Source organism: Podarcis muralis, chromosome 9 (assembly GCF_964188315.1).
Source record: "Podarcis muralis chromosome 9, rPodMur119.hap1.1, whole genome shotgun sequence".
Classification (NCBI taxonomy): Eukaryota; Metazoa; Chordata; class Lepidosauria; order Squamata; family Lacertidae; genus Podarcis; species Podarcis muralis.
Window position 1 is genome coordinate 35,934,878 of NC_135663.1, and position 225,547 is coordinate 36,160,424.

At 42.3% G+C, this 225,547-nt stretch overlaps 4 protein-coding genes across 11 annotated transcripts; 2 read left to right on the plus strand and 2 right to left on the minus strand.

Moving 5' to 3' along the window:
- Window positions 1-7,361: 7,361 nt before the first annotated feature.
- ELMOD2 (ELMO domain containing 2) lies at window positions 7,362-22,066 on the plus strand. Of its 4 annotated transcripts, none has more exons than XM_028745064.2 (9): window positions 7,362-7,499; window positions 9,142-9,289; window positions 10,568-10,596; window positions 11,519-11,616; window positions 12,917-13,046; window positions 14,008-14,141; window positions 14,441-14,509; window positions 15,954-16,087; window positions 17,376-22,066. In XM_028745064.2, exons 1-9 carry the CDS (start codon window positions 7,455-7,457, stop codon window positions 17,525-17,527), a joined length of 939 nt encoding a protein of 312 aa, XP_028600897.1. In that variant the 5' UTR covers window positions 7,362-7,454; the 3' UTR covers window positions 17,528-22,066. The 4 variants fall into 4 exon arrangements, with proteins under 4 accessions (XP_028600897.1, XP_028600898.2, XP_028600899.1 ...); XM_028745065.2 differs by lacking the exon at window positions 7,362-7,499 and adding an exon at window positions 7,565-7,663; XM_028745066.2 differs by lacking the exon at window positions 7,362-7,499 and adding an exon at window positions 7,604-7,709.
- An 838-nt stretch (window positions 22,067-22,904) lies between these two features.
- TBC1D9 (TBC1 domain family member 9) lies at window positions 22,905-76,532 on the minus strand. Of its 2 annotated transcripts, none has more exons than XM_077934052.1 (21): window positions 75,288-76,532; window positions 56,892-57,002; window positions 52,973-53,091; window positions 51,029-51,257; window positions 48,924-49,185; window positions 47,746-47,953; window positions 45,456-45,662; window positions 41,140-41,349; window positions 39,897-40,047; window positions 38,207-38,421; window positions 37,273-37,390; window positions 36,438-36,723; window positions 34,466-34,595; window positions 34,098-34,196; window positions 33,930-33,998; window positions 31,636-31,876; window positions 30,382-30,447; window positions 28,128-28,214; window positions 27,317-27,391; window positions 27,118-27,218; window positions 22,905-24,706 (listed from the first exon to the last, which is right to left on the minus strand). In XM_077934052.1, the coding sequence occupies exons 1-21, from the start codon at window positions 75,412-75,414 to the stop codon at window positions 24,005-24,007; spliced, it is 3,813 nt and encodes a 1,270-aa protein (XP_077790178.1). In that variant the 5' UTR covers window positions 75,415-76,532; the 3' UTR covers window positions 22,905-24,004. The 2 variants fall into 2 exon arrangements, with proteins under 2 accessions (XP_077790178.1, XP_028600894.1); XM_028745061.2 differs by having other exon boundaries at window positions 41,140-41,310; window positions 75,288-76,531.
- Window positions 76,533-93,286: 16,754 nt separating this feature from the next.
- Window positions 93,287-179,213, minus strand: RNF150 (ring finger protein 150). The gene is made up of 7 exons (XM_028744366.2): window positions 178,106-179,213; window positions 127,512-127,762; window positions 116,329-116,400; window positions 115,719-115,801; window positions 114,431-114,527; window positions 113,159-113,369; window positions 93,287-100,638 (listed from the first exon to the last, which is right to left on the minus strand). Exons 1-7 carry the CDS (start codon window positions 178,623-178,625, stop codon window positions 100,520-100,522), a joined length of 1,353 nt encoding a protein of 450 aa, XP_028600199.2. The 5' UTR covers window positions 178,626-179,213; the 3' UTR covers window positions 93,287-100,519.
- On the plus strand, window positions 178,292-211,883 carry ZNF330 (zinc finger protein 330). 4 transcript variants are annotated; one of them, XM_077934055.1, is made up of 11 exons: window positions 178,292-178,433; window positions 199,049-199,129; window positions 200,870-200,999; window positions 201,556-201,575; window positions 201,677-201,747; window positions 203,129-203,208; window positions 204,921-205,047; window positions 206,080-206,184; window positions 207,701-207,747; window positions 208,936-209,053; window positions 210,783-211,883. In XM_077934055.1, the coding sequence occupies exons 3-11, from the start codon at window positions 200,880-200,882 to the stop codon at window positions 211,031-211,033; spliced, it is 939 nt and encodes a 312-aa protein (XP_077790181.1). In that variant the 5' UTR covers window positions 178,292-178,433; window positions 199,049-199,129; window positions 200,870-200,879; the 3' UTR covers window positions 211,034-211,883. The 4 variants fall into 4 exon arrangements, with proteins under 4 accessions (XP_077790181.1, XP_028600200.2, XP_028600201.2 ...); XM_028744367.2 differs by lacking the exon at window positions 178,292-178,433 and adding an exon at window positions 195,961-196,072; XM_028744368.2 differs by lacking the exons at window positions 178,292-178,433; window positions 199,049-199,129 and adding an exon at window positions 195,984-196,072.
- Window positions 211,884-225,547: the final 13,664 nt, after the last annotated feature.

Genomic DNA, 225,547 nt, shown 5'->3' on the forward strand with positions numbered 1-225,547 from the left:
AAAGCGACTCTTTACAAGTATGAATGGAAAAGTATCCCTTGTTCACCGATGCAACTTTTTCAGATATCTGTACTGCTGTTTGAATGTGGTTTCTATATCTTAAGTATTTTGAATATTGCTTTATGAAAATTGAGCAAGTCCTTCTTCACGGCAAGGTCAAGGTACAGAAGTCATAGAGAAATTACCGGTAAAATCAGCATTGTAACCTTTCAGTCTCGGTGAAGGAGCCAGAGTTCTGCAAAGCCTAAAGAAGCAGAGTATTTCTTTTTGTTTGATGAAATGAGCACTTTGAGGTTTAAAAGTCAATATTCTTTTTCTGTGATTTTCACATAAGTTCTCACTGTGTCAATTGCACTTGCAGTTTCTTTTTAATCATTCATTCCAGTTGTAGCCAAAACATGTAGTGTTTCAAATTTATCCTAAATACAAACATTAATTGCATTTCCATCTTGAAAGTTCAATATGCTCTCAGGCTGACACATTGGCAAATCTCCAGGGAAAGTTGTAGAGCAGCAACTAAAAATGCTTATGTGTTCTTCCCGCATGGTGGCAGGAATGCAATAAATAAATGCACCATTCTTAGACAACTGAGATTGTGACAGGATACAGAGGAGGAAACTGTTTCCTTGATATTTTAGATTCTGGTGAAAGTATCTTCTGCAAAGAGTACTTTGTAGCAGGAGCATTTTTCAGCTATACATTAAGCTACTTAACTTTCATCAGTGTGACCTTCCTTTATTTAGCAGTTTACAAGGACAGTTTTACTGCCCCTCTTAATAGTCATTATAAATCATAAATGATTATTATTTGTTCATGGTACCCATGAGTGTACTAGAGTCTGTAATGAGCAACATAAATAGATAGTCTGCCCTATAGAGCTTGCAGTGTGATTTCTGGAATAAAAAACCCCACTGAAAGTGAAGAGAGAATGGGAACAAAGGAATTCTAAACAGTTACCGTATTTGATGCCTCTGGCATATATAGTAAGACCCATCTCTTTATTATTAGCACATAATTATCATTGTAGCCAATTAAGTATGTAAGCTGTGCATTATTCACATTGTAGAACATTGTTGTATGGTGTGGTTCAGTTTTATAAACTAACCACACAACTGCATATTGTACAATAAGTCTTTTTTCTGAGTAACTAAATCAAAGTGATTCAGTTTTCAAATTTTAGGCAGGCTCCTGAAGTAAAGGCAATGGTAATATTTGACAAAAGACAAGTATATTAAAGTATATCCTATATATGTTGTGCCTATTTCTTTCAGATGAATGAGTGCTAGGCAACATCTAAGTATAGATAAAAAATTTCACTGATCCATGAAAAATCAGACTGGTATTGGACCCCAGAGCTGTGTATTTGAATGTACATTTTACTATGTACATTTAGTTGCCAAGGATCACAAGCAAGTATGATGCAAATAGATGTCATTATCCTTGTAGAATAATCCTTGTAGAAGGCATGGTCAAAGGTCAGGATGAAATATTGATTAGTATAAGTGAAGTTCTCTGAAATCACTGACACCAGCTTATTTAGATTTAGAGTAGCTAGTTTCAATACCAAAAATAAAGGCTCACTGCAAATTCTGCATTATCCTAAAGTATGTTCATTTGAAAATAAATGTAAACAGATTAAAGCAGTTGTGGCAATGTGGGTTGTATCCACATCTGCCAAATGCCATTGTCGGTATGTGTATATCAGTGTCAGCAAACTTTTTCAGCACTGTCCCTCAGACCTTGGGGGGGGGGCTATATTTTTTTGGGGGGGGGAATGAACGAATTCCTATGCCCCACAAATAATCCAGAGATGCATTTTAAATAAAAGGACACATTCTACTCATGTAAAAACATGCTGATTCCCGGACCATCTGCAGGCCAGATTTAGAAGGCGATTGGGCCGGATCCGGCCCCCGGGCCTTAGTTTGCCTACCCATGGTACGCACAATCACAACTTCCTTCTTCATTCACTGGAGAATGTGCAGGGGAAAAAAAGGTGTGGATAACCTAAGGGCAGCCTGTCCCATTTTGTCACGAGGCAAAACGGGAAGGTGCCACCTGCCCCCTGTGGCTGCCCCTCCACTGAAGCCTTGCTTACTGAGGTTGTGCAGCTTTGGTTTCCTGGTTCTGGTGAGATAATAATAATAATAATAATAATAATAATAATAATAATAATAATAATAAATTTTATTTATATCCCGCCCTCCCCAGCCGAAGCCGGGCTCAGGGCGGCTAACAACACTAAAACAGTACAACATTATAAATACATTCTAAAAATTAATTAAAATACAAATTGATGGCAACCATAGACTAAAGCTTTGTAGAGATTGCCAAAGGAGGGAGTCAGGCTGCGCCCTGACCAAAGGCCTGGTGGAACAGCTCTGTCTTACAGGCCCTGCGAAAAGATGTCAAGTCCTGCAGGGCCCTTGTCTCTTGCGACAGGGCATTCCACCAGGTTGGAGCCGCAGTCGAAAAAGCTCTGGCTCTAGTTGAGGCCAGCCTAACCTCTCTGTGGCCTGGGACCTTCAAGATGTTTTTATTTGAAGACCGTAAGTTCCTCTGTGGGGCATACCAGGAGAGGCGGTCCCGTAGGCGGTCTTGTGAGAGGTCTGCGATATTTTGGCAGAACCTGGAAGCTGCAGCCACTTCTCCTGTGACAGTGGCAGTGTGCAAGACACCTTAATTAAAGAGACCCTCACAGTCAAGAGGAATGTATTTGATACTTGAATGGGCCTCTTGTGGGAGACCCACTGATTGCAGCCAGGCACAGATATGGAGGGTGATGTAAGCCTGCCATATCTTTTGAGTTACAGTCCACCATGTAGTGGGAAATGTGGATTTGCTGCTTAACCAATCAACAGACTTTGTGATGGAAAACTTGTGGCAGCTCTCTCTTGTCATCCAGCAGGTGATGAAGAAGGGAAAAAACTTTCCCCCAAAAGGAAATGCTACCTGTACCACGAAGAAAGCAGGGATTTACACTACTGATAGTGTGAAAGGCAGCAGGAGAGGGGTGATCAGTACCAATGATGGTAGTGGAGGTGAACTGGGTGGAAAAACAGGACTAGTGTACACACAGTAGTAGACAGCATGATGAGTAGCATAAGTATCAAAATGAATGTGGAGTCCAACATAGATGACAATCTTTTTCTTGCAACAACAGTTAGTATTAATATTAGAAGCTGGTGAATAGACAGAAAGTAGAGACACCACAAATGGCAATGAATCAATCAGAAATTATGCCATTGTCATAGAAGCAGGATGTTGACCCAACTCAATGTGCCCAACATTAGGCAATCTGTCTCATCATTTAGTGTGCCGAACATCTTTGTTTAAGTTTCTACAACAAATAATAACAATGACATAAAATAAAATATAATAATATACAATTAAAACACACATAGTAAAGGTAAAGGTACCCCTGCCCGTACGGGCCAGTTGTGACCGACTCTGGGGTTGCGTGCTCATCTCGCTTAAGAGGCCGGGAGCCAGCGCTGTCCACAGACACTTCCGGGTCATGTGGCCAGCGTGACAAAGCTGCTCTGGCGAGCCAGCACCAGCACAGCGCACGGAAACGCTGTTTACCTTCCCACTAGAAAGCGGTACCTATTTATCTACTTGCACTTAGGGGTGCTTTCGAACTGCTAGGTGGGCAGGAGTTGGGACCGAAGGACGGGAGCTCACCCCGCCGCGGGGATTCGAACCGCCGACCATACGATCGGCAAGTCCTAGGCACTGAGGTTTTACCCACAGCGCCACCCGCGTCCCCACACATAATTCAAAGCAATTCCATTTATAAGCAGTACCAAACAGCCAAGGGGGGGGGGGGGGAGATAGTCTCCAAAGGGTTTGTGAGAACAAATGGGTTTTCACCAGCCAAGAAAAAGCCATTAATGTTGTCACCATTTGTGCTTCCAAAGGGAAGGAGTTCCATAAATAAGTAAGAATGCAGACTGGAAACATCTAAAGTATCCATCAGGTTCTGCCTAATAAGAATGGATGAGAAAACATTCTCTCACTTGGTGATTCCAGTGCCTATGGGATGTTTGCTCCAAATTTTGTTATGTTTAGGGAAGCTTTTAATGTTTGACAATTGTATTTTAATATTTTGTTGGAAGCTGCCCCGAGTGGCTGGGGAAACCCAGCCAGATGGGCAGGGTATAAATAATAAATTATTTAATTATTTAATTATTATTATTATTATTATTATTATTATTATTATTATTACTATTACTATTACTTTTGATTGCTGAATGCTTCTCCACCTATGATTCTCGCCCTCCTGATTTCCTGGAGATAAAATGGGGTTGTCCTCCCTCTGTTCTTTGCCATTCACCTTCCTATTCACCTTCTTATTTTAGAAAAGGTGTGTGACAAGCATTCCACCTTGCATGGTTGTTGGAGAGATTCCTCATTTAACAACCTTGCATCTATATGAGCCAACTAAAATAGCTGGACACTCTTTAGAGGCAAATGAATATAAAGCATATTACAGTAATCCTACTTAGATATTATCAGGGTATGGATAAAGACCAAAATATCTTCTATAAACTCACAGCTGGCTTACCAGCCAAAACTATGTCAATAATACAATCCTATGCATGTATTTTTGGATGCATGTCTTCACTGGCCTGGTTCACACATAACACTAAGCCATGGTTTATTATCCAAAATTCAAACTGTTCTCAAGGCTTGACTGATCATGCTAATGCTTTCAAGTCTGCCTGGCAACAGTCTCTTTTCTTACCCCTGAAATTATGTACAGAAAGTGCTTTCCAGCTTTGACTCATTGTGTGCTGCAAGGGTAAAGGAGTTTTAAAGATCCTGTGGGAAAACAATTAATTGGGGGAGACTGCAGGAAATGCAGATGCGAGCTTTGGTGGGGTGGGGTGGGAATCACAGTTTTGAGAAAAATGTGGAAAACAAACAGTTTGTGAAAAGTGGAGATGGAGGGGAGACAGGAAAGAATGCTTCTATTCAGCATGGTCTAACTTCCAGTGTAGCATAGTGCACACAAGGAGTTAATGCTCTTTCTGTATGGTTTCTCCTTTAATAGGGGGCAGTGCAGGAAAGAGGGATCATGACTGGCTTGGTAGTTGTTAGTGATCAATAGCAAGCAGGCTGTTGAAGTGGGACATACTGTATGGTGCAGCATTATTGCCAGTGCAAGGACTCCATTGTGTGAAGGTACTTTGCTCAAACCTCCACCATAGTTTAAAACCACAATTTCCCTCTCAGTTATCTCATTTCTGCCTTACTCAAACACCAACTGCTATTTTAAACTACCACTTTTTGCAGCAGTGCCGCTCCTTCCTCATTCCCATACCATGGCTGCTGCTGCTATGCAAACCTGCCTTCACTTTTGCTCTCCTATCTTGCCCTGACTTCATGCAAATCCAGGATTGTGATGCAGCACTACAATCCTCCAATGGGGGCTACATGATTATAACCTTCCATTTTTATGTATATAGGAAAATATGACGTGTAAGTATGTATTACAAGTGATAGTCTCCAACTGAAGTAAGCTAAGCTGTATTAGAACACAGCCAACTTCCCGAACCCTGCCCTAGCACTGGAACCAATGTCAAATTCACCAATAACTAGCAAAAGTTCACTTGAAAACCAATCACATGGTTATCAATAAGACTGTATCTGACTCAGGATGCTCACCTATGTGAACTGCAACATCTCTCTCTATACAAATGTCAGAAAACCACAAAAAACAAACCTTTATAGACACCCTAAAATGTGCTGCTGTATCCTATGCACTCAGAAACAATAGTACAAAGGATTACAATCCTACTTGGAAATAAGTACCACTAACTTGGAAGTTAGTGGTGTTTGCTTTCAAGTAATATAGCTAAAATCTATTATAGCAGCCACCAAGCATCTACAGCGACAAATGTTTTATGCAAGATAGAGCAGTGCATGGGTTAATGTTATTTCACCATCTTGTTTTTTATTTTAGAAAGGGACTACTGTATAACTGTATTTCAGGCCGAGACCACAGTGCTGTTGGTACAGCAAGACAGGTACCTAACATGGAAAAGGTCCAGCTGCACTCCCCGGCATTTTCAGCGTATTAAAAAAGAGAGAGGATATTATAGCAGGAGATGGGGAAAGACCTCTGCCTGAGACCCATCTGCAGTCTTTACAGGCCACACTGGGCTAGTCTTGAACAGACAGGCAGCTATGGATCTTTTGTTGTGGACTGGAAAGTCCTGGGATTCCGATTGGCTGAAGGGCGGCGCGTAAATCAGTTAAAATAACACGGAACATAAACCAAGTAGGACGTGCCGCCGGAAGCGGTGCCTGGCGCCCGAGACCCAACCTGCACCATCTCCTTCTTCCTCCTCTCCCTTCGGCCTGTACAAACCTTGCGAACACCTGAACGAAGGAGAAGGAGCGGCGGAGCGACCTGGTGGCCACAAGACGCAAAGCCAGCCGGAGACGCCTCCGCTTCTCCTCTGCGCCCGCGAGCTCCAGCCGGCGGCCTCGTTTCCCCCTATTTCCAACCCAACTTAATTGATGGTTATTATGGGATAATACATTATTCATAAGAATTGGCCAATGTGTCTCATTTCCGTGCTCGTTTACTGGCACTAATTAAATTATAGATATATATATATCTTAACCGGCTTGTATTATAATAATAATGATGATGACTGTGTTCCATTTGCTTTCCTAAAGTCCTAGTAAAATTATTTATTATTAATTGGGGACCGGCAAGTGTGTACGTGAGTCTTTTCTGGCTCCTTTCGGGGCACGCGCAGTGACCGTTGTGTCTCTCAATTCTTCTCCTCGTTTCACATTAACCCCACCGCTTTCAAAAAATAAAAATAAAATATTCAGGACCCCACGGCCCAATTTTCATTTGGCATCATTTTTATACTTCTTTATTGCCAAAACAAACCCCTCCCCCCCCCAAGCGGTTTCTCCTCAGAAGAAAGCAAGCCGCTTCCTTCCCTGTCCCAGCTTTCCCTCAGGAGCCTTCACGCTTTATAGGATGCCTGAGGAAGGGTCAGCAAGCGACTGAGCCGCCCACCCGCCCGCTCTCCGAAACCCTTTTTAAGGCTTAGAAACCAGCCGCCGCCCAACCAGAGCTGTCAACTGTTCCCTTTTTTAAAGGGAAATTCCCTTATTCCGAATAGGATTCCTCGCAAGAAAAGGGAAAAGTTGACAGCTACGCACCCAACCGGCGTCCGCCTCCCAACTGTCAGAGCGGCGCCTAGGCACGCAGGAGACAAGGCAGCGACGCCCCGCCCTCTTCGGCCGTCGCGAGCGTCTGTTGCCCCGGTAACGGCGGCGACGCTTTCGACGCCGGGTCCGCCACTGTGGGCAGCCCCGCCCACCCGTTCGGGGTCGTTAAACGGACATAACGGAAGACCCGCCCATCCCCCCGCTCCGCCCTTTTCGGCCCTCACGGGCCGGTCTGCGTTCGCCTGGTGGGCACCATGGAAGCCCCCGCGGACACGGACGCTCATGTCATTTCTAAGGAGGTGGGGAAAGGAGTTGGGAATGGTTTGTTAAGGGACGTGTTTCTCTGACAGGACACCCAACGCAACCCCTCCCCCATCTGGGGCCACATCACTCACTTCCGGGTCTGTGGGGGAGGCAACTTCCTTTTATGGTGGGGCCGTGGGAGGGAGCTGCTGGCGTGAAGGTGAAGTGAGGCCGCTGCCCGGCCTGCTGCGCTCTCGCTTGGGATGGTGTGACCAGAGTTTGGTACCGTTTAAGGGCGGGGAGGTGGGGGCGGGGGTAGAGCGTCTGGTGGAGCGTGCAGGGGAGGGGACGGCGAGAGGACCCTGGAAAATGGGGGCGGCGGGGACAATGCCGCCTATAGGCTCGTCCCCTTTCAAACCAGCTGCTCTTCTCTGGCCCGATATTCGCTTCCGGGATGAGGTTCATTAGGGAGCCGGTGGGCGGGAGGACTTGTTTGTGACTGCGTACACTAAGACGGGATCTTTTTGTATGCTGCAGTGGCCTCTTGAAACAGAACCTCCATATATTTATATATATATGTATGTATATGAATGAATCCCTGCAGGTTTTACAGTACAAACATATTTTCAAATGTTTAGGTCCTGTGGAGATACCCTAGAGAAGATGCTGGCCAGAATCAAGCCAGTAAAAGCTGGCGCTTGAGTATTCCTTTTTTTATGAGCTCGGGAAGAAGCAGCAAGACAGCAGTGAGCTCACAATCATGAGAGTAACTCACGTGCAATAAAATTGCCTTTTAAAACTACCGTTCTGTTACGATTTCTGCAATCATTGCTTCTGATACCTTTGCTGCTAGCGGAGGTGAAGGGATTAGGATGTTCTTAAATGTTTATATAGTGTGTTTATATGTTTACCCTTTAATGGTTAAGAGTTTAACCAGATGTTTTCTGGAATGGTAAACGACTGTAAAATCAGCATGAAGTCAAACCAAGCACTGAATGGACAGTAAGCCCAGCTACTAAAACTCAAAACTTAGAAAGTTTGGAAGAATAAAGACTTTGTCTGCAATACAGATGTGAAGACAAAACGGGGGGTGGGGGGAGTAAAAATGGGGAAAACTATCCCTCTCCCTAAATGCCCCCCCCCCCGCCTTCATGTCTCTAGTCTGCAAGAAAATGAGAGCAGGAGCAGTTTTTAAAAAGCAAGAAAAGCCCAGTTTGAGGCATTCTATTGAGACATCAATGGGGCATGCTCCCAAGTAACTGATACAAATGCAACCCTAATTTTGTTGGTTTCAAATGCTTAAGTACAGTGCAGGCTCTGTATATCTCTAGTCAGAAGTAAACTCCATTGAATTCAATTAGATTTTTGTTGTTGTCATTTAGTCGTGTCCGACTCTTTGTGACCCCATGGACCAGAGCACGCCAGGCACTCCTGTCTTACTCCCAAGTAATTGAATTTAGGATTCCAGCATTATTTAGTTTTGGGTGAAGTGCCCCAATAGTTTAATAGCTTGAAGCAGCTAGTACTGGAATTTAAGGTTTGCAGTTAATTCTGTGCACACTTACGTGACTTACTTGGGAGTATGTTCCATTAGGCTGCATGGGCCTTCTAAATTAACATAGTACAGAATTTTTGAGTATTTGTTATACTCAGTTACCATTTGTTTTTTGTTTTTTTTGTTTTGTTTTGGTGTTGTAGAAAATGATTGTACACTTATGGAGCTATTTGTATAGAAATATATTTCGATTTTGGCTAAAATGGATCTTGAGACAGTTGACTGGAAAATGTGAACTGCAGCGTATCTGTGATGGCTCAATGAAAAGAGCAGAAAGGACACTACGGATAGGTAATATATTTGAAATATACAACTTATACCTAAATTGTTATGTTCAATCTCCAAAGTTAGTTTGACAACCACAGAACAAGAGAGAATTTCAAGTTTTCATCTTCCATAAATATTTACTTTCCTTCTATGTCCTTAATTTTGGGTGGCTAAAATTCATGTAGATAAGGCTATTGATTCAACAGAGGAGACAGCTGTCAATATACACAATGTAGTGTATTGTGGTTTTGTCTTTTGCAGTGTGTTCCCTGTTCAGTATGTAAGCTGGTACAGTAGCTGTAAAATAAAGTCCTATAGACAAATAGTTATTTCAAATTAAAATACTGATTCCTTGCCTTTTCAGTTGCTCCAGCCATTCTCATCCCCTGTTTCTTTCCTCAGGCCTTTTCTTTTCATTCCTTTGGACCTCCCATTTTTCATTCTCAAGCTTAATTTTCTAATCTGATTCACTCCCTTGGTCTGCTGCCTCTTGAAATCCTGGCGCCTGCATTTATAGCCTCCTGGATCTTCTAGTCATTGTTGTCTTTCCTGCATCTCTCTTGGAGATTAGTAACTCCGCATGAATCTCCCCTGCCCTTTTTTTTTTTTTTTTTGCTGCAAAAGGCTAAGGGTGTGTTTACACTTATGACTTGAAACACAGCCAGGTCATTTTCCCCTGCTGCATTTCATGCCTTATTTGCACAGAGATGTTCAAATCAGAGAGGGGATAGGGATGCTTTCACCTTATGTGTGCGACATTTTTGTTTCCTTGCCCCTGTAATCCTCCTGGAACTCCTATTCATTTTACTGTCATAAGTGCTTGTGGAGTCATCTGCAGTTGCATGCTCGCTGTTGAAGTATGTTTACATTACCGCTTCAGTGGTTAGCATGCTTCAACAGTACATTGGGAGGTCTGTTCCTTGCAGTGTAGGAATTGGACCTTTATTGTGGTGGCACCTTCCAATTTGAACTCCCTTCTGCTCCATATCAAAGACAGTAAAGGCACTGTCTTTACTGTATTTTTGGTGTCTGTTGAAAACCAACACCAACAAGCCTTTTACACTCAGATTTTTATTCTAGTTTTTAACTCTCTTAGATTATAAATTTTATATATAGTTGTTTTTATTGTTAAATCACTTATAGATGTATTATGGGAAGCAATTAAGACATGAAATAAATAAATTAGAGGTATTAAACCACGGTTACAATCATGCTTATTCAATTGTCTTGTGTAATTTTAGAAATCAGAATCTAGGGTCTATGAATTTCTTTTAAAACATGCATGTTTTTATCTTAATGCAGAACATTCGTTGGAATCATCAAAATGTAAGGTAGGTTAACTTTATATTACGCCCAGCATCTAAAGTCAAGCCCAATTCCCTCCCCCCCTTTGGGTAGAAAACCTCCAAAGTTACATTCATGAAAGGCACTATGTAAGAAACACAGCTCTAAAGCATACAGAACTAAGTTTTCTGATCCTTGGATCCTCATCATTTTTCTAAAAAAAGAGGCCCAATATTATTATTTGCACCTGTTTGGGCTTCTTCTGAGTAAATGTGCACAAGATTGGCTTTATCATTGCTGTAGCAATGATATGCCAACCAAGGCTAGTCAAGAACTAGACTGGATGCAAACTGGATCAAGTCTGATTCATGAGCCTGCTTAGTTTACATTATCTGCAGTTATAACAACACTGCTGTGGTACAGTTTTTGGCTTGCTGTTAACAGTGGCGTAGTGTGGGGGGTGCCGGCCGCACCATCTGGGGGTTAGGGGGCGCAAATCCACGGGTTAGGGGGCGCAAATTACTTGCCTTGCCCCGGGTGCTGACAACCCATGCTACGCCACTGGCTGTTAATGAAACAGTGATGAGGAACCTCTGGTCTTTAGGTCTAATTAAATGTGCTTGGCCTTCCCATCTGGCCCAGACCCCTATGGCCAAGCCACACCCACCTGTCCTATGCCTAACATGTGAGGCAGGGTAAAGATGTGGCAGAGTCAGAAGAAGTTTGCAGACATTGCAGTCAGCTGTTCGGTGGTGTCTTTAAAGCGCTGTGCACTGAACTTCACAAGCCCCACCAGTCAGCTCATTCCCACACTCCCAAACTGTGAACTTGAACCTTTTGAGGGAGTATGACTCCATCCAGAACAGGTTGTGGAATCCCTACTCATAGTAATCTCCTGAAATGTAAAGTAACTGCTATTAAAACAGATATTTTGTGTCAGAAGATTGATGTTTTACTTGTATTTATCAGGCTTTACAAAGGGCTGTGTATTCTTCTAAAGATGACGTGGAAAAATGTGTGGCACTCATCATAGAACAAAAGAAGATTAATACACAAAAGGATGCAGTGTAAGCCTATTATTGTTCTAAAGATACCTTGTTTGGAACTTTATCTTTGAGGTCATTGAAAATGTGTTTTGTTCAAATAGACACTGAGAATTAGTAATTCATTCAAATTAGTCTTCATAAAATGCATTTAGTGTATCTTGTAATTCATACATAGTAATGTGATTCTTAAGAGATTTGCTTAAAAACTATTTTTAAAAGTGTGTTAATAAGCAATGATCTGAGTAGAGTCTGACTTCATTGAAATCAGCAGTTTTGCTGTGGACTTCAGTGAAGATAGAATGATACACAGTAACATTCTTTATCTAAAATACATGATTCTGAGAACCTAAGGAAATACCGGCCAGTTGCCAACTTCCCTTTTGGGGGCAACGTTCTTGAGCAGGTGGTCACTGAGCAGATCCAGGTGCTCTTGCAGGAGACTGGTTTTCTAGATCCATTTCAATTGGGATTTTGGCTTGGCTTTGGCACAGAAACTGACCTGATTACCTTATAATGACCTCTGTCGGGAGAAAGACTTTGGAAATGTGCCCGCCTTTTGATACCATTGGCCATTGTATACTCCTGTAGAGGCTATTTGAATTGGGGGTGGGCAGCACTGCTTTGCAGTGGTTCTGGTCCTACTTGGTCATCTTTAGCGAGTGATGCTTGGAAAGTGTTTTTTTGGCAACATTGGGGTTTCATTGTGCTGTCGCTGAGGGCTCAATTCTATCTCCCATGTTGCTTAATATCTATATGAAGCTGCTGAGTGACCTGGAGTTTCAGAGTGTGTTGTCAGCAATATGCGGGTGACACACAGCTCTATTTCTCCTTTACATCTACAGGCATGGCAACGGATGTGCTAGACCAGTGTGTTGCCTTGGTAGTGGACTGGATGAGAGCCAATAAATTGAAGCTCAATCCAGATAAGACAAAGGCATTGTTAGTGGGTGGTTCCCTAGACTGGATGGATGGGAGACTTCCTGCTCTTGAGAAGGGTACAATCCCTCTTAAGGAGCAGGTATGTAGCTTGAGGGTGTTCCTGGATCCATTACTGTTGCTTGAAACCCAGGTGGCCTTGGTGGAGCAGAGTGCCTTCTGTCAGTTTTGGCTGGTGGTCCAGCCACACCCCTATCTGGACAGGGATACCCTAACTTCTGTGGCCTATATTTGTCATAGTTTAGAATGGTAAGCGAAGTGGTCTGGGAAATGAAGGTTATATGATTTTCAACTGGTACTAACAGCTGTTCTCCATTTTTATTGCAGATGAAAGCTGTTTATCACCTGTTAATTATAATTCTCTTTGTGTTTTCCTATATTATAGGTTTGCTTCAAAGCTGCAATTAAGTTTGCTACAGATATCAGGATGTAAGAAACTTTATTCGGCCGTAGAAGAGCTGAGAAAACAGCCATATAACTCTGATAATAAAGAACATGAAGAGCAACTAATGGAGGTAAAAAAAAATAGATTTTGTGCCTTTTATGGCATGTTTAATGTCCAATTTGTGATGTTAAAAACAAGCATCAATTTTGAACTCAGTCTACTGAAGTTACAGTTGACCAGGCTAATGTAGTAAGGCCACTCTTATCTGCAATAGAAGTTCATGCAGTTATGAGTGATGTGAAAAAAGGGATTGGTGAAAGTTGTGTCTCATAATAATACTAAAACACAAGGCCATCCAATGAAATCGATTTAGCATTAAGTTTTGAAAAGGCAAAAGGAAGTATTTCACACAGCATACTTAATTTACGGAATTCATTGCTACAGGCAGGATACAGTGATAGCTACTTGTTTAAATAGCTTTAAAAAGGAATTAAACAGATTAGGAGAGGTGGTTAGAAAAATAATTGGTGTTTTTCCAGGTTTGTTAAAAATTCCAATCTGATTTTCAATAGTAGTATGACTCTAGTTACTGAGGCCTAGAACACACGGGATAGCTCAGATACAAAATGCTGGACTGGAGGGTATAATTTAACAGCCAGTCTTTAGTGAGATGCTAGACAACACCTGCAAAGCAAGTGTGACTTTGCAGTTTTATATTTGTTGGGAGAATCTTATAAAACAGTTGATTGTGAGTCCATATACTTTAGTACAGGTTCATTCAGTCTGTTGCCTATGTGGAGTTCTGGACTAACTGCTACATTGAATTCAATAGGAGGAGGAAAACTGTGTTCAGGGAGTCCTATGTGCACAGGAGAGCTTCATGCCCGAAGCAGATTGCCATGAAAGCTCTTTATCGCTTGCCACACTCAAAAAGAAAAAGCTTCCTTGTTAATACATTTCTTTGCATCCTGTGTTTCAGGATGCTTATGCCATTTTGTATGGCATCCAGTTTGATTAATGGTATCTATTTGTATTTAGAATGAGTTGGGGGAAATACTGATAATTCTGTTAACAGTAGCATATTTATACAGCTTTGGAATTTGTTGATGCCCCATGAAAAACTGAAGGCTAGAATCACGAAGCAGTGGTGTGACATTGGTTTCCAAGGTGATGACCCTAAAACAGACTTCAGAGGAATGGGCATGCTGGGATTAACTAATCTTCTGTAAGTCAAAAATATTATGTAACAGTGGGTATTCTTTTGCTGATGTAAATAAATGGGTATTAAAAAGAGGGTATTGGATTCAGTCTTCAACAACCTGCCAATCTAATTAATCTATATTATTTCAAAAGCTATTGTCCTACTGTTCATTAATTTATTAACACCATTAATTATACTGTAGAGCAATTGACTTTGCAAGGCAGTGGTTATAATGTGAATGTTTAGAAAAGTAATTTTTAATCACTGCTAGTATAAGCAGTCTCTTGCAAACATAATTACTTTGTGTGTACATATATTTTCAGATATTTTAGTAAACACTATCCCCGTGAAGCTCGTCAAATCCTTTCTCGCTCAAATAATCCAAAACTGGGGTAAGCTACTTTTTAATAAAATTGCTGTCATAATTGACTCTTAAACCTGAAAAAGTAAAGATATCATTATTACTTTAGTTTCTAATAAATAATCTGAAAGTATATTTATCTTCTGCACCTCCTCTTCTATAATATTTGTGAGAGTAATCCAGTAATTTCTAGGGATCCCATAAGTGAAAATATTTTTTCATTGCATGTTAGCCTTATGCCTGTCCTATCTCACTTTTCCTCTGTACCTCTATTGTGTGTGGTTAGATTGTCCTGTTGATGTCTTCACACAAAAGACCCTAGTAACTTTTTCTCTCTTGCTCCTCCACCGTATATGTATAACCTTAAGGATTTTTCTATTAGACTGAACCTGTCCAAGCATCTTATCAACATTCTTGGGCGTTAATAACTGAAACTCATTCAGTAAAATTGGACTAGACACCTCCATTAAAGGAACTGCATTAAATGTTGTAGTTTTGAACAAACACAATCAGTGTCTTCCATCCACATGATGTAGGCATGTGAGCAAATGGGAAGCATGTCAAGTTGAATGCTGTCTATAAAGACCTTGTTCCTGTTTTTCAGGATCAGTAAGCATAGCAGATTGCCAGGTTGCAGTCCTTAATAGTGCTCTACCCACATAAAATCCTAAAAGTAAAGCCAGATCAAATAGCAATGCTGTCCTCAACAATACTGCCTTTTAAACTTAATTTTCACTCACTATCATTATTAGATAAAGCCTATTTCATAAATGTTTTTTAATTTTTAATTTATTTTTTCGATGTCATAAGAGATGTTCGCCAACCAGGTGCCTTCCAAATGTTTGAACTACAACTCCCATTATCTCTGACTGTTGACCATGCTAGCTGGATATGATGGGGTTGTAGTTCAAAACATCTGGAGACTGCCAAGTTGGGGAAGCCTGTTTTAGGTGAGGGATAATAACACACATTTTTTAAATGGCTGTCATTCTACACCACACACCCCGTAGATACAAATAGCTTCTTGCCCCATCCTATCATTAGCAGAAAATGAGTACATGCTGCAAAATGGTCAAATAAAGGCAAATTGCTTAATTTGTATAATATGAACATATTACATAATTTGAATTACCTTAGTGTAGTTTTAGTGGTGTTTTTAAGTATCTTATATTCACTTCTCTTAGTAATTTGAAAATTGTGTTTGGACATGGGAGTTGTGTTTAACTTTGGTAACCCTAGGGCCCAGTGAATGGTCTTGGATTGGTAGGCAGACATTGCAGTATAGCTGAACTTGGGAGGTTATGCATAGAATGAATAAATTTATATTTTTTAAAAAATTGTTAACACTGAAGATGTCTCAAGACTTCTAAAATAATCATAAAGGTAATAGTTTGCCTTCGGTTATCCTTGACATTTATACTGCTTAAAATGCAGAAATCAAAAAGTATAGTGATTATAACGTCTGTGTATTACAGTTATTCTTATGCAATAGTTGGGATCAATTTGACAGAAATGGCTTACAATTTATTGAAGAATGGACATTTAAGAACTCACTTCTACAACTTGGTTCCTGGTGAACCACAAATGAAAGACTTCCATCAGTTTTATTGTGAGTATCTTCAACTAGCTTTTATATATGGATAACAACTTCAGTGGTTTGGAAGCTGCTGTTTCTGAACTTAGTTAGAGGCAGAATATTCTCACTAGTTTGTTAACATGTTCAACCATAACGCTTGCAGAGATCTTTTTTTAAAAAAGAATCTGCTGTGTTTTCTGGAAAGCATGTTGAATCCTACCATGATCCTGTCAATGCTATCGCATCTCAAAAGCGCAAGGATGGGGGTATCAACATGCTTTCAGGAAAAATAATGCTTCTCTATATTTAAATGAAAGATGAATTTCAAAGGCCTTATACACACATTACACTACTGGAGAAGAAATGAATGTAATCAAGCGTCTATCACGTGTATTTGTCTCCAGAAGAGTGGAGCCATATACACCACTGTAAACTTTGACTTTTTTGGCAAAAGCAGCCTCCACATTCTGACTGAAGGTGCTCTTCCTTGAACAGACAGAGAAAAGCTGGAGAATAACTTCTGGCTGTGACTCCTTGTCCTATTCATATAAACCTATTCACCTCTGCAAATTAATATAGGGTAGGGTTGATTACACATATTGCATGTGTTCCAAAAATAATATATTTGCTTAATAACCCAAGATAGGAGTGAACCCTATGGCTTTGTATTTAGCCCTTTCAAGTGAGCAAACCAACTAGGAAGTCTTCAGTTAACTATGGTCCCCCATTTTGTCTGTTTTGGGAATCTATGGTTAACCGCTTAATAACAGGTTATTAAGCTGAGAGAGATGGTCTTATGAACAAATATATAAATTATATGAACAAGCCATAATCTATGGGTAGAGAATGTTATACTACTACTACTACTACTAATAATAATAATAATAAGAATCGGAAATGAAACAAATGACTGCTAAATTATTTTGTAGTGCTCCCCGAACCTTAGTATGCTGTTGTATGTGTTTGTTGCATACGTACAGTATATGGAAATACAAGATTATTGATTTTCCTTATAAGTGCATATTTTATGCAAAGCATACCAAATTTGAAACTGTAATTTCAAATGTAATTTGATATAGCTTCTACTCTTCTACATTTCAAAAATAGTGCCAGTGTCCAATCTTTTGGTTGCATGTGCCTGAAGTAGCTCTCTTTGGCGGTATTCAGCTAAGATTTACTCAAGTTGACATACTGAAATTAATGGCTCTTAACTTAGTCATATTTATTAATTTTAATGGGTTTTCTAGTCGTTTTTGAAAAGCTGCTTAGAGGCAAACACATGTGTTGTCTCAATACGCTTTCTATGTTTTGGTCTTTACAGGTTATTTGGCTTACGAATTTGACAAATTTTGGTTTGAAGAAAAGCCTGAAAGTATTATGTACTTCAACCAGTATAGAGAGAAGTTTCATGAAAAAGTCAAAAAACATCTTCTGGATTACGATGTAGTCCTTGCCTTAAGAAATGAAATATAGTAATGTGCATTCCTTTGGATTCTGTCTATAAAAATTATGCACTTGACTGGGATTCTCATATTTAACCAAAAACTTCACTTAGTGATCACAAAGTTTTATACATCTATTTTTTTTATTTAAAAAAGTGGTTGAGAGAGCTTGGACAATCAACACTTACTTAGGTCTGTATTTGCTGAAGGTAAGAACTTTTTAGAGACAAATATCCTTTCTGTACCACAGATCCTCATAATTTTTGTATACCTAGCAGATGAAACAGGTTCTTGTGCTACATTTTCTCTAGCAATAGCTTCTTTTCCATATTTGACTGGTATTAGCTTACAACCAGAGATGTTGCAATACTTCTTGAACAGAAATAGCTTTTGTTTAAATGTATTAGGTTGCATTTTCTCTCTCTTCTAACCTGGAACACATGGTCTTTTATTATTACACTACTGGGGGGAGGGGAACCACTAGCAGGTTAAATGATTTGGGTGTATGAGAAAAAAGCTTCACTTCTGTTTATTGAAGACTATTTGTTTGATTTTTCTCATGGCAGCATGCTTAAACACTGCCAGAGTTAAAACTTTTGTTTTTAAATAGGTCTTTGCATTTTATCAGAAATATATTAAGTTAAATATATTTTCCTGTACTAGACTATTTTTATTTAAAATGTTGTAACTGCTTTCACATATCAACCATTGCTCTATTTCCCCCTTTCTTTTGTCACTTAAGTTCACAGCTAAAGCTTACGAATACTAGAGCTCCAAATATTCAGTAGAAGATAATTGGGCAATTAAGTAAATTTTCTTTAATGAATTGCCATTTTGTATTGAAGAAGGCAACTCAGATGGCATATTCCAAGACAATCTAAAGATTCTTCAGCTATTGAATAAGCATGTTTAAAATGCTTCTAATCAAACTTTAGTTGCAGGTAGCCTTGCTTTAGGGATAGGGTGATTAGTTCAAAGATTAATCTTTTAAAAGTGCCTTGTACTTACTTCATGTGCGCTTCAAATCTGAAGCTGAGACTGAGTTGTTGCTGTTCCTAAAACACGCTGGCTTTGTTGTAAGAATTGATATTGGAATTGAGCAAATTCCTATTTCATCTTACTAACTGATAATCGACTAATTAGACTGCTGATAAGGAAAAAGAGTGCAGCAGGAAGCCATGGGGAGAACATATGATGCCACATGGCAACATTGTAGGCATTACATATGCTGGAAGTATTATCTAAAACCTGTGACATTTAAAAGTAATAATTTATCTAGAACAGTAAAAAAAAGGACAAAGCAACATTGATGATATCTAACTTATGGGAAAGAACATGCTTCTCGAAGTTCCTTTCTACCAGAGCAGTAGAGCCCTGACAGAGAGATGGAGTGGATCACAGAAGGCTTTTCAGTATCTACATCTATTTTTAGAGATGTTTGATCACTTTTGTGCAATACAAGAAATCTTTCAAGAGAAATTTGATATCTGCAAAATGCATTGGGGCACAATCAAAAAAGTCCATATGCGCTCTCTCTGTATAGGGACAACCCTATTTTCTCCTGTTAGTTGGAGATTTGTCTTCACAGAGAAGTGTGTACCTGATTATATATGAGCACTGGATCAAGTGGTTCATGGTATCAGAATGTATACAAAAATCATTCCTGGCTGAAACTGTTGTAAATGTATTTTCCTTTTCTGTATGCTATACGGTACATTTATTGCACGCTTCATTCCATTTGAGTTTTTCTTTGAAATGGTTTAATTGACAACCTTTTTTAATTTAAGAAATTTCATTTATTTTACTTAAAAGAAACCTTGATCTTCTATACTAAATGCTTTAAATATAGTGGCAATAGAAAATTCTAGAAAATATACCAGAAAAGATTTTAAGGTATATATTCATATATAGTTGTCACATTACTTGTTTACTACATTAGTATTAAATAAGAATCAATGGCTCTGCAAAAAATAAAGCTGATGCAACATTGTGCATGTGAACAGCAGCATCTACATTGTTCCTGTGATTTCATTAATTTGGACCTGTAGGGATTTGGTAGGCTGAGTCTATCTGAGCCTTTCCAATACAATCTGGTTTTTTTTCCTTTTTTTCTTTTTAACAAGTTCATATTTTCCTGTCAGATGATAAACCTAAGGAAGACTGATAGATTATAAACTTTGTCAACTCCCTAATGCTAGTGATGAGTGGAACCATAGTTCCACTCCAGGAATGTTTGAGTTGTCATTCTACCAAAACTCTGGGCTAGATTATGCAACAATTAAAACATAAACCAGCAAACCGACTAGTTTTAAGGTTTTATTTTATTTTTGTTAAAATAACATATTAAATGAAAATGATTATCAACAGAGCACAAAGTGATATAATGCTAACATACCCAGTTTCAGGCAGTATAAATATGCTTTTCAGTGGTGCTAACAATCATAGTTGACAATTTTTAGGAAAGAGGTTTCTAAAGTTTTGAAGCCATCAGTTGTGTTGTAAATATTTTGAAATTCTCATTCCTTACTGGAACAAATTTGTATCTTCCTTCTTTAAATGTATTGTTGATTTTTTGTAAAGCTGTGTTCCTTAATTACAGATAGTGATGTAGCTATCCTATGTGGATGTAATTTTTAGGTATAATAACTAAACTTAATAAGGCCATTCTTCATTGGTTTTTTAAATACATTGGTCTCATTCAGCTGTAATGATCCCGGTCTGCTAAAGTATAGTTTATTGGATGAGAAACAAACCATCTGCCCTCTTGCCCTGCCCCTCATGTGTTCAGTTTGGCAAAGTTTTCTTGAATTCTTAAACTACCACCTTCTTGGACATTCAGATTACCTCCAAAAAAGAATTTGAAGCTAATTTGGAAGGTAGCCCTTAAGCCACAGTTTGCATATGCAGACATTCTGGGAAACATTTAAAGAAAGTAGGCAAGCTTTATTGAAGATGGCTACTAGGGGGAAGGGGAAACTGCATGAGCCAGTAGCTCCTGGTCAAATACCTATGATTTATCCGACAAATGGCTACAACTGAACTGGGCCAATGTATTCCAGTAGCTGTTTAGCTTGTATATATATTTGCCCATTTTTTTGAAAATAATTAATTATAGACTTGTAGTTGAACCACTTAATCTAGTTTTGAGCTGTGAAAACCTAAAGAGACTGGTGGTAGATAGAAATATGTTGTAAAACAGGGTTTTTCATTAAATATTGCATTGTGACAATCGTAAGACAATATACTAGTATATCTGCACTGTTTCTTTAGAAAGAAACAAATACACATTGAAATACACACAAGCAGCCATTTATTTTTTCACACAGCTGTTCACATTGTTTTTCTCTATGTGGTGTGAGGTGAGAGGGCTACATGGAAAAACATGTAGACATCTATGTGTATCACTTTCACTATTAACGTTTCTCCAAAAGCTTTTGAACCTGTGACTGTATGATACATTGTGGGAAGGCAGATCCAGCATAAAAGTTCGTTTTACAGACTTGAAACCAGAAGCGGCTTGCATTTCCACCTGCTCAAGGCAATCCTACTGAATTCTCCCACTTTCTCATTCTAATCACTGCTTTCCCTGCCTATCCATTCCAGATGGTTCCTTGACCTTTGTAGTTGCTTTTGGGGAGCAGTGCTGGGGGATGAGCCAGCAGAGACCCATTATGGGAGCAGAGTTCTGCTCATCTATCTGGATCTAACCCACAACCTTTCAAATTGCATTCTCACAAAAATGGCTACTAGCTGGGAAAAAAAATATTGATCTCCAAATTAAGCTCTATGGCACAACCGAATAACACTTAAAGTTTGGCTTATAAAAAAAATGGATTTCATAAAAATCTTGGGCACTTGAGTGCATATTACTGGACTCAACTAGGAAATGAAGCAAGCATTAAAATATCTTAACAAGACAAACAAGTAGTAAACAGCTTCCTTAAAGGGAGCAAATTACAAAAATCACTTATAGCAGTATGAGCCACAATATTTGTTGACTGCCTGCAAATGAAAAAACTCTAGGAAAAAGGGTATACTTTTAAACTTGTAGTGGAGCTTCAATCTGGAATTGCCAACTATCACAGACACCATTCATAAACTAGAGATGCCATATTATTGGTTGTGCTGTATTTAGGTGTCCATGTTCATTGGATTATTTACCATAGCCACAGATGCACTAGATCATGTAAAAATATCCAAGAGGCAGAAATGGAGACCACAGAATCCTCTTCTATAACAACCTGCTTTTTAGCTTTCCAAATGTATGTCAAAAGTGTCATAATTACAGTTGCATTAGTAAGGTTCTGTAGCCTGTACTGATAACTTACTGTTTCTTGTCCTTATGATGTGCACTTGTACTGGTTACTTCTGCGGTGCTCAGGCTGGTGACAGTTTTTTTCTGTTGCTGCCCTTTTCCACTGTGAGGAACACATACGGGCAGTGACTTGTAAACCTTTGTGGAGCAAGAGCATTGCCCATTACTAACTGTGTGTAGTTTGGAAGCAATAAAATGTGATTCTTGTTTGGGTGTGGAATGACTGCTAGCAAATAAAGATCAAGTTGATCAGAAGCTTTGTTTTGCTCAGGTATGTTGTATTTATTGTTTTCACAGTCCCCTTTGTAGGTTCCAATGTTGCTACAAGAGTACTTACTACAAGAGTACTTGTGTTACAGGAGTACTACTTGCTAAGTCTGTCTGTGGAACACAAGGATGAGAGGAGTTTTGAGTTCAGCAACAATTGCAAGGGCCACAAGTTCCCCAGGCCTGATCTATATGATGGGACCTGGGACTGCATCACCTGGATGTAGAGGGACTGCATGTTGGCTACCCCTGTTCTAGATAAAGTCTTACTCCCCTGCAATAATTCTGATTTCTCTGCTACTTAACTCAGTAGAAGTCAAAAGAGTTACACCATGAAAGACCGTTGCAATTTTCCATCTGATAATAGTTTAATATCTTTTTCAAAAAACAAAAAAGAGCCTTGATTACATTTACCTACTGTGGCTAAAACCACGTCAGACAGTTCAGTATCTTAAATAAGAATTAAAGCAATGGCTTTGGCTAAAAAAAAAATACACCTGGAAAAGTTACATGATCATAATATACAATATATAAAAAAACAAAAAGGAGGTGGAAAGATTTTTTGAAGGCAGCAAATATAGTTCAGGCATGTAAGAATGATTTGGACCTAATCACCTAAGAAATTTAAAAAATATTAGGCACAATCCAGTCCTATCACAGGCACATTCAGAGGATTCCCATAGTATCAACAGAGCTTTGCCCCACCCCTGGACACGGGCATGCGTACAGATAGTGTGTTTGAGGTTGGCCGGGGGGGGGGGGGGAGATGGGTCTCTTTGAGCCTCTTGGAACCCTCTGAGCAAAGGAAATATGTGCACCATGGAAGTGAGTTGTGCCGCCATTTAATGTTTTGGAAAAAGAAGCAAAGATTCAAAGTGCAGGTGCTCCATTTGTCATTCAACGTATCATTCAGTAAATTACATTATACATTATTCATCTATAATAAAGTGACAGTGTTTTCATTAAGACTTTCAAACATTCAGTTACATTTCCTTGCAAATCCCCCCCCCGTTACATTCCTGCTAATAACTGTTTTAAAATGAAGACTTAAGCTATGAATTCTTAATCTACCATACACTAGGTTTAAAATGTTCAACAACATACAATTATCTACAGAATTTTATTAAAAACCCTCTCATTTTTAAAAGGGGTACTATGAATTGTTTAGGTCAGGATGTTGGCATGTGTCAAGGCAAGTCCATGGCGGTATCCCTGAAGAATGTATTTTAAAAAGTATTAGGAATCACTGGCCTCTCTTTAAAAAAAAAAAAAAAATTATATCAAGAGACATCCACCAGGGATGCTGCACAGAACTTACTTTCGAGTCCTAAACAAGTTGACAGCATCCCTTTCTATTTTTAGCGCAGCCTACTAATCTCGTAACAGGCATCGGGTTCCAGTGCACACATGGTGCTCCTTGCCTGCAGCAGCTTCTGCTTCCCGATTCACGGCAAGTGAGGGAAGCAGCTCTGCGTGAGCCAAAGGCATGTGAACATTGTGCTACCTCCCTCAAGGGGAATGGCAAAGACAAAGGAACTCCATGTGCACGCTGCAGCACACAATGCTTCTGCCACTTTTAAGTTCTTCCAGTTTCTTCCTTACCAGGATTTCAGGCCTGTTTTTAAAACATACACAAACTTTGTTCATTTCTAGACTTAAAATTGTACTAATTGTCACCATTTATCCATGGATAGCAATACTAATAACATACCCACCACTGACAATGATCCCCTCCCCCCCTATATATTGACGATAAGACAAGCATTCTGATAATGTTTCCCACAGAGAGAGAAAGTTCAATATAACATGTTCACATAAGCAAGAACTACCACCTTTTGAAAACACCAGGACCTGTGCCAGGCAGTAATAAATATGTAATAAAAACCAAAAAATAGTTTTTTAAAAACCCTCCCTACCTGGGCCCACTTAGCCTGACATAGCAGAGATTTCGTAGTCACTCGCAGATATTATGGGTTTGCCCATCATCCGCACATTCTTGGCATTTGTAATCCTTGCCATCATACAGACTGGCTTGTCGAAATACCGCACCAGGGCAGGTTCAGTCAAGAGGGAAGCCAGAAACTGCTCAAAGGTGATAGCCCAGTCTCTGTCGATGCTCATGCTTCTAGGTAGAGAAGGGTTGCTGCTTCGCACTAAAACAGTGTCCTCCCCGATGTCTTCACAATGCAACTTGTCTTCCTCATGAGAGCCTGCACTTAGGACGGAATAGGAAGACATGGAGCTGTCGTCTTTAGTATCGTCATCTGAAATAAGCATGGAAGAACCAGCTCCATTGTCTCTAGGAGAAGAATCTTCCAGCTTGATGTCCTCCATCTGTGTGCCATCACCACAAATATTCTCTTCCTCATCTGCAAGGAAGCCATCTTGAAAAGGGTCACGTTGTCCAAGGTGATACTGCTGGCTTCCCTTCTTCTGAAGCAGTGCGTTCTGAATGGCTTTGCTGCTACTCTCTGCCTCCTTAAGAGGCTGCACACTAAATAACTTACCAACTTCCCCAATCTCCAAAAGCAAACTTGTCACAGCTGCAGTAGCGTGGTAAAGATCCTGCTCATTGGGGTCTTCACTAAACATGTTATACATTGTCTTGCACAATTCAATAAACTGCCCCTAGATGCAAGAGAGAGGAACAAGGTTTTGTTTCTTAAATATCTATTATACTTTTGTATGGGGCTCCAAGTTGTCTCCCATTCTAGATCGTGACCATGTCCACATTTGCTTAGCTTCAGCAGTAACATGTATTAGGTGCTCCCAGTTAATCGACTGAGATGCAGGGGAATTAATGGGAAAAGGAAAAGGAGAAAGGCACAATTGTACTCTGTATATTCCTGGACATGTAATACCAAATTAACAATTACCAACATATATTTAAACTTGACAAAATCAGTTCATTTAAAAAAATTCATATAAGTGTTACTAGCATCTAGTGCTTATGCCAATCAAGCAAACTTTTCTGAGGCAGATTATGGCAACAGAGATTCCTGCATATTCTTACCCAAAAGAATGCATGCGCCAGCCTAAGCTGCTCTCCTTAAGCTATGTAGAAAAAGATTAAAAGTTAGGCATTTATTAAGTCACAGGGCTTAATCTCGAAAAAGTATGTGTATACGAGGGGAAGCTGTGTAACTATAGGTGACAACAGAGCCATCCCTAGGGGCGTGCAAATCATGAGGCAAATCATGTTCTTTGGGTGCACTGTATTACACAGGGAAAATCTGCCTCTGAAATTTGAACCAAAAGGCAGAGAGCCTAGACTCCCATGTCTTTGAAGAAAATGTCTAGATTAGAAGAACTCTGAATGCTTTTAACAGGTGACAGGGATTGACTCTGAAACTATATACGAACAAAACATGCTTCTAACTCCCTGCAAGTGCCTCTTGAACTTGCCTATGCCAGCAAAAAACTTTAAGACGTTTGGGATTCAATTATACCAGTTGTTTCAAGGACATGCACCTTTTACTTAGGATTCCCATCCTGCTAAAAAACAGAAAAGAGCGGAGTACGCTCTAGAAAGTACTTTAATTGTTAACTAAATTCAGAGTGCAGGCTTTTTCTTTAGGGTTACTTACAACATTCTTTGGCTTTAAGCAACTAAGCATTAAGTGAACTAACGGACTTCAGGATTTGCCCCACATTCCTGCAGTTGAATGTGAATGTGTTGAGAAAACAAAACTACCAATCTCTCTCTCATACATGTGCCTTTTTCAGAGGGAGGGACTTTGCTTTTTGAAATAGGGGAGGGGGGGAAATAAGCTATGCCACCAGCTGACTTTTGAATGCAGGCACACCCCTCTTCCCATGCCTGCTTTTCTGGGGGCTGTAAAAGGGGATCCAGGTGAACCAGGGGTCCTGCCCAATCACTGGCCAGTGTTACTTAGCATTTGGGGCCTGTTCCCAAATGAGGCTGCCTCCACATAAAGGTGTGGAACCCCTGAAAGTGCAGGACCCAGAGGGGTCACCCTACTGTGTAGGACAACTCTGGATGACTAATTAAACAATCTATGAGGAGGAGATCCAACCTTGCAAACTTCCCTGTTGTGAGCACATAAACCACCACCACCATGCCATCTCTGATAGCAGCAACAGCAAAAGAAAAAGAAAAAGAAAAGGGGGTGTCAGTGAGATCACAGGCGTCTTTGGATCTGCTAGATCAGGCTTCCTCAATCTCGGCCCTCCAGATGTTTTGGGACTACAATTCCCATCATCCCTGACCACTGGTCCTGCTAGCTAGGGATCATGGGAGTTGTAGGCCAAAAACATCTGGAGGGTCAAGGTTGAGGAAGCCTGTGCTAGATCTAAACAACTCTCCTATTCCCTGACATGTCCCCAGAACAGATTAGAAAGTGCACCAGCCCTGGAGATGGAGTTATTGATTTTGAAAGCTACTGGGACTAATGGGAGATGAAACTCTAAAAGAAAGAAAACCACTGGTCAAAAAAGAAGAAACCTAGAGAAACACCCTCAACACAAGCAAGGCTTTAGATTTGGTGGTGTCTTGACTTCATATTCTTTCCCTTCCCTCTTATCTCTCCCTCTCACACAAACCTCTGCCAATCTTCATTTCATTATGCACCTGAAATTTAAACAACTTTTTCCAAAGCATTATCATGCAAACAAATTGTGCATTTTTCTCTTCTCGGTGAATGAACTTCAAATGCACCAACAATATTCTATCAACATCCCTCTTCAAAGCTAAAAAAATAAGGGTGATTCACTTAAAAGTCTTACATTTTTGTTCAAAAATGACTAAAGGATTTGATCCACAGATCTTTGTATGGGTTGCTGCATGCATTCACCTGTTGAAAAAATGGCTTATGCTGCCAGCTTTATCACTGATTGCCAGCTGGGGGGAAGTGGGAATAAAGGGGCTCCTTTATTTGCATTTAGAAGTGTTAGGGACTAACATACCACCTATGTTACAGAATGCACTACTTGCAGACTCAACAACCTACCCTGTGCTTAGTTGCTGGATACAGGGACTGAGACCTTACACACCTTTTTGTGTGTTAACAAAAGCTTACCTGATTGAGTTTGGGCAAGTCCTTTGCACTCTTTGCTTTGGCTTTATTCTCTTGGCTCCACATTCTAAGGTAGTTTCTATTATCTTGAGAGTTCTTCTTACCTAATACAAATGTTTTGCCAAAAAGTAAGATTATTTTTTTGGGAACAAGTTGGATAACAAAAAATTATTTCCCCATCCCCTCCAATTTAACTTCATACCTTTTTCAGTTTTCACACTCACATTAACGAAACCCTCATCTGCTCCATGTTTGTTCCTGCCATCTACGCCAACAACTAATGCACAGAAAGAACAAAATTAATGCACTTTGAGACACCTCTGTATTTACACATTTGGTTACATTAGTTAAGCACAAGACCAGGAAAGCTGGTATCAGCCAGGCCTTCTCAGGGTGTTTCCAGACATGTAGCAATTCATCGCTCCCTTTTTTTCCTAGACAGCTGATGAGTATCACACTTTTGGTATGTGGGCATCCTGCTGCAATCTCTCCACACAAGAAGGCATGACATACCATAGACGATGGCACAATTCATCTGAGTACCACCTTTTTTAAAAAGCGTCTCATATTAAAAAAAGCAAGCTAATTTCTGCTGCCACTATACACCATTCTGTGCCTACTCATCCTCAACTGGGAACCTAGCCTGAGCCACAACCTCAGAGAAGGTGATCGGATATGCCCTTCCCTCTCCACATCAAGTAAATTTCTGTGACCTTTGTTCACAGAGGGGGTACACCAAAAGGATCCAACACCTTTCTGGTCTCCTGAAACTCCCCTCTACCCCAGAAACTTAAACTACTCCAACCATGAAGCTGATGTGGTTTTTTTCCCTTCCAGAAGGCCAAAGGGAAGAGGGTGATTTATTAAATCCACAGTCCTGATATTCAGAGAGAAAACTGCAGCTGGCTTCTGTTTTATTTTGGGTGCAAGAACCTTTGAGTTTATATTTGAAGGGGAAATTGGGAAATTGATGCGGTCATGAAAGAGGAGAGATCTGAGGTAAAGTCCTGTACCATGTGTACACTCTGGTGTGATGTCTTCAAAGAAGTACTGTGTTGCTTCAAAAGCAGAATCCGGCTCTTCTTGATCAGAGGATGGGTCTGCGCATAGAAGCATCAAGCATCATCATACTTGGACAGATCAACCAACCCACTTGTACATATCAAAAATGCCAAACCCCCTCCCACTACCAATATATATTACAGGTTTTTTTTAAAGCGATCTATTTCAGGGCAATAATAAATTACAGTGGTACCTCGCAAGACAAACGCCTCGCAAGACGGAAAACCCGCTAGACGAAAGGGTTTTCCGTTTTGGAGGCGCTTCGCAAAACGAATTTCCCTATGGGCTTGCTTCGCAAGACGACAGCCCATAGGGAAATCTCTGGGACAGCGGGGAAGCGCAGCGCGTCTTCCCCGCTGTCCTTGGACCTCCTCCGAAGCCTGGTAGCGGGGCGGGGACACCTCCTCCCGCCGCCGCCGGGCTTCGGAACGATGCCCCGATGCCGGGCGGGGGGGGGGGGGAACGCCTCCGCGCGCCATCGGGACGATGCCCCGATGCCAGGCGGCGGGGCGGGAACGCCTCCCCCCGCCGCCCGCCATCGGGACGATGCCCCGATCCCGGGCGGCGGGGGGGGGGGGGGAAACGCCGCCGCGCGCCATCGGGACGATGCCCCGATCCCGGGCGGCGGGGGGGGGGGAAACGCCTCCGCTGCCGCGCGCCATCGGGACGATGCCCCGATCCCGGGCGGCGGGGCGGGAACGCCTCCCCCCGCCGCCCGCCATCGGGACGATGCCCCGATCCCGGGCGGCGGGGGTGGGGAACGCTTCCGCCGCCGCGCGCCATCGGGACGATGCCCCGATCCCGGGCGGCGGGGGGGGGGGAACGCCTCCGCCCGGCATCGGGACGATGCCCCGATGCCGGGAGGCGGGGCGGGAAGCCTGGGCGCGCTGATCTCAGCGCGCGCAGGCTTCGGCATGCTGGCACCTGTCCGCAAGCAGCGGCAGCGCTGCCGCTGCTTGCGGAGAGGTCCGCGAAGCCTGGGCCGGACAGCTTTTGAAGGCAGGCGGGGGGAGCAAAGACTTTCGCCCCACGCCAGCCTTCAGAAGAGGTCCAGGACCTCTTCTGAAGGCTGGCGGGGGCGAAAGTCTTTGTCCCCCCTGCCTGCCTTCCCAGGGGCTTTTAAATCGCCCCGGACAGCGGAGAAGTCCTCCGCTGTCCCGGGTGATTTTAAAATGCCGCCCGTCAGCATTTTAAGATCGCCCTGGACAGCGGAGACGTCCTCCGCTGTCCCAGGGTTTTTTAAAATGCTGGGGGTGGGAAGAAAAGCCCTTGTCCCCCCCCCCCCCCAGCCTTCAGAAGAGGTCGGGGGACAGACTGTCCCCGGACCTGGTCTGAAGTCGGTTTCCCTAGGAACGCATTAATTGATTTTCAATGCATTCCTATGGGAAACCGTGCATCGCAAGACGAAAAACTCGCAAGACGAAGAGACTTGCGTAACGAATTAATTTCGTCTTGCGAGGCACCACTGTACTAATGGATAGGTTTATGAAACAGCATTTCCTATATAGAAATGCGTCTTAAATGTCTGATATAAAAGTCTTGGGCACAGGTGTCCTTATATGTGCCAATTTAGATGAACAAAGGCTTAATTATGGTCTTTGTAGAAACCTGCAGGTTCTCGGAAGCACAGTGCTGGGCATCACAAGGCAAACACATGAATGTCAGGGCAATTTGTGGATGGGCCCTAGACATTAATGGCACATGTTTTAATAATAATGGAAACAACAAACTATTGCATACCTGTAGCTTCCAGATCCTGCTGGATTACAACTCCCATAATCCCTAACCACTGGCCATGCTGGCTGAGGCTGATGGGACTGGGGAGTCCAAAAAAGATCTAGATGGCCGCACAGTCTCCACCTGTTATTTATAGTAACTAGATGCTATGTATTTATTTTTGGTCTATATGTTTATTCCATTTAGCACTGCCGTGCATATCTTTTTGATGACAAACAGAGTTATGGCTATGCCCCTATATACCCCTCTCATATACTCCTCCCCATTTAGTATGCGCAAATAGAAATCTCAATACTTGTTGGTGGATGAGTTACAGCAAATGTCCCATCAACAGATGCAATCCTATGCATGTCTACTCAGAAGTAAGGCCCACCGAGTTCAGTGGGTCTTACGCTCATGTTAAGGAGGCCAAGAATGGCACCGTTAGCGGAATCTTTAGGTATCTGGAATGGCCCTCTGCTTACTTACCAGGCAAAACATGCATTTTATACAGTAGCTTCAGCTTCTCTGTAAGATCTCCATGGCATGCTGCACCTAGAAGTCATCACATTTGCTGTATCAGAATTACTAATTATATTTTAATGTGGCACACACACTCTCCCAGACATTTAGAAATTAGTTATCTATCTTAAACAAGGAATTATACCTTATTCATATGTAACCTCTACAAACATACATAGCAAGTGCAGTGGGGGGAAGGGAAGGATTTACCTGCTTCTTTAGATGGTATATATAGAGAAAACAATAATGTAGTAATCCATCTAATGTGGCCACATAGATACAATTTAGACTCTATGTCTGAAAAAATAAACTCATGTATTCCAAATTAACTACTGAAGAGGGATCAAACAGTTAAATACTGGACTTTAGCTTTATGTTGGGGATTGTAAACTGTGTGCACATCCAATATGCATCTCAATTGCTTAGGAATATATTTGCATAATTGCAGTTTAGTTTGTTTGAATCCACCCACCACCATTGCCTTAATCTGAAATTTTTTTTTGCCATATTATCTCACAGCAGAGTACATGCTGGGGAAAACTTTGACTATATGAGAATTTCACATGCATCAGATAAACTGCACTTTTGTTAGAAAAGACAACATGCCATGAGCAAACTTTACTGGCACACAATGTACCTCTTTTAAATTCTTAACCACAAGATATTGAGGCATTAATGTGCTGAGCGCAATTCAGATGTTGCTTGTCTTTTGGGATGACAAATTCTTTACACACTTCAAGTGTTCCAATGTGTTTAGATAATGGCTTATTATGTAATTACTACACAATAAATATATATCTATTTTTTTTAATGGCAGCATCCAAATCCAAATAAAAACTGCAGGTTAACAGGTATAAGCTCTGATATTTCCCTTCTATTACATTCAAAAATATATATTAAAATTGAAATTGAAATACTTTATTGTCACTTGTACAACTTGTATAGTGAGATTGAGAATTGAATCTCATTGTGTATAATGGAATGGGGTTTTTTTTGGGGGGGGGGAGAGAATAGTAATTGCTCCTATTAACCTATTGCTTTAAAATGACTGCCAATGATATAAACATATCCAGGTTATGAGAGCACATGTGTATATAGCCTTTTAAAATGCAATTATCTCACATAAGGCTGCATACCAAGCCAATGATTTCACAGTTAATGCAACTGGGAGAGACAGGCCTCAGGTTTACTAAAGCAGTTAAATACATGCATTCTTCTTACTTAGTCCAGAGACAAATTCCCGAAAGTTGATTAAGGAATCTCCGTTTTCATCCAACAATCTGAACAAGCGTGCCGCCAGAACATCAGAGTGAGTACCACAGGCCCAAGGAAAGAGGAGAGCAAACATGCCCTTGAATTGCTCAAAGTCAATGCGGTACTGTTCTAAATAAGGCAAGCTTGGGTCATGGCGGTCCGTGGCATTGCTGGTGCCTCCCCAGTAGCAGCTAGTGAGATGCTCTGCCTGAAGAAAAGCAAGGCACACGACATTGCCATTATTAGGACAATATTCACATCTCTTCTGGCAGCAGCATCTGCCATCATGATTTACGCTACTTTTGAACAAATGCAATTGTTGACAAATTCCACCTGACCTAGAGTTGGCACACAGAGTGGTTAACATTACAGGACTATTACTGCTATACCAGGACAGAGGTGCCAACTTGAGTAAAATATTGGGAGGGGACCCAGGTAAGCCCCACCCTGCATAATCAATCACATGACATGGCACACGATTTGAATGGCAATGCCCATCAACTGGGAGGGGGAGGAATGGCCCCCTCAAATATTTTACTGGGGTGGCTGGAGGAATCTCAGCTCCTAGGAGTTGGCACCTATGTACCAGGATGACCTATTCTCCATAAAGCACAACCGTAACACAGAACCTAAATAAGATTACACCATCTACATTTTGTAGTCACAGAATTTTTTCTATTATGAAAAGTTCACAGGTGCTATGGAAACACTGGTTATACACCCCCTCTCCACACATGTGAGTAACGATCAGGGACACGACTGTCAACCATGGAAAAGAAGCTTGCATCTATGCAAAAGCGTTTTATTGATCAACTAATTTCATTACATTTACAGTGAACGCTTGGGTTGTGGACGTGATCCGTGTGGGAGGCACGTTCGCAACCCGCAGCATTCGCAACCCTCAGCGCCGCATCTGCGAATACGCGGGTCGTGATTTAGTGTTTCTGCGCACGCGCCGAAACCTGGAAGTAACCCGTTCTGGTACTTCCGGGTTCAGCACGGTGCGCAACCTGAAAATGCGCACCTGAAGCGTCTGTAACCCGAGGTATGACTGTATAACCTGCTTTTCTTGTCTGGAACTGAATATTTATTAACCTGTGCAAGCAGAAAAGGATGCTATCCAGACTTTGCCTTCTGCAGACAGAAAGGCTCCTTCCATTCATGGAAGGCTTTTGATCAAGTGCAGGGATCCCACTAGTAACATGGTTGCGACAGAAGGAGTGCCACACAGTTCTAACACAGTTCCAGAGGATCCCCAACCCTCAATAACTGTATGGGAGGTGATGTTGAGGGTTTCAGTCAGTTTCTTCCACCCTCTGCTAGTGGGGCTGTCCCTCAAGTTGAACTCCACACAGATGGTGCTCCTGCCCATTGGAGTGAAGTCCAGATTTGGCCATATGTACTGATATACACCTCAGCTTCCATTATACCATGGCTATAGGGACCTTGCTCTAGTAATTGACATAAACGGCCTCGGCCCAGTATACCTGCAGGAGCATCTCCACCCCACTTCATTCAGCCTGGACACTGAGGTCCAGCTCCAAGGGCCTTCTGGCAGTTCCCTCACTGCGAGAAGTGAAGTTACAGGGAACCAGGCAGAGGGCCTTCTCGGTAGTGGCACCCACCCTGTGGAACGCCCTCACATCAGATGTCAAAGAGATAACCAACTATCTGACATTCAGAAGACATCTGAAAGCAACCCTGTTTAGGGAAGTTTTTAATGTTTGATCTTTTATCGTGTTTTTAGTATTCTGTTGGGAGCTGCCCAGAGTGGCTGAGGAAACCCAGCCAGATGGGCAGCAACAGCAACTAAAGGAGAGTTGCCTCTCCAAAGTTAGTGTCATGGATCTGAGCTCTCTGTGTTGCTACTGAGTTCCTTTTTCAATATATACTGCAATGGTGTTTTTGCAAAAAGTTACTGGATTTTTAAAACAACAACCACAAGAACAATTACTCGTGATTACCAATGTGAAAGAGCATCTACATGACAATTATATGGTTGGTTTCATTTCCCAATCTACACTTACTTTAATTAATATATTCCATCCACATATTTACCATCAAAGTGGAAGTGAAATAGTTGCTTCTGCATTATGGGTTGAACTCAAACACAGCTTATAGTTTTTTCCTTTTTCAAACTGTTTTGACAATCAACTGAAATTTCACTGAAATCAGTGAGAAAATATATATGGAAGTGTACACAGGCAACCTACATAATACTACTAAGCAATGAATGAACTAGACAGCTATTTCAAATTTACCTTGAAAAGGGCATAGAGTTCCTCCAGCTCATCTATTGTAAAAGAGGTTTCTGTCACTATGGTCCGTACCTTTCAAAATGTGTAAGCAGAAAGAGTTTAGGCGCATGTAAGGCATTAGAAATCAAAACTCAAGAGACAATTGATTAAAATGGCACTCCAAGAACCTACCACATTGCGTTTGGTTGTGTCTTCTAGAGTCTGGATCACCTTCAATCTCTGTTTGAATCTCATTTGTTCAATCAAATCTGCCCGTATGCTTCCAAATTTCTAAAGGGAAAAATTATCACTCAGCTTTGCTGTAAACCTAGACAGTCAGATCTGTAACTGGTTAAAGAACAGGGAGCAAAGAGGAGGAATAAATAGGACTGTTCTCAAAATGGAGAGATGGGAGAAGTGTCAATATTGGGAACTGAGCTTTTTAATATGCTCAAACATAACCTAGAGTTAGAGCAGTGTGAAGCCTAACATGTTGCTTGTTTTTGTGTTTGTTTCCTCACGTTTTTACATTTAATCACTGATTTTTTTTGTCAAATCACCTCATAGGAAGTTCTGATGAGCCTGAAGATATCCACCTCAGGATAAGGCCCTACATCGTCACTGAGCAGTGAGTGAAGGTGAGGAATTGGTGGCAGAGTGCTGTCCTTATTGGTCACGCTGTCCAAATACCTACAGGTGGGAAAAGGAATCAAATGGAAGCACTGTAAGGCACGTCTTTGCATGTAAAATTAATCCAAGCTTAAAAGCACCATACATTCCATTTGTCCCCCAAAATTTATTTAAAACACTCACACCCACCAAGTTCGGGTTTGTAACAGTGCTTAGTATGGGCATCTCCAGGTAAGGGCTGGAAATTCCCCCTGCCTGAAGCCCTCGAAAGCCACTGCCAGTCAGGGTAGACAATACTGAGCTACATGAACCAATGGTCTGAGGGAATAAAGGCAGCTTCCAATGTTCCTAAACAACTCAGAATGAACTCCAAATGATTGCAGATTATAGCATCAACCCTGTAAAGGAGACATTTACTAAACAACCTTGTGTTTGTGATGGAGACTGGGAGATAATGGCTCAGCTAAGGCTATTCAGCTGCTGCCTTCCAGTTAGCTAAACGAAAATAATAATGTTGGCAGAGCTTGTTGATGGAAGTCAAGTGGTAGGATGTCTGGCTTTTGGATAGTCACAGAACACCATGTGGAAGAAAACGCTCCCCAGAGAACAGCATGACCTGCGACTAAACTCTGAATAAGACAGACCTGAATTTAAGCACCAGCCTAGTAGCCATAGGCCAGGCTTCCTCAACCTTGACCCTCCAGATGTTTTTTGGCCTACAACTCCCATGATCCCTAGCTAACAGGACCAGTGGTCAGGGACGATGGGAATTGTAGTCCCAAAGTATCTGGAGTGCCAAGTTTGCCTATGCTTGCCATAGGCTATCAGGAATGCCATAAAGTGAATGTTGTGGGCTAGTGGAGGATGGACTGAGTGCGACATCCCTCCTCTCAACCCAGCATGAAAACCAAGTGGGTTGCTAGAGGAAGAAAGTCCCATTTTCTACACCCAGCATGCAAATGCAGCTGCCATTCCAACAGGCTAGTAAAATCTTTTGAGGCTAGTAAATTCTATGGGCTTGCTTGGACTGTTGTTCAGTCTGTACCAAGAGACTGCGCCATATAACTGAGTTGAAATGCATATGTTCTGCATGTTCTGGGTAATTTCTCAGTATGAGCCCTTAGTAACAGAGCTGGGAAAGACTTTGCTTTGGGTGCTGTTGCCAGTTCAGCACTGTCAGTACTACGTGGCACTGAATCATGTTAGTGGCTCCTCTAAGGCAGCTCTTTCTAATGAAATCAAATCATAGTGGCAGAGACGGGGGGCGGGGTGGGGGGAAATAGACTCGAGCAAAGCTGCTCCAGTGCTAGTGAGTGGCTAATTAGGGAGACAGAACACAATGAGTCAAAGTTATTCATTTAATGGCTATGCTTTCCCTTTATTACATGGAAAGCCCTTTTGGCAATGCAAAGTTACTGATTTAAATGGGGGAGTGGTGTGCTGCAAGAGCATTATGTACCACGGTCACAACTACAAGATATTTTAAGCTTAGTTTATATGTATATGCTGCTTTTCCACATGGAACTGTGCTGAAAGTAGCTCACGCCAAACACCTTACTGTCAACATATATAACAATTGGAATACGTAAAAGCAAGTTTGTTATAAGACATTATAAATTCAAACAAAGCAAAAAAACAGTTCAATACGTATCTTATAAATTCAACATTACAATGAAATAGTCTAGACTTAATGCATAACAATTACAGTGCTGGGAAGAAGCTGTGGGGAAATATTTAAATATTTAACCATCCTAGTTAACAATAAAACTGCTAGCACATTTGCAAAAAGCTAAGCAGGGTCCTGTATGGTTTAAAATTGGATTGGGGGGGGGGGCGCTGCATGTTGAGATTCCTGCATTGCAGGGAGTTGGAGTAGATGAGATTCCCAAAGGGAAAACTTACCTTCCAAGCACTGTCATCGCTTCCCCGTCATCTTTACAATTCAGCAACTTGTCAACATTTGCATCTAGCACAGCCAGTGCCAACTGGAATATCACCTTTATGCCTTCATAGAAGAAACAGTCCACAACAACCACGGCACTTTCAAAGGGCATTACACTGAGGAAGAGTGTGAGGAACCAGGAAAGGGATATAGTGGAGATGACCCCCAAGTCCTGCATACAGTCATATAATTGTGGAACATAATCTCGAGCTAACTCTTCAAAGACACCTTGATCCACCAGAGCTCCTGCAACACATAATCAGTATTTGACATATATGAAATGTTGATTCATAGAACGTGCATTTAAGCCTATCTAGAAAAGCAGTGTGCAATAATTTTGCAATTAGCTTACACTACATTACAATATCTTGCCACTCAGGAATCATCCTTTCATCATTAATTTACTTATTGTGTTTATGTATTGAAAAGAATCTGCTTCATGCAACTGACAAAACATTACAAAATCCATTACTCTGGGTCCTATTGCTCTAACTGGATCATCATAATAACATAAGGTCTTTATTGATTTTGACTTTTGCAGACTAAAAACAAAAATATATTTTATAGACTAGAAACAAAACAGGGAATGGCTATGTTTGGACATGATGTGAAACAAGTTATAAAAGGCAGTTCTCCAAAACACAAGGCAGAAGCCCAGCCACTCAAATGTCATTCAGCATCAATGAATTCAAGTATCCTTCCCCCATTGGTAGACCAAACCTCACTTTCCGGAAGTTTAAGAATTAGGTCTGAAATTCCCAGTGATTATGCTCTTACAAGTCTCCTTTGACATACCAACAACTCTCGTGTTGTAGTAATCTGGCAGCATGCGCTCACACAAAGCCACAAGCAGCCAGAATGCTTCCTCTTCCTTTGCATACAAAAGCAGTACCGATGTAACAATATTCATGGCCTAGAAAAAAATACATTCAAAAGTACATATACTAGATGTTAAATGGTCCAGATAACAGAGTCAATCAACAACAGCCCTAATTTGGGCCTAGTTTCAGAAAGTAGCAAGTGATTCCACAAAGTATTTTTCGAAGATGTTGAACCATGCAGCCTGGCCAATGTCAACAAGTTATCACACACTGACACTCTCTCTCTCTCTTTCTCCCTCATTCCCCATTCCCTTGGAAATGTGCAGAGGCAAAAGCCATGCTTTTCAAAGTCCAAGGTATGTGACTAAAAATGGAGAAGTAGTCTACTGTGTTACTACATAATAGCAGTTTTAAACCAGTCACCAGTTTTAAACCAAAGTCACTCCCTTTAATGGCAAACCAGGTGGTGGATGCTGGTGGTTCTGTAGTAGCCACAAGATGGATGTATCAGCATGCTAAAGGGATCCCTGAGGTTTGCAGAAGTTCTACCCCACCCCAAAAAATCTTAAACATCCAGATGCACACAAGCCCAATGATTATCTGAGTATATTCAGCAGTGTCAGTTGGAAATGAAAACCAGAAAAGACCAAGTGTGGGAGGAGAAGAGAAGAGTTGCATGCCCTGCTTGGCTGGACCTTGAAAAGGAGAATTCCTGTTATAAGGGATCATATATTGCAACATTTTGCTGCAAGTCCCACTTGTTAAATTCCAGGAAGATTTAAAATTTCCAACCTACTCTACTAGATCAAAATTTACCATAAGTGCATGGAAGGTTTGGCCTCTGTGTGCAACAATAAATAGAGGGATAAGGAATTTGGGTTCTTCAAAATGAAATGAGTTTGAATTACCTGGCAGTATCCTATGTTTGGATTTCTAAATGCATAAGCAGTTAGTACTCTTCTCAGAGCAGCAATACCCATCTCATTCTGGAATGCAGGATGCTCTGGGAGAGAGCGGTGCAAATCCCTCTCAATCTCTTCTGTGGCGAGATTGTATTTCCCCATAGACTTCTCCACCAAGTCTTCATAATAGCCAGCGTGGGTGGCCATTTCATTAATAGCTCCTAAAAATGCAACAGAGCAAAATTGACAAAAGAGAAAGTAGGTTACAGATATAGGCCAGGATCCAAAACAACTGCACAGTGAGTTGTGCATGCCCACGGAGGACATGCCCCCCCCCACCTGCAATGCAAATTGGCAAATCATTTTTGAAGCGAAGAAGGTTTTCACAAAGTCTGTGATATGGCATAAGGGTTTGCCGTTAAAATAATAATTAAAAAAAACCTCTCTCACCATTCAAATGTGCCTGAAGTGATTCTCTGGATTTCAGCCACTGAGTACAATAATCAGGTCCTATTCTTACAAAACCTCCCATGCTCAAGTTAACTGTCATAGACCTTTGGTTTACCACAGTGAGTTAACACACCTGCCTCCTCTTCTATGAAAAGTTTTGCAGTCTTAGTGGTAAGCCTACTGTGAGAAATCAAAGATATTCTGTATACAACCCCAAATACAGCCAAGCTAACAAGTGTGTTTGTGTTTCTGTGTATACACACACACACACACACACACACAGAGAGAGAGAGAGAGAGAGAGAGAGAGAGAGAGAGAGAGAGGGAAATGTTCATTCAAATAAGATAGCAGAATGCAGTTTTATGTTCTGTGGTAAGCTGCTTATAAATAGGTCATAAGAAATTTGCAATCCCCTTAATAGTTTCTCACGCCTATTATGTAAGCCCACAAAAAGCCTGCTTTGAGTTATAAGTCTCGCTGCTGGCTCCATGATTTGGGGGCACTTCAGCAAGGCATCCTCAGGTGACCCCAGATTGGCTGCACAAACTGAGAAGTCTATCGTTCCATCTCTCTTTGTCTTGGTGCTGCATATAAAGCAAAAAAGGTAGGCCATTGGAAGTGTCTGTTCAGGTGCATGGACAAAGCTCTCACTGCTCCTTTTCTCAACCCAGGAGAACAGATTTAACTGGTAAGTTCATTTCTCTCTAATTTAAAAAAAGTATCTGTCAATCCCTAGCAATTTAATGAAGTACAAATTAGTCCACCTACCTGCTGTTAACTAAATTCCTTGTGGAACTTGACACCTATGCCTACATCACAGAGGAGAAGTGTGAAGGGCCCTTTTATATGCTTTGCTGTACACTTCTTCTGAAGCAAAATTATTTTGGGCTGCCAGGAAGACACTATTGATTGACTCGAAAGGAAAACAGTTTCCTGCAGTGAACAGCAAGCCAGCTTTCCCACCAAGAAGTTGAACTTCCAAATATCTTACTTCGTTTTCACTGGTTGGTAAAATATACCTCACCAATTTAGGCCACAATCCTAAACACAATTACCAGCAAGTAAATTCCACAGAGAGACTTTCTTCTAAGTAAACACACTTAGGACTGCAATTGTCAATCTCCATTTATCTGCAGCCAACATGTCCACTAGGGCACTGACATAATGAACTCCACAGAAGGATAAAGATCATATGGGAAACCTTTGACTTACCATTAATAAAACAATGTTATCTACTGATACCCACCTGACAGGAGTAGCCAGAGTTCCCCTCTCATGCTTTCCGGAATACCTTTCAGCACAAGGTCTCTTGTTTTCTCAGTCCGATACATACAGATGCCTTGGCCATATTCTGCGAAATGAATCTTCCAAGCTTGTTCTTTCAAAAATTCTTTTGCCTTAAAAATAATGGAGAGTACGATATACAGAACGAAAAACACTGTGTAACACAATCCTGTAATGCAAAAGAAGAAGCCACCCCCCAAAATGTCATTTAATCCTTAATTTTATTATCAGGAGTGGTGTTCAGACTACTCTTTCAGCAAAGCTTTCTCAGTATACTCATTTTTAACATGACATTTTCTCATCTTGATGTCGCCTCCTAAGCATTTATGTACGTCCCCATGTACAGACGTATTTGCAAAAATGCTACAAGCACTAACTATTATGACATGATGATTTCAAAATAAACTAAAATGACATGCAGGCAAGGAACATTTTCCACCCAAAAGCCACATTCTCTTCTGGGAAAACTTCTGTGGGCTACATACCCACGGCGGGCATGGCTAGTGGCAAGAGTGGGTAGAGCAAGGAGTGCAAATTACCTTTGTACAGTAGTAGGCGAGTTTCCTACACAAACACACATCCATTTCTCAGCCCTTTTTGCTTTCCTGGATGGAGAATAATGAGAGTTCAAGGACACATTTCAGCCAGGCAAAAACACTCAAGGAAAATATTGCTGCGGTGTGTGTGTGGGGGGGAACCTGTGGAGAGATCCAAGGGCCAGCGAGAGGCCTGGAAGGCTACATTTGGTCTCTGGGCCTGAGGCTCCTCACCCCTGGACAACATCAATCTCTCCCTCCACCTTGTTGACAACAAAATCCATAAGGAAAATTAATAGGTCTAAGTCAGTGGAGAGGAACCTCAGGCCCAGCGGCCAAATGCAGCCTTTTAGGCATCTCTTTTTGGCCCTACTCCATCCCAAACACCACATGAGTGCTTTTGCCTGGGTACAATGTGCCCTTGAGCTGCTATGACGCCTTTCGCCTACCTGGATGGAAGATGACTGGTGTGTGTAGCAACCTGTGACACTTTGGCATGGCTGGAGTGCAACCTGCTGTGCCACGGTAAGAGTCACCTGGCTCTGCCCACTCCTGCATCTGTTCCCACCCACTGCTGGTATGAGGAAGGTATAGTTCACATCTGTCAACAATTAATGCAGTAATCCAAATGAGAGTTAAAAAGAAGAAGAAGAAGAAGGCGTGACCTACTAATTTAGGGTTGAATTCTTCAGGTGAACGCCTCCGGTACATGGTCATTAGTGCCTGGGTTACAGTTGGGATGCTGTTGCCATTCAGGTTGAACTGCCGCTCTCCATCTGCTTCGGAACTAAGGCTTCTTTGAGGGCTTGAGGAGAGAATGCTACTTGTCCTTGAATATACCTGAATGGAGGAGGGGGGAAATCCCCACAATTTTATGAACTGTTCAGGTGCGGGAAGGAAAAGGGCAAGGATCAGTTTGTTTCCACGGTGCTAGGATAGTGGTACCCACCGAGTTGCGAATTGCAGATGCACACAAGGGCTTTCTGAGTTTTTAAATAGCTACATGTCAGGAAGCAGTTTGGCCCGCGCCTCTTCTCCTGTCACACTGCCTACCCTTCTCCGCTGCCAGCCTTTGTGCTGAGCTCAAGTAATTGGAACTACAAGTAATTGGAGGGTGGGGAAGGAAAGGGCAGCCAGACTGCAGCACTGCAGCAGACAATCCACTTTGGCCAAATGCATTCTGCCATGAAGCCTCAAAGGCATGGCCCACCCCCACCCACGGCACTCGAGTCAGAAGCCTGAACCCCTTCCAATTAGAAGCCGGCACCATGGTTGTTTGCAATGCTGGATTCCTGTGAAAATCATAAAGGAACTGCAGTGGATTTCAGGACTGAAATTCGGACAACAGAAACAAGCTCCAAGGAGCACAAATGCATCCAACCAGTAAAGCATTCAATCCTTCCATAAAATATTTTTAAAATGTTTTCTATAGTATCCCACACCCCAAGGCCGCATCACATTATTTGAATGGAAATGGAAGGTTTTCAATGAGCAACATAATACGTTTATGAACTTCCACTGGCAAGGTTATTAAAAATATGTACCTAGGAGCAATCTAAGAGCTGATTTAGAAGAGCAATAAAATTATGCTAGTTCTGAAGGATACCGTGGTCCACAAAGTCAGAGCAGCGATTTGCCAGAAGACATTTGCACCTTCGGGGTTTATTATTATTAAAGAGGAGCTTTGTATAAATAACAGCTCCCAGAAACTTAATTGGTAAAAGCACTGGGCAAACTAAATGTGCAACAGCTCTCTTATCAGAGATGCTCAGCTTGTTGGGGGAAGCAATATTGCAGTGGGCCTCTTGTGGCCCTCCTGTAATCATACCCTCCTGTTAGCAGTCTGGCAATTCAATGGATGCACTGCCATGCGTGTCTGTCAGATTCTGTCTCTGGGACAGTAGCTGTATTCATATGCTGCACTAATCTGTGGTTTAGTTCTATGTGGATGAGCCAGAATGAGTCTGAGTGAACCTGGGACCCTGGTTTTAAAAAATGAAACAATAATCAAAGGCAACAAACCTCTGGTTAGTTTAATTGGCCAGCTTAATAACCCAGGATCCCTTGGAAGGGGAGCATGCTGGGTCTCATCCAGGTAGTGGTAAACCATGGTTCTGTGCTACTAGCAATTGTGGACAGTGTGAAAGTGATCACCTTAATAACATAAAAGATGGAAGCCAAACTGCAACCAGATTCGTATGGGAGGTAATAAAGGGGAAGCAGAAACGAGACAAGATCTCCAAGCAAGAATGGTGAACAGCTTTTCAACACTGCAGTTTTAAGTTAAATTGATTTTAATGACTTTTTTAAAAAGTGTTTAAAGAGACAGAGAAGCCTCTAGCTTTTCAATGCCCTTATGTGTCCCCTCTGACTTCCTAGTTCCAGATGAAAGCTTACTGTGCATGAAGTCTACTGCCATCCATGCCTGGAGGATTGTGTTTAATGTGGGGAAAACAACAAACCGTCTTGTGGTATCTTAGAGACTAGCTCATTTATGCTAGCATAAACCAAACAATGGAACTTCAATGGGAAATTTCAGGGTAGGGTAAAAGCTGCTGAATTAGCACTTTCAAGATGTTCAATCTATCACTTGTGGCTTGAATTGAAATAACAGGTTCTAATCCCACTACAGGTGTTGAATTAATTTATCAATGCCAGGATGCTTCTGTTATCAACAGTGTTTCATGAATATCTAAGTAATTATTTTGCATACACTTGAGCGTTAACACAAATCATCACTGTCTTAGCTGCTTTTCCCTGCCTGCCAAAGTTTGTGGGAAAAGCCTTTACCATGATACATGTGTTAGTCTTTAAGGTACCACAAAATTCTGCTGTTTTGGCTGCAACAACCTAACATGGCTACCCCTTTGGGAACTTGGCTTAGTGCATCACAAGTTGTTTGGACCCACAGCTGAAAGAAGCCCCATGACCATATTGCGCCGAAAGCAGGAACTGAGGGACCATTGACTGCTTACTGACCTTTCCAAGACTGTGAAAGTATTTATACTTCCAGCCATTATTAAATCAGTCATGCTCAAAAATAGCACATGTCAAAAGACAAATACAGTTAACTAAATCATCTGATTCAAAGAGGTGAACTTTTAAATGGCTTGTTGCCACTTTTTTTTAAAAAAAATCTGACCATAATTTTATGATTTGACAAGCTAGACACTATGTCTTAAAATCTTCAGTCTTGGTCATTTGGTCATTTCTCCAAGCTCATTAGAATCCATTTGTAGTATAAACAAATTACTTTTATAATTAATTACTGCAATTTTATGTGCACTCCATCATGCTACTTTCTGCTGGGTTTTTACTGCCTTGTATTTCATTTCCAAGTTGGCATACATTCAGCAGTCTATAGCTGGCATTTTGCTGACACCAGCATTAGGCAACTTTCCAGACAAGAGGATATCTTCTGAATATGGGTAAATATTTCCTCTCCCCTTCCCAACATTTAACCTTAAAAGCAGATAACCTCTTTTAATAGAGGATATTTGGTTTTTCTGAAACCAAGGTTCTGGGACGCAGAGTTAACAGTTGCTGATGAGATTACTCAGTCTCCATGCGCCAGACTGTGTCTTTGTCTAATTCTAATATACACATAGACGGGGTTTACGATGCAACACCAAACCACAGGTAGTAGTTATGCATCCAAGTATTTGGCCTGTGTGTTTTTTGGTTCCCACACACCCAAGCAATCTTATGATTGAGGGAACCAAAGTATGCAAAGCACTAATGGTCAGTATGGTGAGGCAGAGCCATAGAGCCACCCTCCCAACACTGGCCTTGCTACAGTTTACCTTGGCAGGGTTAGGTAAGGTTGGGGCTGTTCAGATGCAGCACCAGGAGTGCTAAATTAGTTGCACTGTTGCATCTGCACAAACTTGAGCAGGCCATCATCCTGCGCCCAGCCCTGTCCAGGTAAGCTATAGTGCCACCACTCCCATCACCACTGCTATGAACTTGAAGCTCCATGATTTGGCCAAATTGGGCCAATGTGATCAGCTAAGCAGTCTTTTCTTCTTTTTTTGAGGGGGGGGGAAAGATATTAAGACATGCTGAAACAGGCTGTCCCCATATTGCTGACATAGCCCTTCAGCACTACATGAGAAGTGCAGAAACAAATATTCAACCCCGGTTGATTTGAGCTCAATCCTGGTATCTGTTTCAGATTTCAAGAAAATGTGAAACAACACATTTGCCCTCTAATTATGGGCAAAGATCTTCTTTTCGTTACTTGAATGTAGCCACAGCTCGTCTCCAAACCCTCTTGTATTAGGGAACAGGGGTTCTGAGTCAAAGCATAACTTTAGGAGCCCTGACACCACTCATTTAAAAGTTTTGTGGTATGGAAAAGGCTTTTGATGCAGTGAACGGGCACCTCTGATACATGCAAGTCACAGGGCAACTGTGTGGCAAGTAGATAACATGGTGTAAAGACGTTTTTCTGTGCAGACATATGGACTAGCATATATTTCCATAGATATCCCCATAACTGCTTTGTGGATGCAGCTATCAGAGGTGCTATTATGCTTTCAGAGGGCATTTATTATGTCCAAGCAGCTTTCTTTCCCACAAAACATTGATCATACATGTGCTTAAAAGCCAACATAAGATTTTCAGGGAAGTACATGATACACAATTTTACACCCTACACTATCAGAATGCAGCAGCAGCCTTCTGTCCAATGTGCAATTTTTACATGTCCAGGAAAAGACTGATATGAAAGCATTTCCAAACAGTCAATGGTTGATGTGCATTCTTAGATGAAAGATGGGCATGAAAGGGTTTAACCATATGCCTACCTAAATGTTTGGCTCAGCAATTTTTTAAAAAGATCAAAACAACCTAATGTCAATGGAGTTCTGCAAAAAGGAATCTTTACACAGAATTTATTACTTGGGAGCAGCTACTTGAAATTATATCATTTTACTAATCTGAAATTAACTGAATACTTCCTGACATTGACGACATCTACTCACCTCATCATCTGAGCTGTTGTAACTGCCAGAAATCTCTTTTTCAGAGTATATTTTGGAAGTAGTTTGCTGGAGAAAATCAGAAATTCTCTGAACCAGAAAGTCTCTGTCTTTTAAATTGGCAAAGAGAAATGTCATTCGATTTTTGGTGCTAATAGACAATGGGCTAGGTAATACACTAGAGCTGTCAGCCTTTTCTACAATAGTCACCTAAGGGAGAGGAGGGCAAAAGAAAATACACACATACAAATTGGTCATATTCCAACAACATCTGGCAATGGCACAATCTTAAATACAATTGGATTATCTAATCATTTTCTAAGGCACCCTCACAGCAGTGAAGCTGAATATCTTATGGCCTTTCCATGTATCCATTTCTGCACACTTCTGGAGCTGCACAAGGATCACAGTCTTATGATATAAGACTAAATAATCTATGAGATCTATCAGTCTGAGCAGGTCTACCAGAGGCACCTAAGGATGAGGGCTTAAGGGAAGAGGTACAATTTTCTTCCAGGAACTCTGAGAGCTATAACATTTTGTTATTCAGCAAAGAAGTGAGTAAATATCCCTCGAAAAGAGCGCTACTGCGATTTAGCAATTCGATGATGTTTCAGACATTTAGGAAATCTGCATTTCAGAACAAAACTGGCCAGAGCAAAAGCAAGGTACAAGGTGGTAGCAGAAATCTAAGAGTAGTATGGAGACAGGTTGTCTCATTTAGTGACAGTCTCTTGCCCCAAACTGTGCTAATGCCAGGAATATAGAAAACTGCCTAATACCAGGTCAGAGAATTTCTCTCTCTAAACCAATATTGCCTATCCTGAATGGCAATGATTCTACACGGTCTCTCATTATCATCTGCTGCTTGAACACTTTTAACTAGAGATTGGAGGGACTGAACCAAGGACCTTCTGTATGTGAAATATGGTTCTATTTCTGAGATATGGTCCTGCTCCTAAGTCTTAACATTGGCTCATATACAATTAACTGTGTAACACTCTCTCTCTCTCTCTCTCTCTCTCTCTCTCTCTCTCTCTCTCTCTCTCTCTGTAGTTGTGAGATTTTCATTTCAGGAACAGTGCATTAGTTAGAAATGAAAACAGTATGCTCAGAGACCCTTCTGAAGACCATGAAGAAAAGTTTTAAAAAGCTTTAAACCACTGCTTCCAGATAGCTTATCAGAAGCAATAAAAATTGCATTAGGCACTTCAGGATAATAGGCGTTTCAATGTACAGAGGCTTTAGTTTCAGTTTGCAGGGTTTTTTATTTTAATGATCTATGGCCAAGCATTATTACAGAGTTTTAATGTTTCATTAGCAGAAAGGGTAATTTGTTGCCATCCTCCCTTTCATTTAACATATCCTATTAAATTGTATTGAAATATCAGCAGCTATGTCTCAGTTACTTAAATGATATTGTCTTAATACTTCTCCCAACCAGGTTCTTACTTCCTTTATATAAGCTATAGATCTGTTCATAATGCAAGAGAGCCACATTAACAATGCATATTTCCAATTAAAAGGGAAAGTGTTTTGATAGTCCTTCCTAAGAACATGAAAGTAGCCCTTGATCAGGCCAATGACCCATCTAGTCCAGCATCCTGTTCTCACAGTGGCCGGCCAGATGTCTATGGGAAGTTCACAAACAGGACCTGAACACAACAACACTCTCCCCACTTGCAATTCCCAGCAAACTTCCCAACAGGTCCTTTTTATGTATGACTTATACTACTACTACTACTACTACTAATAATAATATTAACAGAACCAGAAATGGAGGGATCCTAATGCAGAGACAGTGTCAGTTTGTTGTAAATTATACTAAGCAAGCAATGGAGTTCATTGCTGAGATTCTCCCTGGAAGCTAAGGAGCCCGTGAACTTGACTTAGGTAAGGTAAAGGGACCCCTGACCATTAGGTCCAGTCGTGGCCGACTCTGGGGTTGTGGCGCTCATCTCGCTTTATTGGCCGAGGGAGCTGGCGTACAGCTTCCGGGTCATGTGGCCAGCATGACTAAGCCACTTCTGGCGAACCAGAGCAGCGCACGGAAACGCCGTTTACCTTCCTGCTGGAGTGGTACCTATTTGTGTACTTGCACTTTGACGTGCTTTCGAACTGCTAGGTGGGCAGGAGCAAGGACCGAGCAATGGGAGCTCACCCCGTTGCGGGGATTCGAACCGCCGACCTTCTGATCGGCAAGTCCTAGGCTCTGTGGTTTAACCCACAGCGCCACCCACGCCCCGAACTTGACTTACATGGTATAATAAAAATGGCCAGACTTGATACCCACCTCTCGTAGAGGGATGATGAGGCTGCACAGGTTTTCTTCCTTGCTAGTGAAACAGATGTAATTTGTAGACACAAACATCTGACCCAAGATGTGCATTTTGTTAAATGGAGTCCAGAGGGTACAATCGGTATGTCCATCTAACTTTTCGTCCTTCGGAAGCCGGAACAAAGCACGGTACCTTTCACTCTTTGCTCTGGCATCAAGATCCCTGAACAAGTGAGCAGTTCAAAGTTTCGTTGTTCATATTAAAATTCAATGTGCATGCGTATGTCTTCAACAGATTAGATAAATGTACATTGTAAATTAATTCTGCACAAGCACAAATAAAACACCAGGAAATGATATTCTATGGGAGAAATCTGTCATAGCAGTGCTGATGTTTGTATGCTTCATTTATATTCATGCTTTCTGACAGCCTTATAAATTACACCACAAAAATCACTAGCCTGCAATATTTGTCTGCTTTTTACTTATAAGAGTACAGCTGGCTCTCTTTATTTACCCTTATGAGTAAAAAGCAGGCTAATAAAAAATGTTGCAACACAGCAGGTTGGTGGAGGAAGAACAGAGCATTCCCTGCATTCCTTCTACTCCTCCTCCTTATTTATTGTGTCAATGCACTTCCATGCAGGATGAAGCTTTGCCTCCTGTGCATATAAACAAAGAGGACTGCCATTGGACGGAAGGCCTGCTCCACCACAAGCCCTTTTCTTTTCTATACTGGATGCACAGGAAGAGGCCAGCATGGAAATGTAAGAAGCCACTGGATGAAGGATGAAGCCTTCCATTCTTCCTCTGGAAACCTACTGGTTTTCTTTGCTGGGTGAGGAGGGCTTTCCCCAGCTTCAAGCAAGTTCAGGAGGTGTTTAAAACACCTGGAAGGTTTTCATCTGGTAAAAAAAAGCTTGTAGTGTCAGCACCTGATATGCCTCTTTCTAGGGAGAGCATTCCAAAGTTAGGGTGCTACTGTAGAAAAAGGCCCTTACCTTGTGCACCAGTCCTTAGTCTCCATTTCAAACAGCTTCAATCTTTACATGCTTAATTCTAACTACATTCTACTAAGGTCAAAGGGCCTATAACAGTCCATTGCAGAATGTTGCTATTTCAACAGGGCTATTATTGTATACAGAGCTTTGAAATACAGGGATATATGTGAATATAGTGACTTTGAAACCTACCGTTTTAGTGCAGATACTTTTTTGGGGGACTTCTTTTTAAGTCTGGGCAATGACCTGTCTTGCTCAAAGCCTTCATTGTCCAAGAGCTGTCTCATGGCTATGTTGGCAAGTTGTTCCATTAGCTTAAAAGTTTCATTGATGTTGAGGAAGACTGAAAAGAAATGCTGACTGGACCTTGTGCTAACTTTGATCACATCAGGTAAAAGCAGAGTCGCATTCTTCTCAAGCTGGGTGATGTCAACCCACCGGATGACTAGCTTGGCTAATGAAAAGAAATCAAGAGTAAGCAGAGAACAAGACCTTTCAACATTTTCAAATCCAAAAACCACTGGTGATAAAACAGCAAGCGTTTTAACAACCCTATGCACTTCTACCATTATCTTGTTTCAGGGCTCTACAGTGCATGTTTATGCAGAAGTAAGTGTCACTACTTTCAGTGGTCGCCCCCCCCCCCCCCATTTTAATTGTGTTTAGGACTGTAGCCTCAGTACAGTGCTGCACTTGGTGCTAGTGGGTCCGTTTTGTCAGAAACACAACAGTAATTAAGAATTCTGCCATGCATACTTTCAGTTTCAAATAATCTCATTTTTTAAAAAAGCAAAATTCTACACAACCAATGTTTAGTTTGCAAACAAGTAAACTTCAAGCTATGGTTGAACAAACAGGATTGTTCGACTAGCTTGTACAACTAACCAGCTTTGGTTGGTTCACACATCATTCTAAGGCTGAGATCCTTTGAAAATGGAAGTCAACTTAGCAATTCCTCCTTCCAGGGAGGATAAGAGGGAGAGAGCAAGAGCCTGCTGCTTTGTTTGGGCTTGCTGTGCTTCACCCCATATAAAAGTGAACTAGCCCAAGCTCAAAGAAGATCAGGCTCTCTACAATTAATAGTCAATATAGTTAACTGGAACCAAGTACAAAAGCATTATAACCACTGAATGCCAGGTTGCTGTGCACAAGCAACAGGAACTGGCTATCCCATTCATGCCTTGCTTGTAAGCTTCCTGGAGGCATCTGTCCGGACTACAGAAAGAGCAATATGTGCTTATGTTCTCATATCAGCCAGCTGTCCCTACACACAATGTACACTAGAATGAAACCTCCTTCTAATCAGTCCAGAGTGTTGCAATAGGAAAAACAAATATGAGACATACAATAAATTAGTACTAGGGCTCCATGCAGTAACTTAATCCACTATAGGCAAAAACACCACAACACACTATAGGACAGGAATGGGGAACCTGAGGCCCTCCAGGTGTGTATGGACTCCCAACTCCCATCATCCCTGACCACTGGGCATGCTGTCTGTGGCTGGGAATTTTGAATCGAACAACATGTTAAGTCCACAGGTTCCCCACTGCTGTGAATCTCATGATGGATTCAGGAAGTAAGAATGTCTGTAATTATCCTGGCAGTAGGATGTTGATGAGCCGATAGCTCGTCAGGCAAGGTGCCATTAATCAGATAGCTCTGCAGTATAAAGCTGTAAACATCTTATAGAGAGTGACCACACAAATGGTGAAGGTTCTGTGAATGTGTGTGTGCCTGAGTTATCACCAACTGCCCCGAGGCAGAAACTAAAATTGCTTATGAACAAACTCAATTGTATATGATTTAGCTCTTTTGTCCGTAATCACTGCTTATATATTGCTTCCACTCCTTGACAAATACATCACCCACTGTCTGTTTCTTAAACCTGAGCAATGAAAACTCATTCAAATAAGGATTAAGCACAGCCACTTCAGACCATCAGGCCATTTTCCCCTCTGCTCGACATCCATGAGGATGTGACTGCAGGCTTTCTTCAACATGGTCAGCTTTTGGAAGGGACACTTTGCCCCCTCGCCATACTTCTTGGGCATCATATATTGCCACCGTAACACCAAGCCTAAAGCCAGAATGTTCCACGTCTCCACATAAGTGACACTTAAAATGAATGGGCAACTCTAACTAGAAGGATAAAACATAGTTTAGTGGTCCATGTGCTATCGCCAGTTCCTGTACTACATCAAGTCCACAAACAATGACTATGTGTATCGTTCTAAACCACCAACTTCAAAACACACACACAAAGATTAATAGAAACCGAAGTCTCTCATTCATACCTTCCCGTCCCATGAGGAAGGAATAAAAGCAGAGGTGGTTAATGCTGAGATACATCCAGCCCTGACGAGGCACCTTCCCTTTCCAGTAACTGCAGGAGTAGTAATTCACCAGCTTCTCTTCCTCCGGCATCCCAAACAGTTTGTGGAATTTCACTATGGCTTCCTTAAATTTTTCAGTGTCGTCATCCTCCTTGATACCATTAATTTTGTTAAATTCTGCAATGATGCCCTAAAGCAGAAGATCAGACAGGACAGTTTGGCTTCCCCAAAAAATATATGTGTGCTATGGAGTTCAAAATTCCAGCATTTAAAAAAAGAAAAGGTTTGGGGAGAGGAAGAGAACACATTTTCAGTACGCAACCCAACCGGCATACTGCAAAGACGTGGGGCTGTAGTCAAATTAGCAGAATGACAAGATGAGTCTGCATCAGGGTTGGGGAATCCATAGCCGTTCAGATATTGTTGGGTTGGAAATCCATCCCCAGCCAGCATGGCTAATGGTCAAGGATAATGAGAGCAGAAGTTAGAGGTGGATTTAGGAAAGCATGACCAGTTTTCCTGCAATGGGCGCTGAGCCGAGAGGATACTACAACAATGGTGTAAAACAGTAAGCAAGAGGTGGGGGGCACTGAATTTTGGCATTGCACAGGGTGCTGCTGAAATTTGAAAGCCCAAAGTCTGCCACTGCTGTAGTCCAGCAATTTCTGCAAGGCCACACCCCTGGTCCGTATGTTCCATTGCAGTCTTTCTGGCTGTTGTTGGACTACACCTCTCATCAGGCCAGTGGTGAGGGGTGATGGCAGTCCAAGAAAGTCTGGGGGCCCAAGGTTGGGAAAGGCTGTTCTATTGCCTTCAGAAACCACAGGATGCACATAAATCACACTAACAATTTCCAGAGGAGCTTTTAAAAAAAAGGGAGAGCCTTACAAAGTTTACAGAGAAGCATAATATTGCTTACTTTAACTCGCCTGTGGAAACAACTGGCTATTAAGAAGAAAAAGGATAACAACAAGAAGATTGAAAGATGGGACTGGTGAACACTAAAAGCAGCAGAAATATGAGATGACTGGACCCTTACTGAACTCGAAGCATGGGAACCCCCAACAAAAATATATCATTTGGCAAAATATTTGGACTTTATGATATGTATTGGTATAATTTGGAATAATTAATGTGATGTGATTGGATTGTTAAATGGAAAACTTAATAAAAAATATTTTTTTAAAAAAACCATTTCCAGAGGAGTGGCCATGCTAGTTTGTTGCAACAAAAACAATACCTCTGGTGGCATATTAAAGACAAACAAAAGCTTTTGTCATTTCAACTGTGTTGCCGTGTTATCAATTTTAGCCTTTAAGGTATCACAAGACTCTTTGCTATTCTAAGTTACCAAAGCAACAAAGAGGAGAGTGCTGCAAGACAAAACCTTAATTGTTAAATCTAACCTACACAGGGCATCTCAAGAGATTAGATCTTGGCCATATGGATTTCCCAAACTACCAAACAAACTAGTTATTCTCTGCTAAGAAAGGACCTGGCCTTACTCCCTCTCAAACAATAGCATCCCAAGCCACATGGTAAACCTGTTTTGGTAAACTGATTGCAAAAGATTAAAAAGAAAAAAAGAGTGATGTGTTGATGGGGAGGTGTTCTGCTGTTACAAGATAAAAATTCTGAAATTCCACGTGGCTAGCATAAGTCGATCGCTAAAGCTGAAGATAGTTATGTGATCTCACCCTTATCTATGCAACTTGATAATACCAATGTGTCTGTTTACACTGATGCCTGTTTCCTTAAACTAGATAATGAAGCTGACTGGAATCTGCGCTTACCAAAACAGAGAAGTACACAAACCAGCAAATCAAGTATAAAGGACAAGCTTGTATAATAGTTTTTTCCTGGTCATGAAGATAATTAACTGTGCTGACAATATATATACACTACCTGTATTTTTCCTTTGACAAATGTGTTTATGTCATTTTCATTCTCAAAGATCGAAAGAGTTTGTAGTAAATTCTGTTCAAGCCATTCCCAGTGCTCAGTTATTTCTTTCCTTGAACAACCTAAGACAAGAACAGGATAAATTGCTAGATTATGTCTGGAATTTGACCATCATAAAGCAAAAATAAATAAATATATTTATGGATAGGTATGCAACAGTATGTTTATTGGATAACCAAACCAAACCAAAACAAACCCAACAGAGAATACTGTGCATTTTAAAGCAAACCAGTACAGAAGAGTAATTTAATTCAACAGAACACCACGGCCCACTTCAGTTGTAACAAGAAGCCATGGTATCCTGCCATATGAACATGACATAGTTCTTAGGGCAGCGGGTAGCACTGTGGTCTAAACCACTGAGCCTCTTGGGTTTGCTGATCAGAATGTCAGCAGTTTGAATCCCTGCAACGGGGTAAGCTCCCATTGCTCTGCCCCAGCTCCTGCCGACCTAGCAGTTTGAAAGCATACCAGTGCAAGTAGATAAATAAGTACCGCTGGGGCGGGAAGGTAAATGGCATTTCCATGCGCTCTGGCTTCTGTCACATCACAACCCCATATTCGCCTTTGACTGGACTTAACCGTCCATTCCCTCCCCTCCTTAGCATGCCTTGCTAAGTTTTCACTTCCCATCTTAAACAAAACACGGTTCCTCATGAGGTCTGAACTTTAGGGTGTGTAGTTTGCCTATACTTTCCAAACAAGGCAGGAAATGAAACCATAGTGTGATCCTGGCTTGTTCTTACTACTCATAGTTTAAAACAAACCAGAGTTATATGAACTTGGATAACATGGGAAACTGTGGTTTGTTTGAAACAGGAAATGAAAGCTTGTGAGTTTCCTTCCAGGGGCATGAAGTGTAGGAGAGATGAGAGCGGCATTCAGGGGCCAAATGATCTTAACAACTGGGCCTGCATGATCTGTGGACTGAATAGACTTTACTAGACTGGCAGTTTTCTGCAAACTAATTTTTCTGCTTATCCTTGAGCCCTTGGTTTTCTCCTAGAATGGTAATGGTAATTTAGAGTCACTTCTAAATGGCATTATAAAAGTTAGAACATTATTGCTGAAGTAACTTGGCAGCACTGTCTCTTCCCCCTGACCCAAAAGTAGAAACAAGGACAGACCTCTAAGCTCTCTCTTCTAGTTTTGGAAATAATTGCCCTGCAAATACGTTCTGTAAATAGGGTACAATTCAATCAGATACATTTAAGCGTGTACCTCACTTAGTCTTGCATTTAAGTACTTGCCTGCTAGGTTTGGCAGACAATGAATTTCATGCAGGTGAGTGCTCCATCCTTAATTTAAACCCAGCATAGAAACCATGGAGCATGTCAGAAAACATAATCCCCATCCTCTATGTCCAAGTTAAAATACAGTGTACTGCTAGGGGAGGGAGAAAGCTCATAGTCCATCCTCTGCTAGCCCCCCAAAGGCTAAAATAATTTGTGGACTTACTAGGAAGGTGGGCTTAACTCCCTCCTATTATAATCAATGGGATTTAAGTGATTCATGTCAACAGAATTATGCCCATAGATTACACTGAACTCCTGAATGAATAGAAGTTATACAGTACATATTATATAAATCACTCAAGAGCTTGCTCCAACAGTGCCAGGAAGGCATAGGTATGTGGAAATCAATTATTTCCTAGCCACAAAATTAGAAAGCTAACACAGTAGTGAAATGATTTCCTGGGAATTGCAAGCATAAGCTTATCTCCAGCCCAGCTCGGCTGATGAGGAATGAGATCATTCTCTGCAGCTTCCAGGGAGGCCTGGCATTTCTGCTCTGCCTTTTCAACACAAATCATTTCTGAGAGCCTACATAATTTAAACAGCGGCAGCAAAGGCCCATATGTGATCATCATGTTGGGCTTTGCTTGCAATTACTGCATGAAATTGTATTGTTATAACTCCGGATGTGGCTTTAAAGGCCGAGTTATTCTTTCCATGGCTTTTTACACACCTACAAAAGAGCCATAACACAACGTATAGGTAATGCACTTAAAATCGCCAGAGAGATGCAAAATGATGATGTCTTGCCTCCTGTGGAGCAATAAAACGCAGAGTTACCATGCCATTACCATCACAGTATCTGTAGTCATCGTCTGAATTATTTTTTATATATGGATTATTAAAGCTGAGGTTACTATTCACTATTTCTAAATATGGATACAACTGCCGTCACACTTCAAAACTTTTTGTTGTTGCTGTTGTTGTTCCTGCTTGCTATTCTCAGGAATTTTATTTATTCTGAAACAGGAATGTATTTATTTTTTTCAAAAAAAGAAAAATACTAATATTTCTCAGCTTTGTTCCCCTCTTTCCACTAGCAATTCTGTTATGGGAAAGACAATTAGGGCACTCAAATATATTTTCATAAAAGGAATGTAAGAGATACATTATTTAATGAAAAGTGTGGCCCACCTGTACCTGCACACAGGGAGGCATAGGAAGGGGGGCGGTGGGAGCAGTCGGCCCCAGGTGTCATCCCTGAGGGGGGGTGTGACAAAACCCCCCTGGGTGGATCGCTGCCCTGCCCTCCGGGCACTGATTACCACACCAATGGCCCCCAATAGGTGCTGATTGCCATGCTGATCGCCCCCAATGGGCGCTGATCGTTACATAAAACTGCAACAATGTCAAAATAGCTAATACTAGCCAGAGTTTATTACCCTTGTCATAGTCAATGCTTACAAGGAAAGGGAGCAAAAAATTCCACATAAGAGAGGAAATGTGGGAACAGTATCTGTACACAGCTTGGTATCCTGTTCTTAAGTGTCTTAAGAGTTTGACAGTATTACATCTACAATAGACCACAGCCATTGCTCAATATAAACTCACTAGATTACAACAGGCTACAATGCAACACAATGGGTTGGATCCAGACTCAACCGTGCTTTGAGTACACTTATACAAATCAATGGGGTTTAGTCACGACTAATTTGTACCCACTGCTTTCAATTTGTCTAATCTAAGCATGAGTAAATCTGGATAAAATCCAGTAACAGCAATGTCATATTATAGACAAAAGTTTGATGGGGTTAATTGCCCGGTCTGATAGTTACAGAAGATTAAATGGGAAATAACTTTTTAGCATTTCAGAGACTGGATCTCATAAATGACCTGCTACTCAAGTTCGATGTCATCACACAGTATAGTGGTACCTCAGGTTACAGACGCTTCAGGTTACAGACTCCGCTAACCCAGTATCTCGGGTTAAGAACTTTGCTTCAGGATGAGAACAGAAATTGTGCAGCGGCGGCACGGTGGCAGCAGGAGGCCCCATTAGCTAAAGTGGTACCTCAGGTTCAGAACAGTTTCAGGTTAAGAACGGACCTCCAGAACGAATAAAGTTCTTAACCCGAGGTACCACTGTACAGGCAACCCCCTCATTTACATGTCTTCCACCCACAGAAGACGTTTATATGGGTCACTGCAAAATAAATAAATAAATTGGTCTTCCTTCCTGGAAAGGATGGAAGGCGCGCCATTCAGGGCTCCGATCAAGAGAAGGCTTGGGACAGGCCAGGTAGCGGCCCTTAGCGACTTCCAGGCAACAGCCCCAGCGGCACACATGAAACTCTCTCTTCTCTCTCTCTCTCTCTCTCTCTCTCTCTTTCTTTCTTTCTTTCTTTCTTTCTTTCTTTCTTTCTCTCTCTCTCTCCTCCCTGCGGACCCTCCCTATTAAAGTAGGGTGCTCCCCACTTTATGTCATTTCACTTATTCATATGGTGGCCCCATGTAAGTGAGGGGATGCCTGTCATCATAACAGTATGCAATTCAGTACTCCTATGAGCTACATGGAACATCCAGTCCTCTAAGAAACTGGTAATTTTAGCCACTGTTAAAATACTTACCACAGGCAATAGTCCAATATATCATAGAGTCCGGAGCCTGGTAAAGAATTCGATATGGCGCTACCCTTGCACTTGAATCCAGCACAACATCAAGAGTTCCCACAAGAAGACCTAGAGTGGGGAAAGGAATTCAGTGGTGAACAGTACTGCTGGATACATGAACTTAACAGTACATTCCAGCCCAGATTTTAAAAAACCCCAAACAGATAAGAAATATATATTTAATATCTGAGAGCCTGAAGATACAGTGACTAGATTGTCGGCCTTAGATTGGGTGATGTGAAACTAAAGTGCTAATCTGAGCAATTTAAAAGAGACAAAATTAAAAAGAGAATCAGCATGAAAGGCAAGTTTATATAGGTAACCAGGTCACTGACTGAATGAACTCTTCTCCTAGTGCTTAAACAAGTGCTTAACAGCAGTGGTAGCTAACTTACTTCTTCTACTCACAATTCTTTAGATCCACCCTACTGACTAAAATGAGTTCTTCTAGAACTTTACTGCTTGGCTCTTTGTTTGACCTGTCACAATTTTACCCAGTCATCACAAAACCTTTCGGGCCATGCACAATCTGAACGGTTAACTAGTCACAGGTCATTCCTCAGCCTTCTCATTTGGGAGATAGCCATGCCTCGCCACATCCTGGTTCACATTTGGGATTTTCCTTATAGCTCAAAATAATGTTTTTAAAGACCGCCACCAACACAGAGACATAGCCACATTCCAGTTACTACAGAGTGCAAACCAGCATTAGAAATTTCTCCACGTAATTAAAATGAAACATTTAGTAGGCACTCGGTTGATCTCTCTCCTCTGGAAATGCATCTGTTCATAGTCCTTTGACCAGGAGTAAGTAATCTCTCCACTCCTCTATTCATACCCATTAGCCCTCTACCCTCCTTTTGTTTTTAGTCTCAGTCAATAAGAGGGAGGTGTAGCCTGTGCGGCGTTAACATATTGAACTACACTCTGTTCGTATAAGAGCACAGTGTAATAAATAATTGAGCATAATTTGAGACATTGACCTTGCTTGTCCCTTCTTCAGCCTTTGTTGTGCATGAAGAAAATGCTTCAGTGAGCGCTTTCCCAAACATTTTCTTGTCAAGCTGTAAATGTATTCAAGAACCAGCTCTTCCTCTGATGCATATTCTCTGCAGAGCAATCGGCATCAGAGGCAGCCTTAGCACAGTTGGGCACAGGACGAGGGAGGGATGTTTCAACTCAGGACTGTCTGAGACCTTTGCAATGTGCCTTTGTAGACATCGTCCTGGGAGAGGGAGAGGAAGGAGTAGCAGGTGCAGCAGCTATCTGACACCCCATAGCAAGGAATACCATTTTAGGGGGTGAAACTTAATTATTGCAAATTTCTTCCATGAGAGGTTCTTAAAAATGTGGGTTTCTTTTGGTGTGAGAAATTCAAATCTGGTTCTGTTTCAAGGCCTCCACCACCTATTTCCAGAACCCTGCTTTACTTGGATAATACAAAAATCTTTTACATCCCCTACATATTTCATCCCCCCCCCCAAGTGATGCCTGGTTAACCTTTATGAATGAAACATACCTTACCATGAAATATGTCCGATTACATGGATCTAACACATGTAAACGTACGACATCCGAGATTTAATATACTAGGTTCAACTGGAAATACACAATTTACTCCAAACACTACTTTATTGGTGCTTAGGTAAACACATTTAAAGTTTTGAAAACCATATCACATGCAGTTGCATGCTAGGAAGAGTCAGGTTTTTCTATTTGTCAAATGGCACCACTGCAAGGCATCACAGTTACCATGGAATTCTTGGCATAGGGCAGTGCATACCTCACAGTGGAACTGATGAAAGTTCAAAACTGAATGAGATTTTTAAAACAGCATTATTTCATGATTTGAGTACAATAGTTTGCAAACTTTCTAATTTTGAGGAAAACAGGTTGTGGATCACAGGAGTTTGATATTCCCTAATTATTTGTCGCTTTTAGACTGATTGAAGAACTATTCAGCTACATATATTGCTACATTCAAGAGTTAAATCCAATCATACACAGTACTGTATCATGCTTCCTGGAAAAGTGGTCATACTTGCCACCATAATGTGTCAGCTTTGGAGTCAAGTCTCTGTCAGAGACCCGCTGATAATTCATAGGAGGTCAGTAGAACCAACAAGAGCAACAACAAAATCCACAATGGTTTATGTTGTGGTTCTTATGACTTTTACTCAAGTGAGGTCCCTATTTCTTTCAACCAAGGCTACTGTAGCTTGGCAAACCAAAAGCACATGTACAGTTATGTGCTAGTGATGCATAGATCCCTTTGCAGCCCAATGGGGATATGGGGTCACATCACCTTGAGAGACACTAAACCTCAAAAGTCATATTACCATTCTAAAGACTACAGGCTTGCTGCAGTTGCAACACGGCTCAATATTTAGATGTTCATATGTTGCATAACAGATTAGCAGAGGGACAGAAATATGTTGTTGTTGTTGTTATTCAGATAAGCGTGCCCCCGCTACAAAGAAAAAATTCTAGAAATTCAAGGAAATGCTTTTAATAAAATACTGTATAGAATAGCCATAATAAATCTAAATATGCCTGATGCATGCTAAGATGCAAATGTGGGACATTTGCCCACATTTGGTGGGAATGGCCTCAGGTTAAAAAAAATGAAAAGATTACAGATAGTGCAAGGAGCAAGATATTTCTGGATATTTGATTCAGTTAAAACTTTGTGTTGTGCTATTGGGAGCAATAAAAGGTCAACTCAGGAAGGAACATATAGCATGAGTCATGCCAATATTAACTACAGCATATATGCTGCTGGCAAAAGCATGGGAAATAGATATGTTGTCATCTCCAGACCAATGGAAAGAGATGATATGGAGCTGTATGCTACAGAAAAAGATTACCACTGGTGGGAAACACTGGTGGGAAAGAAGAAATATAGCATCAGAGACTTTCCAGAACATGTGGACACTTAAAAAATAATAATTCAGAAGAGATATATTCCATTCCATTGAACTGCCTGAGATGGGAAGCAGGGTTCAGCTTTGCCAAAAGACCAACTCCATCAGCCACCACCTGCCCCTGAGTTACAATTTAGGAATTGGCACCCAAGTTTGCTTTTTCCTTCTTCCTTCCCTGTCCCTTACTTTTTGCGTGCTGTGTTTTTTAGATTGAAAGCTTGTGGGCAGGGGCTGTCTTGCTTTCATTTATTATATGTAAGCCACACTGGGAGTCTTTTTAGCTAAGGAGCAGGGAACAACAGACCGACCAACCAAGTAACTTAGCAACTACAGCCATACTGACCATTTGATGCAAGAACTGAGAAACTGAATAGGATGCAAGGATGAAAATGTGCATGCACTGTTTCTTTCTTATCTTAATGACTTGCAGACTTAATGATTCTTTTGAACTATCAGCCCCCCAACCCGCAACGAACACAATTTTTAAAAAAAGACTCCCATTGCAACAGTGATTCCACTAGAGAAGTGCTCCGAAGGCTAGGGACATTACAATTTCATGCAATAAGGTTAATCACAACTGGGAACTTCAATAATGAGGATGCAACTTTCAGCTTGTTGGTAATCTTCTCAAGTAACAGCTCTCCAAAGAGACAATGCTCAACACGTTGTAATTAGGTATGAACTGCATTGAATACTAGCCAAATTCCAAAAGTGAAGATTTCTTCATTAACAGCCTGATCTGCCACAGCAGAAACCCAACTGTTTCCTTTCACACTGAGAACGAAAGCAAGGCTTGGACTACAAATCTGCTAGACTTTAGGAAAAGCTATCAAGACTTGAGCCTTTAAATATTACATCATACTTCTTTCCCAAGTGACATTTTAACAATACTTAACAGAAACAACTGCTTTATCTCCCCCTGAGATAGGAATACTTCATGTCATGCAGACATTTACTCTTTAACCAGAGCCCTGGCATCCCCCAGCAGAGTAAATTACAAAATGGCAGCTAGGAGGCAGGAATAGAACAAGCAAGAAAATGGCAACCCAAGGGCAGACACAGCCATAATTACCAGCTGCATCCCATGAACCATAGTCACTAAATTTAATGGGCATTACTCACAAATCAGTGTGTATAAGATTGGAGTAGGCATTTTCAGGAGGCCAGACTTTTCTCCCAGTCCTATACATGTTTACTACTACCAACTAATGCATTTACCTTTACAGATTTAAACAAGGTAGTTAGTAGTTTATTACACATTCGTGTGATTTAGTTACTCAACCTGTTTTCTTTTCATTTATTACTGAAATAGTAGCAGGCATTTGCCCTCAGCTGCCACCAAGACTCTGGAGAATGAGAAAATCTGCCAGAAAGTCACACCCCCCCCGCCGAGCAATGGATTAAAAAGATCAGCTCTCTCAGTTTTTAACCTGTTTGTAGGTTTGTCAGGAATACATTTTTATTTTTTAAAGATACTTGATTAATACAGCTTGGCTTGAGTTTTTCCCTCTATACTCTAGAGGTAAAATTGTTCCCCAGCTGTCTCACTTAACTTTTGAAGAAAGAAAACGTCCGCAGCAGATCCATCCACTCCTCTCAGTGCTGGTTCCCCACCCCAAAATAGCAAAGAGTGAAAGCTATGAAGAGACTGAATACAGCTTTCTTTCACAAAAACTCCTGAAGCACAAAACTATTCCTTGTAAGCGAAATCTGAATCTGCAAAAAGCACTGTAAATTCTCACAAGTTCCATGCCATCATGCAATATGATCCCTATCAAAATACAACTAGAAATCATAGGAAATGTATAGTAAATTTTCCTTTCCGTCCCAAGAAAAAGGCCCATTTTACAGATGAGACTATCCCAGAGGTCATCAGTGAGTCAATGGGAGAGAGAGAACTCATGGCGTATGCAAAACAGAAAAATAAAATAAAAGGAGTGAGCTAAGACAAAGACTCTGTGTTCACATATGCAGGATAATTAATCCCCTTTTATAGCTTGGCCATCTGGAGGCTGAGAGAGAACAACAAAACCCAGTGCATCTCTTTCACTACTTAAAATGTCATTTAATAAGAAATATCAGTGGAAAACCTATTTGTGGACTGTACCACTTTTTAAAATGCTCTTCCATAAATAATAATTATCAATAATCAGAAGACAAATCCTTGCACATAGAAGCTAGTTTGTAGTGGGAGGAGGCTAGAACCATTATCTCCAGCATTTAGGGCAGGCTTTAAGTACATGGCGCCCAAGAGCCACATCTAGCCCCCAAGGCCCTTTTTAGCAGCCCCTGGCAATATTTGAAACCTGCCCCACCACCTCAGCTCTTGCTCTGCCTTCCCAAAGCCAGGTAAGCTATGCTTATTCTATCTGCCCTGTTTAGATACAAAACTGAAGGGGTCTATTATTTTGTTCAACAGAACACAGCACACAGGTGAGTGGATCTAGTTAAACTCAAAGTTCTGTGTTCCAGATGATTCCCCCCCCCCCCGCCCAGTTTGTATTAGGTAGCAAACTAGCCAGAGTGATACAGCTAAGGGAAAGGAGATTCATCTCTCATCTGCACATACATTCAGCTATAAAAAGGAGCACAATTTCCAACCCCACCTTTGTTTTCTATTTATTTTATGCTATATTTAGATCTCCCATCAGCCAAAGTCCTCTGGCCAGTTTTTATAGTCAGTAAAATGTACAGGTAAATACAATAATCCTGTATTGCTGTGCACTGCTGCTCTGTGCTGCTGTTTTGTTGTTGCTTTTTTGTTTCATTTTGTGATTTTTATTTTAATGTGGGGTTGTTGGTTTTTTTGTTTTTTTTTGGTGAATGGTAGACTTTAAGTACAAATGAACAACAAATAAAATCGCCCAAATACAAACACCATAAAATCTCAAACTAAAGCAAAAACATTACTAGAGTGACATTAAAAACACACTGGCATAAAATGGAATACAAAAGCCAACCTAAAAGAAAAAGAAAAAGAGAATGAAGTTGTGGGATGCAATTCTGCGTAAACGTTTAAGGAAGTAAGTCCCACTTAACAAGGTAGGCCTCATTCCTAAGCAAATATGAACAGAAATGACTCCACACACATTTAGGGAGTAGATTGCTTTTTGGTATAGGCAGGTAACTCCAACATAAGCACACAAAACAGAGACACGACACAACACAACACACAGAGCACTATGATACTCTGATTAAACCACACAGTTATATACACCTATTCTGTTTCCCTTTTACATGTACACATACAAATGAGACAATACTCTTCCTTTTTCTGTCTCCTTTCTCACACAGACCCACATCCCACCACTAACCAGTTTTATTGCTATACTGGTAAATTCCACTTTAGCTAGAGCAGTGCCTTTCCCTGATATCAGTACAACACGGGCGACACAAAATTTTAATAGTAAAGAAGCAAAGGAACAGATCACTGCTGAGCTGTGCTCACCATTGTGAGAGCTGAGGTGATGATGATGATGATGATGATGCTTCCCTAGCTGTTGTCATTGGCTGTGGACTGCCTGTGATGTCACACAGCACATGGCATCTGAGTGGATACATGAAGGTGAACCAAGGGGAAAACCAAGGCAAAAGTAGTTTTACTTCCCAAAGAGAACACAGTGGGAAATAGCTGTGGTGTTCAGCACTGGGTGGTCTCCTTCCACGCCAAGGCAAGCTAGCAGATGGAACAAACTACCGTAATCATTCAGCAGCAGCAGCAGCAGCAGCATGCTGTGGATCAATAAGGCGGCAAGTTTTTGTGGCTTGAAACCAGATGATATCCATAGCTAGAAGCTGTCTGCTGTCTGGTGATGGACCTAGCGGAAGCTGACAGATGTTGGTGGGTGGAAGCTGGTGGAGTTTGTATTTGGATGTTGGTGGATGCTGCAAGTCTGAAGCAGGCTGATATTTGTGGGTATAAACTGGCTGAAATTCACCTTTGGAAGCCCAACAGAAACTATGTGGCTATTTGTGGATAGAAGCTGGGGTGTATATTTGAATGAATGGAGAATGGCCGATTAATGAATGTGTCTGTGCAAATGTCAAGCTTTGAATGTGTTTGAAACAAATGGTGTGTGTCTGGGTAAATTCAGAGGTGGCATAGGTCACCCTCTGGATGCGGTGTGCCTGGGAATTACGCATTCAAGAGGCTGCTCTCCAGGTGAAGGGTGCATGCGTGAACGAGTCAACAGTCATGGGTGGAAGTTGGGCGGCTAGTGGAGATGCCTGGGTGATACTGCTGGATGGTAGCCATCCCTCTCACTGTGCCTTTCACGGTTGTCAGAAGCTGGCAAGCTTTTTCCATAGACCACTCGTGAAAGTAATGAAGAGAGCAGTAGGCCTTAAGCAACCCAGCTTCTATTTCTAAATAAATGGCTTTCTAAATACATCTAGACGGGACACGGGTGGCGCTGTGGGTTAAACCACAGAGCCTAGGGCTTGCTGATCAGAAGGTCGGTGGTTTGAAACCCCGCGACAGGGTGAGCTCCCGTAGCTCAGTCCCAGCTCCTGCCAACCTAGCAGTTCGAAAGCACCTCAAAGGGCAAGTAGATAAATAGGTACCGCTCTGGCGGGAAGGTATACGGCGTTTCCGTGTGCTGCTCTGGTTCGCCAGAAGCGGCTTAGTCATGCTGGCCACATGACCTGGAAGCTCCCTCGGCCAATAAAGCGAGATGAGCGCCGCAACCCCAGAGTCGTCCGCGACTGGACCTAATGGTCAGGGGTCCCTTTATTTTTAAATATATCTAGTGTTCGATACAGCCCCCCTCCACCACAAGACAGATAATAGAAAGCTGTGCAGATAGTTACCCAGCTGTTGCCATTGGGTACAGGCTCCCTGTCACAAATGGACGAAGTGGCTGAGGGGAAAGAGGCAGCTACTAGTGGAAACGAAGGAGGGGAGCAGGACCAGCAGAAGGAAGAGGTGGTGGCTGGGGGCTTGGGGTTGGGCATGCAGGGCTAGCTGGAGATGCAGAAGGGAAATCTGGGTTGACTCCCTCCTGTCTAACTGAGGTGCCAACATTTTGCTCTCTCAAGGCTCCTCTGTGTGTCTTGCGATGCCCACATAGGGGTAAAAGGAAATAAAATCATGACTGATTTTGTCACGAAGAATCCTCCAGCGCTAGTCACCTTATAAGGTTCCCTGGGGGTCGAAAAGCCTTTTTAGCTGAACTCTGCTGTGTTTGGCAAGGTGTTTCCCTCAGGGTCAACTGCTTCAAACTTTTAGAAGAGAGAGACTCTGTGCAATGTAGAGGCTCAGCACGCGAACTATGATGAGCCTCAGAGAACCTGAAAGTCCTGACAGATAGGTTTTCAAACACGAAAGCACAGAACAAAAAAAATGCATACCCAGCATTCTGAGATGGTCCTCTGAGTGCTTTGCACCATGTGGTCTGCAAGTGAGCCCCATGCACCTAATGCACTCATTTAGCATTCTGAGAATATCAGCTTTCATTGTAAAAAGTAATTTTCTAGCTTTTGTGGTTGCAATTTGATCTCGGTACATAATGGGGGTGGGGAGGGAATCTGATGTAATTCACTATATTTGATAAGCTGCCCACCCTGTCTTATAGGAACATGCTTAGTGAACATGTCCATTGATATAGGGCTTCGTGGAAAGGCAAAGCAATGTTGTGGTGAACTTGGCTATCTGCCCAGGAATGTAAAATCCCAGTGCATAAGATTTTTTAAAGTGCCTCAATCAGCCATAGGGGAGAGGAAGCCTGGGGGGCTAAGTACCCCATGCATTTAAAGCACAGTTCCCCTCACCTAAATAATCCTAGGAACTGTAGTTTACCTGACATACAATTCCCAGCACCCTTAAACTACAGTTCCCATGATTCTTTGCTGGGGGCATGTGCTTTAAATGTATGATGTGTACTCAACGAAAGCGAGTAATCATATCACTGGCTGAGCACATTTACTCATCAGGAAGCATGAGCTCAGCAAACTCTCTTATACTTGAATGATCCTCTATCAAAGAAGCAAAACATGCCAAGAAGCAGCTATGGGTGTTTCAAGATTTCAGGTTCCCAAGTGAGAATCGACAACCTGGAAGGAGACTGGGAAGTATCTCATATTGCATATGAAAATCATAAACAGTTATGTTGGTCCATTGGGGTAGATGTATAATTTATTGCTCGAATGGCATACGAAAGATGAACAAGTGAAATCTGTAATGACTGAATGGGCCAGGGATGTGGGGCACAATATCATGATTGTGGATTGGGAGAAATTGTGGAAAAAAGGAATAAAATTTACAGCTTGTAATGTATTAAGAGAAAATTTGATGAAAATGATGTACAGATGGTATTTAACACCAGTGAAGTTAGCAAAAATGTATCATACTCATGATAATAAATGCTGGAAATGTAAAGAAAAAGAAGGAACCTTTTACCACATGTGGTGGACGTGCCCCAAGGTAAAAGACTTCTGGGAAAGGATTTATAATGAACTGAAAATAAAGTATTTATAATGAACTGAAATGAAGTGTTGAAAAACACATTTATTAAGAAACCAGAAGCCTTTTTACTTGGTATAGTGGGCGATGAAATCCCCAAAAAGGATGTTACTTTTTTTCTGTATGCCACAACAGCTGCGAGAATATTGCTAGTGAAGACTTGAAGAAACAAGATTTACCAACTATCAAAGAATGGCAGATGAAGATGATAGACTATATTGAACTTGCCGAACTCACCGGGAGACTCCGAGACCAGAGAGAAGAGATGGTGGAAGAAGATTGGAATAAGTTTAAGGAATATTTGAAAAAATATGTTAATATTTAAGAATAGCTTTGGAAGTGGATATAGGCTGTGGGGTTATAAGTAGAAGATAGTGTATTTTAAAACAGTATTATTTGTAAGTGATAAAATGTGAAGTTTTTTATGGTTAAAGTACGGTAAGTGTGATAAAAAAAAAGATGGTTAGAAATTATGATATATGTAAACTGCTAAAGATGAAGTAAAATGAAAATCAGATAGGTGGGACTTGGGGAAGCCCACCTAACAATTTTAGAAAAATAAGGATAAGACAAGAATCCATTTGTATTGTTTGTTTTTCTGTTTCTGTTCTTTATTTGTGTTATAAAATGAATAAAAAAAATTGGGGGGGGGGGAGAGAATTCAAAAGCCACAGTAGGGCAGCTTGAACAAGTTTGCAAATACTCCAGGATGCATGCAAACAAACAAAAACAAACAAAAGACCCTGCAGGCTTTAGAATTTGAACGTTGTGTCCTGTTTTTCCCTCTAACCCACCACTTACCTTTGCTGCAATTAAGATATGATCTCTGACCAAGAACTCTAGAAAAATTGTGGCGTTAGTGTGAATCTTCTCCCCAACTCCCATGTTGTCCGTCAGTGCACTTGAACAAGAAGTAATCAGCAGGGAAATTAGGGCCTGACTCAAGACTATTCAGCATGCTGGCACTTCGAGCATGCCAGTCTCTTACAACTGCAGGATAATCACTGGAAAGGAGCACAGCCAGGAAATGGCAGTACAGAGCTAAGCCCAAGAACAGCTGCAAATGACTGCCAAAAAAGTTGCCAAGTGTTCTTCACCAATTGATTCCTTCTGTTTGGACGAGATAACCCTTTGGGTCCCTTCCAACTCTATACAGTATTTCTACAGATTTCTATCTACTGGGAGGAAAGGACAGATGTCCTTAATAACACTGGAAGTTATAAATGCAGGAGGGAAGAACGAATTATTCAGCAGCATCATGGACTGGTTATTTTAGATGTGGTTGGGAAAAAGTGAAAATAACATCACAAGAAAGAGCTCTGCTGGATCAGACCAAAGGCCTGTTAAGTCCAGCATCCTGTATCCCCAGTGTTCACAACCAGAGGTCTGAGGGATGCTCACAAGCAGGACATAAGCATAACAGCATCATCCCCATTTGAATCCCCTAGCAACCGGTATTCAGAGACACACTGCCCCAAATACAGCAGTATGGAATCTTCTAGTTAATTATGTTGGCTTACACGCTCTTAAGTATTCCCCAGGCTTTTATTCATGCTCATGCCTGGAAGCAGGAAAGGCAACACCTAGGTAACCAGTGAAGTTGCTCCCAACAATGGATTTGGGGGTGGACAAGGAGAAGAGGAGTCCGAAGGAGTTTCACTTATTCAGAAGGGGAAATTCTGAAAGTAAAGATGTTGCTGCCATTTGTTAATATTGATTCGTTAGTCTCTTTTTACTAAGTGACTTAACCAGAGAAAAATACCACAAATAAAAACAATTAAAACCAGAAAATGTAAAACAATCAATACAAAAATGCATTAAATGCTCATCCAAGCTGGTGCTGCTTGCATGTTGCAATGTAGCTGAAGTCCACACCTCTGACATTTGACACATTTAAACAGGATGACTAAGAGGAGACTTAACAACAGCAAAGATTTACATCTGTATACTGAAAACAGCAGTTTCTCATGCCTTAAGAGTTGCCCCAACAGCACAGCAACCTCCAGGTAGAAAACCAGTCCCAACCTCCAGGTAGAAAACCAGTCAGTTCTGAACCTAACAAGTCCCATATTACAGAAATATCTTGCTGAAATCAAAGCGAGGCGATTAGGCAATTCTGTCCAGCACCAAAGGTTATTTTTGGAGCACTTTCAAAGCTCTGTGGCTCCATTCAATCTGCATATTTTATATGCACATAATTAACTATATTTGCATGAATCCTTTCTGGTGCCAGGTCATGCCTGCTGCTGCTAAACATGTCTTCACTTGCCTATCAACATATTTTGATGGTTTTATTTTTCATTTCAGCAATTTGTTCCTGACAGATTGGCAAGTTCGCCAAGTATTCCATCAAGGGAAAATGACAAAGGACCATGGGATATACATGAGCTCCTCTTCTTTGTCTTATACAGAACCAGTACATTGTCCTGGCTCTCACCCTTGGATGAAGAACTCAGACTCTATGCTTTGGAAATCCCCAAATTATTAATGAAATTAGCACATGGTCTCAGCACCAACTCAGAGTACAGGTTACATAGCTCAAAATGTACATTGACAAGGGATGGGATACATGGCTAGGTATAAGCAAAGACTTGACACATCCCTCCTGCTCTCCTTGTAAAGCAGTGGGATTTAGAAATTTTCTGAGCCCATCAGATATGCTATTACTGCATTTTCAAACTTTTCACTGACTTCCTTTTAGCACAGGGAGATTGAAATCTATTCTACACCAAGGAATCTTATGCATCAAGAAAACTAAAAAGAAATAGACAAACAAATCACAACAGCTGTTTCCTTTTGGCTGTATTATGGTTGCTAATTTCCCCTTCATTTCACAAGCCAAGCCATATGGTCAATAGGCTTACTCATTTAAATAGTAATAATAACAACAGGAAGAGTCATCCACATGACTTAGTGTCAATTTACAATTGCTGATGGCAAGAGGAAAAAATGGGTATAACAAGGAAATTCCTGGGGCAAGTACTCTTTGGTGAGAAAACACTAATAGATTTAAAATCACAAAATATGCAGCAAAGTTAAGCGTAGAAATATAGGCTGTTAGATTTTTTTAAAAATATCCCCTTATGAGTTCCAAAACCTCCCTCTTCCTTTAGCATAAAAGGCCACATATTTGGTCTAAAAAAAGGATAAGTAATAACTACTTTGTAAAATGGATAACTCTCCTGAGATCTCCCACTGCTAAAAAAAGATAATTTATTACCAAAATGCAGCCCCACAAATCCAAGGATAAAATGTTGGTGTTGCATGGATGTGAAAGCCAACACTATCTGATGTTTGAAAGCAAATCCTGCACTATGTCTTATTTAACATTTTCTGCACAGTATTTTTAGCACAAGCATCCTTATAATACCATTATGCCTAAGAGTAACTTGTCCAAAGCCACCTGGGCAAATAATAATAATAATAATAATAATAATAATAAGTTTTTGTACCCCGCCCATCTGACTGGGTTGCCCCAGCCACTCTGAGTGGCTTCCAACAGAATATACCAAAACACATCAGAACATCACACATTTAAATCTTCCCATAGTAAATGTTAGTATGAAGGCCACAGTAACATTTCTATATATGTGAATCCTGCAAAGATGCTGATGAAAAGTTCCTTTGTTAATCTATCCTTACTTCTTTGCAGCGAGGATCAAAAGCAGTAAACCCTGCCTCTACAAAGATACTGCTGTACTGCACAACAACAAATTAAAAGTCAATTAAAAACAAGGAGATTGCAAAGTGCAATGTATTCAAAACATTTTCACAATACCATGATTAATTGACTTTTAGCCATTCATTTAACCTAGAACATAAGCAAATAATTCAAGCCAAGTACTTATAGCACTAAAATTGAACATGCCATTACTATAGCTTCTGTTCATGATTTTGTTACTCTTGAAACATTAAACAAAGTTTTTAATCTTCGTCAGTTTGGTTCCTAATAACCCTATAAAGTAGATACCACAGTGCCTATTTTCTCTAATTTAGTTGGTCTGGAGTTCCAAACACGCCCTTAGAAATACTAAATATAGTACCAATTTGCCTGAAGACTTAATGAGTTTTCCTTTACTTTTGCTACACAATTTTTTAAAGATTCAAGAAAAGGTAATTTCAATAACTTACAAGAAAAGTTTTGTAAAATTTCGCAAATGATAGAGATTGAGTTTTAGGTGTTTACAAAATCATATGAAGAAAATAATTTGTGGTAAGATATATGAAATTATGTTACCATGAAGGATGCACTACTGCTTTATTTTAAACTACACAAAACAGTAATTAGGCTATTGGGTGAAAAGGCAAGAATGTACTCAGAAAATGGTTTCCCCCTATTTCAGTAGATCTATGAAGCCAGTAGCTTCAGTGACCTTGGGATGAAAGTACTTCACAACATTTTCTGATTTGAGGATGAGGGCAGGATGGATTTAAAGGAGCAGACCATTTTTGCACATTGCCAACTTAAGAGTTTGTGGGTATATACTTTTTGCCTAATATGGGCACAAGAAGGTTCAAAATAACTGAAAGAGTGCAAAAACATAAATGAAACTATGGAAGTTTTGTGACTTTTTCTTTCTTTCTTTCTTTCTTTCTTTCTTTCTTTCTTTCTTAGAGTCCACTTGTGGATGAAAATATTTATGGAGCCCCAAATTCTGGTTCATCTTTTGCAGATTTTAATTTCCCTGATATACAGCACAATTCTACAGTGCCTACTCAAAACTATGTCCCATTGAGTTTAATGGGGTTTACTCCATAGAAACTAGATATAGGTGTGCAGACTACATCCACAATTCTGTATGAACTAACGTGGGAGTAAGTCTCATGAACTCTTCTCTACTTCAGAGAAAATAGTATTAATTTATTATTTCATCCCATTTGTTAATTGCTTCCAATGAAACATCTTGAAGTGATTTAACAAGGAATACATATATAAAACTACTTTATGCACACAAATCAATTAAAATATTTTTATTGCTACATCTTTTTAAAGACGTGTATATGACTGAACTGCATTGATGTAATATCCCCAGGGCCCAGTTTCTTAACAATCCTTACTAGCTGCTATAACAAAGAGGTAGGCACCTTAAAGACTTAAAGTTTAACATCAGCCCAGAGAATTTGTAGTTTTAATGAATTATGAAATGCTTTGTCAATCCCTTAAGAGTTTACTGAGAAAATGTCTCAACTCAGCAAGAAATATTTAGGTGCACTGAAGGGGAAAATAATCATTTCATTAAAGAATTTAACAGCATAATCCTATGCATGCCTTCTCAGAAGTAAGCCCCTTTGAGTTCAGTGAAGCTCTTCCCGAGTTAACAGCACAGAGGATTGCAGCCCAAGCCTGTATTCTGAGAGTATGTCCCAAAGAACTCTATGAGCCTTAGAAGTAAATATGCACACGATTAAGCTGTAAGCTCCTTGTATACCAAATATTTCATACTATATGTGAAAATGACATTGTTTTAAAAAATAGTGCTGGTGATCTATTAATGCCAACCTATCACACTAAACTAGTGTCAGTTTGATAAATTGTTTCTATATAATGGTGAGAGAAGACAATTCCCACCACAGTTTCTGTGAGCATTTTATTCCCCCGGTAGTCAGCGGATAGCCATCTGCCAGCCACCTAAACAAATGTGTTAGAAAGATGTTTGGCACCATTTCATGAACTTAAAACTACTGTTACATGCCCAGGCTGCAGTAAACAGCTCCACAGTCCACACTGCTGTGATCCAACTGCTACCATAAAAACTGTATTTATAAAAATACTAATTCTGTAGAAATGTAACTTGTAAACACAGAGAGAGCATCTCTTGTTTCCCTGAGAGGTCCAAATGGAGGACGCCACTAAAAACACATTTATGTAGGTATTCTGCAGACTGCACCTGAAAGCAGTTATAGAACCATAAACAATAGCAGAGAGTAAGGCCTGGGAACTAGGAGTGCATGTCAAGTTCTAATGCTAATCTGCAAGGACTCTCATAGTTGCTTCTCTGAAAGCCAGTTGCTGCCGTACATGATCTGAAGTGTGCATCACAAGAAAGAAATGCACAATAGAGCGGAGCACACTTACAGCATCCATGCACATCATGGGCGGACACTCATAAATTTGAAAAACCAATTCCATGCTAATGGAGCACACAGCGATTAATTTAAACTTTCAAGTGTTATGACGGGTTTCAGCACTGAATGACTTAAAAGCAAATTGTGCTGTGCAGCAGATGCAGCCAACAGGATGTCCTCCAAATGTTGGACTCCAGTTCCCATTGGGCATAACCAGCATGGTCCATGGGATAATGTGAGAAACATCTGAAGGTTTCTCATTCCTTACCTAGCTTGAATGGAAGTCACTCTTATTAGTTACGGATTTTTCTCTATTTTGTTACCCAGTACAGTAACTAGAAATGTCAGAGACTGGACCTGGGACCTTTTACATGCAAAGCATGTATTCTGTGATTCATCCTCCCAATCTAATAAACTGTTTTCATATTTTAATAGGAAATTACATGTAGCTGAACGTGCTCTAGCCAAACCCTTTACATTTGCAAAATCTGTTTAATCTGAAATACTGCTGACTTCCAAGGCCAAATAATCTCTTCCTGGCAAACTGAGTCTTCCTTTAGATCTATTTTTGTTTGCACTTCTTCTTGCAAATTGCCATGATTTGCATAGATAGCCAATGCACAAAAGGCCACACAGACTATATGCCTGCTCTAAAAGGGCTGTCTTTGAGCCTTCAGGCAAACACCTTCAACAATAAATGTATTCTGTTACCATTTTTTGTTGCATGTAGGCAAGGTCACATTTTTCTAAGCCTTTATTTCATGTAGTAACAGCCACTGATGGAATGAATTCTAGGCATGCATAAAATATATTGCTTTCAACAAAATCATAAAATTAGTATGCAGATCCAGCAGGATTTGGTGGCTGAAGTGCTTTGACTTAGGAAGCTTACATCTGAACCATTTATAATCTGTGAATTTTCTAGGTGGCCAAGAAAGGAGTGATTGAGGTGTTACAGTTTTTCCAAGTTATATACGGGATAAACTCAAGCAGCTACTTGAATCAAGACACGCTTACAGTGACTCAGATTTGCCAGACCCTACTTTACAGTAGCCCAACGTTACAATGAGGCAAGGGATGTTTTTGAAAAAGTGTGCCATTTCACCAATGTCACTCGACTTTATACAATTAAATATCAATACAGATTAGGAAGCAGAAGAAAACAAGCAGATTCCTGTGATTTCCATTCCTGTGATTTCCATTTAGGTAACTGTCCTTGGGAAGTACAGCACAACTGACATGCACAATAGTGGCTAATGGAAGAGCCTTGCTGCAAAAGCTTTCTAGGACACTTGAATCAAAATATCCTAAAAATAACCTTAGACTAGAACAGAGAGAGATGCAGAACCATTTTTGGGAATGATGGAATTGTCAACACTGTAGTGCTACAGGATTAAAATTCCTTTAGGATCTTCCCCACCCTCATCCTGGTTTTATATTCCTTTAGTGCCAATTAAGACATTACATTTTGCAGTTGCCATCAGAGCCTTGCAGCCAGTATTGTAATTCAACCCAAATTACAACCAAGGATAGTCATATAAAACACAGTGACAATGCACATGTAAAACAAAATTTTAAAAAGCTGAATCCTGGTTGTCTTGCCTGATCTTCACTATTTCCAGATGATCTATGCTAGCAACAAAAAACACAGATGGCTAATAGACACCACAATTACAACCACTACACTTAAAACATTCAAACTGTCATATTAAATTGTAAGGAGTTCTCTAGAATGGCAAGTCCAGTTCAATTCAATTTCAGCTTTGGACTGGTTGTCTGGCTCTAACCAAGCTAGGTGTAGGTGAGGAACTGATTCATTGAAATAGTGAAGTGCAAAAGGAGATGAGGAAATGAGACTCATCATGTTACACATTTACTGGTGTAGGCCACAGAAACTGACATGCCCTAAATCAGTGCTTCCCAAACTTTCTGTCCCACAGACCACTGAGTTGTGGCAGATCACTTAATGAGTTCATGCCTGTTGCAGCAATTCTAATATGATGCGATAGGTGCTGGTTTAAATTGTATTTTTATTGCTTCTTTTGTATTTCATATATTCCACCTGAATGAAGCTTGTGGTCTACAGACTATAGTTTGTGACACTCTGCCATAAACCATTCTAGATCTTTTGAGCCAGATGGCTCAGAATTTATTTTTTTCTTGATGCAAGACAGAAGCAATGTGCTCCTGTGAATAAATTATTTCACTTCGGATTCCTGCATTCCTGATAAGTCCCAAACTCAATGTGAGACCTTGCTGTATTTCACTCCCAGTATAGCATATCTAAAATAACTACTGAGTGGCCTTCACAGAATTTCTTTGAAGGTAAGTTACAAAAGCACTCTATTAATCTACCTCCGCTCTATGCATGGCTGATTAGAAGTACCGGTAAGTCCCACAGAGTCCAATGGGACTTGCTTGCAAGAAATTGTGCAAGAACTGCAGCCTAAAACTTCTCCGTGTGTGCTATTAGTAATCTTCCTTCGTGCAATTTTCAAAGGACTCTGGGATGCCACTCTAAGTCTTTTGCACAAGGATGTAGGAAACAGTAATCAGTAGAGACTCTGCCAACCCCAGCAGTACTGACATGCAGGTGAATATAGCCATCCATACACAATAATAAAAGCCTAAGCAAGCCAATATAGATATATGAAGAAAGAAAAACTGGCATCCTGGATTTACCAAACACACAAACGGTATACCTTCAAGTGAAATGCACACACCTGTTGCAAATGCAGACCCCGCATCAAGACACCAGGCGTGGACATGGCATGTAAATAAACGCAGCAAGGAATAGCAGTAGCAGCATCCCCCACCCCAAAGGCAAAAGAAGAAGATCTAAACTGAGCAGTTTTGCCCCTTATTTCTCCCCCTCCCGCCTCGGAGCCCTCTTCGCTCCCTTACCAGCTAGCCCTCCGCTGCCTCCATCTCCTCCGTGCCCCTTTCTTCTCTGCAGGATGAAGTAAGGGTTGGCCCTCTCCGTGATCCACAAGGCGTTTGCCAGCAGCACCTCCTCCGGGTTCACCCACATGCTCCCGGCCAAAGACAAAGGCAGTCTGGACGGGGTTCGCTTCAGACGTCTTATTTCGCTTTTAAATCATGCGGAGCCCCGGTTGGCTTCAAGCGCCCTGCCCAGCCCAGCCCAGGTAGGAGCCCGCAACGCCCCGGCCAGAGGAAGGTACATCGGGGTTAGAAAGGGCAAGGAAAAGCAGCACCATCCCCACCGCGGCTCTCCAGCCCCGGATCAGCCCCTTCTTCAAGCCGAGAACAGTGGCAGCAGCAGCTCGGCGAGAAGACTCGCCCGGTGGCGGACGCGGGGATGAGCCGAGCGGGTGACCTCAGAGAGCATCAGCTGCGACGGCTGGGCCCGCCCAGCAGCCTCGCCGCCTCCTTGCTGCATTCAAGCTCCGGGAAGGAGCCGCTTGCGGAACGGCGCCCCCACTCGGAAAAACGCGGGTTTAGCAGCTGCTCTCCTTCCGGCACAAGAGCTCGGGAGGTCCGCTCCGCTGCATAGACGAAAAATGCAAAAAATAAAAATAAATGCAAAAAAACCAAGCCAAAAACCACCCTCGCAATGTCTGATGCTAACGAGTAAAGGCCAAGCCTATCTATCATTAGGGAGCGATTGCAGGGAGCGAGATCCACCGTTCGGCATCTGTGATATGACTACGGGGAAATCACAACAGGTAACTCTGGCGAGAACGCGCCCGCGCGCGTACACACACACCTCCGGATTGGTACTGCCGAGAGCCGCCCAGCGCACCACGGATCTTTGAAGATCACCTCCCTAGCTACCCCACCCCCGCTAGGTTTAAAGCACGCGCACAGCCTAACAAGATCTCAGCGAGCGCGCACATGGGTCTAAAAAGCGTGCCAGGGAGCAACACCGATCTATCCGAGATCACTGCAAAATCGTCCGCATCACGGCCTGACAAGCTTATGGCAGCTAAGGAGATGGGCATCCGCAGGGCGATCAGCTGCCAGTAACTGCCACCGCTCGGAGCAGGATGCACAGAGCGAATAAATCTAACCACCCTGCCATCGCTCGGTTGCTACAGATGGCTTGCTCGTACTGTCCATTTCTGCTCAATGAAAAGGGGAACGGGAGGGGGGCCTGGAACGTCACCAGCTCCCGTTCCGCCGAACGCTTTCCATGCGCAAGCGCGCGACCTTACGACTAGCGCGCCGCCAGGTTCCGAAAAAGGCGTGGCCAGCGCCAGCAGCACAACCTGCGCAACGTTGTTTGGTTTCCTCCTTCCTGCACTTCCAGGAGCCAGTCCCGCGTCCTGTCTGCCCTTGCTCCTGTCCTGTGCGGGTCTCGGCAGAGGCTCCACCGTTCCTGCGCCACCCGGGTTAGAACCGGCGCAGGAATCTCCTGCAGAGCTCTGGCAGCGAGCTGATTTTCAGGGAGGGTGTGAGAGAGTCATTCCTATCTCACCTGATCTCCCAAGTCAGAATTCTTAAGCAAAAAAGACTTCAAAGAGGCGAGGCTCCAGCAAATGTTGCCGAACTAAATAGGACATGGGAGTAGCCAGGATTTATGTGTGTGTGTTGGGGGGGTGGTGGGGCTGGCTTCGGGCGGCAGAACCTCAGTTAGTTAAGGATTTTTATTGATTTTCTTGTAAATAGGAGCAGCAAATTCCAATCCTGTCTGTTTGAATTTAATTGAAAGAGTCAATTTTTTCCCAATGAAGGGATTACATTAGCATAGCTAGAAAGATAAATTTATCAGCTGTGATTACTACTGTTGTGTTAGCCATCATTTTATCTCCCAGAAATGGCGCAAACACCCACCCCCCACCCCACAACTTGGCGCAAACCTACACACACAATTACCTCCATTCCTTCATGCAATTTTATGGACTTTTTGCCTCACTACACTTTTTCCTCCTCTATATCTGTCAATTTAGAACACCACATATATTTGACAAAATAGTCTTGGGTCTTCAAAAGCTTATTCCATAATAGATGTCATAAGATTTGCTTTTCGAGAACCAATGCCCCTTTTAGTAGAGTATGGCAATCTTATTATGACAGGGGTGGCCAGCCTTCAGTTAAGGGACTAGAGTGACCGCCCACAAGACAATTTTGAAAATATGTCCTTCCCCATTTTGACATCATCAACAACAAAATATGCAAATGACCTGCCCAGATTGGTGTTTGATGAGTGGAATGGAGGCAGCCCAGCTCATCTACACAGATCAGCTGAAGGGTGGGGGCTTGCCAACTGTTTGAAATAGTCCTCTGCAGTAATTACCAGGTGGTAATATATTATACTTCACTGCTTCCCCTGCCAATTCCTGCCTACCAACCTATTACAACCGTGGTAGCCATGTGGGAAAGCTAAAGAAACAGCTCAACACAGCCATACAGTTACCCTAGGACTCCAGCAGCAACAAAAGTGTCCACTCCACTTGTCATCCACAACTCTCCTCATCTTTCCAGGTCCATCATCAGGAACTTAACAGCTCATTCTGGAAGATGCAGGTCTGTTATTTCTACCTGGAAGTTTCCCCCCAATGGATGAGTGAAGGGTGTGGTCTGAGGGGAAGTGTGGGTTGGGCCACCTGGCTTGGATAGAGTCTGGAGTGCTAGACAGGGAGGCCTGCAATAAGCCCCCAGGGCAGAGGTTATCCATACTGGCTATACTTAGTAATGTATCTGGAAATAGGCCCCACTGAGGGTTTGTTGTGCAATACTCCCAATCAGCTATAATTGCGCAACCTGAATTCACCAGCATGTGACTGATTCCCACCTAAAAATAGGGCAAGTCTGGAAGTGCCTGTAGTGTGCCTAGTAATGGTGGAACTTGGTTGTGTGAGTGTTTAAGGATAATCAGCTTCTTTATGGCTCCGATTTGCTCCTGTGCCTAATCTGCAGGTAGTAGGAGGGAATTATGTGTTTCTTCTATGCCAGGAAAAGTTTCCCCTGCTGGTTTCTTCTTACCAAGCTGCCGTGAAAAGATTAAGAGCAGGCCACATTTTTTTGGTCCATTGGCAACCCAGGACACAAGCCCCTTCTGGGATATTTGTATAATGATTCTGTTGTTAGCAACTGCACTTTCCCTCGCTTCCTACCCTCTGCCAACATCCCATGGTGTTATGAGCTATGATTTTCCTTCAGTAGGAGAGTAGGGGAGGGGGGAAAGGCCAGTCATGTTTAAGCTGCTTTGGTAGGCCAAAGGATTGTCCTGCAATATAGGAAGTCCCCTGAGTGGGCCTTTGGTTCAACAATATGCTGAGCCTTTGAGATAAGGAAAATATCACTTCTAATTGGCAGGGTATGTCTTGACACCTGCAAATTTATATGCTATGCTTGGTTGTTGTTTTTTTTAATCCCTGTTGCTTGGATTCCTCTGTGGAAACCTTATGATTTTCCTTTTACCCTTCTACTATACTGAATTCTCTTTTCTTTTTTTCCTGTATTGTACCATTTTCTACAATTAGATCATCCCTATTTGGGTTTTCTTAAAAAATATTTCTGATAAAAAACAGTATAAATCTTACCAAAGGCCACATTCACAACATGCATTTAAAGCACTTTGATACCACTTTAAATAGTCAGGGCTTCTCCCAAAGAGTTCCTGGAGCTGTTCTGTTAAGGAGATCCCTGACAGCTACAATTCCCAACATGGTATAACAGTCAATCCTTTTGCACAGGGAACCCTGGGAGCTGAAGCTTTGGGAGGAGAATGGGGATAGTCTAAGAACTCTCACCACCCTTAGTAAATTACAGTTCCCATAAATTTTTCCTTTTTGGGGGGGAGGGGGAGACATGACTGTTTAAAGTGCTATCACAGTCCTTTAAATGTGTGGTATGAATGTGACCAAAGCAATTGGGAACAATGCTACCTATTATTCCATTCCTGCAGCTGTGTCCTTGATTTTCCTTTAAGAAAAATTACAGTACGACACTCAGCACAGCACCACAACAGACACATCCCACCTACTCCAGAAGTTGAAGCTGCAACTATACAGACAGATAGACTGGACCTCTAGTAATAACCCATAGGCCTTTAAATAAGCTGTTGACATCTGTTTTCCCAGCATGAAGTATCTGACAAACATTGGGATTAATAGTGTTTGCTGATGTCTCTCTGCTAGGTATAAGACGGGTCAGCAACCCGCGGCTCCGGAGCTGCATGTGGCTCTTTTACACCTTTGCCGTGGCTCCGGGGCGGATACTAGCGAGGGGAGGAGGCGCATTGTGCGCCCCGACACTCCCCACTGTTTTAAATGTCGCAATGGTTTTGCGGCTCCCAGTTGTTTTTTCTTCAGTCCAAGTGGCTCTTTTTGTCTTAAAGGTTGCAGACCCCTGGTATATGAAAACCACAACTAGCACAAGACCCTTCTTGAGAGAGAAGTACTTTGTTACTCAGCTAAGGCTGCTTCCCTTAAAAGTTCAACTCTGGAATGAAGAAGGCTATGAAGTAGTTCCAAAGTAGTTAACGTATAAAAAGATACAAAACCAAGGGAGTTTTCATATCCTTAAAAGAAACGAGGAAGGATGTTGGAGGCAGAAAACCAACAGCTTTTGCTTCCTCATCAAGTTGACTGTTGACCAGAATGGAAAGGCAAATAACATAGCAAAACCAGACTGTTAACTTTGTAGACATAGTTATCAGTGGTATTTACAACATGAGGATTTCTGTTTGTGGGGAAATATCACATCTAAGGAAACATCAAACTGCATATCTGTGAGTTATCAAGTAGTGAGTATGCTAGCATGGTCTCTCTGAACTCTAGTTGTTGATCAGGTCTGTTTCCAAATTTATCCTTTTAAAACATACTACTGATTGCATCAAACTCTCTTGACTACATCTGCAAAATCTTTTGGACTTGTTTTCTTTGGATCTGCAGTGGCTAATCTGTCAGATAGTGCAAAGACACATGTTTAAACCAGAAACCGACCTGCCATTTGAATGTTAAAAATGCACAACTGCATCTGGGTTTTCAAGTCAACATATCTACCCTCGTGGTATTTGGTGCTACCTGCAGAAGCCAATCTATAAGTGAGACATAGAGCATGAGTCTGTACACGGGCGTAGCCAGGATTTTTGTTAGGGAGGGCAAGCCTTTTGTTAGGGGGGAAAGAACCTCAGTTTGCTATATATTTTTATTGATTTTTATTGATGGGAGGGCAGCTGTCCCTCCCTGCCAGGGCTGTCTTACCTATAGGTGCTAGGGGTGCGGGGCATCCAGGCACGGGGTCTCAGGGGCATCAGACCGAGAGTCTGGGGCCCGAGAGTCCGGGGAAGAGCCCACCCATTCGTCAAAGCGCTGTGGTGAGCTCTTCTGCTATGGGCGGCTCTGCGCCGTGAGTTGGGGGGTGACCGAGCCAGCGAGACGCTGAGGTGGCCAGCTGGCTCCACCCTCCTGCGCGCCTGGGACTGGGCAACCGGGGGGGCGGGCGGCAGATCTTTGCACCCAGGCGCCACATATGCTTAAGACAGCCCTGCTCCCTGCCCCCCTGGCTATGCCCATGAGGCTTTATGTGTTTAGTTTGAAAGTAAATCCTATAGCATTCAATAGAATTTACCAACAAGTAGTTATGTGAGGGACTCCAGCCTTCCAGCCTGGCCATGTGCAAAAGTTCCACCCAGTTCATTGGGGTTTGCTGCAATGTTCTGTGCATAGAGTAGAAGCATTAGGCATTCTCTCTTCCCTACTTAATACATTTTAGTTCATTGTGGCATTATCCCATAAATATATTCCTCTGTGATGAAAGAAGATTGTATTCCTGAAGCATCACAAAAAGGGGGGGGGGGAATGATTTTGATCTAGCCCTCAAAGTTTTTCAAGATGCAGATAAAGAACTGATGGTTAAACCTGCAGCTGTTTGGCATTCATATTCAAAAAGGGGCCCACAATCAATGGCAAATGCAGTCAAGTAATTGGACTTACATTGGGCATCCATGAGGTACTTGGAGTTTGCATTGCCTGTGCACTTTTCTTTGTGGCTCAGTCCTGCATCAGGGACAGTAAATAATAGACAGGGGGTGGGCTTGAGGAGCTTTTGCAAACTGCAGCCTGGATTCAGGTTCTGCATCAGCACAGCATTCCTGTGGTATTGAGTGAAAATGGGAATAAAATGCATTGAAATCTTTCAAGTTCAGTTTCAGAAGGATGGATGCAATGAGTATTTTCCTCCTCCAAAACCTTGACTCTAAATGTAAATAATTGTATGCACTTACACTTGTACCTCTGGTTACGAACACTTCGGGTTACGAACTTCGCTAACCTGGAAGTAGCTGCTCCTGGTTGCGAACTTTGCCCCAGGATGTGAACGGAAAACGCGTGCCAGGAGACCCCATTAGCGAAAGTGCGCCTCAGGATAAGAACGGTTTCAGCTTAAGAACTGACCTCCGGAACGAATTAAGCTTGTAACCAGAGGTACCACTGTAATTAGTTTCTTACATTTATATGCCAACTTTCTTCTGTCATGGGACCATCCTATCCAGGCACTGACTGAACCCAGAACTGCTTGGCTTCAGCAAGGTGGTGCCTTTAGGCCACACACTGGGATGTCTGTTCTGTTGGCTAAAAAAACTCTGCTTCTCCCAGCCCACTGAGTCTGGGGGAAAAGCTAGCCTGAGCTGCAACTAAGTGTGATGATGGATGGCATCAGGACCTGGTATATTGGGACCTTTGCCAGGGCCTATGTGTCCTGGCAGGGCCTACTGGGATTTTGCTTTGGCATTCTGCCCCACTGCCTGCAAGCAGCTGTTGAGGCAGCAGCCACCAGCCTCCTCCTCTGGCTAACAAAGCAGCTTACCTGGTGGCAGCACTGTCAGGAGCAGACACGTGGCTCCAATCAGCACCTGGTGGCCACCTTATCTTCCACAGTGCTGTAAGATGCAGCAGGCGTCACATGGCTCCTGGCCCATTGCATTGCTGTTGCCCACAGGTAAGCCTGTGTGCTTGCAGCCAGTCATGTAAGCCAGCGGATGCAGCAGGGAGACAACGGGTGGTGGTGGGAGGGTGTCAATTGCCAGAAACCTGCCCTAGGCTTCCCAAACCTGGACCCAATACAGTGGTACCTCGGGTTACAGACGCTTCAGGTTACAGACTCTGCTTCTTAACCTCGGGTTAAGAACTTTGCTTCAGGATGAGAACAGAAATCGTGCAGTGGCAGTGGGAGGCCCCATTAGCTAAAGTGGTACCTCAGGTTAAGAACAGTTTCAGGTTGAGAATGGACCTCCAGAATGAATTAAGTTCTTAACCTGAGGTACCACTATATATGTTAACTTTAGCTCTTCCCCTCCTTGTTTTTTAAAGATACATTTATTTAGTTTCTGGAATGGTGAAAGGGGGCAGGGAGGGGAGAAAAGAAGCGGCATCATTTTCTAGAAGGTAACCTGCTTGGCAGGGGAGACGGGAAAGGGGGCAGATGTTCAGGAGAGGCCCCCTTGCACAGTCTGAGGTATTTTTCTCCTCATGTTTCAGGATTCAGGTGCAGGCATCCTTGCAAATTAAGCCTGGGGTGGATGAGGAAAGAACAGGCAGAGAAGGTAGAATTGTTCTTGTGAAGAGTTGCTGTAAGGAAAGCGAGGGGGAAACAAGAAACCAATTTTGTTTAAAAAAAATTATGGTAATGTCATACAGTGATCTGGAAAGGAAAGTACTCATATACATGTGTATAAAAAAATAAGGTGAAAAAGAAGTAAATCATTTAATACAACAAGGAGCATATAAATTCACAGTAAAGGGAGGGAAACCCACATTTTCAAGACTCAGTTGTTAGTACAGTTTTTCTAGAGGTTTATACAATTCTGAACTTGTCAAGAGAGAAAATCGTCCTAAAACATCTTTCCATAATGAAGCATGAGTCAGTGGTAAGCTCCATCCATGTTCCTTTTGGGCCACATGGGCTATAAAAAATATCCATTTACATAGAATGTGTTTTTATTTGTTGGGTTAGTTTCTCCATTAAGGTGACTGTCCAGATTTGTTTAGTCCTTTCTTCCATCAAATTAGTCAAGTTGTTTTCAATGTCTTGCTGCTGCCTTGGGCAGATCCACATCATACATACAAAGCCTATCCTATGGGCATATAAAACACACGAGTTCCCCCCAAAGAACTGTAGTTCCCCTTCATAGAGCTTCAATTCACAGCATCCTTAACAAACTACAGCACAAACATATTGGGGCAAGGGATGTAGCTCGGTGCTTTCATGCCAAAAGTCCCAGATTCCATCTTGGATGTCTGCAGGTAGGGCTGGGAGGACTGCTGCCTGAAGCCTTGAAGAGCTGTTGCTGGTCTGTATCAACCGCATTGAGCCAGATGGACCAGTGGTCAGACTCAGGTATCAGACAGCTTAAGGATCAAAGCTTCTCACAAGGAATCCAGGGATTTGTAGGTAGGCAAGGTATTACAGCTCCCTGTCCCCTTCTCACATAATAACAGTTCACACAGGTCACTTCAGGAGTGGGATTAATACTTAATCTGATTTAAGTCTGTGGTGTGGATCTGACCACAGACATTTCTGTGGTGTATTCTGGCATGTAGTCAGTGTTGTTATTACTTCACGCAAAAGGGAACGGTTTGTCCTCTCTTTGGAAACAAACAGGTTGCATGCTTTGCTTTGCTGTGCTGGTGTTTTGCAATTTACATACACAATTTCGGGTCATGTGGTTTCCCCAGATGTGTTAAGAAGCTAGAACCATCATTAGTAACCAGCTTCCGCCTCTGGCTCACCTGACGTCTTCCTTGCTATTTTTAGGGGATGACTCAGTCGCTCTGTATTACAGCCACTGAGAATCTCTGTAGACTAATAGCAAAAGCTTTATGCCAAGTGCTGCTGAAGCCCAGCAGAATACTGGAGCACGTAGATAAAACCAATTGGCACTGTTGCTAGGAAGACACAGAGGCTTTGTTTGCCTTTCTTTTCCCAGAGAAACAGCTCAAATAGGCAAAGGGAATATCAAACAGGAATAAAACCCTTATGATGAAGAGAATAAAGGCAGAGACAGTGGCATTTCACTAGGGGCTTCTTAATACCGACATGGCTGTTGTGCAAACAGACATGTATTTGAATGTCATTTTGCTTTCAAACAGGAAAAAAGTATAACATTCCAGGTCTTTTATTTGTTTTAAATTAGCTTTATTACACCCACCAGTTGGCAAATAATGCTGCCTTGCCCAACTTCTTCCACTGTCTTGTGGCACATTCATTCCTACTCTTTCTGTATGAGGCTGTGATTTCTCTGCCCTTTCACCTTTCTCTCCAATGTGGCTTTCCTAGAGCCAGTTCTTATGGAGCAGTGGTGACTTCCCACACCAGTTCTTCCCCCTCTCCTGTGATCTCTTGTGTTCAGACATTTCACACTTAGTGGTGCCATGTGCTCCCAAGGGCCACCTGGTGCCCACTAAGTCCAGGCAGGGCCTTTAGCGTGGTGGCACCTAGCCCTTTGGAATGCACTTCCAATGAAACCAGTCAGGCACCTGCAGCATTTGTTTTTAGCTGCCTGCTTAAAATTTCTCTGTTCATCTGGGTTTTTACTGAAGGGTAATCTAGGAATTATTGTAGAAAATGGATTTCAAGTTCTGATTTCTTGTAAAGAGTTCCTTTCCCGCCACACATTTGCTGGGCTGGTGGTATGAAACAGAACAAGAAATGTAGCAGCTGAATAAAGTTTCACGGTCATGGTATAAGAACAGATTAACACAATGCAATGTGCTAGCTAGATTACCAGTGAGGTCCAGGGCAGCGCCATCTACTTATAGGGGAGATGGGAAGAAAGAGGTAGAGACCAATAAATGCTAATAAGCCAAAACATGGTTGAAGGGACATTGCATTGTGCTAGGCCTGAACTAAAAATCACTGTCCCCAATCCAGCACCCTATTTGTGGGTGGCCAATCCAGTACCTGGTTTCAGGAACTGTGATCTCACTCTGACATGCTGTTGGGGGGCTGGCATGAGGAAGATTGCTTACCCAAAAGAATCCATATTACCATAATTACTGGAGAAACACTGCAAACATAACTCCGCTTAGCAAGGAAGCTGCATGTTTTGTTTATACTGGAGGCAGACTTGCGTCTGGCCATTGCTGCTTTGCCCTGGAATCCTAGCTGTAACCTGATACCTGCAGCTCCTAACTGCAAAGACTAATTGAATCAGTCCACAATCTCCCTGCTGACATGTAAAGTGCTACCCTGTCTGTTGCTATCTTCAGGTGGGATTCAGTCACATACCTGCAAATTCAGGTTGTGCCATTAAAGTTGATTTGGAGCGCTTGGTAAACACCCCACTCACTCCACAGACTTTTTTTTTGCTGTAAGGAAAGTGACAGAAAAAATGCACCGGAAAAGTGGGATAACAATTGGTTGATGCAATGTCTTCTTACACCCCCACAGACAAATCAGAGTGATTCAAAGGGAAAAGGCCTGCCACTGCCGTATTAAGCCAACACCCCTCCCAGCAGGACAAAGCAGCCTTCAGTACACCCATAGGCCTTTCATGACCCCTGCTCCTGGACAAACCACAGAGAAAGGTGTGCAGCCCTGGTGCATATACCAGCTAAGACTGGTGTAGAGGGGCTTCTTCTAAGACCTCCTGGACAGTAGCGTTGCTAGGGGGGCAGAGTACCCTGGGTGGTACTTACCTTGGGGTAGCCTGCCAGAGCCCAAGGTGATGTACTGAGACGGACATGGTTCCGGCAGCGCCCCCTGCCCCAGCTCGCTACGCCCCTATGGGCAGCTCGCTCTGCCCCTAGCCGCCCCAGCAGCTTGCTCTGCTACTGCTCCTGGAGAGATTTGGAATGTGACAGGGAAATGCATTGAAAACTGTGAGATAAAGAAATGATGAACGAGGAAGCATGTAAACGCCCTGCAAGCAAATCAGGATGAATGCTCATTGTCATATAAACTGCCCTGTAAGCAAATGAGAAAAGATGCTCCATCATGACCGGGCGTAGCCTAAAAACGGAATAAGCTTTGCCCAAGCACATCATGATGAATGCTCAATGAACGGGTCCTCTGAAGGGGATGCAGAGCGACCAGTGGCAAGGGCAGCAGTTCCCATTCCATTCCAAGCATGCCCAGAAGCCGCTATTTTGCCACCAGGAATACAATGAGATGATAAAGATGGGCTAAACTTCAGAGAGGGATTTGGTTTGATTCACAATTGATGGATCTTTTCCCAGCAGGGCAAGCGTAAGAGCTCAGTGGTAGAGCATCTCTTTTGCATACAGTAGGTCCCGGGTTTGTTCCATGACATCTCTAGGTAGGGTTGTGAAAGACCCTTGCCCCAAATCCTGGAGAGCAACTGCTGAGTACAGTGGTACCTCGGGTTACAGACGCTTCAGGTTACAGACTCCGTTAACCCAGAAATAGTACCTCGGGTTAAGAACTTTGCTTCAGGATGAGAACAGAATTCGTGCGGTGGCAGCACGAGGCCCCATTAGCTAAAGTGGTACCTCAGGTTAAGAACAGTTTCAGGTTAAGAACGGACCTCCAGAACGAATTAAGTTCTTAACCCGAGGTACCACTGTAATTGAAAGACAGTACTGAACTTGATAAGCACTTCTAAACATAGAGACACTTACCTGAGAGTAAACATGCACAGTATTAGATTGCATGAGGAGCAATTGTTTATAGAGCACCTATGATATAGTTAATAATAATAATTAATAGTAGCCTGCCCATCTGACTGAGTTGCCCCAGCCACTGTTTTCAGATGCAATGAATAAAACAGATTTGATAAATGATTGCATCAGCCACTAGATGGCACTAGCAAACCTGAATAAACTCAAGTGATACAATGCCGAATTGTGACTTCTGGTGAGGTAAGTAGCAGCAACTTTTTCCAGGTCATTCAGTGGGCTTCTGGGCCAGGTGGAGATTTGAATTAGGGTCTCCCTGAGCTAACACTACACCATACTTGGTTTGTACAGCCATTTGACCTTGGGCGCAACATAGGCCCAAGTGAAAAGTGGCTGGTCACTAACCCTGGTAATAAGACTCATTAGCTGCTAACCATAGGTGTATTTTTCAGGTAATGTCTTACTCATGATGCTGATCAACTCTAGTACAGAACTATAGTAAAGGTAAAGGTACCCCTGACCATAGTGGACAGCAAATAAAGAGACCTGGTCTGAAACTGGATAATACACCCTCATTAGAGAAGATGTAATTTGTGTGGCTGGTTAGGTATACACTAGGTATTCAACTAAGTTTTACTCGGAGTAGTTGCGTTTAAATTAATGAACCTAATTTAGTCATGTCCATTAATGTCAATGGGTCTACTCTGAGTAAATCTTAGTTGAATAGCACTCTATGCTACTACGGAGCAAATTTATTCTGTGCTTGAGGCAAGCTCCTTCTACAAAACAAGCATCTAATCCTGGCTTTAATCAGCTAATTAATTGAATCTGTTTAGGTGGAAAGGGAAATGTTTAGGATATTGCCTGAATAATTTAAACTGGATGCTTTGTAACTCAGAATGATGGTGGGGATAGATTGGAAAGGCAATAGAATTTGGTTTACCATACTGTATTTTCTTCTAGTTCTGCGTGTTTCTTGCTCATCTTTCTTAATAATGATGGAAAAGGCTCTCAGTGGAATATAAATCATTGTGTCTCTGTGTTCACTAAAGCAATTTTGAATCTCTACCATAAGCTTTGTTCCCCTGGGCCATACTTTGTGCTGCAGTGATCACGCTTGACTGAGATTAACTTCTTCTTTGTCTATATTCCTTGTATCAATTTGAAATCCACATGAATCTGCTTTCCTTTTGAGTGTAGCTTGACTATTTAACATACATTTCAGGAAAATCCTACCATTATCTGAAAGGTATGAATGCCCCCTACTGGTAATTTTAATAATACAGCTGGATTGCAAACCGATACCCTGTCCATTGAATTCAAATGAATCCCAAATCTCAAGGCAAATTGGGGCAATCTTTGAGAGACTTGGGGCTTGACAAAGGTGAAGTGGGCTCTCTACAAATCAGGCCACTTAAATCAAAATGCTTTGTGGCATGTTGGCAACCAATACATGAAAAATACTATAGACACGCTTCTGCTAAAAGTAAAATAAATGCCTCTAAGTTTACCATAATACCAGGAGTGACTCAAGGGGGGAAGGAAGAACAAACACTAGAGCCCAGTAGGGAGAGAGAGAATATTCTCTTGGGTCTGAGAGGTCAAACTTCTAGTCAGACAGGACAATTTTATCTACAGAGTGAATCCTTTTTTAGTTCTTACCTTCCCAAAATAAACTTTAAGGGTGACTAACACAAAAGCCTCTGAACAATTTTTTTTGCAGTTTGCCAGGGTTGTTACTCAGGGGGCGCCTCTCTCATGCATACAAACATCAGACTAACTTCAGGCAAAATGCTAGGGGAGATTAAGTGATTCCTTTTATTTCACTGTGTGGGAAAACAACTGCTGCCATCTTTCTGAAATTTGGCAGGATTCATCCTCTTGGAAGAGGTAAACTTCCCTGCAAATTTCATCAAATTCCACACCCAAATAATAAGAAATATATTGTGAGCTGGCAGTAATTCACTGTTCAAATAGGAGTTAACTTTAATTACAAGATGATTATCTCCACAGACTTGGTGGAGTGTCATGCCTAATGAGCCCAGCAGCTCACCCCTGGTAGATCTTGCCTCATGAATTAGTTGCAGGGACCAACAGTCCCTGCCTTCCCACAGCTGTCTAAAGTCCCCTCATTTCCAGGGCTTTCCCCAAGCAATTGTAGACTACACCTGCATGAAGCCACCCTCTCCTCTGCTCTTTTCATGCCTCTTCTGGTTCTGGGAAGCTGGGCGGGGGAATATTGTTGCAGCAGGAGGGGGAGAAACCCGTGACTCTCCACCAGCCTGACTCCTCTCTGCTTCTTGGCCTGTCTACTCCCACTCTCTGATTCTGGGGTAGATACCTGCTCTTTTCTGATTATTATTAGGCCTGCATAGCATGAAAGGGGCCAAATTAAACTTGAAACCTGCATGAATGTTGTGTAGATAAGTATTTCTGTTGACCAAAGGATAATATATTTTAGGGAAATGAAGTATTTAAATTTTATGGAATTCAAACTGCAATACAATAAAGTACAATATAAGAAATAAAAGGAACAATAAAAACACAATTAAGAATCAATATTAATATGTAATGCAGGCACACTGTGGACCACTTGAATGAAGTTCATGGACCACTGGTGGTCTGTGGACCACAGTGTGGGAACGCAAAATCTAGATGCAGCATTGTGAAAAAGAGTGTAACTTTTAGATGTTCATTCAGAGACAAAGTCCAGGAGAAATTCCTATTCGGGCATCACAGTGTTTTGTGTATTTGACTTGCTTGGCTGCTTTTGCATTTAGAACCATCTGGTTTCATGCATTTTTAACTAGAATGGCGTTTGCTTCACCATATTCCACCAGGCCTTGGTGCTGGGCTGTTTTCATCTATTGAACTGTTGGAGGGCATATCAGTTGCTTACAAAAACAACCTGTGTACTAGGTTCTGTTTCATTTGCTATTGTTGGTTTAGGATTAAAAAACCTAACTGAGCAAAGTACACCAGACTATGATTATGTTAAAGTCTATGCATGTTTACAGAGAGACTGTTCAAGTGTGTTTTAAGGATGGGGCAGCCAGTTGAAAAAAAATTCAATGCTGCTTCTGTTCCTTGGATAGTTGCTAGATGAGGACATTTCAACAGATGCAGCTTGCAATGCAAACTACACCTGCTGAAAATCCCTATTCTACGCAACTATTAAAGGTATAGGACGAGCCCTGCCTTCTTTTTTCACCTGGCCAACCCTTTTGCTTAGGGTTGCAGCTGTTCAAATGTCTCTCTGTATACATGGCTCTGCATATGGAAAGTGCAGACATGAAGAGCAAAACTCTGCTTACATATCATTTTACACAATTGCAATAAGCTATATTGTTCCTGGAGCTGAGCTTCCCAGCCAATGGGGGGCTCTCACTTTTGGTTTCTCAAACCCAGATAGCGGTGCCAATGTGCTGTCACCATCTGAACAGTTTTTAAAATACAGCTAGCATTATTAAGTGAGTGGGAGAACTTCTTTAAGTCCTGAACCAGAATCTCTCTCCGTAGTCAGCAGCAGATATTTTAATAGGTTAGTGTCAGGCTCTTTACATCAAAATGAGACACTCATATTGACATGTACAGAGCTGAGCTTCAATAAAATTAAAGGAAGGATTGTATCATTTCCCCACATTGAGTCTTTATCCCCAAACTGCCAGAGCTTTCCAATAGAAGCCGAGCCGGGGTAGTTTAATTCTCAAAAAGCTGTTCCTTCATTCTGGACTTGGCAGTTCCTCCTTTTGTATTTATTTATAGATACTAATGCCATTCTTTTTCGCCCCCTCCCAGTGCTGCCCCCGCCCCAGCTTCAAAATGTACTCTTCAGATATTTGAGACCATTCCCTCCCTTAAGATCTATAATATCAATGACAGCTGTGTTGTGTGTGCAGATCACATAGCAACTTGGTCCAGCTGCCTGCCAGAAACGCTGGCGCTGGCTTCTCCCATGACCGTATTTTAAATGTATGTGAAGAACAAAAGGCAACGAGGAGAGAGGAAAGGGAAGCTGGAGGAACAACTGCAAGAACAGGGCATGGCTTATAATACTCAAGTGACTTATTTCTTTTGAAAAAGCCAGACAATTCTAGGGTTTATTTCCGTGGCGACTTGCTTCCATTCTTGGAACCAAAATGCTAAGGAGGGGAAGCCTCTTGTATCACCAAGTGGCTGACACGTTTTTAGAGCTATTGGGAGACGTCCCAGCATCATTGGCAGAAACATCTGGAAATGTGTGCGTTTCCTGTTTCTGATTCAGTGTGCTTCCCAGTCACACGAAGAATAACTGTAGCTGAATTGCCTTTAACATCAGGCTGTGGCTGGTCACAAGACTTAGCTTGGTCTGGACTCGACTAGGAGTGAGGAACCTTTTTCCTGTTGAGGCCCCCATAAACTCCAGGAGACCGAGTTTGTTCTACGTAGTCTACCCAGTTTTCTACCTTCCACATGAAGAGGATGTGATCCCCAGATGTTATGGGCCCACCCTGGAGATCAAGAGTGAGCCCACAACATCTAGAGCACGGCCTGTTCCCACCACTGTTCTAAGGAAAGGCAAACATTCATCTTGTGGCATTTTCACTTTTTGCAGACTTAAGAACATAACAAGGACCTGCTGGATCAGGCCAATGGCCCTTCTAGTCACGCATCCTGTTCTCACAATGGCCAACCTGTGGGGAAATTTCATGGCACAGAAGTGACTGTCCATTTGCATTGCCCCAGGGGGGAAATTAAGTTGCTGAGCTCGAATACAATAACAAATGTAGAAAATATAATTGTTTAATCCCCTTTCCTTGCTACCACATTAATGCCTCTTCTGGCAGATTCATAGATACTCTAATTTGAGACAGAGGAACATCAAATGTTCCTGCACATCGGTGAATGAAAGCACCTACGCTTGAAAATTCAACTAAAAGGCTTGCGGCTGAATCATGTCAGGTTGGAACCCCTCTTTCCCTGTGAATAATATATATATTTTCTATGTGGGGGGAAAATAATTTTGTACATGTATTTCTAAAAAAAGGCTGAAATCTTGCAATCTGTGTTAAATAAAAGAGACCGAGGAGTAATAAGCACCAAATGGCACTGCTTGTAGCTACGGAGCCAAAGAATTTCAAGATTCCAGTAATGGGAATGCAGGGTATGCAAGAATCTGTGCTTATTTTGCAATGCTATTTCTATTGTTAAAGATTACAGTGGCATTCATTTAATTTTATTTCTTTCTATAATGCTACCACGAGGGATATTGACAATGGAACAGATAACTTTGGGGGTTGCCTTTCTCCAGGGCATTTCTAAGAGGCAAGCTAGGGTTGCCTTGAAACCTGCCCTCCAATTCCTGTTTTTTCTTTACCTGTGAAAGAGGCTTCTGTTTTTCTGCCTTACACGAGGCACCTGAAAATTTCTTTGTGATTTTGATAGGTGTGCAATTTGGATACTGATGCACTTGTGTGGGATAGGCATGTGTGTGTGTTTTCTTCCTATCAAATATTTCTCCAGTGCTCTCTTCAGCCTTCCCACCTGCTTGTTTTTTTCTGATCTGAAAAAGGCCAGAGGGTGAAGTTATCATCATTATGTCTTCTCCTGGATTTTAATTGATTAATTCAATCAATATTTTTTTAAAAAACAAACCTGCCCCAATTTCTTAAAAAGCAAAAGTACTTTACACAGTCCTTCTCTTCTGCACTTAGTTGAAAGCCTAGCTGAGGAGACCAAGGGCTTTTCAGGAAGTGTGGGCAGCTAGGAAGGCTGAATTGTGCAGACAACCAGAGATGCCATTTTTAAAATGAAAGAACACTCAACAAGCAACACTTTGGCAACCTGGAGAGTAATTTCAGCACAACAAAAACACTGCAGCCCATGCAATAGACTTTTGCTGAAATTGTCTCACTTATTTGACAGATACAACTTCGTTTCTCATTGAGAACGGTTATTTAAATTGCATAAATTTTCGGCACAGCACTGAGGGAAATTGTGACGGCAGCCACCACTCTTTTTTGGCCAGAATGCTCTAGAATTCCACAACTCCCATTACTGTCTGGGATGAAAGTGGCAACAAAACTCAGCTCCTGCTGCTCCAAATATGATTGCACTACTCCATCCAAATAGGTAATAGGAAGCCGGAAAAATATGAAAACTGAGCTGAATGAGCCTCATTCAGTTCAATTTTTCATTTGTTGAGAAATAAACTCCAATCTCATGTGGACACTTTTGAGATTGCATTTGCACCAGCAGTTGGAGTGAGCATTCGTGAGGTGGGTGCCTTCAGATTATTTTGTTTCTCTTCAGAATTCAACCTGAGGTCATTTGGAAAAGAAGCCTTTGTGCACTTGCCTAATACGTTTGTTAGGGAAAATGTAGGACACAAATCAGATAGTTTTTTATTAAAAAAGAAAGCTTGCAATAAAATTCCTCCAATTTCACAATCCTTTAACTTTTACAGTTGCAATATTTTACTAATACAGAATAACACAGTCTCACATATTTACACTATAATCCTCTATATAACAAAAATAGCCATGTTGTACTACTGAATAATGTTTCTCCAATATCAACCTTAACATCTCCATATTTCCTCCCACAGCTGAGTCACTGTCTAAGCTGTAAAGGACAGTGAGGACACAATTAACCAAAGTAATGTTTTTTAAAAAATAAAATTTTAAAAAATCAATATTTGTGCCACTTGATTTCAGGCAAATCCCTTTATATACGATAGTTGTCAGACTCCCACATTTTCCAAATGATATAAAGTGCATTGGAAGGGAGGGTGGGATATATAAGGATGCATAATAAAGTAACAGCAACTTCACTAGCAGTTGAAATACATTTGCAATACTGTACAGAATGTGTCGTAAAATGAATTCTTCACAGAACTATTTCAGCGCCGCATAGGCAGACAATTCACAGCTGCCAAAATATGTTAAGATAAAAAAAAAGCGCCTATGCAAATGTCATTGGGTAATCTTGATGATTTCTGCCACACACATACCCCTCCTTTATAAGCCGATTCAAGGTGAGATTTAGAAGGTGATGAATTGCTTCCACTGTCAAAGCAGGGATGTTTTGTTATGTATGTGAACATTATAGTGTTTAATGAACATTGTGAATGTTAATTGAATTGAGCATCCAATTGAATTGAGCATCCAATTGGTTGTATTACTTATTTTAAAGGAACAAAATCATTTATTGAAATAATAATAAAAAAAGAAATAAATAGCTTGGCAAATGGAGGAAATGGCCTTGTGATAACACAGAGAGCCAGCCAATCAGTGCTGTACACAGCCAGCTTCTGCTATAAACAGCAGAGTAGCTTGCATGTGTGAACGCAACTGCTTTTCACAGCAGGCTGATTGTTCAAACTATTTTTGTCTGACACATTCTAAATTCAGGGGGGAAATAGAAGGAGAATGAACTGTTTTAAGAGTGTTCTGCTGTAAAACACTGTTTTGGTAACTAGAAATAATGTCAACATAACTGCAAAAAATGAGTATTTTTATTCATTTATCTACCTTTAAAAAAATTATTGGCATTTGCTGGTATGGTGTGCATTCTGCTACATGACACGGCAGGAGAGAACTTTGGAGCAATTACTGTAAACCAAATACTTTTAGCGTTATGGATGAACCTTATACCAAATGGACGTCTTGTTTTAGTTTAAAAACTACTTTAAATAAAAATAAATATTTTCAGGAAATGGATGGAATGTATATTTTGACAAGTACAAAATCATTTTAAAATGCTCACGAGGTACAAGGAACATCTTGCTATAAAAATAACAGCCCTTCCCACCCCAACCCCTAGTTTACATTTCATTCTATTTATAAAATGGTATATAGCCTCAGGTTGCTTAACATGAAAACAGGAAGAAAAGGTGATACTATGTACATGTTAAAAAACACTTTTGATATTTCACATCTGTAATAACCATATACATATACATTCATGGCAAAGACATGTGTATCATCGGATGCCTTTAAAAATAGGCAGTATTTTAAAATTAGCAAATAAGGGGGAGGGGGTGATGACAGCATCCTCTTCCTTCTTTTGTCCTTTCTTCTTTGAATTCCTTCTTGCAAGATAAACGTTTTGACCAGAAAGCAAAATATTTTTGAAGAGAAATGAGCATAAGATGATGCTATATTACACTTTCAGCACCTTCAATCCTTTCCCTGTCTCATTATTGTTATAGTCAAGCGGGTACATCCTTTCCCCACCCCACATCCCGGCCACTAAAGAATTAACATTTCTACCAGTGACAGATTTCCAGTTGCTGGATCTATGATAGAATTAAAAGTGGGCTTCTGGCGGCTGGAAGTCAGGCAGCAGAGGGCGCTCTTCTACTTTGCTATACAATGCATTAACAAACACCATCTGGTATGCCAAGACCCTTCTAGACTAGAAATTCTCTCACGTTGTTACTACTGCAGAACTATCAGTTAGGTTCTTTGTTTTGACAAACGGTTGCATAAACTAAGTTGCTTTGTATCAACTGTTCCAATTATTATTATTTTAAAAACAACTTTACTTAAGCTCAGCCTTTCCTCAAATAACCCCTTGCTTTAATGGATTGCCTTCTGCCTACTTATAACAGGCCCGCTTGTAGATGCATGTATTCTTGAGAATAAGCCCTGCAGAATGCAGCAGGTCTTTCTTTGCCAGGAGAAATGCTTAGGGCTAGACTGCACACTCATGAAATACAGCCACCAATCATATCTGCTTATGAAGGTATCCATGGTGTGCATTACATTTCCTGAACTGCCTGATCCTTTTGTATCTTTTAGGCTGGTTCCTCTTGTTGCCAAGAGAAGCCGTCCCACAGCTGATCAAAAATAGGGCTTCTTCTCCAGCTGCCTCAGGATGGTACAGGAATAGCCCAGCCAGGCTGCCGTAGAAGGTGCCTGTTCTCAGGCCATGCCATGTGTTTCTTGGTAAAGGCACACTCTAGGTGACTGACCATGGCAGTGACACTGCTGTTAATGTCTGTGAGGTGGTTTCTATTGATGGCAGCGTAGAAATACTGGAGGAAGAAAGTTGAGGGCTTGAATTCTAACTGAACTCCTGGGCAAAACTTCAGGTTGTTCGCTGCCTTTATACTGTGCAATGCAAACACCTCTAGCCATATTCATATAGCAAGGTCTGGGAGGGAATACTGGAAGGTCAAAGTTAAAATGGTACCTATTCTTAACACTGGTGAAGACAATAGAGCTATACATTGGTAGAGAACCACGATCCTGGGCTCGGGGCATTTGATCAAATGGCAAAGATCATATGACTTTGGGGGAGATTTCTCACACTCAAATCTTGATGTAGCAACAGCTGAAGGGAAAGATGGCACCTCTCCTCAATCACAAAAGCTGATTACACCGGCAGCTGAATCTGACCTCAATGCTGGGAGTGGGACAGACGCTTCCACTGCACCTGAGAACAGCAGGTTGGCTTAGGAGGGGGAAGGGCAGGCCACGTGGAACAGGCACAACACCTTGCCACATCTCCCTGTACCTCAGCAGCTGTCTCACTCTGACTAATGATAAAGTTCTTCCCGTACAGCAGATCTGGGGAAACTTTGGCCCTCCAGATATTGCTGAATTACAACTCCCATCATCCTTGGCCATTGACAATGCTTGCTAGGACTGATGGGAGTTGTAGTTCTGCCAAAGGTTCCCCATACCTGTCGTACAGCAAAGCTATTCAATGCAAATCATACTCCCCTGTTCACATGATGGCTGCTGCCTCCTAGGCATTCTGAGTCTGGAAGGAGGAGGCACCCAAGCACCTTTGAGCTTCCTCTCAGCCTTCTATTTTCAGTCCTAATTGATCCATGCTGTAGTTCAGTCACTTACAAGGCTGGAATCTCTCTCTGAAATTTGACATAAATCCATTTTCCAAAAGAAACTTCTTTGGATACAAGGGTCTGAAAAAAACCTCTGAAGTATAGGTGACATTTAACTGATTTTCCAAGACTATTTTGTTTTGTTTTTGCCATTTCCATATCAGTTTAAAGGCTTCCATCCTCCAGTAAATAAAGGCCTGGTTCCTGTACTATAATAACAAATTATCCCTGAAGGATCTCTCAAAGAAAGGGTGCAGAGCACATCCTTTGCATGCAGAAGTTTCCAGGTTCAATTCCTAGGAAGACCAGGTAGCAGATAACTGAAATCACCTTTGCCTGAGACCCCGGACAGCCACTGCCAGTCAAGAATAGTCTATAATGGGCCAGATAGACAAACAATCTGACCTGCTACAAGGCAGCTTCCTAAAGCAGAAGATGCATGTCAAAAGAACCAATGTTTCCAGAATTATGGTTTGTACTCTTTGTGGATTCTACATTTCTACATTTTTTTGGCGGGGAAATGAGATGGATGAATATGTTGTTAATTGGGAGTTGGGCATTAGCCTTTTCCTCCCTGTCACTTCTACATGGGCAACTAGGCAGAATAAGCTGAAAGGGTGGTAGCTTTGGTGAGGTGACACAACTCATGCTGTTCTGTCAACCAAGCATTAGTGGATGCACCAGTAACAACCTCCAATACTTGAAGTGACATAAAAGTGGTGCTCAAAGCTATCAGATAGCACAGAAATTACAGAAGAGACGGGGGAGGAACAGAGGCAGGAAGATTCACTGGGTCGAAGCCAGCTTTTGCCACTGCAACTCTGGATGCATGGTAAGAGGTTATAAAAGGAGTACAACTTACAGCACAGCTAGATGGATACATACTATTTGCGATCTTGTTATATTCATGCGAGCCACATAGCAATATAGGGTCAATAGGGGCTGTATAGAAAACCCACATTAAAAGGTGGCTCCACTAGATTAGGACTGCGCTTTGCTTCTTTCTAACTGAATATGATATTCCTGATGTGCCTCAGAAATAATAAATTGAAATTGAAGATGGACCTCCCCCCAAAACGCATGCCCAACCACACTGGAGCACAGGGAAATGTGAATTCCAGAGCAGAGATGGCAAATGCTTCCATCTTACGGTTCCTACATTTTTAACAGTTGGGATAACTGAGTTTGTTTTCACAGGTGCAGCTTTACAAAACCTGGTAGAGCTGCGATGTAAGTTACACCTGCCAAAATTCTCTCTCCTCCTTAACTACTGGAGGTATGAAAAGACTAATTTGAAAGCTTGACCCTCTCAGTCTGAAGTTGGCCTGAAACAGCAATAAACATAAGTCTCAATTTATCCCCACACATTTATTTTGGCTCAATTTAAATGAGATTATGAAAGAATAAGTAGAAGATGGCAGCTTTTTGCTGTTTTTTTTGAAGGTGCCCACCTTCCCACACATAAGCCTTCAACACGATGAGGCAAGCATGATCTTTCAAAGTGATTTAAAGCTCACTGAAAGCAATGCTCTATATAGGAGAATTACAACAGCTCCATAGTAACACTTAGGGTTGCTTCAGATGGAACACCAAACCAAATTCATGGTGCTACATGAATAAGCCCCTTAGGCGTGTATTCCCCTCTTCTCAGGATAGACATTCAGCTCCTACCACCCACTGCAAGGTTCCCCTCAGGAAATGAAGAGCGAGGTAGCTGGTGTAGCCATTTTGCCAGGCCCCACAAAATCTAGCCACTGAGTGGGTGGGAGAATGTGAACACAGGACCTGTTCGCAAAGTGCCAAACTATGGGCAGATGGCACTACGTATATCTGAACAATCCTTATAGTACTACTCTAATGCAGGAATTCTAATAGATTCTGTTTCTATTGCATTTTTTTTTAGCACAGGCTACAGTGCTAAGCCTATTTACCTACCACAATTTAAATCACTGTTCATACTGTCAAGAGTAATAGCGTACCCTTTTATGAAAGACAACAAGATGAAAAGTCCTCCTTAACGCTGAAGTATTTTGATTGAAATATACAATTGCCCTCTGCATCAATAGCAAATCCCCTGAAACTACAGCACAATGCAAGATCTCTTGAGTCCCAGCAGTTTAATGGCAACCCTTTTCAACATATGCAGTTGAAACCGACAGTTAATTCATTTTGGAATGTTTCAGGTTTCTATTACAATTCAAAAATATGACATGGGAAGAAGAGCCTCATCATTTTCTTTAACCCACTGGGGATCTACATCCAAGTGAGTTCAGAAGCCAGGGAGCAAGAGTTGACTTCCATACCAGGAACAACAACAGAACACTTTGTGAGAGTATCTTTTCACACATGCCAGTAAAAGTGCCTCAGTGCCTCTGAGCCTCTTTCCCACTGTTTGCGCACACTAGCGAATTGCTTCAATGCAGGTCTGAATGTGCTAGTTTTTCATTTGACTAAAGGTTATGTGGGGAATAATCTCAGCCCTCGTGTGCTTTTGCTGTCACACATGTCCTCTACCTGAATTGGAGGATTGGCCCTTCATCTAGCAGAATGAGCACAGAGCTGTACATCTGATGGAGAGTGTGCACATTCTTACCCCTATTGACTGAAAGGGACCTTGGAAGTAGGAAGTGTTTTCACCTATGAACAGAGGAAGCAAGAGTGAACTAGAGTGTTGGTGGTGGTAAAGGTGGTTGTGCAAAAAATGGCCTCAGTCCATTTGTAACTTTCCTATTATGGCCAATATCACCTAGCTCCTTCCCCCACACTTCCAGAAATTTCAGTTCTCTTTTCCCCTTACCACAAAGAGTTTCAATGAACTTCAGTGCTCTGATGGCCAGAAGGAAATCTGAGTGAAATACCTCTGAAGAAGGGGGGGGGGGAGGTGAATCTCATTACATACTAATCATAGGGAAGACCATTAAGGAATGAGAGATTTGTGATGACAGAAAATATAGCAAATAGGCTGCAAGAACAGACTGACTTTTAATCCCATTATTATCATCTTCATCTTCTCCCACTTGGTATCATATGTGCAAGCCATGAAACTCTGAATGCGAACTAATAACATTAAGTAGCAAGTCACCAACTTCAGTAAATCCAGTCACCTATCTCCTGGCTGGGAGACCTGGAAGCACAAATCTCCAAATCCCACTAAAACCACAATGAAAAGAAGCTTCAGACCAAGACACTGCTCTGAAGCACCATTTCTTTCCAAAGCAATGTTTACCTTATTCACTAACTTGGTGACCCATAAATTATTCAGATTTCTGGGCTGAACTTTTGAAAAAGCTGGGGGGGGGGTGTTGAGAGGAAGAAAGACATGTCCATCCGAAACCAGCTATAAATAATCACCTTGGAGTGCTTTCTTCTGCTTAAAAAAACAACAACAACCAGGGACTGAAGAAAGGTAGAAAACACACCAGCTGTCATTTCAGTTACATCATTACGAACCACCAAGGAGGTGAATAACTCTTCTGATCACCTTCCAGTGTCAGTGAAATGGACACACCGAGTTAATGATGAAATTGCATCCAAGCAGACACGTCTGTTGCTATTGCTTTTCATGACCATCCTAGAATGGAGCGTACTGGAGTTCACAAAACGTTCTGGACGTGTGTATGGTTACGTGTGTGTGTGTGTACATGTGTGAATGAGAATGCATGTGTACACCAGTGGTCCAAATCTGACAGAACTTAATTCTTTTCCTTCCCCTCCCCACTACTGCCCTTTAGTTTAGTGGAAGGGTCTTTTGAGCTGCTTTTTCAGGATTTCACCTCTTCGCAGTCTTGGTCAGTAGAAAGCTCTACATCAGAGAGTCCAACCTCCATTGCCATGATCAACGAAATATCTGAATCGCTGCTGACGGCTGGCTCCTGCTCACCTGAAATAAGAAAAGAATGTCAAAGCCAAATTCCCACATTCCCCAAATTCCTACTTAGCTCCTACAATCTGATCTTAAATGAGAGAAGATGCCTTGTATTGAGCCAAGTACTGCCTATTCTAATTGGAAGACGCTTTCACGGTCCAAGGCATTGAGTGGCCTTTCCTCACTGTTTTTTTGAGTGGGAAATATCTGGGATCTTCTACATGCAAAGTGTAGTGTCATACCCCTGAGCTCTGACCACTGGTTGCTCTTTCGTGTATTCTTAACTATGTGTGTTACTGTTCCCTCAAACCCTTCCCCAAGCCAGTGTGCTGGATTGCTCAGTGGATGGATCTTGGGTAAGCAACCACCTCAGCCTCAGCTCTTTGTCTGCAGCATCTCAGGAGCCTTATGAGAACACAACCGGTTGGCAAGGCTTGCTATGTCTCCTGAACTTTAAAACAGTCTTCTGATTAAGGACAGTTCCTCCCCTGGATTGTTTTGCCTTTCGGTCTACTTCTCTAGAATTCCCCATTGCTCTGTTCTGTTTGTTCTCCATCTTCTGCAATCTCATGCCTGGTTCCAACGCTATGAAGTAACATCAAGGGAAGTACTTCCATGAAAAGAATGTGCAATCTCTAGTTTTTCTACATGTATACAAATGCTAGGAAACTGAAACCACTTGTAACTTCCTGGCAAGTGTATATATGGTGAAAAAACTCACAACGATTCATGTGCAGGTTTATTTCTTTCTTGCAATACTTAATGGCCCACATTTCTTTTGTGTAAAAGGAAATAAAAAATCATAACAAAACCAATACCAATAAAACCCATAGGGAAATAAAAGCAAAAACAGAAAAAAAAGTTGCATTAACAGACCGGCAAACCAATACCAAATTATCACAGAGTATCCTCTTGATGCATGATTAAACAATTTTGTTTTTATGCAGTGCCAAAATACACAGAGAAAGGAAGGCAACTGGATCACCCAAAGTGTGGAACTCCAAACTCTGGGTACCACAATCAAGGAGCCATTGTCCCTTATGCCACCAACCATACCTCAGATGTTGATGGAACAGAAAGCAGGCTTTCCTGGAAGATCAGTATATGATACGCACTTCCACTGCACAGAGAAATGTCTTCTGTGACCAAATTGTGTTATTGTTAATTTTTTAAGGCTGTCTTGCATCTAAGTCCATGGCTTTTTAGATACATACTTCTTCCTATATTTTGCCTGCAAGACTTCTGAAGTGGAGGAGTAGCAGCTGCTTGAGTCAAGCAACAATGTATAAAATTGTTACCGTACTAAAACAGCTGGATTTCCTATTGACTTTTCAACAGTAACATATAAGAATGTTTATGTAATTTTGACTATTCTTCTTTTATAAATTTACATTTTAGGAATGAAAAGTGAAACTACAAAAGCCCATCTGGGCTTGATTTTTTTTTTAAATGATCTAAAACTGAACCAAATAAATATATCCACATTCAGCCAATACTGGATTGCAGAATTGTAGCTTCAGGATAGCTATCCCAATTAGAGTTTTCAAAGCAATTATGCATTTAAAGCTCCCTGAAATCTCTCCAGATTTCTGTAGCTTTGTCCTATAATAAAGCACTTGTGGTATAAATACCTCTTTGACAAAATAATCACAACAGCAATTACAGAACACACTAGGTAAACCCATCTTTAAAACACACACACAAAAACTAGTTTCGCAGGTAGAGGCACTGTGAAATTGTCTCCCCTGTATTTCTTACAAAACACCCAAGTCTTTGTGCAATTCATATATGCATGTTCAGGTGTCCAGTACACAGAGAGATTCACGGAATGTGGGATGTCAAATTTTTATCATCACACTTCTGTAAAGGGCATTGGTGAAATCAGACACGGTATGTCGCTTTGCAAACATGCTTCTATGTTGATGGGGAAGACCAGAGACCAAGTAAGCCCCAAAGTGTCTGAATCTCCCCTTGATACATTGAGGCGCATAGCTTGTCTGAATATACTCCAAATATGCCAAGTCTTTTTTGCTTCATCATCTTACATTCCACAAAGATGAGACTATAAAATAGCTCTTAAATAGCAGGAAAGGGAGAAGACATATTTGATATCAACAATTTTTTGAAACCCTTGAACCAGATGCATGAAAGAAGTTTTGCAAAAATGAAAGTTAAGTAAGTGATAATGTGGCGAGACTTAAAAGACTAAGTCCAGTTGAGCAACGGCCATTACCTCCACTGTACCTTTCAAATGCACTTTAGAAAACCCACCCAACTAACATTAAAAGAGCCTAACACTAAAACTGTGTAGGCACAGTCCAACGCATATAGCTAATGACTGGGATATAAAGCTGTACAAAGCTATGGGTGGAATATAATTAAAGACTGCAACTGTCTCTCCTGCTCCCTGTTGTGTTACCACTGAGCTACTATCTAGACAGTAGCTTTGACAAGTGCTTTGAAAACTCATTAAAGGATTTTCCAATCCATCACTGAAGACAGATCAGTGATTGACAGAGGCTCTTAACCAACTAATTTCTAAGGAAGAAGCTCTAAGGAGAGGTGGCATTTTAAAGAACCAAACAATGTAATAACCCAGTTGGCTTACAAAGGGAAATGAATGATCGTTGGGTGCATCCACAATGGAGGTTTCAATGTGGAATGGCCTCTCTTTGTCCTGTAAAAAGTGAGTAAAAATTGTCATGACAGAAGATGAGGGAATGTCCCTTCTGAAGCACAGGAAATCATGTATCTTACAGCAGAAGAACACTGCATGGGCAGTGTTAAAAACCCTCAGTGCAGTGCAATTGGAATCTCTTGCTCTGTTTGTGCTGCTTGTTCCTGCTACTTTTGCTACAATAGAGTGGCAAGCACTGATGTGAATGTGGGGAGAAAGGAAGCCGATGCATCTTACTGTTTAAGAGATGAGTGTGTTTTTGTGTGCAGGCATTACATTGAAGAAGTGTTTGGAATCACTAGTACATCCATGCTCATTGCTTCATGATTTCTGAAGCCACCCCACTTTCCAGTTTCTGAGAAATGGAAGATGTGCTTTTTGTACATCTGCTAAACAGGCACCTTATCTAGCAGGCTGAGTTTCAGCACATACCTACTAGATATTCATTAGATACACAGACTGTCCCATTTACTCAGCATCCAGTGTGCTCCCACCACTGGTTTGTGAAGCTGTGCACACATGACATCAGCCACAACCCGCATCAGTCCTGCACTTACTTGAGAAATACTGTGTTTTGACGTTGTTTGCTCCCAAACCAGCTTTGATCCAACTTGAAAATGTAAGCCATGTGACGACAGCCACACACCCTCTCCATCCACTGCTGTGGTCAGGCGGAGGGCAGCTTGGAAACACATTCATCCATACCGTTGTGTACAACAGGCCCAGTGTAGTGGTTAGAGTGCTGAACTAAGACCTGGGAGAGCAAGACTGAAAAATCCTTACTAAGCCATGAAGCACACTGGATGACCTCGGGCCAGTCACTGCTTCTCAGCCTAACCTACCCCATAGGGTTGTTGTGGGGATTAAATCTAGACCACCTTGAGCTGCTTGTAGAAAAGGTGGGATATAAATGCAATAAAATATAAAGGCTAAATAAATAAATGATGTGCAAGTGCAATTTGAAACACAGCAGTGGGGAATTGAGTGTTTTAAGTGGGTAATGTGTACATATCCTTTGTGTGTAGCTACCTATCCAGCCTTTTCTTTCTCAAGTCATAGGCATATGGGCGATTCCTTATCAGCAAGGCACTGTGCTAAGCGATGATTTGGCTTAGTGTGTCACCTGAATTCAGTCTCTCCCAGACAAACCACGAGTCAACAAACACAGGACAAATCTTGGGTTACAGTCTATGGAGAGTCTGGAGAGATCTAATCCCTGAGCCCAGGTTCAGATGACATGCTGCACAAAGTCATGGCTTATCTTAGCACGGCCAACCGCAGAATAGATGGGGAAGAGAAAAGCAACCACAGTCACCTTTCCTGGAGTCCAAGCATTCATGCTAAGTCATTGTTCAGCTTAGAATGACAGGTGAACCAGGCCACTGTCTTTCAGGTTAACCTACCTCACATGGTTGCTGTAAGGATAAAATGGACAGGGTAAAAAGAAACAGTGCTCCGAGCAAAGAGAGTGGAATATAAATCAATGATGTGATCTATTCATTATACCATGAATAGATAGATGATTTTGAAAGCAGAGTAAAAATGAACAGGTTATTTGTCTTTCAAGTCACGGCTAAACAGAATGAGGGATGGAGGGGAGGAAAAAACCAAAATCTTGAGATATTTTCTGGTCAACATTGCACTGTTATTGCATAAAAGCCATTGTACAAGGACAAAGGGCCCGATTCTTTGTGGGAATCAGCTCTGTGCCAGTGCAGTGATTCCCAGCAAATCAAGTGGCATTGATTGATTGATTGATTGATTGATTGAAGCGACAGTTAGCTCAGTTGGTTAGAGTGTGGTGCTGATAACACCAAGGTCACAGGATCGATTCCCATTCGGACCACCTTCATATTCCTGCATTGTGGAGAGCTGCACTAGATGGCCCTCGGGTCACGTCCAACTCTACAATTCTATTATTCTGAGCAAGCCAAACTGCCATAAAATGATGCAACCCACCAGAGACCGAAACTGGCTAGCCTAGTTTTCACCTTGCAAGACCAAGACCCTGTCTGTGTGAAATATTGCTATGGCACAATTTGCTTATACTCCATAACAGTGTTTGATATGCACAATTGACTCTGTAACAAATTGATTCTTGCTACAAAGGCAAGCTGCTCTTTTCTACATTTGTTCTGCTTTCTGCCTATCCCCAAACATTTCCTGCTGCCTCTACGGGGGATGCCTGGAATACTGCTATGAGGTTCTTTTGCTTTACATGTGTATTAATTTGTACAGCTCTTCCTACTTATTTATTAATTATTTTTTAAAAAAATGGTACCTACCATTCCTTAGTAAAATAAACTCACAACAACAGTCCATTAAAGAAAAAACAACAACCAGACACATTGAAATCAATACTGTTTCCCTAAGTTACTTGACTAGCACAACTCCCATTGGTTTTAATGGGTCTACTGCTAAGCATGACTAAGTCTGGATCCAGCCTAGTAAAAACAGTTCTGACTACTAAAACAAACTGCACCTCTCTTCCAAAGCTAGTCTTACTGTTGAGGTAAGATCACCATACATTTAAAACACATACATTCAGGCTTCCTGCCCAAACGTCTTGGAAACTGTACTATTTTATTATTATTCTGCTAATCTGGAAATTCTGGGGAAACAATTTCTTTTGACATGCGGCCTTTGCCAACCTTGTGCCCTCCAGTTGTTCTGGCCTACAACTCCCACCAACCCCAGTGAAGTGAGGACATGCTAGCTGGGCCAATGGGAGTTAACAGTCCATAACCCCTGGAGGGGTCAGGGTGGTGAAGGCTGACACAGTACATTAAGGAACGCCAGGTAAATCTGCTGCATTTAAAAAGCAGGAAAGGCAGGACAGGCCTTGCTATGAGGCAGAGGCAGGCAGGTGGGAGATGCTGGTCAGCACAGAGTGGCGGTCAGGTGTTGGGAGGGCAGAGCTATGAATGATGGGCAATGTGTGTGTGTGTTTGCCATCTTGTTCTATGCCTCATGCCGCAAAATGTCTTGGGCAAGCCCTGAGAAAGGCAAAGAAGTCTTCTTGATAAGAAAGCAACACCAAGCACAAATGGTATGCGAATATTTCGTATCATTTCCACCAGAGTGATTGCAGACAGACAGTGGCATCATTTCAGCCTTCCGGAATATTGTGGTGTGGGGAAGGTCCAGTGGACCTGATCCAGTGGAGGCACTACCTTGTTTCTGTTACCTCTTGTATCCTTAGTGATCAACCTAGAAGGTAAGAGGAAGTCTACACTAGCCATAAAGAAATGCTGCATGGGTGAAAGTACAGCTGTGGGAACAACTGGCGGATGCAACAGAGCCTTTGAAGTGCTGCTGTGATGGGTGTGCACCTATAACGATACGTTGTCACGAGGTGGTAAGCTAACCCTCCCTTAGCAAGACGGCTGCCGTGAAGAAGCAGCTTTTAGAATAAATTCATTTTAGAAATTGATTTTGAATGCATTTTACACTGAACAGCTGCTGAGTAGCTTTCATTGTGTGCATTCCAGGCAGCCCCAGGCCTGTAAATAACCCATTGCTACAGTCAGGCCCTGAATAATTTCTTCTTTCCCTTGTAACAGAAAATGGCTTGTTTCGAATGCAATTCTTCCTCATTCTTAAGACGTTCAGAGCAGCATATGCTTCCCTAGGCAAGGAGCCAGTGACTGTTAAACCTGCTGCAGTGGAAGGTCTCTATCAAAAAATGAAGTAAAGAAATGAATGCCTAGAGGGGGTCATGGACTGCACTGAAAAGACGGGTATGAAAAAAGTAATGGACATAATCGTAACAGCACTGTGCATGTGACAGGGTATGTGTGTGTGTGTGTTGGAAGTATGTGCTTATGCACAATAGTATATAATCATTAATCAGAAGTATCATCTATCATCAGAGAGAGAGAGAGAGAGAGAGAGAGAGAGAGAGAGAAAGAAAGAAAGAAAGAAAGAAAGAAAGAAGCAGATGTGCTCATGCTTTAGAATCTTCAGGGTAAAGGTCCTAAGAGAACTCTCTAAAACAGGGAGATGAATCTGTGGTCCATCAGCCACGTGACCCAGTTCCCTCTGGGAATTTAACTGTACAGACAATTCCTAGATGTAAGACAAAAAAAAAGGGGGGGGGGATGGAGCTAGACTTATAGAGCAATCAAACCATGATTAATCAGAAGTCAGTCCTATTGAATTAAATGGGGTTGACTCCCACTTAAACAGGGTTGGGGTTGCAGCCTTCATCACCTTTAGAACAAACTTCTTGGAACTGACAAGGGTGCTGCTCATAATCTCCAGTTAAGCTACTGAACACCCTGGCCATTGGATGTGTACCATCAACAATTGCAGTTCTTAGTCATACTGCATGCCATCAGTAGCTGCGCCAAATCTGGCTTCACCCTGTAAATATTTGTATATTTGGAATATTTATTGGGATTTTTCATGTGACCAAAAAGCTCTCACATAACTTATTTCAGTACAGCTATGGGAATATACAGAACCAAGTTAATAGAATGCCTTTGCTCTAAGTGCATTCAGCTAGACTTTTAATCTATCTTTGCCATCCTGAAGTTCCATGAGCATTATTGGAACACAGCAGCAAGAAAGGTTTGCCTATTATTCTCTCTGTTGAAAAAAGAAGCCAATTAACTACTTTTCAGTTATTTGGGAAACTGCAAAGTACCACTTGGGCACCTAAAAGCACAGGTACTGTTTATGCATCATTTGTTTAAATCTATCAGGTTTATACATTGCTGTTAAATCACCCTGCTGTTGTTTTAAAATATTTCTTTTCACAGTGAAATTTTCATTGTGGTTTGACAAATATAATATCAGAATTTTTAGGCTATTATAATAAGTAGACTTTGGAAAATGAAAATACACTCCAAAGTATATTCCAGAGTACACTTTGGAAGAAGTTGATGGGACTTATGTCTTGAGTTACCATGCTCAGGTTGGATTTTTAGAACTGCAACAACCATGCGTTAGATTTATACAGTATAAAAACATAAAAATACATAACATAACCTCCCAATAAAGATTCTTCTTGCTTTAAAATTGTTTCCTTATTGTTATGTATATTCAATTATTTGATGCATCTTTTGATACTGTCCCCTGCTTTGGGATTTATTTTAATTAAGACTTCGTTATAAGTACCCTAGATATAGAAGATAGATGGATGGATGGATAGATAGATAGATAGATAGATAGATAGATAGATAGATAGATAGATATAGATAGATGATAGATAGATAGATTAGATAGATATAGATAAATAATACTATTTCGCATAAAAATAAATACAGCAACTTTCTATCTGGCTAGAAGCAGGGGATTTGCACATTGGGCTGATCCTCACTAATGAGATATTGCTTATCTGTCACATTTTACATGAATATTAATTTAAAAGGAAATAATTTATACCAATAAAAGCCCAAATCTTTCTGCTACCAAACAGAAGACTGGAGGTGGAAGCGACTTTGCAACTCTAATAGACAAAGTGTGGTTTGTGACTGTCCTTCTTCTGCACGTCAGATTCCTCCAGGGGTTAGACCCTTGCAATGGGCAAACTTTCTCCACCCTGGGGGCACCTCATCTATCTTGGTGCTCAATCTCAGTCAACTCAGCTCTGTCAAGTAACTCTGCATGTTGTTCTGTTGCTTGAGGTGTGACTGGGCAGGCCTCGAGTTGCTGCACCTTCACTTCCAGCAAGACAACCACTTTGCACTTGCTACAAGTGCACTGGTGCTTGTTCTCTGGCAGAATGACAAACATGGCACAGGCGTTACAGGTCACTGCAGCAGCTCCCTCGCCCTCCATGTCTCTGGTCCTATACACACCAAGAGAAACCTGGGCCTCCCCTGCTAAAAGCCCTTGCAAACCCCCCTGTTTGCGAGGTGTGTTTGCGAGCTCTGATTGTGAGCTCCGAGGATCTGCAGTGAGCTAAGTTTGACTGCTGCTGGTTGCTAACTTCGTCATGTGCTATTAATCATGTGAACAGCTGAGACAGCAGGGGGTCAAAAACTCCAAAGCTGGATTTCATTAGCAGGATGCCCTTGAAAAAGCCAACTCACAACAGCCACACACCTATACTGTTTCTGTAAAGGCCTTGAGTCTTATGAAGAACTTGATCCACAAAACACATAAACTGGAGTAGTCAGACTTGCGTCTAGGAAACTAAACAGTTTCGCTTGAGTCATTTAACTAATCCATTTAACTAATCCACCTAGACTGGGTGAGCTTCTTGAGAAATATGCATTGGCATCTACATTCCTAGGGTCTCCGTGTGACTGAATGATATTGAACCAATGACAACGCTAGCAGAAATAGAAAGTGTATGAACTCCTGAGGTGACATTTTAGAAGAGCAACGACCTATGCTGAACTCTGAGTAACATAATAGGGGAATGGCACGTAAGAACTTAAAACGCTCGTTGGAAGTCACACGGTATTTCCAGTGTGCAACTTTGGAAGCCATTAACTTTAACTGAGGGATGGAGAACCGGATCTGGCCTACTGGCCAGATCTACTCATCTACACACTCTCCTGAAGGCCAAGTTTGACAGGTGGGTAGGCATATCCAATTGCTTCGCTGCTGGCTTCACCACAGCAGGGCTGCAGAGAGAACAGGAACAGCAGATTCCTTGGGATTTGCACTTCCTTCCCAGGTCTTCCCAAACAGATCTTTTGGGGAATTGTCTCAGCCAGAAGATGTAAACATAAAAATATGTCACTTTTCAAAATTTATATTGTGAGCACCACCTCTGTCATATGTCATCCCACCAGCGGTGGAGCATATGCCCACACTGCCCAGGGCGGGCACACTCCTGAGGGGCACACAGTGTGGATGGTGTCCTCCCAGATGCAGGATAGCCACTCAGGTGCATGGAGCGGTGTGCAGCCATGCAGCTGGGACCAGAGCGAGCTGCTGATGGCAGACATTCATGCACCACCCACCTGCGACTCCCAAGCCTCCCCCAAGCTGTCAAAACGAGGGGGGGGGTGCTGTTGGCAAAACGACACAGCTCCCCCCTTCCCTTGACAGCTCAGGGTAGGCTTGGGAGTCACGGGTGGGTGGCACGTCAAATGTCACCCCCCTCAGCAAAGTCACCTGGGGCGGTCCACCCCCACTGCCCCCCTTCCTCCGCCCCTGCATCTCACTGTAACCAATATCCCACTCCCTCTTTGTCATGTCTGGAGAGGAGGAGTTTGGAGGAGTTTGGATTTGATATCCCTCTTTATCACTACCCTAAGGAGTCTCAAAGCGGCTAACAATCTCCTTTCCCTTCCTCCCCCACAACAAACACTATGTGAGGTGAGTGAGGCTGAGAGACTTCAGAGAAGTGTGACTGGCCCAGAGTCACCCAGCAGCTGCATGTGGAGGAGCGGGGAAGCGAACCCGGTTCCCCAGATTACGAGTCTACCACTCTTAACCACTACACCACACTGTCTGCTCTTCAGCTGCCTTGAGAGTGGACGTATTTTAAAGGTGCCCCTGAATGCCTGACAATAGGATATATGCTCAGATTCCTGTGTGCTTCCAGATGGAGGTTTACTGGGAAATCAGTATTAGTCTCCCACACAAGGCTTTTGCGCTGTCCACTCCATGTTGCCATCATCAAAATGTCAGGCCATGTTTTAAAAAACATTGAATCCAGATTTCCTCTTACAGTGGGAAATACGTTAAAGTAAACTTTTCCCATCTATTATAAATTTGCAGTCATCACTGGCACGGAAGCTTGATAGCGCATTTGTTCAGGTAGGCAGCTTGTCATACATGTGGCAATGTTTCTGTGAGCGGCCTCTCTCGCTACACCCACATTTCCATTTGCACAAACTAACTGTTTGGTTTCCCGCAGCTCAAAGGATATTTAAAAAATAAAAAATAAAAAATTGGAGGTTGCCCACCTGTCTCCACCAAAAGGGTAAGCCTTCATTTTGCCCTGATAACTGGGGGCTGGTAGAAATTTGCTCTTCCTCCAAAGTTCCCAAACTTCCTGCATGCATGGGAAGAGGTAGCAGAGAGCAGGGAAGCTGTGACTGAGAGGAGGGGCCAGAAAAAGGCAGCACGGAAACGCACTCACTGTTGTGAATGAGGCAAAGAGGAATTATCTATGAAAGATCTAAGACCAAAAAATGAAGCGTGTGGACAATCATGTGCCAAATGTGTAAAATCCCCAGATAGGCAAGGCGGTGAAATGAGGATACAGAGGACCCAACAGTGCATAAACATCTGTGTGGTTTTTATTTTATTTTTTGCAGGGTTGTGCTGAGCCTAATTTATGCCATATTCACACAGAGTCCTCAGGCAGCCTTGCTTTTAAGTTTTCTCACCAGGGCTACTCCACCGGGGCTACCTCTACTTCCATAGTCTCAAAGCACTTGATGACGGATAGGAAAAAAACAAAAACTCAGCCTGCAAACTCTAATTGGCTTAACCAGTAGATTTATCAACTGAAGGCTAATTTTAATCAAACACGGCAGATTTTCATTGGTGGGGCCACAAATTCTGGGGAAACTTCTTGTTTCTATAGGTCATACTGATTCTGTTATGCTATTGAAATGTAGAATGTTTTCCCCTCCCTTATCCCTAGTAAATATTAGGTTTTGTTTATTAAATTGTTAATAAAAATAACTTGGATTCGCTTTAATATCCCAGATTGACAGCACTAACTGAAACAGTACTTTGGGTAGCTATGAAGATATTTTCCTCAGAGCTAATGCAGAGAGAAGACTTTCCCCCATATGTTGCAACATGCTCTCTTTCCCACAGCTCCCATTTTACAGTAAATTCTAGATGTATGCCCTGGTTAGTTCATATCTGTGAGTCAGTCAGCCAGCTTCCTGTTTTGAAGTCACAAAACATGTGATTTTATTTTTTAAAGAAAAGAAAAAAAGAAAGCAGAAAAAATATGATTATTAAAAAACACACCCAAAAAGTGTAGCAGGAAACTCAATGTGTATAGCTAACAGATGCTGTAATCCTAATCCCAGCTACCTAGGTATAAAACCCATTGTAATTGATATGAGTTTAAAGCTCCTTTTGAACTTTAGAAATGCATGTGGGAGGAAACCAATGGGAGAGTAATGTCCCTGCTAGAACTGCATTTTTAAAATTGTCAAATCTGGAAGCCGCTCAAGTATGCTGTGGTAGCAAATGCAAGATACTGCAATGCCTGCTAAAACTGAGGCCAGCTACTGTGGTCTGACACAATCCAAACATGTTGTGTCCCCTTGTGGCTTATGAAGAGTAAATGTATAGCTGGACTAGAAGATCACCTTTCTGCAGAACTGAACCCTAACAGAAAGGCAAATATAACCTGTGCTTACACTCTTGCGAGCCACAGACATATTTGCTTTAGGTTACATAGAGCCATCCTGCAATTCAAGGATTGGAGAGTGACAACTTGTTTGCCAGAAGAGGCCCACTCAGGACTCAAGCTTACCTTTAAAGTCTTCTGATAATAAATGAATTACACCAGACTGGCACATGAGATCTCTGCATATTCGCAGTTAGAACTATGATCGCACTGCATATTCACAAGTGGATATTTTTGTCTTAACACTACAAAACCCTCTTCCAATACCTTCTTTCATTATGTGGCTGTGCCTGCTTGCACCTTCAGTGCAATTTTTGTTTTCACTGCAGCCAATCTGAGATCATGGTGAACATCGCGATTCCATGTAACCCATCAGATTTGGTTTGGAATGGATTACAGAATGCATTTGGGATGTCTACTGGAATTTCAAATGGGAAATCCAGTTCCGCTGAAGTATCTTCAGTGTGAAACTGGACTTACCCATATCCCTGTTGAAAATACTACAGAATAGTCACCAGCGATTTTATGAATCACATTTGAAACATTCACTCTAAGCAAATGAGTGGAGAACTTACTGCTTGTGTTGAGGTTATTTTCCCCAGTCTGTGGAAGAGGGTCTGCACCCTGGATGACTTGTAGTACTCCAACTGTCCGGACAGGAGGATCCAGTGCTACAGAGCTTTCATTCACAGTTATATCGCTTGCTCCTGTAATCTGATTAGTTGGTGGCCCTCCTATAGAAGCTTCAAAATCTGGAGGTATGTCATCTACACAATCTGCATTGGGCTAATGAAAACAAGAAAGAAGAGTCTAATGGAAATGGGGAGAGAGATTCTGAAAGGAAATATTTGTCTCTGGATTACAGGAAGGAATAGTTCATTTAGTTCTATAGTTCATTGTAGTTCCAAATATTACCTTGTCATGGATTTCAAAACATGCATTTTGGCTTCTCTTTACAGGATGGTCTCTATTAGTTTGCAAATTCTTCTGAAAGCAAATGGTCATTTAGAGACTATCCATACCTAGATTGTTATGTTAGATATTTGTTGATGGCACCAAAACACCAACGCCTGTAACAGCATAAGCCTAACCATGTCTACTCAGAAGTAAGTGCCAGTGAATTCAATGATGCTTAATGCAAGGTAACTGGGGTTATGGCTGCAGCCTAAATCAGTAATCTTATCTTGGACATATCCTCACAGAAATGGTTTATCCAAATTGGAGGCATACGGCATCATGTGCCTTTTTTTCAGAACTGATGCATGCTTGGTATATGGAGTTAATACTTAATTTAGACGTTTTCTTCGTAACCCTTCAGGTGTCTTAATGGATGATATCTACTAGAAGCTTTGCTAATTTATGGGGTTATTGCTGGGATCCCCATTGTGGCACTGGGGGGTGCCATGCTACCCTCAGACACACTCTGTTCCTCACAATTTTCACTTAATTTTTTGCTTAAAAATGTGTGGGTATTCTTTGATTTTGGGGGTGTTTTGTTGTAGGGGTTGTCAGTTTTGGGGAGGGTTGCTTACTTTGTTGCCTTGTGTTTTGTTTTATGGGTTGTGTGTTTATCCGATCTGGGAAGTTTTGAGCTTCAGGTTTTTTCCATACATTAAATATTATGGTTCATGCTGAAAATGTCACTTGGGGTGTGTGTGTGGGGGGGGGTTGTGTAATTTATATTGTCTTATTAGCATTGGTGAGGAAATGGCTTTAGGAGACCCAAAATCTTCAGGATAGAAATATAATGCTCACTAGGATGACACTTGCTTATTCATTTTTTTTAAAAGTGGGATTAGGATTAATGAAAATACCATGTTCCGTGTTCTACCACATTACATGCTTACCGGAATCCCTAGTGCTTTTAAGATGTTCATTTTACACATAGGGCAGGTGCGATGGTCTAGTAGCCATGGATCTACACAAGATTTGTGAAAGAGGTGCCTACAAAGGGAGAAAAATGAATAAAGTCTATACAAGATACAATTTCTCAAAGTAGCAGTTGATACCATCTGTTTTGAAAAAGCCCAGAAGTGTCTTGCAGCGTAAGGACTATACAGCTGAAGATATATCTGTGTGGAAAATACTTTTGTCAAGAAAAACCTGATGAAAGAAGACCTGTACTGAAAAACAGAAGTGCTTTGTAGTTAATAAATTGCAGTGGATGGAACCTAGCTTGTAACTTCAAATGTAAAATTAGCAGAAAAAAGCTCCCTAAATAAAAACTTCAGAAGATGAAATAAAATGGAAGCAATTTTCCATATTAAAAACCAGACCCTAAGAAACATTTATCTGCTGACAGCAGATTTATCATGCTTGGTACTGTGAAAAGTAGCATAAATAAGAAAAAAAACTATTTATTGTGTTTCACCTCTGTATTCATGACTGGAGAGACTGCAAAACGCAAGATCTGCAACTGCAGAAAGAGAACTGACAGCATACAATTTGATCTGTGAACATAGCACCTATCAACTTGCGTAGGATGAGAATTGGAGTAATGGGCATTGATTCCCTAACAGGCTTGCTTCTTTGCTTGGAAAAAGATGCATGCAGTCTGTCACTTCTATTTATTTACTGGTTTCGGTTTACTTCCCTCCCCCCACCCCACCCCCACTGATCATAAAAGGAACATATTACATTAGATTGGGTCCAAAGGTTCTATTCCCCTGACAAAGGAAGACTCTTTCCATCAGAGCAAAGCAACCTTTGGATCTAAATCATATGTTCCAAAATTGGATTTTTCATGTGGGCTTTCCAAAAATACTAGCAGCATGTGCACTGAGGTAGCTGAAAAGGGGGCATGTATATGACACCACTGCTATATACCGTATATGATATATCTAAGAAAAACTGCAGTTAAATTGCTTCTACTTTAAGGTGATCCAGTAAGTTAAAAAAATCCCAATCAGATAAATTTCCGGCATCCAAATTTCAAACACCAATGCTGTTTCTGTAGGTCCCCCGCGCAAGCTACTGTTATTGTTTAAGCTTTAATTGAGGTTTTTTGGGGGGTGTTTAAAGCATATTGCACTGTTAGCAAATGACAAGGACATATTATTGGCCTGTGAAGAACACCACAAAAATCAATTACTTTATTAATTGTATCGCTCTAATTGGATGGTTATATCAACTCACCGGCAGGGCAAGATCCTGACAACGTCGTTCGGTTTGTAACCCTCAATACACACTGCACAGTTATCGAAATCGGGTTCAGTTTCCTACAGAAACATTGAGGTTGACATTTTCAATGAAAAGCATGGCAGACTGAAATACACTGACATTTAATAACATCCCCAAGTCCTTCCAGGTTCTGAGAATTTGGTTTAGTCCAACTGGTTACAGTGTCCATTTGAAAAGGGATCCCTGTAATTCAGGAATGGAGAACCTGTGGCACTCCAAACTCTCACCAACCCCAGCCAGCCATGGTTAATGGTCAGAAATGACAGGAGCTGGAGTCAAGCAATATTTGGAGGGAACCATGTTGGTACCACTGCTGAAGCACATAACAGAGGCCAGTTTCAACCCTTCCTCCACATGGGGAGTCAATGTAGCAGGTTGCTGCAGGTATGAGCAACCAGTGTGTCTTCCATACAGCACTCTGCTCAGTCCTCACCAGGCCCTTTTGTGGAAGAAAGTAACCCACACAAAGGTTTCCGGTTTATTTTATTGCCCACGGCACAATGCCTAACTGCATTGCCCACCCCCACCCTGCTTGGTTAAAACGAAGACTTAAGGAAAAAATTACCTTATCTCCTTTCCTTATCGTTCTGACCTGCAGTTTGCTGATTGCTTTCTTTGCAGCATCTCCGAGACGGCGCTAAAAATGTAATATATCACTCTTTACTAAAGAGCACACCTTCACACAGACGTTCTTGCATGGCTCTGTAATAGTTTGATGGTCCAAGATCATTTTAAATGAAACAGAGAAGAGCTACGTAAACGCAATATTGGTTTCAAAGAGGTCACTAATACGGGGAGTAATTGGTATAGACAAAACACCAGGTGCAGGATGGATTAAAAGGTATCTAATTATCTCACATTGTTATAGATGTTCGATCTGTTGGAACAGGAACCAATGACAGAAGAATCAGGTGTAGCTGATTTTTGCTGATCCCCTGCTACATATTTCATACTACATAATATTCCAGAGAGCCCGGCAACCTTTGGGAGCAGGGTATTTTTTAAAAAAGGTGGGAAGGGCTTAGGTGGATAGGAGGGATCTACAAAAAACAGGTGTCCTGACTTGTGCAAGTAGAAGCACTTTTTTTGACAATTCAGGGCAAACAAAAATGGTTCTTCACACAAAACACAGTTAAAGTACATCCCACAAGATCTAGCAATGGTCACCAACTAAGATAGCAGTAGGCCTCTGAATACCAGTTGTTGGAATCACAAACATGCTCAATGAATGAGTGCTCTTGCAAGAACAGAGTTATATTATGGGTGGTATCAGAGCAGGTCCATTATTGTCTGTGTGTTGCTTACAGCACAATCCTAAACAGGCTGATTTAGAAGTAATTCCTACTGAATTCAGTTGGGCTTGCAAGACAAAAGCAAGTACTTCTTCATACAGTGCACAGAATTTGCTCCCAAAAGAGGCAACAATGACCACCAACTTGTATGGCTTTAAATGCAGATTAGTCAGATTCCTGGAGGATAAAGCCATCAATGGCTACTATCCCTAATGGTTATGTTCCACCACCACTGTGAGAGGCAGCAATGCTTCTGAATGCCAGTTGCTGGAAACCACAGGAGGAGATGGTGGTGCTGTTGTGCTCATCTTCCTGACTTCCCATGGGCATCAAGATGGCCACTGAGAAAATATTGCTGGGTTAAGATGGGCCTTTGGCCTGATCCAGCAGGTCTTGCAACCTGGAGGCCAAATAAAGAGGCAGGCACAGAGGCTGGGTTGAACTAAAACCATTAAATTTGAGATTAAAACCCATAAAACTGCTGCAGAGGGAAACACTATCAGTGTGGGATCAAACCTGAAACTGAAGCAAATTGCAATCTCTAGGGCAACCAAACCCAGGAACTAGAGGCACAGCTGTCCAGTCTTCATCCCTTTCCCAGGCCACACCATGAAGGTGAACAGGAAGGTCTACGCAAAAGAAGTTGCAGGATGTTGTGCAAAGGCCTTGCCATTATGTTGCAAGAGGTATATCCCTGGCAGAATCCCAGACTGCATTCCTTGGCCAAATACCTGAAAATGTTCCATACTCTGCAACATTTGAAAATGCATTTCCCCACTACATTTTATTGCTAAATGAATACTTTTCTAAGCGAAGAAAAATGACTTTGGCACTTTAGCACTTCATCCACTTTCTCCCAACCTAAGTACATACTGACTTCACACCATCCCTGCATGAGTGAAGCCATCTGCCTGGAGAATTAGGGTAAAAAATTATTCCACATATTTTTTGCATCTGAAAGTCTGGAATGTGAATCATTCTTCACCCATCTGTTTCCATTTGCTTTTTTGTTTGTTTGTTTTTCCAAGGCACCATTCCAGTTTTCAGAAAGGAGAAGCAAAGATTTGGAAAGGGGGGAAGCGGTAAGAAATGTAGATTAAGTTTCCAAAAAAAGCAGTTTATTTTAAGAGCTGTCGCTGCAGTTATTTCTTTTTTAAAACCATGTAATGGACTATAATAAGGCTATCAACTTAGGCCAAACTTCTAGTTGGCTGCTCACCCCTACCCCCCTTTTTGTTTAAGCAATTATCAAATACAGAGTCACTCTACTTCATTGTTGGAGCCACTCCGTGTAAAGAAGACAGTGAGCTGATAAAAATATATAGGAGCTCCTGAAGAATCCTGTCATGTGATCCAACACACATGTGGGACACTTCCTCTTCCAAATGGCTCCACTGAGTTTCTTGCATTTACTATATCTCTGTGTACTGGATATATATTGGATGTTAACGTTGCTCTGTTCACAGAAGGACCTTCAGTTCATGGTTAAAAAAAAACCCCTCGTTATGTTTTTGTAGATAAATGTCATTATGTTTTTTAATTTCTTGATCTTTTTTCCCTGCTAATTAAATCATGTTATATATTTTCGGTTTAATTGCCCTTATTATGTTAGTGCAATATATGGGGTTTAACATCTTGGGGCCACGCTGATGGGCCTAACACCTCCCAAAGGTCTCCTACTTGGGTGGGAAGGCTGTAGTGCTGGGGGCAGCCTTCATGCCCTGGAAACGCTTTCTGCTTCTGCTCATCATGGAAGAAAGGCACCTTCCACCCTGTATTGAGCAGGAGAGAAGCCATGCAGCGTGGAGAAGGCTGCCATCACCTCTCCCTGGGACGCACAGCTTTGCTTCTGTTGCACAATATGGAGGCAAAACAGTCCATACTAAGCAGGGAAAGAGAAAGATGTGATTCCAACTGCACATTGGGAGTCTATGTTTTATAATGTCACCAGAGTTGTTTACCTACCCAAGAGGCCCTGGTCAAATGCTGATGACATCCTTACTGAGGGGTGTATGTGGTGGTCGTATTCCACTATGTAGTGCTGAGTCAGGGCAATCCAGAGTCCTCTTTAGTAGCACTATTTAGTCGGCACAAATTTCAGCCACCACAATGAGTGGGGCTGAAAAGTGGTGCACTCTGGCTGGATCACGTCCATCGTTTGCAAATGTGAAACATGTCCTTCATACAGCTCCTCAGAAGGGAGATAACAAAATGAACATTTAATGTAGCTCTTGATCATGACATGCTCGCCAACTATTATCTTGTAATGCAGCGTTTTATCTTTGGCACCATTTCTCTCACAGCTTGCACAGAATGGAGGGGAAAGGCAAGAGGGAGGAAAATATTTCTTGTGCGCTTTTAATATATATCAAAGAATGTGAGCTAGTGTAAAATAGATCTGGCAGGATGGCCATGATAGTTTGCTCCTCAGTTTTGCTCTCATGAAGCATTTAAGAATAAAACCATTTATTATTAAGATAACACTAGTTGCATCCAAATGATGTTTGATTCAGAGAAGACCTATTTAAATGAATGGATCCCGTTTGCCATGTTCATTAATTTTAGTGGATCCACTGCAAGAAGGATTAGCAATGAACACAACCACATGCCACCTACTAAATACTTTCCACCTACTAAATGTACTTTCATATTGATTGTTCATCATTTAAATGACACACTCCTTGCCTCCCTGAATTTTTTTGCTGGAAACTTCAACTTTTGAGTCAGCAGATGTTTAATACTTTTGGGAATTAGAAATTCAGTTTAAGATGGAAAATGAGGGTGGAAAATAACAGATTAAATATTTGTGATACTTTTGGAATACACTTAAGTTTTAAAAATATGATCACCATATAAGACAAAGTAGAATACTTTCTCATTTTTACAATGTTTAGACATTTATCCAAGGCAGTTCCCTTTCTCCTCATTCCATGTATCGCTTGAGTGGGGAAAGCTCCAGTGATCAGGACCAACTCAAATGGTTGGGTCACCTAAACATTCTCCCATCCCATGCAGCCTATACAAAGGAAACATAATTCCAATACTGCAACTTCTAAGTGATCAGTGACTCTTCTTATAGGAGGAGCTGTATTCACTTGGGGAGGCTGTGTTAGCTATTCCACTACTTGTGGAAGCTCATAGTGTGGCAGCATGTGGAAGAGCCTTCTTGGTAGTGGCTCCAGAGCTCTGGAACTTCCTTTCACTGGATCTACATTGTATAAGTGTCAATGACATTCCAAGCTGACTTTTTAATCTAAGGTGAATTTTAAAGGGCATTTTGTCAATTTGGAGAGGAGCAGGGGTTTTTTTTTTACTGGTTTATGTGGAAGAGGGTTATTTACTATGGTGGATAGCAGCGGTGGATTCCTTTTTTTAACTTGAAAGAAGATGAAGTTTTGCTGTTGCTTGTGATGGTGGCAGCAGTAGTAAAGCTCTTCTAAGTGGCTGGCAGAAGTCATCATCCTTTTCTTTCCAGAATGCTTGTGGACTGTTCTTTGCCACTGCAACCAGAAGTGATATTTTCTTCCTAGCAAACAGAGAAACTACTTTTTTCTCATGTTATGGTCCACTGACTGACACCTGCCTTTTGCCTTTTGTGTTTCAGATCTGAGATGAGACTATACAGCTTCCTCTGCCATAAAATTCTAGAGCTGTAACCAATTTGACATGAGCTTGGGTGCTCTCTGTCAAAAGGAAAGCAAACCAGTGCAGAAAACAAATGAAACACATATTTAAATAATTAAAATAGGCTGCTGGCAGAACTAAAATACCACATGATAAAGATATTGGCAAGAATGACCTGAAACAGGGGTTACCAATCTTTTTTGGGATCGTGGCCACATTTGCAATCCAGAAAAACTACTGTGGGCACCACACATGCAGCCCCTCCTCTAAATTGTTCCTTGCAGGATAATCAGGCTTTTAAAAGCCTTCTGTTGGCTAAACAAGGGGTTTTCTCCCCAAGCCTCATTGCAGTGGAGGAAGCAGCAGAGGGATGGGACCCTGTGGATAGCAAGGAAAGTTATTGTGGATGCGTGTCTACCCCCAGGCAGCATGTTAGCAACCCATGATGTAATTATCATAGCTATTGCTATGCATTATATATCAGTGAACGTTATACTGAGCGGAGGGAACGACAAAGGCCAAGCTAAAGAGGGCAAATGTTTGCAACAAATGGCTTTAGAAGAAGAGATGGAAAACCTCCATACTTCAAATGTCAAACATGCAATACTACACCGGACGTTAAGCTTTGAGCACTCTGCCCAAGAAGAAATACTGAATATGTGAGAGCCAAAGGCCAAACAGATATAAGTTATAAGCAAGCTGATGTTTCACATCATTTCTACATATCATACAACCAAAGATATATTAACTGTTAATGTTTTATATTTTGATCCAGGCAGGAAGGGCTACTTTAATAGAAGAACTCATGGCACAGGAATAAAGGGAAATGGTTGCAGCAAAGACTAATGGCACAGATTGAAAGAAAGCTGTCAAGAGAAGACCCCCTATTAGCAGCTCTCAGTTTCGGAATGGAAGCTGGCAAGCAATAAATGTTGACAACAGGACTTGGAAATCGATACTCTCTGAACATTAAGCCAAGGAAATTTCATTTTTTTATTCCAAAGCAAACAAGAGGAATAAGTCAGTGGTGGTTTTTTAAATCTGCATTGAGTTCATCAGATGCAGCTGATGGATTGCTGGAGGGAGAATGGGACAGTTTATTTATTACATTTAGATTCCACCTATACATGGTTCACCTGAAATAATCCTCACAACAATCATATGAGCCAGGTTGGGCAAAAGAGAGAGTGACTGGCCCAAGGTTCATGGCTGAGTGGAGATGAACTCTGGTCTCTCAGGTTTTGGTCCAACACTCTGACCACTACACGTCAAAAAACACACCAAAAATTCCACAGGAATCTTTATTCTCTTTAGTAGGAAAGATTCAGTTTGTGATGTGTACCAACTGCAACCTGCTCTTTCAAACATAGCTCTGCTAGAAAGTTGGAGGGAAATTTCCAACTTTTAATAAAGAAAACATTTATGACCAAAGCAGAGACATCACCTTGCCAACAAAGGTCGGTATAGTTAAAGCTATGGTTTTCCCAGTAGTGATGTATGGAAGTGAGAGCTGGACCATAAAGAAGGCTGATCGCCAAAGAATTGATGCTTTTGAATTATGGTGCTGGAGGAGACTCTTGAGAGTCCCATGGACTGCAAGAAGATCAAACCTATCCATTCGGAAGGAAATCAGCCCTGAGGGCTCACTGGAAGGTCAGATCCTGAAGCTGAGACTCCAATATTTTGGCCACCTCATGAGAAGAGAAGACTCCCTGGAAAAGACCCTGATGTTGGGAAAGATGGAGGGCACAAGGAGAAGGGGACGACAGAGGATGAGATGGTTGGACAGTGTTCTTGAAGCTACCAACATGAGTTTGACCAAACTGCGAGAGGCAGTGGGAGACAGGAGTGCCTGGTGTGCTCTGGTCCATGGGGTCACGAAGAGTCGTACACGACTAAACGACTAAACAACAACAAAATGGGTGGACATGTGCCACAAAAGTTGATATTGTTCAAGGTGTGTGCGTGGGAGGGGGGGGGGTTGTATCTTTTTTATGCATGCACCAGTGAAGAGACTCTTGATGGGCAGAATAAGTTGACCATTATAATAGCCATGGCATGTCAACGAATGATGCTTACAGATGTACTGCCACCAATGGCACTGACTGAATATAATTTCAGTTGAATGAAATATAAAAATAAAAGTGCAAGCCTTGCTTTCCAGAATTTATTCCAAGCAATCTTTCGGCCAATAAACTTGCATATAATCTGTGGGCTATTTTACTCTCTGAATATTCTTTAATAAGGTATGCAAAGCTTAATCTTACATTTGTCAGCAGTATTGCACATTTGCATTTTTAGCATGTCTGAAATATGTAGCTTTTCAGTCTCTTTTACTGAAGCCATTTGTGTAATATTTAATCCTCTTTAGCGGAAGCCATTTGTAGTTCCTCCAGTGAATTATGTGCTCACAAATTTTTTTTTAGTCTCTTTCTTTGCATTTATATAATACAAAAATACAAATACACTTAACTTAATTCCCATCTCCCCTTCCCCCAAAGTATTCTCTGTGTATATATTAGTATAAGGCAAATATAATATAGCCCATATGTTTATTCTTAAATGATTATAACTGGATATTGTGATATTTTCTTAGCAGATTGTTCCAGAGTGCCATGGGTTGCTTGTGGCTTTGTCATTATGCTATCTTTTCTAATGTACTGAACAAACATGTACCTAATTTCTTCAAAATCATCTCTGGCTTTCGTGTTTCTTCGAGCTTTAAGTTGCTTTGACAATTTTTCCATGACAGCAATGTTTCCAGCCATGTGTCCAATGTTAAAATGGCATCTTTCTTATATATTTATATATTAGTGGAGGAGGACTGCCACTGGGATCACAGTGCATAGAGAGTTTTATTCCTTCCCTCTCCAGATGTGATTTGGCTGAAAATCGCCCTCCCACACAGGAATGAAGTTTAGCAGTTTAAAAGTTCCACTGGACATTATTGGAGATTTTTTTCTTATGAATCTAATAGACATGTCCAGAATGTGGGGAGATATTTGCCCAAGAAGAGAGAAAGGACAAATCTCATCTCCTTGCATGTTATGGTTCTAATGACAACTGGATCATTAGGCGCGAGTGATCATGCTCTTCTGAAGTTTACTATACAGCGGAAAGGAGCAGCCAAGCATACTAGGACTCAATTTCTCGACTTTAAGAAAGCCGACTTCATAAAGCTTAGGGAAGTGTTGGGTGAGATCCCATGGACAGTAATACTAAAAGGAAAGGGAGTTCAAGATGGCTGGGAGTTTGTTAAGAGGGAGATAGTAAAAGCACAACTTCAGGCAATACCAATGAGACGGAAACATGGAAGGTGCCTAAAGAAGCCAGGGTGGCTATCTAAAGAACTTTTAACTGAGTTAAGATTAAAAAAGGATGTGTACAAAAAATGGAAAAGGGGGGAAACCACCAAAGAGGAATTCAAACAAATAGCCAGCACGTGTAGACACAAAGTCAGAAAAGCTAAAGCACAAAATGAACTCAGGCTTGCTAGAGAGGTTAAAAGCAACAAAAAAGGCTTTTATGGGTATGTTCGTAGCAAAAGGAAGAACAAAGAAACCGTGGGGTCACTCAGAGGAGAAGATGGTGAAATGCAAACAGGGGACACAGAAAGGGCTGAACTCCTCAATGCCTTCTTTGCCTCAGTCTTCTCCAATAAAGAAAACAATGCCCGACCTGAAGAATTTGGAGCAAATGATTCAGCAGAGGAAACACAACCCAGAATAACTAAGGAGATAGTACAAGAATACTTGGCTAGTCTAGATGTATTCAAGTCTCCAGGGCCAGATGAACTGCATCCAAGAGTATTAAATGAACTGGCAGATGTGATTTCAGAACCACTGGCAGTCATCTTTGAGAATTCCTGGAGAACAGGCGAAGTCCCGGCAGACTGGAGGAGGGCAAATGTTGTCCCTATTTTCAAAAAGGGGAAAAGAGAGGACCCAAATAATTACCGCCCAGTCAGTCTGACATCAATACCAGGGAAGATTCTGGAGCAGATCATTAAGCAAACAGTCTGTGAGCACCTAGAAAGGAATGCTGTGATCACCAATAGTCAGCATGGATTTCTGAAAAATAAGTCATGTCAGACTAACCTGATCTCGTTTTTTGACAGAATTACAAGCCTGGTAGATGAAGGGAACGCAGTGGATGTAGTCTACCTTGATTTCAGCAAGGCATTTGACAAGGTGCCCCATGATATTCTTGTAAAGAAGCTGGTAAAATGCGGTCTTGACTATGCTACCACTCAGTGGATTTGTAACTGGCTGACTGACCGAACCCAAAGGGTGCTCATCAATGGTTCCTCTTCATCCTGGAGAAGAGTGACTAGTGGGGTGCCACAGGGTTCTGTCTTGGGCCCGGTCTTATTCAACATCTTTATCAACGACTTGGATGATGGACTCAAGGGCATCCTGATCAAATTTGCAGATGACACCAAACTGGGAGGGGTGGCTAACACCCCAGAGGACAGGATCACACTTCAAAACGACCTTGACAGATTAGAGAACTGGGCCAAAACAAACAAGATGAATTTTAACAGGGAGAAATGTAAAGTATTGCACTTGGGCAAAAAAAATGAGAGGCACAAATACAAGATGGGTGACACCTGGCTTGAGAGCAGTACATGTGAAAAGGATCTAGGAGTCTTGGTTGACCACAAACTTGACATGAGCCAACAGTGTGACGCGGCAGCTAAAAAAGCCAATGCAATTCTGGGCTTCATCAATAGGAGTATAGCATCTAGATCAAGGGAAGTAATAGTGCCACTGTATTCTGCTCTGGTCAGACCTCACCTGGAGTACTGTGTCCAGTTCTGGGCACCACAGTTCAAGAAGGACACTGACAAACTGGAACGTGTCCAGAGGAGGGCAACCAAAATGGTCAAAGGCCTGGAAATGATGCCTTATGAGGAACGGCTAAGGGAGCTGGGCATGTTTAGCCTGGAGAAGAGGAGGTTAAGGGGTGATATGATAGCCATGTTCAAATATATAAAAGGATGTCACATAGAGGAGGGAGAAAGGCTGTTTTCTGCTGCTCCAGAGAAGCGGACACGGAGCAATGGATCCAAACTACAAGAAAGAAGATTCCACCTAAACATTAGGAAGAACTTCCTGACAGTAAGAGCTGTTCGACAGTGGAATTTGCTGCCAAGGAGTGTGGTGGAGTCTCCTTCTTTGGAGGTCTTTAAGCAGAGGCTTGACAACCATATGTCAGGAGTGCTCTGATGGTGTTTCCTGCTTGGCAGGGGGTTGGACTCGATGGCCCTTGTGGTCTCTTCCAACTCTATGATTCTATGATCCCTGTGGCTGTAACTAAAGAAGAAGTAACAGAAATGTAATGTATGGTTTGGCCCCAAGGTATCCGTTTATGTCTCTGAAATAGCCTGATATATGTGAGCAGTGATGCATATGTGTAGACATACAAACTGCTGGTTCAAAATTTTGGCTGGGGTGTGGGTGCTACTTCAGTCAGTGGGGCTAAAAAAGAAAGGTAACTGTTAGGTACTGAAGTTCTTACCCTGGGCCAGCAGGGGGATACTGTAGATAGTTATGCAAATGAAAGATCGAAAGTGACGTTCAGTGATTGGATAGTGTGTATGCAAATGAAGGATCGAAAGTGACGTTCAGTGATTGGATAGTTTTAGAAAGTTGTTACAGTAACAAGGTACTGGAGCTCTATATAAGCAGGCTGACTGAGCCCTTCAGCTCAGTTCAGTTCTGGCCTCAGAATAAAGAAGAGCTGTTTGAAGAATCGCTATGTCGTCTGATATGTTCGCCCACAACCTAACAGTAACTGCTGGATCACTGTACCCTGGTGCTGATAAGAGAGGTTACAGAAAACAGGCAGGGGCTGGATGGCTGGTAGAACCCTGAAAATAGGAAACTATTCTTCACGAAAATAGTTATTTTTCTTTCATACATTATGTTACTCATCTTCTATCTGCAGAAGTTTGTCCACTTTTAAAAGAAGTTACAGCTTTTTCTTCTTTTTTTTTGCTTTTTTTAACTTACTGCCATTTCCCACTTGGTACTAGATCTGACTACTCTCTGTCTGGTCCTTTTGCTCCTTAATCTGTTGCCTTTTGGCATTTCCAGTTCCAATTCCTCAACCTGAGACCAAGAATGAAGTGTGCACACAACAAAGCAGGAATGCAAGAACTCTGCTACCATCACAAGCCATATGGGAGTTAGGTGCCCCATTTTCAAGCAGGAGTAAAATTCTCTTACTTTGCCTTAAGTAATGTGTTAATGGTTGTTTTCTCTGGAGTAAAAAATAAATAAAAATAGTGTGAACACATTCCTGGGCATAGAACTATCAGTTCTGACACCTCACTTATTCAGTGCAAGAACTGTCAAATGGCACATCATCTTGTTATTCTCTTAGCTGTTGTATTGTATTATTATTATTTGTTAGATTTCTGACAACCCGTCATGATAAGTTCTCATGATGAATTACAGCAATATAAAAATATAACATTAAAAACAGTTCTCAAAGGCCAGGGGAAACAGGTGCCAGACACATCTCTGTGGGGAGGGAATTCCACAGTTCCTAGTACAGGTGAAAAATATAACAAGCACTTCATTGTGTAAGAATCTATTAATTCACCTGTCTTCCTTCCCTGTTTTTTTGTTTTTGTACTAGCTGACTCTCTCATTGCCTCTTTCCTTCATATTAAACATTTCCTTCTTGGCAATAAAAAGACAAGTTAATTTAAAGTGCAATTCATTACTATGGGTTCAGAAAGTTTAAATGACAATGACATAAACCCTTTTAAGGAACTTGGGGCAGTGTGGGAGAGAAAATTATGTCCATTTGCAAAGCTACTCACCTGGTTTCTGTCTCTAGCATTCGCATATCTGAACCTCTGAATGTAGTAGAAGACTAGCCATGCCAAGGAGATGATCATCAGCACAATGAAGGAGATGGAGACAAATACCACAGAGGTTCGGCTAACGTACTTCTGCAGGTTTCGGGTTCCAATTGTTATATGCATCATCACAGTAATATTTCGCTCCAGCAGACTCACTATCTCTTTCCCCTTTGGCTCAGGGATCATTATTACTACAACATCTTCTGTACCTGCCAGATTGGAAAGAAGGAGAAACAACCATTAAAAAACAGCAACAACCAAGGAAAGCAGCAATTTTTAAGAGGAGGGAAAGCAATAGCATCACAGCAACAAAGAGGTGCAATGGCAATTGAAGAAATCTGCATCTGCAGCATACTCCTATGCATTTATGTTGTTTTCCATCGAGGGAGGAAACAAATTTGAACCCAAAGAGAACTTTAGGTAGGGAGGTTGAAACTCAGAGTTGCAATAGGGTCCTGCAACAGCTTGCGGGAAGCCTATTTCCACAGTAGGAAACAGCGATTGAGTAATGACTCATAAGCGCTACACACCTTTCCTATTTGACCACTTGTATTTAAAGCTATTATTTAAGATCAAAGAGTACAAGGGTGCTATGATCATACAAAATGTCTAACTGTAAATCATGCCTCATGTTGGCTACGTCTTCAGTGGGAAAAATAGAGTCTCTGCTTGCTTTATTGCTTACATCGCTCCTTCTCTTTTTCTATTTCTAGATGACATTAATACAGAGTTTGCTATGAATTTTTAAGCAGCTGACAAGATGAATCACACTGAATCATGAATCAAAGGTGTCTAAATGCAATGAATGGGTAGGTTTTTCTGTCGTTCTTTCTCTAAACATCTCAAAATGCCATTTTTCTTTATTATTTAACAATGGGGGGGGGGTGATGATGTGGTTAACTGAAAACTACTCACTTGCTGAGGGACATTTACCCATCCCTGTATTTGAGCTAAAAGGACTACAAGATGTTCCAGTGGCCTTTGATTAACAGCAGCCTCTAATTTTGCATTGCACAGGATTGTTAATGACTCTAGAGAGCATTACCAATAAGGAAATATAATCAGGAGAATGGTAGAAGTGTGACAACCGCACTCTCTTCATCCACACGTTCTTACTGTCTTTCAACTTGATTTTCCAGGGCTCCAAAATGCACAGGGAGCCTCCATGGATACAAAAAGACTTCCCACTACAGACACTCACCCTCCATGAGGGTGAGTTGGAAATCAACTGAAATAGTGGTGGAAAGGGGTGAAGCTAGCATGCTCATTCCTGCTGCCCTCCTTTATGTGCTTACGTTTCCCTATTAGTAGTGCCTCTACAGGGCTTGAAATGGTAGGTAAATCAAACACAACCCAGCGACATCTCAGTAGTCCATCCTCCAGAAATCAAGATGCTTCCTATTCTATCTTTTGGTTCTATATTCAGAATCATTTTATTGCTTGCAGGTACAGACCCAGACATGTCCATCCAGCACTAGTAACTGTATTTCTTGGAGAAATTTCAAGACATATAAAAAAAGAATTTCCTTTATTTTTTAAAAAATCAGCACCATAATCTGTGTTCTGCATACCAGTCACCTCATAAACTGGAGAGTTTCACTGGATCAGTAATTTGAACTACATTTACTTATGTATTACCGCAGAGGTAGGTGAAAAATGTTGCAAAATTTTTGGACCACTCCATTAAACCAGCCCTGACCTAACTAGAGTTAGTTAGCACTAATTCCTATGGAAGCCAACAAAAAGGTTTTAGGGACAAGAAACCAGGTCCCTTAAAAAAAAAAAAAAAGGATCTAGTCATGATGATGGGTGTTGCAGAATTCCAGTGAAAATGGAAACAGAAGAACAATTTGCTGATGCTCACTTATTCATCCCATGTTCGAATGGAATTCAACTTGTTATTGTTTTCAGTCTAGAAACAATGCATAATGGATGGCTTCCCTCTCCCTCATTTATATTGTGTTTCCTTTACACTGAAATGAATGGTGTAGGAAGAATGATCATTAATTATGTTAAATTCATAACTTACATAAATTAAGTAAACAATTCCATAAATTCTGTTAAATAGCAGACAGTAGGATGATTAACATAGCATTTAGCAGGAACTGAGCTGCAGTGGAATGGAAACAGCACTGATTGTGACGAAGGCAGGTCAGAACTGAAATGGCTGCCTTCTTACTTCCCTAGTCATGACTAACTTTAGATGGATTGTACAACACAACTCAACATGGTGTATAAGAACTCAGGCAAAATATTATGCTTCAATACCATATAATGCTTCAGTAGAGAAAACTGAAAATAACAACACTGAATTGAAAATTGTACTTAGGAGATTTTAGGAGCCTTATGTCAGAAACCTGTTACATTAACAGTCAATTCTTGGACAAACTTTTGAATGAAATAAAAATGTTTGAGACAATGTAGAAAGAAATGTTTGATTTCTGAAGCTTACTCTCCTCTCTGACATAGTAAGACAGGCATAGTTCATCTGAAATATTAAGTGGTAGACTTCTCTAAATCACATTTGGATTCAGCAAAAACTGCCTTGCAGAATAAGCTTAAAAATGATAACTAGCCCATTCACATATAACTATTGTCAGTCACTGATAACCAAAACAATATAGAAATAGACCCATCTTTTCCCCACATGTATTGATTTACGATATTCATATTCCTTCCAGTTTTTATATATATATCTGATCTTACCTTTCTACTGCATTGGGTCTCAAAGGCAACTGACAACTCAATTTAAAAACAAAAACAAAATCATCATCGTCATCACTACAATAATAACAACACTGCCCCCCCCCCCCCGGACTCGGGAAAATGCTATAGAAAGCAAACCTGAAAACAGTATGACACAGAAGCCTAAACGCATAAAAACAGCAATAGCAGCAGCTGTTAAAATTAAATAAGCAAATAGATCTTGTAAACCACCAGAAGGTTGGGAGGACAGGACGGATTTAATGGGGCACTCAAAGAATAGCAGTGTCAGCACCAGGCAACAATTGTCTAGGAAAGGAGCTCTACAAATCTGATCATAACCATAAAAGAGACCCCCGGCAACCACCCACCTAATTCCAGGCAGGTCCTCAGCTGAAAAACTTCATTTCCAAAAACATCACTGTCTGATCATATACAGTGGTACCACGGGTTACATACGCTTCAGGTTACATATGCTTCAGGTTACAGACTCCGCTAACCCAGATATAGTGCTTCAGGTTAAGAACTTTGCTTCAGGATGAGAACAGAAATCGTGCTCCAGCAGCGCGGCAGCAGCAGCAGGAAGCCCCATTAGCTAAAGTAGTGCTTCAGGTTAAGAACAGTTTCAGGTTAAGTACGGACCTCCGGAACGAATTAAGTACTTAGAACCTCTACAGTGGTACCTCGGGTTATTTGCCACGGGACACAGGTTATTTAAAACCATGAATTAACCCCCCCCAAATAAAAAATAAAAACGTTGTCAGGGGCTCAGGAGCAGAGGCACAGGGGAGAGAAGAAATGGAGAGCGAAGGCGAAGAATCTGAGGGCAGCGTAGGGGAGTATGAAAGTGGCCCGAGAGATTCCATGAGTCTCTCCAGCGAATCAGATGATTCCCAGAGGGGGGCGCCGATGGCCAGGGCAAGGGGGGTCCCAGGGGGGACACACCAGAAGCAAGGGGCCAGCGGGGACTCCCAAAGCAGCAGCGGGAGAGCAGGACCAGCTCCTCCACCAGAGCGTAGTGAGGGGGAAGAGTCACATGTATCAGGGCCAGCTTCTCCTCCAGCAGGGAGAGAGGATGAGTCAGAGGTGGCCACGCCTCCATCGCAGAGTGAGGGAACGGAGGGAGAGTCAGGTGCAGCTAGCCTCCCCGAAGGGGGAAGCAGTGACAGGAGCAGTGTAACGGTCAGGAGGAAGGTGGCCGGCTGGGCGCGCACGCCAAGTTCGAATGTACAGGCGCGCGGCACAGCAGGAAACCAGGATTGGGAACCAGGTCCTAAAGCACGCCGGAGGGAGGGGGAGGACTCAGGAGACTCAGCGTCAGAAGAGTCTAGGAGAAGCGAGACCCCAGCAGACAGGCGGGCCCAGAGGAGAAGAGAGCAAAGGAAGAGGTGGAGCAAGGCTAGAGTCTTAAACTGGTGTCTGGGGGGAGGAGACTCAGACGGAGCTTCGGCGGTCTAGAGTTTGAGACGTAGAGCTGCGTGCCGCGGCTGTGAAAGAGAAACTGAACTTCAATAAAGACTTTTGTATATAACAACGAAGTGGCGTTGGTCCTTTGTGAGCTGGGACCTAGGGCAGCTCTGACAAACGTAAAAAGAAGTTTATGTATAAAAGCTTCTTATCGCCCTGCTGGATTAGCCCAAAGACTGACCCAGCATCCAGCTTCCTGCAATGGCCAGCCATACACCCTGGGAGGTTCATAAGCAAGGCCTCACTCAGTTAAGTAGCCAATTCCCCATCAGATGGTATTCAGAGACATGCTGCATCTGATCCTGCTGGTAACATATAGTCATCACGATTAGCAACAAATGATAGCTTTAAAGAGGGAATAACCTATGGAGGATAAGGATCTCCGCATTGGTAAAATGCAACACATAACAGGTAGATATGCCCATGTACAATTATGGAGATGGGGGCATCGGCGTAGGCCCATCTTCCCCAACCTGGTACCCTCAGAGACATTTCAGATCTAATAATTAGCCATGCTGGCTGGGACTTGTGGCAATTCTAGCCTAGCCAACAATCCCTGGTGTTAAAATCAGGGTTTAAAAAGTACTCAAGTATTTCCAATTTTCACTATCAAAAATATAAAAGATAAATAATGAAAAACAAATTAAATATCCCAATCAACATAAATATAATGTATGATGATGGTGATTAAATGCCTCTGTTTTGTCACCTATGAAATATCAGAGTGGACGTCTTCTCTTCTAGGTAGTTAAGTTTTCCCTTTAAAAAAATTGAAGTCATTCTTCCATTATCCTTTTCTCCTTTTCCATTACTTTCCCAACTCACTTTGAATCCATATATAATCTGTGCAATGGGTGCAATACAGTGGTACCTCAGGTTAAGTACTTAATTCGTTCCGGAGGTACGTTCTTAACTTGAAACTGTTCTTAACCTGAAGCACCACTTTAGCCAATGGGGCCTCCCGCTGCCGCGCAATTTCTGTTCTCATCCTGAAGCAAAGTTCTTAACCTGAGGTACTATTTCTGGGTTAGCGGAGTCTGTAACCTGAAGTGTATGTAACCTGAAGCATATGTAACCCGAAGTACCACTGTACTTCCATATGACTTTTAAATGGAGATATGGTGCTTTCACATGACATAAAGGTGACTGACTCTGGGCTTGCAGCACTCATCTCGCTTTATTGGCCGAGGGAGCCGGCGTACAGCTTCCGGGTCAGTGGCCAGCATGACTAAGCCGCTTCTGGCGAACCAGAGCAGCGCACGGAAACGCCGTTTACCTTCCCGCCGGAGCGGTACAAGTCAACATCAAAATGCCAACCCACAGCCAGCTTCCAAAAAGTCTCCCTATTTACCCTTCCCATGAAAAAATTACAGAAACCTGTTGTTGACTACCCATTCGCGATATCATAATAACCCGTTTGCAATATTAGGTCCCTATCTGGAAGGAACCCCACCCCCTCTCTTATTGAAAATACTAATTCAGACTATAACCCCATCCTTCAGACACATTAACAATTTAACAGGATAATTAAAGCCAAAGGGGTTCCTCCCCCCCCCCACACACCTTTTTTTACACTGGTCGTTTAATGTCTGGCTACAATACGAAGCAATTAAAATGGGAACCTTCCACTCAGATATTAACAGAATACTACAGAGCTCCACTGAACCTGTTTGAATGCTAATTAGGACTCCTTTCAAAATGCAGACCAGACACAGACAAGATGCAGCTGACTGTGATCTTTCCAACGTAGCACAGAACTAAGCCAGTGTGTTTATCATTGTGCAGGGAGGCCAAGAATTTTCTTCGCGTTTTGCTGTAATCAATGTCAGTTGTGCAGAGGCCCCGAAGAACTCAGAACTGGCTGGCTTTCCTTAATTGTATGCAGACACTGCGGCAAACCAAAATGTATGGTGAAAATGTCCAGCGAAAGAGTTTATATTTTGTGCCTGACTCCCCAGCCCCTGCTAATAAAGAATTTCAACCCATCAATCAAGCAGGAGAACTTGACAATATGAAATGAATTAGGATCCTGTTATTTATTTTGGTTAGATTAAAAATGTCATAAAACATCTAGGCATTAACAGTGCTATCAGACATCATTAAAAGCTTTTCCATATGCTGCTTCTTTGGCCTTTAGGAACACTTTACTCCTCAAAATTCTGGCAGATTACCCTGAGTATTTCTCTGGAGACTGCCTGTATTGTGTTTCTTTTTCTTTTTCTAAATCCACGCCTGGCTTTAATGAAACAATCTTATTGAATTCTACTTAAGGCTTAAACTTTGAGACTCTGCTTTGATTTTGCAAATCCCTGTAGAATTTTACCTCAGTCCTTCAGAGCGTTTTCATCAAAGTCTATGAACAGACTTTTCACTGCTCTAGCCACAACACACCAGCCTGGCCTCGGGTACATGAAGATTTCCCCAGATTGCAGTAGCCCATCATGAAATGCATTGGGGAGGTTCCTACACCCTTTAGGGTGATATTGTTTTTTGGGGGGGGGGTGTGAGCAGGGGATTATTGCCTGGAAGGGGAGCTGAACTGCATGCTGATTGTAACTACTAAAATTAGGGGGAGGGGCAAAGTTACAAACTGCAGAAAAATGGAGAAATAAATCCTATTGTTCAAGGAAAGTATAATAAGATACAGGAAATATTAACTACAGATAAGATCTCATATCAGTTAAAAGCTACAGCTAAGCCCAAAACTAATTATACTTAAAAAACAACGGTACTTGTTCCTAAGTGTTATCCACTCTGCTAATAGGAAATAAAAAAGAATACTCAGATTCTCCTCAGTAGTACTTTGGTGATTACAAGATAACGGTTACTGGTTTTTTTTATACCTACATCCAAGAAAGTCTTTAGTATGCCTTTTACAGTTCCTGATCATTCTCATTTCTTCCCTTCACACTTATTTGTCAATATACTCTGTTCTCACTTGTGTCCTTAAGGAAAAGGAAATGTGTTATTTTAAAATGTAAGCCAGAAAAATCTAAAGTATGCAGTACCAAAAGATATGGATAGGGTGAAAATGAATGATTTGTTCATTTAAAAAAAAATAAAATAAAATTTGACTCATTGTTGCTGCATATTTTTAAAGCAATATTCAATTATTTTGAATACACTCTGAATTGGTTCATTGATATCTCTGTAAAACAGCCTAAGGAAAGCAGAAGCTTGTCTGCACCAAAGCAGCATAAGCAATTAAACAGCCTCAGCCTAAATCCACAAGTTAAAACAAATGTCTGCCAGCCAGTGTGAAAGGAAGTGAATGTTATTATCCACAGTATCACGCAGTGTCTGTCAATTATATGCTAGCCAGATGATATACGATTAGTGCAAAAAATGGCTACTGTTCTTCATTTGATCTTTGGCAGAAATGACTATATATTTCATGAATATACAAAGAGAAAGCTTTGTATATTTTCCCAGCACAATTATGGCAATGGGTTTATTTATTTGAAAATTTATAACCCAATCTTTTCACATGATATAACAAGGCAGTTTACATCATATAAAATGCAATGTAAAAGATATTGCTATGCCTACAGAGGCTGAAAGCAGGCAGATGACTGTGCCTTCTTGAGAGAAGAGATATGCTTTGGCCTAAAAGAAGAGAAAAAACAGTAAGAAATCTCAAACAGCAAAATGCTTGATTCTCAGTTCCAAATTGCATGTCTCTAAGCAACATCCCACGGATATGCTTCTTTTTGTTGATAACCATGTTCTGTTGAGCGGAACGATATGAACAACAGATTTGCATCAAGAGTTTGGGACAATAGGCAGTTATGTGTGCATGCTGGCGGAACTTGTGGAAGGAATGTGTGCATGATTTCAAGGGATTTCCAAGCATTGCCACTGTGGTGGAAGACATTGTGCAGATGGTCAGGCAAATGGGTGGTGATGGCTTTGCTGGCCTCATCTAGGAAGGCCTCATCTAGGGCCAACAGGTATTGACTGTTGAAGAGCTGGAGGAACTGGTCTGATCAAGTTCAGAGTGCAAGGAGGAAGATGAGGAGGTAAGCATGAGCCAGCAAGCTGGAACCTGCAGAAATTTTCTTAGCTCTTCCAAAGTCATAAAGCATGCAAAAGATATGATTGTGGAGTTTGACCCCTTCATGGAACACGGCCTCAAGATCACCGGTGAGCTTGCAGACAGTCTGAGACCATACAAAGAAATGCTTGACAAGCTCATGAGACAACAGTGGCAGCCACCAATCACCAAGATCCCCACAAAGGATCAATAACAACAGTAGTATCAGATGTGCCCAAGCAACCCAGCTCTGGATCTGACCCACAGCCAAGAACATCTTCTGGCTGCCAGTCAAGCCCCCTTGTTCTCATATCATCTGAAGCATCATCCAGCGAAGGAGAAGAGGAAGAGGATCACAAGTCATATTCGTCCCTCACTGGTAATTTTAAATGATTTCCTTGGGGTTGTTCCTGCTTTGTGTGATGTTGCTTATACATGCAATGGCCAGGAATGTAACCCCTACATAAGATGCAAGTTACCTGTATACCACATGCAGGGAACTGCTTGAAAGCAAAGTGTTTCACAGCACAATAAGGACAAGTAAAAGTATTAGCACAAGATGGATCAGCTGCAGCCTTTTTGCTGCCCAAAGAGAAAACAAAATCTGAGTTGTTGTCCCCAGTTAGCCTCCTTTTCCATTGCTGCCTTATACCTTACAGTCTGCTTCCTCCTCCTGCAGATGTAAGAGGTGCAGAAGTGCCAGACAGAGGCACCAGAAAGTGCACAGACTTTCCGCAGCAATCACTCTACAACATAATCTGTACACAGATTAGCAGGATAATCTGATGTCATTTTGTAGGTGTCCCCAACACCCCTTTTTCTGACTGCCGCCACAAGAGACTAGTGCTAGTGAGGTTAAGGGTTTGGAAGGTGACACTTTTTGGAACATGTCAGTCCAAAAACTCAACTCTGCTACAACTGCACTCCAAATTTAAGTCATATTTAAAATACTTTCCCAGAAAATAATCTCCAAAGAGTTTTATAACCATAAGACAATAAAAGCAGCATCAAAATAATACAAAAACAATTGCATTGGCAAGCAATAACTGAAATTGCAATTCAAAAAGCAATTCCAGCTTATACCAGAAGGTTTATACAAAAGTCAGGAATAACAAATGTGTTTTCTTCCAAAATGTCTAAAAGCATTTATATGGAATGTGGGTATACGCGCTCTACATATTATTCTGGATTCAGGCTGTTTAGGTCTTTAAAGGTCAAAACCAGAACTATAGTAGAATCTACCTAAGATTTGTGTCACGTGCTTCTGCTTCCACAGACCAACACCTGAAAAAAACAATACTGTGGCATTTGAGAATGACAGAAGTGTCAAGACTTTCATGAAGTCTTGCAAAGAGTATGTTATACTAGTCCAGTATAAGTATAACAATTATTTGGACTAACTGTATGTAAACAGCTTTCCCATGTTTTCCTGCACATCTCAGAAAAAAAATATATTTTGTTTACAGATTTGTGGTGGGAACAATTGTAAAACCAACTATTTTGAATAAATCAAAGCCAGGGCAAGTATGTACTATGATACCAGTTCCAGAATGAGGGCATGAATTGTAGAATGTGAAGTTGTATAAATATGTAGTATTTATTCTATGTAATATTTATTCAACTGAAAACAACAACTTTTTTGCCCGGATTTTCATTGTTTGAAATATTTCAACCCTAAAACCACGTAAAACCTCAAAGAAAGGAGATCTTGATGGGCATGTTTTGGATGCGAGGGTGACACTACATTTTTAATTGATTGGAAGGCAAGAAAAACAAGCGGCTGATGCAAATACGGGAGCACTCTTTGCATGTACTGTTGATACCCACTAACTACAAAATCAAATATAAATATTAGAAGGTTACCAAAAAAATACTTATCTGGCAGAGTAAGGGTGCCAAGTTAGAGGGCTGCATTATATCCACAAGACAGTCTTATCATCATGAATGCCAACTTAAAATGCTGCTTCTCCCTGGGGGAGAATGAGCACACAAATCAAGAGCACACTTGTTCACAATAAGACAGTGAGGCTCTAGAAGTGAGATTATTTTTGGTGATCTTTAAGAAGAAGTGGAGTACAGGCACACAGTTTGGAGGTGGGTTGGGGGAATGCAAGTTTTGTCCAAAGTCTCACAGGGAGATCTCATACAATCATCTCCAAGCCATCTGCACCAAGCCAAGCTTTACTGCTACTATATTCCCAGCTGCCCAAATGCCAGCATAACATCCTCAACAAAACATATCCATGTATACCACTGCAATCCATTTCCTGGGCTAGAATTTCATTACAGACATGCTGCCTTATGCAAGTATTTCTCTCAGTAGACTTGATGTGATGTGGTCAGAAAGGCTCATTAAGCTGATCGTTAGCTACTATGGTGTTCTGGAAACTGTCACAGTTATGGGCTAAAGTCAGCTTGCCCAAAGGAGCTCTGACTGCAAGGCATAGTATTTATGGCCTGATTTTGACCCATCAATGAAACAGAAAAAAGCAGTTTGGTGTTCTGGAGCTAAGAGGCTTCTGGGCTGGGAGTCTTGATGAGCCAGGAGTGCTGCTGTGTTGTTTTGGGAAGAGCACTGCTGCAGGCTGTGGGCATTATGTCTCTTTAAATAAACAGATATTCTTTAAACACCAAGACGCTCCAGTGGCTTCTCCAAACAAGGCTGATCCTAGAAGATCTCCCTGAAATGTCAACACTCAGGGGAAGAGGGGAAAGTGAATCAGGGAGCAGAGGTTAAAACAAGGGCAAGGTGATCACTTGCACAATGCTCAAAAGGAAGAAACACATCAACATCAAAAAAAAAACTTCGCAAGTAGCAGCCAAGGCTTGTTTTACAGTGGATGGGGGTGGGGAATCTTCCTGGCCAAGTGCAAGTGGGCCAGATCTTTATTTCCCCCACCCCCATGGCCAACTGTGGCAGGTGGGTGGGACAGCCCACATGTCAATCATATGACCTGCCAAAGTTGGCTCTCAGGATAAACCCTTTGGGATTTATTTTGGTAGTATCCATAACAAGAAAATACTGGTAAATAAATCACCTTTCTTTCATGTTCATGTAAAGCAAACACTATATATTTTTTAGAGAGAGAGGAAGGTTTTAATATTTTTTTAAGAAGCATGGCCTGGTCCTGTTTTTAGGACACGGCTTGCCAAATAGGCCATCAAAACACTGTAGGAAATTATAGTAGATTTATTAGATATCTGGGCTGTCTAGATAAGGGCATCCTGCTCTGTTCACAATGTACAGAGAACATTACATAACAAGGGACAAAAGACAGGATGGAGGATGAATCATACTGTGTTCCGAACCCTTTGTAATAGACCATAAAAATATCATTACTGTACAGGAGATAGAAAAAGATGAATAGGTGCAGATTTGTTACGTGTTAGTAGTGGGCATTTCAGAATCCTTAAATATCAGCATCTGATACTAATGGCTGTCTTCAGTCATTGAGGCCAAAAGGGACTCTGCTCTAAAATCTCACAGGGGGCTGCACTACACAGGGTTGTATTTAAATGGCAACTTTGTAGTTAACATGTTTCTTATTAGAAAAGGCATAAACTTTGATAAGTGTGGGTGTCTTCAATAATTCTAAGGCCATCTTAATGGCAAACAAAGGCCAATTACAGTTAAATCTACAGAGTAGATGCAGTGTTCCATACATATGAAATGAGGAACCACTTACAGGCATTTTGGTGTGCAATATTCTTATAATGAAAGCTAATTATTTTACATTTCAATATGAACAAATCTCCTCAGCTAACTAGAAGTTGTATTATGCTCAGGAATGAATATATTCCTTACTGTAGCACTAAGACACTGGATTTGTTGAATAAACCATGAAAATGTTAATCTATCAATCATCACAATACCTGTGTTATTAAACAAGCTTGTCCGCTGGTAGCGGTATAATTGCTGCCTCTCTCAGTTACAAGTGAATCTGAACAACCAATCTAATTATCCTATCTAGCCATCCCATAATTCGCATGAAAGCCTTTAATGAATGATGAAAGATTACAAAATGGATCAGCCATATGACAGGGTTACATTTGAAAAGAAAACAGATTTAAATGAAAATTCGAAGCTTGATACAGCCACCTGTTGTTCTAAGAAAGAGCACTGTGTGTCCCGTTTGCTCTGAAGCAACCATTTTAGAATTACCAACCAATAATTCCACATTGGGTAACATTGATTATTGTTGATTTAGAATAATCTCAGATATCATTAAAAATATCAAGCACTTCATAAACACACTTATTCTGAGACACCAATTCTGTATATTTATATTTTCTGGCATCACATTGTATTTTTTAAAATGAAGCTTATCTTCTCTATCACACAGGTTACAAATGTGGCTAGCTCACAGTTTTTAATATATATACCTTTTTTAAAACATTCCTTGAAGATACAGACACTGAAACTATACAAGTGCCAGAATATATTTCAGGATATATATGCTGCTTAGATAGTCATTTGAAATCAGAGTCTGAAGGATAAAGATGCTTCACAATGATGGACAAGCAACAGAAAGTTCAAGTTTTGGCTGGAGTGGAGGAATTGCACCTCAAATTGAAAATCTTAGAACAGGGATGTGAAACCTGTGGCCCTCCTGTTGGACTCCAACTCCAATCATCCCTGATAACAAGCCAAGCTGACTGGATCTGTTGGGAATTGGAGTCCAACAACATCTGGGTGACCACAAGTTTCCCATCCTCATCCTTGACAAAGGGAGTGAAGAGACGTTGTTGTTGAAGAAGAAGAAGAAGAAGAAGAAGGAGTTTGGATTTGATATCCCACTTTATCACTACCTGAAGGAGTCTCAAAGCGGCTAACATTCTCCTTTCCCTTCCTCCCCCACAACAAACACTCTGTGAGGTGAGTGAGGCTGAGAGACTTCAGAGAAGTGTGACTAGCCCAAGGTCACCCAGCAGCTGCATGTGGAGGAGCGGGGACGCAAACCTGGTTCCCCAGATTATGAGACTACTGTTCTTAACCACTACACCACACTGGCTCAAACAAACAAACAAACAAACAAACAAACAAACAAACCTTGTGCCATGTGAACTGCTAGACTTTTTGTGGGTCAAGTGTTTTCATCTTACAACAAATAGCTATTCTCAGAGAGGAAACTGGCACAACTGTCTTGGAAACAATGTAGCCGGCTGCAAAATCATCCTGATCACCAAAAGGGCTAAAGGCTTCTTGTTTGGCTGCAATTCTGAAGCACAAATTCAGACTAGAAAACTGTGGAGGAGGGGGGATACCCAAAGGAAGCTACCATCCCTTTGGCACTAATCTTACTGCATTGTGCAGAAGTTGAGATAGCTAGAGAAGCTGTTCTGTAGCAGTGCCCCATCATAGATGGTGCCCCCAGGTAAGCAGCTCCGGAAAGTAGAGGTGTCCCCCCACTCATGCTCGATTGCATATACACGCAGTGCTGGGAAATAAACAAACATATTCAAACCAGGAAATGGCAGGAGAGAAGTTGAGAGTCCTTGTGGTTCGCGAGGAGGCCCTCCTCAGAGTTCAAAGACGATGTCAGTGAGGGAGACGAAACCTGGAAGAGACCAGAGGAGCAACGGGCTTTGTTTAAGCTGCTGAGCTTCCCCTCCTAACAGCTGATGTGCAGGGTAGTGCAGCTGCTTTTCTGCATGTCTTCCAGGTTCCAGCTGGCCCCAGAACTTCAAACCTAGTTGAAGAGAAAGTTGTGTAGAGAGGGAGAGCGCGGGGGGGGGGGGGGGGGAGGGTGATTGGCATTTGTAAGCTTTTTAGAGGGTGCTCCCGACTTACATGGCTTTCACTTATGCACTTAGGGCTTAGAATGTAACCCCCACATAAGTGGAAGGATGCACAGTGTTTAGGACGCTGCAATGGCTGGCATGACCTCATAAGTACATCCCCTGTTGCAAATGTACAAGTTGATCCTAATTTTCAATGATGGGAAAAAACAATAACTTAGAGGTGCCAAAAGTGAATTCCCCATGTGCAGTGATGCCTAAGTAAATAACTTTTTTAAAAACTATCACTGTTTTAGATGCATGGGAATTTTCAGCCTTTTTAATCTTTTGCATGTAGCACTGTGTGTTTTTTTTAAAAAAAGTTTGTGGAAGTAGTGGCAAACTTCCAAAGCTAAATACCAACAATCCTTACCCCATTCCAGTATTTTAACTTTTATTTTTATTTACTTCTGAACAGCTATGGGCATTTTGAATCTTACCAGTATATAAACAAACACGAAACAGAGTTTTGGCAAACCCCTTAAGATTTAGATCTACCCAGGAGTCCTCATTAGCAAAGGCAATTAAAGAGTAGCAGCAGAAGCTTCTCTCATACACATACACATCAATTATAGAATTATTGTACAGAGGTGCAGTCAGCTTCTTCCACTTTTGCCATATTTATTCTCCACTCCCTTTCTGTGCATGTATAGAGGTATCTCCTGAGTATAACAATTCCTTGATTCTCTGTTCGTAGATTTGTTTGCCTCTCTATAATTTTTTTTTAAAAGGGTTACCAGAAAATGCAGAGCACAGTTAAAGAACAAATAAGATGGAATGCTCACTTTTGGATATCTTACAACTTTTCAAAGTTCTTTTCTCATGTGGAACAGTTTAGAATATATTGTGAACAAATATAGCAGAGTCAACTAAAAGTAAGGGCAATTGCTTGTAAATGTTTTTAGATTGTTGTGAAAAGAGGGCCATTTCAGCTTCAAAATTGCTGCAGTTATAGGCATTACTCAGAGAGCTGAGAAGACCTCTGTCCAAATGGATTGCCATATTAAGAAGCCATACAGCCTTCTTAGGTGCACAGATGTGCCTGCTTTACAGATACTGAGACTTTTCCAGTTTAGTGAGTGACACAACTCAATGAGTGACATCCAATTCCTGTGTTGCCTCTTCATCTGTGTACCTGTTTCAGAAACACCCAGGTGAATTATGTTCTGTGTAGAACTTCAGAGCAGAACCACAAAAGGAACCACTATCACATCACAGCAATAAGAGTAATTGTTGAGGTTCTTTCATTTATGCTGGTTCTAAAATAATAATAATTATTATGAGAATTTTCATCCCATCTTTTAGGTGGCAGGTCTACTGTAATGCACTCAATGCAGGGCTGCCCTTGAGGTTGGTCCAGAAGCTGGAGTTGGTGCAAAATGCAGCAGTTGAACTGAATGTCTGAATGGTACTAGCTAATTTTCCTTGATATAGCATTAGTTTTAAACAATCCCACATTAAATAGCCATATTCCTTCCTTTCTAATTGGCAATGCTATGTCAAAACTATTGTTAAGGAGTCAATATTTTAGCTTCAAGAAGAGATCAGGTAATGGCTAAATTATCCTTATATGTTGTCAGAGCTAAGCTAACAAGTCCAGAATTCCTACTTTAATGAAAAATGGTGGGGGGGACCTCTGTTAATCATGAGCTCATTTATTGCATTTCTAAGTTATGAGTCTGAAGAAAATACAGTTAAACCCTGGCATATGATCCATAAAGTTGTAAAGTAAAATCTGTGTACACCAATAATTGTGTTCAGGTCTCTCACCCTAGAAGCAGGTCAACATGCCACTTGATAGAAGCTTTTGAAATTTCTGAAAGGGAGTTTTGAAGTGGTTTCTGCTGCAACATGAAGAGCTTATGCTAGAAACGCAAGTCAAAGTGCACGTGCAGAAACCATTGGGTGCAGCTGTCCAGATTGCAAACTTTTATGCTCTTATCTGCATTAAAGAGTGTGCGGGAACTGTATTCATAACTTCAAGAGAGTACAGAATAAACACTAACTGGATCCTGAGAACAGTCATAAGCCAACAAAGAATAGAGGGACTGCAGTGGTGGGGAGAGAGCTGAAAAAAGTCTAGAATCAGTGGTAGATCAGAGGAGGGACAATAAACTGGATCTCAGTCTAGACAAGATGGAGGTTCTGCTGGGAGGTGGTTTCTCTGATTGGGAAGGTGATATTCAATCTGTTTTGGTGAGGTCGCACTCCCATAAAGGACCAGGTTTTCATCTTCACTATGGCATTCTTACGATGAGGGAGACTATCGGGTCTATTGAGTCCATCTATTCCAACAGTCAGCAGTTCTCCAGGGGTGTCAGTAGGCATTTTTGCAACATGAGGTGGTTAACACTGGGGACTATCAAAAGCCATCAAAATGCTGGTGATCCTTGCTTGGAATGACTATTTGTGCTCTAGGACAAGTTTAGAATGAATAGTCTCTTAAGGATGCTATGAGGGATGAAGTATTTTTAAATTAAAGAATGCATGAAACAAATGGGCATAATTTACGGTCTGGGGTAGAACATAGTGCTATGATTAAGCCGGGTGGGGGGTAGGCTGTATGTCTGAGATGCTTCTAATTCCTCGATCCAGCAAGTATTAAAATCTAAGCAAGGGTTCAAATTGTTGAAATAGCCAGGCAAGTTTATTGGTAATACCCCCTTTAAGTATGGGTCATTAAGGTAACAAAGTTAGTGGCTCTGTGCCAGATAGCAAATGAGTGCCCCCCCCCTTTAATACAAAAGTCAGAGTTGAGTGCCATGTGAGCTACAAGGTAGAAGCTGGCAGGCTGCAGGCTGGGCAGCTGGGAGACAGAGCCATGTCTGATTTCTGTTGGAATCCAAGGCTGTGGCTCTGAGAGAAGCAAGACCCTCTTGGGGAGTTAATGCTGTGAACCCCTCCGTCATAGGTAAATAAACCATGTATTATAGAGACATGACAGTCTCCTCTGTCCCTAATTCCAAAGGAAACGCAAACCCTGGGTAAGCGCCTGGAACTCCTGGAATCTTGCTCTGCTCAGAGATTAATTCCCTGTCCATCGCTCCTACTGTCGTCTACTTTGCTTGGCAGAAAAAGGACAATGTCAGTAGAGCAGAACCAGTGATGGTGGAAGAAGAATCCACTTAAGAGACAGCTTGACTTTAAAACCCTAGAAGTAATATATACAGTACTCAAAAGTAAGTGTGTGTGTGTGTGTGTGTGTGTGTGTGAGAGAGAGAGAGAGAGAGAGAGAGAGAGAGAGAGAGAGAGAGAGAGACCTTCCCACATGGACACACTTTAATCTCTTAAGAATGGGAATTAATCTGACGCAAATGCATGTCTTCATTCGCTATCAGTTCAAATTGCTCTAATCTCTAGCACTTTATTCTCTCTCCCCTATGGCAAGCTTGGCTTTCCATTCCAGCAATCAACTAAAGTGAGGAGCTGGGATCTTTTTATGGTTAGGAAGTGAGTGCATTGGCATTCCGACAGCAAAGCTTAATCTGGAATTAAAGCCCGAACATCTCCTGAAATGCTACTTCCTCTTTCAGTGCAGGGTTTTCCTTCTCTAAAGCTTTTTTTTTAAATAAAATAAAAAACCACAAAAACAAAACTCAACAGATTGTGGTTTTGAACAAATCTGCCACCATCATGAAATTATAGTGTTCAGTTTTGTCTCAATTCAAGTTGTTTGTTGTTGTTCAGATGGGCTATGAACATTCTGGTGTCAAACACTTGCGCTCCTAAAAATAGAACTTGTCATAGCTTAGAAGGGCAGAAGGTCACCTTTGCAATAATACTACAAAGGGCCCACAGAACAGCTTTATGACTGCAATAGGATCCCCAGTTAAGACAAGACATTTATGTCTTTACAAGTGTGCCATGGGAGAAGTAGGGGATTGGGGGCTGGAAATCAGAATTAAAATCTAAATCCTGTTAATGTATCAGAATGAAATAAAATATAAATTGAGAAAACCAATCTCTGACAATATGAAAGAACAAAATGTATAAAGTATAAAATGTCTCTGTGACTATTATGTTTAGGAAGAGTGAGTTCTGGGTCACAAAGGTGTGTCCCTCTCCATACCAGCTAAGTAGCTCGAATCAATGTACTTTGACCCAGTGCTGCACAAAAGGCCTTAAACTGTAGTGTGACATTGAAATCCACACAATGACACTAGGCAGTGCAAAGCAGACTCATTTTAATGGGGCACACTTAATTGACATCTCACACACTCACCCAGACTGCTGTAATTGGAATGGAAGCAGAATGTAATTGGAGTTCTTGTTCATCCCAAATGAGAACCCCTTCCATCCTATTAAAATCTGACAAGTGTGATGTGTCAGGAAGGCTGAATGTGCTACCACATTAGATAGAGAATTTCAGAGCTTGGTATTAATGGAATGCTATTGTTTGCTGCTGTTTGCTATTTCACTGGACACCCTCAGCTCATTCTCCAGCATTAGATAGAAATACAAGACTCCTTTAAAAGTATCGTTTTTTAAAAAAACCTGACAAGCCACATTCCCCCTACCCTCTCCTGCTTGTACTATACCACATTATTCACACATTAAAAAATAAAAACTATATAGAAGACATGGTGTATTAGAGCAATAAAGGAAGAAAAAAGTACACAAACCTTTTCCAGCTTGTACAAATGCACATAAAGAAAACAAAATCACAATGTCTGTACTTAAAAGGGAAGAATGGCATGTTAGATTGGGGAGAATTTCCCAACCCAATGTTTCTTCCCTAACGTTAATGGGATGCGAGGGCCTGTTTAACCCTCCTCCTGCCCATCAATTCAGCCATCAAAATACTGCTTAAGTGGTTTTAATAGTTTGTTTATAAGCACACACACAATTAGGCTAAAAACCAGGAAATAAGCCTGACTGGGAGCAAAGTGTTGAGGTAGAGAGTATGCTAGAGAAATTAAAGCATCCATCTTTCCACTCTTTCTCCTCTAGAAACACTCTGTGCCCCCATTATCATGTTATTGTGGCAAATTGTGACAATTGCTTCTAAGGGTGGAGCTACTTCCTGCAGCATTCCCTCTCCTACAAAAGCCTAATTACCCAGGTGGCTTTTCCTGAAAAGGAGAACAATAGATTACAATAGGATTTATTAAAATCTAATTTTGTCTTTTCATGGCATAGTTAACCTACTTTTGACTTCACTTTTATTCAAGCACCATCCCTTTATGTGAATGAACTTGAAATACCTCTCAATACTAATGATCACAAGCCACAATGAAAGAAGGTTCATTTATAGGGTAACAAATTTAATGATTACGGAGTACAGTCTTGTTCAGCATAGACTCAGAGGTAGAAGAGGTAAAAAGACAACTAGGAACACCATCACAAGTTAGTTCTATGACTGAACAACTCCTACAATTAGAAATCAGCTATCACAATCTTGACAACATTGCATCACAGTCTGGAAGAAGCTGCAGCACTCATAGCATTATGACCTCAGAGTCCAGCAGTAACCAGATTTAGAGACCAGTTTAGACACTACAGTGGCACCAGCTGAGGAGGTAGTCTACATTCCTGGCTCTGAGCCTGATATCGGTGATATCGGGGCACTGAGCTGCGGCTTGCCCGTCAAGAACCTGCTTAACCAGACCCCACAATACCTGGACCCACAGAACCAGAGCATAGGTGAGTTTCCTTGGGCCTGAGAAAGTGAGTGCCTCCCACATTCTATTTTGCAAATCCAATGATGCAGGCATTCCACTAGGCCAGGGGTCTGCAACCCGCGGCTCCGGAGCCGCATGTGGCTCTTTTACACCTTTGCCGCGGCTCCGGGGCTGATACTAGCGAGGGAAGGAGGCGCATTGTGCGCCCTGACACTCCCCACTGTGGCGGGCGCTGTACTTGCTATGACGTTGCATGGGGGCAGTGCGTGCATTAGTCACGCACCGCCCCGACGTCACCTTCCCGCCCGCTGTCAGATCGCGGCTCCGGAGATATATTTGTTTTAAATGTTGCAATGGTTTTGCGGCTCCCAGTTTGTTTTTTTCTTCGGAAATGGGTCCAAGTGGCTCTTTTTGTCTTAAAGGTTGCAGACCCCTGCCCTAGGCAGAAGGCCATTTAGTGAGCATTCATCTTCAAGAAGAGAATTAGTTCTGTAAAAATCTGCAGTTAGCCAAAAGAGGGGACAGAGTAGAACAGAGGCAGATAGGAGATCTCAGTTCAAAAGGCCTCAGTTCACCACTAGTTCTCCTTGGACACAGTTGCTCACACCAGGAGCTCTCCTTGGTACTGTGACATGCAGCTTGTCTTGCTCCTGGTGGGCACCTCCTTGGGACAAGGGCAGGACAAACAGCTGAGTAAATACTAGCTCCAGTTGACTCACTCTTGTGTCAGCTAAAGAAGACATAACAGATGCAATCACTGGTGCACATCATTCCTCCACTCCCTTATCAGACAGCGTCACCAGCTAATCTGACCTGCAGGAAAACTTGTCTATCTGAAATGATGACAAATTGATCAGTTCTGTTGGATGAGCAAGCAAAACTGATCTACTGAATCACCACTAAGTCTACTATTCAATAAAGCTTAGATGGCACAATATTTACACCACCAAACACTGTCTCTAGCCATGGCAATGCCTACCCCCTTGAGGTTGATGGGAGTGTCCAGATGCAAATACAGAGCATTTTGTGGACAAAATTCATGAAGAAAAAGAAGAAGCTTCTGCAAATGAATGCTACAAACAGCAGTATTTGCAGAACTCCCCTTTCTTTTAACACCAGAAGAACTGAGATAATAAAGAATCCAATTACAAACCACAGCACTGAACAAAAAGGAACTGAACTCAAGACTCTTTAACCTGCCGGCAACCCTTTCAACATCTTCATTTTTTGCTTTTAATACCTCTTTGTTTTTAATACGCCTTTGAAGTTTTCACAACTGATTCCAGTTGGTGGCCATTTTTAGGAAAGGACCACAGCTAAGTGGTAGAGCATCTAGTTTGAAGGCAGAAGGTCATGGGTCCAGTCCCTGGTATCTCCAGAACTTTCCCAGTCTGAAACCATGGGAAAGGTAAAATGTATTCAGCAGTATGTATTCAGCAGTAGAATCTGAAAGGGGATTGCAAGTGCATTTGACTGAATGTGCTTACAAGTCTCTCCGCAATCAGGGAGCGCTGGTCATGGGGAGGAATGCAGCACCCCCTTTCTTCCCACTCAGGGAAGATCAGGGTGGAGGACTGTGACTGGCAACCATGGCCCCAACCCCCCTACAATGTTACACATATATAGTCCTTGAACAGGCTTGTTCCATGCATAAACTGAGACCCAGAAAGCCATTATACAACCACAACCATCATTATTCAAATTATATAAAGGGGCTTCAATTCTACACAGTTAGGCTATTTAAATTGTCAATGGGATTTTAAGCATCCTATATGCAAGGTTGTAATGAATAACTTCTGTGAAAATTCCCCAAAGACAAGCTAAAGTTAGGCTGCTGGTAGGAAAAAAATGGAAATAAGCCCTTAGGTAAGATCCAGAAACCTTCAGCATGATGACATCAAAATCATTACTATTTTTTATTTATTTTTCAGATGGGACAAGTAACGTAATATTCTCGCAGTAGGATTTTGTGTCACAAAATGGACTAAGGACAATTTTGTTGATGTAAAGAATCTTCAATTTAAAAATGTGAACTTTTTCTGGATTCTCAGCAACTTGATGAATGGATCCTACAATTTGTACAAGGTATTGAGACATAACTTTAAGATTAAACAATGCGAGTAACGGTATCTAAGCTTCTAAAAAATCCAACATCATTGGAAATACAACTGCAACTTAAACAGAAAAGGGAATTTCTTCTCTCTCTCCCGAACAGGGATATACAGCAAGAGCCAAATTCCATCTAAAGTATTTTCATGTTTCTTCAATGCAGATGATCAAGAGAGCGCCAAAAATAGATTGTATGTTTATGTAGTTCTTATTTTTTTAAAAATTATGACCATTCTAGGCTGGCGAAAATAAGGTCTAATCCTGGGGCTTCCCAGGTGCTTTAGAAACAAGGTCACCTTGGTCCTGTCCTCTGCTAAATGTACACAGAATACCATATTTAGGGGGCTAACACTGGTTACTACTGCTGGCAAGATCACTACGGGTGGTGATCTACGCCTGCAGAACTTTCCATGGACTTAGCAGGAGCCTCCACATTGGATTTGCTCCTCCTCTTAGTACAGGGCTTCTTTCCTGACAGAGAGACACTTCCACTCAATTCTAATCCTCTCCAGCCTCAATATCTGGAGGTTAGGATAGCTAACAAGTTGTTCTGAAGCAGCATTCATTTGTAGGAGTGAATAGCCACTATGGGGCCCCCACTGCCCGCCCACACCAACAGACTTCTAAAAATTGTTTCCATATTGTAGCATTCCACACAAGAATATTTTCCTCATGGTTTGGCCGCTATATGGAGCATTGCCATATGGAATTGAATTTCTGCACCCTGAATGTTCAGGCTGTAACATGAAAGCTAACCTAAAAGAAAGAATTAGTTCATACTCTTACTATGCCCTTCCACCCTTTCCAGCTTCCCCTCTGCAACACACGCCCTCTTTCTCAGAAGCTGACCTCTTAGTCACTCTTATTTTAACCAGTGTTATCCCACCAAACAGAGTTTTCTGTGTACGTTCAGCAGAGAACAGGACCCTAAGTTAGGGTTAGGTTAGAGCTGGGTTAGGACCCTCATCTAGAAGCAGTTGTTGAACCCGCAGCCTGAAATATACTTCCCTTTTTTTAATTGGGAAGGCACCATTAATTATTTGTTTCAGGCACTTCCTAAAAATGTTTTTGCTCAGGTCTTTCCGGTCTCCAAGGGTTTGGGATTTTTGCACCTCTGTTGGTATAAAATCAGTAAAATGCAGCATCCTTTTATATTATGCTGCATTTTGTCCTACGTTTTACTGTATACCTCTTAATTCTTTTTTAAAATGTTCAGCAGTCGACAGGAAACTTGGCTTTCAGAAGGAGAGGTCAAAGTTAGAAACAGAATTGCTAGAACCCAATACTAAGAATTTATCTAAAATGTATAATTTGCTGCTGAAATGGAACACACAGGATGAAACGGTGAAATCAGCTATGATTAAATGGGCACAGGATATTGGTCATGATATTATGTTTGCTGACTGGGAACAGTTATGGACCACCGGCATTAAATTTACGGCATGTACTGCCTTGAAAGAGAACATAATGAAAATGATCTATAGGTGGTACATGACCCCAGTCAAGCTTGCAAAGATCTATCATTTGCCCAATAATAAATGTTGGAAATGTAATGAGACTGAAGGCACATTTTATCATCTTTGGTGGACCTGCCCAAAGATTAAGGCCTACTGGGAAATGATCTATAACGAAATCAAGAAAGTCCTTAAGTGGACATTTGCAAAGAAACCGGAGGCTTTTCTCTTGGGCATGGTCGGTCAACTGGTACCAAAGAGGGATAAGACATTTTTTATGTATGCAACCACAGCAGCAAGAATCCTGTTGGCAAAGTATTGGAAGACGCAAGAACTACCTACTCTGGAAGAATGGCAGACGAAGGTGACGGAATATATGGGACTGGCAGAGATGACCGGCAGAATCCGTGACCAGAGGAAAGAGACAGTGGAGGAGGACTGGAGAAAATTTAAAATATATCTTAAAAACTACTGTAAAATTGTGGACTGATAAGATGTTAAGGGGTAAGAAACAAAGAATTACAGCTGTAAATGTTAAATCTTATGTAAATTTAAAAGAGACTTGATTAAAAATTGACCGAAGGGTTGCTTAAAAAATGGTAAAATAAGGATGTGGTGAAAGGAAGGTATGGGGAAGTCAAATTTTTGTGGTATGTTTTTGATGTATGTGGTTTGTTTTGTATTGTCTTTTGTATGTGTAAAAAATCAATAAAAATCTTTAAAAAAAAAATTAAAATGTTCAGCAGTCTAGGCAGTTTTATAAGAAATAAATTATGATGAAAAGGAACAGTGCTCTCCCATCATCCCTTGCATGTGGGCTTTGAGGATTCTGTTAGCGTTAGTTTAAACCACAGTTTCCCTTTCAACTGAACCAGGAAACAGTGGTTTAATTATGGATGTATTTTTCCTCTACCTTTCTACACCAAAGCACACTAAAAGGCATAGTCTGCTGAATAACTGTAGAACAGTGCACTGTACTTGTACAAAATATGCTTGCCATGAAGAGATGCTCATATTTGTGAAAAACACAAACACAAGCTGGCAGTCATCCGCCAAAGGTAAATTAAGTATGCTGCTTATGATGTCCATCTATATTTTACAAACTTCGTCTAAATCAATAAGATATAAGCTGCATCTAAGAAGAACTGATCTACTGTTAGACATGGATCAAAGCTGGGGCTTCTGGCTCAAAGGAAAAGAAGAAGAGTTTGGATTTGATATCCCGCTTTATCACTACCCGAAGAAGTCTCAAAGCGGCTAACATTCTCCTTTCCCATCCTCCCCCACAACAAACACTCTGTGAGGTGAGTGAGGCTGAGAGACTTCAGAGAAGTGTGACTGGCCCAAGGTCACCCAGCAGCTGCATGTGGAGGAGCGGGGAAGCGAACCCTGTTCACCAGATTGCGAGTTTACCGCTCTTAACCACTACACCACACAGAAAATATGTCTGTCACCTTTGGACCAAGTTACGGAATCAAGTTACATGTACAAATATCCACACTGTAAATGTAACTAAATAAAATAATGGTCCATGTTTTCATGACACAGTAAGCCATAAACCAGGAATGGGCAACCTACAACCCTCCAGATGTTGCTGGATTGCAAGTCCTATCATCCATGACCTCTAGCCATTCTAGCTGGGGCCGAACGTCCGATGCAGCTTCCACTATTTTTTCTGGTGCACCTGTGCAATCAGGAGCCAATAGGAAGCTGTACCTTGGTTTCCAAATGTTTCTGAAGTCGAACGGACTTCTGGAACGCATTCTGTTCGAAAACCAAGGTACAACTGTACACTTTCAAATACACATGGATCTTGACTACATTCTCAAAGTCTGACACACAGCCTTTACACACAAACACTAATTAAACCCCTTTTCTAATGCACATTGAGACTGTCTTATAATCCAGTAATAACATACAAGTTATAATTTAATCCTAATATTTACTAAACTTGCCTGATTTTGTAATTTGTATTCATGGCTTAAGGTAGAGATATTATTTGAACTAAGCAAACATGAAATCACCCTTGGCTCAACAATTAGCTAATACTAGCAGATTCAGCAATATTTCCTACAAGTTGGGGCTGCCTTGGAAGTTGGCCTGGATGCCACTGCTAGCGCAAAGTGAGGTAAATTGGTGTCCCTAGAATTACTTTGTAAATCTGCAAAAGAAATCTTATTTCAGGTGAGGACAAGAGCAATATCTCCGATCTTGAAATGTCCATAGTACCACATGACTTTTTAGCGTGGGGCTACTAATTAACATAAATACTGCAGCACTGTTGTGATATCCTAAAACAGATCTCAATAGAATTAAGATGGAGAAAATATTACTCCTTAGTACATGCCACAACTAATTATTACCTTGATGATATCAGAAACATCTTTGCCTTGATTTCAAAGAACAAGGAACAAGAGCACAAGCCATTGAGATAGTATCTTTAAACAAGCAGCTACTCTCTGAATGGAGTTCCAGATTAGTGAAGCTGTCTAAATCAAGGCCTTCTAGCGTATGCTCCACTGCCTCATTTAAATATCTGTTAATTATGAGTTCAGGCTATTTTGCAGGAGAACTCAAAGCATTGTAACAGAGGGAAATGACAGCCAATCAAATACTTGGCAGTGAAGGTTTCCAGCCCTCGTCAGTATACTGCTATTATGGCCTGTCAGTTTTAATTTATGGCTGACATCACTCATGGCACTAATGAAATTATTCAACTTGTTTTGTTTTTGCTTGAGCTACTAATTTTAACAAGGAGTCTGCTGTGGCATACTGATATGTTTGGATTTCCACCCATGTCCTCAATAAGATTAAACAATAGTTCAGAGGATTTCAAACAGCAGGGGCAGAAAAGGGATTTTGGCCATATGTTGTCTATTATCCTGCCCAAACAATTCATTTTCCTAAGTCTATTTCCTATGGCACTGTAATGTGTAATTTCAGTACACAATGAGAAGAGATGTTTAATACTTTGTGATCCCATGAGCCACTACCCTGGTATGTTAGACAAGCTCAGGATATCATTACTGGCGTTGGTATTTGTGCTGGCTAAGACCACCCTCACTGAAGTTGAACAATGGTGTTAGGCAGAGCTTGCACCGATGCACTGCTGAGACCCATGCTTCAGTTTTGCCCTGCTGCACCTGGAATACATATTACCAAAATGGGAATAGAAGAATATCCTAGTCTCATTGGATCCAAACTTTCCAACTCACTGCCAAAGTATATCAGGGACCATATTGTATAGCTTAACAGGATCCACATTGTCTCCTTAGGCTGTTCATGTATTCTTCCAACTTTATTAATCTATTCTCAGTAACACCCTGCATGAGTACTTTACCACCACTGCTACACCTTGAATTGTATTGTATACATTAAGCAGAACATACAAATCATATAGCTCCTATGTATATAGTTTATATTCTGTTTTCCTAAACCTCCTTTGTTTGACCTGTTGCTTGTTTTCAGTTTTGGTATTGAACAAAGCCTATCTAATCCAATGTTTACTCTTGACTGTAGAACATACCTCTGGTCAACTGTTGCACAATAAAAGCACGCTGTCTGGTCTATTGTCATATATATTTGCAGGATCTGAGCGTAAGGCCGCAATCTTATAAACGTGCACCCAGGGATAGGCTCTGCTGAACTCAACAGAACCTGTGTAGGATAGCATTGCCGAAGATCTGAAGGCTAAACATGCAGGGGAGCGGGGTAGAGAGAGAGGTTATTATACAAAACTGTGGCAAAGTTGCTTGTTTAAAAGCATGGACAGGCATGGATACACGTTATAAACAGGAGACAGAGAAAGAAACATAAAATCATCCCAGTGAGGAATGCAGCAAGCACTGATTTATCCCCAGGCCAGGAAAACATGGCCAAAATGCTTTAAAGAAGTTGATGGTTTTCAACCTTTGGCTACTTGATGTAGAATGAAATCCTATGTACATTTTCTTTACAGGAAGCTCCTTCAAACTCAGTAGGGCTTAATCTTCCGTCAACATACATGGAATTGTGCTGTGCGACAGGCACGTGTAGCTAGCAAAGATTTTTGTGGGCTAACAAATTATGTGGCTTTATTTGCAAGACTGCTGTCGTGTTATCTCTGTTGTTTGCACAACGGTTCTTGGAGCAGGACTCCAAAGACTGCGCAAATAAAGCATTAAGGCTGCTCACTGCAGCATGAGCTCTAAATGATCTGAACTCAACTTTCCCTCAGATAGATATGGCTCTGAAAGGCATACTTTTCAGCATGCCAACACTGTACCAATCAAAGCACTGAATTTTCTCTTTGGACAGTGCATTGGGTCTTTAAAACATGGGGTGGGGGTGGGGAAGGGGGAGAGGTGTGTGGGTTACTAAAAATATCATCCAGGACCTAGAAATAAAATAAAAATTGCTACTCAACAGCAGAAAGACTGAATCCCCACAAACATGGTTGATTTAGGTATTAAGTTTGGCAGTTCCTAAAATAAATGTTCATTCATTGACTCATCGTTGCATGTAGAGGTTCCTCAAACACTGCTTTGTTGCAGAGCAGCATGAGTTTCTTTGAGAAGGGACATGGTTATTATCCAATCTGTAATGTTTGATGCCTGTGTATATGCAATGCATTCTATCGCCAGCTATTATGCAGAAAGAATTTCAATAAAATTATGTTTCATCTACCAAATTCCACACAGTGCCACAAAACAGCTTAAAAATCATGTTTTTCTTCTCAAAAGCCTATGACACCATTTAAAATTAAGAGTATCTGAATGCTGTGGAATCTCCAGATCATCAGTGACATTTTCCAACCTATTCCTTCTCATAGTTCTTACACTGTGATTGTTCCATACCATTTCCATATTTGAATATTGATGTGTTTACATTTTTCAGTATGATTATATAATTACTTTGAGTTACATTTTAATACATTTTTAAATAAATTGTTCTTAATCTTGCAAATTCTTGCAGACTGGAGATATCAACTATTTACCAAAACATTAGCAAGAGATGTCTTGAGACTCTGGTGAGCTCAATATCAGGAATTACAGCCATATGGTTTTGTTTTGTTTTAAAATATTTTTATTGCATTTTTTAAGAAAAGAAAGTCACCAAACATATAACAGACAAAGAAAGTATACAGAAAAAAGAATGGAAAATCACAGCCTTTCATACATTTTTTCATAGCCCTCTGGACTTCCTCACGTCTCCCTTTCCTGCGTTCTCCAGACAAAAGTTATATTCCGCAATTTATTACCTTATTTCAAATCTTATGTTCTAGTTCTAATGTGTTATGCCTATAATTTTAAATGTTTCCATCAAATATTAAGCTACTTAGTTTAGGCATAACATTACTTCGAATCTCATTCCTATAGTTCAACTTATTCTCATACATTTCTCATCTAGGCTACTGATGCCAAGTTCCTTCCTTTCAAGCACTTTCTTAACATTCAAACAATTTATAAAGTCTTTGTTGGTAATCTTTAAACTTCTTCTAGTCCTCTTCCACCTCCTCTTTTCCCAGGTCTCGAATTCTGCCAGTCATCTCGGCCAGCTCCATGTAGTCTATCAGTTGCGTTTGCCATTCTTCCAGTGTGGGCAGATCTTGTGTCTTCCAATACTTTGCGATAATACATTTAATACATTTTTAAATAAATTGTTCTTAATCTTGCAAATTCTTGCAGACTGGAGATATCAACTATTTACCAAAACATTAGCAAGAGATGTCTTGAGACTCTGGTGAGCTCAATATCAGGAATTACAGCCATATGCTTAAATTGTTTTATTATTATTACTTTGCCAACTATTTTTGGTGTTCAGAACTGATGCATAAGGAACTTCTATACATAAATATATGTCACTGAGGAAGGGTGACCATGCCAAAAGGCAGCTAGCATTCCAGGCGATCACAGAACTTCACCAAAAATATGGATTATATTTTATTGATTGTATGTTTGTATAAGCGTTACAAATGCATTTTTAGCATTATAGCCATTAGGTTTACTTTCCATAAAGGTAGACACCACACCATATTATTTACAACTTTTTATCTTGACTTCTTGTGCCATATGTTTATAGTGTATATTCAGGGATATCTCTTGTCGTTCTGGTTAGCTAGTTTCCATTTGCACATCCTCAGCACATACATTGGAACATGATACTGAAGGAAGGTCTGCATAAGTAGGCAAAGCTTTGAATATAGCTAGTGTCCAATTAGTTTTTAAAAGACATCTGGCTTTCCTATCTCTGTCTTCTGCACAACTATCAAAACGTACATCAGTCAGCACAGCAGGACAGGCTTACGATGCTGAGTGTTCAGTGGAGAAAAATGACAGCAACTAAACCATAAGAATTCATTCCAGTAGTCTTAGGATCATATGCATTCAGAACAGACATGATCCTTACATGCACACACATTAGATTTAGTATCCCAAGTTTCCGCTTTCATCGGGTCTTAGGAATCTCACATATGGCTAGCAGATTCTCTGCTGGATGTTATCTGCAGTCACTGCCTGCTTTGTTCCCCAGTCCAAAGATTTTTGCAGTTAGATCCCAAGCTTTCACTGTATTCTATATCCTCTCATGTAGTCCCTTCTCTAGCAGTTCCCTTTTAGCCAGGAATCGGGAACCTGCTTCCCTCCAGATGCTGCTGGAATACAATTTCTATCATCCTGATCATTGGCCATGCTGGCTGGGGCTGATGGGAGTTGTGAGTCTAAAAACATCTGGAGGGCAACAGGTTTTCCTAGGACTCCTCTTTGTGGTGAGGAAGAGAGCAGAAGCTATATATTGCTATCTGATCTCTCCTCAAATATGGCACAGTATCTCCTTTCCGGAGCACTCAAGTAACACCTGGTTGACATTTTGTAAGATCTTATTTGAAGGATGGTTTGCAGCTGTTCTTGGGTCTAGGACTTCCTCAACACCTTGGTCTCACTGCAGGCTTGCACTAGCAAAGGTATTTTGGTGCCTTCCTTTAACAAGACTTTAGGTGCAAACTGCATCTAAGCCATCTAGCTTAGCACAGCCTACAATTGCTGCCAGTGGCTCTTCAGGGTTTCAAACAGGAGACATTCCCAGTCCTATCAAGGAGATTCTGGGGACTGAACCTTGGACCACTTTTTGTGTATTCTACCCACTGACCTATGGCCCTTCCCCATTAGGAATCTCTGTGGAACACAAAAACTTTGCTATACGAGAGATTTTGTTGTCTTCGTTTCAGAACAAAACCACTAAGCGGTGCTAAGAGGTGGCCGTGTTGTTCCTCACACTTGTTACAAAAATAGAACTATATAAGCACAGACAGTTGTTTCTTTACCCTTGAATATTTAACAGGCCAGTAAATCATAGTATGATAATCATACGTGCCATACTTTTCACACAATGAACACTGATTATTTTTTCTCCCGAGAGAAAGAGTTATAGCCACGCAAAACAAAAAAAGAGTAGCAAGTTCACAATATCATAAAATCATCTTGCCATAATAGCAGTTACAATAAATTCATTGGCCCATAAAATGATAAGCACCAGTGATAATGGTATTGGAAAAGCTTCTTGCTCAATTACAAAAAAACTAAGTCCTTTTAGCTTGCAATCTTATACCCACTTACATGGGAACAAGATCCATTGAATTCAATGGCTATTACCATATTGGCCCAAATATAACATGCACCCACAAATAAGTGGCACCTTTAAAATTCAAGGCTTATTTGCGGGTGTGGCCCGCTTCAGGGTGGGGGAGTTGCACCACTTTGCAGGCAGCCTCCCCCTCTTCCCCCTTCATTTTGACAGCTCAGGGGAGGCTTGGGAGTCGTGGGGGGTGGGGTGGCGCACCGTTGTCCCACACCCGATGGTCCTCCTGGGCAGCTGTTTCAGCAGCGGTACCGTAAGGTTGCAAATATAAGCCGCACTTTAACTTTTCACACTTTGGGGAGAAAGTGTGGCTTATATTCAGGCCAATACGGTACATCACACTGTGCTGTTAGACAATCAGATACACTAGCATGCCAGGGGCAGTAAAGTAAAAAAGTAAAGAACCCCTGGATGGTTAAGTCCAGTCAAAGGTGACTATGGGGTGCGTCGCTCATCTCACTTCAGGCTAAGAGGGCCAGCGTTTGTCCACAGACAGCTTTCTGGGTCATATGGCCAGCATGACTAAACCACTACTGGCGCATGGAGAACCATGACAAGTGCCAGAGTGCACAGAAACGCTATTTATCTTCCTGCCACAGTGGTACCTATTTATCTTCTTGCACTGGTATGGTTTTGAATAGAAGCTGGGACATGCTTTTTGGCAGAAGCTGAGACAGAGCAACAGGAGCTCACCCCATCACGCGGATTTGAACCGTCGACCTTCAGATCGGCAAGTCCAAGAGGTTTGGTGGTTTAGATTACAGCGCCACCCACTTCCCTGCCAAGGGCAACACAGACATCCTGGACACCAAAGAGGTTTGCCCCCATTAATCACTTCTCTCCCTTCCTGCTGAAGCTATGTCAGTCCTCTCCACACATCATCACAGAAATCCACTTATGCATTTAGTGATCATTGGTTTGCTGACAATTATTTTTACAGTTGTTTCTTTAAATGTCTACACAGGAACATTCCCATTGAAAGATATACTATGCTATCTGGAAATCTGGCTACACAGTTTCAAAATGATGTTTCAGCATGCGTGTTGGCTAGGGTGAGGTAGGAAGACGATTCCTGGTATGCATTCCCTTTTGAAGTCAAACATGCCAAATTCATTTTGGTTGAAACAGGCTTCATGGACAGTGGCTGCTATCTAGAACAGTGTGAGCAGAACTCAAGGAGGGAACAGCACCAGACATAAAAAAAATTACAGAGCTTGCTTTTTTATGTCAAAAACCAGTTTTAAGCCTTTGGACAGTCATCTTGTTTCCAATGGGTTTGAGGCTTAAACAACCACACATACATATTCCAGTTACAGAAGAAGCAAGACACGCAATCCAATATAAGACTACTCAGAAGTAGAGTGGTCACTTACACATCAGCAAAAATGAGGATAAAAGAGAACACCAACTTTCATATCCAGTTTGCATGTGTATGTAGAGGTGCATATTTAGAAATAGTATCATTTCAATAGAAAAATACAATTGTGGGGAAGACCATGACCAGGTGACCTATGTGACTGTTCATTTTGCTGCACCATCCTGGAACCTTTTGATGAAGGGTGGTTAAATATATATATATTTTAAGTTAAACAAGCAAACTTCCAAGACCTCTATTCTCTCTCCTAATAATTCATTATCATTAAGCCAGACTGGACTGGACAGTCCTTTCAAGCAGAGGACTTATTCCAATAAAGGACTGCCTCTACACTGCTATTAATAGAAAAATAACAGTCACAGGGTTGAAATCAAACCACAAATATGACTAGTCACACAGTAAAAACAAACTAAAAAATATTATGCCCCAAAGACAGGAAAACAGCCCAGCAACACACAATATAGGGTGAGGCGAGATTTTTAAAAGTCAATTTTCAAAGGCAGACTAAAACGGAAACCTTTTACTGTACCTGCTTTCAAAAGGCCAACAGAGAGGATGCTGTATGAACTTATTTTGGCATGCACAGCATCAGGGCTGTAATGGAAGAGACCTTGCTGCTCTTGGTGGTGAATACTGCAGCCCCATAAAATGAAACCCAGAGCAGGACCTCATCAAAACGTCTTAAGAATCATAGTTTGGGAGGGGTGGGATATAAGGGTGAAGATGCTCCCTGAGATAGTCAGGATCCAAGGTTCTTGGGTTTTTAAAGCTGAAATGGAGAACCTACATCTCTCCGTATGTTGGAGGGCTGTAACTCCTATCATCCATGAACATTAGCCATGTTGACCGGGGTTGATGGGAGTTGAAGACCCAACAATTTGTGGAGGCCCACAGGTTCCTCATCACTGTTTTACAGGGAAGAGTGAACACTCTGAACTACTGGGCCCAGAAACATGGTGGCAACCAATTCAGGTGGCTTCAAAACAGATATCAGTCTACACTTGTTAACAAGTGGGGCACTTCAATTAGCTTCAGTTGCATTTCTGAACCTTCTTCAAAGTCAGCACTGTGTAGAGTGCATTTCATCACACTTATCTGCATACCACCAAATCATGAATGGCAGAGCTGAAGTCTATATTCCAACAGTAGGCATAGCTGATAAAGGTAGTTTATGCAGCTGCCACCTGGGAATACAGGAACAATACTGGGTCCAGCCACACCTTCAAGCTATTTGTCTGCTCCTTACAGGAGAAGATTATCTAGAGCAAGCATAGGCTCTGGCATAAGAGTGTTGGGGCTGGTTTTCTAATAGCCTTTTTAATCTAAATCAGATGTGTGTGTTTTCAAAATGTAGTTATAAGTGCCCCTAAGAATACCACAGTCAGGGATTAGTCAAGTATCCCACTATCATCAATGCTCTTTTACCTTGATTGAGATTACATTTATTCACTCTCATCCAATGCATCACTTATTGCAGACGTGTATTCAAGGACAGAACTGCCTCACAAGGGTTGGATGGGGACAAAACAAACCACAGAGCTGAGTGCACGAACTCTTGTTAACAAGTCTCTCTCAGCGACTTCATATAATGGGTGACAAAACCAAATCTCGAGTGCACCAGCATCCCCATCTGGCAGAAACTCCTCTAATAAAGATTCACTAATGACCATGTTGACAAGGTTGGCCAAAGCTTTCTAACTGGCCCTTACCAGCCAGTATGGCCATCGCTCAAGGTGGCAAGTTGTAATAAGTACCTTGTCTGTATTACACAACCATGTCTAATAAATGTGAAGAAAGTGACTGGATTAGCATCACCATAGCACTTGGCTTTCCAGAATAGGTATTTCCTGCTTTTCCCAGATGAAAAATTAGTAGCATTTAGCAGAGAGTTGAAAGCGCTTACTGCTAAAATATAAAAGACGAGTCATGGAAAGGCACAAAGAAAAAAATATTTCTAAGAGGATCTATTAGGAATCCCACAGCAAAAGAACTGACTTTTTTCTTTCTTTGCAAAATTACCTTTAATCTCAGTAATGGGAATTCCTTTTGCTGCTGTCAACTGTTCCCTCTGGATATAATCCAGCTCTGAATGTAAAATGAAAGAGCATTGCTCCATCAGCACTTTGGGCACTGCTAAATGGCAAGAGGAACATGAAAATTGATATGCTGGGCAACAGCTAGGAATGTTCACCGGTGGACAGGCTCTCTGAGCAAGTGAATGGAAGCAAAAATGGAAGCTCAGGCAGTACAACAAACAGTAGAATAATCATTGCAGAGTTATGAAGGGATACATGACAACCACTAGATCAGGACATCTATATCCCACCTCAGTAAACAGACTACAAACTCACCACACATTTACAGCACAGGACTTTCCCCGCCCAAGAATCCTAGGAACTGTAGTTTGCTAAGGGTGCTGGGAATGGGAGCTCTGTGAAGGGGAAACCAGAGATCCCAGTCACGTGTTTTAAGTGTGCTTTATGATGTGTGGGAAGATGCCAATGATTAGTACACTGGTACCTCTGGTTAAGAACTTAATTCGTTCTGAAGGTCCATTCTTAACCTGGACTGTTCTTAACCTGAAGCACCACTTTAGCTAATGGGGCCTCTCGTTGCCACTACGCCGCTGCTGCACGATTTCTGTTCTCATCCTGAAGCAAAGTTCTTAATCCAAGGTACTATTTCTGGGTTAGCAGAGTCTGTAACCTGAAGCGTATGTAACTCGAGGTACCACTGTATCTGGGTTTATCTAAAGATGCTTGATAGTAATAGGAGGGAAATAAAAGACAATAGGTTTTTCAAAAGTATAACACCACAGCAGATAAAATACTCTGGAGGGATTCAAATAAGATGAAGCAAAAGGGGAATAGCATGGAGAACCTGATTTCCTTATGCCATAGCACTCACGTCCAGCACCCCACAGATCTGGGGGCCCCTGAACAATTGCCCAAGAATAGGAAACAACCTCCAGCATCCTCCTCTCTCTTATTTTTAAGAAACTTTATTATGGGTGATGCAATCAAAGCAAGTACAGTGGTACCTCGGGTTACATACGCTTCAGGTTACATACGCTTCAGGTTACAGACTCCTCTAACCCAGAAATAGTACCTCGGGTTAAGAACTTTGCTTCAGGATGAGAACAGAAATCGTGCGCTGGTGGCATGGTGGCAGCAGGAGGCCCCATTAGCTAAAGTGGTGCTTCAGGTTAAGAACAGTTTCAGGTTAGGAACGGACCTCCGGAATGAATTAAGTAATCAACCAGAGGTACCACTGTAGTTGCACCCACTGTCTTTAATTTCCCAGAGTCTCTAGTGTGTGTACCCAACAGTGTGTGTACCCTGGACCCCGGGAACTACTCCCAAAGCCGGTACTTAAGGAAGAAAATGAGAAGGATGTAACAGGAGGGGGAGGAGATAATTGAGCACACTGACCACTTCTATTACAAGGGAAATGGAACAAGTCTCTTCACCACTGAGTGGTAAGAAGGCTGCAGAGGGTGAGAGGATCAGTCCTTTTTTCTTTCTGAAGAGTGAATGGAAAAGTGACTCGATCTTCCCCCAGGATGGGGTGACAGGAGAGAAAGTGGTGTGACAATGGGGGAGCCAACAGAGGGCATTTTGCCCAGGGTCCCCTGAATGCGGGCAGTGCCACTGGCTACATTTACAGACAGACACAAAGCTGCAGATGTAACTGTGGCTTAGTTAACACAGCAACAGCAGGCTCCCCGCCCCACTCCCCTTGCCACTACAGACCTCCATCTATAAAGCTGCAACAAGAGATTAGGAAAAATGCGGTTCCAGATAAGTGAAGCCTGTAAAACAGCAAGAACTTTGATCACGGGGGATTCTTTAATTACTTAGCTATTGAGCGGAATAACAATGAAAGGCAGAAGCTAAGGAAGAGAGCTTCTCTATAACGGCCTGACAAATTGATTTCAATTAAAAAACAAAAAGCAGAAAAGTATTTTATGACTCATTGTTTGAAAACACCCACAAACACAAAGTCATCAGGATGTCATAGGGTCAAAATTCACTGCAGAATTTGGAGATAGACACAGTACAGTAGAGACTGAAGTGTTATCTGAAGCCATATACTGAAAAAATGACTGGGTAGGTGTTATATACTGAGTTGAATAGGATTCAGAATGCAGCAGTCTGATTGGTCCTAGAACAATAGGACTCAGAATGCAGCAGTATGATTGGTCCACAGCAGCCACCCAATCCAGCTCCAGGTGGAAGTGAATCTGCAACCTGATTGGCCTACAGGAGAATCCCGGAATTAGCCAATCATGTGGGGCCCACTGTGTAAATAATGTATATAAAGCAGACATTCTGGGGGAACTTCCACTCTTCCTCACCACTATGAGCTGAATAAAGAGCATGAAATCCACTCTCGACTCCGAGTATATTTCAGTGGGGCTGCCCTACGTCCAAGTTTTCCCAGACACGTCCAGGAATTGGGCAGCAAAATGGCATTTGGGCAGATTTTCGCTGAATAAGCAAAATGTCTGGGAAAAGAAAAGTCCCCAAACACCTAAGGGGGGGGGGGAGGAGCCCCCCCCCCCCAAAGAGCCAAACAACTTTGTCCCAGTTTTCACTTTTGGGAATATGGCAACTCTATTACTGGGTCACATACCGGTATTTATTGCAGGCCACAACTGCTTATGTGTGCATCCTGGAAGCGACTCAGAAATGGGGTGTTTGCAGGCTTTTTCAAAGGTGTTTCAAATATATGCAATTTCACTTAAATGTGCAGTGCCTTGGAACATAACCCCCACATAAATCGGGAGTTGCCTGTATTAACCTCACAGGAATACAAAGCGCAGAATAATCTCAGTAAGGCAGTACTAATGTGCTACTTCTATGGGCCAATTATTTAACACTGGAAATTATCAGTATTGACTTGCATATTGTCTTCTAACTGATCTATCTTTGTACTTGGGTGCTTTTTTTTGGCTTTTTCTGGTACAAAATGTGTTTTGATGTGACATTTTTGTGCTAACGAAAGCAGAGATATATCCACTGAAGTTAAACGTTTATAACAAAGCTTCTGTTAATTAAATGGCTTTATAACACCTAATGCTTTTATTGATCAGTTTCTTCATTTTTGCTTTTAGATGATGGCAGGGTGGGAGGGGGAAGAATAGATTAATGAGTTGTTTTTAATATGATTCAACCAACAGTGTTGAACAATCTTTTTTATGATGGGTTTATTTGTTTTTGGCTTATGAAGTCTTTTCTTTATAGATTTTTGTGTTTAATATTTGTTGATTGATGATCAAGCATTAATTTCTCTGGTGATTAACCAGGATCAGCATTGCTGGAGAAAAGCCACAATGAAACGGTCTAAGATTAAACTGCAGTTATTTTGAAAATGTTCTTTTAAAAATCTCAGGACTGACCTGTTTTTCCAGGAATCTTACTTAAAACAGTGAAACAGGTTGTTTTTCTCTTTCAAAAGAGTGAGATTGACTTATTGTTTTATGATGGTGAGATCTGGCAGAGTGGCAGCAGTGGGAGGCCTCATTAGCTAAAGTGGTGCTTCAGGTTAAGAACAGTTTCAGATTAAGAGCGGACCTCTGGAATGAATTAAGTTCTTAACCTGAGGTACCACTGTATATCCTATAAGGTTGAGGGGCAACAAGGAACAGACTGTTCAGTTCCCCTTCAACAACCACTTGGCAGTGTGAACATGCAGCCTTTGGCTACTGACCATTCTGAGTAGCTTTGGGGAGATGCAGACTTCTTTTAAAAATATGCAGCATGCCTCAGAGTTCTCCCATTGCTTTCAGGGACCCACTCTTCCACTTATCCTTCACCTGTTTTGGCAGCCAGTGCTTCCTCCTGCTAGCTACCCTTTTTGGTAACATATATGCTTTGCAGTAGTACAAAACCACCCAGACCTATCGTGCATGGACTATACTCAGTTAACAAAGAGATGAGGTTACACGAATTCATGGTCCGTTTACATATCTTATTTCAATAAATCAATGACTGTATTGTGTCCTCCAGCAGCCAAATAATCAGCAATCCAATGTAGATGAAAAGGGCAGAAAAGCACCTTATCAGGATTGAATACTGTCTTTGTGCAGCATGACCATGCAAGAGGTACTGGAATGTGAAGAAGGCATTTGAGCTACTCTTTCACAATGATGGGAGTGTTCCTTCATCTGGCTCCAGGTGTAAGAGACAGGCAGAGGCGGGGGGGGGGGGGTAGAGGCAGATCATATGAGCCCCTGATCAACACCTGCACTTCTTTTCCTCACCAGCTTTTAAGAAGCGACATTTTCGCTTTATCTTCTGAAAGCATTCCAGGTGCTAAGTGGAATGCATCGCAAGAGTTGTCATGGTGCTTCGCGTGAATGAGTCAACGAGAGGCAACTGTGTTAACACAACAATGACAGGATGCTCTGCCGCGATATTGTAATAGCCTAATTAGTAGGTATCATATTGATGCTTAAACATCAGGGCTAGAACAAGCAACAATGATCCCCTAATGCACTTGTATGTCAGCACCTGATATCCATGTATTCCAAAATGGAGTGTAGGGTTCATAGTACATGTTAATATACTGTCAGAGGACATGTTAATCTGAGATACCTGAGACCGTATCAACGGCTGTTTCCATGGAGATCAAGAACTATTTCAGTCTAAAAATGCCATCAAACAATGCTTGGGAAACAGATTTTCAAACAATTATGTGAATCAGCCCTACAAATACCAATGTTTGCTGCTGAGACGACCTGAATATAGTCTTTCATGGTGTTATTCAAAGAAATGTGAGGAAGTGTCTTCTGGTTTAATTGCAAGCAGGTAAGGTTTACAAGCTAGAAATGTGCAACAGTCAAATAAAAAGTAGATACAGTCCATGGATGCACTGGAAAACAATATTTAAGCTCCAGATCCAGTCCTATCACTACTGAGCATTTTCCCACTTCTGCTTGCTCCAGCACTCAATTTGACCTCAGATTTAAGCACTACAGTTGTGTAGTTGTACCTGCTTGACATGGCTGACTTTCTCTAATATATAAAGTCTATATTGTTGCCACATTTGCAGGGTGCAAATCGCTAACTCCATGTCAAAGGATTAAGATGACGGCAGCTTGAGAAAATGGGACACACATTGTATATTACTATAGCATAGGGCACCGTCCCTAGTTTTAGCTGCATATGATGTATATTTAAATCTATTGTTTATTTATAAGAATATTTGCATACCACTATACCAAAGTAGAAAGTGCCTACTGCGGTTTCTCACCTCCCGCTATTACATTGCTTAAGACTATGCTAGCCAGATGAAGCTAGGCTATATACCAGCCTTCCCCAAACTTCCCCAAACTGGTACCCTCCAGAAGTTTGTTGTTGTTGTTTAGTCAACGCTTCGTGACCCCATGGACCAGAGCACGCCAGGCACTTTGGTCAAACTCATGCTGGTAGCTTCGAGAACACTGTCCAGCCATCTCGTCCTCTGTCGTCCCCTTCTCCTTGTGCCCTCCATCTTTCCCAACATCAGGGTCTTTTCTAGGGAGTCTTCTCTTCTCATGAGGTGGCCAAAGTATTGGAGCCTCAGCTTCACGATCTGTCCTTCCAGTGAGCACTCAGGGCTGATTTCCTCAATAATGGATCGGTTTGATCTTCTTTTATTTATTCTTTTATTGATCTTCTTTTATTTTGAACTTCAAGGTTGGATGCTATCCCAGACTAGCCAGAAGCAAGGCCCCATCTGCACTATACATTTATTGGACTCTCAAGAGTCTCCTCCAGCACCATAATTCAAAAGCATCAATTCTTCGGCGATCAGCCTTCTTTATGGTCCAGCTCTCACTTCCATACATCACTACTGGGAAAACCATAGCTTTAACTATACGGACCTTTGTTGGCAAGGTGATGTCTCTGCTTTAAAATGCTGCCCTCCAGAAGTATTAGACTACAACTCTCATGATCCCTGATCATTGGCCATGCTGGCTGGAGCTGATGAGAATTAGAGCCCAACCCCCCCTGGATGGCATCAGGTTTGGGAAGGCTGGCATATTACTTTCAGTAGAAATATATTAATAACCAAGTCTTTAATAACATGGACCATATTGTGAAAATCCAAGTAACAGATTACACAGATGGCCTTTTACCAAGATGTTCAATGTTTTGTGTAAAATTAAGGGCATGACTTGGTTCAAGATAGTAATTTATGCTACATGTTGTATATTGGTATTTCCCACAGTGGTTTAACAGTCAATCCCTCTTCACAAAGGGACTTTGAGTGTATTGTGGCCCTATGAGGTAAATGGGGGGGCGGGTGTCCTCCTGACAACTCTCAGCACCATTAACACACAACAGATCCTAGGATTATTGGGAGGGAAGCCACAATTGTTTAAAGTAGGACACTGCTTTAAATGTATAGTGCAGATGGGGCCTTGCTTCTGGCTAGTCTGGGATAGCATCCAACCTTGAAGCTCAAAATAAAATAAAAAATATGGTATTGCAAAGCTCGGTTTGCATGGGAACAGGCCCTAGCTCAGAGACAGAGTGCATGCTTTTTGCACAGAAGGCCTCATGTTTGATCCCTGGCATTTCCAGTTACCAAACAATTAAGGAGTAGGTGATGTGATCTACCTGAGATCCTGGAAAGACACTACCACTGCCAATCAATTAGCACTGGGCTAAATGAACCTGACCTGGCATAAGGCAGTTTATTGAGTTATTGCATATAGTCCTCCAAAATACGTTTTACAGTGGTACCTCGGGTTACATATGCTTCAGGTTACATATACCTCAGGTTACAGACTCCGCTAACCCAGAAATAGTGCTTCAGGTTAAGAACTTTGCTTCAGGATGAGAACAGAAATCGGGCTCTGACGGCGCGGCGGCAGCAGGAGGCCCCATTAGCTAAAGTGGTGCTTCAGGTTAAAAACAGTTTCAGGTTAAGAACAGACCTCTGGAATGAATTAAGTACTTAACCCAAGGTACAACTGTATATATATGTATATTTGCATCTAAAATCAAAGTATCTATGCTGCAGTTGGATTCGTGCATATGGCATTAAGTCCTCCCAACCTGCAGATGTACAAAATTATATATAAGTTGTTTACAGGCCAAAAACAAAACAAAACCAGAGACTGTGGTTTATGCTGACTGCAGTTGTGGTGCCATACTTTGTGGGCTGCAAAAGTTACCACAAAAATAAGTGAAGTAGGAATTAAAACCTCTATAAACTTCACTTAGCCTTTTTGTGGGGTTTAATGCATTTCATTTCTTTTTTCCTAAAAATATGAACTTTAAAAAGACCCTTCTATTAGGGTTGGAAAATCTAAAAACTTCCTCTACCTTGGTTTTTAAAGAAAGCTTGGGGGAACATCTGGCATAGGAGAGTTTCAATTCAGTCAGTAGGAGAAGTTGGACGTTTAAGATTCTGGAAATCCTACACAACCCTATCATCTGCGATTCTACATTCCTACTAAATGTACAAATTCAGGTAGACTGAGTGTTACTGCATGCATTTTTTAAAAAAGAAAAGTGCTCTAAAAAAAACCCAGATTGTAAAATCAAGATACAGCTACATGAAACCATTTCCCCCAAAAACTAAAATAGCATTTCTCATAGTTAGTGCCCGAACAACTTTCACATGGTTATTGTTCCTCAGATAAAATGGAGGGGGGAAATATGAACCCCACCCTGAGCATCTTGGGGGAAAGGCAAAACGTAACAAAAACAAAAAAATAACTCCATGGTAATCTTCCCTGTAAAAACTGATCATATTATTTCACCTACACTCAGGAATTTTCAAAACCTAGAACAGAAGACTTTCCTCTTAATATACTATTAGCATACTGCAGTCAATTTAATGAATATATAGCACAACATTCCTTCCTCATGATTTTCACAATCACAGGAACCCTTTTTTGGATATGCCAAAATATCATAGATATCTTATCAGAGCATCCTTTGTAAAACAAGTGCATTTCAAGTTTTAAAAGCGTGGTGGCTTTTACTGAAGTAATGGGCACTTGGGAGAGTTGCCATCTCTCACCTGTACATATTTATGTGCCATAATTTACATGTATAATATGAATATTAAGTATGTATAGTGATTTATATTATGAATATGCAAAAAGGGATGCTAAATTAGCATCTCTCATTTGTGCCAAATCCAATAGACTCCCCCTAGTACCAGCCAGGCACCCAAAGTCAGCAACAGACTACTGTTTAATGTCAGGAAAGACGGGAGTCTTATGCCAATATTTAGCCTTTAAAAGCACTAGCCCCACTTCAGGGGTGGGATCAGAATCTTCCCTATTCACTTGTGATTATTGAGAGAACTCCAGTTAGGTTTCTTTTCCTCCGGGCTATGAAATTCAGTGGGTTACCATATCTGATCTGAGGCTGTGTTAAGGAGTCCTAGGTAGCTCCCCTACACCTTTCTCAAACAGCACAAGAATACTAGCTGAAGACACATGTCATAGGTATAAACACAAACAGGAGGTGGAACCCAGGTAAGAAAACCTTCCCCTGCCACAAAAAGAGGGATGGTGCAAGCAACATGAAACTGAGAGACCAATGTCTCTTTGGTTCTATGGCATCATATAACGTGGAGTTGAGTTGGCTTCAAGTGCAAAGCTGAAACAAAAACACCAAAGCTAGAACAACCAGTTCACTAAAATAAAATGGTTTATGAGAATGAATACACAGAAATTTTGAGAAAAGCGAGAACCAACGTGTCCTCCTTTGAGCAACAAACTTCCTTTTTGGTTTTGCATGCCTTTATTTCCCCTCTCCATAACTTTTTATAGCTCTACTTCTGGCATTCTGCACCAAAGCCACAGTTGCCATGCTATCCTTCCCTCTTACCCATTTGACAAATGTATGAATCATAAAAACAAAGGCTGAAATGTATAACTTTTCCACTTTAATCAGCACATACATGCATACACACACACACACACACACACACACACTGACACACTGCTAGAAAAAGTAATTTTTCTACCTCCTTAAAACTTCCAAAGATTTTGGCCAACAACAGCCCCCACAAAAACACCCAGAAACGTCCCAAACCATGACTGCTATGCTTGATAAAAAAAAAGAATTAGAAAAGTCTGGTTCTGGGTACTTGGGTTAGGATTGGGGCCATGAGAACAGCTCACTTTAATTCATTATTTTGGCCCTATTCATTTGTAATGGCCTAGACCACTTTTTGAAATTTAGGGCACAAAGCTTGTCCTTTTGAGAATGTGTGGCCTTTCCCTACACCCAACACTATGACTGCATGCACACACAGTGTCCATTGAAGCTCTCAGGATTGCGTCAAATGAAGTTGTCCCATTAGCAGAAGGACTTCTGCCTGTGTAATGAGACTTCCTCTCTCTTTCCTCTCCCTGTGCCTCCCACATCTGCTTGGGATTTTCGACAAACCCTCCAGAGCAGATTTGTGGGGAGTGGGAGGTACAAAGGGGGAGCAGGAGAGGAAATTCCATTGTGAAAGTAGAAGACCCTTATACAGAGGGATTGCTCTGTTTTATACAACCCTTCATTTCTCCTGTCCAGTGCAATAGGCTCTCTGACCCGTCCCTTAATATTCAAATTGACTATAAGTTTTCCATAAATGCATAAATGTTTTTGCCTGCACAAGCATCTATGGAAATGGAAGAGGGGGAAGAAAATGTGGAGAAGCATTCCATTGTAATGCATTCCACATGAAAAACAAATGTGGAATACATTTTGTCAAGAGCTAGTAGCTATGAGGGGAGTCGTCGCAGCAAGCATCAAAAGGAGGCAATGCTAAGAATGGTAGAAAATGCTGGCCATGTTTGCTGGGAAAGGAATTCAGGTTTACACAAATAGGTATAAACTGCTATTTTAGAAAAATCAGAGCTGAGGCATTTAGCACTTCTCTGGGATGTGACTGCATTAAACCAGTTTACGGCTGGTAGTCAGCAGTGAGCCTTCAGACTTTGCCTTGGGACTTTAGCTGAGACTGCTATCAAGGTGAAGCTGACAAAAAGCTTCTTCACACTTTGTCAAGAGCAAGGGTAGCTTGTTTGTTTGATCCTTGGAGGATTTGCAGTTAACCTGTGGTCCTCCAGCTGTTGTTGAACTCCAGCTCCCATCAACTCCAGCTTGCATGGCCAATGGTCAGGGATGATGGGAGCTAGAATCCAACAGCACCAAGAGGACCACAGGTTAACCAAGGCATGGTCTAAAGAGTACAGTAGATAGTTTCAGTTCCAGCACAAGTAGCCAATCAGGAAAACACATGAAAGGCACCAATGTCAATGTCAGCTTCTGTCCTGGAGTGACCATATTCATGGTGTTACTATTAATGTATAAAAACCTTTAACAGCTTGGGACCAGTTTACCCGAAGAATCCCATTACCCCATATATCAGGCTTCCTCAACCTCAGCCCTCCAGATGTTTTGAGACTACAATTCCCAGCATCCCTCACCACTGGTCCTGCTAGCTAGGGATCATGGGAGTTGTAGGCCAAAAACATCTAGAGGGCTGAGGTTGAGGAAGCCTGCCATATATGCACATTCAGGCACTTCAGTCTGCCGAAGTGGCATTTCTACAAGTTTCACATGATGTTGTTTCTGCAGTTGCAAGGAGTCAATCCTTCAGTGTGGCATCACCTACACTGTGGAACTCCCTGCTCATTGATATTAGGCAAGCTCCTTCAAGCAGCTTCAGGAAAACATTTTTCTTGGGACTGCACCACAAAGTGGGGGGGGGGGAGGTTAACACCCCCTTCCAAGGATGCTACAGTCCCAGTCAGGATCACCCACTTGCTACCCAAGTCGTTCTGTCAGTGCATCCACACAACCCAATTCTCCAGCATCCTGCCTCACTGCAGCACTAGCCAGGTATGCTGCAGCAATGCCAGTGTTGGGAAGGTGGCTCTGTCCCTCCACACTGGCCACTACTGAATACATATTGTGCAAATGAAATATTTTATTTGAAAATAACACCTCAGCTAAAACACACAACGATTCTCCAAATACAGTAAAATATATCCGGAAGTCCTAATCACCCGAAGTGTCAGGTAGCCTGTACAGTAGCTGTTGCATCACAGTATTTCTGTAGGAAGTTATGGTTTCCTTACTGTGTGCCTTTAATACCCTAGTACATATGCACATTTACTTGGAATGTCCTATTAAGTTTCATGAGGCCTAGTAGGGATGAGCAGCAGCTACAGACAAATCTTGTGCTGAAACCGGATGCTCAGAGAGATTGTTGGCTTCTCCAAGGTGTAGCAGTATCTGCACAAGCCAGGTGCTGTGAGTTAGAGGAGATACTGTATTGTGAATCACCTCGTGGCACCTTAGTGACTCAGATGCAAAAAAAAAGAAAGAAGAAGCCCAACCGTGCTACAGACAAGGGTCTGCAAAATGTGAAACTATGCATCTAAGTTTTCCATAAAAGGAAAACACAGGTGAAGAAGAGGTACAGCTTTGCAAAATCAAACTTATGCCTCTAGCTTAAGAAAATGCCAGGATCTTGAATGGGAAGGGATAGCTCATTCATGACTGACAGGCCTAGCTTGCAAACAGAATCCTTTCCACAAGGTACCTGCACTCTCCAATTCTAGCGCTTTGGAGGGAGAGATGCTGAAGGAATATGCACTTTCTCACTATTACTTCTTGTTCTTTTGCTGTTCTGTTCTACAGAGCAAAATACATCAGAAAGAGTTTTGATGAAGTTTGGAGGCATCCCTCCCTTAGGCACCCTTTTCCAATCATTGTCCAACATCTTTGATCCTTTAATTCCATTCTGATTTTATATGTTCCAAGTGTTCTTGTTCTCCTGAGCAGCGCGTGTGAACAGTCTGGTCCCTTGCTCACCATTTTGCCTAGAGAATAAGGCATATCCCTTCTTAAACACACAAAATTCATAATTAAATCCTTTCTAGCAAGAAGACAAATAAATCCTGGGAGAATTTCTCTGTGTGTAATAACCTTCTTGCTGTGCCTCCAGGAGGCGTCTACCATTTCCCCAACACACACACTGATTCCCTGGCAGGCACACCTGAATTCTGATTAGCTAGAAACTACTTTAGCCTTTAAGCCTACTGTGGGTCCTGAGCCCTTAAAATGGGCCTTGGCCATACAGAAGTTGTCCCTCTTGATTTCCCCAACCTGCAACTGATGCTTGAAATTTCCAGTGCCAGAAGTGACCACTGAGAGTAAGTTCGCAATGTTCATTTGGATAAATTGTAGGATGATTTAAGACCACTAGTCTGGTGCAGTGTTTTATTTCAACTCTGAGCTTTGTACCTGCTATTTCTCTTCCACACCCCTTTTTTTACTTCTACAGTGGTACCTCAGGTTACATACACTTCAGGTTACAGACGCTTCAGGTTACAGACTCCACCAACCCAGAAATATTACCTCGGGTTAAGAACTTTGCTTCAGGATGAAAACAGAAATTGTGCAGCGGCGGCACAACAGCAGCGGGAGGCCCCATTAGCTAAAGTAGTCTTCAGGTTAAGAACAATTTCAGGTTAAGAATGGACCTCCAGAAGGAATTAAGTTCTTAACCCGAGGTACCACTGTACTCAATTTGAATAAACTGCTTAATTGGATTTCTGGGCTGTACTGATTTCGGCGCACACTCGGTGGCGGTTTATCCTCCCACCATGTGGCTTAGGCTGCTTGGGGCTACACTAGGGGTTGTCAAAGTGATTGGATGAGCAGACAGGAGACAGGCTGAAGTTGCAAAAAGTCTCAGAAGTCAGCTGGCTGCTCTCCAACACTCAAGGAGATCACTGTAAGGCAGTGGGAATCCCGCACCCTTGGCATTAGGTGACACAGAAAAGGGTTGTGGCAGCAGAGAGAAACTACTGCAGGTTCCCTAAGGCTATGAGCTTGCCCTTCAAGTTTGGTGCTGAAACAGGGGACCGTCCTACTGTCACAGAGTGCAGTGTTTTAGTTAGCCTTGTAGTTTGGAGGCCTTTGCTTCTGCACAACTTTGTGTTATATTTTTCAATCAATCCAAATGATTTTTTTAAGAAATGTGTGTATCACTCAACCTCTTGTTTTTAATGATATTATTTCTCCCATGTGTGGTCATGTCCCAAGTGATTATTTTCATTTACCAGGCATTATTGTTATTAATATTACTTAGCGCTTACTGTCCTTGTGTGCCTCTTTTCCACATACACACTAGGGTCTTTTACTGAAGTACTATTTTGTGTGAATAAACACTCACTGCAGAAAAGGACCACACAACAATAACACACATTTAGCAACGTGTGTTGCCCCCATCTACCTTGTGCCTGATCAGGGCAAGAGGTGGGGGCATGGGAGAGATGGATCTCTGAGAGCTCCACCCACTAAGCTGAAATGCACCTTCTCTGTTGTAGCCAGAAATAGTGATGACATTCAACAGCTGCAAGTTCTCTCTCTTTCTCAGGCTGGCAGAACTAGCAGTGGGAGCAAACAGCAGAGAATACGGTTTTGCTTTGTGTTCGCAGCAGAACCTAGATATACAACCTGCCTGCTTTGTAGGAAGCAGCTAAACAGGGAGAAGCTTCCAGGGCACTATACCACCAGAGCTGTCATCACACACCCGTAAAGGATGGAGAGAGCCAGGGCAGGTCTGCGCTGGTGGTGCACAAAATTCACATACCCTTGTTCCCACCACCAACTTGATGTTTTCCTCACTGTCACTCTGCTGGACACATCCCAATCTGGCAAACAACAACACTGGCACAGCTGGGAGGATGCCATGACCGACAGGATTTCGGGTGGGATAAGTATATGGGTCCACAAAGAGCAAGTTTCCAATGCCCACATTAGCCTATTCCTCAAATCAAAAGACTTTGTTTGCAGCTCTATGTGCAGTAGAACCAGTAGCACCTCTCTAATGCTGCTGAATTTTTGACCACAAACAAAACCACAGGGAGGAAAAAGAATCCCTTTCAGTCTTCAGTCTACACACACACACACACACACACACAGTCAACTTAAAGGAACCTAGTACAAAACATCCTAGGCCCATTTGTATGTAATTTGGCAGGTTTCACATCTAGGGGCACGTCTGCTATTTTCAGATCAATCGCCCACAAAACACTAGCAGAGACAGAATGAATCTCTTTGAATTTATTGTTCTATTGTCAGTGTGCTGCCCCAGCTTTTTTTGCCCATTACTAACTTTCTTTGCTACTAGTGACAAATAAGCATAATAAATCTTTCTTTCTTTCTTAGCATCCCAAAACTGCAAATGCTATCTTTATGAGGAATCTGCAGCAGCTATCTTTCTTTGGTAGGATCCATGCCCTTAGAAGGGACTACCATGCCTGCAAATTTTATCAATTTCTGCAAAATATGAGAACTATAAAATGTTATTCTAAAAAAAGATTAAACTTTAAAAGACAGCTACCACAAAAAACACTGTATTGATTTGCCTGTAATTTGTCAAATTTTATCCACTTTGGAGGGGCTATTATGCCCACATAAATCATGTATCTCTTTCAAAAGGAATAACATTGGAACATTTTTTAAATTTCTCAACAGTGCATAGGTAAGAACAAAGCCTCATTTTTCTGAAGAAGATTCAGACCCCGAGCTGAATCACAGAGTCTCTGAAGTGCTTTGGACCAAACTGGGCTGTTTTCCATAGCGCCAACTCAAGGTCCAACCAAATATTGCGGTTGGTATATTCCCTACCTGTCAGGGTCTACAACTTAGTAATTACTGTTAAAATAATGCTAATGTTTTGCTACCAAACTTGCCTCTAGGTTCCCCTCTAAGGTGGAGAACAACTGCAACCCCAATCTAAGCCCCATTGAATTTTGTGGCCCTTACTAAAGAAGAAATATATTTACCTAGGCTGATTTGCAAGATGTGTACAACTCAAATTAAAAAGTGGCATTTTGACTCTCCATAGCATGGTATTTTGGAATAAGAAGCAAGTAGCTCTTGACCATGTAGGGCCCTGCCCCCAAACAACTGCTCTTGGTGTTTTCTAAAAACACAATATTTTCAAATGCTGATAATGAATAAGAGCACATGCTCATCACACAGCCTGTTCTTGCATACTGATATTTTGTAATTATTTTTATTCCATATGACAAACTGGAATATATCCAAGAGCACCATCACATAAACATCTACACTCTGTGTGTTGCAAAGAAGCCTTAGCAGAATTCAAAGACGCCTAAAAGTGGATTTAAAAATTGCATGTGTACATACTACCTGAAATTAGACAGTAATCCGTGTCACAGGAATTGCAGATATTGTACTAAGACTGCATTTTCCAAGTAAAATCTTCTAATAGTAATTAACCTAATTGTGTTCCTGGCATCCTGAATAGCTCATTCTCTTGACACAGTGCTTGCACAGCCAGAGCAAGCGACGGCAAAGAAGCCAGAAAAAGGCTTACAGCAACAGCACTATACACAGAAATCACAAACCTCCTGGGATTCGGGAAGTGGCTTAAAACACCAGAACTTTCAAACTTTCCCAGACATATTGAAAGGTGCTGTTGTATCAGCCCACTGTTTAATCAGCATAGTTCAACCATTCATTACAAAGGGCTGCACCCGCAAGCCCAAATGTAGCATGAATGAATTTGAAGGAACACAGAAAGTGACGTGCACATCTCGAATGGCCACTGAAAAAGGCTCAGAGTGAAATCAAATGACAGAATATGTGAATGTCCTCCAGATGTGGTTGGACTCCAGCTCCCATTATCCCTGACCATAGTCTATGCTGGCTGGGACTGAGTGGAGTTGGGAGTCTAGGCAACATCTGGAGGGCCACACATTGCCCTTTCCTTCCCTGCACCAGACACACTAACCTCCCATTCCCTTTCCTGCCTATTGCCAAGATGCACATCATTCCAGCAGGTTTCCCCCTTTCTGGAGTTTCCCTTCTGCCTTGTACCTGTCCTCTTCCCTTTTGCCTTCCACCTGGTTGGATCCTTGACTACTACGACCTTTCTCCCCCTACCCTCACCAAAACAGCTGACCTGCCTCCCCTTATTACTTTCCTGTTCCCCTGCATTCAAAAGCTGTCCTTGCATCCCTTGTCATTTAGTTTCAAGCTATTCAAAGGCCAGCTCTTAGATGTGCCCCATCACTCACTCCACTAGCCTTCCCCTCTTTTTTCCCCCAGCTCAAGAAGGGGGGGCAGAGAGAGAGAGAAATAGCCAAAAACTCATCTTATGGCGAGCCAAAGCACACAGCGCTGCCTGCTTTTCACCCAAGCCAGATCCCAGGATGTTATTAACCCCGGCCACGGCCATTGGCTTGGCTATTAATAACATCCTGGGGGGCTGGTTGGGTGCGATGGTCCGAGGAGGGGTGCGATGAAGCTGTCCAGAAGGGAGATCCTCAAACAGTGGGACTTTTTGGGGGGAGGGGGGATGGTTGTGGCTCAACACCCTCCCCCCCCCAAACACCCGCTCACCTGCGGGGGGCATGGTGATGGTCTCGTTGGCGTTGCTGGAGCCCACGTTGTAGACGACCACGGCCGAGGCATTTTGCGCGGCGGCGTGCCGGATCTTATCCTTGTAAGTGCAGTTCCCCTTGGGGATGAGCGCGATCCAGATCTTGCCGGGCCCGGGCACGGCGAACCTGGCGTTGGGGTCGCAGGCTAGCCGGTCGGCGGCCGCCGAGGTCATCACCACCTGGCCCCAGACGTCGTGCTTGGGCGAGTGTTCCCCGTAGCGGCCGCACTCGGTCTTCTCGCTACGCAACTCCCCGCCTGCGCCGCCGCCGCCGCCGCCAGGATCCGGGTAAGTAATGTTCACGAAGGCCGTGTACCACTCCTCTTTCTCGGCCACGGTGAAATCCAGGCACAGCAGATGCACGAAACAAAAGGAAAGCAGCCATGTTGAGAGAGCCAGGCTGCGGCACGCTTGGATCACGGACATTGCCATCTTCGCCTCCTGCTCCCGCTCGCCCCCCCGCCGCGCGCGTGTCTGCATGTGGGGGGCGCGCGCGCGCGCGTGGAGAAGGCGCGCGGGGACACGCCAGCCCGGGCGGAGGAGGCAGGCGGCGCGCCCTCACCTTTGCAACCCGCTCGGCATTCCCAGCTCCTCTGCTGGGCGCGCGGGGGAAAGGAACAAAAGCGGACGGCGGCGCAGCCTCGCTTGCCGTCGGCCCGTCCTCCTCGCTCGCTCTCGGGCGGCTTAAGAAGGGCGGGCGGCCGGCCGGCTGGCTGGCTGGCTGGCTGGCGCGCCCGGCCAAGCGGGTCCTTTTCAGTGCCAGCTGGGCTCCCCAGAGACGCGGGCGAAGGCGGCCTCTTCTCAGCAGAGGGAAAAGCCCCCGAGAGGCAGCGCGCTGCTCCGGCGGCCTCTCCGGCTCTGGAGCTCCCTCATTCCCCCTCGCCTTGTGGGCTTCCCAGCCGCCTCACGCCAGAGGAGATGTTTTGTTTTGGAGGGTGGGGGGTAGAAGGGGCGGGAAAAGAGGGGAGCTAAGGTTGGAGGGGGGAGCGAGGAGGTCGAGCGCAGGAGGAGCTTGCATGTGATGTCAAGAGCTCCCGCTTGCAGCTGCTCGGCTTTTGCGAGGCTGGTCTCTCGACTCCGAAGGGAAGGAAGGACGCCTGCCGGCAGACAGAGGGAAGGCAGCCTGCCCGGGCGCCGTGTGCAGGAGAGAGGAAAGGTGAGGAGCAGCGAAGCCCGCTTGGTCCCCTGTGAACTGGGGAGAGGTCACCAGGCCTCGTTCCAATGAGTCCCCGCAGGTGGGAGAATGGACTGCGCCCGCGCGGGAGGGAAGGCCTCTGTGAACGTCTCTTTCTAGAAGAAAACCTCTGCGAGGAGACAACTTGACACAGCAGAGCAAGAGGCAGATCGAGAATTTTCAGCCTGATATACTGGGGTGATTTTAATAAAATAAAATAACTTCCAGGCAGGTGTTGTTGCTTTTTAAATTGTGGTTATAGGCAGTGCTTTTTTTAAAAAAAATGTTTAGGGGTACTCTCATTTTGACTCAGGAAGATCACCATTTTATAGTTCAAATCGGGAAAAATAAATGCAGTAAATGGACAAAAGTACAGAGATTCACAAAATGTTTAGGGGTATGCGTACCCCCAGAAAAAGCACTGGTTATAGGGAATATTGGGGGGGATGGCAAGCCCCCGCTTGGAGTTTGAAGTGGTATGTTCCACTTTATCACCTTGGTTCCCCCAGGGAGCTCATTCTGCTGCAGGCCATAATGAGTGCAAGCTGCATGGTAAGTGGATTTGCACCAACTTATCCCAAACTGCTTCGCTATCCTGGTAACTCTTCAGTAACCATTCATACAAGCTTTCATTCAGTGTTATCCCTTGATCTCTGCTCACTCACACTTTCAGGGGTTTTTTAAGAAACCCTCACCCATCAGACAGAAAAAGCATTGCCAAAGCATTTGTAGCTGGTGTAACATTGCCTTTGCACAAAAATGCTCTCCCCCCGTTTTTTAATGGAGAGGGTAAGTGGAGGGAGGTCTGTCCACAAATCTTATGAATGAATCCACCTAGGAAAAGTGTGCGGTCATCAGATAAAGACTGGATCCTAGACAAAATGGGGAAGGAACAGAATATAAATGCAGGCTGGGATTGGTTCAATAGATCTATACAGTGGTACCTCGGGTTAAGTACTTAATTCGTTCCGGAGGTCCGTACTTAACCTGAAACTGTTCTTAACCTGAAGGACCACTTTAGCTAATGGGGCCTCCTGCTGCCGCCGCGCCTCTGGAGTACGATTTCTGTTCTCATCCTGAAGCAAAGTTCTTAACCTGAAGCACTATTTCTGGGTTAGTGGAGTGTGTAACCCGAAGCGTATGTAACCTGAAGCATATGTAACCCGAGGTACCACTGTACTGCTCTTTGCACTTTGCACTTGTTTCAAAAGCTTGCAGAGAGAAGGACAAATTAATCCTGGGGTGGGGTGGGGAGGCGGCAGGTGCATGTGGACAGCCCCGGGCAATGAGTTACAGGTCTGGAACAGCCATCGCATCTCGTACATCAGCTTTCCTGTAGCTTGCCATCGCCTTCAGTGCAAGGGTCTTCAATGCAGCAAATCACACATTCAGCTGTGTGACTCACCAAACGCTGAGTCATCCAGTGATGCATGTGTGAATCAGTCCTCTGGGAGCCACAGCCAAGGTTTCCTCGTGTGCATTCATAGGCACAGCATGGGATTTCTGCTGTTAGTCAAGGACTGTAGGTGGCTACAAAACCATGTCTGCAGCTGATCCACTTTCCAAGCTCAAGTTTTAAAGACTTGTTTCCCTCCCTACAGCAACGAGGTTAGGCACATACTTGCATCTTTTCCTATCAGAAGCTACTCAACAAGCAGGAACATATGGAGTGTGGGGTTAGTCTAATCCGTGGCAGAAAAAAGGAAAGAAGAAAAAGCTGGTGAAACAGTGAGATCCAGCCGCACATCCTGTTAGTGTTGAGGCAACCTCTGACTGCCTCCCATAGCCACTAAGACTGCAGTCTTGTACACATTTACTGGCAAGTAAGCAGTGGGACTTACTTTTGAGTAGATATGCCACTTGATTAGTTTATGTTTCATTTTTTAGATGGCCACAACAACCCACATTATCAAGCCTCTTCGTATGTATGTTGAACCATTACAATAAATCTCTTGTCACCCTTCTCATAATACTTGCATTGTATATATGATGGTAATATAAATGTTATGATGTGGTGTCCTGGTCCACCTTTCTTTGCTCTCTGCTTCTAGTAACTTCATGGCTCTTCCCAGTGCTTAATTTCAGCCCCAGATTCAGCTCTGGAAATTTTTGAATTGTCAAGGCTCAGTTCGGGAATGCAGGAGTAAATAATGAAGATTATACCTCTGATCACATGCATACTTTTCTCAATACTCAGTAAAATCCCAGGGAATCCTTATACAACTAGGACTGGTCATGAAGAACTCCATTAACTGCCACTATTCTATTATACACAGCTGTGAGATAATCTTTGGCCTGAATCCAAAACTGCTGCTCCTTCTCCAGCCCTAGCCTAGCCACATCCTCACCATTGACAATTACTGTACTATAGTTGCTGACTGTCCACTCTCTTTTTCCATTATGTTCTTTGGGCTTGAGATTCTGATTCAGCCTTCTTTGATCTGGCTATTCACAGGCCACAGAAAACACTGATGACACAATGGAAGAGATAACATCCTTCTTTGTGTGCATGTATATAGCTTGGTCTCCTATATCTGCCCAGATGTTCATGCAAGTCATGCATTTCTAAAATATGGAAGCAGAACAGCAATAAGAGGAAGAGGTAGTAGTAGTAGAAGAAGAAGAACAATAAAATGTATTGATTGGAATAGATAAAAGAAGACAAAAAGTCTTCTTTCTCCAGAAGAGCAAAAAAGCAAAGCACTTCAGTTTTAATTGCAGACACCAAACCTTTTGTAGAAGCATCACAACTGAATCATGTGAGCTCCGCATGGGGGTGGATCCTGCTGGTGGCAGTGATGGGCTTTGGTAATATGGCGTCTTGGGCAAGGACAAAATTTGGCGCCTCCTCTAAATATTTCTTATTTTCACAACAATTCCATTTGGTACAATTGCTTTTTTATGAATCTTCTCAGTGGGTACCCATATAAATATAGGTTTGTTGTTGTTGTTTTACATTCCTTGGCTCAGTGCCCTGTAGGGGTGGGACCACTCACACTGCCCTAAATCTGGAGCTGCTGGTGGGATTTCAAGTGCTGCATGAGGTCTCGGTTGCTTTGCTTCCATTCTCTCATCTCAACAAGAGGGGAAGAGTCAAGGAGAAGATGGGCTGGGAACAAGGCTACGTGGGGTGGGGGAGAAGGGGAAGTGACCAGAGTGAACTGATGCCACGGGCTGGATGAAATTCAGCCATGGGCCAAGCAATGGAATAATAAACTGGGATTATTTATTGAAATATTCATATGCCACGCCTTCATTTAAAAAAAACAAACCCCAGCAAGGTGGTCTACAGCATACAAAATTACAATAAAAACACCAGTAAAAGCATAAATAAAAAGAAATGCACATTGCAAAGGCCTGTCTGAATAACATCATTTTGAGAAGACATCTAAAAGAAGGCAAGGACGATTCCTGCTGAACGTCTGTTGGCAGGGAGTTCCACAGAGCAGAGCCAGCCACATGAAAGGCTTGGTCCCTTTCAGAAGCCAAGCGAACCTCAGGGGTGTGAGGAAGCACAAGAAGAGCCCCACCAGTGGATCTTGGTGATCAAGGTGGAGTGTAAGGAGACAGGCAGTCCTCAAGGTATTTGGGCCCAAGTTGTGTAGGCTTTTGCGAATTAACACAAGAGCTGCAAACCTGGCCTGGTAGGAAACTGGGAGACCAGCACAGCTCTCTCAGAAGAGGAGTGACATTTTGCCAGTAGCGTGCTTCTGTGAGTCGTCTGGCCCTTGCAGCTTCCAGACCAGATACAAGGGCAGTCCTACATGAAACATATTACGGTAATCAAGTCTTGAGGTTACCCCAATGCATGGACCACTGTGGTCAGACTATGAGCAGTGCTTTAATACACACACAGCCCACTGTATTGTTATCAAAGTTTCAAGAAGATGGAAAGAACAGTTCTTATGCAATGGCCAACAAAGAGGAAAGTAGAACAGCTCAACAGCCAAAGTAGGTGGAGAGAAATAGTTTTTCTTTTCATATGTCATCTCTGAGCAGAGGCTGGTGGGTGAAGGAGTAGCATCAGTGGGAGGCAGCTGAGTCATAGTCCTTTAGCTGCCTCCAGAGCTACTGGTGGGAGCTGAGGCTTTCACGAAGAATGGGGGAAAGGCAAAATCCTTGACTATTTTTAGTTCTTCCATCCCTGCCGATAGCTGCTGGGGGAAAGATATAGCCTGACATTTTACATTTGTTCTTCATCAAGGTAAAAAATATAGAATATTTATTTCACAAAATTATATTCCACATTCCAAGGAGAACCCTCACAAAACAGCTTCCAACGAATGAAGGGGTGTGTGTGAACCAATGGGTGGTATTCAATTAAGAATTACTCTGAGTAGACCTGCCTGCTGAAATCAATGGATGGACATTTTTTAAAAAAAAGTTTTAAAATTTGAATTTGACCTGAACATCGCCACCTACTGTCGCATTTGTATAATGCGCTTAAAATGTTATATTTGCAACTGTATAGCTGAGTCACCAGCCAAGTCTTTATTCTAGTGGGTCTCCTCCGTGTAAAACCTAGTTGAACTTCTTGTCATCTGTCTGTCTCAAGAGATAATGAAGTGTGCTTCCAGGGGGTGAAGTGGAACCATGCATTAGCAGCACCAAAGTGACCTTCCCAAGGCACAGGCAAGGGCAGTGTGTATGGAAGTCCTGGGCTGCCCAGACGACAATACCCCTGTCTCAGCTTTGCTGATGTGGTCCAAAGGAAAGCAGAGTGGTAAGTTTGAGCACCAGCTTGGCTGCAGGAGTTGCCAGAAGGAGGCGTAAAAGGCACCGCCCAACCATCTTAGGGACTCCACTCTGGATTTGTGTAGTGTTTCATCCATAGTCTTTTCTTCACCCGAAGATATCCAGTATAAGGCAACAGAGGATTAGGATCAGAGTTTTCCTTCTCATGCTGGAACACTGGGTCAAAGCCAACCAAGTGAAATTCAACATGCAAGCTTTTATTGAAAAGGACCTAGCAGTTCGAAAGCACGTCAAAGTGCAAGTAGATAAATAGGTACCGCTCAGGCGGGAAGGTAAATGGCGTTTCCGTGCACTGCTCTGGTTCACCAGAAGCGGCTTAGTCATGCTGGCCACATGACCCGGAAGCTGTACGCCAGCTCCCTCAGCCAGTAAAGCGAGATGAGCACGACAACTGCAGAGTCATCTGCGACTGGACCTAACGGTCAGGGGTCCCTTTACCTTTAAGTATATATAGGATTGCAGCCTAAGGGGGACTTTTAAGGGAGTGAAATTGACTAGTCTCGATGCAAAGTGTGGAGAAACTCCTTTACAGCTTCATCTCAGGGGTGGTTTGTATGTGTGTGGAGCAGACAATGGACATAATGTTCCTAGTCGGTTTCTCTACCTGTGAGAAAATGCTTTGCAGGCTGAAGTTAGAGTCACATCACAAGAGATGTGGTACCTTGTGGCATAGACACGGCTCTGACATTGATGCAGTAACATTACAGACAACACTAAAAATCACAAGGAGTCCAGCTGGGTGCAGGGAAACTCTATTTTCTCCAACAATGTATTGCAGTAGGAGTGCTGCAAAATTGTGACATTCCAGAAATATAAGCGCATTTGTCATATTCTAAACCAATCATCTGGAAAGGCCCAAAGTATTATTTAAAAGGCACCCATTCTCTACTCACAGGAGGAGCAAGCTAACCATAACTGATCAATCTCTCTGGAACACAACAGAGTATTAGCAGAGGTAATTTCCCGCTGTTCCAGGTGAGTGGCCTTAATTATGTTATGCCCATTTTTATTTCAAATTTTTGAATTTGAAAGCAAAATTGTTCCATGGTCTGCAGAATAGCCCATTATGGAATAAAGCAACTGTGAAAATGCCCCTAGAGAATGGAATCTTGTTAAGAAACGAGATCTTTATCCACCACAATGTGAACATCAAAACGAAGACTGCTTTACAATCAGTTGCGCACATCAGCCTATGTGAGAAATGAAAGCAGTAATTTGAAGTTTCCAGCAGCCAAGGCCATGCAGAGGGGAAGTCTCATGGAGACAGAATTCTCAGAGAATTGGGAAATTAATGCCAAAGATTATTTAATGCTTGAGGCAGCGAGGAGGAAAATCTCGCCATGATTCGTGTTGCAGGCACCGAGGAATTAAAAAGAGATTAGCGCCCTCCCCATGTGTCACTCACTCTGCATCTTCCTAGAAATCTTTAATGCCACCTTTTTTTGAATGTGTTTGTTATGTGAGCATCCATCAGAATTAGAGGGGGGAGAGAGAGAATATGCACCCAGATCACATGTAAAACTTCAAAAGTTATTTTAAACGTGAAAAGATGCATGGTTTTTTAGGAGGTGAGCATTCACATTTTTCAATTCATTTATCTTTTGATGGCGTAGAGTTGCATGCTCCAGCGGAGGGTCAATCATCCCCACTTGACCATATGGTTCACTAGGTGGAGAACCCAGTATGCCTTTTTGTGCTGCCCTTTTCCCTCCTCCCTGAAGCAAAACCAATCCCTTAGGATTGAAGCTGACTATACTAAGGCTGCATTCAAACAGCATTCTCCCTCCCCATTTTCTCAATGTTTCCCTAATTGTTAATTTCTGTATTATAACTTTTGCATGACAAAAAAAAAAAAAAAAAGCTCCCAGAAACATAATTGGAATGCAGCACAAGTTTAGTGCCCAGGGAAAAAACCCAACAATTTTCAGATAACATGGAAATGAGCATTACACATGCACGAGAACCTGCTATATTTCTGGAACTGGCTTTTACCTTGGATGCATTCAGATGTGGTCAGGATTGCATTAATTTTTACTGATTATATTGCTGGCACTTCTGTCCCGTTTTCTAACATTTCTTTCGCACCACAGTACCTGATGTGCCGTGGAACTGTGGCTTTTTAACTACTACACCGGCATGTCATGCTAAGTTTTATTGACGCTAGTGGGTGTTGTGTGCAACGAATGTCTTTGGACAATGACACTACTCCCTCAGCCTTTCTGTGGGTTCTTCTGTTCCCTCATGATTCATTCCTCCATGAAAGCAGCAGGGAAGAACTGAATGCCAGTATAGCACCCCAAATTCAGTCACCTGCAATTTCCAGATTAAGGGGGCTGTGGACAGTCCCCCCAATGTACAGTGGTACCCAGGGACGCGGACTTATAAAAAATATTGGGGGGGCCCGGGAAAGCTCATGAATAATAAATAAGCTCATGAATATGCAAATAAAGTGGCGCCGCCTCCTCGTGAGCGAATAGGGGAGAGCGTGCTGCGCCTATTAATCAGCTCCAAAGGAAATTGGGTGGAGCTTTTGCTCGGGAGGGAGGGCAGGAGGCATGCAGCCCGCCCCTCCCTGTGCATTTTGGGCTGGGGGAGGGGCGGCGATGGCGCTCTGCTGGAGGGGCGCCGGAGATTATTGGGGGGGCGGAGCCCCCCCAAACGAATTTTTGAGGGGGCTCGGGCCCCCTCAAGCCCCATGGAGTCGGCGCCTATGGTGGTACCTCGGGTTAAGCACTTAATTCGTTCCGGAGGTCCGTACTTAACCTGAAACTGTTCTTAACCTGAAGCACCACTTTAGCTAATGGGGCCTCCTGCTGCTGCTGCGCCGCCAGAGCACGATTTCTGTTCTCATCCTGAAGCAAAGTTCTTAACCTGAGGTACTATTTCTGGGTTAGCGGAGTCTGTAACCTGAAGCGTATGTAACCTGAAGCGTATGTAACCTGAGGTACCACTGTAATCAAATAACACACAAATGTACATACAGGAGCTATATTTCATTAGCTTCCTGAAAGTGGGTTTTATATCACATATTATGCAGAAATGAACAGTTAGGGAAACGTCAGGGAAATGGAACAAACTTCAGTATGACTGCAACCCACAAGAGGCTCATGGACCAGTTTTAGTTCATTTCATTGCTGTCTTGCATTATTAAAAAATAATTCCTGCCACAAATCAAATCCAATTACAGGGCGCAAGGCTTACTGACAAAATTCCTCAATGGGGAGTCCCTGTGGGGTTTGCTGTCAGCACTGATCAGCTGATTGACTTGCCAGCAAGCCCTGCTTGCAAAGGAGTAAGTGGGACCTCGCTTTAAGCTCCAGATCTTTCCTTTGGAGAAGGGTGTCAGGTGTGAGGCAGGTGGGTGCAGTTTGGGAGATATGTCCTCGTGGGTCAATGTGGGGCCTGTCCCAGGCCTTAATTATACACCTGTGCGTTAGAGGTTCCCCAAGCCCTGAACCAAACTTGGGCTGCACTCCTGTGCAGGGAGTTAGTCCCACTGAACTCAGCATGCTTGTACAGTGGTACCTCGGGTTACAAACGCTTCAGATTACATATGCTTCAGGTTACAGACTTCGCTAACCCAGAAATAGTACCTCGGGTTAAGAACTTTGCTTCAGGATGAGAACAGAAATCGTGCTCCAGCGGTGGCGGCGGCAGCGGGAAGCCCCATTAGCTAAAGTGGTGCCTCAGGTTAAGAACAGTTTCAAGTTAAGAACAGACCTCCAGAACAAATTAAGTTCTTAACCTGAGGTACCACTGTATTGGTTTGTGCTGTTCGGCTTGAAGGTGCCTGGTTTTTGCTGCCTTACTTTGAATAAACTAGCTGCGGTTTAACATGGCAAAGTTGGTCTTTTACTTATAGGTTGGGGTCGCCAGCAGTGTCGTGCAGCATGCAATCACTTCTCTCCCATGCAAGGGAGGGAACAGTGCCATGCAAATCTACCCTCCATGCACAATAATGCAGGGTCCCATGGCTGCTAGGCTACATGCAATTAGAATAAAAACAGACCGTGTTAATTGCAACAACATTTTATACATTTTTTTGTTAAGTGCAGAATTCTGTACTGAAATCAAACCGCTCTTCATTTGTATTATACAGCCCATTCTATGAAGCTGAGTTTGAATACTATTCCTGGAAGAATGAACGTCTCTATTATTTGTTAAAATCTTTGTTGTGCTGAGGTCCAGGCACTAGAGGGAGATGTTGTTCTATAATAGGGCTCTTGGATTACTTTAATTCTCTGCCTGCCGTTTTTTTCAAAATCCCTCCAATTTGCCTGCCTTCAGTTTGCATTAGTTAATTCCCCACTAACCCTTGCTTGTAGCATTAGTGTTAGAAAGACATCGAGTCATAAGTACATTTAGGGCTGGACTTAAATCACTTTATTGGTTAAAAAAAAAAAAGAGTGCTCTTATTTCTTGCGATTCTTCTCTGTGTGATACCTTTGTGCACACTATACATTTAAAGCACATCCCCCCCCCCCCAATAATTCTGGTCATGGTAGTTTGTTAAGGATTATTGGGAATTGTAACTCTGTGGCTAGTAAACTGCACTGCCCAGAATTCTTTGGCGGAAAGAACGGGCGTTGAATGTCCAGTTCGAAAGCACGTCAAAGTGCAAGTAGATAAATAGGTACTGCTCCGGCAGGAAGGTAAACGGCATTTCCGTGCGCTGCTCTGGTTCGCCAGAAGCAGCTTAGTCATGCTGGCCACATGACCTGGAAGCTGTACGCCGGCTCCCTCGGCCAATAAAGCGAGATGAGCGCCGCAACCCCAGAGTCGGCCACGACTGGACCTAATGGTCAGGGGTCCCTTTACCTTTATGTATGAAGCCACACATGTACACATACCTACACATAGGTATTAGCAAATTGATCGCTTGTGCATTGCAAAGGATCCTGGAGGGATGCACTGTTCTCTGTGTATCCTTTTCCCCATTCCCCACAACAGAACCCTCATAGCAATGAATGGCAGCCATTTTGACAGATGGGAGAAAGCAAAGGATGCACTCAGTGACCCTGCTGAGGTAAGATTGCCAGATGCCAAAAAGGACAGGGATCCTGCAACTTTGCTAGTTGTGCAGAAGAGGGAATAAAAAGGTAAAGGACCCCTGGACAGTTAAGTCCAGTCAAAGGCGACTATGGGGTTGCAGCGCTCATCTCTCTTTCAGGCCGAGGGAGCCGGCGTTTGTCCACTGACAGCTTTCCATGTCATGTGGCCAGCATGACTAAACCGCTTCTGGTGCAACAGAACACTGTGATGGAAACCAAAGCACACGAAAATGCCATTTACCTTCCTGCCACAGCGGTACCTATTTATCTACTTGCAATGGCGTGCTTTGGAACTGCTAGGATGGCAAGAGCTGGGACAGAGCAACGGGAGCTCACTCCGCCACAGGGATTTGAACCGCTGACCTTTTGATCGGCAAGCCCAAGAGGCTCAGTGGTTTAGACCACAGCACCACCCGGGAATATCAGTTGCGTAGCTTGTCTTGCATATGTCCAGCCTATATCGCAGTGGGGATTAAAACTTTTCCCTTGTCTACTAAGCCTAGTAGATCTGAAGTAGACTGCTTAACAGGAAGCTTAACAGTGTGGGTTATAGTGCGCTTTGACTGACTTAAATCCAAGTCAATTGAAAACAAAATACATCAAGAGTTTGTTGTCTTGGTTCAAGTCAATACCTGATGGTATGCGATCCTACACACAGACATGGGGGGACGGTTATTAATGACATTCTGTCCTGCCTCCCCAACCCCAAGCAGTTCAGGATGGCATATACAGTGGTACCTTGGGTTAAGAACTTAATTCGTTCTGGAGGTCTGTTCTTAACCTGAAATTGTTCTTAACCTGAAGCACCACTTTAGCTAATGGGGCCTCCCGCTGCCGCTGCGCCGCTGCTGTGCAATTTCTGTTCTCATCCTGAAGCAAAGTTCTTAACCCGAGGAACCATTTCTGGGTTAGCGGAGTCTGTAACCTGAAGCGTCTGTAATCTGAAGCGTCTGTAACCCAAGGTACCACTGTATGTGTCATTGTCTCCTGCACACACACACACCATTATGTTCTCACAACAATCCTGTGAGGTAGGTCAAGTTTAGAGAGAGGGGTTAAGGAGTAACAATGCGGCGGCTGCTTACTCTCGGCCTAAACAACCTCACAGTGACAGAGTGTTGATTTGAACATGAGTCTCCCTGGCCCAAAATTTTAGGCACTGCACCCCATTGATTCTCCACTGGGTTCAGTGGGACTCACTTCTCAGTAGACCAGGAATGAGGAACCTGTGGTCTTCTAAATGCTGTACATCTCCAGCCCTTACCAGCTCCATCCAGCATGGCCAATATTCATGGATAATGGGACCTGCAGCTCAGAAATATCTGGATGGCCAAGGATTTCCCAACCCTTCAGTTAGCAGACATAGGGTTGGACATTCGTGAGGATAATTTATGTGTGATATTCTGCATCATAATGTGCAATAATGAAGTTTAAACTTCAGGGAATGGGTAGTTTTGCATGGGATCTAAATCTCAGATACATTGACAACGCCATGAAGAGCCAAACTACTGTATTTTTTGCTCTATAAGACTCACTTTTCCCAAAACGTAAGGGGAAATGTGTGTGCGTCTTATGGAGCGAATACAGGCTGCGCAGCTATCCCAGAAGCCAGAACAGCAAGAGGGATTGCTGCTTTCACTGCGCAGCAATCCCTCTTGCTGTTCTGGCTTCTGAGAGTCAGAATTTTTTTTTCTTGGCTTCTCCTCCAAAAACTAGGTGCGTCTTATGGTCTGGTGCGTCTTATAGAGCGAAAAATATGGTATTTTAGAAGCATGCAGTTGGGGACTGGGGAGTCTGTGACCCTCCAGATTTTGTGAACTACGACTCCCATCATCCTTGACCACTGGCCATGCTTGCTAGGGCTAATGGAAGCTGGAGTCCAACAGCATCAAGAGAGCCACAGGTTCCCTCCCCCTGCATCAGCTCTACGCTGCAGCAAAATGCAATAAAACAGATTCTGAACAAAAACTGGAGCAGCAGAGATTAATGTTAAGAAACAGTAGAAAACTCACACATAGTGTTGCGAGGTTTGTCATTCCAGTTCTGGCATTCCAGCTCTTGCCCACCTTCAGACATGTTATTTGTCAAGCAGATGATATTTGTCATCCAACAGATATTGTATCAAACTCTAAGTGATAGATTGCTGTGTCATTTCATCAGCCTCCAGGAGCAATAACAATACTTGGACTAAGTCAACTGCACTGAGTTATACAACCACTCAGTCTCCCTGCACTTCAGATGGGAGAAGCTGGCAATGTTTTTTTCGTGGCTGGCCTCTCCAGCTCACTCAGAAGTAACCCCATTGCATTCGAGGAGCTATTTTTAATTTGCCAAAATTATACTAAAATATTACCAAGCCGTGAAGATGAAAGAGATAGTAACAAATGCAGTACTGTGCTGGGGGTGGGGGGATCCTTAAAAAACAAAACATTCTGCATAAATTAATGAGAAAATAAATTGCATCTGAAAATTATCAAAGGAGAGAGGTTTCCCCCCTGCTTCTTAATGTGTGGTTTTTTGTGGGGTAGATTAAGCTGAGAGACAGTGATTGGCCTAAGATCATCCAGTGAGCATCATGGCAGAGTACGGATTTGAACCTTGGTCTTCCAGATTCTAGTCCAACACTATGTTGAAAATAATATTGCTGCTGAATTGCAAATCATTACCAAACTTAAAACCATGGAGACACCTGGCCTGAACAGAGACACTGGATTCTTATCTCACTATACATGACAAAGCCATTTTTCACCTTCTCACCCCTTGCTTTTTCCTGTAAGACCTACTGCAGTCGTTAAGGGTCGTCAACAGACTCATCACAGCTATCTGCCAATCACCCATTCCCACCCCCCTCTGAGTAATACCCCTCCCCACCTTCTCACTATATAGAAGGATCTGGCAACTTCTGTTTCAGTGTATCTGAAGAAGTGTGCATGCACACGAAAGCTCATACCAAGAACTAACTTAGTTGGTCTTTAAGGTGCTACTGGAAGGAATTTTTTTTGTTTTGAAAATAAATAACATTCCGGGAGGGGCACTCTAACCAACATATCATACTACCTGCAGTAGCAGACAGAGTCTCACCCTTCCCACACCCATGCTCTTATTTAAGAAGCCAGGGCTTGAAGCTGGGATTTTGGCTACTAACCCCGATCTGTAGACACGAGTCAATGCACCAAAAATGGTGAATTGGTACCAAGTGTGCTGAATAAGGTTGATTGTGGTTTCCTTTTCTCCAAGATCTATATCTCAGTAGCTGGAAAACAGGTGGTGACCTTGCAGTTATCACTGCGTTATGTCAGCATCTGTCAGCAACATAAAGAGCACATAAGACAGTGATAGTGGTGAGCAGCTTATCATCCGCTTATCACTAAACGAATGATTGGTGCCTAAATGCATATGAAACCTAAATGCATGACATGACTCTGCACAGGGTCCTCTGTGCAGGACCCAGCCCTGAAGAGAATTTGCAGTCAGAACCCTGTTTCCACAGGCAGCTCTCATTTGCTTACATCCACTTAATGGGTGCATTTTGCTGTATAGTAAGTAAAACATGCTATTGGCACCAATTGTTTAGAAATGTGTAGCCTGAGATTCTCTGCTCTATTTGCTTTTGTGCTGCAGTACCTGGACCAACAGATAAATGCCTTGGTCAAAGAGACCTTACCGCAGTCAAATAGCGGCATAGCTTTTAAGGTCACTTGCTGAAAAGCAAATTACATTTGATGGATGCTGCTTCAAAGGTCAGTTAGTAAGGTAGTCAGCACCTGTTTTATAGTGCAATTCCCTGGACCCAAGCTTATTGAATGCTGAAAGATGCACTGCTGTAAATGAAGATAATCATAGGTTTTGTTTAGATGGGAACATGCTTTGTTTAGAAAGAAAGAGAAGTGAACTTAGTTAAAAAGCATTACAGTTGAGGTTAACAGTTGCCCTTTAAAAAAACAAACAAACCTGAAGCTTACTGAGACGATTGTAATAGATTTAAAAAAAATGTTTGAGAGAATTTACAGGGATAAGGATTAAGGATACAGCATTATCACCCAATTATATTAGGGTCAGTCTGCCCTGCCAGGCATTGAGCTGCATGTAAGTGAGCTTTGATTTGAAAACATGACATTCAATGGTAGAAATACTTCTCAGGTTAAGTACCAGTGTAAAAATAAAATAATCTATAAATAATATTGTGTGCATTTGGTGTGACTGCTGCATTACCACTCGGGGGCAAAGTCTATATGCAAAGAAGCTCTTTCTTTTTCCTTTATTCAAAAAAAAAGAGTGTTTTTTCACTTCCCACATTTAAGAAGAAAACTTCAGAAAAACACAGATCGTATCTGGAGGAAGCTCAAAGCTTAGCAAGTAGAAAGAGGGATTTCAGTTATCTCAGACTGCATCTTCAATTCCATGCACATGTGTGTATCCTTCTCTTGAGGTTACCTTTTCTTGTCCTATTGGCCACGCTGCAGTTTCCATTCCTAACTCTGTTCTTTCTTTATCTTTTGCCATGCACGTTTTTGTAAATAAATTCTAAATTCTTTGAAAATGATTACTTTAGAGGCAGAGGAATTAATATGAAGTACATACATGCAAGTGAACTTTCTATAATTCTGGATGCTTTATAGATTGAGAAAATTTAATTGCTTTAACTGTAATGGAAATATGTAAATTATCTGCATAGGCCTGTCAGAATAAAAAGTTTTCAGCAAGTGTTCAAAAGTTGCAGCAGAAGGTGTCTGTTGAATTTCTATTTGCTGAGTATTTCACAGTTATGGATGGATAACACCATAAGGCTTGGATTTGTGTTGTTGTCAGATGAGCATCAAAACTCAGCAACAACCAAGATGCTCCTGTTATTGTTTAGTCGTTTAGTCGTGTCCGACTCTTCATGACCTCATGGACCAGAGCATGTCAGGCACTCCTGTCTTCCACTGCCTCCCGCAGTTTGGTCAGACTCATGTTTGTAGCTTCGAAGACACTGTCCAACCATCTCGTCCTCTGTCGTCCCCTTCGCCTTGTGCCCTCCATCTTTCCCAACATCAGGGTCTTTTCCAGGGAGTCTTCTCTTCTCATGAGGTGGCCAAAGTATTGTGAAGGAATGGGTTTCCAAAACCCAAAACTGACTGTGCAGGCAGTTTTTAAACTGCAGCAAAATCCCCATTTCTCCTTAGCTAAAATGCATAAACTTTGGCCGTTGAGCAAATGCAAAACAAGAACACAGCTCTCTCCCTTATCTTTTTGACGGCAAGACTGGCCTTGACTTTACCAGTAGAACAGACACAGACATATCTTATGTCCTGACCACAAATGACGCAGAGACCCAAGTCTGGGACTAACGCCAGAGCATGTTCTCGGAAGTAGTGACCTCTTGCTCCAAGATAGGAGTAGGAACAGGAATACCCTTTTATGGTCAGGAGTACAGGAAGGAAATCCCTTTTATGGTTAAGAGTGCCGGAGCAGGAACATATGTGATGTCAACCTACTTATACAAGCTGACGTGGTTGGAAGGAGGGAGAGGGTGCCTGGAGGATATATATACTGCATGAAACTTGTCATTTCTTTGGACTTGCTGTGGACTCACCACGCAAGTGCCTTCTGCTATCCGGAGAGCAGAATAAACTCTTTCTTTGAACCAACTCGGTGTCATTTTGACTTCCTTCCTCCTGTCACGGAGCAACGCAGACCCAATCGGTGAACTCCAATAAGGCTACAATTGGAGCCTCAGCTTCAGGATCTGTCCTTCCAGTGAGCACTCAGGGCTGATTTCCTTAAGAATGGATGCATTTGATCTTCTTGCAGTCCATGGGACTCTCAAGAGTCTCCTCCAGTACCATAATTCAAAAGCATCAATTCTTCGACGATCAGCCTTCTTGATGGTCCAGCTCTCACTTCTCAGATGAGCATCAAAGCTCAGCAACATCCAAGATGCTCCTAATTATCTGTTATTGACCTGGGATATAAGGGTTAAGGTGATCGCTGAGGTGTCACTGCCTCTCAACCTAACCTACCTCACAGGGCTGTTGGGGTTAACTGAAGATGAGGACCATCCTCAGTACACCACCTTGAGCTCTTTGGAGAAAAAACTGAGACATGCAATAAATAAATTAACAGAAAAAACAGCTTCCCCCTCCTTGGTGACCACCAGAGGTTTGGGACTACATCAACCCACCAGCATGTCCAATGAGCATGGATGATGTAAATTAGAATCCAAAACATCTGGAGGGCACCCGGTTGGGGAAGTCTGAACTATAAGCAAAGCAGCAGGCCTGCTTGCCCATTTTACAACACCCCGCAAGCGGATGATGATGATGATCAGTAGTATAGTAGTAGTAGTAGTAAACTGGGCTATCTGGCCATTTAAAAAAATTTTGTTTGCTTTAAAGCAGAACAAATCACCGTATTGGTCGGGAAAGATAAGAACAAAACGCAGCCTATGCATGCTTACCTAGGAGTAAGCCCCATTGTGCACAGCGGCGCCTCCTTCCGAGTAAACATGCATGGGGCTAGAGACTGTTCCCCTTCCTTGACACCGACTGATGCCTACGTGGCCATGATCTGACGTGCTATTTTCTCCCCCACCCGCATCATCCCGACTGCAGCTAAGCGGTGCATATAATTGTTTTTTTAAAATAGGAATAAATGAGTTCGGGCGATGGGGGGGATGTTCAGGAAGAGGGCGACAGCTGGAAGGCGCATTGGGCGTGCTGGGTGTTTGCAAGGTCTCTGCTGCTTGTAAATCCTCCCGGGAACCTAGACGGGGAGGAGAATCCCTCCCCAACTAAGGGCAAGATGAAGGCGAGGTTGCTTCACGGGCTGCCTCCCACTGAGCATGCTCACCCTCCGCCGGGCATGCTCAGTCGCCGCGGCGAGGCAGGAGTTCCCCCCCGGAGCAAGCAGTTGGGACACCGGCTTTCGCCTTCCTGCCTCGTTAGCGGCCGGCGAAGCAACTTTAGGTGAGCGGGAGGGGAAAGTCCGGAGCCGCCGGACGGGCCCTGCTGCGTGCAAGTGGATCTGCGAGGAAGGGGGTGGGATGCTGGGCAGACCCCTCTCCCTGCAATAGGCAGATGCAGGCAGGGATGGGGGCGAGAAAGGGACGTGCGGTTGCCCACCCCACTTGATCGGGAGGGGCGGTAGCAATAAGGCGTCTCTTTCACGAGGTTTGGGGGGGGGTGTCGGGGAAGGGAGCGATTGCCATTAGCCTCGCAGCTGCTCCAGAGCTTTGGGGTTGTTTGCTGCAATGTGGCTGGCAAGCAGCTCCCAGGGAAATTCGTTTCAACTTTCCCCGTTTCCTCTTTCACACCATCGCCCCCCTTTTCCGAGAGTTTCCAGAAGTTGGGTGGTGGCCTCCACCCCACCGCCAGCTTCCAATTCTGGGCTTGATTCGGCTAGCTGTACCTGTGAACTAGGCCTTAAAGAAGCCTCCAGATCAGTGTTTCCCAAACTTGGGTCTCCCAACTGGGTTGTTTTTTTTGGACTACAACTCCCATCATCCCTAGCTAGCAAGACCAGTGGTCAGGGATGATGGGAATTGTAGTCTGAAAAAACAGCTGGAGAGCCAAGTTTGGGAAACATTGCTCCGGGATGATGTTGGACTACAACTCCCAGCCCTAGCTAGTATGCTCAGTGATCAGGGATGATGGGAGTTGTAGTCCAATAACACTCATGTGCCTTAAAAGAAACAAAGGGAAACCTTTCCTGAGGATTCTTGGCTGCATCTGGGGATAGTCCTTTATTCCTGTGATATTAGCAAAGCTGCACTCCCCGGCCTGCTTCTGAGCTAACAAGGGAGTGAAAGGTGACAGGCAACTCAAGAGCTGTTCTCCCTAAAGCCCAACAATTTTGCTCAGGTTTTCGTAAATGACGCTAACACAGTGTTGCTGTTGCTTCCCTCTGAGCTATACCTGTGTAATTGAAAGTGAGGAATCACAAATATAGCAGTGCAGGAACCCTTGCACTTGCACCCATTCACTCTTGAGGGGCCCAGTGTGCAGACAGGGCTGCCACTTCTCCAGGATCCTGACCTCACAAGGCTGGCCCCTGTGATGTCACAAGGCAATGACTCTTGCTTGACAAATTTTGACAGACAAAAATCTCTGCACTGGGGGAGGTTGTACCAGTAAACATATAACTCTGGGGGTTTCACATTTTTATGTAAAACTGCTTTGTCAGGTTCATCTGAAAAGTGATATATAAATACCTCAAAATGAATCACCAAATATGTTCTTGGTGAGTTTACATTGGTTGTAATTAAGCACTATAAAGAGGTTACTGAAGTTTCAGGCTTAGGAACACCGAAAACTGCCAGTGTGGCATCAGAGGAGGATCTTGAGGGTGGCCTTGAGAGTTGCCTTGTGTCTGTGTATTTTTTATTTTTAAATCTGGTCTGTTTCTGAATCACTGTCTCCTCTTCTCCAGTCTGTGTGTTGGGTTCCATGGCACTCTATGTAAAACTTAGCTCTTCATTTGTCATAATGGGCACTCTAAATATGGCTATAATCCCCTGACTTTTGGTGGAAGCAGATGAAATTGACAGACACTGGATAAAACTTAATCAAGAGTGGCTTAAGCCTGTCAAATTGCAGACAGATAGGCCTAGGAACTCTGGTGGGGGAACATTCCTCTGCAATCCTTATTAGGGCAATACATAGATTAGGCAGAAAGGACTTAAGCCTCCATTTTGGCTTCACATTTTGGAGGAGGGTGGGAAGCAGGGGTTTATCTCGCTCTTTCTTGCCTTTAAATCATTAAGAGGTGACTGAGTGCTGTGCTTGTGCATTTAAAAAACCTTTCTGCTGGTGGTTATGTCCTCTGAAATAGGCTGTACAGATCCCTGATAGGCCTCACAACATGAGACTGACTAGAACACTGCCTTGGAGTTGTGAAGATCTTTGTTGTTTGCTAAAGCAGAGAACAGCATAGATTTTTTTTTTTAAGCACATCTTTAAAAATCATTCACTGTTGTGCTTTGCAAAAAAATAATGCAGAGCTCTTGTTACTACTCCACAGGCAACCTTTTGTTTAGCCTCACTTCGTGCAAAGTCCATGGAACTAGGGAAAGATTGAGACATAGGCAAACATAGAGCTACAATGGTCAGAAAATTATAGGGCTACAAAGTTCAGAAAAAACAAAGTGACAAGGCTTTGTGGAGCCCCTGTCTCATGTACATGTGTGTTGATGTCATACTATGACAGGGGAAGCCCCCAAAACAGTGTTAGAATTATCCTGGATGCCAGGTCCAGTTGCGACCATGTGGACTTCCTTAGATGCTAGGATGGTGACAGACACCTCCATTGTGCTGATGGATCTACACAATTCATTTACAGCTTTTTAATCTTGGAGGGGCAGGGGAAGGCACCTCTTAGAACAGGCATAGGCAAACTCGGCCCTCCAGATGTTTTGGGACTACAACTCCCATCATCCCTGACCACTGGTCCTGCTAGCTAGGGATGATGGGAGTAGTAGTCCCAAAAACATCTGGAGGGCCGAGTTTGCCTATGCCTGTCCTGGAAATTCCATTGTGATGACCATGACCTAGGTTTAACATGCCATTTGGCAAATAGCTTTTGTATTTGAGTTTCTAACACTGCCCTTAAATCACTCCAGTTTGCCTCATTGTTTAGCCTCCACACCTCTAGTAAATATCCATAATGGTTAGCAGCCATTGGTAGCATTTTCATCCATGAATTTGCCTAATCCCCTTTTAAAGCTGTTTAAGTTGGTGGCCATGACCACATCTTTTGGTACTGAATTCCACAACTACTCTCTGTATGCAGAAGGACTTCCCTTTGTCTGTTCTGAATTTCCCACCATTTCAGAGGGGGCGGGGGACATTTTCCCTATCTACACCCTCTAGTCTATGCCATGCCTCCCTTCCCCTTATCCTTGTCTTTTCACAAAATTAAAAAGCCATTGTAACCTTTCCTTACAGGGGAGTTGCTTCAACCTCTTGACCTTTTCGGTTGTCATTTTCTGCATCTTTTCCCTCTCTGCAGCAATATCCTTTTTTGAGGTATGTTGACCAGGGCAGTTTTATTTCTTGCCCCTTTCCTAATTATCCTAAACACGGATTTGAGGATTATATGAGAATCTTAGACCATTTCAAGGTAGAGTTGTACACTGGGTTATATAGCACTTCGCACAATAATTGATTAATAGATATCAGCTGATGAAGTAACTGTTCCAGTCCCCCCATGTAGCCAATGCAGTATAATTCTGCATTATTATTATTTTAGATTCAGTGTGTTTGGTGCCCTCCAATATTTTACATAAACGATTCCAGCAGCTGCCAATATTTTACATGAATGACTTGAGTAGCTGCTGTCATATAACTAAAAGTTTGTAATATGGGTCCAATCCCCTGAGTACGTGACAGAAGGAATAATTTTAGGTGGTAGCATTGCTTACGACCAATATGCTCTTGACATTTTTTGAAGCATCCAATTTTTCCACAAATTGCTATTACAGTGCTTCAAGGTGTGTAATAAATGCCTAGAATGATATGTATAAATACCAAAGATTGAAGTTCTTATTGCTAAATTGACATTAAGCAGGAAGAAAACCTAGTTTATAATGTGATATTGGGTATTCAGTGTCATAGATGTCAGTCTACAGAATAATGATTGTTGCCAGCAGGCAGCTTGGTATGCAATTCTGAATATAAAATATGACTTTTTAATGCAATTTAAACACTGTATAGAAGGCTAACCAGCTTATATGAGTTCCCCACATTAATAATAAGAAAAATATATATCTTTCTTTAGTACGATATGCATCATTCCCATCCAATCTAATTTTTAAAAAACTAGCTTAAAATTCTTTATTTTATAATTAAGCCTTCTCTCTGCTTGGGACTCCCAGCAACTTACAATGTATAACCCACAGGCTATCACTTGAATCACACTGTCCCATCCCAGCTTCTGGGGCAGACACTCATGAACCCGTTGTTCATGGGGAAATACTTGTTGGGGAGCGAGGGAGAAACCTTACTCTGCTGGTTACAAGTGATGGGTTGCTGCCTTAGAGAACTAGGCAAAAGAAAGGGTACGGACCAAGTTTTCCTTTGGTATCGAGCTCCAGGTTAAGACTGCTGCTTTGTAGCTCTTGTCAGCCACTCTATTACAGTTGTACCTTGGAAGTTGAACGGAATCCGTTCCGGAAATCCGTTCGACTTCCAAAACATTTGAAAACCAAATTGCGGCTTCTGATTGGCTGCAGGAAGCTCCTGCAGCCAATCAGAAGCTGTGGAAGCCCCATTGGACATTCAGGTTTCAAAAGAACGTTTACGTTTGCAAACCGGAACAATCACTTCCGAGTTTGTGGCGTTTGGGAGCCAAAACGTACAAGTTCCAGGGCATTCGACAACCAAGGTACGACTAGTTTTCATGCTGTATCTTTTCTTCTTTCTAGGTGTAGCTATTCCGTGTTGAGCAGCTAGTTTGGGAACTCTGAAGCAGGGGTGGCTCACTAGTTGTTGTTGGACTCCCAACTCCTATCATCCCCAGTTGGCCTAGCCAGTGGTCAGAGATGATGGGAGATGTAGATTATCAGCACCTGGAGGGCAAGGGGACGATCGCCCCTCCTCTAAAGTGATTAGAATTGCTAATGCGTGTTCATGGGCACATTCCAAAATAAAAATAAAAATCTGGAAGGGAGGAATATGTCACGATTTTAAAAATTACGTTTAGCATCCATTTCAGAGGATACCAATCACTCTTCATCAAATGTTGTTGAGTAAAACATTGTCTCCCAGAAAGTGAAGAATGCCTAAAAAGAAGACTGGCGCCCGCAAGAAGGCCGAGAGCCGTAAAGAACGGGAGAAGCAGATAAGGGCTTCACGAGGCAACATTGATTTGGCTAAACATCCCTGCAATGCTTCCATGGTAAATATTGAGATGTATTTCTGATAATGGCTTTAAAATTCTTTCTTCTCCTCTCCCAGTGTCAAGGAGAGGAGCGTGAGATTGACAGTGCTTTTTTATCAGACTGAAAGGAGCAGAACTAGATCCTAAGCATATAACCTTGAGATTTTGCAAAAGACACCAGATGTTATAAATCTTCTTAAACGATGAAATAGTTCCCATTGCACAGACACACAGAGAGAGTGAAATTCTTCTTCAGCTCTTCTTCAAGTTGTCTGGTTTTCACAAAGGAAGGGGGAGGGCAGGGGGAGGGTAGCGACAAGTACAAATAAGAACTGGTTATTGATCCAGGGCAAAGCTTTTGGAGCCCTCCTGGCGATACCAGAAGGACTTTATGTATACAAACACATGGGCATAGTCCACCTGTTGCACCTTCATTGTGTGTTTGTATTTGCACGGGGCACTCAAAGTGGGGAAAGGACCAAATGAACTGTATTTGTGGCAAGTGAATTCACAAGTTTATAAACTCTGAATTTCAATGGGAACTCCTATAAAACAAGCTCTCTTTCTCTTACAGGAATGTGATAAATGTCAAAGGTAAATGCACATTCAGTATTTCCTTTACATGTAACATTTTTGGCACCATTTTAAACGGACTTCATTCATTTATTTGTTTCGCCCTTTTTTTATTCTGACAGACGGCAGAAAAACAGAGCGTTTTGCTACTTTTGTAGCTCTGTCCAGAAGCTGCCCATTTGCGCACAGTGCGGTAAGTCTTTCTCTTAATTCTCTGTGTTCCTACAATTAGTCTGTGCTTAGAATTTACCGTATTTTTTGCCCATAGGGCGCACCTAGTTTGGGGGGGGAATAAAGGGGAAAAAATATTCCCCCCCCCCCAGGTGCAGGCCTGGGGTAGGGGAAGCCCGAGCTTCCCCCGACCCCAGCCCCCAGAACAGGCTGCTATCCGCAAGCCTAGGGAGCCCGGCGGGATATCTGCCCGAAGCCTGGGGCGCGCTCCTCAGTGCGCCCCTGGCTTCGGGATGCAGGCTACTATCCGCAAGCCTAGGGAACCCGGCGGGAAGTCGCGCCGGGCTCCCAAGGCTTGCGGAGAGCTGCCCAAAGCCCGGGGCGCGCTCTGCTGTGTTCTATAGGGTGAAAAATACGGTAATTTTTGCATTGTGGCCTGATTATACAAACTCAGCCATATTTTGACTCTGTTGGTGCCAGATGTGGCTGGATTTCAGTTTCCATCATCCCTGACCATTGGCAATGCTGGCAGGAGCTGGTGGGAGTAGCGACTCCAGCAATATCTGGAGGAACACAGGTTATTCACCCTCAGACGCAACAGGAAAGTTACCTTATTTGGGCTCCTTCTGGGGTTGAAAACATTAGCTGCTTTTAGTTGTCCAGTCTAAACTATCAGCACCTTTAACCATGCGGCAAATTAATTTTAATAAAGCAGTTGTGAAAACTGCAGATGAAAGGGTGCATCTTCAGAAGAGGCAGCCTCTCTAGTGCAGGAACGTGGAACCTGCAGTCCTACAGATGTTTCTGGACTCTGGAACCTTTGTCCCTCCAAACTTCCAATTCCCATCAGCCCCAGCAAGTGAGGTCAGTTTTCAATTGTGCAGCGATATCTGGAAGGCAACAGGTTCCCCATCCCCCATCCATGATGAATAAAGAATGCCCTCTTCTAAGATGGTGAACTATCTGGAAAAATAAATTATTTGGTTGTAAGACTGTCATATTAGTGCAAAGACTTCGGTCTGCACAACAGGACTTCTTCTCCTTGCTCCACCAAATCTGCTCCAGAGGGTTGAGGGAAACCCACGAAAAATTGGTGAGTTGCATGCCTGTGGTGGAGAGGAGAAGAGGGAGTGAAAGTCTGGTCACATAGCCAGAAGTCCTTACAACACGGTGTTGCTGGATCCATCTCATTGTTTTGATCAGATGTGTATTGATTTGAGCCATTTAAAATACCACAGTTTGCTCAGATCTCTTGGATGATAGCCCTTATTCTCAACCCCCCCCCCTTAGCTTGAAACACCTGTAAACATTGAAAGAGATAAATGCTATGGCTTTTTATGGAGCTTTAGTGTTGCTGAACACTGTTATGTGTGTGTGTAATATTTCTTTTCCCTCTGTAATAGGAAAAACAAAATGCATGATGAAATCTTCAGACTGTGTCATAAAACATGCTGGTGTGTACAGCACTGGGCTTGCTATGGTGGTATGTATCTGGAAACAATAAATCAGTTCTAAGATATGTGATGAGTGCAACTAAAGTTTGAAGAGATTACTTGGCCGACTATGTTGGTGGCTCTTATCTTGTTACCTAGTGGTGCAGCTCAGTAACTTTCTGGAGTGGTGATCTTACCACAGAGAGGGAGTTGTGAAGCTCACATTTCTCTTCCGCAGCCTTCCCCACTCCCCTGCAATTCCATACATTACAATGGTTTTTTACATTCCTGCTATACTGGAGCAAAAAGCCAAAATAGTTTGCCAACCCTGGTAAATAAAAAGCAAACAAACTCATAAGCATGCACAGTTTCACATTTTAAACACACAGCACCATCATGACTACAGCAATAAAATGAGCTTTGGTTCTGCTATCCTGAAGGTAAACACATGTATTTTGGAATAAGCATTAAAAAAAATATTATTCAAATTAGCAACCAGAACCTTCTGAATCCTGGCTATAAAATGTTTTTTTTAAAAAATAAGACAGGATGCTGATTTGGGAGTCTGTGTGCCCCTGCCCTCCATCGCCTTCTGTTGCCTGGGTGGTCATTTGGAGGCCCCGCGACTGCAGAGCCCTGGATTTCAGTGTTGAGGTTCAGCCACTGTTACCTGTTTGGACTGCAGGAAAATGCAGGAATGGTAACATTTGCACAGATCATTGTGCATGCTTAAGCCCTTTTCAAATTAATAGGCACGACCATGCCTATCAGTAAGGCAGCTTGCAACCAAAGTCGTGAATATCTCAGTCTTGGACTTCAGAGTCACACATTTCAAGAGAGATAACACATTGCTTCCATGAGAGGTAACAATTGAGCCTGGAATCATGGGAAGGTTAACTAGTAACTCAAGACTAAAAACACTATTAGCCCCTATACGGAGGAGAGGAAAACAAGATTACGCATTTTTTTAATACCGTATTTACTCAAATCTAATGCTCACCTTTTTTTGGCCAAATTACGACACGAAAATTAAGGTACGCATTAGATTCGATGGCACATTTACATTCACCAGCAAATCCTTTTTTTGGTTTCAAGGTTCTGAAAATTGAGGTGCGATGGTGCATTGGACACGAGTAAATAGGGTATTTCTTTTGAAGTTTGACTTCCTTGTTTCTGCGTGTTCTATGCTGTCGCGAGCAAACTGCGTAGTGCAAATCCTTTTGCAAATAAGCAAATCTTCCCTGAATACATTGCCTGGTATGAACATAATGGGCAGCTCTGTTGTTGTCCACACGCGTGGCTCCCTGGATGAGACAGCGCAGCAAGAGCCAATTCATTGGGGGTGGGGGGAGTAGCCAGTGGAACGCAGGCCACTTGCATACTTTGGAACATCTTGTCCGGGTCTGTCGCGTTCCTTAGCGAGGACTTCCGAGCAATTCTGGTTGCTGAGAGTAGCGTGTGGGATTAAAAAAGAAAACACAGAAAGAAAATCAATGGGATTCAATTTCATGTAATGTACTTTAGGAATGAGCACTTAGCAGTCTTGCAAAAAAAAGAAAAAAAGAAAAGAGCCCTGAGAATATGGAATGTGTTTGGGAGATGGATGGCAGCGCTGAGCAAATTGCCTTCCACTGCTTCAGAATGACTCCCTCCTGCTGCCGCTGCCTGGAATGCATGCCTGGTCCTTGCTTGTTCAGCAGAGCTGGTGCTTATATAGAGGTCTGCCAAAGTCCATAGTAATGTGTGGGTTCTTTTTTTGCAGGGGGCCATATGCGATTTCTGTGAAGCTTGGGTTTGCCATGGCAGGAAATGCCTTAGCACCCATGCTTGTATCTGTCCTCTGGCCGACGCAGAGTGCATTGAATGCGAGAGAGGTGTCTGGGATCACGGTGAGTTGTTCACCAGTTAGAGGGGTGTGTTCTCTTGTTTCACTTGCATTTGGAAAGCTCGCCAATTACCAAAGGAAGGTGGCTACAGGGCTAGTTTCTTTGCCGTAGCAAGTCTTTATGAACTGAAAACAACTTCTCTAGAAGTAGAGAATCCTAAAATTGGAGGAGAGGCAGACCCCTTCACATATCCCTTTTCAGATGACACATGCAAGAAAACTATTACTCGTTCTATTTGTAGGAATTGAGGATGTGTGTTAAGGTTGTACTCCGGGTAGACTTGTTGAAATTGGTAGGCTTAAGTGCCTGTGACTTAGCTGGATATCCCTTGGGAGTATTTGCATAGGTTGTTTTGATTGGCTGCAGCTCATGATGCAATTTATCACGTGAACTCCCTCCCACTGACACATTATCTGTCCGAGAGTATATTACACAGGAGGGAAGTTTTCAAACTACCAAGGTAATTTGTGCTACTAGCTATCATTACCCGCAGTCATAAAAGCCTGTGCTAAACCATCAACTCTGCAAAATTACAGTATCCTCTTGGGATGTTGTGCATATCTCTTCCTTCCACTACCCCCACCACCACTCCAGTTTCAGGAAAAGGTATTTCATTGGCTCTCTCCTCTTTATCCCATTGGCCATAATAGTATACCACCTTAGACTGCAATCCACTGAAAGCAGCAAGACATGTATAGAACTGAACTGTTAGTTTAGGCTATTTTGGGGGGTGGAGATGTAGCTGGAATATTTGGTTTAGATGCTGCTGTGCAATAAAATCTCTTTTAATATGGTGGTCTCGTCATTCCATGACCAAGCCATCTCAACCTAACCAGGAAATTGCAATTAGAGCTATAAAACACCTTGTTTACGGAAATGGCTAGTACCACTGTAATCCACAGTATTTCTGGTGCAAGACAGGCCAGGTTTTCTTTCATTCCTAGAATTGATTCATGACATCTGCTCGTTTTTTGACGCTAGGGAGTGTGGGGACTGATTTTGTTCCGTTACATTGTGTCTTGCTGAATCTTCTAGGAGGCAGAATATTCAGCTGCTGTTTTTGCCACAATTTTCTCTGCGAAGATGATCAGTTTGAACACCAGGCCAGCTGCCAAGTCCTGGAAGCCGAGACCTTTAAATGTAAGCTATATCCCTGAAAGTCTCCCTTATGAAAGGTGAACCAGCTTTTAACTGCTTCTGCTCATATCCAGATATTGGTTTGGAATGTAGAGCCTTGTGGAATGTAGCTGGGAGGAGCAACCTTCCCCCAACCCCATACCATGAGTAAGATGGGACAGTGTTTTGCAGATGAAGTTGGGTACTGAACAATGCCAGTTGTAGGGTCTAGTTGTGATGTGTCCCTTTCACAAGCCCAGAGTGTGCACCACTAGGCCCTGTATACCTTAAGGAGTGACCCCACGCCCATCATTTAGCCCAGACCCTGAGATCCGGCTCTGAGGGTCTTCTGATAGATCCCTCACCATGAGAAGTGAAGTTACAAGGAACCAGGCAAAGGGCCTTCTCAGTACAGTGGTACCTCAGGTTACATACGCTTCAGGTTACATATGCTTCAGGTTACAGACTCTGCTAACCCAGAAATAGTGCTTCAGGTTAAGAACTTTGCTTCAGGATGAGAACAGAAATCGGGCTCCGGCAGCGCGGCAGCATCAGGAGGCCCCATTAACTAAAGTGGTGCTTCAGGTCAAGAACAGTTTCAGGTTAAGTACAGACCTCCGGAACGAATTAAGTGCTTAACCTGAGGTACCACTGTAGTGGCGACTGCCTTGTGGAACACCCTCCCATCAGATGTCAAACAGGTAAACCACTACAGACGGCGACCATTTTGAATTGGGGTTCTGTTCCTGGCCCCTGTGTGCCTCAGTGGAGTGCATATAATAAGCACACCCCACCTCATTACACCTCCATCCTGCCTTCTACCAGGCTGAAAAAGACCCACACATCAATGATTGCATGTCAGTTAGATGCGCCTAAAATGGTCACTGCCTGTACATAACTTTCCAAAGACATCTGAAGGCAGCCCTGTATCAGGAAGTTTTTTATGTTTGATGTTTTGCTATGTTTTTATTACGTTGGAAGTCCCCCAGAGTGTCTGGGGCAATCCAGTCAGATGGGCGGGTTATTAGTAATAAATGATTCTTCTTGTTGTTATAAGTAATAAATTGTTGTTGTTGTTTTAGTTCAAGGAGAGCCAGGCTGGTGATCAGCCCTGTGTGTTTAGGCCCTCCATGCACTAATGCCAGGTTTGTGATGTGCCTGAGTTTTGCACTTCTCCTCCAGCATTACTGCTTGTAAAGTTCCCCACATTTGTTGTTGTTGTTCAGTCTAGTTATTCTGCTCGTCCTTGTTGTACAAGCTGTTGCTTCCAATCAAGAGGACTTCCTCTGCTTTCAGGAAGGGAGGAAGAGGAACGTTGGGCCCAAGCTCTGCAGGGACATCGTTAAAAATGTCTGTTCGCTTCTTTTTTTCGGCTGAGGCAGAGTGTTCATTTTCCTTGTACTTTAAAGAGGCGCAGTCATGGAAAGCCTGAGGCTACCCATTGAACTGAATAGTTGACCTTGGCTTAGAAGGCAAAAGGAAAAGAGCAAAGCCATGAAATCTCATTATTCAAGCATGCCTTTTTTATCTTGCCTAATAGGTGTTTCCTGTAATCGACTTGGGCAGCATTCATGTCTCCGTTGTAAGGTAACAGCAAAAGCATTTAGAAAGTAGATGTATCGGGCTCACAGCTCTCATATACATTGAAAGCTGCTGGCGGTTCTTGCCGCGTCCTTCTCCACAATGCATCAAAAAAGTCTCCTGATTCTCACCCGCCTCCCCAAAGAAGTTATCTGGGTCCTGTTCCCATCTCCCTTTGATTAATGTAACCTCCATGCTGTGTTCCTGGACACTTGGTGTTCCTTCCCTCCAGTCCTTCTAAACCCCAGTTGCTAAAATTGCCTTCCTTCGCTCATTGTTACAGCCTCAGCACTGCCGCAGCCTTTTCCCTCTGCTGGTTTCCTTTCATTCAAAATGCAAAAACCTTTCATCTTTGCCTGGCTGCCGTCTGCACCAGCCTGCTTCCGCGTGAAGCCGAGATAACATCTCATTACCCTGCACATTTTCTATATATCTGCTAATATTATCGTTCACGGGGTTCTGATGAATCATTTGCCCCAGAGAAGTGGGCCTCGTGGTTCCTCTCCCCAGACCACTCCCTCTGGTGCACCAATGCTGTCTGTCACCTGGCTGAAATTGTGTCCTTGGACTGTATTAAAGCCTCTTGATGAAAGATGGAGAATGTGTGCATGTGTGTTTGTAGAAAACTCTTTGAGTTTTGAATGGCTGGCGTGCACCCTATTGTACAAAGGTGTGGGACGCATTCCTTGTCCCATTCACTTTTGCTTCTGGTCCTGCCCACCACTGGCTTGCAGCTGAGTCCAAAGATCCATAGCCATGACAGATGAAGAGCCCAATTTCAGTTACTCCAACTTCCCCTGCAGTTGCTCACGGCTCTGTACAAGAGCTGGTTAAGTAGATTGGGAAGGGGCACAGCTGTCCTTACGGGCCCTTATTTATGCTGAGTCTTGCATCGCCAGCTAGACTGAAATGTCTCCATCCAGTTGCCCCACTCAAACAAATACTTAAGAGGAGGAACTATTCTTGTCTCCCCCTGATGTCATTAGCCAGCTTTCATGCAGAAGGCGGGCTGCGTATATTTTAGTGAATTAAAAAGATTCAAATGGAGCTTGCTAGATGGTAGTGGTATGTAGCCCATCGCCACTCAACTTGGGCAGTCTGTTGTGTTTCTCCAGAGGGCTTCTTTTCCAATTGCAGTCTGTTCTTTTGTGATATATTTCCCCTTTTATTTTCTTTCTTTTCTATAACCTGCAGGCTTGTTTCTGCGATGATCACGCACGGAGTAAGGTTTTCAAACAGGAGAAGGGAAGGGAGCCTCCCTGCCCTAAGTGTGGCCATGAAACACAACAGACTAAGGACCTGAGCATGTCAAGTAAGTTTGCCTTTGGTAATGGCGCTCAGAATTCCCTAGGCGCCAGGTGTGTTTTGCAACTGGCGTGGGTCCAGATGCGACCACGTGGAGATCTCTGGATGCTAGTCTGGCAGCTGACATCTCCACCTGGCTGGCCCCTGCAGCTTTCTTAAGCAGGTAAGCAGAAGAGCTTGTGTATTGCATTAATCTCCCACATTTTTCTCCCAAGCAGTACATGGTTTACGTCCCTCCTCAGTTAATCCCTACAACAACCCTGTGAGGTAGGTTAAGAGGCAGTGACTGGCCCAAGGTCACCCAGTGAGCTTCATGGCTGAGTGGGGATTTGAACACTGATCTCCCAGGTCCTGTTCTGACACTCTTAACCACTACACCCCATATGCTTCCTAGAGTACTTCTGCTATGGGGCAGCTATATTAATCATGTCACTTAGAGAAGCTTTTCTTAAAGCAGTATATTAATTTCTTTCAACACCCCACCCCAATGGTACCTAGACATTCCATTGTGGTGACCGTAACCTAGATTAAAGCTGCCATTTGGCAATTAGCTTATATACCTGAGTGTTGGACTTTTGGAGGAAGAGAGGGGAACTAGCCCCGTTGTATATCGGGGGGGGGGGGTGTTTGGAGAGTGTCTCTTCCTTTAAATTCCTGGGAGTTTACCTTAGTGAAGACCTCACTTGGAAAAACAATATAACTCAGGTGGTTAGGAAGGCCCAACAGAGACTCCCATTTTCTCAGGGTCTTGTGAAAGAACAATGTTAAACAACAGTTGATGACCTCCTTCTACTGGTCCACAATAGAAAGTGTGCTCTCGTATTGTATCACAGTGTGGTACGTTGGCTTGACAGCCATGGACAGAAAGTCTTTACAGAGGGTGGTGAACACAGCGCATGATATCATGGGCTGTCCTCTGAGCCCGCTAGATGACATCGCAAAGGATCGATGCCTTAGGAGCGTGAGAAAAATTCTCAGGGACGATTCACACCCCGGCCAGCACCTCTTTAATCTTCTACCCTCGGGCAGGAGATATAGAAGTATAATCAGTTGTACCAACAGGCTAAAAAACAGTTTCTATCCGTGGGCTGTTAGGCTGCTGAATGGAAAATAATATAGTGCAACTGACTTTCAGGGCTGGTGTGTTGTGCGACAAGCACACAGAGTGCAATGAGATTGAGTGTTTGGGGGGGGGGGTGCGGTTAATTTCATTGTACACAGGTTGTACATTGACAATAAAGATATTATTATTATTATTTATTATTATTCTAACACTGGTAATCATTTCCACCTTACCCTTATCACCTGCAGCAAACCTCGTACTGGGAAGTCCATGTTCTTCCCTGTTCAAAAGACTTGTCATGAAATCTGGTAGCATATTTTTGAATTAATACAAAGAGATGAGGATGGTTTCATCTTGGCCAGAAAGGGTGCAAACTGCAGAGGAGCCTCTGTGCCTCGTTTCACCAGGAGCACTTTGGCTAACCAGAATGATCCTGTAAATGAGGAGGGAGAGAAAAAATTGAAGAAGACGAAGAATGAATGAATGGGTTTCTTACAGATTTGCGATAATGCCTTACCTGCTTCTAGTGTTATTTGACGGTGTAGTCATGAGAATTACACATGTGAAAATAGTTGTAAGATAGAGTTGTTGGAGTTTTGTCTGAACTATTTAACACCCACCTTCCTTGATGGGAAGTGAAACAAAGACAGGATGTTTCCCTCTCTTTCTGCAGCACGCTCTCTGAGGTTTGGCCGACAGACAGGAGGCGAAGAGGCTGACGGAGCTTCCGGCTATGATGCCTATTGGAAGAACCTTTCGGCTGGCAAAGATGATGATTACGAAGCAGAAGATGACGATGAAGACGAGGAGGAGGAGGAAGGAGGGAGGGATTCGGAAACGGAGGCAACCAGTGTGTTTGGTCACTTGAATTTAGGAAGGACCTATGCCAGCGGCTATGCACACTATGAGGAGGCTGATGACTAAGGCTGCTTACGTAAGCACACTTTTAAGAGGCAGTCAGTCCCCTTTAACATAGTGGCCCTTAACTTCCGGGTAAACGTGCTTAGCATCTGGCCATAAGCCCACATTTATGGTGGAGCTAGCATTTGAGAGGAACTCTTTGTGTACTTAGTGAATTTTTATGTGTGGTGGCACTGGAATAACACAGCTAGACTTTTCAAATAGCAAAGCTTACTAGGAATCAAAAGGAATGGAGCAATTTGCAGGAGATCAAGAAAAGATTTGTATGGCTAAAGATATTGGAAGACTTGGAGAGTAAAGGGTTTGAGGGTTCACATTAGTTCAGGGAACTTGGAAATGAGGATGAGACCTAACGCTCTCTCTACAACATAAGGTGGATGTGTGGGAAGGCTGAGGTAATTTTTGTTTCCAGGCGTTCTTCTGAAGCAAAGTTATTTTTCTTGAGTAATTTTGGGGGAGGGTTGTGTCATCATGTTTCATAAATTCATAAGTATTGGTGGCAGTGGGCATCAACTATTTTTATATATTGAAAGCTGTCTCCTAGGTTTTTCATAAATATTGATCTAGCTTGAGCACTTGGGGAAATGCTTGCTACAAGCTATTGTACTCTAAATATAAATTGGAATTAAAGTTACTTTGACATTTTGTGTAAGCAAGACTGATCAATATAGTCTCTTGTAATGCACTACTGGAGAATTGTCAGTTCCTGCCTTTTTGAACGGCCAGACATTAACTGTAGCGCTCGCAGCCCCTTGCAGTGTGACCTAAATAAACTTTTGATCTTAGATTTGTCGCCATAAAAATGTCACTGCATCCTCCTTGCCTAATAAAGTCCGTCGCTCGCTCTCTTTCATCCTGTGTCCTTGTGTTTTGCTGCAGCAGAGGGAGGATGGTGTTGACAGATATATGGTCAGAGAAAAGGGCATGGCCTCCTAAAACAGCCTCCTAAAATCAGTGACATTGTCAGACCTATAGAATAGAATGGTATCCCATCATGCCCTGGGGCCAGCTGCCCACCCTGTGCAGCAGTGACATGGTGCCCCTTCTGGTAGGCCTTTTACCCTTCCAGGGCTCTTGGCCTTCACACTTCCAACAGCCCTGCTCTGTTACTGGTGCTGCCCCACCCCCATGCTACTTTTAAGTCTAGTTTTATCTATGTTGTGTATGCCCCCACACTCCTCCTTTTCTCTTCCTCCTTTGCTGTGTTTGCTGTCAGCCACCATCACTCCCACCCAGCTGAAGGGATGTGCTACACCCACTGGAAGGGGTCTGACCAGCTTCTCCCCCTGCCATTTTCATTTCCACCAGAGGGCTTGGGAAAGTTTGTCTTTTATTCGGTATGTATGCCAAGCACCTTATATGTAAATGTGGGGTAAAAATATTTAAATGAAATAAGATAAGATGAGTGGTGGACACTCCACCCAACCCAAAACATAAATCTGTTTTTAGCTATTTCTATTTTATCTGTAAGCTACCTTGAGTCCCAGTCTGGGGAAAAGGTGGGATTTTATTATTGATGATGATGGTGATGATGATGGTAGGACCTGCACACACACATCTCTAGCTTATGCACATTGATTACTGGAGAGCTGCAGGTATTTCTTCTAAAGCAGGGGGAACCAATCCAAAGAGCATGGTAAAGGATGATGGGAGTTGTACAGTGGTACCTCTGGTTGCAAATGGGATCCGTTCCGGAGCCCCATTTGCAACATGAGCAGAACGCAACCTGCATCTGTGCGTGTGCGGGTCACAATTTGCCGCTTCTGCGCATGTGCGTGACGTCATTTTGAGCATGTGCACGAGTGGCGAAACCCGGAAGTAACCCTTTCCAGTACTTCTGGGTCACCGCAGGACGCAACCTGAAAACGCTCAACCTGAAGCAAACGCAACACGAGGTATGACTTCAGTTCCAACAAGATCTGGAGGACACAGTGTTGGCTACCCTTGCTCCAAAGCCATCCTTACCTTGCCTTTCCTGCAAGGAGCTTTAAGGAGGTGGCATGTTTGGCCAGTTAACTTTGTTCACAGGGTTGGTATGAGGATGGAATTCAACCAGGAAGGTATGTGACCAAGATGGTGTTTGGACCAGGAGCACCACTGCCTGAGTCTGATAACCTAACCCCCAGACCACACTGGTTCTTGGGCAGTGAGTGTATCTGTTTACAAACGTAGGCTGTGTTTTTATATATGTAGTAAGTACATCCATAAGATCAGTAGCTCAGGGCTAGAGCATCTGCTTTGCATGCAGAAAAGTCTGAGGTTCAATCCCTAGCATTTCCAAGGAGGGCTGGCAGAAAACCTTGCCTGAAATCCAGAAATGCCACTGCCAGTCAGTGTAAACCAGGCATGGCCAAACTTGGCCCTCCAGATGTTATGGGACCAGAACTCCCATCATCCCTAGCTAACAGGACCAGTGGTCAGGGATGATGGGAATTGTAGTCCCAAAAGAAGAAGAGTTTGGATTTGATATCCCGCTTTATCACTACCCGAAGGAGTCTCAAAGCAGCTAAAATTCTCCTTTCCCTTCCTCCCCCACAACAAACACTATGCGAGGTGAGTGAGGCTGAGAGACTTCAGAGAAGTGTGACTAGCCCAAGGTCGCCCAGCAGCTGCATGTGGAGGAGTGGGGAAGCGAACCCGGTTCACCAGATTACGAGTACCACTCTCAACCACTACACCACACTGGGTCTCAGCTGGAGGGCCAAGTTTGGCCATGCCTGGTGTAAACAATATTGAGCTAGATGGACCAATGAACTGGCTTGGTATTCCTGTGTCCCTAGTACAACATAAGCTAGGTTTCTCTGCTCTGGATAGAACATAGTGTTCCAGGGACACTTACATTCTTTATTTGATGTATTGTTTGTTTTACTTACGTATAAATTGGAGCAGAACTTGTTGGGTAGGAGGCTGCAGCTCAGAAAAGCTCTTTCTTACAATTAAGAACATGCGTTTCTCTTGGGTCTCTGTGAGTTTCCTACCATAAACTAGGGATGGGAAACCTGTGGCCTCCAGATGTTGCTGGACTCCAGCTCCCATCAGCCTCAGCCAGCGTGGTCAATGGCCAATGATCTTGGGGGGTTGTAGTTCAGCAACACCTGCAGGACCACAGTTTCCCCATCTTTGCTATAAGTCATGATCCTCATGTACTTCATGGTGTTTGTGTGCTTTTAAATGGTCATATAAGGAAGTTTGCAACAATGGCTTGATGGATGCAATAGGAAAGCGACACGAGAGGATGAAGGGGATGCTAAATATTTTAACATGCAAATCCAACTTCTTGGGTGTTTGCTTTTGAATCATGAGGCAGATACTCTTCCCATGCTCCCATGCAATGAGAATAGCTATTATGTTCTCACAGCTTGGGATTGCCTGTGCGATAAACACCATGCATTGGAGTGGATTATGAATGCACTGTCCTTAATACCCATGGTATATTCCAGTGTCTGGGCACTTGGTTTAAGAGCGGTATACAAGAGAAGAAATGCCCATGGTGCGATAGGGCTGTAAGAAACTGGTTGTGTGAAGCTTAGATGTACAATATTGGAGCGGACAGGAAATTGGATTGCATTCCTCATGCAGCAACATCTGACTAGTCTTTCCTTTACCTGACCCAGCAAGAAGTCGCTGCAAGACTAATGCTTTTAACCCAGGTGCATGTATGAGGCTGTATTCACATCTCCAAAAGTGCTAATAAATTGCTAGTTCACCTTCTATGTTCTATTTTTCTCCCCAACTCCCTGGAATTAAATTCCCACAATATTCTAGGTTCAATTTTCCAATTACGAGATAACATTTTTGTCACTGGCTGAGCCAAGGGCTGTTGATGTAAAAGAATGAATTATCCTAATCAATGTAAAGGATTGTTGAGTTTTGCTTTGAGATATTCTTACACTGATTATCTCCCTCTAGGATGAGTTCCTTTTAGCTATTTATTCTTCTGCTTTTGCCATGGCAGCCTGTAAATAAAATGAGCTGAAGCCATAACACACAGCACATTCCATTTATAGACTATACTAGGAAGTGAAAGCCCAGATTTTGCAACCAAGTTGCTACCCAACATATAAACAACAACTTGTTTGTGTTCTTGGTTTTGAGCATAATATAGTGAAGATAGCAACAGTACAAATATTGAAGTGGATTGATAGAATTAACTGCATTGAGGAGGGAAATAACATGCACTTGTCTTTCACAGAGTATATACCATCGCTTAGATAAAATGGTAAGTTGCCTCATCCTTTTAACTTATTCCCAATTAAATGATAATAATAATCTTAAAATCATTAGTCACATCCGCCCCACTCCCTCCCTTTGCTACTTATGGAAACTTCTTCCATAAAATTGTGACAGTTACTTAATTTTGCTTGCTGTGTTTATGCCTGAAGTTCTCAACATCAGGCATCAGTTTTCTTACAGATAATGGTCATTAGGGTTTGCTTTCATGGAGAAATGCGCCATTCTGAGTTGCCTGAAGATACAGTGTTCTTGCAGGTGAAGACATGTTGTGTTCATTCCAGGCCCATTAAAGGAACTAGAGATGTGACTGGGACAAACAAGCATATTCCCTATGGCCACATGTCCCCATTTCCTAGCATCTTGTTTCTATTTTTATCGGATGTACTTGTGGTGCATTCTTGACAACGGAGGCTGTAGAATTACCTAGGGAGGAAATGAACCGGAAAGTCCCAGTTTATTTGATGCAAAGTTTCTATCTCAATATGTCTATGCCACTCTGCGGATCCTGTTTTAGAAAGGTGTAAGTAACAGTTTTTTCTTAACGGTAGTTCCTGTATATTTGTATATAAGCCAAGCAGTTTCCATGGGGTTGTAGAGATATAGTGTCTGGTGGATTTGTCTACAAGTCTTGAATCCATTGGGTTGACTTATTTGTATTGGAATTTATGAGTCACCTCCTCCCCAAATGCTCCCCAAAGTGGTGTGCAATGAAACATTTAAAGCAAAAATTAAAAATCTAATAAAAATAACAGTTGAAAAAGGTCAACGTTCCAAAATACATTTTTTAGCAGTGTAGGCAAGGCAACGTAACTAAAATTGGCAATAGATCCGAGCAAAAGGATCAATGACACAATAGTATTAATAATCTTATTACTAGGAAAATAATATACTGCCTTTCATTTCAAGAAGAAATATCAAGGTGGTTCACAAACAAATCAAAGCCAACAGCAAAACCAATTATAGAAATACAGCTACCTCTAATTAAAATGCATAGTAAACTGAATACATTAAAACATCCATAATTAATATACGTAATATACGTTCCCATTAAAACAGCATTACAGCTAACAACAATCAAAGCAGGAGAGTCAAATCAGGATAATGTACTGCTCAGGCAGGTAAGCTAGCTACTACTAAAAGAAGGCTAGAATAAGACATTCTTCACCAAGTGTTGAGAAGTTGGTTAAGAAGGGGCTGACAAACCTTCAGGAGTTTATAGCAACAGCATGAGACTCTTAATCTCAGGCTTGTAGGGTCAAGCACCATGCTGGGCAAAAAGATTGCTGCATTGCTGGTGGTTGGACCAGATGACCCTCATGGTCCCTTCCAACTCTACAATTCTATGATTGTAAGTTACGACATCAACATAGAAAGCTGGCTTTATTCTGAGTCAGGTCACTGCTTCACCTCGGTTCCAGAAGCTGCCACTAGCACAGAATGCAATGGCTAAGTTATCTAACTGCATGTCTAGCTGTGGACATAGAACACCATTGTTTAAAGGTGCTGCTTTGGCTGCTGAAATCTTTCTTGGCCTAGGTTAAGATTTTAGTATTAACCTATAAACAGCTATACAACTTGGGACCAGGTTATCTGAGAGAACATCTTCTTCCATACAAACCAGCCCACTCACTAAGGTCATCAAGGGAGACCCTCATGGTTGTACCATTCCCTGTAGGAGTATATTGGGCAACAACCAGAAAAAGGGCCTTTTTTGTGGTAGCTCCACCGTAATGTTCTAGGGTGGGTTATAGCAATATAATCATATAACCAAAACCAAATAAAGCAGTTTATATACAATGGTACCTCAGGTTAAGTACTTAATTTGTTCCGGAGGTCCATACTTAACCTGAAACTGTTCTTAACCTGAAGCACCACTTTAGCTAATGGGGCCTCCTGCTGCTGCTGCGCCACCGGAGCCCGATTTCTGTTCTCATCCTGAAGCAAAGTTCTTAACCTGAAGCACTATTTCTGGGTTAGCGGAGTCTGTAACCTGAAGCGTATGTAACCTGAAGCATATGTAACCTGAGGTACCACTGTACAACTATAACATGATTCTAATCAAACAGCAGCACAAGTAGAGATTAAACAAGCCATTAGTGGTGGCTCCCACAAAAAAATTCTAGAACTGTTAACTGCCGGTGTAAAATGGTGTCTCTTTAAGATAGAAGCTGTATAAGGAAGATGCTAGACCCACCTTTGTGGGGAGAGAGTACCACAATTTAGGGGCTACTGCAGAGAAACCCTTTGCTAGGTCACCATTCCCTGCACTTCTGATGATGGCAGAACTAGTGATTGGGATGCATCTGCAGAGCCGTTTCCAAATCCACATCACTCTTCCTGAATTCTGCTGAGACAGCCAATGATGGTAGGATGGATGAGTAGCAGAAAGAGGATGCCTGATGGAACTTAATTACAAAAGACAGAGAACAGGAGCTGACACATTTATTAATTGGGGTGTTAGATGCTTAGGTAACTAGAGACTGCTAATATTGACGTGTGTTTTAATCAATGGTAAAATGATTGCAAATGATACTTGTTTGCGATTCAGTATCTCCCCTCTAGGTTTTTTTTTTTAAACAAAATCATTCAAGAAGCAAAGAGGAGGGTCATGAGATAAAAGTGACATTCATTTAATTTCAATAGCTGTCACTCTATGCTCTGTAGCGCAGCAATCTGAAGCAGGGATAGCCTAAGGAACTGTGGCATCAATACATCAGTGAGCTAATTAATCCTGACCTGCCACCAGTGCCTGAGGAAGTGTCAGAACTGGAGAAAGATGAGCAAATGGGTGACATTTTTCCCTTTGTGACATAAATAAGTAATGCTGATGAGTTTGCAAAACCTCTATATGCCGGCAACCTTAACCATGCTTTGCTTTTTTCTGGATGGGGTCAAAACCCCATTGAATGGATGAAAACTGCAAAATTGACTTACCGTACCTGTATTTGATTCGTAATTTATCTTATTTAAAATATGGGTTGTAACTAAAGCAGCCTCAGTGGCATAGCAGCATTTCTGTTTCTTTTCTTTTGCCTGCACACCCCACCCCAAATTCTTCTCTCGAGAGTCCCCAACCCCCTGGAGCTAATTTTGAGAGTGTGGGGGTGCTGCTGCTGCTGTTTCAGGGAACAGGAGTAGACAGTTCCATTCCGCAGATGCACCAACTCTTGTGCTACTGGAATGGGAGCACTGAATATCACCTTATATCTGTAAACCCACTTGTAGTTTTTAGTTAAGTTACTCCACTGTGTGATCTTGGGACAGGCATCCTCTCTCAGCCTAGCCTACCCCACAGGGTGGTTGTTGTGAGGATGAAAATGGGAGAAGGTCCCATACATGGTAACCAAAAGGAAATGTAAATAAATGTAATGAATCCATATCCCAATGTGAATTAAAGGTATGTTCCATACATTTTAATCACCCTGCATGAAGTAATCATGCTTGAACCTCCACCCATCCATGCATCCCTCACCTATCTGATTAAGTTCAACCCATACAGCCTGGTGGATCAGGTCCAGCGCTCTGCTCTTACAGATACCCATGGAAAGCCCACAAGCAGCAGCTGAGCACATCACCCTCAGTGTCTGCAAGCGATGCTATTGACCATGGTGCCAATATCTTACCAGGGGTTTTGTTTTGTTTTTATATACTATATCTCCTTATCTTGATGTTACATGATACATAACTCACACTAGCTCTTCACATTGATTCATTTTATGGACTCTACCAGGTAAACAACCTTCTAATTTGGGTTGCAGAGGGTGAATGTTAACAGACCAGGTCTACTGCATATTTAAGAGGGGGGAGTGATAAATCTTTTCCTGCAAGTGGTGCCAGTTTATTTGCATGCAGCCAGACCCAGATTAAAGCAACTGGAGGACCTAAGCTAGGAGATATTGGGAGCCCCAAACTAAAAGCATCTGATCATGGGAAACAAAACCTTATTCCCTTCTTTACTAAGCACAGAAGCGCAGTGGGGGGCTGCCAGAGCAATGGCCCCGGGCACATTTTTCAGGGGGCCACTGACAGGGCAGTGTGAGGAGGATGCAATGTTCAGGCATGCATCCTTCAAGTCAGTTCGATCAGATTGAGAGGAAGGGCGCATATTTTTTTGCATATTTTTAATTTGTTATTGCTCTTCAGCTTTATTGTATTGATTTTTATTTTGTAAATTGTCTTTTGGTTATCTTGGTGCAAGGCAGTATATAATAAGGTACATGCCACAACCTAGAGCACTGGGTATTGTTCGGCTTCTCTTCAAATGAATGGTAGGGTAATGCTATAGAAATGTTTCCATAGATTTCATGTACAATGCAGCTCCCACACCCAGAACTGGTTTGTATACAGAATTCTGAAAAAAATTGAATTTTATTTTAGTAAGCAAGATTCTGCTCTCCTTTAATGGTCATGGGAAAAGATAATTACCAAATAAATAAGTAGCTTCTTAAAAAGGAATGGCATTGTATTAAGTTGGGTTTATATTGGCATTATATTAAGGCAGCAAATTAAACAAGAACTCAAGAATTAAGATGCACTTTCAGATGAAATTTATTTGCCTTTTGTATGGCTCAGAAGTAACCATAGATTGTAAAACTAATAAACAATGTGGTGACATCAGAAAAACTGTTTTGCCTGCCTTTGGTAACATAACGTACTTCAAATAATCTCACCAACTGGGACTGTTTTCTTTTTGTCTTGAGTATGACAGGTACAAAGTCAATAAAGACAGCAGACTTTTGAAATATTAAAAGCAAGCATTCGATTGTCTTTATTGATGTGTCAATATTGATTAGCCTGAAAAGAAAACGCATTAAACAGAACCAAGCTGCAATTTATGACCTATACTCTTACAGAGTTTCAGGACGTGCAGTTGTCAATGTGTTCCTATACTTACTTAATCCAGAAGGCATGTTCTTTGATGCCAAATAAAAAGTTACATTCGTGAAGCAACATGTACGCAGGCAACTGATTCCTCTTCATATTTGGCTATGGCTTTCAATATTGACTAAATATTTGAATTAAATTATGAGAATAGTGCTCATCTGTTTCATGAAGCTTTAAGAATAACAAGCAAAACCCCAAACCATAGCATAACAAACTCTAGGTATATGTAAATGAAATAATCGCATATTCTTCTCATGTTACCTATCATTGCATACATTGTAAAGCAGAGGTGATGAACCTGTGACTCTCCAGATGTTGCTGGACTACAACTCCCACTAACCCTAGTCCACCGGGATTGGAGTGAGGGATGGTGGGAATTGGAGTTCAACATCTGGAGGGTGACAGGTTCTCCACCCTTGCAGTACAGTACCATGCACATAGGTATTAATATCTACCTACCTAGATAAAGCACTACATGGGAATAGTAATGAATGAGCTGGACTGATCTTGCTGAGGCTCCAACTCACAGTTTCTCCTCCTTTTTTTGAGACTGACAGAATGTGCACTAGCTGTGACCGCTAATTTGCATAAAACAACTTTCATAATGATGCTGCTATATAATGCTCCAGCTTGCATTTCTGAGGAAAGGAATATACAGTGTTCTTCAAAAAGTCAATTAAAACAAAATTAGGTAACACATGAATGCTTAAACAAATGTCCTTTTCTTTTGGTTTTGCCTTTCCATTTTTCCTGTTTGCTAGATCATTTGAAACTAAATTATCCATTACAGTTCAAGCTGCTTTGCTAAATATACAACAAACCTTTAAGGAGTGTAATAGCTACAGGAAGGAGGAGAATTTTTGCATCTGAATTATTGGTAAAGTGCTGCGATTTAGTTCTGTTAGATTGCATTGCCTCTTCCACCCTCCCATTCCCAAAGTTGTCAAGGAGGTTGCAACATCCCGCTAACCTCAACCTATGTTGATTATATTGTTGAATCTCCCTGCTTCCTGGGAGAAAGAACATTTCAGGTTCTGTGCTAGGGAGCTTAGTTTACTTTGGGCAAACTCTCCTTGGTGCAATTAGGAACGAAATTCTGAAGTCCTCTTACCATTCCTAATGATATAATTGGGGAAACAAGAAAGTCCAAACACTTCACCCACCCCCACAAATTCATCTAATGTTCCTGTGAGACCCCAAATCTCCCATGGGGCTTCTGCCCTCAGGGGTGGGAGATGATGCTGTTGTCTCTCCAGCATTTGTAGGACTTAACTGCTGGTTGGGTCAGCTTCCATGCATGGCATGGCAGGGGAGACCCTCCAACTCTGTCCCAGCTGTCCATTGGGGACAGTAGCGACTCATTTCAATGTGAATTTGTAAAAATAAAAGAGGTAAGGATGATAAAGTGCTCGGTGTATGGTGATGAGCAGTCTGTAAAATTAAAAAGGGATCACAGCTCAAAAGGTGTCATTTATTTGATACAACTCAGGAGATGAAACTGAGTTGTTCAAGTCGTTGCCTTGTCTTTCCGTTACAAGGTACAACGAGGCTTATTTTGTGTGAATCTGCTTCACTTCTGGTGAAACAATGAAGCCTCCTCTGATTATCATTTAAAAGGGGATGCTGAAAGCAGAGGAGAGGCAATGGATCTGTGCGGCAGCAGCTCATTTCCTTGACGTGCCTTTAGATGTCTCTCTTCCTTACCAATTCTGCCCAAGCTCAGCAGGTGACTACAGTGGCGCTGCATGTAATGCTAAACTCTCTGAGGACAAATGAGGATCTTTGAAAACAGTGGCTGACAAGAAGTTAATGAAAAAGTGCGGCTCATTGCTTGCAAATACATTGCTCCTTCTCTTGAGTGTTTATGAGGAAGTAAAATTGTAAAATTCATCTGCTGTTGGTGGGGACTGATGATTTCCCCCTCCCCCCCCCCCGCCTCCTTTCCCAGGCTTTCAAGCAATTATCTTCCTTGTGAGAACTTTAATACTGCTTTTCTTTGAAGTACAAGTTATGTGTGTGTGCTTTATCTATCTATCTGTCTCTATATCTATATATCACACATGCACCAAGTGCTTAGATCTATATCTAAGTCCCAGAGATTTGCATCAGATCATTTTAATCATTAACCTACTTGTATATCTTTACCTAAGTACCTTTTAAAGTTTAAACTGATTCGTGATTAGATATATGGGGAATAAAGAGCTCTCTCAGCAAGGGCTAGAGAGAAGTCTTGCAAAATGCTCCTCCATCAGCACCTCCACAATGGCATAAATATAAATGCTGTAAATTAAAACTGTTTGGATTTTAAGACAGGTCCCCATCATCCATGTCATGTGGCAGTGTGAATGGCTGCAGCCATGTTCACAGACAGCAGCTCAGAGATGCAACTTTTCTTAGAGGTTAGTAAAATGTGGCCCTCTGAATCTCAGTTGTAAGGAAAGTATGTGTGGGACACTTCTAGCTCCAGATCTGCAGTCCTTTGCATACTTATTTGGAAGATATGAGGCATTAAAGAGTGGGTTTTCCCTTGGAAAGGAGTGGGGCAAGGGGGAAACAGCTTGGATCCATGTCTAGAAATCATGGGTCAAGTGGTTAATCACACCTGTACGTTTTCAACTAGGCACAAGTGGAAGTGTGGGCGAGCCATGAGTCAACAGTGGAGTGGAATTTTACAGGTTTCTTTTAGAAGCAGGTTTGGAGGTCAGCCTGGATTATATCTGTGGGTGGCTTCCAAGCTTGTGATTCTGTATCTGGTAAAGTTTTGGAATGCAGTGGAAGAAACTGTTGAACCAATGAGACCAGTTTCTTTGTTCATGTAATGGCCTTAGCCAGCCAGTTTTGTACAGCTATTTATATGTCCAAAGAGTGAGCTCTGTTGCCAAAGAGACAAACAGGTGGGCATTTTCCCACCTCACCTGGCTGGATGTCATGTCATCCTATGACGGAGAGCAATAGGCCAAATGGGGCTGTGTGTGTCAGGTTTGGCTGGTGCTGGAAGATAGAGACACAAAGATGTGTCATGTTCTGTGTAGGACATAAAGCTGTGACTTGAGGCTTCCCTGGAAAACTAATAGGGAAACAAAATCTGTTGGAGTGTTGATGCTTTGAGCTCCTCCATCCTATGTTCGGGCTGTGTGTAGGTGTAAATCAAACCATATATCCTGAAGACACTACAGTCTCCATTGACCTTCATTTCAATGAAGCCCAAACCTGTATAAGTGCAGGCACTTCTGGAGTCTCTTGCCACTAGAAGACAGGAGTTCGCACAACAGTATGTGAAATATACTCGGAGTCGCAAAGTGATTTCATGCTCTTTATTCAGCTCATAGTGGTGAGGAGGAAAGAATGAATGTCTCCTCAGTATCTGCTTTATATACATTATTTACACAATGGGCTGCACATGATTGGCTAATTCCAGAATTCTACTGTAAGCCAATCAGGTTGTGGATTCACTTCTATCTGGAGCATGATTGGGTAGTTCCTGCCAACCAATCATACTGCTGCATTGTTCTAGGACCAATCAGACTGCTGCCTTTTGGATCCTATTGTTCTAGGACCAATCAGACTGCTGCAGTTTGGATCCTATTCAACTCAGTACATAACACCCCTCCCCTCTAAGTTCGAGTCCTGCCCGGGAGGTCGCATTCATAGTCCTTGAGGTACGCCGGCGGCCTACGTGTGCGTTGCGGCCTAGGGTGTTCCCTGGTCCGGGGTTCAGGTTCTGGCCCGTGTTCCAAGGATGCTGGCTGTGATGGGGCTGTTTGGTCTGGCGCAACCGGCTCGCTCAGTTGTGGTTCTGGTTCCGGTGTCCTTTCAGCCTCGCAGGTCCTCTCTGTATTTACTGATTCTGCCTCTCCTGCTGGCCCCTCGTGCTCTATGGGCCTCACTGCCCCTCTGTTCCCTTGGGACTCCTCTGCCCTTTCCTCCTCCTGGTTTTCTCCCGGGAACCGTCGCCGTATCTGGTCGCAGTGGCGGCGCCAGCATTGCCCCCCATCTGTTAGCACCTCATACGACACGGGGCCAGTGACCCTGGTGACTGTGGCGGGTACCCATGCTGGGCCTGCCCCAAAATTCTTTTGCGTACACTGGGTCCTGAGCCTCGAAGGTCCGGGGGTTCTTGCCTTCCCCCACCACTACCTCATCCTGAGCTCAGATGCTGGGTTGAATGGCGAGAAGCTGTTGCCGGTTGCCATTCTGAGTTCCTTGTGTCCCGGAGCTGAAGCCTGGATACACGGTGCGAGGCAGCGGTGCGGCAGGTGGCGGTGCTGCGGTGCTGTGTGTGGCAGTCAGCTCAGCGGGATCCCATCCTCGTCGCCAGTGAAATATACTCGGAGTCGCAAAGTGATTTCATGCTCTTTATTCAGCTCATAGTGGTGAGGAGGAAAGAATGAATGTCCCCTCAGTATCTGCTTTATATACATTATTTACACAATGGGCTGCACATGATTGGCTAATTCCAGAATTCTACTGTAAGCCAATCAGGTTGTGGATTCACTTCTATCTGGAGCATGATTGGGTAGTTCCTGCCAACCAATCATACTGCTGCATTGTTCTAGGACCAATCAGACTGCTGCCTTTTGGATCCTATTGTTCTAGGACCAATCAGACTGCTGCAGTTTGGATCCTATTCAACTCAGTACATAACAGTATGCTAGACGCTGGAAAAGAATGTTGGTTTATTCTTGGCAATAGATGAGTCCCTTTCCCTTGCCGGACTGCCCACACATCTCTGACAGACAAACTATGACTCTCAAGAGGCTGGGAGATAATAACATCTTACTGTGCACATTGGCTGGTATTTATTAACTCAGCCAATATTAAGTCAACAGTGGATATGAATTTTACAGGTTTTTGTTTTGTTTTTATAAAAAGCAACTTATTCCTTTATATATCCTGTACTCATATGTAGCACCATCTTCAAATATCTGAAGGGCTATCACATGGAAGGTGGAGCAAACTTGTTTTCTGCTGCTTCAGAGGGAAGGACTCAAAACCAATGGATTCAAATGACAAGAAAGGAGATTATGCCTAAACATTAGAAATAGCTTTCTGACAATTGCAGCTGTTCAACAGTGGAACGGACTACCTTGGAGAGTGGTTGACTCTCCTTCCTTGGAGGTGTTAAAGCAGTGGTTGGATGGCCATCTGTCAAGGATTCTTTAGCTGTGATTCCAGCCTTGCAAGGGATTAAACTTGATGGCTCTGGGGGTCTCTTCCAATTTTACAATTCCATGATAACAGAAATGAATTTATTGCGCACATGAGCAGTACAGTGGTATCTCGGGTTACATACGCTTCAGATTACATACGCTTCAGATTACAGATGCTTCAGGTTGCAGACTCCACTAACCCAGAAATAGTACCTCGGGTTAAGAACTTTGCTTCAGGATGAGCACAGAA

What these genes read in the sequence shown, in the direction of transcription:
- ELMOD2 (XM_028745064.2), top strand. Translation starts at nt 7,455, where the DNA reads ATGGAAGCCCCCGCGGACACGGACGCTCATGTCATTTCTAAGGAG. An exon ending in CTCATGTCATTTCTAAGGAG is followed by an intron (nt 7,500 to 9,141) that starts GTGGGGAAAGGA and finishes TTGGTGTTGTAG; the next exon opens with AAAATGATTGTACACTTATG. An exon ending in AGACTTCCATCAGTTTTATT is followed by an intron (nt 16,088 to 17,375) that starts GTGAGTATCTTC and finishes TGGTCTTTACAG; the next exon opens with GTTATTTGGCTTACGAATTT.
- TBC1D9 (XM_077934052.1), bottom strand. Translation starts at nt 75,414, where the DNA reads ATGTGGGTGAACCCGGAGGAGGTGCTGCTGGCAAACGCCTTGTGGATC. An exon ending in AAAGTATCTGCACTAAAACG is followed by an intron (nt 47,954 to 48,923) that starts GTAGGTTTCAAA and finishes TCACTTGTTCAG; the next exon opens with GGATCTTGATGCCAGAGCAA. An exon ending in TCATCATCCCTCTACGAGAG is followed by an intron (nt 45,663 to 47,745) that starts GTGGGTATCAAG and finishes CCTCTCCCTTAG; the next exon opens with GTGACTATTGTAGAAAAGGC.
- RNF150 (XM_028744366.2), bottom strand. Translation starts at nt 178,625, where the DNA reads ATGCAGACACGCGCGCGGCGGGGGGGCGAGCGGGAGCAGGAGGCGAAG. An exon ending in CATCACCATGCCCCCCGCAG is followed by an intron (nt 127,763 to 178,105) that starts GTGAGCGGGTGT and finishes CCAATCTGGCAG; the next exon opens with GTACAGAAGATGTTGTAGTA. An exon ending in GTCAGGATCTTGCCCTGCCG is followed by an intron (nt 114,528 to 115,718) that starts GTGAGTTGATAT and finishes CTCCCTTTGTAG; the next exon opens with GCACCTCTTTCACAAATCTT.
- ZNF330 (XM_077934055.1), top strand. Translation starts at nt 200,880, where the DNA reads ATGCCTAAAAAGAAGACTGGCGCCCGCAAGAAGGCCGAGAGCCGTAAA. An exon ending in ATCCCTGCAATGCTTCCATG is followed by an intron (nt 201,000 to 201,555) that starts GTAAATATTGAG and finishes TTTCTCTTACAG; the next exon opens with GAATGTGATAAATGTCAAAG. An exon ending in GCACTGGGCTTGCTATGGTG is followed by an intron (nt 203,209 to 204,920) that starts GTATGTATCTGG and finishes CTTTTTTTGCAG; the next exon opens with GGGGCCATATGCGATTTCTG.